At 37.4% G+C, this 288358-nt stretch overlaps 4 protein-coding genes and 2 long non-coding RNA genes across 12 annotated transcripts in view; 3 read left to right on the top strand and 3 right to left on the bottom strand.

The window, feature by feature from the left end:
• The window catches only part of hdac7a (histone deacetylase 7a), a 73591-nt gene extending 54789 nt beyond the window's left edge, over positions 1-18802 (bottom strand). The window contains exons 1-2 of one of the 3 annotated variants that reach the window (XM_065286467.2): positions 18521-18802; positions 4400-4468 (exon numbers count right to left, since the gene is read on the bottom strand). In XM_065286467.2, coding sequence (XP_065142539.1) covers positions 4400-4468; positions 18521-18539 — 88 coding nt within the window. In that variant the 5' untranslated portion in view covers positions 18540-18802. Of the gene's footprint in view, positions 1-4399; positions 4469-5462; positions 5623-18520 lie in introns of those variants that run through there. The other 2 variants (XM_065286468.2, XM_073813039.1) reach the window with 2 other exon arrangements.
• Positions 18803-89228: 70426 nt separating this feature from the next.
• On the top strand, positions 89229-131088 carry LOC135775895 (PDZ domain-containing protein 4). Its single transcript, XM_065286466.2, has 7 exons — positions 89229-91162; positions 111210-111481; positions 120979-121069; positions 121157-121255; positions 123469-123531; positions 123624-123725; positions 127823-131088. Exons 1-7 carry the CDS (start codon positions 91103-91105, stop codon positions 129689-129691), a joined length of 2556 nt encoding a protein of 851 aa, XP_065142538.1. The 5' UTR covers positions 89229-91102; the 3' UTR covers positions 129692-131088.
• LOC135775896 (uncharacterized) lies at positions 118020-120141 on the bottom strand. The gene is made up of 3 exons (XR_010543959.2): positions 119497-120141; positions 119044-119092; positions 118020-118181 (listed from the first exon to the last, which is right to left on the bottom strand). It is a non-coding gene; the product is annotated as an uncharacterized lncRNA (long non-coding RNA).
• A 6025-nt stretch (positions 131089-137113) lies between the features above and the next one.
• On the bottom strand, positions 137114-265517 carry LOC135775893 (ankyrin repeat and SAM domain-containing protein 1A-like). 5 transcript variants are annotated; one of them, XR_010543954.2, is made up of 27 exons: positions 265123-265517; positions 236053-236133; positions 235584-235740; positions 231151-231213; positions 208520-208816; positions 206578-206755; positions 206107-206193; positions 205581-205738; positions 205060-205119; positions 201093-201207; positions 199425-199462; positions 199164-199263; positions 191115-191608; positions 181427-181477; positions 177878-177947; positions 173688-173800; positions 157606-157704; positions 157337-157483; positions 157014-157121; positions 155643-155804; positions 155399-155536; positions 155243-155314; positions 153889-153975; positions 153220-153357; positions 148329-148505; positions 142460-143116; positions 137114-138658 (listed from the first exon to the last, which is right to left on the bottom strand). XR_010543954.2 is itself a non-coding variant. In XM_065286465.2 (27 exons), the coding sequence occupies exons 1-27, from the start codon at positions 265302-265304 to the stop codon at positions 138655-138657; spliced, it is 3465 nt and encodes a 1154-aa protein (XP_065142537.1). In that variant the 5' UTR covers positions 265305-265516; the 3' UTR covers positions 137114-138654. The 5 variants fall into 5 exon arrangements, 1 of the variants encoding a protein (XP_065142537.1); XR_010543955.2 differs by having other exon boundaries at positions 199164-199260; XM_065286465.2 differs by having other exon boundaries at positions 143028-143116; positions 265123-265516.
• LOC135776120 (uncharacterized) lies at positions 166375-167760 on the top strand. The gene is made up of 3 exons (XR_010544046.2): positions 166375-166472; positions 167520-167650; positions 167733-167760. It is a non-coding gene; the product is annotated as an uncharacterized lncRNA (long non-coding RNA).
• Positions 265518-269415: 3898 nt separating the features above from the next.
• On the top strand, positions 269416-271400 carry taf11 (TAF11 RNA polymerase II, TATA box binding protein (TBP)-associated factor). Its single transcript, XM_065286726.1, has 6 exons — positions 269416-269527; positions 270044-270206; positions 270281-270438; positions 270515-270602; positions 270760-270856; positions 270957-271400. Exons 2-6 carry the CDS (start codon positions 270051-270053, stop codon positions 271085-271087), a joined length of 630 nt encoding a protein of 209 aa, XP_065142798.1. The 5' UTR covers positions 269416-269527; positions 270044-270050; the 3' UTR covers positions 271088-271400.
• Positions 271401-288358: the final 16958 nt, after the last annotated feature.

Below are 288358 nucleotides of genomic sequence, written 5' to 3'. Positions count from 1 at the left end.
TTTTCTGTAAACTGCACACCTAACATCTCAAATGTCTTAAAAATAGACACCAGAGCGATGTTTGTGGTAACCGTGGTATGAGAGGAATAAATGGCTCTGGTCCTTTGAATTATAATCAGGATTCCCACACCTTAGTTAATTTCAAATTCAAGGACCTTTCAAGGACTTTCCAGGTCTAATACCCTCAAATTCAGGGACTAAATGTTGGGACACATTTCAAGTGAGAGCAACGTTACATTGTGTTTCCTTTTAAGATACATTGTTACAGTTCCCTTTCAAGGGAACTCGCGCTGCATCACTGCGGTGACACTTTGGGGACGCCTCCAGGGGTAAGTGCGTCTGAATGTGTATATTAAATTCAACCAATGGTGAGGCTTAACGACAAAGACAGGGTGACGCGAAAGCCAGGAAGTATATCGCTATCTGAAATATTGCCAAAGACGCCGTTACAGGGACGCAGGAAGTATGGCAAAGGAGACGCAGTGTCTCGTTCCCTTCTCAGGGAACAACAGTTACATACGTAACCCAAGACGTTTTCATGTGTCAAACACAACTATGCAAAAAAAGCATTTAGATATGAATCAACATTGGCATACAGAAGATATAAACATTTAAAGCTGTTTAAACAGTTAAAAAGTCTAGAATTTTCATACACTACACAGGGAATAATATGGATTTAATTTTTTCAGAAAACTTTCAGAAACTGGAAGCACTTGACCTGTATCTATGTATGTATATTTTCAAAAACTTCCCAGGGCCTTGAATTTTTTCCCCCAGATTCACAAACTTCAAGGATTTCAAGGACACGTGGGAACCCTGTATAACTGACAACAGGCTGTTGAATTATAAGAAAATAATGCACACGCAAGGTGGTAATGCGTCGGGAAGTGGAGTGTGCATTATTTTCGAATAATTCAAAGTAAATTATTCCGCTTATACCACTTATACCACCCATGGAACATTTCTCAGCCAGTCAGAATAAAGCATTCAATATCCCTGTGGTATAATTGTAGAAAATGCACACGGCATTACCACCTTGGGTATGCATTATTTTCGTATTGTACCACGGTTCTGTTGAATGCTGTATTCTGATTGGCTGAGAAACGTTCCGTGGGTATGCATTAACTTCTGATAACCGCACACCTAACTTGTCAAATGTCTTAAGAATAGGCACCAGAGCAATGTTTGTGGTAACCGTGGTATAAGAGGAATATATTCCTTTCTAATTCAATGGCCCGTCGTCAGTTATTCCTTACATAATGTATGGGCTTGTACAAATGCATATTTTTTACTAACTGACAACTATTTGAGAAGTCAACATTTACAATAGATGACATGATGCAAACCAGAAATTAAAGTAGGCCTGAACGATTTTGGGGGAAACTAAAATTGAAATTTTCATTTTTCTGAGATGTATATTTCAAAGTAAGAAATACTGGATGACTTCACCGGATGACTTATAAAAGCTTCGTTTAAGAGGAATTTACTTCTGCATTGCATTTTTTGTACAGCTGACTGATTTCTCACAGAGACATCTGTGATTTCCTTCTGCTGTCTGAAACCTTGTTTATATAGTGTACCACTGAAAGAGGACTCCAAAATAGTGTTTCTTTTTTATTTTATTATATTGGTTTATTTGATATATAGGGACCATGCATATTTGTAAACACTGTTGTATGGATACACTATGTAAATATGCCAGAATAAGTCAAAATAACTACTTTCTATCTGTGGTCCCGAGGCAGGTAACATAAGACTAACATAAAGACAACCAACAATCATACAACATTCATTCACTATAAATGAAAAGATAATAGTGACATACATATTGACAAAACAAACAACAAAATAAAAAAATACACAATGTTTATCTGCATTTAATTTAACAGTGAAAGTGATTACATGTTTGATTTTCTAAAAGCCACTGTTTAAAGTGAGTTTTATATGTAATACCTTCTCTTATTGGAAGGGGTAAGCTACTCCAAAGTTTCCCACCAATTACTGAGATTATGTACCACCAAACAAACATATTTGAAACATTTAAAATGACCAAAGCTTAAGAATTTATGTCTCTCCAAGACATCACAATGGTGATGCGATTGCAGATGCAGGCATTGTGATGTCAATGCTGATATGATAAATCCTAAAGCATTCATATCTAATGTTGTTTGTGTCATCATGAACAGTAACAAACAGAGATCATTACTATTGACCTCTCTCAGCCTCTGAATGACATTCGGTTCGATTTGAATATCTGAACAAATGAAATGTGTGTTTTTCAATGCTGCAGTTTCAATATATTTGACATTAACATGATCCAGCAAAGACATATCTCCCAGTAGTCAACACTAGACTAGGTGCAAAGCAAAGTAGTGGTAGTCAACTACTGTAGTTGACTAATGTAAGTACTACCACTACTAACTAAAGATATTGATTTCGCTCCAATTAAAATCACATTGAACGAGTCACATGATTGACTAGTCGACACAGGCCCAAAGCATCAAAGTCTGGTAAAACTAAAGTAAGTTTGTGTGACTCTTATTCATCTAGTAAGCAACTGTGAAATCCTCAAGTCTTAAAATCATGTCCATGTTTGATTTCACGGTACGAGACTGAAAATCACACTGAAAATCAAAGATGTTTCGTAAGGAACCACCATCACATCCTGACAGCTCAGATTTAGAAAACACTGAATCTTCCTCATCTCGGTTTAGTGTCAAGTACCTGATCAATGCATGGATTTTCACACAGTTATTACTTTGTGTGAGTGATGATGACTGCAGTTAAGAGTTAACTTACGCCCTGAAGCTGTTAATGTTTGTGAAGAGCGGTGAGTATCAGCTGACCTGCTTTCAGCCAGTTACAGGAAATGTGATCTGTACGGCAGCTTCACAAAAAAAACACACAATCTCGCTATTGTCGACTCACAGAGAAATACCTCACAATAAAAATTTCCTATCATACCTGACAGCTAACTAATAATCCAGTCTCTCTTTTTTCCAATTTCAGGAAACCAACATAGCACTGTGAAATAAAGCACCTTAAACTATTTGTGTCTGACCTGACCCTAAAAATGACTTTCATTACTGTAATCTCAATGTATTTTTGTACATTATATTTTTTACACTCTATGCACCAATAACAAGATTGTGGTCTTCAAGTTATCGTTACTGATAAGTAAACAACATGTATAAACAATTAAGTCATGTAGTGATTTATTAGCATCAATTACATTGGATGACTGCAGATCAGTTTAAAAGCATTAAGAGACACAATAAATAGCAAGAGGGTGTTGTATGTACACGTCAAAACCACTGCTGGCTTCTCTAAAGAACGATTCATTCTGAGTCAGTTTAGATAAACTGTGGTTTGCTTATGATTAGGCCTAACTATTCAATCATATTGCCCAGTATCATCTTCAGTATACTAAGATGAAACTGAGACCCTCTGTCACTATGAGAGCATCAGATGTCTACTGTACATAAATCACATCGCGGGAAAGACAAAAGCTCAGCACTTCTGTACTACAGCGATCAGCGGGCTTCACAAGCGGTCCATGGGGCCCGGTTACAACTGAACAAAAGAGCAGGAGCGGTGTCCAATCCCTCTCACGGGCACGGACGAAACTTTATCCGCGTGCTGCCCATGACCTCATCGTGTTGGTTTTCCCGCGAGCGTTTGGTGGTGGCGCAACCTGAGCCATGGGCGACTTCGAGCGGTAACTAGACCTGAACAACGTACACGTTTATGTTTGTTTACACTCCTGTTCCACCCAAATAATAGGGGATTTAAAAATAATATCGTTTCTTCTACATCAAATAATAGATTGATTAAAGTCTCTTAATACAAAACCTGAAAAATGACATTGTCATGCAGTCAATGTGTTGAGTAACCGATCATCATTAATAATAAATATGAGCCATATGGTCTTTGTTTTTTTACGTGTCTTGAAAGAACATACGGTTATGGATAATAAAACACATCAAATCTGTATACACGTGTTAATCTGTATCTACAGATATGACACAAGCAAGTAATTTAATCTCATGTGCGCAGGTTACACATTTACACGTCTAATAGACAGAAGTAAAAGAAACACATTCTATTCTTCACTGTCAACAAACACAACATATCTAAATGAGCTCAAACACAAATGCTTGTTTGACAACACAAAACTTCAAACGATTAATAATTTCAATACAGCGAAAATGACAAAACAGTATGTTGTACATTTACAAGAGGCTTAGGTGTCCAAATGCGTGCGACCACTGTTAGTGTTCAAATAGACTAGGAGGAAATAGTTTGGTTTGGTTATTTACATGCCATCTGGTGTGAAGTCAAACAAGTGGACGGACAGTGTTGAAGGTGCCAACACGTGTAAAGTGAAGATTAAACAGACCTGTATGTGTCCAGCAGTGAGCGTCTCTATGATCAGACTCTGTGATCAGTCCTGCTTCACAAACTCCATCTGTGAGATGAGATGAAAAGATCTGTCATTTCCTCTATATCACACACCCTTTATTAAACTAGCACGCTTTCTACAAAAATAACTCTGTGGTTACTACTAATAAGATATATGTAGCGTATAAGTAGATGATATATTTTAGCTAGTTAGATATGAGATGGTGCACGATGTGCAGCACTGTGGTTGCATGAGGCACAACATCTTGCGTATCTCTACAGTACCAACGACAATAAAGCTTACTTGAACTTGATAAATATAAATCTCTGGTAACTATCATTACTGAAAATCCAGCTTAGACCAGCATGAGCTGGTTTAAGGTGGCAGTAGCTGGTTTAACTGGTCCTGCCAGCCTGGCAAAGCTGGTGGGTCAGCTGGTCTTCCAGCCTGACCAGGTTAAAAAGTGACCAAAACACAGCAAGTCCAGCATAACCAGCTGGGCGACCAGCTTAAACCAGCTCACCAGTTTATGCTGTTTTTAGCTGTTTTTTCAGTAGGTTAACCACCCTGACATGAAAAAAAGAGAATATAAAATTAAATGAGAGACGAATTCAGTAAAGTTTTTACACATCCTTCAATTGCTTTTTTTACTTATAGTGAAAGGAGTTAAAATAACAGTAATAACTTTGCAGGTAAAACTTTACCAGAGTGAAAATACTGACTGAAACGTAACAGTTTATTACATTCAACACAAACTGCAAAACTAAAACTGTTAGGATGCGATTTAAGTTGCTTCCTGTAAATGTAAACAACTAGAGAAAGTTTTATTCATAATAAAATCTTTTCTCTTTATTTGTTGGTTTACTCGTCTTTCATTTTCTCTATTATAAGTACTTTGTTTATTAAATCTTAATCGCAAAATAACAACTGCTGTAAACTTGTTGAATGAGAGTGATGCTACAGTACATCAGTGTTTACTTCCTTATAAAGACTGAAGAGAAGCAGTATACAGACAGCACATTTGCACTACTACAGTATGATGAGTATATATTTTCTGTACCTGTGAAAGAGATAAGTATGCAACAGCTTGACTTGTCTGTCTAACTCCTCTTTTACTCGTCACGTCTTGTTTTAAAGTCCTGTGTGTTAATCCTGAGTGAATATTCTGACATCCATTAATAACAGAGCACGAGCGGCATCGGCAGCAGCAGCGGTGTTCAGTTGCGATGAGGGAGAAAGTGAGTTGTTACAAGTATCTGAATAAGCCCCGCCTCCGAGCCGCGACCAAAATAGAATAGTGGGCGGGATTCACCAAAAATAGCGTGTGACGTCCCGCATTGTTCTGCTGTCTGTGATTTCATTGGCTGAGGGTGCAGCACACATCCATACTGCACTCTAGTGTACTACTTTAAGATCTTTACTCACCGCTGCAATAACATGTGCTTATATATACACTGATATATCAGTTATTTCTGAGAGAAAACTGTTTGAATAAATGCAGACTACTTGCGAATTATGTATATGTTTGATCTGTTCGTTTTTCTAAGTACTTTATTGCAGTTGCAATTACATTCAACCTAAAGTAGCTTGCCACAAAAGTTTAAATTATACCAAAAAACATAAATGTAATTGTAACCTTTTTTTGGTTACACTTTATAATAAGGGTCCATGAATCATAATGAACTAATACATAACTTTATTTTTACTTCAATGTGAACTAATATAGTTAATGCATGTACTAAACATAAACTAATGCTAGTTAATGTATTAATGTAGTGGTTTTCAAACTGGGGTCCGGGGACCCCAGGGGGGCCACAAGATGGTGCCAGGGGGGCCCCAGTTTTATGACATTTTATGAAATACATGAATTTATTATGAATTCTGTGTAATTAAACCTAAAAAAATAAGGCTACTAACCAAAAGCACTACTTTTTTGTATAATTTAATGTTTTTTTAATTAAAATGAGTCATTAGAATAGTTTTTTTGTCACAAATTTTATTTGGGGGCCGCGAAGGAATGCACCATACACAAGGGGGGCCGCACGCTGAAAAAGTTTGGGAACCCCTGTATTAATGAATAATAAATTCATGTGTTGATTCGTGAGTCATGTTGTAGTTAATAATGACTCAACTCGGCATTAGTTCATATTTAAGTAAGAATTAATGTAGGTATTAGATTATCATTCATGGACCCTTATTATAAAGTGTTACCCATTTTATTTTTTAGTAAAAACACTGTGCATGACTGCACATACATGCATAAATGTGTACTATATTATTGTAGCTCAGTAAATAAAGCATGCTGCTAGCAACAGCACAGCCATGCGTTCGACTCCCAGGCAATGCACGTGCTTGTAAAATTGTGGTAATGCACTGTAAATGCTAATGCATTTGCTTAATTATTGTCATTGTCAGCAATACAATGGTCAGCGTTCACACGTCACACACACGCGCGTGCTCTGAAACCACTACATGACCCGTTTCTCAGAAAGCAGCTAGGACACACTGACTGTGGCGGTCTCCAGTGGGTTTCTGATTTCCTTTATTATGCCTGCGTGCTCACTTCTCATCACAGGTTTAAACTGGCTGTGTATTATTAATGTGTACTGAGCTGCCTATATAACATGTAGTTGTCTGGAATGCCCCAAAATGCTTTCTAAGTAGGCAGCTTGCTAGGTAGAATAATATGAGGTCACTGAATGACAAATGTTTTAAAGATGCAAAGACAGAATGACATGTAGATTTGTAGTTTTATTGTTAATTACATTTAGTTGAAAAAAAAGTTTGATAGTGCAGTGGGTTGCAGCAAATGCATACAGTATCTAGGGCAGATGATACAGAGACCCCTAACACACACAGACGTGTTATGAAACTAAAGCTTCACCTAACCGGGGGATCCCAGCAGTTTTACCAGAAACCTTCATGTGTGTATGTGTGTGTGTGTGTGTGTGTGTGTGTGTGTTATAATTACACAGTCCTTTAGTCTGAATCATATCCGGCATAAGCTGAAAATAACAAGACCACAATCTGACACTAAAACAGCACAGCAGGGAACAGACACATACACACATATGCACACGTCCAATGCCTATGCAGCTAAACACAATAATACACATTTTTTACTTTTGGTAGGTTAAATATTTAAAATCTATTTACAGTAAATAATATTTTTAATTTCTAGATTATTTAAGAAACATTTGTGACATTAACCATGTTAACATCAGATGTGCTTGTTTATATTCTCATATCATGGTGAAATATAGTGGATCATTGGTCGTCACCAGCTCAAGTGCACATTGTCATTAAGGGAAAGTGTCCTTCACAATTGTTGATAATAGATTTTGTAAATATTGACAGTTCAATATCTGTAGCCAAAAATTCATATTTATGCATCATGCAGTTACTTTCAGAACATTCAGGCTATGTTTCATACCGGTATAGGAGAATCAAGGGTTGCCAGTACCATGATTTGCCAGTAGAAGCTTTATCTGCTGTGAGATCAGGCACTATAGAAATGCACGTGTAACAACACTGTGCAGTGTTTAATGAAGTACCAGTAAAGTTTAATCTTTAAATCAGGTGTATGGTTCAATCACACTGTTTCTCTAGTAAGATAAAGATCAAGGTGTTTCTTTCTTTAAACAGCAGTAAGTAAAACAGAGACAGAGCGAATGCTTTCTTCAATAAGCACAGGAAGTGGTCAGCCAACTTCTCACACATCTCAGAGATACACCGACAGATTCAGGTACAGTTATACTCTTTTCTTTTTTTTAGAGCAATGATGAACTTTTATGTGAAAGGAGGAATCAGAAGTATCTAAAGCAGTGGTGTCCAACATAGAGCCCCCTTGCTCACAAAAAGACAAAAAAAACACAAACTGCAGCTATGCTTTCATACTCATAAACTTTCTTGCTGAGAGCGCAGCATTCAAACATCCTTACCATCATTATAGAATCATAGACATGATGGCACTCATCAGTTTGTTTGTGAAAATGGGATCCAAACTCATGGTTTGCATTAAAAACCACTGAGATTGTCTGCATGTTTTCACCAACCCCCTTGAAACACTTTAACTATTAGATAACAATGCTCACAACATAATGCAAAGCATTGTGCTAACGACAACTTGTAGCCTTCAGTACAGCTGTAAAGCAACCACATACAGTACACGTAACCTTTAACAACTTGAAGTTTTAACCCTTAGTGTTCCTCAGTGCCACATTTGATCCTCTTCTCTAACACTAGCAGTTGGTTAATATTATCCAGTTATTGTATGACAAGCAAATACTGGGTTTGTTCTGCTCGCTTTATCGCCTTCAAAAATGTTCTCTCACAAACAAATGTGGAATTGAGAAAGCAGTGTTGAGCATGCCAGCAAAACCAGTCATATGAATCAAGCAGATTTGATTACATCTCTGGCCTCAATGTGCTCTTTCAATTTCAGCTGTATTACCTTCCTCTTAAATAACCTCCACAAATACACAATGAAAGCAGGCCTGTGTTCTGCTTATAATGTGCCAGGCTTGATTGGGATGCGTGCTGTTATAACAGCAGCCATTGATAAACTATAACCGGATTCTCTATGGTATTTAAATGGACAGATAAAAAGGGGTCGTGCACAGCCCTGGGGTCTGTTGTTTGGTAGACATGTAAGCATCTACAGCTCTGTTTAGCTCTCACCAGTACGTACTGAAGGAATGATCTGAACTCTGTCCAGTCAACCTCATCTCTCACAAACAAAGTTAAAACAGTGAAATCAGAAAAAATCCAAAGTGCTCAAAAATAGCTGGAGAAATTAGTTTAGAAAAAAAGGTGCTCTTTGGTATGGGGTATACAAAATGTGAAACAAAAAGGAATCCAAGGCATATCAGGATATCTGTGCCGCTACGCGTGGGTTGCTGCCCAGTTTAATGTTTTTAATGTTATATAGCCATGTCTAAATAAAGGCTTTTTCAAATATTTTTTGTGCCTTGTTTTTTTTTAGTTAAAACAGTGTTCCCATAATTTAAACGAACTGGGTTCGAATCCCATTCCGAATTTCCATGTTATAGTCACAGAATATTTTCCTTACCATTGTCGCTTGGGTTTGGGGTAAGGACGACTTTCTGTTACATAAAAAGGCATCCAAACCCAACTCTAACCCTAACGCCAGGCGACAATTGTTTAAAAATCCGGAACAAAATAGGATAGACCAATAGTTAAAGAGACATCCTAACCCAAACCCCAAATCTACCCAAACCCAAGTGACAATGGTTTAAAAATAGGAAAAACAATTGAGTAACCAATATGTGAAACTGACACAGAAAAGAAAGTCCGTGGTACTGACGCGGAAAAATGCAGAGATCCGTTACAATGACACGGATAAATGAGCAAAATATTCCGTGACTCTACCACGGAACTTTGTGAGATCATGTTGGTGTGAACACAAACACGTCCCGTAAATGTTCTGGGATCGCTCCCGTAATTCCACTTTGGCATGCATATGATACGCCAGTCCTTCCCATTCACTTAAACTTTTATATCGTTTTATTTATTGCTTTCTCAATTTTTTTCTATTTTTTAAACCATTTTTGCTTGGGTTTAGGGTTAGATTTCAGATTTGCTTAAGGAGGTTATTTAATATACAGGTTTCTCCATGTTTTTGTCTATATTTAAGCTGTGGTCGCTTGGAGTTGGGGTTAGAATTGGGGTTTGGGTTAGGATGTCATTTTTATATAACAAAAAGTTGTTCTAACCCTAAACCCAAGCGAAAATGGTAAAAAAAAATTGAGAAACCAATAAATAAAACGACAAAAAAAGATGCACCGTTTAAGTGAATGGGAAGGACTGGCATATCATATGCACGCCAAAGTGGAATTTGGCGTATGTATTGCACAATTTTTACACTTCGTGCTATTTATACGCAACTCCGTGAGACTGGGTTGAAAAAACCTACAGTAGTAACATAGCCGTAACATTCACGGAAAGCATTCCGTGTGAACAAGACGCAGAAACAATGCCGTAGGGTGTGCCGTAATGACGATGTGCGTGTCATTGCAACCAGAAGTTCAGCTCTTTCTCAAGAGAGAAATCCCAGATAATAAGCAAACTTCTGACACTGTGGAAAAACCTCCAAGTGCAGGACTTTAAATACATCACATGGCTTTACGGTATGCTTGTGAACACATGCAAAGATTCCGGAAAATCATTGGCAGTGTGAATGAACCAAAAAACAACCCCCAGACGTATTTTCCGTTTATTTTCTGTAATCTTGGTGTGAAAAGGACTTTAATGATGTATAATGCACTATAGGTGTCTGTCAAATGAATAATGCGTTTATGGAGTTCTCTGTTATGTGTTCAGGTACCAAACATTGTCTCAGATGAGTTTCCTAAAATGCCTTTGGAGAAATAATAATAATAACTTGACAACACAAATGTAAGTGAATTATACAAAGAGAGAGAGAGAGAGAGCGGAGGGGTTACAGTGTGCCAGAAGGGTCCGTCCCTTAAGAACTCTGAAGGAATTTAGAGAATGTTGGATAAGGAGAAAGAGAGAGAGAGCGAAAAAAAGAGAGAGAGAGAGATGGGCTGAACGAGCTGCAAGTGGGAGAGGCTTTGAAACAAACAGAGCAAAAGCAGCTGGAACTAAAGGAAGAAAAAAGGGTGTGGAGAGAGAAAAGGAGAGTTTAGGGAAAGGATCAAGTGTGTGTGTGATGGGAATAAGGATTATTAAGGAGGAGTATTTCAGGGTGGGACTGATGTAGAGCAGCATTACACTTTAGATAAAGTGACTCATGACTAAAGTTAGGCAAACTAAACTTAACACTGCAGCACTTTATACCTGACAGTTTACTTTGGCTTCCAGGCTGAGATTGACCTCCAATCTCTAATTAAAAATCCCATGTTAGGAGTCTGAAAATGTACAAAAGCCTCACGGGAGGTTCAATATTTCCGGAATCTTGGCTGCAGTTCAGATTCTTTAAATTTGGGATTTTTTTAGGCGCTGATTCAGCACATGCAAACATTTTCTACTTTTTAGGTTTGGTTTCAGCTGTATTAAAACGAAAAACTATTTTTCAACGCAAGCCTTGCCGAAGCCATGTATGGGAGAAGTGCTTATTAAAAGTTAAACTTAGAAGCTTTCATTCACTTTGACTGTAGAGATGATTCATGGGTCTGCTGCCAGGTGATGTGCTTACATTGCAAAACGTTATGGTTTGACTTATTTTTGGTGCTTTGCATCTTCCTTTAACCGTAATAATATACAGTAGTTACTTCAAGGAATGACAAATGTTTTGGAGAAAGAACACAGTTAAAGTTTTCAAAGTTTTCACCCAAATCTCATTGGCACTATTGCTTGTACGTTTTTGGCTATCAGTTGAGAGATACTGTACATCGATGTTTGACATTACTGACATCAAACCTGCTGTGATGTCTTCACATGACAAAACTTAATGTGCAGGAAGATTTTCACAGAAAAGTTAGATTTTTGTCTGTTCTTCACAGATTTAAATCATGCACAAAGGGTCACATAAACTTATTTATGTTATCCTTTCCATATGGTCCTTATACTTTACACATACAAATAATCATTTTAATTGGTATTGTCTAAAATTTCTTACTTTAAGTGAAAATGTATAGTGAAAAAAATATAAAATATTTATAATTTTTCAACTTAAATGTTTAACTTGTAGGTTTAAAAAACATAACTAATACTTTGTACAGTGTGGGCTTCCATTGGATAGCAAAGAGAAACTTTAACATCATCTGTTACTGTATGTTCCAGGAATAAAGTTATAAGGGTTTGTAACAACATAAAGATGAGTAACTGATGATCATTTTTGTTAAAATCTCTCTAATTATTATGTTCCTCTTGTTCTGTCTATTTGGCAGTAACACAATGTCTTTAAATATTCACGAGAGGGATCCCAACCTTACACACCCTGTTTACTGCGTTATATTTGATTTTACATTCTTATATCTGTTTGGTTAACATAGATTAGATGTATATAACAGACATTATTATTTTTATAGGCACTTATGCAAGATCTACAAAGCATTTCTTAATTTACAATGTTTGAAAAAATATTTTTGTGACACTTAACATGTAATTATTATTATTATTATTATTCAAATGATTAAACATTTTCTAGGTTATATATCATGGTGTGATTTGTTTAAGGAAACTATCACATTTTGATTTTTGTAAACACTAAAGCTAATAAGTACAGTTGTGCAATATTACACAAACACACATGATGACACAGACGAGCACAATGCTGAGTGACGCACACATTGTTGAACTGGGTTTTTGCTACTGGAAATGAGGGCAAACAATCTCTTTCTTTTTTTTTTTAAACAATAATGCACAATGCATATAGAAGAAAAACAGACGAAGGATGAGGTGTGAAGAGCGAGACAGATGATGTTTCCACACTCTCTTTCCAGTGTTTTTTGGTTATGTGGGTAAGTGTGGGCAGCTTTAAGCGTGTAGCGGTATGAGTTATAGCAGAGTTCAGTTACCGCTGCTGGTAACCGTTTCATAGGTGATGTTCATATACATTACATCAGAGACCCCGAACACAGCAACACAGCGTGCTCCATCAAATTGCAACATGGAAAAAAACAGGGCGGTGGGCTCATTTAGAAATACACAATTCTTCTGGGAAAACAGCCAATTTATACAAAATAAACTCTTGTGCTTAACCATTTCTCTTCACCAAATAAATATAGAAGTTTAACCATTTGACCTCTTTAATTTATGGAGCCTATTTATTAAAAAATAATAATTGCTTTAGGTTTAATACAATGTTGTCTCCAAATTTGTAAAACAATTGCACTTTATTGTTTCCTTATCTTTGTAAGTTGCTTTGGATAAAAGTGTCTGCTAAATACCTAAATGTAAATATAAATAACATTTTAATGCAGAAATGTGCACTCATAAATTTCTAGTAAAAGACTTCCCCATAGACTTCCACTGTGAGTGAATTACTTATGCAAAACAATTTTTTGTAAACCGAGCATGGATTCAAAAGTGATTTCTATGGTCATGTATTAGATTGCTGTACTGACATCAACATCACACAGAGAGTTAAAATTCAGGGAAACATTTAATTAAAAAAACTCATATTGTTACTGGATTCACAGCAAATAAATCAGCAGAAAACTGACAAGAGGAATTCAGCAATAAAACTGGTCAAATAAAAATAAGTATGATGGAACAAAATTGCCACCATACACATTCATATGGCTTGATGAAGCACGGTCTTTCCTGTGTGGAAACTGTAGTGAGACTTCAGTATAGACCGGGTTTTAACTGACTCTTGGGTTTTTCCCAGCAAGCTTTGAGGTGGACGAGCTACACATGCGCCCACCTTTCTCAACAAAAACAACAGTCCTGAAGAGGTGGAAAGAGAAGCTAAAAATAAACTCTGACTTTCCTCATTCACGCTTCTTTCAGCGTCTCTCATCGGTTCCTTTCAGTGGCTCTCGTCCCTGTCGGATTTCACTTCTGAACTCTGTCACACAGAGAAAAGAAGACGTCCGCTACACTGAAAGACACAGCTTAAAATAAACCACCAAAATGTCACGCTGTCACACTTTCAACTGTTTCCAAAAGTACTAAACTAGGCCTACTATATAAATTAATTAATTCGTGCAAATAAACATTTGATTCAAACCGTTATTTTTAAATGTTATGGATATTGATATTCGTTCTTTGCAGGTTTAATAGTAAACTACTTAATATAAAGTTCCTGATGGACCTGAAGGTTCTCACGCTGAACCTTGAACATTTCATGGGTTTATGTTTAATTTAACCTTATTGTTTGTTTAGCCGAAATACTATGAGATGAGACAATGATATGCATATAAGAACATTGATTAGTATTGAATAAAATATTGAAGCCAGTTTGGATTACTTAAGACGTCTGGGGTTCATCTGTAAATATATGTGCTCATGATTGAAGACTCTTAAAGCAAAGCATGTGAGTAATGTGTGACAGCTCCTGTCAGACTTGGAGTCAAGAGGAATGACATGAAATGTTTCACCTCATGGAAGAAGAATGGGTGAAGACAAGGAGTTAAAGTCTGCAAAGGTATGAATAAAATGTCTCGTGTGAACCAAACAAAAGAAAGAAATAAGTTTTGGTTCTGGTATTAGTATTAAACTCACGGCACATGTACTGTCAAATCCCAAACATGCTGTCTGACCAGTGGTGGCGGGTAGCTTCTTTATCGAGGGCGCATGATGCGAAGCTCGTCACAAGAAGTATTCAGCCCAAAATATGTGTTCATGTAAACATGTAAAATGTGATGTCAAAATAAATGTCTGCTGCAGACGCTTCAAAAGGAGTTTATGATAAAAGTGACGCTCGAGTTTGCCAGATACTCACTTAATCTCAAGTGTAATCAGAGTTTAATGTTAAGTTAGTGTCTTGTGACTATTTTGTGAACGTGAGCGTCTCTTTTATTATAAACCCTTTCGACACGTGTGCAGCAGGCATGTATGTTGACAAGAGGCATGATGCACATAGTTCACATGACGTAACAAACAAATACTTTGACATGATGAGCAACACACATATTTTGAATTCCCACCCCTCGGAAGAAAAGTCACCGGCCACTACTGTGTCTGAGCAATACTGTCAAATGTCATTTTAAATCCAAACTCAAAACCTGATTATTTACTCTTAAACAAAAGACCAATATGCACAAATTCTCATAGATTTAAAATGTAGTCATGTGTGCATATATGTACTAAATCCTGACATACAGTAGATATCATGGCTTAAGATCTGACCTGGTAAGGTTTAAGCCTTTCATAGTGAAACAATGTAACTTCAAGAAGGGTTATCCACTGCAGTGTTTTCAAACCAGGGGGCCGGCGCCCAAAGGGGGGCCTCGAGATGACTTAAAATTAGCAAAAAAAAGCAAATTTTATTAGCGAATATACATCTGTCTAGTCATTCCAAGCTCTAGTTAATTTTATTTGGAAAAAAATAAAATATTTTTGTATTGCCTTTAAATATTGTTGTAATTGAAAAAGGTTGGGAACCACTGATCTACTGCAAGTGGTTTTGAATAACTAATGTCTGTTTGCTTAAGGAAAGAAAGAAAGAAAGAAAAATCAAGCACAAGCTGGCTTAAAACATATAATAAATGTCTACATAATAAACGTATAATGTGTAAATATGAATCATCAAAGCGTATCATTTATTAATAACTGACCCTTATGTGTTTTTCCAGGAAATGTCTGAACAAATGTAAATGTTTGAACAGCCAGCAGCAGGTTTTTCTCCCAACAGCTTTATTTGCTTAATGACTAAAGCTCAGAGTATAACAATGTGCTGTGATTAAGAGGAAAAGACATGAAATTTGTCTTTGTGACTAATTATGTGAATTGCTCTGAGCGTTTGGAGGAAAAGTTTTTTCCTCAGCGTTTACTCTTTCCTGCCTCTGAAAACTGTATTTGTGTTATCTGTATTGAGTTATTAACTTGATTTATTTAAATGCATTACAGGAAATAAAAGTCATAAACATTAAAATACACCAAGCGTATAGAAGTAAACACTCATTTTCATCTCTTTTAAGGACACACGTGAGATACCAATGTGAAGTGACTGAACGCAATGCATTTTTAACTCAAGACTTGACGAGCAAGAGGCTTTTCCATCCCCTTCTTTAAAAACATTTCCTATTTATTCAATGTGCTGAAGTCACCAGATGAGGGCATCAACACATGAACACATCTGAGCAGATGCTTCACGGGGACTCCATCAAGAAACCACTCATGTGAATAATCCCAAAAATAGTTTTCTCATATCCTGCTCAGTATGGAGCTAAGCTGTCATGCAATGCACGAAAGACAGATTTTCATGTCTGAAGCAATATGTCAAAGCAGCTTACTTTATATAAATGATTACAGCTGATGAATTCAATGCAAACAGGGATCTGCGTCCTGGAATCAGGGAAGGGAGGATATTTGATGCATTTATTCGCTGCATGGGATGGGTCTGTTTAAAGAGATTTTGTGACCCTAAATCCAAACGCTCAAAAACACTTTAGTGCATAAACGCTTGACTTCATGAAAAACTACAGTGTATGCAGCAAATGAAGTAACTTATTAAATCATGCAGACGTCATGTTAACATTGACGAAACAGACATGTGGTGTTTCTGGGAATGGAATAGTTTTGAGATCAATCTTTGTCTGGAAGGATGTGCAGTCAGGTGACCTTCTTAGCCCTCTTGACCTCAGGGCTTCATGTGAGCCGACCTCTGGGAGAACATATTGGAGAGTGCTGGTTAGAGATCAGGTTTCCTCTGACCCATTTCCAGGGTTGACCGTAATAATTATGGGTGCTTGCTAAAACAAGCATCTTTATTACTTTTGCTCATATTTATGGTTTGGGTTTTTTAAAGCGTCTAACCTCATAATTTAAACTTTGGTATGTGACTCTGTTTGTAAATGAAATCTGTGCTAATGTCAAGGTTATGTGCCATTTATAACCACAATTAAGAAAGCCTTTTAAATTCCTGAATGTGGATTTAAATTTTTTTTATGTGTATGTAATAAATATTTTTAAATAACAGGATGCAGACAGACAATTTCAAATGTTAATCTATATAATTCAGAGAAACTCATATAACTGTAATTTAAAATAAAAATCCCTTGGATTCATTAAAAGAAAGACACCGATCATATCGAGGAATCAGAATGAGAAACACTTTAGCAACCTCAAAACAACACACTGACAACCACCAGGACCAGCGGCAGCAAGCGTGAGATGTGTCAGTATACATAGACGCTCGACTGCTGTGCCCTCGACCGTACAATATGATATTCCCAATGGATGAGAGGATGAATACAGGACTGAACACACACTGCGTCCTGTTCAGGACAGGAAGAGCTACCGCTATTATATCTTATCATTCGTAGCACAGGCGGTCCGGTGAGATGGGAATACGACGGAGAGGAAGAGAGGTTTCATTCCTTCTTTAAATGAATACCTGGGAACATCCAGTCACTTAAGAGATGAATGCATGTGGTCTGACACAAGGTACTAGATTTTTGTGCAAAACTGTGAAGTTTCCAAAGCGTTGTCATCATAGACACGCCAGCTGATGGCACACTATTCATTGACTACTTCAGCAGAAACTGGCGGCACTTATAACCAAAGCTTCTCTATTTAAAGTTCAAAACTAAAGACTTCCCAATTTCGCTGTTAAAATGGGCATATCGCATAGACCGAGGCAGAAAAGTAAGCAGCTAATGAGGTTTTGGGGAACAGACGTCTACCTCAGACTGTGGGAATAAAGCATCACAAGGCCGGCCGCAACGCAACTTCCTCATGGATGTGAAAAGAGGACGTTTCCTCCCAAATGTCCACTATTAGACTGACACAAGCCCATCAAATCCTTCGGCAGACCCCAATGGATTGACTCCATCATTTAAGTGTCAGCTAAAAAACTTTTTTGCAGCAGACGTAAAACACAAACATCTCATCCCAACCCCTTTCCACCGCTCCCTGAACCCAAAACACTGCAAACATCAACCCACTGAGAATTCCCCAATCCCCTTTCCAATGCCTACAAACATTTCTCGTTTTCCCTTTTCTAAGTCACGGGATGTTTGTCGTACACACATATGTGCCTGTGTTTGACTCACTTCAGCTCGGGGTGGGGATCTGTTTCCAATTTTCTCACCCCTCCACCCATAAAAAGAACAGTTACCTCCAAAATCAACAAAACAAGCCAAGTCAACGGCTTAAAAGTTTCCCTCCTTCAAAGACACTCGTGCACACACGCATCGAGGCGGCTAGGCTAACAAAAGTCTGAGACTCTTAAACTCTTATCAGCAGCGCTTTCCTTCCCCTCCGCGCGAGAGCGTGGGAGCCAAAGCAGAAACCTGTGACCGCCAACAACAGGAGGAAGCCAGTAATCTGAATCCAGAGCGTTCCAGAGAGAGGAGGGGGGGCGAGAACGACAGACCGAGACACACGAGAGAATTCAATCAAAACTTCAGTATAAACTTCTGAGGACCAGAAGCGCCGTCCGGTGATGCTTCTTGTCACACGAAACCTGGAGATTGGGACTGGACAGAGATGAGAGAGAGAGAGAGATAAACACAAACTCACCAGCGAGTCGAGTGTACATCCAGTGTGTAGGGCTTTACAATGCCATAATCAAAAAGCCAAACGCTGAAGGTGTCTCCAACCGGCGCAGTCTGCGTCCACCACGAAAGATGCAAAGTGAAGGAGCTGGGACACGGCAGGGCAGAACTTACATACAGTCCCTGAGCATTTACAGATTTCTGTGACAATGTGTCTGTGCACTAACAACTTGTTTGAGGATTCCCCAAATGTCTGAAGCTGTAAGCAAAGGAAGAGAAGGAGAGGAAAGAGAGAGAGAGAGTGAGTGAATGTGTGTGTTTGGTACTGAAGGGAGGGTTGAGGAGCTGAGGAGGAGGGGGGAGGTTTAGGGGAGGTACACACACACACACACACACACACACTAAAGAGACCGGAGACATCTACACCACACAATAGCAGGAAACTTAACATCAGTTATACTTAGATTATTAGAAAGTACAACAAAATACTATGAAATACAAGGGATTTTTTTCTGGAATATTATGATGAATACTTAAATGATTCCCTGGCTTTGGTGCTTATTTATTTTATATAGAGTTCCATTATTAGCCCACAACTTCCTACAGTCTACCTACTATTTTTACAAAAACGCACGTGAAGCAATTACAATTGTGCAGTGCTAAGCATTTTAAACAATAGTATGCGACATTGTCACATGACCTTATCAAGCGTGTCACGCATGCCACATGTCAACCAGTCTAAACCAGAAAGAAATGTGGCTGTTTTGCCCTTTATACATCAAAAAATGTATTAACGTTGGCAGTCAGATCGAAATAAAGATTTGACTTCTGGGGTTACATTGAAAAGGATAAGTCAGGTGCACAGTTTGGACAGTTTACTCTGTTGAATACTTTACATTTTTGTGATATGTACAGGTGATCCAGAAATACCGCATCGAGAGTATTTATCCATGTGTATAAAACACCTGTTGGGTAAACTATGAATTTATATAGCACTGCAAAAAATGACTTTCTTACTTAGTATTTTTATCTTTTTATCAGTAGAAATATTAAAAAATTCTTGAATTAAGTTTTTTTTTTTAAGGAGCGAAATTATCTTAGAAAGTAAGTCTAGTTTTTAAACAAAAAATTTACAATTTAAGTGAATTTGTGCTTAAAACAAGCAAAAATATCTGCCAATGGGACGAATTAATTTTTTTTTAAACACTTAATACAAGCAAAATTTTCTCACCCCATTGGCAGATAATTTAGCTTGATTTAAGCACAAATTCACTTAAATTGTATATTTTTTGTCTTAAAACTAGACTTATTTTCTAAGTTTATTTTGCTCATCAAGAATATATCTTACACTCTGAGGCTATTTTGGGGATTTTCGCCTGGATTTGGCCTACCCAATATCAAAAGCTTCCCATGCAAAGGTTTACATACAAAAGTTTGGTATCATTTTACAGGAAACCCTTTGAAATGGCATAAAACACTGTTGAAAGTGCTAAACATGGTTATATGTGTTGTCAGTCCTCTAATAAACACAAAAATAAATAGGTGCTTTTTGATGTTTTTTTTTTCTAAAGTCTTTTAAAGTGTATAACTCTGGCCCTGAGTGGTAACGAAACCTGCAGACAGTTTTGTTTGATTCCAGGGATTTTTTCTCTATCATAATCTATGCAAAAGTTATTTTATTCCATCTGAAGGGAGGAATAATACCCTTTTTGTATACAATTTCTGCCTAAAAACATTTGAAGTGCTCCCATAACCACATACAGTGAAATAAATGCAATATCTTTATATCATTTTACAGAAAACAGAAACAGAACAGAAAAGGCTGTTGTTTGTGACAAATATTGTAAACACTGTCTTTGAAAGTGTATAACTCTGGTTCTGTGTGCTCTAGCAGACTGCAGACAGTTCTGGGCTGGGTTTCCCGATAACGTTTTAAGTGCTACTTACGAGTCGCTATCTGTTTGTCAAGTGTTGAAATGTCACCAATAGAATGACTCGAATTTGTAGCAGAAGCTTGTTTAGGCTAATGATCTTTAGCCGATGTGCACTAATATTTTTATAATATTTTTTATCATTGTTCAATGACCTTTTAAATGTTTTAAAATTGTTCATAATGAAATATTATTTTCTGTATTAAGTTAGGACTTGTCCCACTGCAAAATGCCTTCTGCATTTTATCTTATAGTTTAGATTATTATTATTATTATTTGTTTTTTATTATCTATGTTTATTTATTATTAGGGATTATTGCATTGTACCGTAAATATTTATTTGGTTTCTTTAATCAGATGCCATACCCTTCAAAACATTTTTTTTTTACTGTAGCCTAGATCAGGGATTCCCAAAGTGTGGTACGCGCACCCCCAGGGGTACGCGAGCTGCCACCAGGGGGTGCGCGAGAGGAAAAATGTAATGGCGGTCTGTTTCTTTAAGTGGGGTTTTTCCATACAATAAATAAATAAAAAAATGAACAGTAAACATTTCCTTTGTAATCGCTTTTATTTTAAATAAAAAACTATAATTTATTAGTTTTTGATAGAAACGTAGAAGACAGCTGCTGTCTTTTTCTACGCACTGCTCTTCTGTTATGCACTGCAGCCGCTATATGCGTGCCAACTCGTTTCATTCATTCCATATAAATTATAAATATGCTTAACTGACTGAAATCAGGGAAACTGTCATGTGGGACGTCTTATGATAAAGTTGTTAGTCACGAAGGAGGAGAGGGACCAAGAGAGAGAGACTTTTTTATGGCAAAAATAGAAATAATGAAATGTGACGAGACATGGGCACAGGATACGCGAGCAATGTGTTTTCATGCATGGTAAAGAGACCGCCAATGAATTATATAATAAAATACATAAATACTTACTGTAGAGAACTTATTAAAAGCTTTCATTTAATTTTGTTTGAAACTTGAGCTGTTATAATGAATCTGCAAACTATTATACACCTTTTGTGCGAACAGTAAAGGCTTTCGTTAATGTGTTTGATGGGTCTGCACGTGACGCACTGGTAAACATGAGGAAACCTCTCATATGTCATCTATTAGCTGACGGCAGTAAGTGTACATTTTTTACCATAGTAAACTCGAATGGCGTCTAAATATCACAGTGGTTAAACGCATACACAGGGGCGCGCATCATCTACGCTGAGCGTAGTTTCAGATGGTGCAATAGGCGTAAATATTTTTCACAATGTTGGACGTAGCTAAGCCCGACGTAGGACTATTACACCCAACTTCTTAACGTCCGGCTAGTGCAACCGGCCCTTGGTTATTTGCGCATGATTAAACATGAGTATTTATGGTGAGAAAATAAAGCTTTTTTGGATTTTTTTTAAAATGGGGATTGGGGGTGCGCCAACCCGGTTGGGACATAGAAGGGGGTGCGCAGGAAAAAAAGTTTGGGAACCCCTGGCCTAGATGAATTATAGCAGAAATTGGTAGGAACCATTTATCAATTTGCTAGTACCAACTTTTACCAGAATTGTACCAAATACGTTTTCCTTCTTTATTAATTTATGTTTAGTCATTTAAATTTCATTTCTCGTTTGAATTTTAAATATATTATATTAAAGTAATTTAAACAAATAAACAAAGAAAACCCCAATAAATAAATATAGCCTACATTTAAAACATAACATTATCGTTATTGCAGGAGTGCAATTTGCTGGTTGTCCTGCAGGTGACCTTGTAACACTGCTGTCTTATGATGCACTTATGAATGAACGATTACTCCAGAGCACTCGTAGATCTACGATGATTTTCAAGTACTTCTTAAGCTACAAAGCTTTTGGGAAACAGCCAGTAATTCTAAGATGATTCGTACGATCGTTTTTACGATCTACTTAGCCTTACGATGCTTTTGGGAAACCCCGCCCTGGTTGTTGTCAGGATCCTGTCTTGTCATAGTTTCTAGCTCCTTGTGACAGGGCTCTGGCAGTACCATGTTTTATGTTAAGGCACTTGGCTTTGTTTATCTGGCCATAACTTGTTTATCTGGCCAACACCTGTTCCCTCTTGATTTGCTCCCCTATTTAATGCCCTTGTGTTTGCTGTCCTGTGCTCGTTCGTTTTGTACTTATCCTGTGTGTTGATTCTTATTAAATCTAGTCTAGTATTCAGTCAAGTAAGTGTAGTTCCTTGTGAAGTTTATTGTTAAGTCTAGTTTGTTTGGTGTTTTGTTTCCCTAGTGTGTTTTGCCCCCTCGTAGGTTTTGTTTTCTCATTTCTGTTATAATAAAAGTTTCTGTTATACTGTCTGCGCCTGGGTTTGTGTCCTGTTCTTGACAGTTGTTAGCAGCAGCAGACAGTAAACACCCAAAAAAAGAATGAACTCTTGAGCATGTCGAATTCAAAAGTTATTCTTATTTTTTCTGAAGGGAGTGAAAATAAATTTTTCATATAAAATATTTGTTTTGCACATATAATAAATAGCAAGGGATTATTCATGCACACAACCAAAGAAAATGCTGTGAATGGACTCATTGTTTAGAGTAGGACCTAAGATAAAATATGTTGTAACTTTTTGGCTATCTGTGCTATCTGAGGCAGTTCATTCTTAAGTTTCACATATGTTTACAAAATACCATTTTTTTACCTCATTATTCATTTGACGATTGTTGGATATGTGATGATAAAACGCTATAGCCTTATTCCTGAGAATGAGAGCTTTCATTTGATATAAGACTTGCCCATGTTTGTCATACTTGAAAAATATGAAATATGTGAATATTAAACGATATAAAAAAATTGTGTGTAGGGGGTGATAGTGTAAATTAAGTGTAAATAACTTTATTACAGTAAAACATATCTCAAAGTGATGCTTATCTGCAGAAAGTAGAGATTTTAAGCTTTCAAACAGTATCTCATATGTGGTACTGGGTCAATGACAGACCATTAAAAATTAAAGGAATATTTTATATTAAGTCATAATAAGTAATTATTATGTACAGGATCCACAGAGTTAAACAAGTTATGAATTTTTTTATATTTCTACTGAAAACAAGACCAAAATACTAAGTAAGAAAGTCATTTTTTTGCAATGAGAAATTTTAAAAGACTGTCCACAATGTTTATGTTATTATCACCATCAGTGTATACAGGTTTATCTGTCTGTACACATGCAATAATAATAAAACCTGATGCTCTGGGAGAAAGTCTTTAGGTCACGAGTCATGACCTCAACAAAAGAGTTTATCATTAAAAAGTTTGATTGTAAACACAACGGGACACATTTCAACATCCTAATTCAATTACAACAGAGATCTCAAAGGCCTAAAGACAGTAAGACATATAACTCACGGTCTCTATATGGACACTATACACAGAGAAAACCTGTATTCATTTATTATAACACTACACTGTAAACATTAAACTGCACCTATTATGCAAAATCCACTTTTACAAGGTGTTTGGACATAAATGTGTGTTGGCAGTGTGTGAACACGACTACCCTACGATTAGCAGTCACAGAAACAGCAGAAATCTGTTTAAAATGTAAAAAAGAATGGAGATTTTGTGTCATATTTACAATACAGAGTAGCAATGATTAAACACTTTTTGTAATCCATTTATTCTACAATTATTTTTATATAGGCCTCTTGATGTATGTATGGTTATAAAGACGTTTATTACATTGTAATAACAAAATTAATAGTTATGTCAACACAGTCGAGTCCGTGTGGATCTTCATGAGAGATATAAAGTGAACACGCAGCTGTTAAATGTTGCATAAATGTAAGGGGTGGGGGGTGCACAGAAAGCATATGAATTTCATTTCAGCCATTGAAAACAACAACATGCGTCATAATGAATGGCATGGCAAAAAGAGAGAATGTGGTTATCATTAAAATGACTAAACACATAGACGAGTGTTCTCCAGAGGCCAGGAGACAAACACACACACACACACACACACACACACTATCCGGCACAAAACAGGACAGACATATATACACACACATGCTTTTAGGAAATTATTTTTTGGGATGGTTCCTGTAAATGTATTAGGGAGGCTTACTGTTTTAATATTCACTAATATCAAACACACAGCTTTGATTAAAACGTTACAAACACAGCGATATACATATGCTTTTACTCACAGTGTCCAATCCTTTCTACTGACCTGCCAAACAAACAATTTCCTCATAACAGAACTGGATCCCTGCTATTGCTAATGGAGTTAAAAGTATTACGTTTTTGTGCAAAACTTACATTGAAAGACTGGAATATCACAGATTTTGAGGTGAACCCTTCACCAGAACACTTGAATACAACTAAGAACATCCAACCTCATATGATGGGAATTCATAAGTATTTTAGGAGTTGACTGATTCATATGATTTCATACAAAGTGAATTATACAAAAATGTGTGATTATTATAGAAAAAGAATGATACCCCACCCTAGTCTGATGCATACAGCACATTTTTCTGGAAACACATCAGCAGCTTCAAGGTCGCCTCTGATTGGCTGAATTATATAAGATTTTTGCGAGACGTGTGTGTCACATTATTTAACTGTTTGCCTGGAAACAACACAACGTCGAAAATGTAAGATTCGCGGCATACTTTAAAAGACAAAGAGCCAGATTTACTAACAGCTTGCGCCAGCGCAATCCATCATGTTGGCGTTAAATAATGATGTCAGGATTTACTAAATATGCGTAGAGGATAATTAGCGCTGAAAACGTGTGGTCTAGTTATTTTTGCGACTGACCTTATTAGACATTTTTTGGGAGGAGATTATTTAAATTATTAATTTACTAATGTTTATGTTTGTGTTATGACTGGTATTTGCGCAAATTTAACGCCGAAAAATGCATGTTTTAAATTACTTTGCGCTTGAAATTGCTGCAATTATTGCCTAAAAAGAGGCATCACAGAGAGCCTGTGATACAATGCAGAGGATTGTTTTAGACACTAGAAGTCGCACAATACCAAACATGTCAAAACTTCTTGTAAACTTAAATTTTTTTGTCCTCCAGTTCTTTTCAGTGTCCCATGGCTTTGTTAGCTGGGATTTACACACCCCGAATTTTCCGCTGTGATGTCGCTACCCAGTCTCACAATATAGTCACGTATTTTTTTGATTCTGTTTTCGTGTGATTATCACTTATTGGTTACTGTTTTGTCCTATTATTAAACCATTGTCCCTTCGGTTTAGGGTTAGATTTGGTGTTTGCATGAGAATGTCACTTTATATATTGGTTTATACTATTTTTTCTGATTTATTTTTTTATATGTCGCCTGGCGTTAGGGTTAAAGTTCGGATAGGATGTAATTTTGTGTAAATGTAACCCTAAACCAAAGCGACAAAGGTAAGAAAATCGGACAAAACAGTTGAGTAACCAATACGTGATAATCACACGAAAACAGGAATTCGTTATACGATCACAAAAAAACTCGGAAATTCGTGATAATATCACGAAAAAATAATCAAAAAAATATGTCACTATATAACGAAATTTCGTGAGACTGGGCTGGATGTCGAGGTGCTCAAGATCAACGCTGCTTATTTGCGATTCTGAATTAATTTGCACTGCTCTTAATAGATTGTGTTGATCATTACGGAAATCAGCTGTTTTCAAGATTCAAGCCATGGGGGTGTGGTTTCAGCAACCATCCACCTCAACTTCACCCATGTCCCGCCTCTTTACCCATTTTCGGATATCCGCAAGTGATGTGCGGTGATGCGCAACTAAGATGGCGATGGCAGGCAACGCCTACTTTAAGCTTCAAAAACGATCTTCAAAAACCTATGGGTGACATCACGGACACAACATCCATCTTTTTTACAGTCTATGTAAATATCCAACAAATATTACCCCTCCCATTGGCGCTTTTCTGGAATTGTGCTCTCGTGCTAATTTGCCCCATTTTGTAAATCTGGCCCATAGAGTTTTGCCTGATGCAATAAGTGGAATCTAAAAGGGATATTTTAACGTGTTTGCCATTGTTGTTAGGAACTTCAGAGATGTTAGTTAATTAATGATTTAATGGTGGCATAGCACTCTATTTTTGTGCAGACATTCCCTTGCCCCTAAATATGAAGTGAAATGTGATTGGTTGCTTTATGTGTCAGTCACATGGCCTCTTGGGCAGTTCCATTCAAAGTGGCCATGGTTCACAGACCTTTAGTATGAAGCTCTGGCTACGAGAGACTGCCCCGCCTCTAACCCTGCTCCGAAACCCAACCTCACAGTTGCGAAGGCAAATCGTACAAAAGCGTAAAAATTTGGTCGTACGAATTAGCCACCTCATTCATGAAATTGTGTTGAACCATTATATTGTAACAGCTGCATGGTTAAACCCTGGCAATCGAGAACATGTACCATAAATTCAAACTTCTTCCATATGTTGTTATATAATGCAGATGCATGGGATGCTCTTAATCAAAAATCCAATTTTCATTTGCAAAAAACTGTCAACATTCTACATGAATGCGTGCATTGTGTTTTGGTGTCAGGCCCAGAATTTGTTTTGTCTTGCACAATTCCACTAGTGGCAAACAAATATAAACCATTTACCAAACCAAAACCATAATGACCTGCTGGCATGCTCACCTACATATCAGTCTATAAATGTTTCTTTCCTAAAGAGGTCACTCAGTCATTTAGGAACACGGCCAAGAGGTTCAAAAGGTTTAGTAACATGCAAACAATGCAGGGGCTTTTTCTGGGTTGATGCACATCCTACCACCAACAAATTTATACCCATTTTGTTTTGTTTGTATATAATCAGATGCTTCCCTTTCCGACAATTCACTGAGACGCACTAAACAATAAGAGGACAGAGATGGAAAGACACAGAGACGAGCCAGGTTAGAAGGAGAAGATGAAACAACAACAGAGCAACAGAGTCAGAAATAGATGACAAAACAATACAATGCACACATAACACGCGACAGCAAGACGGCCCCGTCCAGACACGATTAAAATATTCTGTTACTCATTCTGAAAAGAGTTGTTATTGTTACTTTTAATCTAAAGTGAACCTGATGGAGGGCTATTTTAGTTAGAAGTGATTGCATGAACAATCTTAAATCTTTATTTCTGGCAACATTGTGGTGATAAGTTTTTACACACGTAAACATGTTGAGTTCATTTCTGGCTGTATACAGTGGTGATCTTGAGTTGCTGTGTTACTCTTTAGAGATGCTCTTCATGGCTATGCCCCTGATTGGGGTACATTTATTGTAGGGTCAGGTTGGGTAGCCCTGTGCTGCAGGAGACAAAGTATTGCATGTGCTCCACTATAGCTTCAGACTCATAATCACTGAACTTAGAAAAGTCTTGTAAATTCTCGACCTTTCCGATGTTAAAATAACCAGAACGAATCCTCAGAGAACCAGGGCACCATTACTCCAACTAACCTAATTTGATAGAGACACAACAGACTACTGTACAGGAGAAAGACAAAGCTCTGATTGGTCACTAGTTCTTCTATCATTACTCATTGTATTGTGGACTGGGAATATACAGAGAAAAGCCATTTCCCCACCCAATTTTGGCAGGACCACAGAAAAAATAAAAAATAAACTGAAGAGAAGCAGCAGAAGTCCAGTGGGCGTCTTTGCAGCTCATACAAGAACCCTGAAACCCATCTGTTTTTTGTAGGTCACCATTACGTCATGGAGTTTATAGAAAAGACTTGGAAACACTTTTCATCCCAACCTTCCTATTTTCGATTCTGACACACCTTTTGTTGAATTCTGAATCGTTTTCTCACAATAACTACTAGAGAAACCCAGTTAGACTTTCATTATCGGAATCAAAGACAACAACTAAAACTAACTGAGAAAACTAAGACAAATATCCACCAACCTTCTGGAAGGTGTCGTAATTTTACAACATAACACATAGAGAAAACTCAATGTTAAAAGTCCTTTATCCCACAATGCAGTGTGTCTGGTTTTCTTTTTAAGTAGAAATGTAAAATATTTTTTACGTGACAGTCTATAATTGTATTTATTTCCTAGCTATAACTGGACACTACATTCTAAATTAAACGTGCAACATACTGAGGTAATTTGACAATTACCTTTGACAATGCACCATTCTACAATTCACAATTTTTTCATATTGCATAAAACGAATACTATAAAACAAAGTGTACACTCTAAAAAATGCCGAATTATTGTTTTACCCAAATGCTAGGTTGAGCTTTTTGGCTCAGTAAATTGGGTTATTTTCTTAGTCTTGGGTAGTTTTTTGGGTAGTTTTGTGTAAGGTAATCAATGGGTTAATATCGGGTGAGCCTCATACATCTTGAAAAGTGAAGCTTTCTTCATGCAAACGAACGGGACTTTCCGAAAGATGTTTTTTGTCCTTTAAGGTAGTTGTTATCATGCTGATATATGTTCAATTGTTCATTTTTGTAGTAAGTTTCATTTTAGCTAGTAATTTGATGCTATAGAAATGGGGCGTGTCGTTATGGTTGACATGATTGACAGCTTTTCTGAGCGGACTCATGGAGCTTCGAGGGAAGATTGAAGTTGTAACTAACTATTAATTTTTTCGATTTTTGTGTTATTTCACACCGACAAAATAAATTGTATTTAATCTATCTTATTTTAGCAAGCCACTCAAATGAGACGTTCTAGGGCGTAGTTGAATTGGGCGTGCAAGTGTTTGGGCAGAAGTTTGATACTGCAGCTCCACCTCCAGGCTCCACAAACGATTCATTCTGTGCATTCCCTGGCTCCAAACTGACGCTTTAAATTGATTCGTTTTTAATTATATACACCGCGGGTCCCCTGTTCGAAGAGAAAAGATGATGTTCACACGACGCCATAAATCCAGGATAAATATCACGTGGCTTTTCCCAGACATATGGCGCTAATACAGGACAAATGTTTTTAAAACTATGCCGAAGTTGCCTGCTTTCTCCTGGACAGGTAAGTTAGCAATGGCTACTCTAATTATGTGAAACCCATTGTTTAAAAGCTATAACATTAGCTATAAAATAAGCATAATCACAATCAGGAGTTAAGTTTTTCCCATGTCATTGTTAAATATATGTAAGTGGATTTTAATTTCACATAACATGACAGTGTGCAATACATATCAAGTAACCAATAATGATTACTTTCAGAATATATAAAAGTGCAACTTAGGTTGATATTTCTTCTATACTGTGCGTACACAGGGTAAATGTATTCGTTGCATAGTTTTACAAAGGGTTCAAATGATGGCTATCAGTACTATAATGACAAACGAAGAGTTTCGTTGGAAAAACGAGATAACTCCGTTTTTAAAATTTTTTGACAAAAGATGTTTATTATTTTGTTATCATGTTATTATTTTGTTTTATGGTGCTACTTAGCTGTATTTTTTAAGTTATGAAGGTTTAAATCAAAACCAACCAACTGCAGTTGAATTGATATTAATTGGAATGCACAACCAAAAAACGAGATTTCTGAAAAATTCAAAAAACGGATTGCAACTTATTGTGTCTTTTGGGAGATTATGACGAGGCATTCAGTAAAGCATGACACACACACGGACTTAACGTGACTGCTCTTTTACTCACATGCGTAAGAATCATAACACCGGAACATGTATATCCGGAAACACACGTTACAAGTGCATTGTGGGAAATGTAGTTAAATAACAACGTTAACGACATACACAACATTTCCTTCCCTCTTACTCTTTGAGGTATAACACAAAGATTACAAATTAAACTGTACCACTTAAATTACAAACTATAAAATTTTGTTTCTTTATCAATATATCTATAAACACAGATTGTTCAGAAACGTGAACATTGAGTCTTTTATGTTATTCCTGTTGTAAAATAACACAACTATATCCTGGGAATGAGGGAAGACTACCTCAGACCCTAGCTTACCCTTAGGGGATTATTCTGCCCCAAAGCAATAAGGGTAGCCCCTAACTAAGTGTAATCCAATAAACGCTGAGGTGGACGCCGCTCCCTTATTGGATACCGACGGCCTATTTGGTTTCCATTTCCTGGCGATGAAGGTGATGGTTCGTCAACAAAAGAACCATTTGTGGTCATCATAGGCTCATTTGTGGAGACTTCTGAAGTTGGAGAATTGTCATATATTTGATCAGTGACCTCAGGGAGATCTGTAACAGTGCTGGCTCCACCAAGCAACTGATCAGTATGTCTCCTCCAGGAAAGATTTTCAGCAGTCTTGACCTTATATGACACTGGACCCGTCTGGGCCTCCACAGTAGCCGGAACCCATTTCGGACCACTACCATAGTTCCGAGCAAGCACTGCTGAGCCTGTTGCGAAATTTCTTTCCTTGGCTCGTAGATTCCGCCGCTGTACTTGCTGCTCTTGTTGTCGTTGGACAGTCTCTTTGAGTATAGCTGGTTTAATCAGCTCAAAACTTGTCCTGACCTCTCTACTGAACAACAAATACGCTGGCGACACTTTGGTGGTCGCATGCGGAGTACTACGATAGGAAAGCAAAAAGCTGTGCAGACGTTGATGAAATGTGCCTTGCCCGAGCGAAGCTTTCAAAGCATGTTTCATGGTTTGGACAAACCTTTCGGCTAATCCATTAGTGGCAAGATGGTAGGGTGATGACGTTATGTGTTGCACACCATTTGCTTGTAAAAATGTGGCCATCTCGTGAGATGTAAATTGAGGGCCATTATCTGAGACAAGTTGCACTGGTGATCCAAACCTGCTGAAAATTTCTCCCAGTTTCTCAATTGTCTTTTCAGCTGATGTAGATTTCATAATGGCCACCTCAGGCCACTTACTGTGTGCATCCATGACCACCAACAGCATTTTGTCCTCAACTGGGCCAGCAAAATCAATATGAATGCGATGCCATGGTTTTTCAGGGTATTCCCACGGGTGCAGCGGTGCAAGTTGTGGTGCGTTACGTATGTGCTGGCATGAGGTACACATCCTAGCTTTTTCCTCAATTTGGCCATCTACTCCTGGCCACCAGAAGTAGCTCCTGGCGATCTCCTTCATGCGGACCATTCCACAGTGTCCCACATGCTGCTGTTTTAGCACTTGCTTGCGTAAAGCCGGGGGAATGACCACTCTCCTCCCCCACAATAAGCAGCCTGACTGCACTGAAAGTTCCTGATGTCGAGAGATGTAAGGTTTTAGCTCCAAGTCATTTCTCTCCCCTTTGCCTGTCATGACCATATCCACGACTCTTGACAGGACAGGGTCATTTCTTGTGCCTCTGCGTACTTGCGCGGCCGTTATAGGAGCCCGTTCCACCTGTTTGAAATAGAAAATTTCAGCCACCTTTGCTTCCTTTACCCTTTCAACGAGGGCAACCTGGACAGACCGTCTGCATTCCCGTGCAACTCTGATTTTCGGTACTTGATGTCATAGGTGTGAGCAGATAACAACAAGGCCCAGCTTTGCATCCTACTGGCGGCAGAGTGGGCGATGATCCGTCAGCAGCGTAAACTTTCTTCCGAAAATATACTGATAGAACTTACGCACTCCAAACACAATGCTCAATGCTTCTCGCTCAATCTGAGCATAGTTTGCTTCTGCTTTGCTCAGACTCCTGGAAGCAAACGCGATTGGCCTCTCTTGACCATTGGGCACGATGTGGGACAAGACAGCTCCCACACCATACGGGGAAGCATCGCAGGCCAGTTGGATAGGAAGCGCAGGATCAAAATGAGTGAGTGCATTTGACCCTAAAAGTGTCTCCTTTGCTTTTATGAATGACTCCTGGCATTCAGAGGTCCACTTCCAATTATTTTCATGACATAACAATTTGTGCAGAGGTTTCAACAGCGTAGCGATATTTGGGATGAAACGCCCATAATAGTTCAGTAAGCCGAGGAAAGACCGTAACTGGCTGACATTTTTGGGTATTGGAGCATCCACAATAGCCTTAACTTTGGATGGGGACGTATGCAGACCAGAGGCATCAATGACATGGCCTAAGTACTCGACTGCAAACTGGAAAAATTCACATTTATCCTTGCGCACTCTTAGCCCGTATTCTTTCAGTCTCTCAAGGGTAGCATCTAAGTGTTGTAAGTGCGACTGTTCATCTGTGCCTGTCACTAGAATGTCATCTAGATAACACACAAATCCTGGAAGTCCGGCAAGAATCTGATCCATCGCTCGCTGAAAAATAGATGGGGCTGAAGTTATTCTAAAAGGTAAACGTTTGTACCTAAATAGCCCTTTGTGTGTATTAATGGTGAGAAGTTCTCTGGACTGCTCCTCAACATGCATCTGTAGGTATGCTTGGTTGAGGTCGATTTTGCTGAATCTTTGTCCACCTGTCAACCCAGAAAAAAGGTCATTAATATGAGGCAAGGGGTATTGTTCTGCTGACAACACGGGATTTACAGTAACTTTAAAATCCCCACAGATCCTTATGCCTCCATCCTTCTTTATAACTGGAACGATGGGTGTTGCCCACTTACTCACATTGACTGGTTCCAGTACACCATTTTTCACAAGTTCAGCCAAGCTCGCCTCTACTTTAGGTTTGAGTGCATATGGCAGGGGTCGGGGCTTTAGGAACTTTGGTTGACTTCCCTGCCCTACAGTCAATTTCACTGTGATTCCTTCCATGCTGCCTAACTCCTGTTTGAAAACTTCACTGTGTTTTGCCAGGATACCTTCAAGATCCAGAGTTTTAGGCGTCATCATATGTATGGTCGACCAGTCCACCTTGAGTTGCTCCAACCAGGAACGTCACAGCAGCACCAGTGTCGATTTCCATTTTCACTGGCTGTCCTTCCAGCAGTGCGGTGACTTTATAAGCCTTCGTTCCACCTACGACAGTGAGCACATGCAAAGGAAATTCTTCATCAGATGTGTCAGTACTCTCTTTATTTTCCTGTCCGACTGTAAATATGCGCTTCTTTTGTTTCCTTCTGAAAACTGGTTTCTGATGCATTTTTTTCTTTTCCGTTTTATTTTTACACGCACGCTCAATGTGTCCCTTTTTCTTACAGCTGCGGCACTCCATATCCTTAAACCAGCATGAAGCAGGTGAGTGTCCAGTCTTGCCACAACGGAAACATGGGCCTTTACTTTCAGTTTCTTTTTCTGTCTCCATCTTATACACTTTACTATTTGAGCTTAATTGCTGGGCTTCCTTAGCAGCCAATTCCATAGACACACTCAGCTCAATGGCTCTTTGTAGTGTCAGGTTGCTCTCTGTCAACAATCGTTTCTGTATGCCCTCGCAGCGTAGTCCGCATACTTCTCTGTCCCGAAGTGTATCGTTGAGCACATCACCAAATTCACAGTGTTCAGCTAATTTTTTTAGCACTGCCACAAACACTGCCACAGATTCCCCTTCTAGCTGATTTCGTCTGTGGAATCGAAATCGCTCTGCAATTACTAAGGGTTTTGGTGAAAAATGTGCTTTTAGAGTGCTCACTATTTGATCATACATTTTCTCTCCAGGTTTCTCTGGCTGCAGTAGGTTACGCAGCAGTGTATATGTCTTTGGACCCATTACACTTAAAAACATGGGTTCAACTTTCGCTTCAGTAATAGCATTTGCTGCTACTAAGTACTCAACTCTTTCTGTGTAAGAACACCACTGCTCACTGCTTTCCTCAAAGGGACCCAAATTTCCATAAACTGATGCCATTTTAGCCTTTCTCTTTCGTTTAACAATCAATTCAGTCACTTATCTGAATCGTTGTCTTTCCTTCCCGCTTATCAGCCAAGACGTAAACTTGCAGCAGACTGTTATTCGCGTCTTTCAGCTATCTCGCCGTCAAGCCGTTTCATTTCCGCATTTTTAAACACACACGGGATAACAAGATCCTCGTTGCCACTTTATTGTGTCTTTTGGGAGATTATAACGAGGCATTCAGTAAAGGATGACACACACACGGACTTAACGTGACTGCTCTTTTACTCACATGCGTAAGAATCATAACACCGGAACATGTATATCCGGAAACACATGTTACAAGTGCATTGTGGTAAATGTAGTTAAATAACAACGTTAACAACATACACAACACAACTAAACTCTTCAAACTATTATGCAAATTTGCTAATATTTGAGCAGATAGCTTATCTAATTATTTAACCAAGTGGAAAGGACTCTTTATTCTCAAAACCTATGTCTTTATAAGCTACATCATTAATTATGTCGTTTGTAATGGACTGTGGTACATAAACAGTGACAATGTTACAAAAACACATGATATTTTTCATGTTATCTGTCTGTGATCAAGATCATACTTGCATTAGATTTGATCTAAGCAAATAACACACATGATGCAATCAATGTCATATAAACACATAATCTGTAAAGGTTTGTAACAAAGAACGAACCCAAATGCAGACAGAACTAAAATAATTTATTGATAACAAAACAGGGGGAAAACAAAACCCACGAGGGGGCAAAACAAGACAGGATAAATACAACACTAAACTAATATAAAACTAACATAAACCAACAAAAACTCTACACTACATATAACAGACTAGACTAGATTTTCTAAATACTCACAGAAGCACGACTCAGGAACACGACAGGGATAGAAACAAGACGAACGCGAACAGAACATCAAACACAAGGACAATAAATAGGGGAAACTAATGAGGGACACAGTTAAATCAATGACAAGAAAGGGAGCGGGTAAAAAGTGACGAGACCCGGGAAATGCGTGGTCAGAATAACTCAATACTAAAACCACGCATTTCCCACATAAAACATGGTACTGCCAGGACCCCGAACACAAAGACTAGATGTAATTTAACACATGATTTCAGACGGGTCCTGACAGTAGACAGTACGAACCCGCCAACACTGAACCCAGCGGACTATGGCTGAAGACTCAGCTTGGTGAGCCCTTACCGAGGAGTCACGGTCCGGAATTGGGTTTTTTCCACCCCAGAAGGGGTGTGATCTGCAGAGTTATGCCCAGAAGGTCCTGGACAGAAGGGCTTTCTTTTCGGACCGTATGATCAATAGATACCTCCTGGCTGGTCTCGATGACCCTCCTCCTGTCTCAGAACGTGCGGGTCTAATCTCTCTGCCGTTTTGGGAGATGGTGGACCGTCTCGACCAACAGCAAAGGACCCGGGGTAAGGAGTTGACTGTCTGCCCGCAGCTATCGGCCCCTAGGGGTCTCATCACGGCGTCGATAAGGCTGGTAAGTCCGGTTCCTGCCTCTCCGACCTCGGGGGCTTCTCCTACATCTGCCTCACCCACGTCTACTCCTGTTGTCCCCTCTGCACCTTCCGCACCCAGAAACAGGAGGAAGAAAGAAGTGGTGGCGTCTTCACCACATCCTTCGTCTGTCCAGTCACAGCTTCCTGCTCTGCCGGCGCAGCCTCTGCCACAGCCTGCGCATCCCCTGCCACAGCCTGCGCAGCCCCTGCCACAGCCGCCTGCGCAGCCCCTGTCGCCAGCGCAGCCACAACAGCCGTCTGCACAGCCGGTCGGTCTGCTTTTTTCAGATAATTAAAAATAATGTTTTTAACTGTTGCATAATCTGCTTAAGCAAATCTCACAATACATTTCTGAACATCTTCTTGTGTCCAGGTAAAAAGTTAAAGTTGCTTATTCTCACATCAAGTATCCATACAGAAGCGCCAAGTCAAACTAACCCGCTGTTAAGTTACCTGTTGGGGGCAAATTAATATAATAAAATAAATATAATTAAGATATTAATAACCCCATACCCACAAAATAATATTATATAACACAATGTTTAAATAAAAATAAAACCAGCCGTTGGGTTTAAAAACAACCAATTTGCTGGGTTAAAAAATAACAACCCAACTTGATGGGTCAAGTTAGCCCAGCATGTGTTCTGTCTAGGGCTGGGACAACGCGTCGATGTAATCGACGACGTCGACGCAAAAAATACGTCGACGCAAAATATGCGCGTCGATTCGTCAGACCCAAAAAGGCGGCGCAGTAGTAGCAACGCGAGTGGCTTCAGTCCACGCCGGTTTCACACAGCAAGGGTGAGCAGTGCCTGCGGCCGTGCGGCGCATGGTTTTTTCAGCGCCCATGTAAAACAAGCATGCACCCCGCCGCATGAGCAGCGCGAGCTCGCGGCTCGAAACGGATATAAACGGAGGTCAGAGCCAGCTGCAAATACTTGGGCGGCTCTGTAGCAACAGTGCTGCAATCGTTTCTGCGTGGTTCTGCTGCGCTGCTCACGCTCAATTAAAGTGAAAGTGCTTTGTTTATGGTTTAAATGCTCGTGGATTTACGCGAAAAAGTGTCATTTTACCATAAAATCATGAATGTGATGCCAAGTGTGTTTTAAACAGTCATTTGAGCAATTTAACAGAAAGCAATGAAATATGTCACAGTTGCCAGAAGACTGCGCTTTCATTCACTCTCTGTCCAGCAGTAAATGAGTCCTCATCTATCTTAACAAACTTAAGAGAAAGAGATTTAATAATATATGTGCTTCTTAAGTCTATAATAAGTCTATCTTAAGTTTATATCTGTCATTAAATGGACTAGGACAGCACGAAAACAATGTGGATTAAACAAATCTAGTTATAAAAATTACACAGACCATCAAAAGGCACATTGAAGAGGTTTTGCTCATAAATGCATGTAAAATAAAGTAATTTGAACTTGAGATTTTTATACGGTTACTTAACTGCACAGTATGCACTGCAAATGCTTTATTGAATGCTACCTCTGTCTAAGAATGCATATTTTGCACTTGTATAGTCTTTTTTTATTTTGAAATTTTAAGAGCAATAAAGATATATTGAAATGTTTACATTCAGATATGTAAATCAACATGTATAACTTGCTATTAGTTAATTAATGGGGAGATAATCGAGAATCGAATCGAATCGAAGTCGAATCGGACTGACAAAATGAATCGTTAGATTAATCGATGCATCGAAAAAATAATCGCTAGATTAATCGTTAAAAAAATAATCGTTTATCCCAGCCCTAGTTCTGTGCTATATTTACCCAGCCGTTGGGCTTAAAAACTATCTGGACTGTTGTTAAACCCATTTTTTTTTTTTTTGGAGTGTAGGAAGTAGTTTATCACGAACACAGCCAATCAGAAGAAGATGTTTTGAAACCTCAAACACTTCCACATCCACGTTTGTTTCCCTGTACATATTGCTTTGGGATGTTTATTGTTGCTGTAAACTTTTCAAATTTTTTCTTTGTTTTCCCTTTTATCTGCATAAATGATCACAGATGCATTCTCCTCTTATTATGTTATTCCTTGATGATTTTAAGCCGTTACATGACATTATTTCAGCTCCAGAGGTCACAGCTGGATAGCAGAGGCAGGCTTTATACACTAAATAAATACATGATACATAATTATTAATTACAATAAAAGAAACATAAACCAGCCATGCTCTAACACAGTTGATGCTTCTGTCTATCCCTTGGTAAAGGTCAAAATGGATGTTGTGCCCTTCTGTGCTTCTGCTGAACGTTGGTGCCTTTGTGATTTATTAGGCTGAGTCACGTCATTTTCACAATGCGAATCTTTGGGCATTTTCGCTTCTCTAGAAAATAAATGATAAATAAATTCTTCTGTCTAGTTTTTGAGTCTATGGGCCCTATTTAAACGATCTGAAACGGAAGTGTAAAGCGCAAGTGACTTTGTGGGCGGATCTTGGGCGCTGTTGCTATTTTCCCGGTGGGAGAAATAACTCTTGCGCCAGCCGCAAATCAATAAGGGGTTGGTCTGAAGTAGGTTCATTATTCATAGGTGTGGATTGGGTGTAACGTCAAATAAACCAATCAGAACGTCATCCAACAATCCCTTTAAACGCAAGTGCGCAAGTTCCATGGCGGGTTGCTTTTATTATGGCGTGCGTCTGTGGAGGGAAAACCCTGCTGTGTGCCGGTGCAAAAACGAATGATACATGCGTCACTGACAAAGTCAATTGCGCTGGGTGCAAGATAGGGCCCTGAGTCTTCTCCTCCTGTTTCTACCAGTGATGCTTGATTCAATTTTCTACGTACCTGCATAGATATCAAATGTGCAACTGGGTTGAAGGTTGACAGTTTGAGGTCACAAATAGATTGAAGGGAGGATGAGCATGTTGAGTAGAATGTGTTTCACACAAGATCTAATAACTGGACAAAATTTTTGAATAATATATTGATGTGACTATTTATATAAGGAGGTTTGGGTCATACAAATTACGAGCGTTTCCCAGGAGAAATAACAAAATAGGAGGGGAACAGGAGATGGGTGTGAAACATGGGAGACTCCCAGGAAAAACAGGAGTGTTGACAGGTATGAAGAGTAGTATAACATACAACACTAAATTTAGTCACTTGCTTTGTTCCTGAATGAATCAGCCATTTGAACAAATTTGTTCAATGAATGACTCAGTGACTAACTATGCTAAGATCACAATTCAGTCACAGATCACAGAGGGACTACGAACATCTCTTGCTTTCTGTCTCGCTGACAATTTTGCTTCTTTCTTTGTGAAGAAAACGAACACTATCAGCAGTCAGTTCTCTGCGCCGCCGCCTTTTGCACATGCTCAAACTCCTGATGCATGTTCATTCCTCTCTTTCTTCTCTCCTATCTGACATCTTCAAGGTCTTTATTTCTAACCATCCAACTACCTGCCCGTTAGATCCCATACTCACCCATCTCATTCAGGCCATTTCTTCATTGGTTATCCTTGCTCTCACCCACATTATCAACTCATCTCTTTCCACTGGTACAGACCTGTATCTCTCCTTCCCTTCATTGCCAAGACTCTAAAGCGTGTGTTTTTTTTTACCAGCTCTCCTCCTTTTTCACAAAGAATAACCTCGTGGACCACAATCAGTCTGGCTTCAAGATTGGTCACTTCACCGAGACTGCGCTGCCCTCAGTCATTAAAGTTCTAAGGAAGGAAAGTGCAGCCTCCAAATCATTGGTACTGATCCTACTGGATCTATCTGCCGCTTTTGACACTGTCAATTACCACATCCTCCTGTCGACCCTCAAGGCTATGGGTGTCTGGAACGGAGCTAATATGGTTCAAGTTACCTTTCAGGCAGGTCATTTGGAGTATCCTGCAGAGGTGACATCTCAGAACCCCAACATCTCAGTACTGGGGTACCTCAAGGCTCAATGCTTGGACCACTGCTCATTTCTATATACAAAAAATCCCTAGGTTTTGTAATTCAGAACAACCAGACCCCTACAGACTATCCAGAATGCAGCTACAAGATAGCGCATGTCATTCCTTTCTTTGTCAGGTTACACTGCCTTCCTATAGCATCAAATTCAAATCTCTGCTCCTGGCCTTTAAAACCACCACTGGGTCAGCACCCCCTTACCTTCACTCACTTATACAGACTTATGTACCCTCTAGATCCCTACGCTCTGCCAACGAGTGATTTCTTGTGGTGCCATCCCAAAAAGGGAAAAAATCACTATCGCTTACCTTCTCTGGATCTGGTTCACATCTGTGGAATGATCTGTCGATTGCGACATGATTTGCTAATTCTGTAGCCATCTGCAAGAATTGGCTGATAAACACATCTCTTCCTACAACACTTCACTTACTAATACAGAGTTTAATATCTTTTTTTTAAATCTATTTTTCTGTCCTTGGCTATGTATACTATGTTAGACTTGATGAGACTAGTTCAAGTGCACTTATGTATTGCTGTTCTTGTGTTGTTCTAACTGCTTCTATTGTTGACCTCATTTGTCGCTTTGGATAAAATCATCTGCTAAATGACTAAATGTTAAAGATTGTGTCACTAGGTGTGTAACTTATAAATAAATTTAGCAGCTAATGCGTCTCTCTCTCTCTCTCTCTCTCTCTCTTTAAAGTATTACTGTAAATAAGTTAATTTACTCTATCTCACTCTTTATTCCTGTCAGTGTTGCACAGCTGTTTCTCGTACTTCTGCTCTTTAAATCCTTGGCTCTTAAATTTTCTTTTTTTCTTCTGCATCCATTTTTACTCTTTGACTTAATCACTCAGATGCATGCATTGCTTCAATTTCACCAGTGCACACTACTGGTGTAACCCTTGAAATATATTTAAATGGAAAGCCTTTAATCAATTAGGGTAAATTGAGGGCAAACACTGCATGTGTGTTCAGGTGGTGCTGTTGGTGTATGGCATCAAAGTACTGTAAGAACGATTCTAAAACTGCATGTGAGTTGCTGTTGTGAACTCACAATTGTGGTCAATCGTGGTCTATGGAGCAGCTTGAAGTGCATATGTGAAGCAGACTCGCTTTCTCGGTCAAACTCAAGGGGTTGAGGGTCTATCCAAATAAACTTCCCTTGTCCACTTGACAAAGTTGAATGCACTTCAAAATGGCAGCAGAAACAATGGCTGGTGTAAGTTTGGGTCAGAACTGTCTGTTTAGATGTCCAATGGCAGAAAGGGATGTGTATAGGAAATTAATTTTGTTTAATGAAAATAGTGGTGCAGACATTAGTTTGAACTCATATTTCACACTGTATGGAAAATTCCTATGGTGGGTGAAAAATTTGTTGATACAAATTTGTAATGATACAGGCAAAAGTTTGGTACCAATTAACCTATGTTTGGTGAAATCAAAAAGGTCAAGGGCAAAGCAGAAATAAAACGAGCAGAATTACAGCAGCCAAATGGTATAACTGTATACTCAAAAGCCGGGTCTGTTTGGTTGGCACACCCACAACACCCACTAGAGTTTAGTTGTAGCTTAAACCTGTAGAGGCTGTTTGTGCTACAGCTGTTGGATAAGTGAAGACTGTTTTAGTCCGGGCACAATAACAACCTCTCCATTTTCCCCTCTCATATCAAAACTGTTGGACATGCAACAGCTGTGCCAGCAACACATTTCCTTCTGATAACACACACAAACACACACACCCTTTATTTTTTCTCTCTTTTGTCCTCTCTGGGACTCTCTGTCTCTCTCTTCATTTGAATCTCGATATCTATTTTTAGTCCCATCTGTCCCAAACATCGAAGAGAAGACACATATGCAGTTTGACAACTGTCTTCTGTCACCATAAATAAAGACAGCAGAGCCGAATCTAAAATCAACTCATCGTCATACACCTGTCCTAAACTAAACATAAGCAGGATACAGTATAAATTTTAGCTTGTTCTATCTTAACATAAAATATTCTTTACATTGTAACGGAGAATGACATACAATGGAAGGCTATGGGGCAAAACTTAAAGGCAACTTTGAGTTTTCTTTTCTAACTTGGTCTGTGCAGTTTTATTGAATCTTTCAGCCAATGTGAAACTTAACACCAGTTTACATTGTACTGCATGTTTTGATGATATGCACAAAGAAAACCGAAAGGACTGTTTACATCCAGCAAATCTACATTGCTTATACACAATTGACTTACATCACTGGGCACTTTATCTGCCGTGAATCTGATTAAAAACTGCGCAATAATTAATTTGTTGTATGGTATTTGGTAAGTTTATTTCAATATTATAAAGAATTCTTTTTAAAGTTGAAATGTTTCCAGAGTAAACACGTTTTAATTTAACACAGGAAAATTAGAAATAGCAAGTGCATCTTAAATGTGTACATGTCAACTATGAATTGCACACTTTCTGGCTGTTTGTCAAAGAGATTGTATACACTTTCATGTTGTCTGCAAACAGCAGAGAGCACTGCAGCACACCTGTGTATGTAAACCACACACACAGACACGCGGGCGCGCACACACACACACACACACACACAAACGTGCGCACACACCATCTTCAAAAAATGTCTGTATATTTGTGTAACATTTTACAATTTAAATCATCTGCTATTCACAAAAAAAACAAAAGAAATTTCCTTAATTTGTGTGTGTGTGCTGACTGCTAAAATACATCCACACACACACAGACACGCGCACACACACATACGCAGATAGACAACACGCACACATACTGGTGTGTCTCTAAAGTGATCTGTATATGGAAGGTAATCTGTCTATCTTGTGGTCAGGTGAACGAGTGCAGATGTGATGAGAGACAGAAGTAGGGTGGGGTGGAAATGTAGATGCTCTTACACACCTGCACTTAGCCGGAAACCACAGCTGTCTTCGAGACCACCTCACAACAATTATTACACTCTCTCTCTTTCTTTCTTTCTTTCTTTCGCTCTCTCTCTCTCTCTCTCTCTCTCTCTCTCTCTCTCTTTCTCTTTCTCTATCTGGCTGTGGGAAAGCTCATCGCAAACTCCTACACAGCCTTTACTCTTTATCTCTTTTTCTATGAAACGCACATGTTAACCTGTGATACGCATTCATGAGCACAGCATCCACACACAGGAAATGTTTCGTTCATTTGATTCGTATCTGTCTTTGATGAGTGCAGTGGGATTTGTTGAGTTATGGGGCTGCTATGAATGATTTCCCATACAGATACTCAAAGACTGAAGTACAAGTGGATTTGACAGACAGATGGGGGTGAGAGAGGGCTTAAAGCAAGAAAAAAACACTAGTTAACCAGTTTAAAGCAGTGAATTGCAATAAAAGACTTCTGTGTCTTGTCTGTAACCACTTGCAATCCAATGAAAGCAACATCACAGTGCAATGCAGTCATTGTAAATCCTTTCAGCGCAAAAACATACATTTTTTTTAGTAGAAACATGTTGCTGCTACTATACAACACAGATCTAGACCCATCAAGTTTACTCAATGCAGTATTTTGGACCTGTAGAGAAAAGGAATTAGACAGGGATACAGTAAACATCGGACTGAAGTTCCAAACTCAGTTGACACAGTGAATCCCATTGCATTGAATCATTTGTGAATTAAAGGAAGTTTGAATTTTATTTTTATTGATGTTTGTTTACATCTGAACACGATAAATACAGACACACAGTGTAGCAAAAAGCTAAAGCATTCAACAACCCTGTGGTATTTTATTAATTTAACACAGTTGGCATTTAAAGAGGACATATTATGAGACTTTTTTTTAAATGTCAAATAAATCTTTGATGTCCCCAGATTACATATGTGAAAATTTAGCTCAAAATATCATGTAGATATTTTATTATAGCATGTTAAAATTACCACGTTGTAGGTGTGAGCAAAAATGTCCTTTTTTGGGTGTTTGTTAAATGCAAATGAGCTGATCTCTGCACTAAATGGGAGTGCCCTGGTTGGATAGTGCAGATTAAAGGATTAGTTCATTTTCTTAAAAAAATCCATATAATTTTCTAACCACCTGTTATCCAAAATGTTAATGTCTTTCTTTGTTCTGTCGAGAAGAAATTATGTTTATTCCAGGATTTTTCTCATTTTAATGGACTTTAATGGACCCCAACACTTAACACTTAACTCAACACTTAAAGGTGCAGTGTGTAATTTTTAGAAGGATCTCTTGACAGAAATGCAATATAATATACAAAACTACATTATCATGGGTGTATAAAGACCTTTTTATAATGAATCGTTATGCTTTTATTACCTTAGAATTAGATGTTTTTAGCTACATGCACTAGGGTCCCCTTACGTGGAAGTCGCCATTTTGTGCCATCATGTTTTTACAGAAGCCCTGAACGGACAAACTTTTTTGTCTCTGACGATGACATGTTATTCCAGTGGTGGCTACTGTAGCTTCTCTATGCGGTTTAAAAGCGAGGGGTGAGCAGTGGGCTGAGCCGTTGGTTGCAATTTTAAAATTTACACACTGCACTTTTAATAGTTTTTTTCGACGTAGTTTCAAAGGACTCTAAACGATCCCAAAAGAGGCATTGGGGTCTTATCTAGCGAAACGATTGTCATTTTTGAAAATAAAAATAAAAATATGCACTTTTAAACCACAACTTCTCCTCTATCTATGGTCCTGTGATGCGCCAGCCTTGTTTTAGCCAAAATTGCTTGCTGGGATGCTTCTGGCCTAATATAGTGCCATATCACATGACTATGAGGGCAATATTGCATTAAAACGGCCATCTGATACCTTTACAGTACTACACAATACTTCACTGTTAAACAATTGATTTCAAGTAAAATGAGTTTTGTTTCCCTAGGTCCCAAGGGAATGAAAAGCCCATTGACATGAACTGACAGGTCAAAATCACCCTATTGTTCAGTCTGAGATTATTTGATAAACACACAAACATCACAGTTTTCAGGAGATAAATGTCTTCATCCAGTACCAGTGATTTCCCGCTGCTAGTAATCATCAGGGGCAGAGCTCATATTTGAGGAGGTACAGACCAACCATTGTTTGTCTCTTCCATATGGTGTTTCTTATTAGTCACAGCTTTACTCTGTGCATAACTGTTGACCAACCCTGTGTGTGTGTGTGTGTGTGTCTCTCTGTGTGTGTGTGTGTGTGTGTGTGTGTGTGCGTGCGTGCGTGCGTGCGTGTGTGTGTGTGTGACAGAAAATTGGTCTTGTTAATTAAGGACGAGCAGCAGAAGGGGTGAGTTTCCCATGCAATGATGTATACTAACTAAAAAACTAACTACCTTGTCAACTAAAACATCCCAGCAAGCAATTTAGGCTAAAACAAGGTTAAATTTGGACTGTCAGTGAAAGTCTAATAGACGTTTAACCATAGCCCAAGAATAGATGATGCATATACTTTTAGAACATGTAAAAGAAATGAAAGAAAACCTATTAAACACCTGTTGACTTTGCTTACATGTTGGAATACATCTCCAAGTTATTTTGGCAAATGGCATGTAACCAAATTCAAGGTTATTTAGGGTAGAAGTGGATTACTCATAGCCGGACTATATTGGGTCTATGGTTAGCCGTCTCAGTTTTTGCTTGCTGGGATAATAACTTTGTTGCACATCTGTTGTTCATACCATGTTGGTTCCACAGGGTAGTTGATGACATAGAGGATGAAGTAATACTGTCTAGTAATTAACCCGTTTAAGTAATGTGCATTTTTTTTGTTGTATATAAAGAACATGAAGATTATATATATTTTTCTTCTGTTTTTATTCTCCCGTGTTTTTCTTGATGTTTCCACAGTTCCCTCTTGCATCATTCTGGGGTTCTTCTGGACATACACACATGCACAATCTTTAAAAGCAGCTCTTTAATAAAAGCATATCATAGGAGGTATCTGGAGGTTTTCATTTAATCGTTTTGGATGAGGTACAGAGAAGTACTCAAGTTATTAATCCATGAAAATATTAATCCGGCTTCTCTCCATCAAGGCACCCCCTTTTCAGATTTGAAATGTACATTGACTGAAACACTGCATGTCATATCTGTGATGAAGCAAGGGTGAACCAATGAGCATCTGATATCACTTCGCTAAAATGTGGCGTAACACTTGTTGAGGTGCAATATGCACCAATGTCACTTTACTTCGTAACACACAGGAACACGCCCCCCTTAGAGAAGAATGAGTGGCAAAACATTCAACAAAATGGATGGGTTTAATAGCGGCAGCTGTGTAAACTCCAGTGTAACTGTCTGACTATCAACATTAATTGAAGTACAGTAGCTGGACTTGACAGTGACCCTAATAACTTGCCAAACAACCAGTACTCCGTGAACATTGGCATGTGATCAGATGTCTCTTTTCCCAGCATGTTTGTCGTGCCTAAAGCCCGGGATACACTGCACGATTATTGGCTGTCCCAGACAAAAAATTGCCATCGTGAAACAATCGTCGCGATTTCTGTGATCGTGGCTCTCCATCGGTGGTCCTATGTCGTACAATGAGAGAGGTTCAAAGACGGCCGTTTTCCTGGTCTTGCGTCCAAAGATAGCCTACGATAGTTTTCTGACAGTGTCAGAAATTCGGCATAATCACCGCACAGTGTGTTTGCTGCTACGACCTGCGCGCCGGTATTTGTTTACCACGAGCACATGCTGGTGACGTTGCGCAACATGTGACGCTGCCGCCGAAGCTTCCGTGTCATCATCGTACAGTCTACATGCCTCTTGTACCCGAGTTTAAACGATACATGTCGCACAGTGTTATAAGTTAATGATCTTATAGGAGGGCAAAAATCTTGCAGTGTATTCCGGGCTTTACACTATTAAACCATCCCATCATAAATGTTTTTTTCATGAAGGATGACACACAAAACTTTGCAATTACCAAGAATATATTTATTCAAATATATTTTAATAGGATTATTTGTCCCAAAATGTAACATACCCATAACAATAGCTACTTCACGTTTTGGTTCCTGGATTCCAGTTGTTCTTGTGAAAAAATGCTGCATGTAACCCAACCAGTGTGTAGTTAACACACGCACACCAGGAACACAGTCAATACACAACAACTTTTCCGCATTTTATCGTGTGTTGTGGATTTCACGCTACACACTAATGCTACCGCTCAGACTTTTTGGCACTCAGTGGGTGTAACGGCAGACACTTCCACCGATTGTGACATCACATGCAATACGCTCTATTATTTTATCTAAATCAATAACAAGCTTAGGATTTGTTGTTTACTGTCAAGATCACTGGATAATGGACAGAATTTCGACCTGTCCTCGCAATCATATGGAATGTAAAGATTACAACAAATGAATAACAATGATATCTTTTGTGACTTTTTGCTGTATTTTGTTGTTCTATTGTCAGTTATAATGAGCCGTTATATATACAGCGAAAACTTGAACTGTGAGGTGATGTCCTGCTGGAATAACATAAGATGATTAAAATCCTTAAAAGAATGAAAAAGGATTTGCATAATTGCTAACACAAAGCCTAAAGAACTTTAAACGGTGTGTTAACTGGAGACGTCACCACTCAGATCTCAAATGTATGACAGCACATTTTGGGTGGCAGCTTAAGTGGTTAATAACACAATTTCGCTCTTGTAGTGATGTGATATGAATCCATACGTGGAGGAATCAATTAATTTAATGTAAATTGACGAGTTCGCCTGCCTGGTAAGTCTTAACATTAAATGATAAACTAACTTGGTTTGCTGTCTTCGCTGGAGAAGCAGAGACAGTACTGAATGTTAGGCTCCTCCCAAACTTATGTTTAAAACTTTTTATTAGGTTTATAAGGTTTAAATCAAAGCTTATTTAATCATTCTGTTGCCCAAAACTTTAAATCTTGTTAAAAACTAATTAGGGTTACTGTCTTATCTTAGTTTCTAGTTCATTGTGACAGAACCATGTTTTGTGTGAAGGCACGTGGCCTTGTTTATTAGGCCATGTGCTTTCCCTGTCTTGCCCCGCCCCCTCGTCACCTTGTTTATTATCCTTGTTATTATTTGATTCATGTCACCTGTTCCCCTCTTGATTTGCTCCCTTATTTAAAGCACTTGCGTTTGCTTTCAAGTCAAAGTGCCTAGTTTAGGTTTTTCTTTCCTTGTTTTGTCCTGTGAATAAAGTGGTCTTTGTTAACTCCGGAATCGTTTGCGCTTTGGTTCTGTTCACCTTTAGATGAATGTGTAAATGTCAGACCAAACAATTAAAATGTTTATTATGCATCAAAACCTTACGTTTTGGTCATCGGAACCTTATTTTACTTATTTAACGAGTAGGTTACACATTTAAATTTTGTCAAATCAGTTTTTTGTAACAAGTAAGTAGTAATACAGTAAAATCGTTGACTTTAGACGTAACACATAAGACAATTTTTTTCACCCCGTTCTGGCTAATCTTCCAGAAATGGTTACTGAACGAATCAGTGAACGAATCTGAAAAAATCTTTTTGATAAACAAACTGAAAACGAACAAATCTCTTGAAAGAATCAAAATTTCCATCACTGGTCCTGTGGCAGCTACCATAGCTTCTCATTGCGTTTCGAAAAATATGGTTGATTGCAAATCGTAATCTCACCACTAAATGCCATTAAAAATACACATAACACCTTTAAACTCGCAATTGAGGAGATGTAAATAAAAAATCTACAATTAAATGTGTGGATAAATGATCAGAAACAGACACAGTGAGCGTGGTGGCGCTAATCAAAGATGCGCTTATTATAATGAAGAGTTTTGTTGCAAAACGTGATAACTCCGTTTTTTACATTTTTGTCAAAACATGTTTATTATTATGTTATCATGTTATTATTTTGTTTTATGGTGCTACTTAGCTGTATTTTTTAAGTTATGAAGGTTTAAATCAAAACAAACCAACTGCAGTTGAATTGATATTAATTGGAGTTATCTACATTTTCTTTTTTCTGCATAAACAGTTTATTTCCTTTTTGAATGACAACATTGTTGCTTTTTAATTACACTGGCAAATTCCTCATGGCAAATAAATACAGGCTAAATTTACCTATCTAAGAATATGTTTTTACATTTAAGTGGTGCAACACAACTCAAACTAAAATGAAACTGAGATCGACAAACCCTATTAGATCTAAACTTTGCTTAATTTAATCCTTGTTTGTGCAACCCACCCTCAGCGCCTTAAAACATCAAAGAAGATAAACTTCAGTCCTCGCTTGGTTTCGAGTAGTGTACTGGATCCCATTCAGTTTGGGCTACTGAGGAAAATGTCAGTCTGAGGAACATGTTTACCAGACCATGAGAAGCGTTGAGGAAAGCACGTATATCTTAGTGCCAGACCTTCAAGGTTAAATCCAGAAGTCGAACTGTGGGGCTTTTTTCAACTCTACAGTTCCTACCCACCCACGAACTTCCTTCAGCCTCTTCAGTCAAGAGTCCTCAAACAACACAATGACAGAGAAATGTATTATAAGCGTATGGAGTCTGGTAAGCAAATCCTACATTGCAATGAATCTTTTTGGGGAAATGCAAAGGCAGGCGAAAAGAAGGCATCTATCGCCAACATGACAATTATGTTTATGTGAATCAAAACAAGTCCCCGCCAATCACAGTGGTCGCCTTACTATTGTTTCAGAGATGAAATTACAACGTCAACATACATTTGTTGCGGCTCCGTCCGGGCGGAAGAGAAGCCCTCCATGTGCAAAAGCAATGCGAATCCACACGAAACCCCGGGGACGCACGCTTCAAGCTTCATGAACTCTTCCAAAAAAAGCCTAACTATTTTTATCGGAATGATGCTCCCGGGAGGGAAGCACCAGCGCTGAGCCGTTGTGGTTTTCCCTTAGATATGTCGTCCCACCAGAAAAACTAAATAAACACACAGAAAACCACAAGGATATATCTGGCCTGTTGTGCGGAAAGCATTTCTTTTTTCTCTCTGTAAATGTCTCTGTGATTGTACTCTCGCAACAGGGAACAAGAGGGTGGAGAGATGGAACGCACAACAGCCAAATGAAGGTAAGAGGTCGGCTGAGAGATTTAGTGCCGGCAATGCTCAAAACATATTTAGATTAGGAAATAATATGCTTTGTGGGATTAACTAGGCTAAGTGTTTTTAGTTAACACAGTCTCACCCCATGGCGTCAATATTTGACGACACTTGACCATGCGTCAATATGTTGACGCGGAGGGTATACCTTTCGCGTCATTTTTTGACGAACTGGGGACTTCAATACTATTACGTCTGTTGCATTCTCTTTCCTATTTTCTTACCATTTTCGCGTCGGTTTAGGGTTAGATTACGCAAAATTAAACAGTGTACGCGAAATTAAACAGTTGTCACCTGGCGTTGGGGTTAGAGTTAGGTACGTGAAATGAAACAGTTGTCACCTGGCGTTGGGGTTAGAGTTAGGTTTGAGTAGGGATGTCATTATGTAAATCTAACCCTAAACCGACGCGAAAATGGTAAGAAAATAGGAAAGAGAATGCAACGGACTTAATAGTATTGAAGTCCCCAGTTCGTCAAAAAATGACGCGAAAGGTATACCCTCCGCGTCAACATATTGACGCATGGTCAAGTGTCGTCAAATATTGACGCCATGGGGTGAGACTGGGTTGTTTTAGTCTAAATTTTGTTGGTGCATATTTTTGGCCCTGATATTTTCAGCTGAAACTTGTACTTTGTTTTTGGCCTAGTACCACTATAATTATGTGTTACAACAATAGGAAGATTTGGATTTTGCAGCTATAGCTGCAGATAAAGCTTAGCCAATCGCTGCCTCACCCTCATTGACCTTTATGGTCATTTAAACCCAAACAAGCAGCCCAGTGTACAAGTCTTGACCTGTCATTGGTGTTTGTGGATACCTCAGACTGGCGGGGTAAGGAGAGAGCTTTATTTTGAATCAAAACAGAAAACTGAGGAAAATAAAGTGCCTGAAGGGAAATAGTTTATTCTCAGGCTGGCAGAGAGAGAAAGGTATGGAAGCCCGAAATCCCGGTGGCCACAATGAGTGTTTCCATTTCAAGTACATATCCAGTCTCCAAGGATGTTCTGGATGTAAAGCTCTCAGGACTTGGTCAACTTGTAGGCAGCTGTCAAAAACAATTTACTATGCCAGTTTTAAATTAAATTTTAAAGATTTAAATGGAAGAAAGGTCTGCCATAACCTGGCTGGTCCACCAAAGCTGACAGCTTACAACACAGAATGGTACTATTTCAGACAATGCATCCTTTACACTAGTGCACTTTTGTTTTAACCCATTTACTCCTAAAACGCCTATAAGACCTATGTTATTCTAGGATAAATACCCTTATCTCCTGAGGGTTTTTTAGAAAAAATACTAAGAATTTTCAACGCGTACCAAAAACTTACTATCTAAGCCTCTGTAGCACTTAGAAACATGAAATAAAAGTAACCAGCGGTAGATGTAATGGTTCGGCACGCAGCATCAGGCGCAAATGGGTTAAATGGGTCATAACATTTGAAGAGTTAAAAGCATTTAAAAAAAATAGGTAATTGAAATTTGGCTCCCCTTGTGATGTCAGAAGGGGAACTTACAATAAAAATACCACCCCTCAATCTGCACTATCCAACCACTGCACTGCCATTTAGTGCAAAGATCAGCTCATTTGCATTTAAAAGGACACACCCCAAAAAAACAGCAGATGTGTATTTATATCCCGGTCACCTGTATGTCATTTGCTGGATAGTTGTCTCGGTTTGTTTCATTGTCACAGTGTATGTCTTGGTCCCGGTTCCTGCTACCCGTTTGTTCATTTATCGCAACTTGTTTCATGTCTTGTTTTTGATTTAATAAATGTTATTTATTACAAACTTTGCGTTTGCATCCTCCTACCTGTTCCGGGAACGTGACACCAATACACCCGACCAGCTAACCAATCTGAGCCCATTGCATTTTTCTGAAACTCCACTGAACTAGGAACTCAACAGACAGTATGATAATTTAAACAGCAGTGTAGAGTACATGAAAAATATGTGAAAATTAGAGTTTTTTTTAAATAGAGCATAAACACCTATAGCAGTGCGCCCCAAAAACATAATCAAGACTTTGAAAAATGCATAATAGGAGCCCTTTAAAGAAAGGAATTGTGGGAATCTGTGAGTGTTTTCCAGTTCATTCAACTCCTGCTGTTATCAGTCTGTACTTGAGTCTAGAAGTCAAACATGCAGAGAACATCTATACCAGGGGTCTCAAACTAAAACTGGCTTGGGGCCATTTCTTCAATTGACATATCACTGGAGGGCCGCAGAGCAAATTTGACGTTCACAAAAACAAAAACATGAAAATATTAATATACATAATATTATAAGTAAAATGTTTAAGTAAATAAATATTTTCTTAACCATATCTTAAATAACTATTAAAACCAACAAATGTAATTTTTGAACACATACAATTATACTATTATTACATTTTTTACCACCAGATTTTTTTTTCAGTCAGTATTGACTTAATTATGTTCCATTTCTGTTATTACACAGATTTCATGAATTTGCTATTATATGTGGAGAAATATTAATAATAAGTGAAAGTGATCCTAGTTAATGTTACATAGCTGGACAGAAAAAAATTATATTACAGCTCTATGTGTAAGATGTGTTGCATTACATCTACCGCACTGCCTCCCTAATATCCATTAGAAGCTGTGACTTGATGTGAACTAACCTCGCTGCAGCTCTTCTCTGAGTAACAGCAGATGTCCCCCCGGAAGTAACAAATCTAGTTCTTTGGACAAACACCACAAAGTCCTGACCAGATGAACTGATCACATGGTAACAATGATATGATTGACGCCAGGTGCAAATGAGGAAATTAAAATCCAATCAAGCATTCTGTTATCCTCGCCATCATGGAGCGGGCGGCTCATGGCTGCGTAGAAACAGAAGCCCCCACGCCACGGGAACACAAGCTCCTGAGCACTTTGGAAAGTAAGAAACGCCTTGACTCATCTTCAACAGGCGTTGTAAGACGCAACATGTGAACAGACCCTTAAACGCTTAAATCAAATAAATATGAAACAAAGTGAATAAAAATCTTTCTGCGGGCCAGATTATGTTATATTGCTAAGAGCATACGCGGGCCGCAGAGAAGGGGAGGGTGGGCCGCAAAAGGCACACGGCCGGGAGTTTGAGACCATGGATCTATACGTAAGGGATAATGTAGAGGCAGCCAGTAGTTATTGGGAAATAAGCCCCGACAGTGTGATCAGGACCCGACGCGAAGCGGATTACACGGCTACTTGCCACATAAGAAAAAAAACTGGACATGAATATGAATTTGAAACATTTTATTGGCATATTTGTTTTAAATTAACATTTTTATCCTTCCGCGAAACTTTGCACAGATGCATAAAATGATCGTAATACCTTATTAAGATCCTCTGCTTCATACTTGTCTGTCTCCATTTTTTTCTCTTTTAGCCAGTCTTTGAGAAGTTTTAATGCCCATTCTGTATTTTTTGTGTGTTGGCTTCGTAGCTGTCATGCTCTATTTTGTCAAGTTCAGTCTCAGTAAGCTCTCTGTGTCTTGTCGTGGTTGTCGAGTGTTTGTCACAAGATGGCGCCAAACAGACAGTAATCTTTATTGATCTTTATTGGCGCGGAACGATTTTACTCGTGCAAGTAGTCCGGCTATGCGTTATTATTTTGGAGCGGTTATTATTTGAAAAGAACGAACCTGCAAATGTCTCAACTGACCAATCAGAATCAAGCATTCCAGAGAGCCGTGCAATAAAGTAGGGGAGAGCAGGGCACAACCTAATGCTTTTTGGCTTTGGCTCTATCATTCAAAAAATATTAACCCAAAATCAACCCAAACATCTCTGCTACAAATGAACACTTAAAGTTTGTTTGTGTGACCTACAGTTATCATACAATTACACTGAAAGTGACAGGAGTGTGAACGTTACAAATTACCTCATAGGTGGGGTTCATTGTAACAAACAGAGGGTTTGTTGTAACACCTGCTAGAAAATATACTGTCTATATACTAAAGGTGGATATTGTTTCTATATCTGCCTATATAGATATCCACACATTCCTCCATCCATCATCCTTCATCTAACCATCTTTGTATTAAGCATCAATGCATGTAAACAGATTTTTTTGGGCTGCACAAAAGACAAACAATCATAATTGTGAGTTATTTTCCCTGATATTATATTAACAGTTATCATTTTAATGAATAGTATTTATATTGTTTTTATTTCATTATCATTGTATACCTGAGGCTTCATTGTAACACTGTGTGACAACTTACCCCGCGTTGTAAAAATGCTTTCAATCCCAGCTATCATAATATAATGTTGGATTTGGTGACACCCAACTCAGAAATCATAAAAAACATAAAATGAATACATTTACTTTCATGCCTCCAAAACACTCTTTGTTCAATATCGTAATCAAAACTTTACACAAATTCACAGGAGATCATCTGACAGTAAGAAATAAAGTTTATTTAAAAAATATACAGTGAACAGCATACTTTACATCAACTAAATAGTATTTTGTTCACATGTGAAATACATTGGGAGACTTTACAATAAGTGCACTGTTAAACATTTCTGTATGAATTGCAGTTTTACTAAAAAAAAGTATTGTTTTTACTAGATTTAAATGTATGTTATTTACTGACAACAGTTTGTTCAAAGTTAATTGAACATTAATCATTCACAAGTCTTTATCTTTACAAAACAAAAACTAAAATAACAGCCTCATCAAAGGTTGATGAGACTTTCTGGTTCCCAGAATGCTTTGCATGAGGTTGTTATTTTAGTTTTATAGAACAAACTGTTGCCAGTAAATAAAATAAATTTAAATCCACAGTAAACTACTGGCAAACAGCTGCATAGCTACAGAAAAAAAATATTTACACTTTAGTGATGGACCAGCAGATCTCTTGAGCTTTTTTATTTTCCCTTCAGCCCTGCCCACTGTCTTCCTGGACCGGCGTGAACACTATTGTGAAGGCGCAGGGTCGAGAGATTATTCACAGATATATTACAGATACAGACTGCTACAAACTGTGTGGAAACTCTTTATTGGCAAACATGAAAATGGAAATAATTTGTATGTTTAAAAGGACTCTTCCCACGCAGATTTAGTGTGAGTTGGTTTTCCTGGGGAAGATGAATCAGAATCTGTAAGAAGAGACAGGGCGTTTCCATGACGACCTCTCAATGAACTCTGGCTCTGTGCGATAACCCTGCTCTTACTTTCAATGATCTGTCAGGCCACGGCAGAGATTCAAACAAACAAACACAGCCGTGAAAAGGAAATACTTTCACTGCAATGTGCCGCCTTCAGCTGACACTCGGTAAAATATTGTCTGGCCGTTCTCCACCCACACACACACACACAGACGCGCATGTGCGCACACACACACATCACCTGTTCCAGAACATCTTTGTGTTGGTTTCAGAAGGGTTGTGTGTGTTTATTAGATCTCTCAGTTTGTATACTTTGCTAGGTTAATATGTGTACAGTATTAACTTACTGGCCAACACAAAACACACACACACACACATACGCACACACACACACACACACACACCTTCCTGTTGACTGTGGCTCACGCCGTACAAATCCAGCTGCAGCAACAGTTGTCCGCAGCTCTTCCCGGATCTCCACGGAAACCAGAGCCTGGCTGTTATCGGATCCCACTCGGCTTTCCTCCTCGGGAAAGAAGAATGCAGCGAGGAGGAAGAGAGAGAGAGAGAGGGTGAGGGAGGGAGAACGAGAAAGAGAGGAAGGGGGGGACGATGGTTTGGTCATGGTCCCGTGTGGGAATATTTAATAACAAACATTAAAAATACCACAGAAAGACTTTGCCACATTCCCACGGTCCAACTGCAGCCAGGGCCTGACAGCACGGTTATAAATACCAGCTATAGAGTAACCCCAGAGTGCACTTACAGTACTACACAACCACACACACATAAAGCATGCACATAGACACACATATACACTTACAGTACATGTGGCTAAATGATGTGGAGTCCTACCGACACTTTTTTAAGCATAAACATCCTTATTTTGCATTCAATGATAGATGCATAAAATGCATGGGTATACAAATGTATAAATAACCAAAGTCTAAATCAGCATCACATGTACCCTGCACATCCAAAGCTTTACCAGAAAAGCATATTCAAGTTGGCAGATGCAGAGATAATTAATTCAGTGCTGAAAAATAAGTTGTACTGTAAATAGCAGTGGCGAGCGGTATGCTGGGTGGCACCTAATGTCAAAACTGTGCCCGCCTGTTACTTTCATTAACTCAAACCAACACAGTTTACAGTTCTAATATGTTGGATCTTTACCTGTTGATAGATGCCTTCATTTGCAAGAGCTATGATTGTGTTGTTTGGGTTGAGTCAGGTCAGATGCACAAAAGGATCGTTTGCAAAATATACTTTATTTTATATTTCTGCTAGAACAGCATACTTCACATTCAATTGGTACACCACATCTGCTCTCAGATCTAAATCAGAGACAAATAAACACTAAAGGGTTCATTGTAGTTCTGTGAGGGTCCTACGGCGTAGCCTCTGCACCAGAGGCGTTGGTTTTCATTCATACTTGGTTGGTTTAATTCATCGTCAACATGCACTTACACATGCAGACCGCTAGTAGGCGGTATACACGCTTGTAACCCGCAGTAGTAGTGAAACAGCCGAAGAAGAAGCAGCTTGGCCAATAAACCCACAAAAGAAGAAGCAGCTGGTTGTGTATAATTTGAGAAGATTAGCTGTGATGGAGGTAAATGGAAAGCGACTTTTGTTGCAGTTTAACTCCTCAACTTTTTACCATCTTAAATAAAAATCTGTATGAGAAAATGTGGTACAGATTTTTTTGTGACCTGACGGCAGGGGCGGATCTAGAAAATTATTTATGGGGTGGCAAGGGGGTGGCATGAGAACTACAAGGGGTGGCAATGAAGTAAGCGTCCTTGCATGGTTGTCGTGGATTCAAGAAATTATATACTGTATATACTATATTCGGTGAACACTGGACCTCAAATTTTTATAACATTAATAAACGCAACAACAAATGTTCCTATAAGTAAGTACCCAAGCAGCTACCTTAAGCATCTCTGTAGCATATACATACAGCTTATCAATATCTAAAAACACTGACTGGTTGAACATAATGGTATAAAGACAGTTATATAAATAAAATAGGATTGCCTAGTTTATATTCATGTAAAACATATTTGAAAGGCAAACATCTCTTTCTCTCATAACCCTCTTCTTTAATCCTTTCACTCACTTCATGATGGATTTATGTCTTTTCACTTCTTTTTAGCTCTTTGCCATCCATATGTTTCTTTCCTTCATGACTTCATCTATTCCTTTCCCTTCCACAACATATTTTTCTGTTTTATTTGTACCTTCCACTCCCATAGTATTTGACTTTTCTATTCTTTTTGGTAAAAAGAATGGATATCAGCCTTTCTTTTCATAATATCCTGAAAAGTGCCGCATTAAGTTGTCTTTCAAGCTTTCTAAACATACACAACACTGAATAGTTTTGTCTCCTTAACGAAGACAAATAAAAACATTAGACTATATCATAACGAGCGATTTCATATGCACGTATGGAATATTTTGATGGCTGCAGTAACTTAGCTAACAAGACATGACGGGCTAACTCTAGAAAGAACAGCTTAAAATATATTTAACGTTACTGCTTACACAAACCTGCAGTTCAGTTGTTTTAACTACCAAGCAACTACCTCGTGCAATATTTAGCATCAGTTTAATTTTTGTATTTTTATCCTGATGCAACATTTATCTATAAATATGACCATATTTAGTACTCTGATTTGCTGATGTGATGCTCAACTTAATCACTTTAAGACACTAAAGAGAATTTGTTTTGGCAGCATGTGATGATGTGAGGTGCTTTATTAGATCAGAATTACTTTCTAAAGACGTCACGTGAAGAGACTCTTTCTTCATGGGCATAAGTTGCACGTTCATAAACATTCTTGCCTTTAACCTCAACGATGGAAAAGTAACGTTTGTGCTTTTTATACTTTGTGCTTGCGTCCGCTACCTTTGTTTTGAGATCGTTGTACTTGTCATCGCTCTGTTGTTGCGGGTTTGTGCGACTCGGAAGGGATGGACTGCAGCGCGAGAACCGGGCTGCATGTGAGTGCCTTGGATGGGGCGATGCATCCTTTCACCGCAGTTTCCAAACGTCTCCAACCACGCCAGAAAAGATCGCTAGATTTGTCCTAGTCGCTTTTTTAATAAAGTCGCTAAAGGGGTCTAAAAAGTTTCTTTATCTAGCGACAAAGTCACCAAGTTGGCAACTCTGCGCGGACTTTTTTTACACTGTAAAAGACTTTCTGCTCGTACTGACTGCATGCTTGTGTATGAACTCTGCTGCCTCTGGTTGGCTAACGATGGAAATTAAGCCAATCACCATCAGCTATGTGGTTGTCCCACCCCGTCTAAGACACACACACCAATCATCGTCAGATATGTGTCTCCCACCCCCAAACACACGCAGAGAAAAACTACATTGCCTTTCTGGTTAAAAGAGCCTACTCGGGTATAAATTATATATATTAGGATACCCGCGCTGGGGTGGCATATGGGGTGGCAATGCTTTTATTTAGGGTGGCAACTGCCACCCCGTGCCACCCCGGTAGATCCGCCCCTGCCTGACGGGAGGGGTTCTAGTGGACCAATCACATAGCCTTCAGCATAGATCCTATGCGGAACCATGAATTAGACTTAAGACAGGTATCAGTTTAAATGTGTGCCAGAAGTATTTTTTAAGTAAAAAATTGCTGTGATTATGCAGCTGGTTGCCAGTAACTTACTGTAGAAGATAAAGACTGAAAATGTTTCATGTTCATTTAACTTTGAACAAACTGTTGCCAGTATATAACATAAATGTAAAATCTACAGTAAGTTACTGGCAGCTAGTTGCCAGTAATGCCCAGCAATACTGTAATTTCTACAGAAATTTTTTACAGTGTATTTTACATAAATAGACCTATTAGTTGCCTAATATAAATAATTATTAAAATAGGCAAAAGTCATTCAAAGTGCTTTATAGAGAAACAAGAAAATAATTTAAGAGAAAAAACTGACATTTAAAATTACAATAAAAATACGGAGCCCCTAAGGGGACATGGAGCAAAAATTAAATAAAGTTTAGTTTAATGTGCTCACGTGAAACTTTCATGTGCAGATTTTTTTTAAGTTTAGTTTCGCGTGCTCGCGTGAAACTTTCGCTTTCACGTGCACGCGCGATAGTTTCAGGTGAGCACGCGATAGTTTCACGTGCTCGCGCAATAGCTTCACGTGACGTGAGCACGGGAAACTTAACTTTTAAAAAAAATTAGCACATGACAGTTTCACGTGAGCACATAATAGTTTCACGTGGGCACATGAAACTAAACTATAGATTTTTTTTACTCCGATGTCACCTTAGGGGCTCGGTATAAAAAAGATACATGAAAATTAAAAAATAACAATGAAATGAAAATATCTGTGATTTTATAAAAGCAATAAAATGTGTCAAAAAAAGAATAAAATAAAAATAAAAGTAACTATAAAAAATAAAAACTATATGACTGTGAAGTGAAAATATAATTAAACCCATTAAAAATAAAAACAAATATAAAATTCTTTTAAGAAAGTACACTAAATATTAGAATCAGAATTAAATTTAATTATAATAGATTCGCATTGATCATCGATAACAAAATCAGATAGTTGTAGGTTTACAGTACTTACAATTTGACTTTAGCATTTTAGCCTGTAAGTCTTAATAAAAAAAAAAATTTTTTCTCTAGGCTAAAGATAAAATACTATGACAATAGTTTCAGTTATGACTTGTTTTAATTTGATTTAGTTTAGTTAGTGTTGTACTCAATACAATGTGGTTTTTGGTGATGGAGATCTTGAGCGAGCGATCTATGGACAGCTTTCTCTGCACATTAACTTCTGCGTATGCTAGCAAACCAATCAGAATGTGTGACAGTGATGACGATTCCAGTGGTGGTTCCACATGGAATGACACCCTGGGCGAGACCCCCTTTGTGCCCCCCCCCCCCCCAAAAAAAAACTGTTTTATTTTTATTTTATTAAAACAAAATAGGTGAAATGAGAAAATATACTTTTCAATTGCATAAATCCTTCATTAGAACATTTGAAAAACACACTTAAGAGAATCCATTTAACTTTTGTAATTACAACAGGAAACTCACTTGTTATGGTGCACAGTCTTCACCTCCAACATTACCAAAAGACAATAAACACAATTCTGCAAAAAATGTGACTCTAAAAGTTATCAGATCTTAAATGCATAAACGTGCAAAAAATATATACAATCAGATGCATAAAAAATGTAAAAAAAAAAACACAGATCAACAATATAAAATTTTAACATACAAATATAATATAAAAGTTATAATATACACATAAAATGTCAAATAAATATTTTAAATAGCACAACTCCTTTATCACACAAAATTGAAAACACACTAAAGAGCTACACAGTCTCACCCCATGGCATCAATATTTGACGACACTTGACCATGCGTCAATATGTTGACGCGGAGGGGAGGGTATACCTTTCGCGTCATTTTTTGACGAACTGGGGACTTCAATACTATTACGTCCGTTGCATTCTCTTTCCTATTTTCTTACCATTTTCGCGTCGGTTTAGGGTTAGATTATGCAAAATTAAACAGTGTACGCGAAATTAAACAGTTGTCACCTGGCGTTGGGGTTAGAGTTAGGTACGCGAAATTAAACAGTTGTCACCTGGCGTTGGGGTTAGAGTTAGGTTTGGGTAGGGATGTCATTATGGAAATCTAACCCTAAACCGACGCGAAAATGGTAAGAAAATAGGAAAGAGAATGCAACGGACGTAATAGTATTGAAGTCCCCAGTTCGTCAAAAAATGACGCGAAAGGTATACCCTCCGCGTCAACATATTGACGCATGGTCAAGTGTCGTCAAATATTGACGCCATGGGGTGAGACTGGGTTGTAAAGAGAATCTAATTATTACACTTCTGCACTAAGAACAGAAAACTAAAACCTGGCTGACCTCTAACCTCAACAGATCTTGTGTTTGTTGAGTCCAAAACAAATTATTCTTGTATAAGCATAGCAAACATCATAGCAAAAAGGCTAACAAACTTAAAAGTTATAAGTTACCATTCAATTAACATTAGCATTTTATTTATGACATGGATACCATAATAATAGTTGCATTGTTTCTCCTCTTCATTTTTTCTAAATTGGGCACCTGATTGATTTTGACATTTTCCTGTCCATATCTGTGTTTATTTAGCACTTGGTAATCAACCGATTACACACCCAGCCAACCCTATCACTCATGACCAGAAGTCAAGACAAAACCAATTTACCTTTGTGACCACATAAATGTTTTGTATTGCCTATTTTTAAAACTTATTAACTATTACTTAATTCAGTAAAAAATATGCAGAAACTATAGGCCCGTATTTATAATATTATCTATGAAATATGCTTTATTTGGAAGAAAGTCTAAATTTTTCCACTATACAGTGGATCCCCTTTCCACCGTCCATTCTATTTGGGAGAGACCCAGAGGTGAACTGTCCCTCACGCAGTGCCCTGCTTTCCCATTAATTCCCCAACAGTGAAATAATAGATAGAAAACCACTTTACGGGGGCACAGAAGATTTTTTTTTAAACTGCTCGTGCAGCCCCCCATGTTTCGTGAAAAAATGTCGCCCCAGGCAGATGCCTGGTTCACCCGTGTGAAAAACTGCTACTGGACGTAAGCAGCACAATTGCTGTGGATTCACTCACCTGAAACCCTGCATCAATGTAAGACGAGGAAAATGATTGTGGTTTGGGAAATAAATATATGATGGATGGTTACATACTCTTTATTTTTAAGGTTTATGGTATACCACAAACCACAGTAGGCTATTTATAGTAATTTATAGTGTTAAAATGAATTAGCAACGCCACCAATTGTTTGGGTATGCGGAGCATTCGCAGCTTATGTGGACCCCATGCCGCTGATAATGTTGTGCATATCTATATCCACTACAGTATCACATCATTAGTTTGGTAATATGTTAACCCCAAACAACATGCTTACAAAAGATCTGCTGAGCGTTCCAAAACTCAATGCAGGTTAATGACCTCCACAGACAGCAAGACGGCTCATTAGGTTTTGAAACACAGCTACTATTTTCGTCTTGGTCTCCACCATTTTATCTTGAAAACTCTTCCATCCTCACGCCAGAGAGCGGCTGAGGAAAACAGGGGAAGTTCTCTGTGCCTTTCTTTCCGTTCCTGAAACAATGAGACTGGAAGCTGTGTGTGTTTGTGTGCGAGTTCTCTCACGGGTCAACGCGGTTCACTCGCTCATGTTATTAGACAAAACTTTAGTCTCAGTGTCAAGGAGTTTCAGGGGGTTCTGTCCAATTTTAGATGCACTACAAATAAGGGTATATAAACAAATGAACAATATTGTGTGTGGAAATTTCTATGGCATAACAGTCTGTCCTGAAGCAATCATAGCACTGACTAACTGAATATGTGACACGCACGTTTATTTTACAATAACAATATGTTCTTAAAGGCACACCATAGAACTTTTTGGCCACTAGGGGGTGCTACACATGTATTTTTTTCACGTCTAGCGCCCCTAGAGGCCACAAGCGCCGCAGCACTGTCGCAAAGGAAAAGAAGACAACTCTTTAGGTCACAAAAGGTGCCTTCCAGCATGTCATGTATCATATAATATAATTTCATGGGTTTTGTTTGCATCAAACGCCAAAAAAATCGCGTAGTTCACATTTACAAGCCAGTTGTAACGGTGGTCGCTTTATATAAACTGATAAAAGTTTATATTTTAAAAAATATTGCCCTAAAGGTGAATCAGACCCGGATCGCCCGTCTCGTAGGTCCATGACGCTCCATGGCGCCACAATGTCACGTGATATAAGTCTCTATCTAAACTCTCCAAGTAGCCTCTAGTAAAATTCACGTAAAAAATAGTGTTCGGGCGCCAGACAGGACTTATATATGCAAGCATTACTTACTAGTACAAAAGCATCAGGGCCAAGTCAGCATCTGTCAGGAACCCCTCCTCCTTCTTTAGTTCATGCCAGCGAGCGAACGCTGGCCTAATATAATTGATCCTCATCCTTCTTTTTATTCTGTCACTCTCCTGTTTTCTCTTTCTGGTCTCCTCCGACAAAACCTTGGGTTTCTTTTTCTTAGTTGCTGCTTCGGCCATGACAAAAACATCAGGAAAATAAATAGTTGCGCTCTCACGTCCGAATTTGAGGAAGTGGAGGAAGGGACGTATGCCGTAAAGCAGATTTTTGTAGTTCTTTTTTGTGCTCTGGTTACTACCCGAAACGCCAAGTTTAAAAGTACGCATAAAAGCGATATAGACCCCCACAGGCTATGGTGGACATATCATTCAACATATTTTAAGTCGATGTACCATCACAAGGGTCTTGAAAATATATTATGAAGGTTGAAAAACTACAAAGTGTCACTTTAAAATATTAAAAGTAAAATATTCTGTCATTGTTTGTTGACCCATGTGGGTCAAACCTGTATGACTTTTTTTGGTGAAACATGAAGAGATGAACGGTCTCATATTATTTTATGATATAGGCACCACTGGATTGTGTCTGTGGAGCACGTGTGTTAAACACTAGACCATGACATTATGATTATTTGACAAAAATATAAAGGAACCTGTGATAAATGAGACATTGTTTATGGGTAAATCACAGTGCTTTTGTGATATCTGCTGCTTTGCGATGATAGATGACCGAAGTGATGGGCAGAGAAGCCGCCGCTACAGCAGTCATGATTTACTCAAGCTATCATAAACAAACGTGTAAAAACCGACACACTATGATGAGTTAATATTAAAGATGACATGTGATGAAAGATCAGATTAGCATGTTTTGTGTCATATTTTCTATCTAAGAACATTTGTGTTTAATATTTTGTGCCCACCTTTATTAATGTCCATCAGTTATTAGCATGATCTGGAGCAGGGGTCTCCAACCTTTTTGTAAGTAAGTGCTACCACAATGGATAAAACAATTTGGAGGGCTACTTTTTTGATATAGTCTACTCATAACTTTTTTGTTTTACTAAAAAAAATGTAATAAATAAATATTAAAATTGAGGCCATTAATGGAATGTGCTTTGGTGGGAAAGTCACAGACCCTGTGCGGGCAACCCATGGGCACCATGTTGGAGACCACTGATTTGGAGGATTTGTAAAATCTAGCTTGACTGTAACACAAACTGGTCAGATTAATCACTACCATATTACAGCTACAATGTTTTAACACTCAGCTTGAGATATTTCAAACAATACTTTAGCAAAGAACAATATTTAGGGATTCATACGATCTGACTCTGATAACAGACACTCCCATGAACACACCGAGGAGAGAGTTTATCTTCTCTTGTATCTTATTCACACAAGCGGCGTCTTGCTGTTCCAGCGTATGGAAGTCACGCAACATATTTATTGCTCTAATAACATGAAATGCATTTCTGTGGTGGCAGATTTTTGTGCAATAAAAAGAACCAAAAGATTCTTACAGCAATAATGGAGTCAGAGACACCACAGATATTTCACTTACTAGACTCCTATGATGTCATAAAGTCATGAGTCAAGCAGGTATGTGAGTGATTTTAGAAAGTGAAAAGAGCAGTTTTAAATAAAGCACAAACAAAAATAAAGAGTTTATTTTTATTTAGGCAACCTTGTGTTATTCAAAACCCAAATAACTTTCCTCTGTAAAACACGAAATGCAGAATGATCCTGACTGAAATATTCACTTTCATTACATTAAATTTTTATTTAAAGGGCCCCTCACCTATAGGTGTTTTTAGCAATAATAAAATAGTGTCTGGTATCCCCAGAATGTGTCTGTAATGTTTCAGCTCAAAATACACCACAGATCTTTCGTTATACGATGTTGAACACGGCCATTTGTGGCTGCAATGAAAAACAAGTTTTTGTGTGTGTCTCTTTAAATGCAAAGTAAGTTTCTGTTCCCCTCCCCATATGTAAAGTATCTCTGGCAGAAGGTTGAACTACGCACTCATAAAGGGGGTCGCACATAGGACGCACAGCTCAGCACCCCGCAGCGGCGAGCCGTTCTAAAAAACTCAAACACATTGATTTCTATGAGTATATGCACACTGACGCAGACAGGTGGCGCCTGTCAGCGCCGCCCAGCTACTACTCAGGACGTTGCTCAAATCCACTCACATAGTTTGACTTAAATAACATCATATTTGTCCCAAATCATTAACGATTAACATTAGCTGCTAACGTATATTTTGCATTTTGAAGTAGACGCTATCTGAGGAGGCTCGCGCTATTTAATGTGCACTTCCGGTTTACGATACCTCCGAGTTGTCCTAGACACGACTCGGTGTGACGCTGAGCTGCGCAGCCGGTGTGCAACCCCCTTAAGGAAGAGTCTGTGAGCGGTCATGGGTGGGGCTAAATCAATGTGACATCACATTCATAGGGATTCCCAACAGCCTGTTTTGTGTGGCTGTTGCGGTTTAAAGGAGATTACACAAAGAAGAAAAGATGGATTTGAATAATAACATGATGTTTCTGCACATACGCAGGTGACTCATTTTCTGATAGAAACACATTTAAAAGTGAATTTTTTAAATAAGGGGGGCTTTAATAAAAATAAACCTGTCGGTGGATGTATTATTCAAGCCACACCTGCCGCTCCAGCCTGATCTCACTGTTAATATGTAGTAATAATAATAATACGTAAGCTTTAAAAACACAAAACAAACTTTTTTTACGTTTAAATAGATGCTGAATGGTATCATTTTTGAGTTTTTACAGCTACAAAAACATAGCCTAGAAATCTAGACGCACCCTAGCGGCCGCAAAATATATTTGCTGCCAGGGTTTAGTCTAGGCACTCACAATACACTTAACAGCTCCAAAAACCAAAATTTGGTCAGGCCAATCACATCGTGTGTAGCGTCTGTGGGGCGGGCTTAACATGATGACGACAGAGCTGCAACGAATGGCTGCTGCTGCTGGCGAACAGCTTTCTTTTGAAGCGGCTTTGGCCGCGACTCTGGAGGACTTAGACTTATGTTTTTCTTTGAGAGAAGAGCAAATAACCCTACTGAAGTCCTTTTTAAGCAAGAAAGATGTGTTTGGAGTTTTGCCGACTGGTTACGGTAACTACGTCACCTTCTTCGTTGTTCTCATTGGTCATAGCGCTATCCTATTGCGTGCAGAGGCATTTTGAGGGACAACCTTATCTCCCGCCCCTTGCATTGAGCCGTTTGTGTGAAGAGTTGCCAGACCTTACATCTTGATGTAGGTCTGGCTAACCAGGCTAACAAAAACAAGATTGCTGTATAATTTCTCTTTAACCATTTTGATAATAATTAACCCTAACCTTTTATATTTTTCAACGCAATAGACAGAAGGACAATTTTAGTTACCATAGTAACAATATAGCATTTAAAATATATTTTACGCCGCTAATACAGTCCTACCCCTAAACATATCCCAAAACAGTTTATTAAAATCTGGTACTGTTAGAAAGAAAAAGCATAACAGACAAACAATTTTATTCACAACTTATTGCAAAATTTCAAAATCAGTACCAAAAGTAGGTAAAATGAAGATGTGCTGCAGTCAAGCTCCTCTCTGGAGTTTATAAAGTACAGAGAAATATTAAAGTTATTAATCCACAAGAACATTAATCCAGCTTCTCTCTGCCAAGGCGCGCATTTCAAATTTTAAAAGTACATTGACTGAAAGACGCCAATGTCACAAATCTGTGACGCAGCACGCAAGAGCAAATGAGCGTTTGATTATTTAAACTGTCTTAAATAAATAAGTTAGAAAATATGACTGAAAACATGTCATTAATATGAGTAAGAAACGCAAATGCCTGTGATTTTAATATTTATGAATGGTCTGCAAAGCGTATTAGTATTACAACGTATTAGTCCTGTCAATACGTCCATATTATACATTTCAATGTGTATGAAAACTTAAGTAAATGTGCAACACTTTACGTAAAAACACACCTATTTTCATGGGAGATCAGATCAAGTAGGCCGCTCATAAGTATACACATTTAAACATACAATCTTTTATCTCCATAGACAACAGTTCAAGGGCTCATTGGACAAGTCATCTCAAGGGTTAAGCCTCCTGAGCCCTGAGCATCTTACAGAAGATCTGATGGTAGCAGTGTTGTTTTTGGCAGCCCTTTAAGTTTTAGTCTTAGTCGTTTGGACGATTATGCTTTTTAATTTTAGTCACATTTTAGTCACTTATTAACTTGATAGTTTAGGTCAAGTTTTAGTCTATGAAAACGCAAAAAGGTTTTAGTCGATGAAAACGCAAAAAGGTTTTAGTCAAGTTTTAGTCGATGAAAACGCAAAAAGGTTTTAGTCGATGAAAACGCAAAAAGGTTTTAGTCAAGTTTAAGTCAATTTTAGTAAAAAAAAGTAGTCTTTAACAAATTAATTTTGGTTAAAAAGTATTGGAAATGGGTTTAGGTTTGACGAGTAGATACATGTAAAACCTTAAGCTTACCATGAAATGTGTCACAAGCCGATTGTCTAGTAAAATTGAATGTATATGATATGTTAACAACGTGACTTGTTAGTTACCTTTAAAAAATATTAGCGTGATGAGCCTTCAGGTGCCACTTGAGGTTGGTGGTATTCTTCCCACCTAGTTTGTGGCCACATTTACCGTCGTCTCCCAATATGCATTCAGTTTTTCTTTCTGGTGCATTATACTGAAAGTATGTCCATAAATAATCTCGTCATTTCCGTTTATTGGCGTCACTGCCACAGTCCTTCAAACTCGCCACACTTGCAGTTGTGTTGTTGTTGTTGTTTGAAATCTGGTAGACATCATGGCGGCAGCTAGTTGGTGGGCGTATCCAAAAAAAGGATAGAAAGCGTCAGCATTGCTGATACTTTTAGCTAAAAACAGAAAGATTTCACGCAAAATAGGCAGAAATTACACGCATTGTGAACGTCAGACTTAGAATCATTTCGTTGCGTCTCGTCAACGAAAACTCGAAAGCGTCTCGTCATGTTTTCGTGACCTTAGAGCCATTTTTAGCTAGTCATCGTCGCGTTAGCGCCATAAAAAAAGGTGCGTCCATGAAATCATTTCGTTACCGTCATCGAAAACAACACTGGATGGCAGTAAAGTCTTGAACAAAAGGAAACACATTGGGCCCTATTTTAACGATCTGAAACGCAAGTGCGAAGCGCAAAGCGCAAGTGAGTTTGTGGGCGGATCTTGGGCGCTGTTGCTATTTTCCCGGCGGGAGAAATAACTCTTGCGCCAGGCGCAAATCAATAAGGGGTTGGTCTGAAGTAGGTTCATTATTCATAGGTGTGGTTTGGGCGTAACGTCAAATAAACCAATCAGAACGTCATCCAACATTCCCTTTAAACGCAAATGAAAATATTTTAAACGTTATTTGCATGAGAATTTTTTTAACGCAGCCACACAATAAATAAAAACTATCACCACAATGCTCACCACAATGCTCACCCTTATCTCATGTGTTAATATTTTTTATTGTAACAATTTATGATTTGCAAAAATAACTGTTGCATCTGTGTAGATTAGATAAGCAAAGTTTGTGCGCGTTGTGCACGCTATACATTATGGTCAAGCATGCGCCCTTAAAATACCATAATGAACAACGCGCAACGCGCCAATGACTTTAGACTAGTTTTTTCTGGTCAGTGGCGCAATTGTTTTTTGAAACTGCTAAATAGCACCAGGGATGGTTTGCGCGGCAACACGCCTCCTTTTTTGCGCTGAACCGCCCAGGGAGCGCAAGTTCATTCCCTAGTTTGCCGACGTGCGTCTGTGGAGGGAAAAACCCGCTGTGCGCCGGTGCAAAATACGAATGATACATGCGTCACTGACAAAGTCAATTGCGCTGGGTGCAAGATAGGGCCCATTCACTCCAATTTAAGTTTTACCAGTGCAGGCTTAGGCATAAAAACAAAAACTAATTTTTTTTGTTTGTGGCAAACACTAGAAATCAGAGTGATGAGACATGCTTCACTGTTTGCAAGTTTGAGAATATAAGTTGGTCCAACAGAGTTTAGTGAATGCCAGGAGAACGTATGGTGCCAACTGTGAGGTTTAGGAGAAATAACAGTCTGGAGGTGTTTATTAATGCTTTGGACAACATGTCAATGATCCAGTGAGGAATTCTAATGCAACAATGTGCTTCTGGACAAAACATGCTCATGTACTAACATTGTGTAAGAGATGTGAGGTGTGACTAACTGAAGTAACGTGACAGCTTTATAATCAGACACTGATCCAGATAAACACTGTAGTCAGTTGCATATACTTCACAACCAAGCACTCTTTATAACTTAAACCTCAAGTTTTGAAATGGCTGCGCAGACATTGTCTGCTGTTTGTTTACCTTTACCTGATTTGCATAATTTGTTTGCACAGACTGCAGAGCAAATACGCCAGTAACAGTAAATGATAAGAGTGATGTACTGTACACCGCACTGTATCTGATAGTGTGTGCGTGTGTGCGCGCGTGCGTGCGTGTGTGTGTGCGTACACTGTAGTGTCGTTCCCTCATGTTCCACTTGTGCGTCAGCACTCTCACCGCAGTCTCTCTTTCCAAAATCTCTCCCGGGTTCTTCCTTACCCTTACAAAACCGCCCTGGCCTCTCTGTCTCTCCCTCTCTCTCTCTCTCTCTCTCTCTCTCTCTCTCTCTCTCTCTCTCTCTCTCTCTCTCTCTCTCTCTCTCTTTCGTTCTCACCCAGCTGTGCGGAAAGTGAACCCCATTTCCTTAGCTGCCTGTTTTCTCTCTTGCTGGCTTGATGTGTGGAAAGCAGCCTTCATTTTCTGCGGTCACCGTTCCAGAGGATCCTCCCTCATTCCTGACGCTTTATGTCAAACAAGACTCGCCGGTCTCTTGGGTAGCAGCAAATTAGGCTTAGAGTTTTAAATGCTATCCTACCGAGTTTTGATTTAGTTCGGTTGTGCGTTGGAAATCTTGTTGACCTCTCTGGTATGTCTTTCCTCCGAACTTTACAAATTGTTTGTGTATGATTCATGGCTCTCGGTGCATGATGGGAGGTGGCCGGTTGGCACATCGGTCATTTATTTAACTCGTACAGAAACATACAGTTCATTGATGTCATAGTTTTATTATAATATATATGTAATGAAGTCATTTGACTTTTTTTGCTCTGAAAGTTATAACATCAGTAATTCTCTTGATGGAGATCTTTAATGCATGCTGGGAGATACATGTGGGACAAATCCTATTTAAAAACAAGATTTAAATCAATACATCAGCGCCCCCTGTTGGTCTGATCTTCTGGTTTAGATTTGCAGTATTGTCAACAGAGGGCAGACTAAACTCATAATCATCATCTTATACTCGTCATCTCAGAGATGTAGAGGTTCTTTAAGCGCAAGAGAAAAATTATTACAGGATTTAAATATGAATAGTTTAATACGATAAATAATTATATTTTAATATGGATTATTATATAAAGCTTTATCATTCTTAGAAAATATTCACATCTTTTAGTTTAGTTTTCATAATGTAATTTTATTCATCAAAATCATATTTAATAATTAATCTCCAATTTATAACCATAGATTTTTCATAAACATTCTTTAGATACAGCAAGATTTATTTTAAAGGTGGGGTGCATGATTTTTGAAAAACACTTTGCAAAAGTGAGTCTGGCCAGTACCAAAACCCACTTGTAGCCAATCATCAGTAAGGGGCGTGTCTACTAAACAACATTGTTGCCTGGCTTGGGTATGTGTGGGGCGGGTCTATCAAAAGAAGGACCAGATTCTTTTGGGGTACACTGTCAGAAAAAAAGGTTTAAAACTGTACCTTTGAGGTGGTACCCTCAAAGGTTCAGTTTTGTACCTTTTATGGCTATACAACACATTGAAATGTTGTACCTTTTGGGGTACAATATTAAACCTTAAGCACTTTTTTTGTACCTTTAATGGTACAGTTTAATGTTTTGTACTACTTTTATTACTACATTTATTTGGTACAAAATTGGTCCTTAAAAGGTACACAATAGGTCCTTAAGGTATAATATTGTACCCCAAAAGGTACAACATTTAAATGTGTTGTATTGCCATAAAAGGTACAAAACTGAACCTTTGAGGGTACCACCCCAGTGACAGAAAAGGTAAAATTTTAAACCTTTTTTTCTGACAGTGTAGGGACATGTTTGTTTAAGTGATTTCAGATATCAACATTGGCTTTCAGAGATCATGCAAAAACGCAAAAACACCAGACATATACAGACAATTTGAAGTCAATTATAAATGGAGGTTTGTGTGTTATACTGTATGTACACAGATCTGATACCATTTGATAAAGTCAGCTTTTTAAAATAATTTTCTCTGTATGTGTTGCTTAATCCTGCTGATTAGCACCATACTTCCATTGCCAAAATGCGCGCGAATACGTTGCTACATCATCAATTGTGTACAAACAGTAAGGGTCTATACAGTACATGTGTGTGTAGTTAAAGAGATATGGTCCAATTCATTTTTTTACATTTCCTTTGTTGTGTAAGTGTGTATTAGTACATGTTAATGATATGCAAAAGATACAAACCCCAAAGTAAATGAGGACGCGAGTTTTCATTTCCAACCTAAATCCCTTTTCTTGGACTACAACAAACACACGGATTGTAGGCAACAGTTTACTTCCTGAGATCGGTGATGTTGTAAAGACCGACATTATCATAAGTTTTTTTTTTTTCGAAAAATGACTTTCTTACTTAGTATTTTGTCTTGTTTTCAGTAGAAATATCTAAAAATTCTTAAATCAAGATGTATTTTCTTGATGAGCAAATGACCTAAGAAAATAAAGTCTAGTTTTTAGACAAAACATATCAAATTTAAATGAATTTGTGCTTAGAACAAGCAAAAAAAATCTGCCAATGGAATAAGAATTTTTTTTCTTGAATTTACTTAATATAAGAAAAATTCAGCAAAAAAAAATATTTTTCCATTTCTACTAAAAAAAGGCAAAATTCTAAGTAAGAAAGTCATTTTTTGCAGTGTAAGTTAACTCCTGTAAGCATTGCATTGTGAGCAAATCTTTCAAGCATGGGCAGGAGCGTCACATTTCCGGCTGACTTCAGAGGAATTCTGGCCAATCACAATGTACCGATTAACTGGCCAATCAGGAAGATAGCGCTTTTAAAATCTATGAGATTTGTACAAATAAAGAGCGTTTGAGGACGGGAGTGAAATCTGGAGCTACAAAAACGTGCGGTATGTGGAAAATAATGTTTTTTTAACCATAAACCAGGCAAACACATTGTATTATAACAAAAACACAAAATAACGTTGTTTTTACCAATGAAATGCTCTTTAGTAAACACATCAAACAAACATACAGATATGAATAGCCTACTGTAGACTATATTACATGTCGATTTTATTTTCCGATTATTCATTAATAATTTTAGTTACGTTGTGTTTGAAGTGTTTTATAGTTAAAGCTTTAATAATATCTGTCCTGTTCATTAAGTCACTGTTATCGCTCTGAGGAGAAATATCAGAGAGCGAGAGAGACAAGACACTACCACAGGTTATTTAGTTCTCTTGTCTCTCGTCCATTACACAATGAAGGCGGTTAAGCTCTGTGTGAAATCCATCAAGGTTTCTTACCACAATACCGCAGTTTTACTTTGACCTACACTAACCTCATCTAAACCTGTGAATGATGCCTGAAAATATTGGATTTTGGTGCTGATATGAAAATCTGAAAAGTAAAACTGTATTATTTAAAGTATAAATATCATGGTATATAATCATTTATTAATATGGTTTATATATGACAGAACCATAGACTGTACCATCCAACCATCAAAGTGTTTCTATTTAAGTTTGTTGTTTTTTTATTTACTGAATAATTATTTTGTTATTAAAGCTTTGGTTCTCTTTAAAACTGATTATTTCAGTCATGGAGTAATAAGTAAAATAAGATGATAAAGTATGATGCATGATCACTGTAATCTCCAAAAGTTTTTATAAGAATAATTTATAAATATGCCAAAAGAAAATATTTGTTCAAGAAAAACTATTTGTAAGAAACAGGAGATAAAGAATTTACAAATGTGTGGAGAGCCGTTCTTCAATGTCTTTAGAAATCAAGTTTATTTTACCATGGATGCTTTCAGCAGAGTTGCTTAAAATGAGAATATAGCTTCATGAACATGAGGTGATTTCATTCAGTGTGTGTTTGTCGTTTGGACAAAAGGCTCAGTTTTATATTTGTGTTAAAAGAGAGAGAAATGTGTTGGCGTTGGTTCATGTCCCCTCCCTCCCGTCCTTCCTTCTCAAGGTGACACTTCCATCTGCACCAACCCAAGATTTTCTAATCTTCCCTTTAAACGCTCCTCCGGAGTCGATGTCACAGCTTTTTTGCAGGGCTCTGATCTATATTCCACTCATGCCTTTATTTCCATTCCCTTTCGAGTCTGTGTCCATTACAAACACAATGATATTTCATTGTGACGGAGAGCAAGGGCAAGAGAAAGACTATTTGCATGAAGCACAGACTGTGTCTCTCAGAGGAAATCTTAAAGAAACGGACAAAAGGAACTCACATAAACACATGAAACAAAATACCCGCGGCTCTCATTCACATTAGATCACCTCAGCACAGCCTATTTCAGCATGGTCTCATTGTTAATACGTAGTAAACACAAAACATACTTTTTTGTGTTTAAATATGCTGAAGAGTACAATGTAGATGTATTTGCAACATTTAATCATAGCATCATTTAGTTTTTTACAGCTACAAAACATTTACAATTCTTTCGTAATCGATAATGTTACCACCCTAACCCTACCGCAAACCTTACCCTAAACCCAAACCCTTTTTATACAAAATTGTTTAAAATACATAATGTTTTCTTTTCATATTTTGCAATGTTTTTTTTATTTCATCTCATTCATTCATATCATACATGAACGAAAAAAAGAAAAGAAACAGGAAGAAGAAAATCTTATAATACCTGTCACTTATGCCTACAGAGTCAAACAAAAAAAAACAAAACAAAACAAAAAAATAAAGAAAGAAACTACATAAATAAGTCAACCCCACTCCTTACCACAACCACCAAAAAAAATACCACCTATCTTTACATTTAATTATCATCCTCTTAATCATATTAGTCATCTTTTATTTTATAACCTTCCAGAATATTTTTCTTATACAGATTCTTAAATTTACAAACACTTTTGCAGCATTTCAGTTCATAGTCCAAGGAATTCCACAATTTAACTCCATAAATGGACAAACACCTCTGCTTTGCAGTGTACATTTTGCAATGTAAAAGATAGTAGGAAAATTTTAGTAACAATAAAGCATTTAAGATATTTTTAGCTGCTGCTAATATAGTAATAATAAAACAGTTTATTAATATCATGTACTGTTAGAAATAAAAAGCATAACAGACAGACAATTGTATAATTATTTAATAATTTATTTATTGCAAAATCTCAAAAAAAGTACCAAAAGTAATTAAAATGAGGATGTGCTGCAGCCGCGGTCCTCTTTGAGGGTTATTGAAGTACAGAGAAGTATTAAAGTTATTAATTCACAAGAACGTTAATCCGGCTTCTCTCTGTCAAGGCGCTCATTTCAAATTCTGTGTCTGAATTCGTTCCCTATAGCTCCCGAGGTCGTGAATCAGTATATCGTGTACACAGGTTCGGGCACCGGTAAGGACCCTAGTTCACTTCACATTGGGACACTGTTCACTTATGTTTCTGTCACGTGGCTGCTTGAGCGCATTGTGATCACTCACAGCTGTTACTCATCAAAAACCAGAAAAATCAACATCTCTGACTTAATTTTAAACACATTGTGAAAAACGCTGTCATTTACTCTCTTACATATCCATGCCTAAAATTGGAGAAATCTCATTACATTTTAAATGTATATATATTTTTTTATAATTTTATTACTGCATAGCGACGTGTGTTTATATTTAAAACTAAAACAAACGTTTGTTTTTATAAAAGTTCTGTCACATTTCATAAAGTTTATTGAGTTGGATCACGTGATGTTCGGTTGGTAAGCTTCAGAAAAGGTCATGTGATTTCCGGTAAGGGAACATAGGGACCATCGATGCTCACTGGTTTTTGTGTTGCATTGTGGAAATTTTTAAGGAACAAACGTTCCAGTGCACTGGACTGATTTTGCGATTGAAACAGCCCTTAAAATGGCCGACTCCCTGATCAGTGCCCTGACTACTGAACAAGGGAGCTGATTGAGACGGTCAGTCGTAAATCGACTAAAAGACAGCAATGTCGCAAATCTGTGAGGTAGCATGCAAGAGCCAATGAGCGTTTGATATCACTGCCGTAAAGCAATGTGCCGTAAAGCTTCTTGAGGCGCAGTATTTGAATTCAAATACATAACCAACGCGAGAATTGATGTTTACGGTTATGGATGAGAGCTGAGATCAAGCTCTCTGAATTTGGATCTGTTTTTTGCAATCATATGAATTTTTAAGATGTGGATTACAGAGAGTAACTAAAATCTTTTGTGAATTTATGTTGTGTTTTGGTGTAATTATTGTTGCATGGAAGAAAACACCTTTTGTGTGTCATGGCAAACAAACTAAATATTACAAAATGGTTAAATGATTACAGAAATGTTTTAAGGTTTTAAAGTGCAGTCTTGTTTAATACTGTAATTCTCTGAAGGTCATGAACATTTCATTAGGTAAATGAGTAAACTGTTTTAAATATGTCAGAAAATGTGACATGTCATTAAAGCTCTACTGTGTACTTTATTGAGTTAATTCTTAGCAAAAACCCATGTTTTCTTTCAAAAGTATGTGCTCATTCATGTGTAATTATTTCCACCCCACTAATCAAAGTATTCTCGTAAGTGTAGAATCTGCTATTTAAAATGCATACCGTCGAAGCGCTCTCTGGCTGAATCCATGTTGTGCCTCCATCTTTGAAATACATTCGCCGACGAGGGACATTCCTGAAATTCAAGCTCCGCCTTTCGCGCTTTCAGACTACACTCACGCTGGCCGCTAGCTGAAGCCTCCGGAGGTTGCATGTGTAGGCAGTATACGTCATCAAGACAGTCTTATTCCAGAATATTAACAATTATAAAGCTGACAATTATTCTTAGTTAATTGTAAATTGATGTAATATGCGTATGACTTGCGAATGTAATGCTCAGTTGATTTAAATAAACCAGGCTTGATGACGACCTGCGTAGCTGAATCCTTCGGATTTTACAACAGCCGCACACCGTGATGAACCTGCAATCTAATGCTTTGATTTGAAAGCCTGTTGAAGACATATTCTCGAGGACATTAAAACAAATCGCCAAGGATGCGAAACGGGGATTTTAAACGACAACGCGACAGGAAAAACATCAAGACCAAAGTCAATTTTGGAGTTAGTTTTCCAAGATGGGGCTCATGGGACACTGAAGTTGCACTTTCTATATTCTCCACAGGTAATTCAGCATATTCGTTTACATCTATACAGTCCATGTTGTAAACTTGAAGTTTTATAGTTCCTTGGCTAACTTTAGCATGATTATGCATAACACTTGTTAGTGTAAACACGCATGTGGTTTAATGTGTTCGAACAGCCACACGCCGTCTCTCCGCCCATTTATGTAATCTGAGGTACTGAGATAAATGTTTTTCATCTTTTCTGACCTCTAGCACAAACACACGGTGACAGCGCTATTTTTAGCCTTTCATTGATAAAAGCGTCTGATCTGCGCGTCTTTCGTTTCATTTTACAAGCGTGTGAAAGTTTTCTCATTGCTTTTGCTTTGTAGCTACTGGAAGCCATGTTAACCTTGGCATGACACGGCCGGGCCACCGTACGAGTTAAAACGCGTTCCGAATGGGGGGGGGGCTAGAAAGTAATATTCAGTTGCTTGTCATATGACTTGCACCGCTAGATGGGAGTAGATCCTACACAGTGGAGCTTTAATGAGTTAAAAAAAGGCCAATGCCCATGATTTTAGTATTTATAAATAAGAAAACATACAAAAACTGTACATCTGTAAAGCTGTTAATGCGTAAATAATTAACATATAAGTCCTGTCAACATGTCGATATTTTACGTTCCCAGCAAACACAGAACGTTCTCCAACGTTATTTTTTGGTTTCTTATTTTGGGAACCAAATAATAACGTTCTGGGAATGTTCTTTTTAGGTTTTATTTTCTATTTTATTCTTATACGGAACGTTCTCATATGGTTATTTTTTGGTAATTTTAAAAATAACCATTAGAGAACGTTATGTATAAGTTATTTTAGGTTGTTTAAAAATAACCATCCTGCAATGTTCTGGGAACGTTATTTTATGGTTAAAAAATTACCATTAGAGAACGTTATGTTAAAAAAATATTATTCTAACATTAGGGAAACCTTAAGTTAGGGATAATGTAGAGGCAGCCGGTAGTTATCGGGAAATAAGGGGCTTATTTCGTGATAACTACCGGCTGCCTATCCCGCTTATTACACGGCTACTCGTCACATAAGAAAAAAAAAAGGACATGAATATGATTTTGAAACATTTTATTGGCATATTTGTTTTAAATTAACATTTTTATCCTTCCACGAAACTTTGCACAGATGCATAAAATGATCGTAATACCTTATTAAGATCCTCTGCTTCATACTTGTCTGTATCCATTTTTTTTTTTCACTTTTAGCCAGTCTTTGAGAAGTTTTAATGCCCATTCTGTTTTTTTTTTTTTTTTTTGTGTTCTTTGGTGTTTTTTTTTTGTGGCTTCGTAGCTGTCATGCTCTATTTTGTCAAGTTCAGTCTCAGTAAGCTCTCGGTGTCTTGTCGTTGTTCGTTCTTCTATCCACTGTTTAAATGTTTTGTTTTTTCCGTACATGTTAAAATTAATGTCAATATGTTCCATTATTAATTGTGGTTGTTCAGTGTTTGTCACAAAATGGCGCCAAACAGTAATCTTTGTTGGCGCGGAGGGATTTTAAACATACAAGTAGTACCGGCTATGCGTTATTACTTTGGAGCGGTTGTGTCTCAACTGACCAATCAGAATCAAGCATTCCAGAGAGCTGTGTAATAAACAAACCTAAACAATAACGTTCCCCTAACATTACTCTGATGTTATGAGAACGTTATTTTAACGTTAGGGGAACGTTCAACTAACCTAAAAAAATTTTTATTTCTGTAAAGAAAACTTTCCTGGCCTACCAAAAACAAACCTTGGCAAAGAACGTTATGGGAATCAAAAATTGTTAAGTGGGTTAAAAACGTTTAAGTAAATATAAGTGTGGTGCAACCACATAAAGCTGTCCTACTGTATGTATGAGCAATACTGCATCCTTTTGTACGTGTGTCTGTGTTGCTGCATGCAGACGTGTTTGCAGCATTAATTGTGTTACAGAGATGGGTGTGGTCTACACTTACATCCAATCAATAGAGCTGCACACATACTGAGTCAGTGTTTAAAGACATCAGAGATGAGCTCTCAACATGACGGTCGCTAGTTTTAAACAGTAGGAAGCATATATATGTTTCATCTTAACAGATGTTATTTTGGCTAAATGAACAACACTGTGTGCTACTTTTAGGGATAATGCATTCCCACAATATATTGTGACGAGCTCAAATCGATTATGAATATATTGCAATATGATTTTTTTACTGCACCTAAATAAAATGAACAGGAATATTTCACACAACAGGTCACTTGAAATGAGACTTCATTCTGACAGAGGATATTAATGGTACACCAGAATCAGGTTTTTCTAATGTTAAGTGAAGAGATGTTTGCAGAAATAATAATGATGTGTTGTCTCTGATGTATATCAGTCAAATTTGTGCTGGTGAAAACATCATTAACATAATGACACAGCATTCATTTCACTCTCAAACACCACAGATCTCACATCACTTCATCTTACTCATCTGTGATAAACTCCACATCACTGTTGTATTTGTATTCCTCTCGTTTTTCCTCTTTTGTCACTTATTTGTGTGCTGTTTTAATAAAGTAGCCCAGTATACACCTGTGAAATGGATGAACAAGAGCGTGTAGCTTTGATGAAAATGCTCTTGAGCTGATAGTGTAAAGTGCTGATGTTAGCAGTGAGAGGATCTTTAGTGTTTAATGATGTATTGATCTGACACAGACCCAGGGCACAAGTGTGTCTGTCTGTACAGATTTACATTTGTATTCAAGGTGCGTTACTGTTAGACTGAAATGGAGACAGCAATGTGTGTGTGCGTGTTTGAGAAAGAGAGAGAGAGAGAGAGAGAGAGAGAGAGAGAGAGAGAGAGAGAGAGAGAGAGCTTTGTGCACAGCAGTTCTATTGTGATTGATCTAATTTGTGATTAAGAATGTAATACTGTATGACAAACACAAACACATCTCCCTTTCTCTCTCTCTGGTGGCTTAAACCAGCTTGATGATAAAACTTCATTATGCAAACTGTTTCTACTTCATTCATTAATAAGCTTAATGACATTAAAGATTGCTGCTCTATATTCAGACAGTGTAACAAATAGCTTGATCGGTAGTGTTACACAAATTAAAATGGGTTCCGATGTTATTGTGTGACATTAAAACAGTGTTAAAAGGATGAGACAAACAAGTGAATAATTAGATAAGAATGATGTATTTACAAGACTTCACATTGAACTTAACTCATTCCCCGCCAGCCATTTTTTTATTTTATTTTTTAAAGCTGCCTGCCAGCATGTTTTGTGATTTTCACAAAAGTCTCACAAAATGTCTTCCAGGAAAATTTTCTTCTAAAAATATATAAACATACAAATATATCAAATAAAAGAACAGACAAACAATAAACAAATAAACAAAATGGGAAAAAAAACGTTTCATCTGAAATTATGTTGGAGATCAGATTCAGAATGATTATCAAAACATAAACGGAGTGTAAAATTAACTCTTTCCCCGCCATTGACGAGATAACTCATCAAATAAGAGAAAACGCTTCCTTGTCAATGACGAGAATTTTTGGCTTTCCACAATACCGCTATATCCACCAAGTGGCATTCTTTCGCAACTTATACAACCTGGAAGTAGAGCCTCATGTGAAAGAGACAGAACTCTGTGTACGCGTTTTTAGGATCTTATCTCTATCAAAAATCCTTCATAAAAATGCAATTATCTCAGCTTTTTGCTCAAAATTAGGTGTTTTTGAAGAAACCTACCAATATTTGAGAGGTGATAAAAAGAGAACTAATGAAGGTAGGATGAACATTTTTTGTTTGTTTGTTTGAAAGCAGAGGGTCTGTTGTTTCATTTGATATATTGTATTTTAATATTTTTAAAGAAGAACATTTTCTGGAAGGCATTAAAGTTTTGTGAAAATCATGAAAAATGCTGGAGCTGGCTGGCAACTTTTTTTAAAACCGCTGGCGGGGAAAGAGTTAATATTTTGTTTTGCTTCAATTTTTTTATAAATTGGGTAAGAGCACCATCCAGTGGATAATCGTGATATTACAGATTACCAAAAAACTCATCAGGAACACGTTTTGTTTTTCAGGCAAATGTTTTCTCTTAACTCTTTCACCGCCAGCGTTTTTAAAAAAAGTTGCCAGCCAGCGCCAGCGTTTTTCATGATTTTCACCAAAGTTTAATGCCTTCCAGAAAATGTTCTTCTTTAAATATATAAACATACAATATACCAAATGAAAGAACAGACCCTCTGCTTTCAAACAAAAAAAACCGTTTCATCCTACCTTTAGTGGTTCTTTTGCAATCAGCTTTTGAATATGGGTAGGTTTTTGCAAAAACACCACATTTTGAGCAAAAAGCAGAGATAATTCCATTTTTGTGACGGACTTTTCATAGAGATCCCATTCAGAGCGATCTTTAAAACAGACACGGACATGCAGCAGCTTGCCATAGGGCAATACTTCCGGTTTTAAAAAGTTGCGGAAGGTATAATAGCGGTATTGCGGAAAGACGGAAAATCTCGTCATTGGCGGGGAAGCGTTTTCTCTTAATTGACGAGATATCTCGTCAATGGCGGGGAAAGAGTAAATTGACAAGATAACTCGTCAATGACGGTGAATGAGTTAAAGTCGCCATGAATCTGATATTAAAAAGTAAAGTTTTCTTATGAAATGTAGTATTTTTTAGTATTTCTGATTTTGTAGTATTAGATTCAGAGTGACAATCAAAACATACACAGAGTGTTTACTGTTTTTAACTGAGTGAATGCTTTAGTGTTTTTTAAGTTGGGTAAGAGTGCAATCTAGTGGATAATAGGAAATATAGATTGACGTAAAAACTCGTCTTTTGGCAGGAAAGCGTTTTCTTTTAGTTGATTAAATAATTCATCAATGGCGGGGAAAGAGTTAACATTCCGATGTTAATTCATTCTTATAGGCTATTGTTCCACGTGACATTTTCTTTTCACAGTCTGATGTTGTTTTAAGTTAAATTTATATGTAAATGTGTCGTTTTGAGGTGTATGGTCAATAAATAAAGGAATTAATAGAGAAGGGCACAAAAGTGACCAAATTTCCCCGTTTGTCACGCCCCACTCGTAATGTTCCTATTTCCCACCGGGTGGCCCGTCCCACACTTTGAGAAATGCTGGAGTAACCCAAAAGTGCAAACTCCGAGTATGTTAACCCTTAAATGGGGGAAACTCTGGGTTTTCCTATTCAAAACTGGAGGTTTATCAAACCGAGACAGCGGGGTAGGATATGTGTATGTGTTCTCAAAAATATCAAGGGCTTTCAGGGATCATAACTTCTTTCACAATAAAACAGAGGATGCATTGAAACCAACTTTCAAAAACAGCTTGTTTTGGATATTCACTCTGTGATGTGAAATACATCAGCATCTTCTACCCACACAGCTTTATATGACTGGCTCTTTGATGCACCAGGACAAACATTACACCTGAAGAAAACAATAGCTATCACATTTATTTAACCATAAATTCGTTGCAATGTCTTGGAGGTTTGCGAACAGTGTGCAGATCTTTGCTGTGGAAAATCAGCATCTCTGCACAGCTGTCTGAAAAATCCCAAAAAGACTGACCGCAGTGTGGAGCTGACCTGAGGTACCAGAATTGAGGTAATTTGAGATACATTTTCTGTTACGGGTCTGAAGGAGTGAGATCAGGATGGGTGTGACATGAAAGGAGTTCAGGAGGGGTTATCAGGAGGGTGTAACATGGAGTAAGATCAAAAAGGCGTGATGTGAAGTGAGATCAGCAGGGGCGATCAGGAGGAATCACCCATTCTGATCACGAGAACAACGTGAGAGTAAATAAATGGACACAAAAATTGGGATGTTTGGGAATAGTCATTTTGATGCGCTTTGCGATTAGAGCTGTGATTGATTGCATTGCTCATCTGAAGCGTGTCAGCGCTGGAGTGCGCATTTAAAGAAAAAAAATATATTTTAGTTAGGAAAAAAGGTGCAGTAACATTAGTAATTCTCTATTGCAGCTCTAAAACGATATCCCAAACACCTGAGGGTGTCGTTTATCAGCCCCAGCTCTCATACTTTTTGATTTGGACAAGATCAACATTAAATCATGTAAATAGAAGCCCCAATCTTCTGATAAGGGGGACAAGAGAGAGTTTTCTGTTCATCTGAGAGCGGTTTGTGCTGTTTATGTGAGAAAAATGACTTGAGGCAGATTTGTCATTAGAATATTGATGAAATTCAGGCTCTCTTGGGACGAAAACAAATTTAGATTACAGCAGAGAAAAGTAAATTGCAGCGTTTGGGAGAAGGGCTCTGTGTGAATAATTAGAAGCTGTTGAACCGACATTACTATATACATTTTCCTGGCGGGCTCATATTTACATATTGAGAGAGTTTTAAAATATTCCTGTCATTCAAAACATCTACAATGAAAAGAATTAAACAAAATCACAGCGGATGGCTACAGTAGCTAGAGCCTCTGTTTTCATTTGCTTCTCCATTTCTGTAGCAAACTTTACACTGCATTAATAAAAACATAAACTGACCGGTAACACTTTACTTGAAGGGGTGTCCATAAGACTGACATGACACCTTCATAATCATGAACATGAAGGAGATTTTTTGCACATTTATGACAACTGTCATTAAGTATCATTTGATCAATTATGTCAGTTTTAATGCAAAGATGACATTGTTTGAGATGTCTTTGTTATGACAACTTGACATTAACCAATACATCATAACTTGACAAACATGACATGGCAGAATAATTATCAAACTACCTAGCTCTATGGGCTCACATTACATTAAACTGTCATTTAAATGTCATTTACTGTTAATACTATGTCAAATAGTTTTATAAGCATCAGTAATATTTTTCTTGACCTCAACGGCAGTGGTACAAATTGAACTTGTCATTAAAATGTCAACAAGTGGTAATAAGTGTTAAATACCTTAACAAAAAGCAACAGACACATCAAAATATTATTCTTAACTGTATGTATGTCCACAATACACACAGAGGGTTCTGACATTTTCTGACACAAAAACAAACAAAACCATTTAATAAATTATTATTTTTATTTATTGTAATTAGCTGTTTTCCAGTGATATGGACCCGACGCTGCATGCCTTGCATTATTGAATTATTTTCATTTAATTTTAGGTGAATCAATCTCTAAATGCAATAAAATATAAATGTATCAATTTTATTTGAATAATAAAATAATAATTAATACTTATTATTATTATTATTGGATGATTGATTTTATTTCTTAAACACCTGGAGGAAACTTAAAAAAAAAACATTATGAACTGAAGAAAATTCATGACACTGTTATAAAACTATTTGACTTATAACACTTAATATTATTTGAGTATTAACATAATTTTAATGACTAAATGAATTAAATTAATAAAATATATTTGTACCACTGTAGCTGAGGTCAAGAAAAATATTAAAGAAACTGATATAAAACTATTTGACAGAGTATTGATATTTTAATGACAAATTTGTATTACTGGTAAAAAGTGGTTAATTATGTTGTCTTGGTACAGTTATGTCAAGTTGTCATAACAAAGACATTTCAAACATTGGAAATTGCATTAAAAATGACATAATTGAACAAATGACACTTAATGACAGTTGTCATAAACATGCATAAACTCTCCTTCATGTTCATGACACATGTCATGATTATGAAAGTGTTATGTCAGTCTTATGAACACCCATTTAAGTAAAGTGTTACCATGCTTATCATACTTTACTTCAAACCCTACCTTATGTCTTGATACTAAACATCAGTTTAATTTAGGTCCAATGGGATGTTCAGGATGGATTTGTGATCTTTGTTGTTGGTGATTTGTGCTGTAGTCAACTGATCTCTCAATATCCTCCCATCACTGTCATTACAATCACATGGTTTTTTTATACAAAACTAATGATCACTTCTAATCCCAGACCCCAAACCTAACCCTAAATTAACCAACAACAAACCGACATTTTTTTCACTAACATTTACATTTCCTGTCAGAAAATACAATGAAAAAAAGAACATGAAGAATATACAACACAACAAAACATTAGCTTGTACGTTAGCTGTTCCTGAATGTGCGATCATGTATTAACAACAAAACTTGATATTGATCACAAATGTAGTTTATTCAACAGAGATTTGAAAATCTAAACTCTTATTTTCTCACATGTGGTCTTTACAACAACATCAGACAGACAAATAAAGACAGACAGACAGACAGAATCAAATAGAGAATGCAGCTTCATGTCTAAGAAAGCATAATGTTTGAAGAAACAGGAGAACTGTTATTGCAAACATAATTATGAAACTACAATAATAATAATAATTAAAGTTGATATAAAAGCTTAATAGGACAAAGAAGGTTTTTCATTAGGTGAAGAAATGAACAGTGGATAAATAAGGAATTACCAGAATAAAGGATGGATTACGTGAAAATTAATGAAGTGCACCAAATATGTAAACCGACCAAAGTAGTAAACAGTAAAAGAGCACGTAGGGGAATTTGAATCCAAACATTGCATTTAAACATGATTCATTAAAAAGATGCCAGTCAATGCCCAATGCCTTTTGTAGTGTTGTGAAGTAAGACTGTAATATTTGTACAGCAACCTCGAGCGAGCGAGCGAGAGACAGAGAGAGAATCTGAGCAGAATGTTAACAATGTTCTCATTATTTATTTAGTGCGGGAACGAGGCAATCATTAAATAACTCACCTGATACTGTCTGTCCGTCTGTCTGTCTTAAATCTATCTTTATATTAAGTGTGCTTACATGAAAATCATTGACTATTGACTATTATTTAGAGAGAGAGAGAGAGAGGCTGAATGTCAGCAGAGTTTTTTTTCCCAACATAAAACATGATTTTTTCTCATAATCAGAATGATTCGGTAGAGACAGTAGTGTTTTGATACTGACATTGTGGCATGATCCTGCTGTGCACATTACAGACAGATAAGATTAGGTGTATTCACACTAATAACACAGCTTGATGTCTCTGATGTGATATCAAAGCAACAGGAATCAGATTTGCTCCTGATCTGCTGAATACTGAAACAGCTGTGTGTTCTGGTTTAAGTGATTCTATGGTTTTAAAACAAAATTGTGATTTCTTTTATAAATTTCTGTCATAGCAGCTAGACAGAGAAAGCATAAGATCTTGTTCAGGTTCTGTATTCATAGTTTTTATGTGTCAACATTTGTGTTGACAATGATATACTCAGTAATAGATGTTGTAATAATATGGAACCAAATGTATTTAATATGACTAAATAATGAAACAGCATGTACTTACAGACTGTAATTATTTTTATGTAATAGACGGCTCCTGTTACACATACTGTATGTTGAGTTGGTTACACAGCTACTGATCTAACCAAAAGATCATGTTACTGTACGTAAGTGTTACAGACTTGATACAATGTACCTATATAAGAAATTACTTGCACTCCTACTTCCCACCTCCGTTCCATGGGTGACAGGGCTTTTAGTGTGGCTGGTCCCAAACTCTGGAATTCCCTCCCACTTGCATTACGGCAAAGCACTTCATTGTCCACATTTAAATCACTCATCTTTTCACTCTTGCTTTTTCTACATACTCATAGTGGCACCACTTCCTTCTTTCTTGTTCCTCTAGTTCACATCTTAATTTCTCTATTTTTTTTATTTCATTACCAAGATTTTCTCCTTTTGTATGTATTACATATGTTACTAAGTGTATACAGTGGTGTACATGTACCGCCCTTGTATTCTGCTTTCTTTGTTGAATCTATCACTAATGTTATTGTCATTTTATCTGCTTTTATATTTTTCTCGTGTTGTTTTTATGTCTTCATTTTATCTTACTGTACAGTGTCCTTGGGTGACTTGAAAGGCACTTTAAATAAAATGTATTATTATTATTATTAAAAAAGAGAGAAAAGATGACAGAATAACATGGCGGATATTGGATTTTGCATAAAATTAAGAATTTACTTTTAAATAATGACCTGCTGTAATATAACTGATTCTAGCAGTAACTCATTTTTTTCAAAAATGGCGTTTATTGCGTTTTGGAACCAAACTCTTCATATGTATTTGATTAAACACACGAATGGAAGAAATGGAAGAAGATCAAATGTGCTTGTGTGTTACTTTCTTTAACAACTATTAATATTCTCTTTTCAGAGGATTATATTTGTACCTGGCTAAGTTGGCTACACAGCTCTTAAGTGTACATGGAGATTCAGAGTTTTATTTATTTATTTTCTCAAAACACTGCTACATCATCTTGTCTTTAAAGAGAGAATCCAAACAGCATGGTTCATATTTTCTCTTTATACTGTAGTTGCTTAGAAGAACTATTTTTTACAATTTTGTGTGTGTTTTATATTTTTTCTCTCTATCAAGATATGGTATACCTGTTCAGGAAAAAATGCCTGTTTAAGGGAAACCAGAAACAGATCAATATTTCAATATGTTATCTGCAATATTTTCTGTACTGTAATCTTTGGTAATAATATATAATATTAGAATTAAATAAACCAACTACATCAGCATCTTTTTATCAGCATAATATTATTTGTTTTAAACAATTACTGTATTTATTGTTCATGATGTGTGGATGCAGATAATGGGTGCACGTGCGCCACATACACATTCAGTTCTTGTGCATGTGTTATAGTTAAAACAAATGTTTTGTAGAGATTTACTGTGTTTGGATCAGCTATTATAGCAACCCCTAACTGCACAAATTATGTCAGTTTTCCTGGATTTCATAATAAACATCAACAAACCAGTCAAAACTGCACTTGTGTCCCTCGCAATACGACTACAGGACCATTAGCTGTGGTGGCTCACCGGAAGTTTACCGGAAGGAGCTCAAAGATGGCGCTGCCCACATTTACATCAAAAATAAGGTGGATAAGGTGAGGAATTTTTCATGAAATACATGTAAACATCATAAACAGACACCACAAATTGGAGGTCTGGCATTAATCTGACAGTTTTTAGCGAATCTACAGAATTGGGTGCTGTGTCCAAAACTTTTTTGTTCATATCTTAATTTTTCTTCTGTTGAGAGGTGATTTAATGGTGTCTTGAAACAGATGAAAAATTGCACAGTTTGTGCTGCCTTTCTATGGAGAGCCCAATGTAAACGGCTACTTTCTTGACCACCAACATCCCTGGTACAGTAGGTCACGTGACTGAAAACTATCTACTGACCACTGGATTTCCATTATTGCTCATTAGTAACTGACTGACAGCTCACAAGCACTAAATGGATGAACACAATCTCTCATGAATTATAAAGCACCAAAACTACATACGGTATGAGCTCAGATGAGTCTCAGCTCATCTATAAACTGACTCTACACCTTTCTAGTGTAAAGCAGTTTAGGTTAATGAATCCATATTTGTTTTCAGTGGAGAGTTTAATAGACCCCTGATGACAACTTTACAGTTTATAATTATTATAATTTGGGTGTTTGTATATTTTTTTTGTTTTTTTTTTTTTTTTTTTTGAGGGGGTTGTGATCAAATAATGAAACCTAATTTTTAAAATGGAAACACTGCTATTGTAACGTAAAAGGAAATTGTGTGACATGTTTTGTCTCATTTCTCAAGAAGCAGTGATCAGAAGGTGAACGCAAGAGTAAACGCATGCATGCACGCTTGCGCACACACACAGTAATTATATTACGAGTCTTGGCTCTTTCATCAGTGCCTCACACCTGTTACATTATTTATTTTCTCATTATCTCAGTTTCAGTCTCTTATAGCTGCTCTTCGTTTCTGTCAGCACTAAATAAACAGTTAAAATAATGAAACATCTGCTGAAATGAGTATGTATATCTGTGTTTTCATGCATACAGAAGATAAATGATTCATATCACACAAGATCACAAACCTGATTCAGGCACTATAACACTCAATCTGTGACCTTATGAATATCAAATTCATCCATTAGCACACAGGAGTTTTAAAATGCATTATGCAGACTGAATGACAGCAGTATGTACCGTGTGTGTGGCTTTACAGGGTGTTAATGTCTTTGTGCGCTCTCTCTCTCTCTCTCTCTCTCTCTCTCTCTCTCTCTCTCTCTCTCTCCGCTGCAGTGGGGGAGTTTATTCAGTGTCTCACACGAGGGGCCGAGGCAGCAGAAACCTCAGCTCACCTGCTCTCCTCTCGCCTCCCATCATCTCTCTTCTCCTCATTGTAACCACGACTGGACTTTTATCTCACAGCTGCAAGATTTCACACCGCTTGGTCCTTCTTCTCTTTAATAATCAGCGTTAATGGATTTTTGGGACACAGCATGGATTACTCAAATCCCAGCCAAACAAAAGGATGCAGCACTCTCGGGAAGAACAAGAGAGAAAGAGAGGGATGATACCGTAAAATATTCTTTCATTTCATGACTCCTTATTCTGTTTTTCAGTCTTTTCTAGTCCCACGGTTGTCCCAAGGCTGTTTCATTAGCAGGGTGTGTGGATGCCATTAAGTCCGAGCAATACTTTTAAGACTGTTGCATCTCACTTTTCATAACTTTCTCTTCTTTCTGACTGGGTTAATAAACTATTTGAAGCTATCGCACGTGAGGCCGTCCGCACAACAGACCGTTTTATTTGCACGGGTTAGCGGTTGACCTATGGTGTATGTGTGGTAGGAGGGCAACGCCTGTAAATGTCTCCGAGCGCTCTCGGTCTGTCTGGCACGTTACTGCAGCATGAATGACTAGCCTGAAATTTTTAACAGCAGGGTGCACGAAACAGCATGACCGCCTTTGACAGTTTAATGAGGTTAAGGCTTTATGCCGTCACGTGTTAAAATCACAAACCTGTTTTGTTGAGAGTTGACATTTGTGCAGACAATAAGAGTAGTGCTTAAATAATTCAGTTTCTGCTTTTTTGCATGATTTTGCAGCTCTACACACACATAGTAGTACAGGATAATAATAGAAACGATGTGTCTACTATTAATGTTTTGATTGAGAGCACAATGTGGGGATTTTTCTGCCAAACTCAATGAAGTGATGAGAAAGTGTTAGGAGGGCAAAGACGTACAGTAACAAAAACAAAACAGATACCCGGAGATCAAACCTGTACGTTATGGGGCGGTTTCCATTAGGTTTACCATAGTCCCAGACTAAAATGCATGTTTGAGGTGCCTTAATTGAAAAAACAACTTGACATTTCCTAACATATATCAGTGCCGTTGTTTTGTCTCTAGGTGCACACCAGAATTTATTTTAGTTTGTAAAAACGACTGAAATGTCTTAATATAACTACGGCATTATTCCTGGATAAATTTAAACCCTGTCCAGGAAACTTAAAACAAAGTTAATGCAGATTTGTTTAACGTTGAAGGATGTCTGGCCGGTAAAGCTTTAGCTAAAGGCGCCTGCGTCAGATCTGAGTCTGCGATTGGATAAAGATTTATACGCACCTTCACACAGCTTGCCTTTCAATTGACCCAACCCTGCAGCAAAGTGTGCCAGCAGGACAGCACGTGTGTAACAGTGACACAAAGCAGGAGCTTTCACATGCTGTATCTCAATACATCTCCAAAACCAATGTCTGATAATTAGATTTCACAAACCACTGAGCACCAAAGGCGTCCAACTGTTACCTTATTAAGAGAGAGATATTGATTTATCTGTGACAGAGCACCAATGACCACCATTAAAGCAGCGTGATGTTTAATTGAATTTTCTTTCATACATCAAAATTGGGTGAATATTGGCTGGGATGGACGTAGGCCATTTACAAACTCGGATAAAAATGCAGAAGTTCATCCGGTCCGGGTTTGATTACTGTACTTTATCAGGATGCACACATATAAAACATCTTCTGTGTTGAGTCAGGATTGTATGGCAAACGTCTGGTGGGTTGACTTTTGCAGATGGGCAATTTGTTTGCTATTTCTATATTGTTCATGTTTAGGCATCGAGGTTAGAGGAGGGATTCGGTTTCCCTCTAGTATCAATTTAAGCAAATCTTAATTCATGGTTTTGTGTGCAACTATTTTTCCAATTTACCCAGCGGTATTTACTGAACTCATGCTGAGTCTTTGAAAAATGAGAGACTGAAAGCGAACACCCGTGTGAATGTATAAACTGAAGTGCTGAGACACGTCTAAAGAAGATATTGAAACTGCTTTCACAGTGAACCCAAAATGCCTGAAGCAGGTGTAAAAGAAAGACTCTTCTTCTGTATGGACGGATGCATTTGAGAAAACTGCTTACTTTTTTCATAGATGTGTGAGAAAATCTGAAGCTACAGCTCCTTTTATTATGTGACAAAACCATTAGGACCACTTTGGATGTGAGAGCAGTTTTTCTGCTGCAGTGGTCAAAGGAAGACAAATTATCAGTGGTTTTGCAAAACAGCAATTTTCTTGCTTTACTTAGAAACCTTTTGCATTTACAGCCCTCCCCGTTGACTGAAAATGATTGTTGGTCCAATCAATGCCTTCCTTGAAAAACTGAATGTTTATATGCAGCTGATTTAGTCATTTGGATGTAATCCCAGTAAAAGCACAGGACGTATGACAAAGGTTTCCTGAATTAAGCACATCAACGTGATGCGACCTTACATTTGAAGCACAAATGGAGCTCACACTGCACAACAGACTTGAGATATGACACTGTGGGCTTCTTTTACAATCAAAGAAAAGGTCAGGGGGCTCATTCGTTACATTTTACATTTGCATGGATGGTGGGAAAGCTTGTTAATGGACTTTTTTAAGACATGTACCATCTCTGAAGATATTTTAAACTTGATGTGGATCCAAGGAACTCTTTTCCCATGAGTGGAAAGTGGGATCATAACCACTGCGAGTGTCAGCCGTCTGTGGGGATTTAGGGTATGATACTGCATCCCGACTCGTACGGCTCTTCCACGACAGAAAAGACAGACAGCTACAGGTGAACTGAAGGAGTTTGGGGGCTGGAGATCAGACGTCAGGATGGGTTGTAATATGTGTGTGGTGCAGAAGCCTGAAGAACAATACCGGGTCATGTTCCAGGTAAGAGTCAGATGTTTCTTCCATTTTGTCCATAACCTGTATCAAGAAACAACTGATTTCCATGCAATAACAGCGCAAGGTTAATAACATCACAATAACATCATAAAATTTTAAGTTTATAAGTTTTATCATATTCATTATCTATTATTATATTCTAATTTTGTCATGTATTGAAGATACAACGTCATGGATTCTTTATTAAAATGTATTAAAAAGTTAAACATAGATTAAGCTCCACGTTTTGTGGATTCATAGATTTGACAAGTTAATTAGGGTGGCCATTCGTGCCAGTTCCGCCGGACACGTCCCAAACATGTTTTCGGGTGCGTTCTCCGGAAGTCGCGTTGCTCGACCTCATACGTCATTGAGGTTCTCACATTTCAGTAAAAATACATTAGAAAATTAAGATTTATTTCTTTTAAGACATACATTCATTGTAGTTTCATTCTTACCTTGAAATGTAACGGTTGCTTTTCAGAAATTAAACTCGAAATATTAAACCTTGATGATGACGTATGCGGTCGACCAACGCGACTTCCGGAGAACAAACCCGAAAACATGTTCGGGTCGTGTCCGGCGGAACTGGCACGAATGGCCACCCTAAAGTTAATTAATGCTATTATAGAAGTTTTGGGTATGTTGAAAGAAGTTCATTAAAGCAGATTTCCATCACCCGAATTCCACCTTTTCTGTAGAATGACCCATGTGCCAAAATTTTATTTTCATTTTCATAGTGATAATGCATCCTCCCTTTCAAATTGAAATGTAAAATGCAACTGATGTTTTGACATTTCATTATCAATATGAAAAATTAAAGGCACACATAAAAGAAACTGCATTTTATTTATTCATTTATGTTTATAACACAATAATAGTGACACAAATCAAATCATTATTTTAAATTCTGTTTTATTTTATAGTTTTCATTTTCAAGGTCAACTTGTATGCAAATTCTATGTTAATCAAGGGGCGGGGTTTACTTGCTGATGTAATGGAGAGTTTCTGAGGCAGTGCCACCAACTCAGTGACTTTGTTTTAAGATTTAGTAAGTTTTCAGACCCCTTTAGCAACTTATTTAAAACAAGGCTTATAGCAAGAAATCTAGCAAGCATTTGGATGAACCTTCACATCAGTAAACATACTGTGCTGTCTGTACCGCCACACGAGTGCCAGGTTTTGAATGATAATTTCTCTTGTCGTCTGCTCTCAGTCCGTACAGAGCTGACGTGTGATGAACTGTGCACATAAAAAACAGCGTTTCCAAGGACCAGTCACTTGTCTGTTCCAAATGTAAACAATTCAGATTTTTTTTATGTCTGATTTTGCAGAGGACCCTTGACCCAAACATTGTGTTATTTTCTTCAGAATATGTGTGTAAGATGAACACATTTGCTCGATCTGGTGCTGTCTGCTGAAAAGGGTTTTTGTTTTATAACGGTTCAATTCAGAGCGCACATAACTCGTGTGAAATATGATTTCTTTCAGTACTGTTCAGAGAATACTGATGTGAATGATGTGTATTGACATTGTGAAAATGAGCCTTTAAAATAGGTAGTTGTTGGTAGCTGAATGCGTGTTATACCACAGTCCTGTCTGGTTCTTGAATCTGATTGACTGATAGCCGTGAGATATTCCACCAGTATCATCACTGTAATCGCTTCATCATTTACGTATCTTTCCACCACTGGGGATTTTAGAATAAGGGAGAGATGCATAAAGCACTTGAACCATATGGTCACTCACATATCTATGACTGTAATGGTCAATGATGGTCACACACTCACACATTCATTTGCACAAACAATATTTTTTAAAAGACTTTCCACATCTCAATCAGTTCCCTAGGCAGTGAATCCGTGGATGAAATGATTATTCCTATCCCACTAAACACTGGACGTCAGATAGACGTGCAGATCATGTCTATATTGGGTCCGTAGGTCCATGACTAATTTTGGACAACTATTCGACGTCCAAACTACGTCCAACCATGACCCTACTTGGAAGTCATATTTACAGTCAACATTTGACCTTGAACTGGGTAATTTTTTTTGGACGTCTATGACAGGCCTATGATTAGGCCTACATGTGTTTATTTACAATGTTGTATAAACATGATTAAAGCAACACTATGTAGGTTTTTTTACCTTTAAATAATGTCTCTAAAATTTTTCAGTGATAGAACAACTTTTAACTGGACAAATTGTACTGTTGCTGCAACCTGAGCAGCCTCCTAGCTGCTACAAGCACACTCTGAAAGTGGCGGTGGAGGGTAGAGCACACAGCCCCGCCCCGCCCCTCATCCCTGCCTGCAGAAGAGTGTCTGATACCAGGCACTGGTGCGCTTTTGAACCACATGGGGGAGCTGTAAGTCATTCTTACAAGGAAACTACATAGTGTTGCTTTAATACATATGAATAGCTTATATTATTTATACAGTATTTTTTCTGTTTTCTTGAATTACATACAAATTCATCTAAATTTACAATTTAAAAATGTATAGGGTCACTTAAGACTAAAGTAACAGTCATCCATTTAAGATATTGGTGGCCTAGTGGATAGAGAGACTTGTTTGTAACCCAGAGGTTGCTGGTTCGATTCCCACAGTGGGCAGAAAGTGACTGAAGTGTTACAGTGATAGTTGCCCAGTATTTGTGTCTGTGTGTGTTCATGACTTTCAGTGGATGGGTGAAATACAGAAACAATCATGTCTCTTTCACCTTATAACCTTTAACACGGAGGTCCCACAGACGTGAATATTAGACGTGCAGTAGATGTGAAAAAAAGACGTCATCTGGCGTTACAAAACAACCCCTTCGATGGTCCGATTTTGGACGTCCAATAATTACTTGAAAAAGACATCACTCTGACGTCACATTGCGCAGTGCTACATTCCCTTCGAAGATCAGAGCTTATCAGATTGTCTGTCATAGCGTGGCCGATTAAAATACACTTTGCGATTACAATCATTTTCTTTTTACCTGGAGCGTCTGTTTGCACACGTCCCCTTCCCGAAGTGCCCTTAAAAGGGAGCAAAAACATGTCTTGGAATTAACCCAAATATATCATATACAGGTGCTTGGCCACTGGTAAGGACACATGGCTTACTACATTGGGACACTTGATGACTTATTTTCTGGTAAAGTGGGTATTAAAACACCATACCATAGCCATCACACAGAAACATAATCTCTCTGATTGTTTTTTTTTAAACTAATAAAAGAAACAAATCATAAATTCTGGAACCCAAAGTAAAATGTTGGATTTTTTCAAAGCACATGTTTAAATAGGGGCGATCTTTAATATTCAATTGCACATTTGAATATTATACATATATATTCTCACCTGAACTAATCTTAAAACTACACTTTGCGACCCAAAAACTGTATTTTGTATTAAATTAATTCTGTTGTAGTTTTCTAGTTTTTGTTTTTAAACGTGTGCCGTCAAACTGTTGTTTAAAAGCAATATCGCTCTCGGAGTCGTCTTATCATCACAGCTGTGATTGCCTCTGGCTCTGGCCTTGATATAAATATCACAATATAAAGCAATATTGCTTTAATAAAACATTAATCTGATAAATTCAGATTCACTTAATGTACTTAAATCCTACAGCAGTAACGGCAATGAGATTACATGAAGAGCAAATAAAGACTTATAAAGATATATATATATATATATATATATATATATATATATATATAAAGACATCTCACATAAATCTTAGAGTTATGGATGAGATCAGGGGCCTCATTTATAAAGTGTGGGTACGCACAGATTTGATCGTAAAGTGTGCATACGCAAAAATAAAAACTTTCTTTGATGTGGAAAGGTGCTTAGCGCCACGTTAAGATCTGAGCAGACGTACGCACTTTCTGAGCAGACGTACGCTTGTCTGATTGCTGCAGGTTTTATTGCTGCTTGAAATTGGGTTTAAACGTGGACAAGAGCTCTTTTACATGTCTATGACATTAATTAGGCATCTTTAAAGGCGGAGATCTGAAACTGCTCGGCTGCGCACACAAGTTCAAGTTCATTTACGAGTTATAGATTTGAAAGGGTACGCGCACCTTCGGTTTATGAATCACACATACGCATTTTTGATAGATGATCGTAAGATCAAATGTAGGATGGTTTTTACGCAGCATTTTATAAATCAGGCCCCAGATCAATCTTATAAACGCTTGAATTTGTGAAGATGCCAAAGTCTGCAATCAAAAAAAATCTGGAGTATTTCCCCAAAGCAATTTCAAGAGAAACATCTGAGACAAAGCTGTTATTTAACATGATAACTTAATTGGATCTCCTGCCTCTTTTTTATTCTGGGAGTGAAATAATATTAAAATGAAAGTAATTACAGTAATGAAATAATGAATACAATCACACAGAGAGCTGAAATGATGGACAGAGCCGAATGAGAAGAGAGTTTTAGAAAGGTGAATTGAAGGATAGAGATGATGAAGAGCGTTTGATGAATGAATAGACAGATGAGAGGATGGATAGATGGTTTTTTCCTTCAGTTGTTTGCCCTCAGATGACAGAAGTAATAGATTTCTACGCATCACAGAGCAGGAATGAATCCATAGACCTCAATGTCTGCTGAGGACCGGCGGGGCTGCCCGTGATACTGCCTGACTATAAATCTTGTGGGATTCTCTGTCAAGTTTAATCTCAGATTCATCTCACTTCAAGTTCCATCAGAACCACAGTTTCTGCACTTATTACCTCTCAAAGTGAGTCACGTTTAAGTTTCATCTCTTAAGCTACACACAGATATTACACAGAAACACTGGACATCAATACAGCAGCTGTAAAGCAGTTTCAGGTTAAAGTTTAATGTAAATGAACAGCATCATTACACTCAGATCACATACTGTACTGTATGAACAACACAGGATAAAGATCTGGGGCCGTATTCACAAAGCATTTTATCTTACCACCAAGAGTACTCCTAAATCGCACTAAAAGATTTTAGCTAGGAGTTTTCTCTTAAAAGTTATTCACAACGCCTTTCAGACCTACTTTTAGTAAGGAAAAATGATAACTCCTAAACTAAGAGTGAGTCTTCGTTGCTACGGATGACGTCAATTCTCATGCACGAGCTGCCTCGCAATGACCACGGTGATTGGTTGTTAGATGACAGCTGTCATGCGTAACATAACACAGACGCACCAAATCATGGAATTACAACATTGAAATATGTCTGTGTCCTACACAAAATAATAATAGTAATGCCATCGAAATGCATATATTAAAGAAAAGTCGTGAATGAAATTAAATTAAATCAAGGTAGCCTAATACCCTTGCCTAATAATAAAAAACGACATTACATTAACACTTGCTTGATTAATTGACATCCTATTAGCCTAAATAGACTACTTAAAGCAAGTAAATGTTGCCCATATTGAAGAATCCTAATGTAATAAATAAATGACGGTGGATTATGAACTCGCCAAAACGGAAAAGAAAGCCCAACTGGATGCAGGATCAGTTACTGCTGCTGTTCCAGTTGGTGCTGGAAAAAAGAAACGTAATAAAAGGGAAATTCGGCACTGATATATCAAGCAAATCTAAGCGTGATACATGCGAGACAATGATGCGCGGGTCAATGTACAAAACAACCGGCACCCGACCAACGTTTTCAACTAACCCGCCCGCAAGTCGGACCGCAAAAAATCCGCGGGTGACCTCAGGCATCCGCTCATTTCGGATCAACCCGCGCATTACTGATGGGAGAGGATTTGTTGCAGATCAATGCAACATTCCTGCTTATGTCGCGGACCCCGGACGAATGCGAGAGGCGGTGGTATATGAATTACAATCGCAGTAGAGGGTTGAGATTGCAGCCTTTAAACAGACTAGCATGGCAACAGGTATGCCTATAATATTAAATATTTAATTTCATTATTGTTTCATGTAATTCTAAAAAACTTCCTGCTTGCCATGAATGTAATGAATTTTTGCATTTGTGCTTTTAAGTATGTGCAATGCTTTTGAGTTGGTGAAACTGTCCATGTTAAGGAGGATCAGCACCTAAGACATTTTAAGATCCTTTGTGAATAGGTCTTAGTGAGTTAGGAGTCCTCTCGACTTCTTTTAAGCTGTCCCAGACTTAGGTGCTACTTTAAGGGCTAAAATGCTTTGTGAATAACTCTTAGTGAAAAAAATTAGGAGTCCTAAATTTAGGAGTGACACACCCAGTATTTTTAGGAGTTGCTCCTAAATTCGCCAGTTAGGAGCTACTTTTAGCCTTAAAATTCTTTGTGAATACGGCCCCTGTATTATACAGTACTCAAGTATTGAGTGGAAGAGTGTGGAAAGAAGACCAGTTATAATTTACTGTGCAAATATTCACTTAATGCTTACATATTGAATGGTGAACAGTCTGACAGCAGATTTAAATATATGCTGTACACTGTAAAAAACGCAATCTCTGTAGACAGCCCAGGATCCACAAACTGCAACAAAAACAAAGTGGTCAAACCTACCACCAGGAAACATTAAGTTTTCCAGCCAATAAACGACAAAAAGGATTTGAGAGTTGGGTTGGGTGCGTTCATAACTCGTTCAGAAAGCACGGAAGGGAGGGGAGGAGTTAGCTTCGCTCTATTTTGTTTGACAACACTTCGAACGTCAACAAGAAGTGACGTGACACAGATTCGCTTAGAGCGCCTTTGATGGTTGGGGTGAGGTTAAGATGTTGGTAAAACAGGAACAAAGTAGGGGTGTAATGATATATCAATATGGATCAATACATCAATTATATTTCTAAGGGTATGATGCATCAATGCCACATATAAGATATCAATATGAGGTACCTTTATTTTGACACTTTTCACGTCTTCATTAATTGACCTAACGTCAATCTACGCATTTCCGCCAAAGCGCGATTTTGTTTATTTTGGTCTGCTAGTGTCAGCAAGTGAATGCAATGCAGCAACAAAGTGGTTGTAGCAGCAAAAACACCGTAAAAAAGACCACAACAGTACTTGAAATGAAGTTGTGTTTTAACAACTAAATTTCATATTAATTTATTTTTCAATTTACAACTACTAGTGATTGTTAATATTGCACATTTTGGCACAAAATACTGAAAGACTTTGTGACATTTTTCTTTATTTAAAAAAAGTGTATTTTTGTTTATAGTTGTAAATGTACCAAAGATTGAGACAAAGATTGTGCCAGTTTCAAAGAGTTTAATTAAACATTTATGTTACATATTTTGGTTGCATTTGTAAGTTATTAAAAATGTAACTGCTTAACTATTTAATGTAAAATATAGATGAATTAATGGAACCGAATCAAATTATAATTGCATCAAAGAAGAGTTTGATGTGGGACTGCAACGATATATTATTAAAAATATATCATTAAAAATGCCTGTCTGAAATCGATTCTGCATCGCAAGGCTGTGATTCTGTGTTTCTTGCGCAGCTTGTGCGTGTACTACGGCATTTGGTCAGTGGGAAGTCCTTATCAATCTAAAATCATTATGAGTCGCTTATAACGTGCATTTAAAAAAGCAACACTTGTTAAATAAAAATCATTCAAAATATTCTTTATTCTTTACAACAACACTACATGAATTTAAGTCTAAACTCAAAACCCATTTGTTTAATAAATACTACCTGTCATGACATGTTTTCAATAATCAGGTTCCTTACACTCAGTTATTCTGTTGCTTCAGATTTTTCGACTTATCCACTGATTTCCATGTTGTCATGATCTGATCCTGCTTGTTTTTGTTCTGTTTTATGTCATTTTTGGTTTTTGTTTATTTCATTTGCAATGCGAAACGCAACTGCGACCGCGTGGATTGGGCGATTGTCCATTGTCTGCTACTGTATGTATTTACTGTCTACTCCTAACTGTTATTGTGAAGCGTCCTTGAGCTTTGGAAAGGCGCTATATAAATTAAACGTATTATTATTATTATTATTTATTATCATGAAAATACCTGAAACAATCTGAAGAACAGCAATAAAAATATTCCTGTAGACATTTCCTGGAATAGCGTTTGTAATGCTGCTGCTTCTGTGGCACAAATGGAGTTTCTGCACGAGAGCGCCCTCTGGCTTTTGGATGTGGCAGCATTTCACCGTAATTCTTTAATAGAGAAAATGCACATTTGCACGATAAATCGTTACAGACCTAGTTTGATGTATCATTAAAAATCGCACCGCTGCCAGAGAAAATTTATATTGTATCGCATTGTAATGAACTGTCCGATTTACACACCTAGAATAAAGCACACAGTTATCAGGCTGTTTTATTAAGAAAACCACATGATTTACTTTGCCTAAAGTCATCAGAAAGAGGTGAGTTTAAAGATGAATTTTGCAAAAATCTATTGTTATTTATCTACATTCATGTCATTACTCTCTTTCCTCCATGAAACATTCAGTCCAGTCAAAATATTTAATTATGTTGTGATTTGTTTTTCCTTCTTGATCTGGCATGACAAAACAAAAGTTTTTTCTTTTTGACTAAACTGTTCCATGTCACGACTTTCTAAATAGACATTATTGCGGTTTCAAATCCGCTTCCACAAATTAAATATGAAAATCAGCTTTAGAGAAAACAAGGATCCAAATGCAAACACATCAACAGTATAGAAGCAGAAAAGTGATGTAGGTGTTGTGTGGTTTCACTTCCACAGGCAAAACAAACAGCAAAATAAACATCATCAATCTGCTCGACACACTAGAGATATCACACCCCATCCATCACTCGCGCAGCACCTACTTCACCTCACTCACCCCTGCTCGCTCTCTCTCTCGCTCTCTCTCTCTCTCTCTCTCTCTCAGCTCAGAGCTGCATTGCAATGGGTTGTGGTAACTATGGTAACCAGACTCATTAGGCAAGCATAATATCTTGTCTCACATTGGATTTTGTGTAGTTACATTTGTATTAACGGTTCAGGCTCACTTTATTTGTACCCATAAGTAGATTAGGTATGCAAGGTATGAGTTCACAAATCTACACATTTTACAGACAACACAAACAAATACACAACATATAATAAAAATACATTTAGATTCTCAGCATCACTAAAATAAAATAAGATAAAATAAATAGAATAATAAAGAAAGAAAGAAATAATAAACAATTTTGCTACTAAAGTGATCAGAGAACCTCTGTCTAACACACACACACACACACACGCACACACACGCACACACACACACACACGCACACACACACACACACACACACACACACACACACACACACACACACACACACACACACACACACAGAGAGCTCTGCGGCTGTGCTAAGCCACACCCTTTCTGTCTGTTTTGCCAGACATACAAGCATGACATTAACTAGAAGATTGTGGGTCTTTCACTATTTCCAATGGCAACTCGAATCTGACAAGAAATCACTAGGGACAGAACACCCTAACAACAGCTTAGCAACACACTATAAAATACACATAACACCCTAGAAACTGCTTGACAATACACTTAAAAAAGACTCGAAACAACTGCTTAGCAACACACTATAAAAAGACTCAAAACATTGTAGCAACTGCTGAACAACACACTAAAAAACACTCAGAACATATTAGCAACTGCTTAGCAACACGCTTCAAACCCTCAGAAAATCCAAGCAACCAGTAATAACCTGTTTGCATTGAATTTTTCTAATTTAATTGGTAGATCTCCCAGCCCTCTGAACACACACACACACACACACACACACACACACACACACACACACACACACACACACACACACACAGTAGAAGATCAGATGAAGAGTGTGTGATAATGAGGACTGATCACTGTGTGTGTATAATGAATCCCTGTGGAATTAATCATCAGGACAGGAATTCTACTCTAAGTATGGAAATGAGTGTCAACAACGAGCTTCATCTTTTACCTCATCACTATTCATCAACAGGTATATCTGTGTATTGCTCTCTCTCTCTCTCTCTCTCTCTCTCTCTCTCTCTCTCTCTCTCTCTCTCTCTCTCTCTCTCTCTCTCTCTCTTTCTCATGTATAAATGAGAGGTCAGTGTACTGTAACAGAGATAATCTGATCAGCATGTTCCTGATGCAAAGACTTTAGTATGCAGGAAAATAGTCTAAGAAAAAACAATCCCAGAATGCATTGTATTATATCTTAAGCCCAGAACACACTGCAGGATTTTTGCGAAGCCTAATTTTTGGGAACGACAGGCATGTAGCCTGTACGATGATGACACGGAAGCTTCAGCGGCTGCGTCACATGTTAGCGCAACTTCACCAGCATGCGCTAGTGGTAAATATATACCAGTACGCAGGTAGTAACAGAAAACACACTGTGCGGTGATCATGCTGAATTTCTGACACTGTAGAAGTAAGACTGGGAAAAAGGCCGTCTTTGAACCTCTCTCACTGTACTGTACGACATAGGACAACCAATGAAGAGCCACGATCGAAGAAATCGCGAAGATTGTTTCACGATGGCAATCTTTTGTCTGGGAAAGCCAATAATCATGCAATGTATTCCGGGCTTAAGATTAAATATGGAGTTAGAAGATATAAATATTCATATATTTTATATTATATATATACATATATATCACACTAGAGAGTGAGATTTAAGGTTTTTAACTAATTATATCATCAGCTGATGTTTTCAGTGGTGTGTTCACCCATCACACAAAGCACCCAGTTGCATGGGGCCTCGCAGGCTTGGGGGGCCCCCTACTGGCCACAAGCGGTAAGCTTACTTAATGATTTATTTTTTTTAATGATGGCGGCCCAAAGACATAGAAAAAATTAACCAGACAATGGACAAAAAAAGACTCGAAGTTATTAACTTTTTAAACGGCGGACCGGTTTAAGCTTAAAAAAAAATCACGGACCGGGGGTGAGGTCACTGAGTTGCTGTTCGAACAAAGTGCTGAAAAACCTCCTTTGCAAAATGTATATCGTTTTACAAAGAAGTAAAGAACAAAGAAACATGCATTACAAAAATTAATAACTGCTTTATTTATAGTATATTTTCTATAGATGTGTAAAACTATATTTTGGCAAGTGTAAATGATCGATGTTATTTCTTAAAGGACTAAATACCTGATTAAGCTATACATAGCTATTATACACATTTTTTTCAGGATGTTCTTGCAATCATGGTTGTGGACAAGTTGCCACCAGGTCTTGATCAAACAGCAAACAGTTTAACTCCATGTATGTTTTGATGATCGCTCTGAATCTGATCTCTAACAAAAGTCCTTTACAAAAAGAAACTAAAATTTTTGCTCAAAATGTGGTATTTTTTAAGAAACCTACCCATATTTGAGAAGTGATAAAAGTGAACAAATAAAGGTAGGATGAAATGTTTTTTTTTTTTGAAAACAGATGGTCTGTTCTTTCATTTGATATATTGTATGTTTATATATTTAAAGAAGAACATTTACTGAAAATCTTTAAAAATGCTGGCTTTGACTGGCAACTTTAAAAAAAAAAACGCAGGGAAAGAGTTAAAAGGGGGCGCGGTAAGCATAGCTTCGAAAGTGTTGCGTTTATTCAAACCCAAATCTAAGCCATGCATATAAAGGATGTGCGAGTATGTGCACAAAATAATATTTGCGCATGGAAAGCAGCATCCCCACGAGGTCGCATATATAGATGGTTTCACGCACGTTGTCACGGTTTTGCGTCTGGGAAGAACTTATCTTCCAGTATCTGTATGGTCTGGCTAGTGGCTAAACTGAACTCTGGAACAAATACCTTGTTGAAAATAACAAATGTTTTGGTTACCTAAAGATGAGGGGAAACGGCGATCATGAATCACTGCTATGTGAAGGAAGTTTGGAAACCGCGATCATGAATCACTGCTATGTGAAGGAAGGTTTGGCAGCTGATCTGTAGTTAAGATTGTATACATTATATAGTACACATTTTACGTTAGCTCAGTGTAGTTTTTATAAGCTTTAGCCATGAACTAAGGCAATATATGAACTAAGGTTTTACTTGTTATTTATTTTGCTTTTTGGGGAGTTTACCGGATGTTACGTTTGTTCCACAAAAGTCGTTTACAAGGCTACTTTATGGGCAAAAAAAGACACATATGCTGAGCGAGCATAAATGCAGTCAACACATGCAAATGCTGGGATGAGCGCTCGCTCAACTCTCTCTATGCTCTCGCAACTGCACAACATTCACTCGATCGTCAAGTTGAGTTTTGGAACTTTGGGCTTTACAAAACCTGTAACACAGGGTTACAACTAAACCTCAAGTAATTTAAAATAAAACAATGTAAATGTCAGTAATCAAAATCAAAATAACTGAAACTACAATATTAGTGAAAATAATTGATGATTTTTTTTACTTTATTGTGTGTGTGACCCTTTCGAAAATCTCTATTCATAATAATAGAAGGATGGTTAGATGAAGGGATCATTAATTGATGGATGTGTGGATATCTATTACAGACAGATATCAAATACAAACAATATCCATCTCTATATAGATTTATATGTTTAAATAGAATTTTCAAGCAACAAACCCTCTGTCTATAGCATGTTAGGTTGTGTTGAGTTACAACAAAATCAACAATGAAACACTGCAAACAAAAGCAGATTGCACAAACAATGCCTGCTGTGAAATCATTTAACTGGGTTGTTTTTTAAGAGACTTCCACACATAATTTCTGCATTTCATTTGAATAAACTGATAGCAGAATGGTCTCAGTAGAGAAGATCACTATGACTGTAAATGAGAAATCTGTCTGCAGGGTCTCACATGAGATGAGCACATAAATAAACACTTACATGTTTTAAATGTATGCAGAATGTGTTAAAGAAAAACATATAATCATAATTATTCTTTGCGTTATGCTAGACACTTAACATGTTAAAATAAAAGTAAACCAACAGGAAAATCTCATGAATTTTAATTGACAGATGCTTAGGAAAGCTGACAGAATCTGGAAATCATTTGGAAAGCATTTAACAGAGAAGAATATCAACCATATGTTCTCACAGTATCTCAAACAACAGCTCCACGATCAATAATTCAATGCAACTCTTTAAAGCAAAGCTACACAGTCATGTGTGTTAACTGTGTGAAAATACAACACAAGGTTGTGTTTCTAGAGAGCATTTACTCTCACTATCGGATAGGAAACCTCAGGAAAAGAAATGAGAACATTGATATTCATCTCACTCATACTCCCCACACACAAACACGCACATGCGCGCACACACACACACACACACACGCGCACGCACACACACACACACACACACGCGCACGCACACACACACACACACACACGCACATGCGCGCACACACACACACACACACACACATGCACGCACACACACACACACACACACACACACACATTCTGGTTTCCATGTTTTGTGGGGACATTCCATAGACGTAATGCATTTTATACTGCACAAACTGTATATTCTATTCCCCTTACCTGCCCCATTCCCTAACCCCAACCATCACAAAAACCTTTCTTGTACCTTAGATTTTCAAGAAACATCATCTTGTTAGATTTATAAGCTTGTTTCCTCATGGGGACATCAAAATGTCCCCACAAGGTCACAAAAACACTGGTATTCCTATCTTTGTGGGGACAATTGGTCCCCACAACGTGATAATTACCAGGTACACACACACACACACACACACACACACACACACACACACACACACACACACACACACACACACACACACACACACAGCAGTATTAGTATCACAACAAATTCTGTAGTATCTATGTAGCAACATAGAGGTAATTTTACTTATAGTTGAAAACAAGATGACATGCAGTGACAAACTTTATATTGAGTAAATCTGTTATTTATAAAATTTTAGTAATGGGTTTATACAAATTACCATTTTGATGTAAATAAGCCTCTCATCCTTAAATAAACATGAGACTTTATGACCAATAACACAAAATATCAGAATTTTAAAAATTGAAACACTATTTATTCATTATTTGTTGTATTTCATAACTCTTGTATTTGCAATTGTGTTTTACTTTATTAATGACCGTATACTTTTACAAAATTTGACATTTATCAAAGTTTGACTAGTAGTTTCTGATGTCATTACCTTTATTTTTATTTTCTACTTTTTCTGGTGCATCTAGTGAAAATATCGACAGGGCATGTAAAATTTGAACCAATTGCCTGACCTGGGGTTTAGTTTATAAAGCATGCATACACACAAAACAAGGCTGAAAACATGCGTACGTCACTTCTCACACTGTAAAAAAACTTTGCTGCCGTAAAATTTTTTGTTAAATCAACTCAGATTTATGAGTCATGTGAACAGAAATTAGTTGTCACAACTTATAAATTTAAGTTGACTTTTCTCAACTATATTTTATAAGTTATAACAACTCACCTGTAGTTATAACAACTCATCTCTAGTCAAGATAAATAATTGTAACTTGAAATTACTTTTAAATCCGAGTTGATTCAACAAAAATTTTTTTAAGGCAGCAAAGTATTTTATACAGTGCATGTAAAGGCGGTAATCTAAATCTTGACTGGAGAATGTGCACACCTGTGAGTAAAATCTGACCAATGCATTTGCACATTCTGGAGACAAGAAGAATTGGCAACACAGATGGTGATTTCTTAAAATTAAGTGAGATTGAAGAAAGTATGTGTCAAAATAAATATTACAAGTATGCCACACACATACATTTAAATATCATACCATAGATCCACATTATAATGAAGAATAAATTCAGCATTGTTATTTGCACTTGTACTACAGTAAGTGATAATTGTTTCATATAGGCCATTAGATCTAATCTTAAATTAAAAATCATTTTAAATGTTTAACCAGCGCTTTGTCACCATCACATTGTCCACTAGAGGAGCGCAGGAGGAGAAGATGCCCGACTGCATGCAATACAGAATAACATCAAACTATCATCAGAACACAGCGTAAATAACTAAATATTGCATGATTGAGTGCACTCTCTATGTCCTCAATATAATAGTCATATGGTGTTTATAATGAAAGCAGCATGAAAAAACATGCATTCATCTATTACACAAAAAACATATATATTTACTCAAACATGTGCAAGTTTAAAAAAAAGAAAATAAGGAGACAACTAAAGTATTAAGTCTGGTTTTTAAATTATAATGATTCCTTTTCATTGTAGAGGAGTCTAGTGCTGCTGGAGCAGAGTCTGCATACATACAGTATCAGACGTGAGCAATATAGAAACAATAGACAAAAGATTTATTTCATTTCAGTTATAGCACTAATATGCTGAGATTTTAGCAAGGTGTTAATGATGAGTCTAACTGCTGTAAACATATAATTGTTGCCGTGACCCCGATGGGGTGTACTGATGTGTGATTACACTGCTGGAGTATAACACCAATAGCCTGTATTTATTGGTGGGGCGCATACCTACAAACGAACAATTGGATGCCAGTATCATTAATATGCATATCAGCATTCATGAGGTGATTTGCATTGACCATTTATGGCTAAAAATGGGCGTGTATAGGGCAGGATACGAGGATGATTCACATACGCACACATGATCTGGGATTTAAAAAGGGAACATTGCTTACAGGTGTTTGTACGCATGGTTTTATAATTTATTTTTTGGGCGCACGTACATTTTTAGTTAGGATCAGGGTCACTGTTTTATAAATAAGAGCCCAGGCCGGCAGAAAAACATTTTGCATTGAGCCCTGCCCCACAAAGATGTAATATTAGAATAAGATCCAATCCACAGATGACAATCACTAAAAAATAATAAATACAGAATTACAGTTCTGCCATTGGGGCCCATCTTCATGATCCTTGCCTTGGGGCCCATAAGCCTATGAGCCGGCCCTGGTGATACATCACGGCAGGTGGAAAAGCTTAAAATCACAGTTTTATCTTTCTCTGCAGTCATTTATTTGTTCCAGATCTCTGGAGCCGCGTAACCCTGCTGCCGCAGGAGTGGACGTGCGGGTAGACAGGTTTTCTGCATTACGACTGCTTGAATTAGTGTCTGGGGACTTCGGTCTGCGGTTATGCCGCTGCGCTGGAGATGAGGATGTTCCCTATGTAATAAATCATCACTTACTGTTAATTAAACCGTCCATCTCAACTGTGCTTGTGTGTGCGCTTGTGTGTGTGCCTGTGTATGTGTGTGTTTATAGCTCTGACGAGGGAAGAAGTGTTAAACTGGCTGCATGATTGCGTTTATGAAACCCAGTGCCCATGGTAGTCGTATCCGTGCATGTGATATGACAAGAAGAAACAGAGAGGAACAACCTTTAGAGTCAGATTAATAAACGCTGTGGGTCGCTGAGTCCTCAGGCCCTGTTTGGAAAATCTGAGCAGCAGTAATGTAATAGATTTACAATAATAAATCTAAAGAAGAAAAAAGAAGAACAGACGGGTTGTACAGAAATCACATGACAGTGGACAAGGTCAGTTTAAGCCATATGAGAGTGTCAACAAATTTAGGACTAAATCTGTATTAGGGCTGCACAATTTTTTTCCATGAGAAATGAGATCACGATTCTCTCCCACGATTCCCTAATTTTTTAACAAAAACATTTATGGCACTCAGGTAAAAAATGTGCTTCACAGGTGTTTCTGTTATAATAAAGCGCTGGACTCAAAAGTAACAGTCTCAAGTCTTTTTTCCTTATTTTAGACCCTTTAAGATGTGTAACTTAAATTTAAAAAAGGTTTAGCAAAGCAAAGTCCAAATTGAAGAACATTTATTCTATAAACAATATTACAATCAGACAATCTGAAGTGAGAAGGATATGAACCTGAGTATATCGTAATAATCGTATAATTATCATCTCATCTAAAAATGAAACCTTGCATCATCAATATTTAAATCAAGAAAACTCATGTATATAGTAAATAACAACAACCCCAACACAGACCCTTGAGGGACTCCTCTGACTGAACACCTTCAGAAACACCTAGACACTGGATTCTTTCCTTTAAATAAGCAACGAACCACAAAATTACATTTCCAATTCATCTATGCCCATTTAATAATATATCTACAGTGTCAAAGGCCTTTAATAAATCAATAAAAAAAACAATTACAATGTTGCTTTAATCCAAGAACTCCACAATATCATTTCAAACTTTTAATATGGCCACTTAACTACTGTGCACTTTACGATATCCTGGTTTGCTATTTGTTGGTGCGACTTCATTTTAGTTTTTGACCCTTTTGTAAACACTGCAGACACTGAGTTTGAAATGTCCAGGGTTGCGCTGCAGTGTAGACGGACCTAACCGGAAACTTATGCAAATAAATGCATATGTGCCCAATTTCGCTCTCTGATTGGGTCTTATGGATAGTGATGAACAAGTGCATAAATACTACAGTAAACCTTTTTGCCACTAATGATGGAGATATTTTCTGAAATGCCAGAATAAACGAGGATCATTATAGTTTTAACCCTTGTGGGTTGTTGAGGCCACTATGTTTTTTCTATGTCTTAATTTGGCCACAACTTTCTCTGTGTTTCAGCAAATGGAATGATTTTTGGTGACAAATCTTATATTTACACATATTTTGAGAAAATGCTTTGAAATTTTTAAAAAACAAAATACCGTGGGTAAATTTACTACCCTTTCGGATTGTTCCTGTACAATAAAAGCCACTAAATTAAACGGCTGTAAAAGTTTTTCCACTTTTTTTTATAAATCTGTTAATCGCCCTCAGTACTGATCAAAACTACCAAATGCTTACGAAATTTCCATGATTTTAACTCTTTAATTGCCAAGTTCATAAGTGGTGTCACTGATTTGATGAAAAAAAAAAACACACACAAAATTACAGATTTTCAATATAAAGTGTGATTGTGGACTGAATTTTTTAAAACCCTTTTCACAGTCTTGGGCATGTCAAAGATCAGTAAAACATTGGCTTTGATGCATTTTTAGTTTGTGTGTAGCATCAGTTTTTTTCTCCCTAATCAGTTGCTCGTGGCTTTTTTGCCCCATTGACTTCTATTATAACAACATTTTTGATTGCAGAGCCATGGCACCTTATTATCATGCAATCTTGATTGTTGGTAGTTTTTCCTTTTGCTAAGAGGTCAAATTTGTAATTTTTACTGTTGATCATCATGTTGCACCATTAATGGTGCCAGATGGTGATCAACAGTAAAAATGACAAATTTTACCTCTTAGCAAAAGGAAAAACCACCAACAATCAAAAATGCATGATAATAAGGTGCCATGGCTCTGCAATCAAAAAATGTCATTATAATGGAGCAAAAAGAATAAAAACTGATGCTGCACAAAAACAAAAAATGCATCAAAGCCAATGTTTTTACCAACCTGTGACATGCCCAAGACTGTGAAAGATAAAAATCCAGTCCACAATCACTTTTTATATTGAAAATAAGTCAATTTGTGTTTTCCCCCCAAATCAGTGACACCACTTATGAACTTTGCAGTTAAAGAGTGAAAATCATGGACATTTTGTTAACATTTGGTAGGTTTGATCAGTACTGAGGTTGATTAACAATTTTATAAAAAAAATTAATCTGATACATTTTTACCACCGTCTAATTCAGTGGCCTCTTTTGTATACGAACAACCCGAAAGGGTAGTGAATGGGAACAACCCAAAAGGGTTAATGCACTAATGTAAACAGGGCCTAAATCCCCATTGTTGTGCAAATGATACCTACATATTCCATTTAAGAGAGCGTTACTGAAAAGAAAACATTGGGTCAACATTTATCAACAGAAAAATCTCCATACATGAGCAAACAATTACTACAAATATATAAAAACTAGGGCCGGGACTCGATTAAAAAAATTAATCTAATTAATTAGAGGCTTTGTAATTAATTAATTGAAATTAATCACATTTTAATCACATAAATATTTGACCTGAGAACATTGAGAAGTAATTTTTTCACATGGATTTTTAGTATACCATGAATAATGACTGAACACATAAGCTTAAGCAACAAAATATTGTTTATTTTTGTTTAACCAAGTCATTGTACTCAGAGTAGGGTCCACGCTAGCTGCTATATGTTTTGCATTGAGATGATACTTGAGGCTCGATGTGCTGCGGTGATATGTGAATTCCTTGTTGCATAGCTTACGCACAACCATGCTCTTATCGACGCTTCCATCTGTTCGATTTTTATAAAAAAATTCCCATCCACGGGCCAACCAAAGCGAGCTCTTCAGCTTCTTTGTTCATGTTCACTGTGTTTTGTTGTTGTCTGAAGTCATGAACGCTAGTTGGTGCTCCAGTATATTCGGTCCGCCGAAACTTATCCAGTGAGAAATGTTCAGCGGTGCAACAATAAGTGTGATTAAAATGCGTTAAAAATGTTTAACGCGTTATTTTTTGTGTAATTAATTAATCTTAAATAACGCGTTAAAGTCCTGGCCCTAATAAAAACATAAATGAAAATAAACACGACATTGTGTTACAAGCACCATGCCTGTTTAATAAATAACATGTGCTTCTCTCTGCAGATATATTGAGTACTGTGGTCATTCATCACCATGAGGTTTTATATTGCTGTTCTTTGCAGTTTCTCAGTTGTCCTGTCAGCACTAAATGAACCGGACCTGCATGTGTTGTCTTCCTAATTGCCTTTTCTAATAATGCATTTGCTTTCATTTCTCAGAGGGAACAGAAAAACAGCATATACAGTACTGTTTCTATTAATAGAGAGCTTGGATTTAAGGTTACAATCATCTATGCCTTTTTTTCAAAACCATTTACATTGTGTTTATAATGTTGTAAATAATAATTTAATCCATAAAATAAAAATCATGGAAAATTCTTCTTTACATGAAATGTCCCTTTTAACCTAATCCTAATCTACAGTACGTAAGCAATAAAGTACAGATGATTGCACGGCTGAACAGACTCATGTATGTTTATATTGTTCAGGGTGCTTTGCAGTGATGCACAGAATCATTGGGTACAGCGGTCATATATGTTTTTTATCATATTGACCAATCAGAATCAAGGACCTAACCATTATAAAAACAATTAATTGACAAAAAAAGTGTGTCGTAATTTTGTTTCTCTCTTTTGTACTGTAGGTGAACAGTAAAGGTTTATCTCAGCTCTCTGAGGATCAGATGATGCGCTGCAGACGTAACGTGAGGTGGACTCACAGGAAGAGAACAGCAGGTGTGACCGGAGATTCTGTCACCAACATTACAATGACTGACTGCGTGGACAGCGGGACACAGACAGATATCAGTTTCCAGCACATGGTGACTTTAGGCAGATCTGTCCATCACAACAGACCTGAATCACCTCCTTCACCTCCACTCCCACCTGTACCAGTCTCTTACCTCTTTAACCAGATGTAAGTGTGGGAGAATCTCTCCCTCTCTATCTCTTTCTATAAAACAACAACATAAGAATAAGAAATTATGCTATTGAATAAAAGACAAGAAAGTTCACAGTAGTTGTAAGATTTATTTTAAACATACTTTAACCCTGGAGAACCCACGAAAATCCAAAAAACCATTTATTCTAATGAACAAATTTGACCCCGTGGGATCTCCAGGGTTAAAGCAGTTAAATTATTACCTGACACGTGTGCTGTGCTCATGTTATTTATTTTTTTGGCTTTGCTCTGGAGCTTCCTTAACATTTCTCAGTTTTTTAAGCATTCCAAGATGTAAACAACCAATTATTTGGTTTTGTATGTAAGCGATAATATACAGACAGCAGGTTGTCTTCACAGGAATAAGCCCTGACAGTTTAATTCAGCAAAGCGGAGGGTCTTGTATCAGACTAAAGGGGCTTATTTCATGATAACAACCTGCTGCCTGTACATTATCCAGCTTATTACATGGCTATTTACCTTATAAGTAGGGTAAGGATTATAAAATATTGATTTGAAATATTTTCTTTGCTCTTTTTAATGAATGCAAAGTTGTTTACTTTCGGTCAAGGCTTTGAACCGGCTCACGGAACGAAAACGAAAACCAGAAACTTTTGATGTTTTGCAAGGAACAGAAACGAAACCAGAAACTTTCAAAAAAGATATGTTTCGGAACAGAAACGTTTATTTCAAATAATGGTAACCGGTTAATACCGTCATTTTTTCCGTTCTTTGACAATATTTCTGTGCAATAGACACGATGAAGTTCACTTCCGGTCGTCATTGACTCATCAAAGAAATGAGAAGCTGCCAACTCAAGCCCAAGTCTCTAATAATAGAATCATAAGAGATAAATATTGTAGTTTACCAAGTATCTCAAGATATTTGTTTTTACTAATTAGTGGTGTAACGGATCGCAGTTGATACGTGATCCATATAGATCACGACCTATGGATCGGCTCGCATGCGATTTGGGGATTAATTAGCAAATTTAAATAGGGTGAAAGTTGATCATTTGCACGTGTTTCAAAGGTTTGCATATGTTAAAACTTAAGTGATTTGAAACAATTTAACCACTAAAAGATGCTAAAGTTTGCAATTTTCTGTATGCACATGCGGTTGAATGTGTCCGGTCTAACTTCCCTTACGAAAAAGAAGTACACTTCAAGTTAATTTTATTAAGTATACTTAAGTAATGCTGGAGTATAGTTTTAAGTATACTTTATGTAGTAAGTGTACTAACATTTATGTTCTAGTAGTATACTTGTAAGTGTACTGCTTGAATACCGCTTGGGACTAAATTGGCCCACTTTTAGTATATAAAAGTATACTTCTAAGTGTACTATAAGTGTAAGAGTAGTCAACTTTAAGTGTACAACTAGTGCACAATTAGTTCTTCATTTGTAATGCAAGTGAACTCATGAGTATACTAGTAGTTTTCTAGACTTATACTTCAAGTGTACATGCAAATATTCTGTTAGTGTACTCTTAGTAAACTAGAAGTTACTTATTGTGTGCTGCAGGCATACTTCCAAGTGTTCTTTTAATATACTTTTAGTTAACTAGTAGTTTACTAGTCATATACTGAAAGTGTACATACAAGTGTTCTGTTAGTGTACTCTTAGTTAACTAGTAGGTTACTTATTGTGTGCTGCAGGTATACTTCCAAGTGTTCTTTTAATATACTTTTAGTTAACTAGTAGTTTATTAGTCATATACTTCAAGTGTACATGCAAGTGTTCTGTTAGTGTACTCTTAGTAAACTAGTATGTTACTTATTGTATACTGCTTGTGTAACAAAGCACTTTGACACTGAGGATCCATCTGCAGGTTTTTATTAAACACACTCATATTCCAACAGGCAAGGTCAAACAACAGCAAACACAGCAATGTAGGGCAGGCAAATCTCGTAGTCATGAAACAGGCAAAATTGTCAGGACAGGCAACATACTCATAAACCGGGTAAAACAGATAAAGATCAATAAATACAGATAGATATGCAGGCAGGCAAACCACTCAGCAATGACTGGTTCAAATCAAGACTTTGCACTGACTGAGTTTATATAGGCTGTCCAATGAGTTTCAGGTGGCAGACTAATCAGTCCAGGCATGCGGGATTATGGGAAATGGAGTCCAGAACGAAAGTTAATATTCAGGGGGTTCAGCCATATATATATATAGATATATATATATACAACCTCAAATCAGAAAAAGTTGGGACACTGTAGAAATTGTGAGTAAAAAAGGAATGGAATAATTTACAAATCTCATAAACGTATATTTTATTCACAATAGAATATAGATAACATATCAAATGTTGAAAGTGAGACATTTTGAAATGTCATGCCAAATATTGGCTCAATTTGGATTTTATGAGAGCTACACATTCCAAAAAAGTTGGGACAGGTAGCAATAAGAGCATAAAAGTTAAATGTACATAAGCAACAACTAAAGGACCAATTTGCAACTTAATTGGCAACATGATTGGGTTTAAAAAGTGTGGCAGTGCCTCTCAGAAGTCAAGATGGGCAGAGATATTCTATATTCTATTGTGAATAAAATATAAATTTATGAGATTTGCAAATTATTCCATTCCTTTTTTTACTCACAATTTCTAGAGTGTCCCACTGTAGTGTCCCATTATATATATATATATAATTTTTTTATTTTTGTTTGATTAGCTCACTGATAGCATACGAAAGATTTAGCTTCAAATTGAAAGTACAATTAAAAGGTATATGTCAAGTATAAAAAATTATACACAGGAACAATGTATTGTACTTTAAGTGCAATATATATATTTATAGTATGATGTTAAGTTCACTTAAAGTAAAGTTGAGTAGTAAACTACTAGTTTACTAAAAGTAGTAAAGGAATACTTGCAAGTATACCTGCAGCAAACAATTAGTAACTTACTAGTTTACTAAGAGTACACTAACAGAACACTTGCATGTACACTTTCAGTATGAGTACACTAGTTAACTAAAAGTATAGTAAAAGAATACTTGCAAGTATACCTGCAGCACCAAATTAATAACCTACTAGTTTACTAACACTAAATATTCTCCATGAAGATAATATACATTTGTACACTAAATATACTTTCAAAATGTACTTAAAATATACTGTTTCTAAAGGATGCTAAATAATGTATTTTATAAATATGCTGTCAGTGCATTATTATAATGATAATTTTAACAGATAAAGTATACCTAAAATAAACTTTAAAATAAGTTCAAATTAGTATACTTTAAAAATTGCACAGAACTTTAACTCCAAGTATATTTTTTTAAAGTATACTTTTAAAAATATATTAAATTATAATTATTTTGAAATATGTTAAAAGTTTAATTGTAAGCAAATATGTTGTAAGCATACTTTCAATATATTCAAAGTTGGTACATGTAAAGTTAAATATACTTGAAATACAATAATGTATATTTATTTTTCACCAGGGCTATTCATATGGCTTTTTGCAGCTTTCTTGATGTAGCTTTCGTTGTTGCATTTTTACTTTTAGCCATTTACATTTAATACTTTTAAGTACATGTCAGTAAACAAGTATAGGCCAAATATACTTAGACATTTCGGTCAGTATAGGTCAAGTATACTTTAGTACAATTTAAGTATATTTCTGAGAAGTACCTAAAGTACATTTTAGAGAGGTACATAAAAAGTAAACTGAAAGTATACTTTTTTATTTTAAGTTTAAAAGAAGTATACTTATAGCACACTTGAATAAACTTCTTTTTCGTAAGGGTTCGCCCTTCGAAGATCAGAACTCTTGGGGGCTGTTTCCCGGACAGGGATTAGGCTAGTCCTAGACCAAAACATTTTTAAGAGCTGTCCAAACTGAAAACAACTTGCACTGACATATCTTAACTCTTTCACCGCCAGCGTTTTTAAAAAAAGTTGCCAGCCAGCACCAGCGTTTTTCATGATTTTCACCAAAGTTTAATGCCTTCCAGAAAATTTTCTTCTTTAAATATATAAACATACAATATACCAAATGAAAGAACAGACCCTCTGCTTTCAAACAAAAAAACCGTTTCATCCTACCTTTAGTGGTTCTTTTGCAATCAGCTTTTGAATATGGGTAGGTTTTTGCAAAAACACCATATTTTGAGCAAAAAGCAAAAATAATTCCATATTTGTGACGGACTTTTCATACAGATCATATAGACCTTTTGCGAGTCGACGTCACAGTTACGCCACGCGCGCATGTGGTGGCAGAAAAACAGTGGAAATGAATGAGACACGAGTGAAACGAACAATATAACTCACTAGAAAATGTTTTGTTGTGCTGTTGAGTGTCAGAGTAGGAATGCCAAAATAGATGACCTTCATTTTTATAGTATATCGTCGTCGAAGACACCATTTGAAGATAAACGTAGGTGTTTATGGTTGCAATAAAAGCCCTCAACCGGACAGACTGGAGTGATGAAATCATCTGAAAATCTTTTAATGATTTGAATAGAAAATAATTAGAGAAGATATCCGGTGTTCTGTCGAAGTCTGATCTCTCTATGTGTTTCTTATAGCGTTTTCATCACGTTATGTTTATAATTTATTTAGAAAGATTAAAGATTTTAATTAGTTCATAATATCAATAATATTACCATTTATTAAAGTTTTCCTATTTTTTTTTTCATTTTCTATTACTTCTTTTTACCTTATATCTTAGCCTATGTCTTCTTCCTGTTTGTTCTAAATTATGATGTTTACTAATAAATATATAAACATAGCACACACACACACACGATGTAAAGTGTTAATAATATATAAACAGGCCTATACAAATTAATTTGTATGTAAACATAATAGTTTTAGATCAAACACGTAGGATAAAAATATAAGTAAGAAATTGAAAACAGGAAATGATTAAATGTTTAATAAATGATATTATACAGAATACATGATAGTATTGCTCTTATAAGTACTTCAGAGATTCATACTGTAAAAATAATTGATTTACCAATAAAGAACAATACATATACATTACATACATGCATGCATATCAGTGGCCAAGCCATTAAAACTTTTAATTTATTTAAAAAATAAACGTAACTTGGTGAAAACGTTATAAGAAACATTACACTTAAGACAAATATAGGGGAAACAGACTTCTACAGAACACCGGATCCTTAAAAATCACAGTTTAATGCTAAAACACTTCACACAGCTATTGAGAAGCATTCACTTTCTGCCACCAGTTGGGCTCCGCCCACAAAAAACGTCATCTCTGTTTGCAAACACGCAAAAGGTCTATTCAGAGCGATCTTTAAAACAGACACGGACATGCAGCAGCTTGCCATAGGGCAATACTTCCGGGTTTAAAAAGTTGCGGAAGGTGCCATTTGTTTTGCCTCAAAATGCACACAGGTAATGTTTTTATTAAGGCATGTTTGTTAAAACAAAGTTATATTTCCTAATTAAACTAAGGCCTAGTCCTGGTTTAAGATAATCCCTGTCCGGGAAACCGCCCCTTGATGTATAAACTTTAGAGAGAGTTGCGCTACTGTGTCTCATACTGTAGTCCATTAAAATACATTTGGTGAATAAAGCACTGAAAAACAACGTAATTTTCACTTTATGTGGAGCGACTGTTTATGCTGCATTTTCTTCCAGAAGCGTCGTTTGGAATTCGTCCTCCGTCTGTGTGTGTGCTCGTGTTTAATTGCACTCAACAAATGTCAGAATTACAGTTATGCTGCTTACATAATGTAGCCTTTTTAATGTTTGATGACAAGATAGAGACTTAAGGAAAATTATGTAGACTAATAATTTAAGTTTAATGTCCTAATGATAAGCCTACGTATGTCCCACAGCTGACATGGAACGTTATTTACCGGTTTGCCCTGGTGAAAAAATAGTATGCTAAATATATTTAATTTTGATATACTTAAGTATACTTGCAGTCACACTAATGACCAGTATACTTAAAGTGTGCTATTGATTAGTTTATTTAAAGAGTGCTATTTTGGAACAACTAATTTTGTACTTAATATATTTTAGTTGTATATTAATTGTAACAAAGTACAACTTTAAGTGTATTTAGTGTACTTTTGTGTGCTAAAGTGGAACAACTTTAAGTGTATTTAGTACAATTTAAGTACATGACTGTTTTTGTGCTAAATTCATGCTTGATAAGTGGATTTAGAGTGTGTTTTATTTATGTTAGGAGTACATTGCAAATGTATTATGAGTGTCTTGCAAACATACAATCAGTATACCTTAAATAGACTGTTTGCGTACATTCTATATATTTTTGGCCAATCCAAAACTCTAAAAACTGCACTGGTGAAAAATGAATATGCCAAGTACATTACATTTTGTATACTTTTACATACCTGCAGCTAGATTAGTAATGAGTATACTTCAAGTGCGTTAATAATTAGTTAACTTAAAGAGTGCTATTTTGTGAATAGATTACTTTAGCTGGTAACATAACCAAAATATTTTTTTCCAAATAAATAAAAGCTGATTAAAACAGTCAAAAACAATTCATTTTAAATATATTTAAAATATAGTTTTATTCACACCATTCAAAGTGTACAGTATTTGCCTAAAAATTGAACAATTACTCATTGAAGAATGTCAAGATGAGTGAGTTTACAACGTCTTTCTCTCCCAAATCAACTTTAGTCTGGCAGGTTTTGGTTCAGCCTAAGGAAATCTGAAAAAGAGAGACAATAAGCTCAATTAAAAAGTGTTTAATATTAAAACATTACATTAATTTAAGACTTACTGTATTAAATCTATAGTTTACTGGCAGAGATTGTATAGCAGATATATTTTTACCTAAACTAGAGCTTGACTTAAATGTCATCATATATATTAAGGGGCGGTTTCCCAGACAGGAATTAGACTAGTCCTAGACTAAAATAAATGTAAGAGCTGTCCAAACTGAAAACAACTTGCTCTGACATATCTTAAAATACATCAGTGCCCTTTGTTTTACATTGTAAAGCACATAAGTAATGTTTTTAGTGAGGCATGTTTGTTAAAACTATCCTAATTAAACTAAGGTCTAGTCCTGGATAAATCTAATCCCTGTCTGGGAAACCACCCCTAAGAGTTTTCATTATAATGACTTGCCTATATGGGCTGCAAAATCCTCCTTACATAAAATACTTCAGCTCCTAAAGAAAGATTTTATTGTATTAAATTTAAATGTAAAACTTGTCAGAAAGAAAATGCAACAAGCAGACAATTGGGTGGTTTCCTGGAAAGGGATTAGCTTAAAACAGGACTAGGCCTTAGTTTAATTAAGAAATATAACTAGTTTCAAAAAACATGCCTTAATAAAAACATTACCTGTGTGCATTTTGAGGCAAAACAAAGGACACTGGTGTATTTTAAGATATGTCAGTGCAAGTTGTTTTCAGTTTGGACAGCTCTTACATTTATTTTAGTCTAGGAGTAGTCTAATCCCTGTCCGGGAAACCGCCTCAATATGTATATAACGTTATCTAAACTGAAGCTTGATTTACTACTACGAATGAATTATTATATCTTAAGAGTTTAAAATGACTTACCATTAGCTGCAAAGTCCTCCCTACAAATGTCTTTGAAAAACTTCAGCTTCTGAGGAAAGAATGCAGCATCATTAATACTAAATACAGTTAGGTAACAGTTAAAAGCCTTACAACCTCTAAACAGTCAATAAATGGTTAACTTTCACGCTACATTTAAAAAACAGATTTTCTGACACTACCTTTTTTCATTAATATATACATACACACCAATACATATATTTAACAAAACAATCGGGTGTACTAATTCGATATAACAGCCTAACAGTGCTATCTTTCAAACCTTTAACATTAGCTATAAGCTAAGCTAAGCTACACAGCAGCTTATCACTAATAGCGAGTTAGACACCGCGTTATTGACAACATTTCGCATTCGAAATATGATAGTCTACTGATAAACTTCAGAATGGTCAAACGATAATCAAATATAATTAATTTTAAGTTATTTTAACGTACCTTGGGACTGAATCCGTCCGTCTTGAACGACTGGTAAAAATCAAAATACGTGCGTCGTGACGTCATCACACACGTCAGATGCATTATTCAAATCTCAGAATTCACTTTTCTCTGAAATGCATTTACGAAAACTGTTTAAGTTAATTAATGTGTACAGCTAAAAGCGGTATGCAATTGACTCAAAAACTACAAAAAAACAAACACTCATATTCCCCTTACGAAAATGAATGTTTTTTTTTGTGGTAAAAGTTTAGTATTTTTTTTTTTTTTTTTTTGGTGTATTGATTATTATTAGCAAAACCATGGTTATTTTGTGGTAAAACACAGTTAATTGATTTATCCAATGCTTGACTATAGTGAAGTTAAAGTGTACCTTATTATGTTAATAGTATATTACAAATGTATACATCTACAATATAAAATGTAACTGAACATACTGCTCTCTCGTAATTTTAAGCCCACGTTATTTCTCCATAAAATAATATACATTTGTACACCCCATATACATATCAAAATGTACTTAAAATATACTGTTTCTAAAGAATACTAAATAATGTATTTTAGAAATATACTGTCAGTGCATTATTATAATGATAACTTTAAGCATACCGATAAAGTATACCTAAAATACATTTTAAAATAAGTTTAAATTTAGTATACTTTAAAAATTGCACAAAACTTTAACTTTAAGTATATTTTTCTAAAGTATACTTTTATCAAATATACTAAAGTATAATTATTTTGAAGTATGTTAAAAGTTTAATTGTAAAAAATATGCGCAAATATGTTGTAAGCATACTTTAAATATGTTTAAAGAAAGTACATTCCTTTGTAAGTATATTTGTAATGTACTATTGCAAAGTTAAATATACTTGAAATACAATAAAGTATATTTGTTTTTCACCAGGGTTGGGAACTTTATTTTTTTGTTCTAACCGGTTCAGGAACGTCAATTTTAGGGTTGAACTGAAAACCGGAAACGTTAAAATACTGTTTCTGTTCGGAACGAACCAATTGGGAAAAAATTCTGGTTGAAAGCCCTGCTTTCGTTTTTAAAATAAGACAATCAAGATGATCAAATGTCACAAACACACTATTTGGTTTAATCATTTGTAAATATAATGTCCTATGTGTTATTAAAAGACATATTTATATTACATTTTTGTTTAATATTAAACTCTACATCTGAAAATGATTTGCAACATCTTGGTTATCGTGTGTTATTCGTTTTTGAGTGGTTCTGGTTGCAGTCTGTGAATAACAACCCTGCAAATGCCAAAAGGCCAATCAGAATCAAGCATTCCAATGAGCCGTGTGATAAGAATGAGCTCTTATGAAAATCTATTCTTTGTAAAATATATTTTTGCAGTTCCAATACTACACCTTACGTTGAGTTTTTATTTCATTACAGTTTGTCATCCGATTGAGTTAACTTTGCTATACTGTATAATTGTAGTTTGTGACCGTGTTTTTCCTCTTCAGTCCACCTATAGATCACGTGTACTATGACCCAACAGATTATTTTGACATCAGTCAACATGAGGTGGACAGACCGGATGATCTTGAGTATGAGGTCATCAGCGTCTCTTTACACAAACTCATGAGCTTACACTCATATACTGCTGGAGAGGTTTCTTATCTCTGTTTTTTGTTTCTTCAGGAGGTGGAACTGTATAAATCTTGTCAGCAAGATAAACTAGGTTTAACAGTGTGCTATCGTACAGATGATGAAGAAGATCTGGGTATCTATGTGGGTGAGGTGAGAAATGAGGTCTAATGGTGAATACAGATGAATTATAAATGATGATAGAGGATTGTGAAGTCCTGCTTAACTGTTATACAGAATATACATTTATCTAAATTATCAAAAGCTTAACATTATAATTTAATGTTAAGTAGCATGCTTGAGCTGCTGTAAAGTACATGTAGGCCTACTGTATATTAAACACATTTCAATTAAAGTCCAAATATTCAAGGATTTAATTTGTTGTATTCTGTTCAGTCATCTTTTCATTCAGAAATAAGTCAACAGTGACCTGACATTTAGATATGTGAAGCATACTGTATACGGAAATGGACATTCAATCCGTCGAAAAATCTCAAAATCTGCAAAATGGATGTCCGTGATTTTCATCAGACAGCGATGATATATGGGTTAATCCCTCCAGCTGCCGTTTTTTCACATCGAAAGTTTTCAAAACAATTCCCCACATGTAATGACGCAGGATTGAAAGCTAGTTTACAAAAAAAAAAAAACGTTATCCAATCATAGGAGTGGGTGTTTACTTCCAAGTCTTTAATGTTTCCCACCTATCAAAACAGAGTGTTTCTTGAGTCAGCCAGAGTACAAAATAGCTTGTTACTTATTGCTTTTGATGTTTTTGATTGTTAAAATTATGCAAACATCATAACTAGACCTCAGGCAAAAGTATAAAACAATAAAAATGCCTGATTCACCGCACCTTTAAGCTTGTTCAGCTTCCCAAAGAACCCAATGCATGTAGTTTGTTTATCCGGGGTAGCAGCAGAGTTTTGAGTGATTGTTTAATGCTGGATTTTGTTGAAATGGGGCGGTCCCAACCGGGTCATGAGTCGCAGGCGGTAAGTAAAATTGCATCCAATGTCTGTGTTTTTTTGGCAGTCGGTGCGTAAGTGTATATTATGTAAACGACACCAACATGTATTGAATCTTAAGTTTTCCAGATATAGTGGGATCATGTTTTTTGTGTATGGCTTGCTCGTGACTCGCTCCACCCGCAGTATGCCTCCAGGAGTTAAGTCTTTTTTCGTATAGTATTGGTACAGCAGATCTGTCTTTCATAGATCTGATAAAACTAAAGACTCTTCTGAGATATGAAGGATGTAATACCTAAGCAATATCGCTCGAGTAGGAGTGTGATATAGCTCTATATCATCACGGCTGTGATTGCCTCCGGCAGTCGATTAGTAAAGATAGCGCCTGTTTGAACGTTTGCTTACTGAGATTCGGTACGAATGAGAACCAAAGCATGAACGGACGTCTGTGTTCACTCGCCCCGCTGACCACCGCCCTCTCTGGGCTACATCTCTGACTGGGATTCCCTGGCTCTCGTGTTATGATCGTCAAAATGAGACCAAATCAGCAGTATTTGGTGTCATGATCAAACGATTACTTGTTTTTTTATTCATATTTAGTGTCTTTTGTGTTGTTATTGTTTTGGCGCGAGGTAAAAGTTAATAAAACTATACTTGTATAACGTTACTATTGCTTTCTCATTTAATCTTAACGCGATACGAGCACTCGATTATTATTAAACTTTGTTCTTGTCAGTACTATACAAAACGGTTTTTTATAAGTGTCAGAGAGATGTTTTTTGCATCCTGCTTATAAATATACCAGTGGCGATATCTCATAACATGTTTTAATAGTCACATCACGATAAAGTAAATGATCAATGTCCACATTTAAAAGCTGCGGTGCTTACCTGCAGTTCCACGGTGTTTTCGCGTTCTGATAAAAGATATAGCTCCAGAAAAAAAACGAGTGTCTATATTCCTCTTTCCAAGTGTTAATCGTCCACACGATATGACAAGACATTTCTCCCATTAACTTTAACGTAACATCCAAGAGCGCTGATCTTTGACAGAATAATTACTTCCGATTGGGGATTCACAGACTGATTTATGAGCTAGTAAACTAATGAGACACACGGAGAGTGATTCAAAACAGCGCGTCTGTGTTTTTCCATTCAGAGATGAGCCTGCTAGGACCTCCATTCACTAGGTGGCGGAATGATATGAAAGGTGATGCGGTTACAGTGCCGTTATCAGCACAATATCGCATAGCTCTTAGCCAATCAGATTCGAGAACCAGAAAGAACTGTTGTATAATACTCTATAAGTACTCAAGATTTAAGTTCAGGCCAGACGTATATCGGTGTGCATCCGATGAAACCGTGCATAGTAATTAAATTGAATTATATCTTATTGTAGGTGAACCCCAATAGCATTGCTGCTAAAGATGGAAGAATCCGTGAGGGAGACCGAATACTACAGGTAACACAAGTAAAAAAAACTGATAACCACTTCTACCTGTTAAAATCACACCGTGCGAAAGGTGAGGTTACACTAAATGTGTTTCTGTACAGATAAATGGAGTGGACGTTGAGAACAGAGAGGAAGCAGTAGCCATCCTAACCAGAGAAGATAGCACCAACATCTCTCTACTGCTGGCACGCCCTGACATCGAGGTGAGATCTCACTTTAAATTACTGGAATAAACATTTCTGTCTTCACCTTATTCAGTCTGGTGTATGATGAAATGTATTGATCAATACTGAAGTTTTTTCCTGCAGATAACTGATGTCATTCATTATAACGCATGACATTCAAATGGTAAATAATCACATTGAGGAGTAGGAAACACATTTGTTCATGTCTAGATAAAACAGCACGCAGTCTGTTTACGGAATGAAAGCAGACAAGAAAGGTGAAAGCAAGACCGCAAATACAAAGAAATAAATGGAGAGCAGGAGACAAAAGGGAGGGGTTAGACTGTCTACTGCTTTACTCGTTCATTCACTCATTCATTCCTTTGTTCTACTCAAGGTCAGACTTTTTTAAGATGTGTGTGGACTGTGCGGTGTAGTCTGATTTTTTTGTAGGCAACGCATCTTTTATACTTGTGTGTCGCTGTCCGCATCGACTAGTAGGCAGCGTCCACAACCTTGTTACTGGTTTAACCCACAGTATAAACGCTAAAGGCAAAGCAGCAGCAGCTTGTTGTGTTAAAGCAGCATCAGCAGTAATGGAGGTAAACAAACAACGAATTTTGTTAAGGCTCGAGTTGTTAAATCTCGCTCCTTGATTCGGCTAATTTTTGTTTTTATCGTCACAAGCACAACTGTGATGCCGATTTTAAAAAAATCACGAGTGAGGGGTTCTAGCGGACCAATCACAGCTCTTGCAGTCCGCGAAAATTGTTAGATTTGCCATAGCGGCCCCCTCCAATCATCTTTATCCGGCCTGGTGGTAATCTTAGTCTGATTTAAAATCAGCGTGTTTACTTTTACCTTTCCACTGTACATGACAAATGACAGCAGATAAACATTAGAAGAGTTGGAAAGGGGCTATTGTGTGGGGTGCCAACCATCTGCGGGTGCATAATTATCGGATCCAATTTCAGCTTTGGATGCATAAAAAAACTTGTGTGACTAAACTGCATGTGACAACGACCGGATGTGTTGTATTTCAGTGTATTCCAATCAAAACACTGTGTGCAGGGTGAAAATTAATTCATTTTTGTTTAACTTTATCAGTAAAGGGCTCATTATAGTCGTGCGTCCTACGGCATAAGTTCCGCGTCGGTTTTCATTTATACTTTTGCGTCGTCCGCGTTCGACGTGCAAACACACGCGCAGACCGCTGGTAGGCAGAAACCACGCGTGTAACCACAGTAGCAGCGCGAACGTCAAAGAAGCTTAGCAAGTTAACCCGCAAACGAAGAAGAAACAGCAACTTGTTGTGTTTAATTTGAGAAGACCAGCAATGATGGAAGTAAATAAACAGCGACTTTTGATGCAGTTTGAGTTAAATCACTCCTCAACTTGGCTCATCTTTGTTTTCACCGTCACAAACGGAAATACCTATGACTAGGGCTGGGTATCGATTCAGATGTTCCAGATCGATTCAATTTCGATTCACAAGCTATCAAATCGATTCGATTCCGATTCTCGATTCAATTTTCAATTCCGGTTCTCGGGATGCTTCCATACCTCTTACTTTTTATGTTTAGGTGGCATCAACGTCGATGAAGCACCTAAAACTGCCATTTTAAGCACTGAATGAAAGAATGACAGGCTCCTTGGTAACATCGTGCAAGGCAAAAAAGAGGGTGACATCTAGTGAAGAAGACTAGTAATTTGATTAAGGTTAATCTTACGTTCATTTTTTGCAGGGAAAAAAATCGATTCTGCTCTTTGAGAATCGATTCTGAATCGACCACGTAAAAAAACCACGATTAATCGAAAAATCGATTTTTTTGCCCAGCCCTACCTATGACGCAGTTTTTTTAACCTGACGGGAGGGGTTCTGGTGGACCAATCACATTGCTTGCGGTCCGTGTAGATCTGACGCGCTGTTAAAATTTTTCTGAGGTGCATGTCAGGCTACACAGAGCTACACACAGGCTACAGATAGCCTACCTACGCACGACTATAAATTGGGCTTAACACTTGAATCCTTTAAAAATTATTGATTACTGATGAGTAAATTATTAAGTATAAATATATTCGTAGATGCATGTTTTTAATTATATGACCTATAACAAAAAGTAACAAAAACAACATAAGTTATAACGTATAGAATAAAATGGATGGAAAGTATAAAAATATATTAAATGTAAAAATAGGGGTAAAAGTTTTACCCCTCGACGAAGAGTAGTTGAAGACCCATTCATAGACTCATTGCAGAAGTATAAATTGGGCATAAATGAAAACTGACACACTGACCCAGCCTAAGGCACAAAGGATATATAGCCTAATGCTGCGTTTACACCAACCGCGGTAGAGGCGTGAAGCATGAGCGATTTCAATGTTAAGTCAATGTGAAGACGCGTTGACGCGCATCTGGAGGTCTCGCGGCGCGGATGAGGCGTTTGACGCGGACGATGCGTTTCCGCCTCATTCACGTGTCTAGTTCACGTGAAAGGCGCGAATTGAGGATTGTGCGCGGTATGCGCGAATGGTGCTTTGTGCATTTTGCGGTTCACGCGAATTTGCGGCTAACGCCAGAGTTGAAAAATTTTAACTTTGGCAGAATTTCACGTCACGTTAACCAATCAGAAGCTGTGGCGGCAGCCCCGCCCGGAGTCACTCATTCAACCTGATGCTTGATATTGTCTGTGAGCAGTCACCCGGAGCTATACCACACAAGTAGAGACAGGAATAAAAAGCTAAGAATGTTGCTTGGAAGAGTGGCAGTGAGGACATTGGGCAACCTGGTAAGTTGTAAATACACATTTAACTTTTGAGTCACGTGACGTTTATCGACCCGCGCCGTTTATTTTCCCCCTATAGTAAGGTGACCAAATACAAACTGGTAACTCTCTCGATAAATGCACAATCAACATCAGTCATCTTGCAAACAGACAACCGCATAGCACTTGCCCCTCCCACAAGAAGCGGATTTTGACGCACGTCTACTTCCCTCTACACGCGCAAATGCATTCAAACTGTTCAAGCGGCAAACTAGGCGCGGTAGACGCGATTTTGACGCCTGAAACGCGGTTGGTGTAAACGCAGAATACACAAAACTTTCAACTGCACATTAATGTTATTCAATTTATTTCCCTAAACATAAACTGTACAGTAATAAGCTTTATAACAATTTTAAATGCTAACAACAGACATCTTTATTTAAAGACAAACTGACTCTCTGAAAATGTCTTTGATCGAACTCAAACCTCAGGGTCTGTCAGCATCTTTTAACTTTCACGTCAATCATATTTAGCCCAAGTGGAAGCCATAGCAACAATCTGCATCCCATCAGAAAATATTTCAATAAAACATAATTCAAGCCCTCTGAAGAATTAAATGCTTCATGAATACAAATAAATTCAATGTCAACATCTAAGCTAAGGTTTGAGGCATTTATGAAGCCCATTTTATATGATCTTATTTGACCCAAGGCTGTACAACTGTAAGTGTTTGCAAATACAAATCATGATGAATTGGTGATGCAAAAAATGCAGACACTACAAATCTAAAAATATTTTCATTGATATTACAATTTAATGAAATAATAGAAAAAATGTAGAGAGGCAAAGATCTGGTTGTTTTTGTCATGTTCATATATGAGGCTATGACTTACAATCATAACAATAAGAACAAATGGTTGACTTGTGATGGGTCATTTGGGACATGCTTACACATTCTACCGTTTCCAGGGTTTTGGGTAGCGCACAAGTGTGTGTGTGTGTGTGTGTGTGTGTGTGTGTGTGTGTGTGTGTGTGTGTGTTCCTCTGGGTCAGTGTATTCCCAGGCACAGGTGGCTCATTTGAGAAACCTCTCACTGTTTAAATATCTTCAACAGCAGATGGGGAAAGAGCCCATAGACAGATTAAGCATCCATTTGGGCTTACATAGACAAACACTGTCCTCTGCTGTTCAAACAGGGATAGGACATTTTTTCCACATTTGTTGACTTTTGACTGTTTTAGTGTTTCAAAAGTTCTAAATAATGTTGTTTACTTGTCAAACTCTACATGTATACACAAACATGTATATTAGCTCATTCCTCTTGTTTTTCTCTTTTCCTACTTAACATTCCAAACCCTCATTACTGCTAGAATGAAGCAGATGATCTAGATTTGGAGTTGGATGTGAGCCTGGATCTAGAGGACCTGGACAATATCTCTAACATACCCAGCCCTCAGCACCATAAGAAAACTAGCTCTATGCTGGGTGACATCAGTGGGAGTCGAGATGGTCGGCCCAACTTGTGGCAGACTGCCCTTAATAACAGCCAGGATCTGGACAGTGGGGTGGGGCGCACCGACGAAAGCACACGTTGTGAGGAGTCCTCCGAGCATGACCTACTGGCCGATGACGCCACCAGCGCATGCACGACGGATGCCACAAACACACCTGGCAGCACGCGCAAGTTCCATGCTGTACCGCAGGGATGGGAATTCCATTATAGTAATGACTCACTACTGGGGCCGGATGGGGTAGGACCTGTGGATCATGGTGCGCCAGAATCAGGGACAGGCAGAGTTTTAATGCCAGGTCTAACGGAGGAGGAATATGAACATTACCGCAAGTTATTGGAGATTCGATGCCTTTACGAGAAGAACGGATGTGCGTTTCTATTGGACAAGAGGAACCACAGTACATTAGGATGTGATCCTGCAGCAGGAGTTGCTCCTTTAGACATGAACTGTAATGAGAGTCTGATGCAGCACGAATTTGCTCTTCTAGAGGAGGAAATTCGACATCTAGAGTTTAAGTGGCGCAACGTTTTGCGGGCTCAGAAGATGCAGCAGTTGCGACAACGCTGCTTAAAGGTCTGGCCAGCTGACGAAGAAGGGGACGAAGAAGATAAGGGATCGAGGTCAAGGTGTGGAGGAGCAGAGGCGCTCCACCACGAACTGTCGGATATCAACGAGATCCCGGAAAGGGAGCGCTCTGACAAGGAGAGTACAAGCGCCTATAATACAGGTGGGGAAAGCTGCAGAAGCACCCCTTTGGCCAGTGACCGCTACCCTTCACCATCTGCCGCTGGGGATTCTAGTGCCTCTGCAACCATGCGACCTCGGCAACCACGTCACAGAACGGGTACAAGCAGGGATAAGAATCTCAACTTACCTTCCTCATCAAGTTCCAAAAGAAAGAATGAAGAAACAGGAGACGGCAGGAACTCCAGTCCAGCAACAAGACTTCGGTCATTACCTCGAAACGATGCAAGCGGTAAAAAAAGCTTGGACGGAGCACGACGAGGGTCTACTGGGATAGTCAAAGGAGGAAGGAGTGCAGAGAACAGTCCGTACCTGTCCCGTCGCCGCTGTGGAACCACGTTGCCTCCACGTTACCAGAGCTGCATGCAGTTGAGGGATGTGTCTGCCAATGACAGCCCAGATGTTAGGGACTCTACCGTAGAGGCTCCTGCTCACGCTAGTGCCAGGACTTGCCTAAATAGAGATTCGGCAGCCGCCCCTGAACCTTCTCTGATTATACCAGCACTACCTCCATCGTCTCCTCGAATGGAGTGGAAGGTAAAGATCCGTAGCGACGGTTCTCGTTACGTGGCCAAACGTCCAGTTAGAGACCGTTTACTTAAAGCCAGGGCAATGAAGATACGGGAGGAGCGTAGCGGAATGACCACAGATGATGATGCGGTCAGTGAAATGAAGATGGGGCGGTACTGGAGCAAAGAGGAACGCAAGCAGCAGCTGCTGAGAGCTCGTGAACAACGCCGCCGTCGCGAGTTTATGATCCAGAGTCGACTGGACTTTTTGCGCGAGAGAGAGAAGGAGCAAGATTACGGAGCGCAGGGACAAGCTTCCATACTTGAGCTAAGCCAGAAAAAGAGCATGAAGAAACGAAGCCGCCGCATCCTGGATAACTGGATCACCATTCAGGAGCTCCTGGCTCATGGGACTCGTTCAGTAGATGGAACGAAAGTTTACAACCCTTTGCTATCTGTGACAACTGTTTGACAAGTGGAGTGGTGGTGACAAAAGCCATGCTGAGTTTTTGAAAGAATAAGCGTTTTAACATTAATCTAATAAAAGCACAGATGACAAAATAAGAGACTAAAGATATGATGAAGCCCAGAATAAGAAAGCTTTAAACAATAAAAATAAAGTGTTTGATCTGCTAGTTCAATCAAAAAAATGAAAGTGTACAATACAGAAAAGACAAAGGTATAAAGCCAAATGAATGTATAATGCCAATTCTTCTCTTTTCCAATCGTTTGGATGCTTGACATTTTATTATTACATGCACAGGTAGACTGTTACAAAGTGAAAAAGCTGGAATCTTTTACTCTGGTTTTTAAACATCTTTTAATCTATCAACATTTGTATTTGGGGGAAAAAACACCAAAAACCATAAATGTCATTCTGATCTCACAATGTTTAAGAATCTAACAGGTGGTTGACTAAAATTTAGTCAGTCAATCATCATGAATTTATTATCTACAACTTACCTGTTAACTTGAGATGATGTAAAGCACATGAATCACTGAACCATAGAAAAGCACATGGAAAACGAAAGTACACAAATGATCCAGCATACAGTTAATGTCAAACACTTACATTTCATATAATGATTGTATATTTTTGGGATTCATTAGACAAGATTATCTCTGCTAAATCTGCTGAATGTTGTAGCCAACTTGCAAAATCTTCTTTGATTTATAAAAAATGTGCATGTTGTTTGTAAATAATGTTTGGTGAAATCGTCAAGTGAAATTGTAGCCGTGTTGTCTATTATACTTGTTAAAGGAATGGTTTACCACAAAATGAAAATTCTCCAAAACCCGGAGTCTTATGACTAGTTGTAAGACATTTCTTGATAAAACACACAAGAACTAGATTTGAAGATTCAAAGTTGTCGCCAGGCATCCTTTTTTCCCTATTTAGCACTAGTTTCTTTTAGTTTCATTTTTGCTAAATAAGTTAAAGGTGTAGTGGAGAATTCTCTCGGATTTTAGAAAAGAACCGCCTTCTCCACTTTAAAAAAAAAATGCAATTGCGCAACACTCCTGATTAACAACTAGGAGGACCAATAGTCTTGATAATCCTCCGCAATACCTTTAAAAATATTAAGTTTTCTCTCTCTCTCTCTCTCTCTCTCTCACAAAGCCCTATTGTTCATCTTGAGTTGTTTTTATGATGGACGGATGTACGTTTTGGACCTTCCACATGTTAGGTGCTATACATGTACATAAAGTGACAGATATACTTAAAGATAAAGATTTGTTGCAGAAAGGAGCTCATGGCATGAGGAGGAGTACAGTAAATGAGAATTTTACATGTTTGATTAGCTATTCCTTTAACAAGAAGTTGTGTCCAAATCTTCATTTAACATCTTGAAGTTATAAAATGATAGAATGTCCTCCTAAATGTTTTTGAATAAAATTTTTGCAACCTAAATATTAAATGCTTTACCTCATTACTTGACAACAAGATTTAAATTTAAATTGACATTTGGTTTAATCAAAATCACTCAATAAAACACCTTCACAATGTTTTTTTTAACAAGCAAGAGGTTAGATTACGTAAACTAGACTCGCCGATTAAAAATATGCAAAATGCAGCCTGCTGAGGATATCTGCTAGCCGATGAAATGCATAAATGATAAAAGAAAATACCCTTGAATATCATTAACATATACTAATACACACTTACACGCACATAAAACAAAAAGTAAAATCATGAATTGGAAAATACTTCCTCTTTAAAACTATTAAAGGTCACGTTCTTTCTGATCCCATTTTTTAAACCCTAGTTAGTGTGTAATGTTGCTGTTAGAGCATAAATAATACATGTAAAATAATAAAGCTCAAAGTTCACTGCCAGGTGATATATTTTCTGTAACAGAATTCACCTTTCAAAGCCTACAGTGAACGGACTACAGCCCTTTACTTCCTGCTTTAATGACGTCACTAGAACAGTTTTTTGACTAAACTCCGCCCACAGGGATACATCAGTCACCAGTTTGGCTAAACGGCTCTGGCTAAACTGCTGTCGAATCACAACACACTAAACAAACTACACAATCAGAACTCATTAAATATTTCTGAAGGAGGGACTTTATAGAACAAGAAAGACATCAGCCCACAGAAAACAGTGCTATAAAGACAGTGGCCCTCATTTATCATTCTTGCGTAGAAACGGGCGTATATGTTGGCGTAAGATTATGCTTACACTCCTCTCACCGCCTGATTTATGAAGCTGTGCGTACCTCTGAAATTCAGGTGTAAGCAATATCTGCCCTTCATAAATGAGGCGGCTGAAAACGATCGTCATTAGAATAACAGGCCCATATAAATTCAAGTCTCCGCCTCCCCCACGCCCTCATTTTACGACATTGACACATGGAAGACGGCAAAGACGAGAAACCAGGGAAGTGGAAAGAAACTAAATTGTTTTATTTGGGAGTTTAAAGAGCGGGATTAAAGACACATTAATAATTGCATGACGTTTTGTAATATTTGTATAATTATTTTTATTATTAATGACGCTTAATTGATATTTAGAAGAATAATTATTTATTATTATTACTATTATTATTATTTAATGTTGCCTACATCTAAATTATATGTCTGCTTAATGGTTCGGTTAAGTTTTTTAAAAATAATATTTTAAAATGATGTAGTAACTTTTGTAGTGTGTTTTTCTGTATTTACATACAGTTGTTTGTTAGCTAAGATCCAGTTTGATACGGAGCTCCGGATATAATTCAAATTAACAATTTGTTTCCACGACTTCCACATGTTTTACTAGGCTAATTCATAATTTGAAGTAATAATAATTGTAATAGTAATTACGAAATATTATAATAATTAATTCCAAGGAACAAACTGTTGAATATTTACTTTAAACTAAATAAGAAAAAGAAGTGTCTTAATAAAAGATAATTCGTGGCCATGATTTTGTCCGCATGTCATCATGATCGGATTTATGGCTCCATTCAACACAAGCATTTTACCTTACTCATGTGTAGCTATTTATTTATCATCGAATAGTAACTAGCTTACCTTTTGATGCATTATTACCATGTTTTCGTAGCATATCCTTGTGCTTTCTTGCAATGTGCCGCTTCAGATTCCAGGATGAATATTTGCTGACTTTTACAGTCTCTCCGCACTTCCTTTCAATGTTTTCTTCCTGTCCAATCTTAACTTTGATTTTTACTTTACATTTTTGTATAAGGCTTGAATTCCATAACTTATTGCTAGACGTTTTTACAGATTCTCGAACTAGCAAATTATTAAAGGGCGTTCTGGGTTCAACGAGCGGTGCTGAGGGAGCGGAGTTTTTAGAGAGGCGCTTTGATGGTAATATTACCGCACCGCTCAAGGCTCCGCTCCGCTCCGCTCACATGCTTTGCCCTGAAACGTCAGGTAAAGCGCCCAGGCTCTCAACTGAAGGAATACATATGCCTACAAATCAAATGCTTTGGTAAAGTCTCACAAATTAAACATGAAGTACATGTTGCATAAAAATAAACACTGAAGTTTATAATTACTATGTTTTTTTTTACAGTGGGTCATAATATATCATATATTTTAGTTTGTCAGTGCGTTTTGTGGTGTTAGGAATTGTTTGCGCGTTTCTGCACTAACTCAAAATGTGCGTACACCACCTCCTGAGCTGGCGTAGGATTTGAGCGTGCCGTACGCCAACGTCCATATTGATAAATCTCAAAGTCACCGTGGTTTTGGGTGTACGCCAGGTGTACGCTGGAAATTTGGTGTACGTACTTTTGATAAATGAGGGCCATTGTGTGAAAAATACCGCTTTTTTACACGTGAACGCGCACTGTAAACACAATCAAATATATAAAAAAATTTATTTGAAAAGATTTTATTCAAATTAAAACATTTGACGATCTTTTAAAACAATCTATTGCTATCCCCATGCAAGTTTAAAGTTAATCCCTAACTGAGATTTAAAACAGAGTTTAAAGTAATGGAGCAACAGGCAGTGTTCGAATTATGTTAAAGCTTATGGGGGTCCCCTAGCTAAGCCCCACCCCCTCAACATAGGGTCGCTGTGATTTCACAAAGAAAGATGTGATCCTAGATCAACAATCATCTGATCCTGGTTTTAATCAAAGAAAATACCCTCGAGTCAAACCCTTAACATTTTAACCCCTCAAATTAGAAACACTGGACAAAAATTTTAAACAGAATAGGGGTGAAATAGGCTGAACCTCAATGCCTACTCTCAAATTACATAATTTTCCTATATAGTATTGGTTAAATGGATTACATTGTGTTTTCTGAGTCATAGATCAAATAATTTTCGGATCAGCAAAACTGGGGGTGGGAAAATAAAATAAGAACAAATTAAGAAATGAGGAGCATATAAAAATAGAAAAGAACAAAATTACAAATAAAGTAAGATCTAACGGAAGTATTTAGGCATAAATAGAATCAAATGAATAATAACACGGTCTTCTTTATTATATAAATTAAATATAATTAATCTTTTTAAAGATACAGAAGTAATTCTTTGTTTTCTGTTGTTTCATTAATATAAATGACAGAAACACAAGCAGAAGAACTGCAGACCAACACAAAGATCCGACTTTAAGACATAACTGAATGTTTTCATGAGAATAGGTGGCAAGACTGTGGTATTTCGAGATCATTTTGTGTTTGCATGCTCGCGCGTCTCCATGTGTCCGCTTATGAGTGTGTCATTGCCTGTGCATACACAAAACAGCTCACTTTAACATCTTGTGCTCACGTTGTTTAAAATCGCTTGCATGTTAACATTTGCAAGGTTTAAAAACACACATGCAAAAGATAAGCTTTCTATAAATAGTCATTTATTTCTGAATGATGCGTATTTGAGCGATCAAAGTATTAAAGAGAGTATCATTTATCATCATTTATGTGTGATTTCTTCTGCTTTCCCAATAAAATAGTTTGTGTTTCTTTTGACTTGGTGGACCAGCTGTCAATTTGAGTGTGTAGCCTCACCACTGTTATGAAATAATAGTTTGAGAAGAATAAAAAAAAAAACCCTAACCCTAAAGATTACCAAACATTCTTACCGTCACTGAGGTGAAAATAATCCATAACTCGTCTGTCAATTGCTCCAGAAAACAGCATGAGGCGCACTTGGGAGTTTTTATTTATTTCAAACAGAAATCATTTGAATTCGTTTTTTGCGAAATTGGGACAAATAGCCATTAAATTTAAAATTTAATGTTGATTTTCCACAAAGTGTGGAAAATCAACATTACATTTTAAATTCATGTTGTATTTAAATTTTAATAAAAACAAGGGCCCCCCTAATTTATATTTATGTGCTTTATGGGGGTCCCTCAAGGCATATATGCTCATTGTCTGTTGGTTAAAGCAAGAATTATGTTTGTTCATCTTGTCTGATTCTATTTTCTTATAAAAGGACAGACAATTCATGAGTCCATTTCTTTAAAATGTATTTAATATTCTTAAAAGTAAACCGTACATTCTAGCCATTTTTAAGACCGTAACCTTCCATTTTTTATCAATTCACACCAAGATTGTCTAAATAAAGCACAAAATATTGCAAAAGGTTACAGAAAAATGAAGAGAATTTAAAATAGGAGGGTGGGCACAGCAATCACACAGTGGACACAATGACAAGGTAAAGAAAATACCAAAACAGCAACGATTTTAATTTGCATATAAATATAAACAAATTTTTGACACATTTTGACGCATATCACATATGTGTTCCTAGTGAAGGATCTTTGGATCGGAGTTTCTTAAAAGCAAGCGCTGTGTGTATGTATTCCTAAAAAGTAACAATAAATGTAAAAAGACTTTAGGAACAAAATAGAATTTCAACATGATGGGGTGGAGACACTTAGTAAACATTTCCACTATTAGCCACTTACATACACTCTTAGAAATAAAGGTTCTTCACAGTGATGCCATAGAGGAATTGGTTTCTCAAAAAACCATTCAGTCAAAGGTTCTTAAATTCTTTCATACATTTTTATACCCCGAACAACACTTTTACTCCTTAAAAGAACCTTTTGTGAAACAGAAATGTTCTTCATGAAACCATTTAGACAGAAAAAGGTTCTTCTATGGCATCGTGAAGCACTTTCATTTTTAAGAGTGTACTTCTGAATATATATGGATAATTTTGTCCTTAATATAAATAGCATGGTTGACATTATTTATGTTAGATGACATTAATTCCCTCTTTAATTCACTAACAGAGCAGATGTGCTATCAGGTCACGCAACAGTAAATGTCCAGCGTTTGTGTTTGCCTCTTAAAGTGTGATGACACGTGCGGTGTATGATTTTACTACTTTAGACAACATTGTTGTTAAATAAACACATTGCGAGTGTTTTACAATTAACATGAAGCTGTGGGGATAAAATGCCTTTACTGTAGTCTATTAAATAAAAAACATTGCAACTTGACTTTCAGGTGGATAAAAGTAATGATACTGTGATTGAAAACCGGGTGATACATAACATTTATCTTGTTAACACTGCCAGTCCAAATCCGATTTTGATGCATATGCGATTTGACAGACTCGCTGTCCATACTGTGTATCACATCCGATCCGTACGTCCTGTAGCGTTCTGCTGTTTTCCAGATTATCTGCACTATAACCGTATCTATGACAATCTGCTTCAACGTCTGACATGTTTACGTTTTACGTGACGTGACAGCTACAGAACTGCGTAGACTTGAATGCATTTCTGGAAATACGATTTGAAACGGATTTCAATCCACCTCTGGATGTAGCCTGTAACGGATTAGAAAAAACCCGTTCTACACGTTCTAAATGTTGCTATTACTCTGACTCTGCCAACAAATCTAAAGAGTATTTATTTAACTTTTTTATTTTGTTTGGCAAATTTTTTATCCATAAGCAAAAATTTATGGGCTCAATTCCTACTTTTTCACAATTCCTGATTGAAGTTGACTCACTGCTCACATCTTTTTGTTTGACTTAAAATAAAAAATGTGTTAAGTTTTTGGATATATATAAAAAATATATTTCTATTGACTCCAACTAAACTTGGATAGCTTTCCTTCATTGCTTTTATATATTTATTGGTTTTTTTTTTTTTTTTGATTGTAAGCTACATACCCCTTTTTGCGTTTTAGTTTTTATTTCTCCTTTTTCTTTTTTTCCTCTGACATCTCTGTATCTTCTTTTATTTGACAAGGTTCTCCTGAAGGTGATTGTAAATCTCGTCTAATTGTTTTAATAAAAAAAAAAACGTTCTGAATGTGATTGGATTCCAATCGGATATGCACCAAAATCAGATTTGGACTGACAGTGTGAACAAGGTAATTTTGATGATAAGTACAATATAATATTACTACTAATGATGCTGAAATACATAATTTTTAACTCTAAGAACACAAACACAATGAGACATACTGGATACCATCTCCTTGTTTATTGGATGTACAATTATGAAAAATAATAATCATAAAAAAGACTGGAAGCCCAAGATTATGTACAATCGTTCTCTTTGATTTTGTGGCAAGAATCTCTCAAAGATTTCATTGTCAGTCTCGCGCTCACTTGCAAACATGATATGTTGAGCTTTAAAAAGACTTCTCCCTCTCTAGATAGGACAAAAACATGACCAAAAATCATATCAACGAACAAAAATTACATACAATACATACATATACATATATAGAGATATCTATAAAAGCAGAATCGTTCAAGTATCAAAAGACAAAACATCAAGGATTATTTTACAATTCAACATTGTTTATATTTTAATGATTTAGGACGTGAGCTTTAATTTTTCTAACGTGATTGGTTGTGCAAACACTGCTGCTGTTACAGGCGCTAACGTTAGCATCTGCACTCTACCCATTTCTAATGTACCGTGGTAAAAATAAGGTTTCAAATAAAAAGTACCAGACTTAAAATGCTTGTAAACTAAGAGGGATATTTCCCATCTACAGGTCATATTAATGAACTATCTACATACACTCCAGCATCCAACATTTTTACTCGAATATGCAAATTTAACAGTAAACAAACCCTGCTTTCATCAACTTAATCATTTATAGAAAATAAAGACAAACAGTTTTGTTAAGAAGCTCTATAACAACATAAACAACTGGATGTTGTTCCTAGTGTCACATTAACATCATCATTTGTATTAAAAATCACAGTATACTTGTAAAAGTCACAAAGCGTACCAGAACAGGACCGTACCGTTCTCATGTCATCTTTTAACTTCTTATATTAGTGTACCACACAAGTTACATAACATCGCATTAATCCGGCATATGGTTTCTTTCTTTAAACTACACAAACCTTTCCTATTTAAACTGATAACAGGATTTGAATCGTCTTACCTAAACGCGTTAGCTTTTCACCAAAGCCTTGGTTACTTGACTTGAAATACTGACATTACAAATTTTTATATTTCTACGTACTGATGGATCGATCTTAAACTGTTATAACAACAAGACAAGACTGTATTCAACTTCTCAGTGTTTTGCTAAACTGGAATCAGTGTTTCTAACTTTAACTAGGTTTTATTTTCGAAGTAAGAGCATCTAGACTTTAAGATAAAAGAGCATTGGTTTCATCCCCACAATGAAAATAAAAGTGAAACAGTATCCAAGCAATAATAACATCAACACTGACTTCTCATGTTGTGTAAACACACAGTGCGACTGCCGCGTTTGTTTTTCCAGTGTTTGCAAAATAAGTCTTTGAACATACCTGAAATCTGACCAAAGTGAGATATCTTTATTCTGAGATGAGACGGTTTTGTTTAATGTTATAACACATGCACATGGACGGGGTGAACTGTGTGTCTGGGATTAAGAGAAAATAAACACACAAACAGACAGATAAACACACACACATCACACAGGTGAGCTTTCATCCCTAGCGATGCTGCCATTGACATCCATATTTTCCTGTCTGTTTGTCATCCAACACAGCTGTCAGCTACAGGAAGACACATACAGGAATTAAAACACAGCAGAGAAATCAAATGTGGCCTTTAGATAACATGTTAATAACATTTACAACAGACGTGATGATAAAGGATGAAGAGAAAAAGTCATGGCAACTCATTTCTCTTCAGGACCTTGAAGGGAAAGTTCAACCAAAAATCTAAATTCTGTCATAAACAAGAGAAGATATTTTAATGTGTGACGATAAGCACACAGCTTATTGTAACCATTGACGTCCATAGGAGGAAAAAATAGGGTACCGTCAAATGTGTTCTTACCTTCATTTATCAAAATATCTTCTTTTGTGTTCAACAGAAAAAAGAAATTCATACAGGTTTTCAACAACATGAGGATGAGAAAATGACAGAATTTTCAATTTTGGGTGAATTATTCCTTTAAAGAGATTATTAGTTAAAAAAACTTTTGTTGTCATTAGCTACCTGCAATCTTTAAGTAAAGGGTACCTTGACTATGAAGACTTGTATGCTTTAATACTTTATATTGGTTTTCTACTACTAAAATCCATTGATAGAAACACGTTTAATATGTGACCCTGAACTACAGGTCTTCTCAGGTCCAAAATAGTTGGACCAGAGTCTGACCCGAACCATACCCAACTGGACCCGAATGTAAAGGGCACGGACGTGTGCGCAGTCAACATCCCCAGACGCAACAATCGGACAGAAAGAAACCCCGGTGGCTTTGCTGCTCCATTTATTTTCTGTTGTTATTTGTTGATGACACAAAGGTTACCACTAAAATGTAGTGATGCACCGATGTATCGGCCACCGATATTTATCGGCCGATTTTTGATGAATTTGAAACCATCGGCATATCGGCAATAGCATGAGAAAGGCCGATACCGATTGTTTATTAATTAACTGCATAAAGAAATCCATTATATGTAAAAAATGAGTTAATGTTGTTAATAAAATAAATGCTGAATAGCAAAAACCACCTTTGAAGGTTGTCATGCTGTCTTATTATATTTGTTTTAGCTTCATTTTTGCCTCTCTTATTATGTTGGTCAGTTGAATGTTAATTAGATCAAATCCATGTTCAGTAAAAATAATTTGATGCAGAAATAAACTAGCTAATAGACCAACTGTATAGTATTGTTTACAAGTGTTTAATATCGGTATCGGCATCGGCCAGAAGTTGTCTGTTTAAATCGGTATCGGCCCAAAAAAATCCTATCGGTGCATCCCTACTAAAATGTCATCTAAAATTGATTGACAGGTGTGTCTCAATGAAAATGAACCTTTGCAAGCAGAGGAGGGGTTAGAAAAGGAAATCGATGCGTTCGGGTCACCTCGGATCCATTCGGCTAACACACATTCATTTGAAATTACCAGAGAGACAATTTCGCTATTATTATGGAGGGTGTGCAACAACGTCACTTTTCCATGTGACCATGCCTGGGTTCGCCATGTTGAGTGGCAAAACATTAAAAAAAATGTCTGGTTTTCATAGCGGTTTCAAACTTTTTGATGCGTGCAGCGGGGTTACGTGAATGTCCGAGCTGCACATGTGTCAGATCAACTAAGCAATATGATGACATGTGAGAGGGCTGTCTGTAATCGCGCACCAAACGACTCCAAATAATTAACACAGACTTATCATTACGGTGGGTTCCAGTGTTAAGAGAGCGCTTTACTTCCTGCTTTTTTCAAAACAATCGCATGTTAATGACGAAAGCACGCCCAGGCTCGGATCGATAAAAGTACAGTGTAAGTGCATGCATCTGGGGAAGTAGGGAGGGGTGACAATCGCGCTGGGGCATGGTTTGGTTTGGTTTGGATAATGTGAGTGCGCCCTTAGACCTGAACTGCTCAGGTTGGACCTTAGGATATTAAGTGGACCTGTGAAGACCTCTACCCTGGACCAGCTTTTTTTATTTAGATTTATACATCATCTGAAAGCTAAATAAATAATCTAATGTAATGACCTTGTGGATCTTTTACATCAAAACCACTTAAATGGAAATCCCTAAATAGCAAGTAGGAACGAGTGCAAGTTTGTAGGCGAGTTTCTGGCCAATTTTGTGATTTTTCTGGATCCACTCACAAAAATAAAGTTTATCTTCTTGGAAACTCTTTACATAATATACTAATAATTTTTGGCAAAAAAGAAAAATCGATGACACTTTTACGGTTTACTTTTACAGTGCCAATCCCAGTGTTAATCTATTAAGCCAAACATGTGTTTACAGTCGAGGTACCCTTTAAGAAATCCTCAAGATCTGGATTAGGAAACTCAAGATTGAAGTGTGTTGGGTTTAAATAAACCTCTGCAGGACTGGAGTTAAATCCCTCAGTTATTCATACTGTCAGACAGTAGTATGTGAACTTAAAACCAAAGTTGACACAAACAGTATGGACTAATAATGGCTGTCCAATTTATCAAGCATGTACAGTAAACTCATTCTTGCATTGTTGTGGTTTCAAGTAGCAGCTGTTTTTCACTGGGAACATTTAAGGATCCACAGATGACAGGATTTTGTAAAAAAGTAATTGATTTAGAGAAGAAACAGAATGATGTTGGGCCAATAAAGGTAATGACAGACGGCATGCAACGATAAAAAAGCAGCAGGTAATTTAAAGTGACATTAATCTGGTTATGATGTTAATCATAAACACTTTGCAAACGCCTTGAATGACCGCTGATGATATCACCATCTCAGAAACGGTCATGAAATGCAGCAGCTGAAAGTGTTGCTGTGTGCTACTGTACTGTATGTGTAAATGTTTAATAAGCACCCATGAAGTGTTTTTAAGGCTTGTAAGAACACATTTCCACTTTCAAAACCCCCCCAAAAAAGAATATAAAACTTATATCTCAGATATGCTGTGAAACGCTTTGAAACAGTCAGTATCATTTCACTTTGATGTCTCGTCATCAGACACATCACGAACAGGAGGTTTTCTCATATCTCTGTGATTCGGTTCAGACATTTACTGGTACTCGACATAAAACACCACATTGTATCACAGTGTTAAAACATCAATCCATATTTTGGCAGCAAAATAAAATGAAGAGTGTGATTGACGTACATGTTAGTGCAGTTTGAATGTAAAATCCAGAGTCATCTCTTAGACGTGCATAGTAACATAACAGGACTAATAGATTGATCTAGTCCATAGAGAGATGATTTAAACATCAGTCTGTAAGGTAACAGATCAACAATAACAAAAAGCTTTCTAGACATCTGATCATCCACTGGCACATGTCATGAAAATGGCAAAAAGAGGGGTTTTACCATACGAAACAGGCTTATGTGGGATCATTGATCTTATCTAACACAGAGTCCTCTCTTTAAATGGAAACACTACCGTTTTTCAATTTTTTACTGTTTTTACCTCAACTTAGATGAATTAATCAATATCTATCTTTTTTTCAATGCGTGCACTTTTAATCTTTGTACAGCGCTTCTTGAATGTGCTAGCATTTAGCCTAGCCCCATTCATTCCTATGGATCCAAACAAAAGTTTTATTTTGTCCCACCGTACTTACTCATGTAACAACTCATGTAACAGTCTTTAAATAGGAAGTGTTTGGTGGCTTCAAAATTCATCCCTGTTTGGATCCATAGGAATGAATGGGGCTACGCTAAATGCTAATACATTCACGAAGCACTGTACAAAGATAAAAAGTGCACGCATTATAAAAGGTAGGCATGTATTAATTTGCCTAAGTTGAGGTAAGAACATAGTAAAATAGACAAACGGTGGTGTTTTCCTTTTAAAAGCATGGGATTTGTGCATTCATTGAAGGAATAATAAAGTAACTGTACCCCGCTCATCTAAAGTGCCTCATCATGTGATCTGCTGCTACAGTACGTGTTTAGTGATGATGATGATGATGATGATACTGGGAACGAGTTCTTCACTGCAGCCAACATCAGTATGAATGATGGAGGAAGTAACATCAAGTAAGAAATATTAGATTTGCCTTAGTTTATACGGGTAATAAAACTATTTACTACTACTAGAGATGATCTGATCCTCGGTGCAGATTTACTTTGGTTTCAGGTCAGTTTAGATGAAACTACAGGTGAAGTGGTGAGCATACACAAACTTATAGGGCTACGACGGGACGTACAATCTTGAGGATGGATTTAGGAGGAGTGGAGGTTTCTTTGAGCCTTTAAACCTCAGGAATAAAGAGTCAGACAGTGAAAGCAAAAGCAGACCTCAGCTGGACGGAGCGAATGAGGGAGCGATCGAGTCCGGAGGAGAAAAGAGAGCGATTGAATGTCGATGAAGGGAAAGTCAAAGTCTATCTAGAGAGTGAAGGCACAGAGCACAGGGAGGAGAGATGTGAGGACAGGATCGTCCAATCAGAATATGGTGGTCTCATACTTGGTGCTGACGGTAGGCTTGGGATCTTTGGAGTCTGTGATCCAGGCTGCGCTGCTCTGACTGTGAGGGTCCACGTCCATCGCTTCCAACTGCAAAAAAACAACATCAGGATTACACAACAACACTTTTAAACACGAGGCATAACAACCCTTACAAAAGACAAAAACTGAATAATAAAAAAAGAATAATGTTTCATGAAACATTTAGATCTCACTGTGAGGGCTATTAACAGATTTCATGTGTGTTATATATCATATATCTCCATTTATGAACAGTGTTTCCCATACGTTGATTTATTCGTGGCGCACCGCCACAGAATCAGCGCTGGCCGCCACAAATAGATTTTTCATGATCCCCATTTACATTTATATTTTACTGTTTAAAAACGTCTTAATTCATTGTTGAAAGCACCCAGCGCGCCCTCCCTTTCTATGTTGCATGCAACCCTCTCTCTCTCTCTCTCTCTCTCTCTCTCTCTCTCTCTCACATGAACGTGAAAAGGTGGCAGTGTTTCAATGTCCGTTCCTCCGAGTCCGTATACTTTCTTTTTCGCGTAAACGTCAACAGTCACAGATTTTACTGACAGAGAAGACGGCGATGACTTGACGAAAGGTTAGCATTAGTGTTTCCCACACACACCCGTTCTCTCCCTCTCTATAATGCGATATGCCTGCGCACGTGTTTTGTAGTAACTTTGTGTAACAGTTACTGTGTATTCTCTCATATTTCTGAATTTGCACCCAATTGTCTGCGCTATACGCGACAATAAATCTCGCTTTAAATAAAAAGGGGCTCATAACAAGACATTGATGAGAAGAACAACAGCAGTAAGACTTCAATGTAAATGTATGGTGATGTATATACCAGCTGTAAACATACACGTACGTTTCGTAATTTCCTGTTATTTTGCGGGTTTCTTTCAAATATAAAAGCGCTTAAGCATTTACTTGTATTCTAGGCGAAAAAAACAAGTCAGTGGCAAGTCAGTTCCTGAATAACACGACACAAACTTTAAAAAGTCAAATTCACTTCTCAGAGGCACAGAACTGTTCCTGAAACTGACGTTCTCCCCAAACTGAAATTAAACACAGTGTTTCGAGTTTTTCTCGTCTGTGTCATGTATATATCAAGAAGCAACGTGCACATGACGACGAGAGAGGTGACCTGCTGCGCAATCGAGGTACCCCTCCCACTTCTGAATGTTTAACTGAGATTTCTAATCCCGTCCGAATTGACCATCAATATTACAGACGTCCTGTGGTAAAATTACATTACGCCATCTACAACCGTAAAACTAATCCCATCCGAATAGGGCTATAGTCTGCTCTTTTTATGTCTGACAACAGAACTGACAATATGTAAATAATAGCAATCAGTTGTGTTAAAATCCAATATAACGTGACAGATCAAAGAGTAGAAGTGAAACATATTTCAGGTGCCAACACTCGATCAAACCGAATCAAACGCAAACACGTGATGACGTCACATATATGCTAATTAGAGTGTGACGTCATCACCGCCACAAGTCTCTCAAAATCCTGTGGGAAACACTGTTATGAATGATATATCTCTCTCTCTTTCTCTCATTGTACAAAAATAACAAAAATAAACTTTAGGATCTGAATTTCTGTCTGTCTGCACATAATAAACAAACTCGTTCACACGGATTATAGTTCTGTCTGTGAATAACACAAAACACAATTTAGCCAAGATCTGATGCTACCAACCTGATAAAGTTAAAGTTAAAGATAAAGAATTTCTTCACTTTATCAACCTATAGTCTAATAAACATGATTAGATTAAAGCGAGATTAATAAAATAATCCTGAATGACCAATCAGATTACAATACAGACAGATTGTTAAAAATGCTTCGTATGAATGGACTGAAGTTGATTAAATTGAAGTTTTTCATAAGATATAAGTTGGACAGGACAAACTGAGAGAACTGTGAAGTGTAGGACTGAGGTAAAATAAGATGTAAATGTAAAACTGTCTGAAATTACAAACATTTTGGCAGCCTTGGTTAATATGAGCAAAGAAAGCTGGGAAAAAATCCTATTTTATAAAAAAAACCAAGTTTTGTTGATGAAAAATATTTAAAAGTAGGGGGTCACGCAAATCTGAAGTTCTCCATCTGTGATACTTGGAGTCTTTGTCCACTGAAATGAGGGATGTTGCGGTGACAGAATATTCATAACGGTTAATCAGTGTATGACAAACTCGTGTAAATGAAATAAAAGCAACCAGCTCTTCCTTCATTTAAAGCAACACTATGTAGTTTTTTTACCTTTAAATAATGTCTCTAAAATTATTTCAGTGATAGAACAACTTTTAACTGGACAAATTGTACTGTTGCTGCAACCTGAGCAGCCTCCTAGCTTCTTCAAGCACACTCTGAAAGTGGCGGTGGAGGGTAGGAAACACAGCTCCGCCCCTCCCCCTGCCTGCAGAAGAGTGTCTGATACCAGGCACTGTTGCGCTTTTCAACCACATGGGGGAGCTGTAAGTCATTTTTACATGGAAACTACAGTGTTGCTTTAAAGCGCTGCTTGAATTACAAAGTTTATTATTATTCTTAATGAAAAACACAACAACAAAACAATCTCGCTTAAATTAAACATTACATATGTAAATTATAAGAAAACGAGTAGGGTTGGGAACCGATAACCGGTTCTTATTCAGAACCGGTTCCGTTTTTTAAAAGGAACCGGAACCGCACGTAATTCTTAAGTTTCGGTTCTAAAAGCAGTTCTGATGCGAGGCACGTGCAAAGCGCTTATGTCTCTTACCTCATGAATATTAATTACGTTGAGCCACTGTTATAGTCACTCGCGCAACCAAATTTACACAGCTTACCACAGAAAACACTCAGGCTGCTGAGGTAAGCTTTGTATACTTCGTGTTAAACATGTCTAAAAGTCAAAAGTGTGGATTCTAGGGCTGTTGACGGTACAGTGCGACCCGCGATGCTGTGCACTTCACAAACTATGAAAAATATAAAGTACAGTCTCACCCAGCGAGATGTCTTCAAGTTCGCGTGAAAGCAAACGGACATAAGACTCAAGAGTTAATGCGCTATAAACCGATATCAGTGATGGCTTGGGGGTGGAACAATGAGGTAATATATTCTTGGTCAAGGTTGCGAAAAAGTATCAATCTGCACTACCAGTATAGCAACATGCGTTTTCAGCACTGTGCAGACATTATAACCCCAAAAAGGTTCCTCACTTGAACCGTGTGTTGTTTCACGGATGAAAGTGATCAAATAAACACGCACATAGCCGCGCCGATCCCGTGGTCGCTCCGGGGCTCGAGCATCACCCACCGAAATGGCCATGCACGTTATGCTCGTTTGCTTCACATTTCGCATCTAAAACCACGCAGAAAACGTGATCGCGCCACTTTTCTCCAAAGCGCGTGGAAGCTCCAAAGCGTCTGTCGTTGCTAAGTTACCTAAAGCATTGCTTGATGTTGTGACGAGCAGCCTCCGGCGAAAAGAAGTCAGCGCATATGAACACGCATGTTTGTTAAGAAACATATATCTGATCCTCATTTACATTTTTATATTTCAAAATATATGTATGCATTATATATAAGCCTATACGCATGCACATACAAAAATTCTTACTTGTACAGCAGCCTTTTCAGGATATATGACAAAACACTTGCTCCAGCATATAAATCTCAAATCATATGTTTGAGAACTACTGCTGCTACCATGTTCACTTCAACAGGTAGGATCTTACGAGGACTACAACAGGAATAAATGATATAGGCCTAGTGACTGAAAAAGTGAAAATATTAATAATTTTACATTTAAAGTATTTTATCAGTAATTAATAAACACAAATTGAATTGTTTAAGTATTGTGCATTATTTTTTATTATATGGAACCGGAATCAGAACCGCAATCGTTAGGCAGAACTGAAACCGGAATCGGAAAATTTCTAATGATTCCCAACCCTAAAAACGAGTAAGCACGTGGCTTCTGCAATCTTTAAAGTCAGTCAGCTTGCCTTACACACCCTGACAGTAATAAATTAAATCTGACACCGGCTGCTCTGTGATGTGACGCACGTCCAGCTCGCACTGAATTCAGGCTGCAGACACATTCAGTTTTTAGTGTCTGCTCTCTAACGAAACAAAACGACTTCTTAAAACTTATTACTAGAAAAAAATCAAAACAATGATGGAAGACGGTGCCGCGGTGAGCAAGTGATCTAACCGGTCTATCACTTTGCGTTGTGCCTAATACGAAAAAGCAGCCTCTCGTAACCTTACTGCTTGCTAAAATATCTGTGTTTTACACATTTAGTATGCACAAAATAGCATGCAGCTCTCATCTAAGGGGTCCCTGCCCCAAAAAACGTTGAAGACCACTGCCCTATGTAGCAGGAAGTCATGACTGGACAACATCATGTTTGTAGTCACAATGGTGTGCTAAGAAAATGTTCATATCAATTGGATATATTATTCATAACATTTCTAGGGGTGCTAGCTAATAATTGTGTCCAGTGTGTTTTAAAGAATAAAAAAAGTAATTTCCTATCACACTTTTAATTATTTTACTTCAACAAAACGTATTTTTGTGATAGAAAATGTTCTCTGCTCATATTCACCAATGTTGCCCATATTTTTTGTCCACAACTGTACATAGTTGGTCTACACGTGTAGCAAACATATGTTTTTAGCTCCAAGTATAAACAAGTATAAACTTCTTGTTTTCAAGGTTACACTTCAAATAAAAACAGTCACACAGAAGACCCAATAAATGCAATGAACCATGCTATGGATCCAGACAGACCATTTCTTATTGCAGTGTATCATTTTGTCTCTGAGGCAGAGATCTGAAGTTTGTTTAACTTTATGCAGAGCTGCGCAGACTGATCAGTGTATGACATCACAGAATAATAAGAGTGCTCACTGATCACCATCCCAGAACTCATCGGTCTGAGCATCAAATCAACAAACATCTACTGGCTAATGATTGTACACAAAACAACAGACAGCCTTCAGATTTCTCACTCACTGATAAAGAAATTCAGTCATGGACAGACAGTGGTGGTTACTTTACAGCATTCGACAGGTCAGGTGTGAAAAATAATCAACACACGTGGACCATCTCAACCAATCAGAATAAAACATTCAACAGCCCCGTGGTATAATGCAGTATATATGATATGTTGGCTTTAAATACTGCATCTGAAGAGGACAGCTTGACATTGAATTTAATTTGGATCTGTCATCATTTTGGCCGGAAGCCTTAAAATACAGTTTCTGTAACGTGCGTGCGGTCTCACCCCAGACTTGCGGACACTCTCTCGAGGTTTGGGTACAGGTCGACTGCTCTTGGTCTCAATGATTTCCGCTCCTCCTGTTGAGCTCTGATGTTGTCTGCTCCTCTGGGCCTGCAGTGCCAGCTGATAGGCCACTTCAAACGCCTGTCCCAATGTCAGAATGATCTCATAGGTCAGATTCTGTGGGAGGGGCGGAGACAGAGCAATTAACAATAATGACAGGGTGCTTAAACTGTTATTATAAGCAATCCATCTTCTGAAAAAAGTTCCCTGACACATCAATAATCTGTACGATCCTCTAGCATTACACTACACTTAAGATGCATTATAACTCATAAATGTCTAATGAGAAGATTAGTTACAGAAAGTAATGTGATAAAGAGACTATAACTGAACTACCACATGTTGAGTTAAGAGCTCCAGTGCTTGAGGAGATATTTTTCATCATGCATTGATTTTGTAAAAACTGAAATGAACAAATCAACCAAGCAATGAGCAAACGTATTGAAGGGAGGTGAACCGATTTCTTTAACTTAAACTGATTTTGACGCTCTATGTTTAATTTAACAGAAAAAAATTAATAAGTATGAGATCTATTCCTCGCTGTTTCAAACACAACACACACACTGAATGAGCTGATGGTAATGTTACATCACATCCATCAATGCATATAACTACACATTAGTTTAATCACTACACAGAGGAGAGTATCTCAGTTTTAATGGTTACAATAGTGCTCTTTAGAGCCCATTAAAACTGAGAGGATTTTAGTCTGGCTTTTATTAGGCAATGAGAGGGGTGTCTACTGTAAAAAATGAGAACAAGACGCAGAAACTTGCCGCATGTCATCGTAACCAGAATTTATGGTTTAGCTCTTTGACACAGGGATTTAAACGCAGATCAATATTCATGACGAGAAATGACGCCAAACTGGACTGAAGCGGAGATCATTCACCAGCATGACATAACAGCACTCATCTCATCATAATCAAAAACGCACACATGTGGTTTCTCAAGAGCAAAATCACGGATTAGAAAATTCAGATGCTGTGGAAAAAACCTAATAAATGCAGGACTTTAAATACGTCACGTGTCTTTATGGCAGGAGTGGGGAACCCTTGGTCCTGTAGGGCCACTGTCCTGCAGAGTTTAGTTCCAACCTTAATCAAACACACCTGAATTTCATTTCCAAGTAATCCTAAAGAGTTTAATGACTTTAATGACTTTGATATTTCGGTGTGTTTAATTAGGGTTGAAACTAAACTCTGCAGGACAGTGGCCCTACAAGACCAGGGTTCCCCACCCCTGCTTTACAGGATCTTTACAGTGAGAACTCTGCATGTTGGAATGCACGCACAGATTTCAGAAAATCATTGGCAGTGTGAATGAACCAAAAAAACAACGATCCCGGACACATTCTGGACGCATTTTCTGTAATCTCTGTGTGAAAATGACTTAAAGGGATAGTTCACCCAAAAGTGAACATTTTGCATCATTTACTTACTCCCATGTTGTTACAAACCTGGGGCCGGATTCAAGAAAACATTAAGAAAAAAAATAAGAAAGTTCTTAAGATAAATTATAAGAAGTTCGTAAGAATGGTCTTAAGTGCAATTCTTGAAATTTTCTTAAAGGGATAGTTCGGCCAAAAATGATATTAAACCCATGGTTTACTCACCCCCAAGCTGTCCGAGTTGCATATGTCCATTGTTTTTCAGACAAACACATTTTCAGATATTTTAGAAAATGTTTCAGATCTTTCAGTTGATTAAATGTAATGTTACGGGGTCCACGACCTTCAAGTCCAAAAAAAGTGCGTCCATCCTTCACAAAATAAATCCAAACGGCTCCAGGAGGATAAACAAAGGTCTTCTGAGGGTAATCTGTGTGGTGTTGCTGCCATCTTAGACTCCTCTGTATTCAGGAGAGAGTATTAGCGTAGTATACGCACTTTTCTTAGTGACGTATGACAAATTCGGAGGGCGGGGGCACAGAGCAGCACCAGAGTAGCCTCCGTAGGCTGCGTAAGCTCTCATCCTGAATGCGGACGCGACTAAGATGGTGGCGCTACCGGAAGGTATTTATTTATGTTAATAAAGTTTTAAATATGGATATTTCTACAACAACACCGCGCGGATTACCCTCAGAAGACCTTTGTTTATCATCCTGGAGCCGTTTGTATTTAATTTGTGAAGGATGGACACACTTTTTTTTGGACTTGAAGGTCGTGGACTATGGGTGGACCCCGTAACATTACATTTAATCAACTGAAAGATATAAAACATTTTCTAAAATATCTGAAAATGTGTTTGTCTGAAAAACGATGGACATATGCAACTCGAACAGCTTGGGGGTGAGTAAATCATGGGCTTAATATCAATTTTGGCCGAACTATTCCTTTAAGAAGTTCTCAATTTTTTTCTTAAGAATATCTTAAATTTGTCTCTTTAAGAGTAACTAAACCCTAAACCAACTTTTTTTAGTTAATGATCTGTAAGAATGATGCTTTATTAGTGCTGTTCATTGATTTTAGTAATTTTTTTGACATTTGGATATAAAGTGTTTCAATACTACAATATATGGTGTAAAAACGTCTGATTGCTGCCCTCTTCAGGTTGAACGTTGGCTACTGCAGCTGAATTTTCCCATTGGATGTTGGGTCCAAAAAATGACTCGTGACGTAGGCAGGTTCAAGCTTACCACGCCCTTGTTACGATCTCACCACACACTTGATACGAGCTTAGTTCGTCCCCTCTATCTTCGTTGGGATCTGCCCACTTTTCTTGCATTTTTCAAATATTGCCAGTGGGTGGAGTCAGGCTCTGACCAGGGGTTTAGTTACTCTTTAAGAATAAAATGACAAGCTTTGATATGATACCCTGCTAATGAGGTAATAAACTTCATAAAATGTATCTTTTTACTAACGTTACCTTGCGATCATTAACGCGATAGAAGCGAGTGATGCATTAGGACATGTTATTACGAAGATGTAATTTGCTGTTGTAACAGAGGCCAGCTCTTTTAAGGCAGTGCGGTGAGTAAATATCGTTCCATAATGTCCCAATTGGTCCGTCATGCGGGTCGAGCGATCTGGGCGTGCGTGCTTCACTCTCCGTGCCCACGGCTTCGTCTCCCACGACCCGCGCTCACACGTCAAGAGACAGACGCGGAGGGTGAAGCGTCCCCACGGTATCGGAGCGCTCAACTCCCATGACGGAGCGATTATCGGTTCGCCTCCCGCTTATAGCGACTTTTGGCTGTTAAGTAATTTCACAATGAATGTATTACGAAAACAGTGAAATGTTTGCTAATATCATCACTAATACTCATTTTTGTTTTATGACTTATTACTGTGTAAGCCATTAAACTTCATTATATGAGTGTGAAATTCCTCTTTAAACTAATCTATGTGAAGTAAACTGATTAAATTTTCATTTCAGACTACAAAATACAACATGTCATATAAAACAATCAAATTAACTTATAAAACATCTTACATTTTGAGATTTAAGACTACTGTAAGGTTATCCTAACTTTAAGATGTTATTTAAGGAATTCTTCTTAAGTTTTTTCTTAAGAACATACTTAAGGAAAAAAAGAACTTTATCAAGAAGCTTTTTTTGAGAATACGAAATATTCTTAACTTTTTTCTTAAAGGACAAGTTCGGTATTTTAGACTTAAAGCCCTGTTTTCAGATTGTTTATGGTGAAATAGAATGGTTTTGACTGAAATTTCGACATTTTCGGCTGCCCTAAGAATTTTCGCGTGTTTGTGTTTCAGCTCAGACCTCTACAATGGGTTTAATGGTGCACTGGAACGATCCTTCCTAAAATGCATTAAACTTTCGTTTACAAAGACGTGAAACTCACCGAGTGGTCAGGGGTGTTCACTGGTATGCTCACACAAAAATCGCTCCAAAAGACGCATTCCAACAGCTGTTTTATCGTAGTTTTTACCACCTCCATTGACATGTATTAGACGTCCTGTGAGGTACGGTATTACTCCGCGCCGAGAACTTTGTTTCTATTCTTGCAATTGGCGGATTAGCGCCACCACCTGGGATGGAGTGTTTATTATTCAAGCTCTAAGCGGAAGAATATACGGGTGTGAGGCGTTTGGGAAAATAGGTCCACAAGTTAACAACGAATGCTAAAACAGCTGTTGGAAAGCATCTTTTGTAGCGATTTTTGTGTGAGCATATCAGTGAACACCCCTGACCACTCGGTGAGTTTCACGTCTTTGTAAACAAGGTTTAATGCATTTTAGGAAGGATTGTTCCAGTGCACCATTAAACCCATTGTAGAGGTCTGAGCTGAAACACAAACACGCGAAAATTCTCAGGGCAGCCAAAAATGTCGAAATTTCAGTCAAAACCATTCTATTTGACCATAAACAATCTGAAAACAGGGCTTTAAGTCTAAAATACCGAACTTGTCCTTTAAGCTTGAATTTAAGATAAAAATGGCAGTTAAGGAGATTTTTCTTCTTAAGAATGTTTTGTGAATCCGGCCCCTGTAGAAATTTCTTTTTCCTGATGAACAGAAAGGAAGACTGAGAAATGTTTGTAACCAAACCATTCGTGGACCCTATTCACTTCCATAGTAGGAAAAAAGAATACTATGGAACTGAATGGGGTCCACAAACGGTTTGGTTACAAACATCTCAAAATATCTTCTTTTGTGTTCATTAACAACGTATGGGTGAATAAATGACAGATTTTTTATTTTTGGGTGAACTATCCCCCTTTAAGTGTGTCTAGACATCAGTTTGACAGCTATATCAGTCAATCTCATTTGAATGTCCTCCTGTAAAACTCTGTGATTGTATGAGTTTTGTTAGAAAGCCTGATTGAGTCTAAAACAGCGTTCATCAGCGTTTGTTTCTTTATCTCACCACATCTACAGTGCTGAAGACGTGACAGTAATGATGACTGCTCTGAAGATCTTTAGTGATGTAAGCAAAGGTGCAGAGATCTTCTGGATCCTGAGCTGCACACGAGATGTTTCTGATCTCATGTTCGGCAATGATGTTCTGCACACACAAGATAAGAGTTCAGAAAAATGTTCATGATAATCACACGCTGAGTATATCAACTCAAATGAGCACTAAAAACGCAAACACTCTTTAATAACATAAATGCATTCACAGATGGAAATGTAAGTTATCAAATGACACATTTTGATACTTGTGATGAGAACATTCACTGAAAGAAGAGCTGATGGACAGTCGAGACTATGGTGTCTGCAGTTCTCTCTAACATTTATGATGCACAAAAGAACAGCTTTAAAAAATAAACAAATTGTAATGACAAGTCAAGTAAGTCAAGATCTTGCATTTTTACAGGAATGTTAGCGCAGCTTTGTTTGTCTACATGTTTTCACTCGATATGATTAAAGTTATATCAGTGTCTCCTGATCTGAAAACAGATTTGATTTAGATCTTGAAGATGAAGCAGCACACAGACACCCGTGACCTTTGGGAAAGGAAAAACAACTCCAACCCAACCACCAGCTCTTCATCTGTCTGTTTATGGTGAATGAAAGAGAGGGATGATCTCATTACCTTGTTGGCAGCATCAATGAATTTCACACCCTTGTACGTGATGGAGAGGACGATAGTGGGGGTCTTCTTCATCTGCTCTGTCGATCTCTGAGAGAAATAAAGAGATAGAGACACATGAGCTGTGTCCCAATTTGAAGGCTGCGACCTTCTATGGACGTATTTTAAGACCAATTGCATCACAGCAGCGTGACTGAAGGCTAGTAAGGCCAAACCAATTCGAAGGCTGCTTAAAATGAAGCCTCAAAATATGTCCTTATCTCTCTGAGCTGTTAAGGATAGAATGGATCCTAAAAAGTGCTTTTTAACCACAACTTCTTGTCTTGCACTAGCCATGCAATGAAAACTACAGCTACAGTGTTTACAAATGTGTTGAAAGAGAAGCATTCAGACATTGTAGTTTGTGAAACGATACCAACAAATATATTAAATATGTAACGCATGACCTTTCCACATGATAACGTAACATCAGGCTTGGCGCATCACACAGCTAGAGCAAGATGAGAAGTTGTAGTTAAAAAAACATTTTTTTTATTGTTTTTTATGAAAATTATGATGTTTCACTAAATAAAATCCTTATGCCTCAGTTGGGATCATTTAGAGTCCTTTGAAGCTGCACTGAAACTGTTGAGGTCCACTAAAGTCCACTGTATGGAGAAAAAACCTTAAATGTTTTCCTAAAAACTGAACATAAACATCTTGGATGACATGGGGGTGAGTTAATTATCAGATTTTTTTATGAAAGTGGAGTAATCCTTTAAGGGTAGGGACGCACCAAACCAATGCCAACAAAGTGGCACAGACTGTAAAGTCGGCACACATTTATTGCTCTTGCAGTACTACATCTGTTCTGCACCTGCGCAATATTAAATAATTTTTTGTACCAGCAGGTGTCAGTAGTTTGTGGTAAGCTCAAAACCTGCTCGACCGCCAACCATCAGCTCAGTGTGCACCTATGTTAACATATACTGATATGTTTTCTTGTGTTATATCACACAGAGGCAGGAGCGCTCACTTTGACTGCTGTCTGTTGACTGGCCAAACCAAAAGCCGTAAGTTCTGGTTAATGATTTCAACACTAAAAAGCTCAATTAAACGTCTGCATATCAGGAAAAAGCTTTTAGAAGTGTTGATCTGCATTCTGTCTGATAAGCCAGCGGGTGAGGAAACTCATTTTCCACATTCTGCACAGACCTCCTCCGAGGGATTTTATATTGGTGTATAAATGATGAAAGTGTCCTCCTGCTACAGACGACTCACACGAGCCCCTGCTCGTTCCCAAATTATGATCAAATTCTCGTGGTGTCCTCCTGTGAATGCCCATAGCAGACCTTCAGATCACACTGACGAAACTTACTCTCATTTTAGAACAGGCGTCCTGTGTTGACTCCGTTCCTCTCAACTCTTTAATGAGCATTGAGCCAAGATACTGCAGAGGAAAGACAACCGTTCAGAATGATTTATGATTTTATGAACTTCATCAATGGTTATTTAATGATAGAAATATGATTACATTGGCCTCATAACCACAGGATTCAAAAATGAGTTTTTCAGGTTGATGGTGCCAATTCTGGACCGGTGTGTACGGTGCTGCCAGACTCGGGGGTCGTAAGGTCAAGCGAGGTTCCCGTTGACGTTCCTCGTATCTCTCCTTTAGAAAAGATCAACAGTTCAGTATGAATGAATATAATATACCAAAATTAATAGTTTGTGGTACTGTAGTTTGGATTGACAGAAGCTCCTGGATATGAACACACCTGCGGTTGAGGTCTGTCGTTTGTTCGCTGTCGGGTTGTCAGGTCATAGTCTGACTCGGGTCCTCTTCTCCTCCCAGAATCCGCTGCAGGCAAGAGAGGATCCATTGAGCACGTGTAAGAGTCTGAATGACCCAGAGGAGATGAACTCAAAAGATCCTGACACTGAAAAATATCAACAACCAACAGATAATTATGAAGAACATCAAGCAATCCATAGAGATGAGAGATCAGATTTGCACTGCAGATCCTGATGCACAATTTTTTGTTGACTACCTGATTTTCCTGTGAGTTTGAGTTTATTTATTTAAGAAATGGGACAATGCACATTCATAGCCATGCAACACAGAGCATGAAAATATGCCAAATTTAGCCATACAGGCTAATTTTCATTTGTAGTCCCAGGCAGGCGGATGTTAAATAACACAATTACAATTAAAAAGCTGTGAGCGGGACACCCGAGTTTACTTCAATATTTTGAACGTAAATATTAATCTATCACAACAAACTATATATCGATGGAAAGGTCTAAATATGTAGTTAGTAGTAGTTTCATATTTCGAAACATTTTAGCAGTAATAATGCAGTGACAGTAATTTATTAATTTGTGACAAGAGTATGCAGCATACCGTTGACAACTAGTGGCCGTTGTTGGTAAAAACACTAAAAGTGTAACACAAACCTCATTTTTTGTGATAATTTTATGTATAAAACATATTTTATTGCATTATTTTATTTATTACAATTAATATAAACTAATATTTTAAAGATGACATATCATGAAAACCTGACTTTTTTCCATGTTTAAGTGCTATAATTGGGTCACCGGTGTTTCTATCAACCTAGAAAATGTGAAAAAGATCAACCTAGTAACTTAGTTTTGGTAAACTATTCCCTGCAAATTTGTAAAAAATAAGTAATTGAAACTCGGCTCTCCTTGTGATGTCACTAGGGGATAATTCTGCACCTTAATCTGTACTATCCAACCACGGCACTGCTTTTTAGTGCAGAGATCAGCTTATTTCTGCTCACACCTACAAAGTGGCAGTTTTAACATGTTATAATAAAATATCTGTTGGGTATTTTAAGCTAGAAATTCACAGACAAACTCGGGGGACACAAAATAATTAGTTTACATCTTTAAAAAAAAGTCTTGTGAAATGTCCCCTTTAATATATATCCAGACACTTCTGTGAAAAACTTTAAAGTGTCATCTTTAAAACAAGACCAAGATTAGGCTTCTAGAACAAACAAAAAAATGCCAGAGTAATATTAATTTAAAGGTGTACATCGCTTGTTCACCATGAGAGTCTTGTTTTCCTAAAAATACTGTCAAAACCTTTTTAAATAGATATTAGTCTTAAGTATACTGACTCTGATCTGGGACAGGCGAGGGGGTTTAACAGGAGGTTCCTCATAGGGCCGTTCAGCTAATGATGCAATAATCCGTTTTCTGTGACCCAACAGTGTGATCTTCAGTACCTGCATCAACACAAAACACACATCCAATAGAAAGCAGTGTCAGTATCTCCTATCAAAAAAGTTATGACTGAATAATTCAACAGTGTCAGTAATAAATCCAGTCCTCAAACACTCAATCTATTCTCTTTTCAGTCAATTCAGTCTCACTTATGCATTGTAAGAACTAATACGGTTAAAGAGCAAATCTACTAATATACAGTACATGACGTTCTTACATTAACAATCTCCAATTCCCAAAGGTTCTTTACAGACTCTAGTGTGCGATAACCACTGGACAGAAAGTTGTGCAGATATTCCTGAAGACCCAAAACATCCAACCATGCAGCGAGAGACGTGCTTCCATCACAACCCAATGCTTTCACCTGCACACACCAAAACACAACACTGTCACACTTACTGTATAAACACTGACATGTGCAGACAGACAGACCGTATTATATTATCATTCTCCATCAGGTACACAGGTAAAATCTGACGGGTAAACCTTTGGTAAAGAGCGAGCAGAAGTCAGGATCTTTCTCCGATGTCCAGGATCAGCGATGCCAATTTCCTTCAGGTCCTGCTCCTCCATAACATCATTTCCCTACACAAACAGACACATAAGCAAATACATCAGCCTTCAAATGGATCATTTAACAGATAATTCACTGCTTTATTCAATATATGGTTTTAACTCTATATACATCTCAATATAAAAATGAATGTCTGGATACTCTTCTTGTGTTTAAGACTCTTTTTGGGTTTCAATATACCCACACAATGCCAACAGCGCCCGCTGAAAAGGGGCAGATTTATGGTGTGTTTACACCAACCGCGGTTGAGACGTGAAGCGTGAGTGATTTCAATGTTAAGTCAATGTGAAGACGCGTTGACACGCGACTGGAGGTCCCGTGGCCCGGAAAACGCGTTTCCGCTTCATTGAGCGTTGTGCGCGCGAATGGTGCTTTTTTGAATTTTGCGGATCACGCATATTTGCGGCTGACGCCCAAGTTGAAAAATTTGAGCTTTGGCGGAGTTTCGTGCCGCGTTAACCAATCAGGAGCCTGCTTGCTGCTGTGGTGGCAGCCCCGTTTGGAGTCACTCATTCAAACAACGCTTGATATTGTCCGTAAGCAGTCACCCGGAGCTATACGACACAAGTTCTTATTTCTATAGAGGAGACAGGAATAAAAAGGACCTCGCTAGGAAGAGTGTCAGTGAGGACATTTGGCAACCTGGTAAGTTGTAATACACACTTCACTTTTGAGTCATGTGATGTTTATCGACCTGCGCAGTTTATTTTCCCCCTATAGAAAGGTGACCAAATAAAAACCGTTAACTCTCTCGAAAATGCACAATCAACATCAGTCATCTTGCAAACAGACAACCGCATAGCACTTGCCCCTCCCACAAGAAGTGGTTTGGCTCTGACGCTCGTCAAATGCTTGCTTTTTCCGCGCGAATGCGTTCAAACTGTTCAAGCGGCAAACTAGGCGTGGTAGACGCGATTTTGACGCCTGAAATGCGGTTGGTGTAAATGCAGCATTAGGCAGATATCAACACTGTTTGTTTGTTTATGTGTGTGTGTTTGTGTGTGTGGGTGTGAGCTTCACAATGGATCATTGCCATATAACAAACAGAATTAGCGTAACCGTAGAAGCAACTGAGCAATCGATGCAATAGACAGTGATGTAAGAGATCGGGTGCAGATCCCACAGTGAGGTCAAACACGTACAAGAGAGTTTCTCATTAGGACAAATTTAATACACTTAATACACAATTTAAAAATGAGTTTCTGTGAACATCAGGATACAGAATATGATAAACAAGATTCAGACACACTGAACATGATGGGAATTTATGAGACGTTGAGTGTTGTTGAGAGAAGCAATGTTTGAAATGAGATTAAGACTCTAAAGTGAACTGTAGCAGATGAAAAATGTCTAAACCCACAGAGGTTTGGTGTTTGTGTGGTCTCATTAAATGGTTTACATCTGTATGCTGTGGAGAAAACATTCAGTCCTTTAACAGCACAAGCTGACATTATGAGAGAGTTAATTCCTATACACACATACACTACACTACACTACACTACACTACACTACACTACAGACCACATTACGCTGCGCTACGCTCAATCAGCTAGGGCTCTGTCTCAATTAGCCCCTTTGTTTAGTAGTCTGGGGACTGGTCAGTAAATTGATCATTTTAAGGGCTGTCTCAATCCCAAAATCCTTCCAGTGCACTGTAACATATGTTCCCTAAAAATTCCCACAATGCAACACAAAAACCAGTAAGCATTGATGGTCCCCATGTTCCCCTACTGGAAATCATGTGACCTTTTCTCAAGTTCTCCAACCAAAATCGTGCAAGCCAAATTGATAACTTCATGAAACGCAACATAACTTTTATAAAGACAAACATTTGTTTTAGTTTTAAAGCAACACTAAAGAGTTTTTGCTCTTTGCTCCCCCTACAGGTTGGAAGCGTAATTGTCCATTACCACTGTTGTAAATAATTTAACCTACTGCAGCAAAGCTGGCTCTGATTGGATTGTAGATCTGCCGTAAAGCAAGTTTTTGTAGTTTTCACTCGAACTACAGGACCGCGACTCGACGTTTGGAAACTTCTTTAGTGCCGTTTTTGCCGATAGAGGGCTGCAAAGCGAATGTGAAAGTGCCATTCACCTCGTTTTTGAAAAAGCTAAATTTTTAAGTCACTGCTATAAGTCCACAAAACTCATTCTAAACATGTTTTCCCAAGACTTTTCTAAACAGGATCTAGTAGTCTAGAGTTTTTTATTCAAAATGATGTGAAAATTATTCGGCCTTGCTCATTCACAAAAAACTATATATTGATTTACAATTTCTAAGAAACTTTTGCTTGGGAAAGGCCGTATGCTGTTTTTATTGGGAGTGGACAGAAAAAAACTAGACATCTTAACGTTTTAAATGTATAAATCATATCTGTATGTCCAAAATCAGCAGGGTAATCTAAGTCTCTTTGCGGAGTGATTAAAAAATAAAATTTGCGGCGACCCCAGTGTGTTAAAACTAAAATGATTTAGTGCAAAGGGTTTCCATGCAATTTTCTAGTAAAGTCAACTAATTCAGGTTAAGAGTGCATAAACAGACTGTACTGTAGATGACAGAAACGCATGTTATGATGACAAAGATGATGAAGACAAACAAGAACCTGCGAATGTCCAGATATGGCATAAACCAAACAAGAGATGTAGTGGTCTGATAGATACAGACACATCATTCAGTGACACAGCTCATAAATCAAGCACATTCAGTCTGATCCACACATTCAATAATAAATAGTAAAGTAAGAGACTGGGTTGGACAGATGGGGAATAGGCTTAATTTATACAGCTTAAATCATTTAAAGTGAAGGAGAGACCGTGAATGATGCAGAGAAGATGTGCTGGATCTCTCTCTCATTAAAGCTTTCACACTGAGTGTTTATTCTTTTACAGATGGGACAATGAGGCACTTGACATTCAACACTCCATGATGGCTGTTGTCATTTTAGCATCTCTGAAAGCTATTCAACCTTAAAACACATTTGAAATGTTTTAATGTCAATGCATGAAGTGTCATCTGCAAACCTGTTCTTTGAAATAATCTTCAGCCAAGACGTCAGCCCACCTCATAAGAGCTCAACCTTGGGTCTGATATATTTTTGTCTCTAGAAACAAGATGTTTGATCATCCACTATCCATCTATTGCCTTACAGTTACTGTCTCTCATCATCCCATGTGTTTGTTTTATTGTGCAACTGTTTGTTCATGTTTCTAACCTACAGTAAATAACCTGCAGTGATGTTGATGTTTGTGTCACAAACACTACTGATAAAGTTTGGGTGACTCGCAGCTCAAGAGAGACTGAGACAAACCTTGGAGACATTTCTTAGAGTTGGACACTTTAAAAAGACACTGGGGAATAAAACCTTGATTCCTCATGATAGTGCAGGACAAATTCAGCCACTTATAAACAAAATAACAAACAGCAATATAAGACCTGTGAGAGAAATCTCTGAAGATAAAACTGATCTGAAACCACAGAGAACTTTTGTCCTCTTGTCTGGTTACTTCTCCACACATTTGTGTCTGAGAATACTGGTAGAAGAAAGTGATCATTATTTCTCAAAGGATCTTTTGTGTTGTTTATCGACCCCAAGGATAAAACTCAGTTCATTTCCCATACTTGGGTTTAAGGGTTTTCCTGACACCGTAAATTGGTCAAACAACTGAAGTAAGGAGAATGATAACACCTCTTTTGGTTCTTTTTCTCTTTAGAAACCTTAATTTTCTATGCAATATTTGCCAGGTATTGTCAGTACAAAACAAACTAAGTTTTAGTACATGGTGCAGAGATGCACTGATCGACCACCCATTATTTTAGCTGACATTTCTAGAAACAAACCTGTTAGAGCAAATCTGAAAATCAGATTTCATTTGTAATAAATTTGCACTTTTGTTCTAGTCAATCTGCTATTTTCTTTTGCACAGCCATGTTTTATTAATTCTCATCTCTCCAAATTGAACTCTGAACATTCTGATTTTACCTTTAAACATGAAATTAAATTACTGTTTATTTATGAAATGGTTACCACACAATATTAAGATAAAAAAAATTATTAGTGCAACTTTCTTGAAGTTAAATAAATAAAAGCATTCCTTCCGCTAGAATAAATAGTCCCTGACCGTGAAAAACAACACTCTAAATTTGTAATATGCATGAAAGCTCAAATAAAAACAATAAACCGTCTTAGCCGTGTTTTATCGTGAATAATCCACAGCTATTGACCAATCAGAATCAAGCATTGGAACTAACAGTTTTATAACATTTTATTTAAAACAAAAACAACTGCTGATGTCACAAACATATGTAGCATCTTTCTCTAATCATGTGCTTAAGATTAATTTTTTGTATATAATTTCAAGCATCTACAGATATATTTTTTGTTTTAGAATAGACAGTTCAGCCAGTAAACCAGCAAATACAAGCACAATAGTGAAGTGAAAAACAATTTTAAGTCCTCAGATTTTACTATTTTAAAACTGAAATTGAAGTAAAAATAGCAACATGTCAAAATTAAATGGGGCTCTCAGACAAGAACATCTAATAATTTATTAAATGTTTCATCTGTGATCAAAGATGATTGCCTTCTTATGAGCAAATTAAAAAGTAATAGTAGGAAGGAAGTGGAATGTAGTGAAAATGATGGGAAGTCATGATGTTCTGGAAAGATATGACACTTTTAGGCAGCCAAATAAAACCAAGACCTTTGTGTGTTGTACCTGTACTTGCCAATTAAATGCATTCGAAATTATTTCAGGAAGGAAGGGAATAAGGGGAAAAATATGTGTCTTAGTAAAGACACAAGCACAACTTTGATCGTTCATGTACATTATATTATTTATGAACTCTCAGGGGCTCTTTAATATGCATCAAACTCTACTGTCAGTGAGATGAGAATCTTTTACAAATCTTATCTCCCCCACTTGTACATTGACTGTCAGATGATTAAGTTAACATTGCATTAAAAACAAATTTTACATCCCTGATGCGTCACATTTAAGAGAAAAACAACTAGTGCTGGAAACTAAATGGACTGTGCCAGGTGGTCACAAACTGCCTTCCTTAATAAAGACAATGTTCATTATAATGTTTGTATAAAGAAAAATATTTTTGGCCCAAAGAAAATTGTTAAAAATTGCAACGAATTGAATGAATAGTGTGTGTGTGTGTGTGTGTGATAGAGAATGAAGCACATGTTTTCTGCAGTATTATCTCTGAAGGAATGTGCAGTCAATCTGACATTAAAAGGCAGAAAAGAGAAAGATGAAGTCTTAATCTACTAAAAGCAAAAGCACTTGAGAGGAAGTGGAAACATCAACAGAAGAAGAAGCTTTACAGCACTGTTCACAAACCATTCACAGGTAATAACCATCCACAAATCTAAACCCTCAAACCTTTTAAACACTTAAGTGAAAATATATCTGCCTCTTTCCAAAACCAGCCAAAGACTGAACTTCTTGGATAACTCAAACATATTGATAAGAGTCTTTTGCTTAGGAAGCTCAGTGTCACACTATAATAGTGACAGATAAGCAAATGTCTGTTCTAAAAATAGACCATGCTTTTACCACAGTCAAATAAAATGGCTAATATAGTTAAATTACTGTAGTAAAACCATGCTTTTGATAATAGTAATCAAAACCAAAACTATGTTTCCCACAAAAAACAGTTAAGTTTTAGAGGTCGGCTGGGCCGATTAATTGGCCGATTTTTGGCATATGTTAAAAAATCGTCTTTGGCCGATTTTGCTGCAGAATTAGGCCAATTAATAGGCAGGCGCATCTGCGGGCACCTAAGCGTTGTTGTAGAACTCGTGACGCTGCCTCTTGCTGCAAGCAGTCAGATCGCTCCCGTCCCGTGTGTGCGCAGCCGTGCTTTGTTCACAAACAGCTTTAGTACACGATGGCGGGATCGCACGAATTAAACAGCCAGTACAACAGCGTGACGGGCTTATGTCTCGTGGTGCACTGTCCGTGCAAAGATTAGGCTCATTTCATGTGTTTAATGAATGATGATGATCTTTGTTTGCGTGACAGAGAGAGCAGAGCCGCGCGTGCACGCTTTCTGTCTTTAAACGGTCTCCCTGCTTTTATTACTCAAAACAAAATTGACTCGATGGTGAAAGGTCGGAAGACCAAATCATATCCACTGAGGAAATGTTTTTCGTGTTGTTACAGTAACACTTTGTTTACAGTTTTGCGCTGCTCAGCTTGGATTAGAACACAGCGCGTCCGATTCGCGAACTGACTCCTTTGAACGGATTCGTTTGAATGAACGGTTGAAACAACAGATCTGTCCCATCACTAAACTCACAAGACGTCACTGTCAGCACAATCAGTCACTTATAGCACCTCAGAAATGAGAATTTAAATGTGTTTAGAAAGATTCGCCCTAAATAACAGTCTCAACTAAAAAACATAAACATTTACTAAGTTAACTTTATGATGAATAAATAATTTATCAGGTCTACCAAATAAGGATTTTATCCTACAAAGCAATAAAAGCCATGGTAAAAAACTGATCAAAGATGATGACAGCAGAGTGTCAGGTAATATCTGTGTCTAATAAATGCATGGTGCAGAGGAGGTTGGAAAACTCTTCAGAAAGACCAGTCATAATTTTTTTAAATACTTTGACTTAAATCGTGTTTATTTTTACATTTAAAATATCTGCTAATAATAATGAGAACATTTTGATTATTATGTACATATAGAAAATCGGCCAAACATATCGGCCATCGGCTGCCCTGATTTCTAAATATCGGCATCGGCCAGAGAAAAAGCCATATCGGTCGACCTCTATTAATTTTCTTAATGCTTAAGCTGAATCCAGATCTCTCTACACTCCACTAGAACAATCAAAGTAAGAGAGTAACAGAGTACAGCTGTACGAGTAAGATAAGATTTATTAATCCTTCATACCGGTACATAAATCAGTACAGATCCTGAAACGCATTCAGACAATCAGTATTCAGCAGAGAGACTGATCTCCAGTATCTATAGGAATGATACCATAAAGTTAATCTAAAGCTTCTTTCCTTACACTCTAAAAAAAAAGGTTCCTTGAGGTTCTATATAGAACCATGGGGTTCTTTACTTGGCCAATAGAACCTTTTACCAAAAAAAAAGGGTTCCATATAGAGCCCTTGGAGGGCAAAGAACCCAATTTATTAAAATGGTTCTATAATTCACGTTTGTGACTGAAGTGTAAACTAAAGATTACACAATAATTACAGACCTACACAACTCATTTACAAACCTACACAACTAATTCACAAACCTTTTTGTGTCAATAGGCTGTGGTCAAATAAAGAGAGAGTCAACAAATAGGCTATTCATATTTATTGTATGATTTATTTCCTGTGAGCTTTTTTATGCAAGTTTGTACATTAGCATGAAACTTACAGTGCAGTTTGCGTTTTTGGTGAATAACCAGGTGTTTTCTTTATTTTGTACATTCTATATTGTCAATGTTTAATTTCACCTGAAGTGGCATTAAAAACAAATAATCGCAAAAGTGCCCTCTGGTGGCGTATATATGCGTTGCACCATAAGCGAAGATGAGCCTGGAGACGTGACAGGTTTTTTTTTTCAAACTGAGGAGTTCGGACTCCGAACCGGCATTTCTGCTTGTTGGTACCCTGAGCAGAGGTAAGTAAACTTTCTACATTTTTGAAACGATATTACACTCTAAAAAACGTGAGCCAGTTGGGTTATTTTGTTTGGTTGTTTTATCAGTGTTGGGTAGTTTTTGTGTAACCCAACTTGTTGGGTTATATGTTGGGTAATTTTGAAGCAGAGCCATGCAGCTTAATAGATACATAGCTGTTTCTCAATATTACTTTCTCTAGTCCACAAAATGTATTTTAAACATAAGTTCAGGCGAGAATATATATGTATAATGTTCAAATTTGCAGTCGGTTTGTAAAGTGAACGCCAATTTTAAAGTTTAATTACACAAAGTCGGAATGTTACCGGCGTGACCACCGGGTGTCAGTGTTGTTCTTCCCCAGAGAGAACTCCTCCCATCCCCCCACACAGACGCGTCATCTCAGCTGAACTCCTGGCTCTCACTGCATGGATACTTGACGCGGGAGTTTACCTCAGGATTCATGAACAGTTTTTCATCGACTTATTTCTGATTTATTTGAAGGAAAAGGTTTGTATCATTGTTTTTAATCATTTAAACTATTTCTGAATGCAAAAGTATGCAAAATGATGGTTCACATGACATAACTGTTATTAAACTAGTTTTATTAGCTTCCGTTGGCTAGTCTGTAATGCCCAGTAAATCTAAACGATGTTTATGCTTGCTTTTAAATTATTTAAATATTTCGTTTGATCAAACGTTTTATGAAATATGTCTAAAACATGGCTTGTTTTAATAATTTTAGAAACGTTAGAATGTAACGTATTCTAATGGTTTAGAAATTCAGTTTAAAACAGATAACGTTAATATGAGGAAAAAACGTGTACGTTTTAAATAAATAATCGTTTGTTGTAAAAGTTGAAATCAAACTGATGCTTTTAATATCATGTTTAGATCATGAAACTTTAGCCTTGAGTTCACAGACAGGGTCACATATTGTGAACTCTCATTTGGTCTGTGTAAGTTACAGACATTTTTATCTTTTTCAAATGTTTTTGATGATGCCCACTTTAATCACAGTTTTGGCTCTTTTCCTCAGACCCTGATGGATAAAAGATGGATATTTTTTTCCTGGAGAAGCTAAAACAATGTAACTTTGAGGTTCTGATACCAGCTTTTACAAAGTTATTTACAGGTAACATGAAAATGCACTTGTTTTTTTATTATTTAAAGTGATATGTTGATATTACAATGATGCATATCAAAGCATTTCTTTATTAAGAATCCCTGCTTATTTTTCTGTGAGTATGTCATTTTCAAAAGTGGTATGTAAGGTTGCACGATTTAAGGAATAGTTCACCCAAAAATTATATTAAATTCATGATTTACTCACCCCCAAGCCATTCGAGATGCATATTTCCATCATTTTTTTGACGAACACATTTTGAGTTATTTTAGAAAATGTTTTAGATCTTTCAGTTAATCAAATGTAAAGTTAAGGGGTCCACTCCTTCACGTCCAAAAAATGTGCATTCATCCTTCACAAAAGAAATCCAAACGGCTCCACGATGATAAACAAAGGTCTTCTGAGGGTAATCCGCGCCGTTTTGTTGTAGAAATATCTATATTTAAACTTTATAAACAAAAATAACTAGCTTCCGGTAATACCGCCATCCAAGACTCCTCTGTATTCAGGACAGCTCTCATCTTAAATGCGGACGCGACCAAGATGGCGCCATTAGCAGAAGCTAGTTATTTTTGTTATATTTCTACAAAAACACTGCACGGATTACCCTCAGAAGGCCTTTGTTTATTATCGTGGAGCCATATAGATTTATTTTGTGAAGGATGGATGCAAATATTTTTGGACTTGAAAGAGTGGACCCCATAACTTTACATTTGATTAACTGAAAGATCTAAAACATTTTCTAAAATAATTGAAAATGTGTTAGTCTGAAAATTGATGGACATATGCATCTCGGACGGCTTGGAGGTGAGTAATTCATGGGTTTAATATCATTTTTGGCCCAACTATCTCTTTAATTGTTTAAAATTGTCAAGCCTATCGAATCGGTAAAGCCAGTTCTGTGATTAGTAGTAAATTGCCATCATCTGAAAACAGGTGAAGCACCGTTAACTACATGCCGTAGTTCACTGACAAGCTAGCCCATATAGCATTCATTATCGCATAAATAAACATTAAAGTTTTATTGAAAATGAATGCATGATTTGTCATTTTCAGAGTTCACCAGACTTCTCTGTGTTATTTCCTGACCATGCCGAAAAGCTATTTGAAACTTGGGCATTGCATTTTCCAGACAGAATCCTGCACTTCCCAGCCAAGAACCAGGAGCATCAACAAATCACCTCCAGGTACACTTGGGAATACAATAGTTGTTTGCTGTGTATTATGACAATAAAGTTACTAATTTAACCTAAACATTTATCTCTACAGAACCCCATGATGATATTCCAACTCCTGTCAACAAAAGTGGGAAGAAAATCTTAAGTCTATGTAAGTAATGGAAGTATTGCACACTTTGCTTTGCAAGCAACCTAAAACATTTAATATTTTGTTTGTGAACTAGCAAGAAGACATGTTTACAAGTACGAATAGAGTTAAAACTCGGACAAGAACAATCGTCTTTCACTCGCACATCCAAAACATTAACTTTAGGGACAAACGTTAATGTCCAGCCTTCTATTCATTACATAATATATGCTAATAAAGTGTTGGCTATATTAAGTAATAAGGGCAAGTATGCAGTTTGTTGCAAAATCAAAAAAATCGGGCTTACTGCCAGGTAAAGTGACGTGGCAGAATCTGAAATTACTGTGAATCTGAGTTATTGGCATGAACAAAGAGTATATTGTAAGGTTATTGAAATAAAACAGAAATGTATAAATTTCATTACAATTAAACTAGATACTACATTTGTGTGTATAAAATATGAATTGTTTGGTTTTGTATAATAATGCTGCATCATGCATTTAGAGTCTTTGCCTGCATTCTAACAAGTGTTATGTCTGTTTTCAACAGGTTGGGACCAACATGGTTGCATTCTTCTGAGAGGCTGATGTGACAAAACCATTCCCATTTGTCCTTGGATTGGAAGATGGCGATCTCTGCCATCAAGCCTTCGTTGTTTTTGACAGACAGTCACTCCAGCAATACACCCTCCTTGGTGATGTTGACATGTTTTAAACTTTTTTTATGTTTTGGTCATTAATTTTACTAAGCAGTGCACATCAGTGTGGGTGTTTTTGAAGACTGTTGTTTACAAACTCCCAAGAATGGAATCCCTTTCTATAAGAAGTCTGGGTGATAACTCATGTTGATCATATATTGACTGTTTGTGCAACTTTGTGTTGATCTTATGTGTTACATTAACCATTTCTTATTACACGGTTCTCTAAAATGCTAGATTCTGATTGGCTAGTCGTGACATTCTACTACTGCTCAAAACTAAAAACTCCAATGCTGCAAATCATTTTGACATGGTACAATATCAATGTCTATTAATAACATATCCGACATTACATTTACAAATGATTAAATGTGTTCGTGACATTTGTCCTGAAGAAACTGTTGGGGCTTTTTTCTGTGATGACATGCTGCCAATACATTATCCCTTACTTGTACAACTTTTTACTTGATCTAATTGTAATGTTAACTGGGTATCTGTCATTTTAGATTGTGAGATATAATACTAATATTTTTTATATATATATATATATATATATATATATATATATTTATTTATTTATATATAATATATAAACGTATGTATGTTTATTAAAAAGTGAAAATGCTTAATGGAAATAATTAAATAACTAAATGGTTGAATGAAATGAGACATTTTAAATGTAAACTAAAGTTTTGCTGTCTAATACAGAATAAAGAGATGTGATTTTAAGTAATTTTTATAGATTTATATTTCTGTATAATACAATTAATAAATAGTAAACTTTTATAATTTTCTGGATCGGTTATAATTTCTTATCAATAATAAATTACTCATAATAATAAATAACTTTTAATGGTTCTAAATAGAACCATCTAACTTTGATTCAAAGAACCATTTGGGGTTCGTTTTAATGAACCCATTAAAGTGGTTCTATATTGAACCATTTGGGGGTTCCATATATGAAGCGGGTGATAGAACCATTTCTGGTCCGATATAGAACCATTTTTTTAAGAGTGTACTGTAACGTGTAGCTTATTGGAACTATATAGTCATAAAAAATATTGCCAGACAAATTAATGAGGGAAGAAAGATGGAAAATGACCATAGCTCAATACACCAACCAATGCATCAAGGCTCTGAAAGGTCAGGTTATTTTCTGTATATAACATCTGCACAGACAAAAACTTGAATGCATGTCTAATAAATGCATGCGTGTTTGTGCTAAACTGGCGATTTGCATTTTTACTTTCTGAACATCAGTGATATAATAATGATGATAAAAACTGTAAGTGTAAGCATCTCTTAATTAACCTCAAACATAAGGACAGCCCCATAAGGACAAGTGATGACACAGCCCATTCACAAACAACAACAACAACAACAAGCAACCATCAGTAATCCGCTTGACTGTAAAGCTTCATTACTAATAATTAGTGACGTCAATAGATAAAAATATTTAATCTAAATTAATCTCACATTATTATCTGTTCTAAATTTACCTAAATGTAACACTTCAAGTTTTTAATTCTCTAATCAACATGGGTTTGGACAAATATACTATATGCAAATGTATGTTTACAACAGAGCACGTTTACATTTTCAACAGAACAATCAGCCATAGTTTTATAAATGAGTTTTCCTTTAGAAGACTTTGTTCTTTCTCCATTTCTGTTTGCTGCTGCATCATTTGTGACCTGTGCTGGCAAACTGAGTTGGGATGAGCAAATTTTTATTTTCATTTGTTATTTATATTTGAACATTCTCTATTAAAAACTTCAAAACTATTCATGATTTGTTGGAATTTGACAATATATGACAGAACTAAAACTGTTTACACAAGGCAAAAACAATATCAATAGGCTATGTTAAATATATGTTTTTCTTTTATTGTTTAATTTTGACATTGAGACAATTTTAAGATACGATGCTAATTAGGGATGTCCCGATCCGATCACGTGATCGGAAATCGGCCCCGATCACGTGGTTTCAGACTCGATCGGAATCGGACGTTACTTTCCGATCAGGACTCGGATACATAGCCTGAAAGTCTCGCTCTGCTCCGCGCCAGTGTACGCGCTGCGCTGGTGCATGCGAACTGATGCGAATAATGACGTGTTTACATTCACACACTCGTGCATCAGTGCATCCACGACAAAACCGTGTTTTTACGGCTCATTTAAACGACGCGTCGATCGTTTTTGTCACTATGTGCTCAGTTAATCTACATCAGTAACGTTACGCAGCTCCGTGTCTCACTCAGAACCTCAAGAACACGCATTCGCGCAGGAGGATCACATTACACATTGTAGAGATGAGAGATAGACAGAGAGGTAAGAATGGTGCACACGTCGAAAAAAACTTAATAAAAGTCTAGAAACAAAGTATTTAAGTATGTATAGCCATGTCAATCATCTTATTACAATATGTTAACTAGATAACTGGATACAACTGATTGTATAGTTTAATAAAATTATGTATTTTGATTATACAAATCAATTACAACCTAACTAGTGATTGACATGTGCAACAAGTGCATATAGAGTGTCAGACTCATAGATTTGCATAATTTAAAGTTCAGGTTTTAAAGTTTGGGTCAACCTGTGGCACAGCTTTAAAACCGAAACTTATAAAATCCTATCATAGATCCAAAATGTCATTGAAACACACCAGTGGCTTTGCTGTCATCAGGATTAAACATGTTACCCCTCAAACCCTCCCTCCTAACAGAGCATCCCCACACAACAAACCCCATTTTAACCCCTGAACATATATACTATATTCTCATTTTTTAACACATCTGTAGTTATGTGCTGGCACAGAGTTAGACTCTTTTGACTCCACACTGAAACAGCAATGCGTGCGGCATGACATAAGGAAAATTCTGGATCAGTTTTTTCGCTCGTCTTTTTTCTTTTTTTATGTATTATAGAAGTATCGGATCGGGACTCGGTATCGGCAGATACTCAAAATCAAATGACTCTGACTCGAGGGCAAAAAAACCTGATCGGGACATCCCTAATGCTAATGCAAGGGTTTAATATAATGTTACACAACAGATTCTTTTCCTCAGCAGTTAACCAAACATTCACATTTAGATATAACAGATTATACGTCAAACCTGCCTGAATTCTTGTCAAAACAGATATTTTGAAATCTGTAATTTTATGTCTAGACGTTTGTGTGCATGCGCTTCAGACGTCAGCGTCAGGAAGATCGCTTTTGAGTCTTGTCACTCTTTTGTCACTCTAAAATTAGTGGCGTTAAAATGAATTTACGTTAATGCGTTATTAACATTTGTATTGTCAAAGCCGGAATGCTTACAACTAGTGCAAATAAAAGTAAAAAAGTATATAGTGAAGGATTTAAAATGAAATGGTAAGTTAGTATAGAAATAATAAATAAGAATAAAAAGCTAAACCTAAATCATCTCCATCTGTAATTGGCAACTCAACCATCACCTACTGTAGGCAAGTGCCACCACAGCAGTTTTTTAATCTGGCTACAGGTCATACCATAAAACTAACACTGATAACACTCAATGGTTTATTTGTAGGAGTTATTCCTACACATCCATCTGCAAGAGCATACAAATCAACCATCAACAAAACACTGTGGCAACCTTTGTGGTTGTATTGCCGAACTTAATTGAAAGAAAAAAATATTTTCCCAGACACTGTTAAATGTGCTTTGTTCTGATATAGTCATCGTCACAAATGTAGTGTAGTCTCATTCTCTAAACTATTTTAAGTTTGGTTTATTGAGTAGAGTCTCATTGTCTACTATTCTTCAGAAAGATTGAGTTTTGTCTAAACTTAAACTCCACTTCACCTCCAATATAATAACAACATCCCAACTGTTAACAACTTATCACTGACCAATAATTTTCTGGTCACTTTGGATTAGAAAAATGCTGACGGTATGGATAATGTTACAGAACACAAACTCTCTTACGGCGCCTGTAGAAAGATGCGTTGCTTCAGTGGTTTGAAAAAAAACAGCAAACAGTATAAATAGGACATACAAGTATATCACAGGTTTAAAGATAAAATGTCCATTTACAACCCTAAGACTTGCCTTTAGAATGAAATTCTCTGTTATTACCTTATTTGAAAGGGTCATGAATAATAAATGTTGAGCTCTGCTCTGATTGGCTGTTTCTCAGAGCAGTTCAGTTCAGTAGCTCTCTATGTGTGTGTAAACCGATCTTATGTTTGAGTCGGTTTCAAGACGAAGATACAGATTTTGAGGAATAATTAATTGTTTGGAGACTGTTTACGGGCGTTTCTGAGTGGTAAGTTTATGTTTTAACAGTATGGACCTGCAAAACAATGTAAACGCTAGCATATAGCATTAACTAGCATGCAGTGCTAACTTAGCAGTCAAAACTTTGTTTTTAACATTGTAACAACATTGTACTTAAATTATTAATTTAATGTTGGGGCGTACATCTTGACTGTGACATCACAGTCGGTGTTAAAGGAATAGTCCATTTTCTTAAAAGAAAAATCTAGATAATTTACTCACCACCATGTCATCCAAAATGTTGATGTCTTTCTTTGTTCAGTCGAGAAGAATTTATGTTTTTGAGGAAAACATTGCAGGATTTTTCTCATTTTAATGGACTTTAATAGAGCCCAACATTTAATACTTAACTCAACAATTAACAGTTTTTTTCAACAGAGTTTCAAAGGACTCTAAACGATCCCAAACGAGGCATAAGGGTCTTATCTTGCGAAACAATTGTCATTTTTGACAAGAAAAATAAAAATATGCTCTTTTAAACCACAACTTTTCGTCTAGATCCGGTCGTGATGCGTCAGCGTGACCCCATGCAATACGTCATGACGTCAAGAGGTCACAGAGGACGAACACGGAATTGCCCCCAGTATTTTATAAGTGTTGAGAAAGAGGACCGTTCCTACGTTGTTGTATGTCAACTGATACTAATTAATGTCTTTGTGTCAGTTTATTGTTTACAATGATCTGCAAATGTGCGTTTTATATATGTAACACGTGACCTCCCTACGTCACTACGCATTTACGTAAGTCACGCTGGACCGGACCTAGACGAAAAGTTGTGGTTTAAGAGCATATTTTTTATTTTTCTTGTCAAAAATGTTACTTAAACATGAAGATGTTAGCCAATAATACCAGGTCATTTGCATACAGACAGGTTAAAGGTGTATTTGATTTATAGAAAGGAGATAAAACTAGAAACTCACCATAAATCGCAGGTCATCAAAGCCGTTGAGCAGCAATTTACTCTCATACTGTGGAAGACCTATGTGTTCCAACCAATCACCAACCGGCTGATCCAGAAGCCTCCCAGATCCACCTGCAGATACAGGAAGGCGTTTGAGCAACGAGAAACCGTTGAGACGGTAACATCGGCACTCGGTGGAAGAGACGTGGCATTGCCACATCATCTTCGGCCAGCAGTGCCGAGAACAGAAACACCAGGACGGCAGAGGTGACAGTGTCCCGATCAGAGGTGTGGTCGCTCCCGCAGCAGGAGCTAAACCACGCTTAATAAGAATGAATCCAAGGGTAAATATTGTCTATGGTGAAAATGGGCACAATGTTGGTATGAGTCACAGATTTAAACACCGCATGATTTTTTACTGTACGTAAAACAATTCCCATTCCAGACAAGTTTGCTTTTAGCAATTGTGCAAATGAGCAATGCGAAACAGTCAATGAGTCTAAAAAACACCCAATGAATCAAAAGTTTGGATATTAAAATTCAAAAAGGGAAAGTTTCATCTGCAGAAAATGACGAAACATGAATATCCACACGCACGAGTATTCCAAGCAAAAACATCTGTGAAGAATTTATTTCCCGACAATCCAGAAGAGTTTCAGAAGATCTTGTAGCTTAACGTCTTCATTCTTTTAGCACAGATGAGGATAAATGTTGATCTGGTGTCTCCATATAGATGTAAGTGCAGAAATAAACCTGAGCTGATATCTACTGAACCTCAACCAGGCCTTTGCTGTCTATGCAACTCTACCAATGACAGAAAAGTGTCCGTGTGCTCAATAAGTTCACAAACTGATGCCGAGACATTAAATATTCACTACAAAGTGCTTGAAATCTCCCGAGAGAAACTAAACTACTGTAGAGCTCTATCATGAGTCTCTGCTCTTCATCTTAGCAATATGTGAATTAACTTCTAATCCAATCTCTATGAGAACTTAAAAGCCAGACAGGATTACATGAGTAGCGTTGTTCAAAATCACTCAATGACTCCTCAAGATCAAACGTGCACAGTTGTGTGATAAAAATATAAGAAAAAAGACAAAATAACCAAATATACTAAACTGCTGTTTATAGGCAAAAAAGCTCTATTTAACCTTTATATAAACTCCATTCAACCCAACACAGACTACGTCTTAAAGTAACATTTACATCCATAAACTGATACAAATATCAAAACATGATAGCAAATATATGCATCAGCAACTCTTATAAAAAAAACCTGAAAAAAGGGTAAAAGCAAATCAAATCGAAAACCCTTACAGCCGTTCTCATGGTGTCAGCCTGAGTCATTCCACTTAATCTGTGACTCTCTATTACTAAACTACAAGACTTCCTTACAAAGCAAAAAAAGTCAAGATTCAGTAGAAATCCAAACGGTGTTACTTCATGCATATCAGTTCATCATTTCAAAACGAGTAGTTCCTCTAGGCATCCCGGTCATCGTGACACTCGCTGGGTTTAGTAATGCAAGGTCAGAGAGATGTCAGCGGTTCCTCCACCGTGACTCACTGGACGACACACTTTATTAAATGAGCGCTAAGAAATGTTTCGTGAGCAGTAATCCCTCCATCACTAAAGGTGCGGTCTCCTCGTTCAACCGGACGGTGTCAAATCTTCTCTGCAGCTCTCTCGTTTTGCCTCCCTCCCTTCCCTCCCTCTGGCTCTCCCCTCCCTCCCTAACTCTCTCTTACTTGTGCTCTCTCTCGCTCCACCTTAAAGAAACTGCAGGCATTCTGTCCATTGTAGAAAGACTCATTCAGCCTTTGTCCTGTTCATTGACCCAATAGGGATCATTTCTCTTCATCTCCCTATTTAAACCAACGTCACTCTCATTCTGCTTCCAAGAAAAGAGTTGCAAAGTCAACAGCACAAAGACTGAGACATATGCTTCTAGACCTGAGGCTGTAGGTCTGGGTTTATTGCTGATCTGCAGGGCAGTTCTTCATCTAATTCCCCTGACACACACGCATCTTAATATTTTAGCATCCGTCCCCAAACAGACAGAAAGAGAGAAAACCAAAAAATATAAAATCCGGTTGCAGGAGTTTGATATTAAAATGTATTATAGATATAAATATGACCTCAGGATAAGAAATTAAATGACCGATTTTACAGTATTACCCTGTGATAAAACTGATGTTAGTGCTCTGATTGATGGATAAGAAATTACTATGCAATTGCTAGTGCGGTCAGTGGGTTGTTGTAGGGTTGTGTAGACGATCCTATCGACGATAGTCAGACTTCATGTTTGCTTATTATATAGTTTTTAATTATTTTCATCATGAGCTTCACTTTGCGTGAGAGAGCTTGTAATGCGGACTCCTGCTTAGACCTGAACTTGTAATGTGCATGTCTTGGACTCTTCCTCGGACCTGAATGCAGGCGGCATGGACTCCTCCTTGCACCTGAACTTGAAATGCACGCCTTGGACTCTTGCTTGAACAAAATGCGTGTAGCAGGGACTCCTTACATCTGAACTTGTAATGCACGTAGCATGGACTCTTGCTCGGACCTGAATGCGCGTAGCATGGACTCCTTGCACCTAAACTTTTAATGCGTGTTTCTTGGACTCTTGCTCGGACCTGAATGCAGGCGACATGGACTCCTCCTTGCACCTGAACTTGAAATGCACGCCTTGGACTCTTGCTTGAACTAAATGCGTGTAGCAGGGACTCCTTACATCTGAACTTGTAATGCACATAGCATGGACTCTTGCTCGGACCTGAATGCGCGTAACATGGACTCCTTGCACCTAAACTTGAAATGCGCATTTCTTGGACTTATGCTCGGACCTGAACGCACTTAGCATGGACTCCTTCTTGCACCTGAACTCGTAAAGCACGTGTCTTGGCCTCTTGCTCGGACCTTAACGCACATAGCATGGACTCCTTCTTGCACCTGAACTCATAATGCGTGTTTCTTGGACTCTTGCTCAGACCTGAATGCACGCAGCACGGACTCCTTCTTGCAGCTGAACTTGTAACTCCCACGTTTCTAAAATTACTTGTATTAGGGAGGTTGTTAGGCATGCAGGGGTTTAAAACCAGCAAGTGTGTTGTTCCGCTCCCAAAATTTCAGAAGAACCTGTGGATTAATGACACGCTAGGATCAATGGCAACAGTTTTAAGAAGGTTGTGGTCGTGACAGTGTTGCCAGCTGCCCTTAAGAGTAAATCAGCTTCTTTTTTGAAAAGGAATAAATAAATAAACTATTGCCCCGCCCGATACTATCATGTATCGTCGAGCTCACAGGCTGACGATAGGATGATCTCACATATCAGACAGCCCAACATCAGGTTATTGTTAACCGGCCCAAATATAAAAACTTTATATAATATGCAATGCTTATAAAGATAGTGTCACTAATAAAGAGAAAATGCAGGTATGAGCCTGAAAGAAAACAGGAAATGAGGTCATAAGGAGCATCACATGACTTTGTGCTTGTGTGTCAGTGAGTCCAGCAGGTGTACACAGAACCCTTACAGACATATAAACCACTTTAATAAACTCAATGCTTTAGTGAGAGAGAACTGAAGACCAGGAGCTTTTAAGAAGTATGGGATACAGTGACAGTTTATTTGGTATGGGTCAATAACTGAGCGTGTCCATACAGATCGAGGTCAAGCATCATCACGCTGAATCTTCAAGCATCTCAGCATCCATTGATTTAACTCTCAAGTGTCCCCTTGTCCTTCAGCGGCACACCGGGATTTCTCATTCTCCATTTAAAGGGCAAGCCAACTCCATCTCCTTCATTTACTAATGTAACCCTTTTGGCCTCCATCCTCCTCTTGCCCATCAAGAGATTGTGTTTCAATGCTGGACTACTCAGTCAGGTCTCCTCTCATAAAACAGCCCATGCAATGCACCTCATTTCAATATAACATTCACAAAGACCCTGTCATGAGAATTGATTATCTAAAAAAAATTATCTTGCCTTTTATAAGACAGAAAAAGTGTAAAGATTAGGATTAGAAAGTGTTGCCAGCTGGACCTATGACTCGATGTATAAAGAGCATGTGTGTGTTAACCATGACCCTGCCATCATATACATGAGCTCAGATACTAATCACAAGTGTAGAAAGAATATACTTGAAATATTTGTATAAACAAAACTATATATTTATATGAAAATGTTATGAATAGCTCATACCTGAAACAGGGCAGTCCTGTTCTTTAGAGAAATCAATGCCAGCTCCTATCAGAGTCATGATCTTCTCAATCTGTAAAATATAAACAAACCATTGTGAAATAATAATCGCCTTTAGACCACACAGTAAAACGTTTGTGTAAGCCGATTCATTCATGTTAGACTTTTCCATTCCTTATATTCCTGTGAGCATCAGGACTCACCCTCCACAGGAAGCTTACCATCCATTACACACAAGATTATACATTTAATGCAGTTTGCCAAAAGAGATGTCTGAAAGCTGTATATATACACAGTATATATACCAGCTCTGATCCAATCCAATCCCATCTCCATAAGTGTTACATCACCACCCCCTGGTTACCCATGCAAAAAGTGAAGATGACACCGCCCAGCATACAGTACACAGTCTAAACACCCCATGAAATCTAAACATCATGACAGAGTTAAACTCTTTAACATGCAGAAGAACAAGAAAACACATTACGTTCTTGAACAAAAGCACAGTCACATGAAACAAAACCCTGCCGAAGAGACAAAGAGTTCAGAGGTCATGTGATGACATCAACCAATCATTGAATCACATAGGATATCTTCCTCGAGTAATATAAACAGATTTTTATTGTTATTATTTCATTTTTACTGTAGTTCCTAAGACCTGGTTAACAGAAGAGTTTTAAAAATTATGTTAATACAAGTTGTCAAACTGTAATAAATCAGATATCAGTTTGTGTTTCTTGTGAGAAACCATCAGTATAATGCTACCATTTTCCAAAGAGAGATAAAAGCAACACTATGGAGTTTTTTTACCTTTAAATAATGTCTCTAAAATTATTTCAGTGATAGAACAACTTTTAACTGGACAAATTGTACTGTTGCTGCAACCTGAGCAACGTCCTAGCTGCTACAAGCACACTCTGAAAGCACTGTTGCACTTTTCAACCACATGGGGGAGTTGCAAGTCATTTTTACATGGAAACTACATAGTGTTGCTTTAATAAACTCAAATAGCACATTAACAAGCTAGTTTACTCTTGAATCTGAGTTAGTACTCACTCTGGGGACGTTTACATGCATCCAAATAGTCTTTTTGTAATCGTATTGATGGCTCAATCCTCAACACTTTAATCAGTACTATTGAAGTCGATCTGATGCAAATTTGGATGGTTTGAAAGGTGTGGTGTAGTCCGATCTGTGATCTGATCATCAGGAGTAAAGTACGCTGTAAACGCGTGAATCAGTTTTTTCAAATCATATACAATAATATTGGGCACATGCGCAGAAGAACTGTGCTCAAGTTCACATCATATATTTACCTCTTATTTACGCATCACATGATTCTTGTAACAGAAACATGCAATTGCAAGGCAAATGGCAACATGCATTATTATTAACTCTTTCCCCAACATTGACGCTCTTTCCCTGCTCTTACCCAATAAAAAAAAACGTAATTATTTTTACACTCCATGTATGTTTTGATTATCGTTTCGAATCTGATCTATAAAAAATTCCTTCATGAAAATGCAATTATTTCAGCTTTTTGCTAAAAAAACACCTTTTTGAAGAAAAACACCCACATTTTAGAGTTTATAAACAGAGAAAAAATTAAGATCGAATTAAAGGTTTTTCCCCATTTTGTTTGTTTAATGTTTGTTTAAAAGCAGAGGGTCTGTTCTTTCATTTGATATAATTGTATGTTTATATATTTTTAGAAGAAAAATTTCCTGGAAAGCATTTTGTGAAACTTCTGAAATCACAAAAAATGCTAGCGGGCAACTTTTCAAAAACAAAAAGGGAATGAGTTAAGGTAATGGGGTCTTGCGCTGTACATTCTGCATTGTTCATGTCATTCATATCATTCCATTACAAAATAGCGACCTGCCTTTCAAAAAGTGTTTTTTCTTTGCGTATATCAAAAAAAAAAACTTCTTAAAAACAACTCTCTCCACCTTTGCTTTGACTTTGTGCATTTATTTGTACATGTGCACTACGTTGCCAAGTGCTCTGCTTTTTGCCACCTTCAGATTTGGGCAACTTTTAAACGGTTGAAGTGAGTTTATTTTTTTCTGCATGTTAAAGATGAAAGGATTTTGTTGATGAGTTATTGCTATTTGGGCTGTGAATATTCATTAGGATGCTTTTGATATGCAATTCTGGCAACCCTGGCTGTGGCGTTTGTGCACACGTCGGTTCGGATTATATAAAATGTACATGTAAACGAACATTTTAATCAGCAATGCAATGTTTAGGACACATGTAAACTGTACTGTCGTAAACCTTCAATTGGAAAACAAAATTTTGTGCATGTAAACATAGCCAGTGATCATGATGTCCAAACACTTTTAGTGATGGACAGAACCCTAAGAAACAAAACAAAAGAACATTGGCTGACTATACTGAAGCCTTATGTCAAGATTTCTACATAAATATATTCATTCATTCAGAGACTGAATCCACGTCATTGAGTTAAAGATCTCTGTCTGTAACCGTTATTAAACTCTTCTGTACTGAGAGCTCATCATTTGTAGCCAACAAAGTTGTAGTTCACTGACAATAGGGGCAAATTCCCATGTATCATCGCGGACATATTGCCTGCGATATGTATGCAATATGGCCCAGCTTGTCAGGGAACTACAGCTTTGTGAAGTAAATGGTGCTTCATCTGAAAGCAGGTGATGGTGATATACTACTAATCAAGGAACCGGCTTCACTGACTATCGCATGTGATTTACCGTGCAGCCAAAATAGCACGTACATAATATAAAGAGAATTCATTTAAAACTGACACACACAGAAATGTGTTTAATTCAAAGATAATGTCTCTATGACTGATAGTAAACACTGGCAGAAATGCATGCAAATGCTTTCAGACGTACTGTAACATAAGTAGAGTTAGTAAAGGAAGAAAATCAAGTCAGCGTGAGAGGAAAGCTTCTGAGCGATTGCTTATCAAATGAAGCAAGATCGACAAAACAAAGAGAAAGCTGGAATTCATCCACCACTGGACACATAAGAGAACCCACGCGAGTCTATAAGAGGACGCAATTCATGTTTCCAAACCAATATTTAAATCAACACTTCAACAAATGAGACACAAAATGAGATATTTAGAATAATCTGGCTCTTTTCTCAAACAATTAATTTAACTCTGACCACAGCTTTAAAGATCGCACACAATAATCTACTTCATATGATTCATGCACAAAGCAGAGATTCAGTTTCACTGATCTGTAAAAACACTTGTAATGTTGTGCACAAGTCATATGGAGTAGTTTAATGTGCATTTATTCTGGAACTCTTGATCACAAAATATGATTGCATGGAAGAGCATGCCGGATTCAATTCCTCAAAATATCTCTTTTTGTGTTGAACATTAAAGAAAGAATGGCATACAGGTTCAGAAACAACATGAAGTTGAATCAATAATCATGTTTAGAGTGCGTCATTACTGTGATTTCAGCAGAGAATCTTCAGGATCTACATGGAAAAACTTAAAGCATTGGAACAGCAGAGGTCGACAGAAAGCCTGGACGACGGTATGCGGTTTCTTACTTTTTGGTCGGGCCGCGGTCTCCATGGAATAGAGAGAGAAATCCTTTGTCTCTGCAGTGAGAAAACCAACTTTGTTCAATTGTAATTTTTTGCTAAACAGAGAACAATGCTTGGTCTTCAACACAGACAACCCTATTAATAGTAATATATTAATATAGCCAACTGGAACAAATAATAAAAAGTGTGGGATAAAAGGTGATGTTGGCGCTCCACTGTAGGCCTTCAAAAATAAAAACTGGAAAAATAAAAGTGGAGAGGCTTTGATCCTAAAGTTACAGCTGCTTTTGCTCCATCTACAAAAATGCAGAGTTTTGTTGATTTGAGGATTAACCGCAAGAATCTTTTCACTTCAGACTCCATCAGAAGAATTTGTGAAGTATATTTGACATCTCGTGTGTCCCATGGCAGGTTTCTCATTTTCAATGGGTAGCACATGATTTTCACTGCTGATGAATGTCAGTTTCTAATGCTATCATGAGCATGTGTTTCACACACTGTTACAGACAGATGTACACAGATGGACAGACATACACATACGTGCATCAATCAGATGTACAACACCACCTACATCAACTCTCTGTATTGTCTGTGGTGAGTGCAGAGAAACTCGACAATTTTCTTTCTGAATTTAAAAGCATATCACAAACGCCAAACACACATTATTTGAGTGGTCAAGTGCCAAACAAAACATAATACAACAAAAGTGTGCAAATCAATAAAAAAAATTCAAGCTGAAGATTTTAACCACACTGCAGACAAACTTCACTTTGACACAAACTTCTTTTATCCCTTGTTTGAAGTGACGTGATGAAAATAACTCACTTCCGGAAACACCGCCATCTTAGTCGCGTCTGCAGTTTACGGAAGTTTCTCTGCCCTCCACATTTGTCATACGTCACTAAGAAAAGTGAGTACACTACGCTGATACTCTCTCCTGAATACAGAAGAGTCTAAAATGGTGGCGCTACCGGAAGCTAGTTATTTTCGTTTATCAAGTTTTAAATATGGATATTTCTACAACAAAACCGCACGGATTACCCTCAGAAGACCTTTGTTTGGACCCCATAACTTTGCTGGGTGTGCAGCCGACAAATCTGCAGCAACTGCGTGATGCTATCATGTCAATATGGACCAAAATCTGGTGAATGTTTCCAGTACCTTGTTGAATCTGTGCCACGAAGGATTAAGGCAGTTCTGAAGGCAAAAGGGGGTCCAACTCAGTACTAGTAAGGTGTACCTAATAAAGTGGCCGGTGAGTGTACACACAAATTAAAAGTGCCTCTTATTAAAGCAATTTCTTAGAAGTGACACTCTTTCCTCCACAGCATCTGAAAATCATGTGGTGTTTACTCTGTATTGATTGGTTATTTATAAAAGTGAGTGTGGCCCTCAATAGCACACTTTATTATTTATAAGTTGGAGCAGGCCAAGGGGCATTAGCTTAGTAAAGACCTCAGCGGTCTATAATAATAAAACAACAACAGTTTAACAACCAGACCTACACACCTGAGGAATATAGCATGAGTGTTTATATGATAAAACCACCACATGAGACTCATGACCCACTTCACACCAAAGAGATTCACCAGAAGGTGCATAATTAAATACATAAGACTCTATGCCAAGCCCTTGAAGCAAACCTTGTTCTAAAACAACAATAACACCACACACACAAACACACACAACACAAATGCTCATCTAACATAAAGACTGTATTGGAAACACAATTCACGTCGCCATCAGGAGGATAACAGGCGGAGAAGACAAATCCAAACCTGTGAACCCCACGGGTACAAAACACAAACAAAATGTTATTGATTCTTGGTGCCTGTAGTCAGATTCGAGAGGGAGGGAGGGAGGGGGGAGGGAGAGAGAGAGAGAGGGAGTGAGAGAGAGAGAGAGAGAGAGAGAGAGAGAGAGAGAGAGAGAGAGAGTGAGAGAGAGAGAGAGATTGTGATGTGAGGCCTATAAGGGTGTTATCATGGTAAACAGCTCCAACAATAGACAAGTCAAAGAGAGCCATAGAGTCACAGGTCAACAGCTGAAGTCTAGCTCAAGCGTAGGGTGTACGTTGTGTGTATTGTGTGTTTGGGGTACAGCACAGCACTTATCTATTCTGAAGAGGGTCACAAACACCCCAGGCATCTGGCAAAGCTGGCATGAATGAACAAAAGGCCAAAAGGGCCAAGACCGTGAGGTGAACACCAGTCACAAAAGAGCCGGGCTGGCACTTATTAAACATATTGAAACTCAGACAGACTCCTGCTAATACAAACACTATAAGAGAGCTTCACATCAAGACCAAAACATCCTTACAACCAAACACACAGTAAAACATACATTATTCATTCAAACATCTGATATTAACATCTGAATAAAAAATATTATGAAATAAGCTGAAAGCTTAACAGATATTGCAAAATATTAAATTAAGTTTAGCTGAATAAATAAAAATCCTAGAAAATGCTGGGGAATTAGTATAATATAAGAGTTTCAAAACGGCAAAAAGAAAAATTACACTTTAAATTACGGTATTGATATAGAATAAATTAATAAAATATATAAAAATAAAAAAAACAAAGAAAATCAAAAAGATTTCTCAGTGTCTGCTGTACTACAAATAAATGGCACAACATAAGTGAAAAACATAATTAAAAAGTGCCACTCCTGAAAATACTAAAAGTAAAGTCTGTCCAGATAAATCAAGACTTAAATACATTTAAATAAATTAGCATGTTGTTTTGCTATTCTAATATGAAAGACACAGTTCAGAAGTTACAGACCTCATAAAAACACTGTGTCAGAAGATGATAGAAAATAAATCACACTCACAAACACTGATCTGGTGGAAGCCATTGGGCCTTTGAGAAACTGCAGACAGATGAATACATGGAGAGACCGGCACTGATGAAAGTGACATGACTGACTGATTTAAAACCCTGGAGCTCTCGGTAAGGGCCACCCCTCTCTTAACATGTGCTTACATCATCACAATCTGTGTACTCCTGAAAACCATAAGTGCTACCATGAGCCTTTATTTACTAAACCCCCCCCATCACCCTTCACAGCAGACAGAGAACCTCATGCAAGTCAAATCCTCCTCTCTGAATGAAAAATTAGACACACAGACACACACACACGCACGCACGCCCAAGTGTCTGTTAGCAGGCCACCCTGAAAACAAAAGCTGATAGCAGACCTGAGGTACTCTCCAAACACATGTGCAATATTTCACTATAAACTGAAGTTTTATATATTCTGAATATAATTGAGAGTGGTGGTGTATATAGATGTTAATCTGGGTGATTGTTAAGCCCGGTACACAAGCCAATGGTTTGCGGTCGGCCAGCTTTCAGCGTCTACATTTTTCCACTAAAGTAAGTCACCGTCACCTTTAATTTTGCCAATTCAGCAGTGGTGGCGCTCATCTGAGAATTGGATCATTCTGATTGGTTGTTTGGAATACCCAACCAGTGCACATGAAGGAAAACAGAAGCAAGCAAACACCAAAGAGAAGAGGCAATGCACCGAATGCTTCTCATTCTTTCCATCTCTTATTCTAATACATTAATATTTTCATAAATTATGTCTTATAAGACATTGCAAATCCATTTGTGATGAGTGAGATGTGTGTGAAACTGTTAAGCGAGTGCTGATTTGTTTATGTTTTGCATCACTGCAGTCACAGCTCTTCATTCTTCCAGTTTTGAGTAATGAGCACCAACTACTGACACCTGCTGGTACAGAAAGTTATCTCATATCACAGATCTACAGTTGCCAACTGTCACTCTGAATACAATCTCCTAATTAAACATTAATTTATAACTCATATGCCTTGGCAACATACGATAGGTTTATTAGTAAGTTTGTTAATTTACAGCAGGTACTTTTAACACTGTGCTTCTCTGAAATGCTTTCAATTGGTTTACAAGCTTTGGTTTTACTTTATCCGTCTAAAACAGTGGTTTTCAATCTTGTCCTAGGGGACCCACTGCCCTGCACATTTTGCATGTCTCCCTTATCTAACACACCTGATTCAGATCATCAGCTCATTAAGGGAGAGATCCATGAACAGAACTGGGTGTGTCAGTTAAGGGAGACATAGAAAATATGCAGAGCTGTGGGTCCCCTAGGACAAGATTGAAAACCACTGGTCTAAAACACTTTTGATTCCTGCACTAAGTAAGGGATAATGTAGAGGCAGCCGGTAGTTATCGGGAAATAAGCTCCGACAGTGTGATCAGGACCCGACGCGAAGCGGAGGGTCTTGTATCACACTGAAGGGGCTTATTTCCCAATAACTACCGGCTGCCTCTACATTATCCCGCTTATTACACGGCTACTTGTCACATAAGAAAAAAACCGGACATGAATATGAATTTGAAACATTTTATTGGCATATTTGTTTTAAATTAACATTTTTATCCTTCCGCGAAACTTTGCACAGATGCATAAAATGATCGTAATACCTTATTAAGATCCTCTGCTTCATACTTGTCTGTCTCCATTTTTTCTCTTTTAGCCAGTCTTTGAGAAGTTTTAATGCCCATTCTGTATTTTTTTGTGTGTTGGCTTCGTAGCTGTCATGCTCTATTTTGTCAAGTTCAGTCTCAGTAAGCTGTCTGTGTCTTGTCGTGGTTGTCCAGTGTTTGTCACAAGATGGCGCCAAACAAACAGTAATCTTTATTGATCTTTATTGGCGCGGAGCGATTTTACTCGTACAAGTAGTACCGGCTATGCGTTATTACTTTGGAGCGGTTATTATTTGAAAAGAACGAACCTGCAAATGTCTCAACTGACCAATCAGAATCAAGCATTCCAGAGAGCCGTGTAATAAGGGTTAAAAACACTATCCCTTCATGTTAATGCTACATGTGACTAACATAGATCCTGTAAGCTAGGGATGCTCCGATCGATCGGCTGCAGATCGGTATCGGCAGATATTGGCATTAACAAAAGTAAACAGGAAGATTGATTCACGAGATCGGCTAATTTAGCAAGTAGCGATGGAGTCATTATCGCTACTTGCTAAATTAGCCGATCTCGTGAATCAATCTTCCTGTTTACTTTTGTTATCATAGGGATCCTGAATGCGGCTGCAAATAGAGAGCATTTTCGTCAGTGCCATGTTTTTAATAACCTGTTGCTCATGTGCGACGTGCAGATTTGGATTTCTCTCTCTGCCTTAACAGAGATACGTGTATTTTCTATAAGGACACGCTCGGGTCAACAGTGCGAGGCGTCTCCACATCCCCATCAAACAGCGTATACAACACATATCTATCGCGGACAATTGCATCCTCATACAGAAACGTTATTATTTGGATGTGTTTTAAAGTTTTGACAGTTTAAACACACACACAGCAGTAGGGCTGGGCAAATAAATAGATTTTTCGATTAACTGTTTTTTACGTGGTCAATTCAAAATCAATTCTCAAAGAGCGGAATCGATTTTTTTTTTCATATTTCATATTTTCATTCACTCTCTGCTGTTCACTGAAGAACTGTTGTACTTCATATGAATGCTTGTATATTTAATTCATACAGTAAAGACTGAAGTGTTTTATTTTCATTACCTTTAACAGACTTAAAGCAACACCAAAGAGTTTTTTTTACCTTAAAATATCATTTCCAAAAAAGTTTCAGTGGTTCATCCACTTGAAACAGGGTGAACGGCACTTTCACATTTGCTTTGCAGCCCTCTATAGGCCATATAGGGGAAGCAAAGAGCAAAAACTCTTTAGTGTTGCTTTAAGCCTTTTTAAAAAAAGGCATATTTAAAGAAACTGTATGTAGGATTGTGGCCAAAACTGGTACTGCAATCAGGAAACTTGTGGCTAAAACTGGTACTGCAATCACACAACCGGTGGCCAATATTCAACATGACAACATAAACATCAGTTGAGGGCTGCAACTCCACTTTTTAAATGACAATATCCTGGCCGGACCACTGTTGTCAGTGATATAAGTATTTGAAATGAAAAGTATTTGTTAATGTCTAGTGACATATCAGGGCCATTTTATGATTAATTGATATAAATTTCTTACATACTGTTCCTTTAAGATATCTCTTTGCAGAAGAAATATTTGTGGTGCTTATTTATTTGATTCCCTTTTAAAACAATAATATATCTAATTACTGCAAGTAATAAAGGCAACATCTTTTGTATTACTTTATCTAGAAAAAATGGTAACAGTTGTAGTCATCAAAGAGCTTGCATATCAGCTTGAAGAATCCGTATTGGCATTCGTACCGGTCGATCACGAAGACAACAAATCGGTAATCGGCATCGGCTGCAAAAATCCTGATCCGAGCATCCGTACTGTAAGCTGTAGTTTGGCAACATCAAATACTTAATATACTTACAGGCTATGAATCTGGGGCCGGATTCACAAAACATTCTTAAGAAGAAAAATCTTCTTAACTGACATTTTTATCTTAAATTCAAGCTTAAGAAAAAAATTAAGAATATTTTGTATTCTCAAAAAAGCTTCTTAAGAAAGTTCTTATTTTTTTCCTTAAGTATGTTCTTAAGAAAAAATTTAGGAAGAATTCCAATTCTCGAAAAATAAACTGTCTTAAATAACATCTTAAAGTTAGGACAACCTTACAGTAGTCCTAAATCTCAAAATGTAAGATGTTTTATAAGTTAATGTGATTGTTTTAAATGTGACATGTTGTAGGCTATTTTGTAGTATGAAATGGCAATTTAATCAATTTACTTCACAAAGATTAGTTTAAAGAGGAATTTCACACTCATATAATGAAGTTTAATGGCTTACTCAGTATGTCATGAAAAACAAATAAGTATTAGTGATAATATTAGCAAACATTTAACTTCCTCAGTAATAGTCTACATTCATTGTGAAATTACTTAACAGCTAAAAGTCGCTCTAAGCGGGAGGCGAACCGGTAATCGCTTTGTCATGTGAGTCGAGGGGATCTGAAACCGCGGGCACGCTGCACCCTCCGCGTCCGTCTCTTGACGCGCGAGCGCGGGAGACGAAGCCGTGAGCACGGAGAGTGAAGCACGCACGCCCAGTGCGCTCGACCCGAACGACGGACCGATTGCGACGTTAGGAAATGATATTTACTCACCGCACCGCCTTAATACTAGCTGGCCTCTGTTACAACAGCGAATAACATTCTCTATAGTCTTAATGTATCACTCGTTTGTATCGCGTTAATGATCGCAAGGTAACGTTAGTCAAAAGATTAATAAGTTTATTACATCATTAGCAGGGTATCATAATTCATTCCAAAGCTTGTCATTTTATTCTTAAGAGACAAATTTAAGATATTCTTAAGAAAAAATTTGAGAACTTCTTAAGAAATGTTTGAGAATTGCACTTAGGAACATTCTTACGAACTTCTTATAATTTATCTTAAGAACTTTCTTATTTTTTGTCTTAAGAATGTTTTCGTGAATCCGGCCCCAGAAGTGAGAGAACGTCCTAGAAAAGTTGCAAATGCATTGGGGCATTTTAGATTGAGGCGTACATGCAAAAACTGCTAAATAACAAACTATATACAGAAGTAAACGTTAACTTATGCTGATTGTACTTGAGGCGGTCTGTGACTGGATGACAGGTGTTTGTGATCATTCTCAAGTGTCGTGATCAGCACTGCTGCTATTACTGCTTGTTCAGAACCGACAGGTGGATGACATCAAAGTCATCGAGAACATTTCGATAACAGTCTCCCCTGTATGATTTCTCATATCGCTCTCACTGGATTTTAATGTCAACTGCCTCTCGGTTCTTGTGGTGCCACATGAAGTCGCAACAAGCCTGTTGTATCAAACACTGGTTAGATCAGCATAGCAGTCAAAAAAAGGGGACGCAGGAGGTCCTGTATGAACAGTTGGCAACCCAAGGCAGAACAGACTTGATGAGCTTACTTGACCACCAACCATTTGGTGTGTCAGGGCAATTTTAGACTCATAGCAAACAGCAAACTGTTACCCTTAAGGTTTTATTACTGATTTCTTCATTATAATTAATTATACTTCAGAAATGTAAAGAAAAAAAAACGCTAATACAACTATCAACCACAGAGGGGTATAATGAATCTTACACTAAAATAAAACCCGGAACAAGCAGCAACACATTCACCTGCACACTTAATACAGATCTGTCTCCATTACCTGAGAGAAACCATACACCTGTATCCTGTTTAAAGATCTTTAGATTCAAGCTAAGGCTACAGAACTGGATGTCATTTTAATACCCATGTAAAGTTGTTATTTAATCGTACACCATTAAAATAAATCCGTCGAAAACTGCCAGATGGCATAAAAAAGCATTGTTTTAGCATTTACGGTTTCTGAATAAACAACACATTTAGTTTCTATGAAAAGATAAATGGCGAACTAAAAAGGTCATCATTTATTATTTCATAAACAATAACAATCTCAACAGACTCCAGATGACTCTCTGAGCCATTCAAAACAGCTTTAAAATAACATTCAACTCTTTAGTTTCATATTAACGCTCACACTACAATAAGGTTGTATTTGTTAACATTAGTAAATACAACAACTGTTGATCAATATAGTTTATCATCATTCACTAATCTTTGTTAATGGCAAAACAATTGTTCAAGTTAGTACATGGTGCATTAACTAATGTTATAACTTTTAATTAGAACTATTAATTAGTAATGGTTCAAACTAACGTGAAGTCAGATTTAATGTGCAATTTGTAAGATATTTGCAGTAAAATATCCAAAAACCACTATGCCAGTGTTATATATTTTGTTCTGCTTATTACTTATTTGCTAATTATCTTTAATTGAAAATTGTGAGAAAATTGCCATCCTAAACAGTGACACGAGACCTGTCAATGACTTTAATATCCACGTTACCATTTGTTACCACCTTTACTGACGAAAAAAACCACATGACGTGTCGTGGACAAATGCGGTTAGTAAGTGTATAGCATCTGTCGGCCATAACCTCACAATAATATTTGTACTGTCAATACATTATGTGAAAAATCATTGTAGATTGTGAGTTTGAACACTTAATTCTGTGCTGTGTTAACACAACATCAAACTGGACTAATAGTGTAACATCTATGACTAACAATTAAGTTTTGAACATTACAAGAAACCTTACATAATGACATAAAACGATGACATCAAACGCAATATTTATAAAACTTGATTACTTTACCTCATCCGTCAACATGATTTCTTGTCCCGTCTGATTTCTGTCCATGAGCGGTTGAGTTAAAGACAACAAATCCCATAATTCCACGCTGCTTCAGAGCGTCATTAATCTACGTCAGTGTTAATGTTTTGATCATGATTTTTTTATTCTTGATTCTACAAATTGCACCTTTAATGTTTCCAATGTTAAATTTTTCCTTGTTAGTTCATGTTAGCTAACGCATTAGCCAATGTAAACAAATACAACCTTATTGTAAAGTGTTATCAAACTAACATGAAGTGATGCACTGGAATCAAAACCTGTATGCTTTATTAAATGCTTAATTTACAAAATCTATAAAATCCATTTTTTTTTTCAGAATGTGAAGTGAGGTTTTTAATCCATTTAAAACTGCACTTTGAGTCAAATTTAAGTGTAAGTTTAGATGATTCATATTTTGATGTATTCCGTTTACCTATTTGCTATGTATTTAATATGAAGAACAGTACATCCAGGACACAAGGGGGCGATCTTACCTCATCCCATTCTGAAGTAAAAGAAGGTGACTTTTCCAGTCTTCTCTTAGTGATGCTGCAGTCGGACACAGACTCACTTCGTCCACCCAATCCTGTCTCTTCATCACCAGGTGACGAAACCAGCAGGTCAGAATCAGACTTCGAAAGGCTTCGAGCCAGCTTGAGATCACCCGGAGGAGCCTTCTTCCTCGTCGACGGAGAATCGCGGACGGACGGGTTGCGGTTCGGCGAATCGCGCCGCTCTTTGTGAACGGTGGCGTAGATTGCTTTAGGGTCTGTGTCCTGGAGAACGGTTTCCATGGTGACCGACGGGGTGGGATGGTGGAGAGGGGCAGAGCTGGTGGATGCGTCGGAAACCTCGCAGGTCTCCTCTCCAGAAGCAGGCAGTTTGAAAGCTCCCTCCCGACAGTCGACCACCGGCGAGGAACCGTGAAGCAGACCGGTGAACTGCTCGGGAACGGCAGGGCTTAAATCCTGGCCGTACGATGAGCTCTCTGTAAGAGAACAGAAGAGAGAGAGAGAAAGAAGGAGAGAGTTACAGACCGTCTGTGGACTGAGATCTGGTGTGAATAACATGAAACCGCCCACTCTACCTACTGTCCAGTGCCTGAAACAGATCCAGCATTGTTTTACAACCAGAAAAAAGAAAAAACTAGAAAAAGAGAAATGACAGAACAAAAACCAAAAACAGAGAAGACAAAAAGCTAGACAAGAAAGAAAAAAGAAAGAAAGGCTCACCAGTTGTGAAGTATGTGAGCTCAAGAATTCCAAGCCCAGCCGAAGAGCAGCTGACATTTCTCCATAGAGATTTGTTTGTGACTTTTTGCTCTCTCTCGCTCTCTCTCTCTCATTGCTAACTAGTAAGAGCTTTATAAGGGTTTGCTTATGCCTCACAAGGATTCCCTTCACTATGAATGGCAGGCTTGAAACTGAATCCAGCAACGTAAGAGTCTCTGTCATGAAAACCTTTACTAAAGACTCACAGACACACATTTTTATTGTTAGTATAATTCTTTGAGGAAAACTTTAAGCTGTACAGCAAAGAGGAACGTTCAACTGTGATAGGGCTGTGAGCACTTTGAAAAACAATGTCTTGATCTTTGTTATAATTTGGTGCGATAAAACGCATCCGGTGCTGATCATCGGTCTACAGCAATTCTGCGGCCATTCGCTGAAAGTTTGATGAAGAAAGCACCAATCTGATGCCATTGGTCTGTGTTAGCATGTGTGAACGTATGATGTCATCTATGATGTCATCTTAACAAGACCCTCAGGAGATGAAATCAGTGCTGTTCTTCATCCAAACCCAAACCCTTACACCACGTGAAGTCAGATGTTTAGTGAAACAATATGTGCCGATTTCAGTCACTACGCGCCGACCATGGTTATACAGTATGACTCAATGTTTAATAAAATAACAGCAGTGCTCATGTGTGTTACTAACACAGAAACAAAAAACACCGGAGCTCGGTTTCAACATCCAGTGAAACACCTCGATGTCTACAAGTCTCATACTGCATCCTAACCGCATGATTTTCATGACCACACTACTGCTCATGTTAGTATCTCACTAATAACACTTTTCCACCAAGACTGGCTCAATGTCAGGACCAAAGCCGGAGCGAACACTTGGCCAGACCTCAGTATACCAGTTGGTGTTTCTACCAAAAAAGAGCTGTATGCACTACATCACCAATGACTAGATATATTATTATGCTGCTGAATGTTTTTTGTATAACTTTGGGTTATGTTATGTTGTTATATTATATTATACCACAGGTCTGTTTAAAGGATAAAAGTATATATCCATGTTACTGGTCATCATTACAATATGCTAACTGGATAACACTGGATAAAGCCTGTATAACGCAACTTACTGTATATATGGTTTAATAAAATGATGCATGTTACCAGCAACAAATCAATAACAACCTAACAACTAAATTATTCGATTTATGATTTGACGTTTCATTTTCACTACTATCACGAGGCAAGAATGACAATCAGGGTTTAAAATGAACACCTGCCGAATGTGGGTAAAAATCAGTTGTGGCGCGTAACGTTGTCAAATCACTAGCCAATAAGGTGGGTTACCTTAGCGATGTTAACAATTAATTGATCTTCGATTAATTGACGATAAGAATTAAATCGATAAAACTTAACGATTGTCGAAAAAGCAAGCATGTGTGCGCCGCCTGCGTGAAGCACATACAGCCGGGGAAAAAAGTGAAACAAGCGCGCAGAAGTTAAACTAGCCATGATCACAATGATGCTCAATGCCAAACACACACATGGGCTTTTTAACATCATGCGAGACGAGGCTGGCTGCTAACGCAACGAAATGGCATCCGCAGTGGATCTGAGAGGGTCTGATACAGGAAATGCAAATACATGGATACTGAAAGCAAAGCAAACCCTCTTCAGGGAAGCCTGCAAGATAAGCATTAGGGGTAATTGTGCCTATAATACGGTAATAACGTCCAAAAATATTTGATTAAAATTAATCAAGAAACTAATCGTAAAGCTCATGTTTATAATAAATAGTAAAGCTTACGTTCAATCGTTAATCGTAAAGCTTACGGTCAATCATTAATCGTAAAGCTTACGTTCAATCGTTAATCGTAATACCTACATTCAATCGTTAATCGTAAAGCTTATGTTCAATCGTTAATTGTAAAACTTACGTTCAATCGTTAATTGTAAAGCTCATGTTTATAATAAATCGTAAAGCTTACGTTCAATCGTTAATCGTAAAGCTTACGGTCAATCGTTAATCGTAAAGCTTACGTTCAATCGTTAATCGTAAAACTTATGTTCAATCGTTAATCGTAAAGCTCATGTTTATTGTAAATCGTAAAGCTTACGTTCAATCGTTAATCGTAAAACTTACGGTCAATCGTTAATTGTAAAGCTCATGCTTATAGTAAATCGTAAAGCTTACGTTCAATCGGTAGTCGTAAAGCTTACGTTCAATCGTTAATCGTAAAACTTACGGTCAATCGTTAATCGTAAAGCTCATGTTTATTGTAAATCGTAAAGCTTACGTTCAATCGTTAATCGTAAAGCTTACGTTCAATCGTTAATCGTAAAGCTCATGTTTATAATAAATCGTAAAGCTTACGGTCAATCGTTAATCATAAAGCTTACGCTCAATCATTAATCGTAAAGCTTACGGTCAATCGTTAATTGTAAAACCTAAGTTCAATCGTTAATCGTAAAGCTTACATTCAATCGTTAATCGTAAAACTTGCGTTCAATTGTTAATCGTAAAGCTTACGTTCAATCATTAATCGTAAAGCTTACGTTCAATCGTTAATCGTAAAACTTACGTTCAATCATTAATCGTAAAGCCAAATTTTACATTTTTAGCACAAACACTCAAACTGTCATCATGGTAAAATAAATACAGCATTAATGTGTAGCATCTTTGCATCTCTGGCTTCCTGAACACACCCATCACTACACAAGGCAATAAACAACAAGACTTATGACCCAAACATACTGTGGAGTAATACTGTAGATACTTTAACAATAATGTGGAGATACTTAGCAGAGGTTGCTAACTTGACAATATAAACATTAATTGGCAAACATTAAAACTGCATATATATTTCAAAAGGCTTTTATTAATGCTCAAAATATAAGTGTGAAAAAAATCAAATTAAGTAATAAACTTCAATTTTCATTTTATGTCCCTTTAATTTCACAGTTTAAACTTATTTTCATTTTCAAAGTCAACTCGAATGCAAATTCTATGTTAAAAAGTGTGTGGGGTTTTACTTTCTCACATAACAGAGTGTGTCTGAGGCAGTGTTTGCCAACTTAACAACTTCATTGCTAGATTTAGCGACTTTTAGACCACTTTAGTGATGTTTTTTAACTACTAGAGCCAAATCTAGCAACTGTTTGGACGCACCATAGCTTCAAATCTCTACACAAACTGTGTCCCCTGTACTGCCCCCTTTTTGAGACCTTATTAAATATCATCCAACAGCACAAACACTTTGTAACTGGTGCAGATCAACATTTGGATAAGAAGCTCATTACAACCACCATTATACACAAATATATTTCTCATTTATAAAACACTGCGTATGATCCTTACTAAAAGTCTACGTACACAAAAAAGGCATACGGCAAAAATATTAAGACTTGTAAAACAAAGCAATGTTCCCTTTATCACAGATCACCTGCAAGTGTGCGTACATGAATCATCCTCAGATCCCACCCTGCAAGCCCATTCTCCCTTAAGTTTTGTTTTTATAGATCACAACCTTTGCGTTGGACCTAGCGTACGCACGTTTCCATCCCCGCACGGTTTATAAATGAGACCCCGGGAAGTCATTTCATCAAAATCCATCCTTAAAATATCATCAGGCGCAGGAACCTTGCAAACACAACAACAACAACAACATGTTTACAATAAGAGCGCCATCACTGAATCCACTTATTCACTTTTCTGAAGTACAAATACAAAATCATTATTTACATTTCCATGACGCTTAATGACGACATCAACACTACAGCATGCGACTGTTTAAAACTGTGTAATAAAGTTCACTTACTACAAGAAGTTCGCAATGTAGTTATCCATTTCAAACATACTGTAGTGTATACTATTTCATTTCATCTGACAGCTGTAACATCACACCCCTCCCCTCAGTAAGGAACGTTCTAGAGTAACAGGGTTAAATTTGTCATCTGCTGTAGCACTTTATGCCGATTAGCTTTAAGGTGTCTGTGGCAAGAGTTTATTAAGGAGAAGTAGAGAAGATGTTTAAAAACACACAGCATGCTTCGGCTCTCAGATTGATTTTCAGATAGTCTTCAATAGATGTACACACGAGTCTGTCTGTACCACTTGTGTGTTTTTGGCTTTGGTTGATGTCGTTTAGTTTGACTGACAGCTGCTGAGCTCAGTGAACTCACAGTGGTGTCAGCTGAGCATTATGAAGCTAACGGAGGACCGAGGGGGGTGCAGGAGACGTTTGGCTGTTTGTGTTGAAACATGAGGTGAGTGTCAGGCTTTACACACAACCACTTTATCAAGTTTAACGACCCTACCATCATACTACAGTCAAACAGCATCATATATCGGTTCTTATCAGCTATTGACTCACAACAGAGTAACAGCAATTCATTTTTGTGGAATAAAAAACGAAGAAACGAATGAACGAACGAACACCTGTACTGTCTGGGCATGTTACAGAAACAAAGAACATTCAGAGTTGAGTTCACCAATACATGACAGAAGAACTCATCACAACTTTCTGTAACGTCTCACTATGTATGACACAGTTTTGTCTTTTAACAAGGAATCTTCGAAGACCTCATAACAATTTTGATTATCTACTTCAGGGCTTCATCTTTGTCCGATTTTAAATCAGCGTGGTAACTTTAAATCCGTTTTTTCAACGTACAAGACAAATGACGGCCAATAAACCGGAAAGAGAGTCACAAAGGGGGAGCCAACCATCTGCGGATGTGTAATTTTCCGATCCGACGTGAGCTTTGGATACATTAACGACAATAAACTTGCGCAACTACACCGAATGTGACACGCCGACCGGAAGTCGCAGTTTAAGAGCTCTGCATTACAGTTAGTGCTATACAAAAATACATTTGTTGATTATTTACACTTGTAATTTTTTGCAATGTTCATAGTATGTAGGTGTAGTATATAATAATATTAATTGTCTAACAAATTGTGACCGTTATGCAGATTAGTTGCTTGTTTTATTGCTTTGACATTTAATTCCCATACATTTTTTTTGTTTGTTCATGAAATCATTTTCACACATTTTCACACATTGTGTTAATATTTACTGCCTGTTTTCCAAGGCAGTAAATATTAACACACATAACACATATTTAAAAGTAATTATTTAATGAACAGATCTTTCAAAACCTGAATGTATTTTGCATTTATTATATGCAGAGGTGGAAACAGTAATAAAATATTGTACTCAAGTAAAAGTAAAGTTACTTTAATAATATTTTACTTAAGTAAAAGTAAAGGTACTTTTCTAAAAATCTACAAGTAAAAGTAAAAAGTTAGTCATTTTAACTTTACTCAGAGTAAAAGTTACTTTTTTTACAGCGAGAGAGGTGGAGGATTCAAGTATAGTTCAAAAACTACAAGGGAATATAAATCTCAAACTAGTTGTTTTTAATTGTAGGAACATCTTTACAATTAAAATGCAATTACAAAAAGTTAATAAAATAAATAAGCTTTTGGAAAATAAGAAACATTTATGGAATGGTTTAATGATTTTTTAATGATGAGTTATGCACTTTTGAAGGTGGTCAGCAGCTAGTAAATACAATCACTATAGTAAGGTTGTAATTGATGTATTGCTGGTAACATACATTATTTTATTAAACTATATATAGTTTAAATGAGCATAAAATGAGATGAGTGCCATGTCTATATACTTTTGACACATTTATTGTCTTCTAGCTTCCCTGACCTGGGTACCTGATGACGTTCTAAAGTTGTGTTTGACTTGACGCGAAGCTGCTAGACCTCGGAAGATAATGCGCATGGTATTAAAAACGCATGCAAGAGAGCGGTAAAACGGCAATTTCGTACTCAAGAGCATGAATCCTACCTTTCATAAGAATGAAACACTCGCTTCGCGTCAGTGGAAAGTGGTCACTTAAATATGGCCAGGGGTTTCTGTCATAAGATTTGAACTGAGGCGGGTCTGCATTAGCGCGCGCCTGTCTCGTCCGTCTCCATGGTTCTTTTTGCGCGTTCCCCCCCCAATCATCCATCTGTTGCGCGTCTTTCACTTTGCTTTTTTATATTTTTTACTTAGTAACAGATATGATTTAAAATGTAGCAAAGTACAATACTTTTACTTAAGTATGTTTTGTTTAAAGTACAGATTTTAAAAACTACTGTAAAATGTAATTTGTTACTTTCCACCTCTGATTATACGTGTATAAAGTGTAAAACAATAAATGCATAACTTATATTAAACATGGACATTCCGTTGCTTTTTACTCTGTCGCGACAGCCCTTTTAATATCCATTCATTTATGAAACTGTACTACAGCGACTTTGGCACAGCTTGGATTACCCCAAAAATGGCGACACTCTTTGTACATCCTGTACTGTATAAACCAGTGGTCTCTGCACGGAGTCTAAGAATTTTTATATTTATTTATTACATGTTTTAGTTGGCTTATTTTATGTTTACAATGAAACTACACTCTCTCCTGTTTCCACACACATTCAAAGCTATGACCAGACATCACAAAAACACGTATGACAGATTTTCAAGGCAAAGAAGCTGATCAAGAGGCCGTGTTACTGAAAGGACCTGTCATATTTGTCATGATGTCCGGGGTGTGTGCGTGAAACATAGCCAGCTATAGAGTTGTCGTCCAGATTTGAGGTAGCAGTGCCACATTTGTCTTTCTTCTGTGTGTCCCCACCTGATTGGTCAACTTCAAGTGCATTGTTAGATCGTCTCGTTCACCCACACCAACAGCTCCCAAAGTTTTTACATGTTTAAAAATTATTGGGAGGTGCTCGGAACCGGCACGTTGCGAGCCGCGTCCATACCAGCATCAAAAATTTGCTCCTGAGAAAACATTGCATGCGAGCTCCCACGACAGCAAAAATCGCACAGTTTATGCCCGCCTTGAGAACAGCATCCTTCTCTTCCCTAAATTTGGACACCGGGAGCAGGCTTTGGTGTGCACGCCCCATAATGATTGGTTCTTTCAACTGGAAGGCGAGGCTTCTGTCAACCGAGTGCCCATACTGAGCGTTGCATTGTCCCCCTGACAGCTGTGCTTAAACTATATCTTTGACATTATTCTTTTGTTGTCCACCATCTTGAATTTTCACTCAGATTAGAGTAATGCATTCAGGGATCATCTTATCCACAATCCAATCAAACAAAAAGCAGCATAACTTTAAAGTTTACCTTTTGGAGCTGATGATATCTTAATAAGTATGATCATAATGACATCTAAAAATGTTTCCTAGGTAGGCAGCTCACTATGAATTTGGAACAGAGACACACACATACATACCTGCAGATGTCTGGGCTTTACTGAATACAGGTATAGGGGGCTGCAGTGTATTTGTGCTGCATGCTGGAGGCTGCAGGTCAGTGTGTGCACTTGTCTTCTTCTGCAACAATAACACCAATCATTTACACACATTAATCAACATCTGCAGCTTTATTACAGTGACAAAACAAACACTCTGTAGCGCATCTACAGAAGATCACACACACACACGACAAACAACATTTAGACTGCACAAATACAGAAGAAATGTGCAGGACTCACCTGAGGTACAGCACTGCTGGAAGACTTGACTGTGTGCTCTTCTCAAGACACAAACATATCAGATTATGTTAGGATAAAGACACAAATGAAAGACGAGATATCTGATGTGAACTGACAACCATAAAGGCTTAAACTAGTAAATCTGGTAAACCCATTCTCTTCCCTTTAAAGAGTTTCTATGAATCAAATTGGCAAACCACAGTCAACATCAATCATTTTGGCTTCCTATCTGTATAGTAGTACGAGAATAATAACACTGATCAACTGTTTAACATGCGTTTAAGTACTGTAGGGTTGAAGCTAAACTCTAAAAGGTGTCTTCACTACTCTATAAGAATCATTCACAAATGAAAAAGCAAACTTTATCATTCTGATAAGCTCATGAAGTCACGCGTTTTAATGTATCAAGAATGTACAGTACAATAATAGTGTGTTAACACCAGACGCAAATAAAGCGTTTAACACCAGTGATTACATTTTAAATCAATGCTAAAACGCGATAGACATCCGGCTGCGAGAAGTAACGCAGTTTGAATTGAGCACTTCTGGCGTCTGACGTGCATAACTTCAAAAAAGAAAAAAGAAAACCGCTGGCAGATATTTGCGCCACGTTAAACAATCAGGAGCTAGCTCTAGTAGTGATGTGATGATGACATAGCAAGCGAGGCAGAAGTACTTAACAACAATGGAGGACAAAATCATTGTCACTGATGTCAACACATCTTCGTGCTTTTATAGAAACAGGAATAAAAAGGATTTTGCTTCGAAAGAAAGTGAGTGAGGAGGTCGGACAATCTGGTATGTCGTAAAACGCTCTACTCAATTTAAGCTCTCTCTCGGTCTCTCTCTCAGTCTCTCGATATATATTTATTAATATAAAGACTATAAGCTAGCTAAAGCCGGCAGATTGAGCTTATTCACATCTGAATTTCACACGTGAATGACGAAAGTTAAAGGTGCAGTGTGTAGATTTTCGCAGCACCTAGCAGTGAGATTGTGAATTGCAACCAACAGCTCAGTCCACCACTCACCGAAACGCATAGAGAAGCTACGGTAGCTACCACAGGACAAACATGTTGTTGTTTAAGAGAAAATACAGTAGTGCCAAAACACAGTTTGTAAAAACATGGTGGCACAAAATGGCAACTTCCATGTAAGGGGACCCACGGTGTATGTTGATAAAAACATCTCATTCTTAGGTAATAAACACATAACAGTTCATTATGTAAGGTCTTTATACACCGCTGATAATATAGTTATGTAGATTATATTGCATTTCTGTAAAGAGATCCTTATAAATGTTACACACTGCACCTTTAACTCAAAATGTTCAAGCATCCAGCTACGTGCCAATAGCGTGATTTTTTCTCTTTATTTGCGTCTGGTATGAACGCACAGTAAGAGTATAAATTTAAATCAGAAGTCTAATACATAGAGTTAAAGGTTTGCTCAAATCACTAAACCTATACACTGGATGAGGATCACTACTAAGACCATATTTTAGTAGGAAAAGATATGCATGCATGTATAATACATGCTGGGGAGGAGCAAAGAAGCCACACCCAAACCTCTGTGAATATGAAACATGTACGAGGTCTCAAACAGTAAAAATCTCACAGTATCCTGCCAAAGAAAAGTTCAAATACCAACCTAGTAAGTAACATGTACCTGTTTTGTTTTGGGAGGTGTTTGGCATTTTTGTGTGTGCGGTGACCAGCAGGTCATATATGTGGTCTTCCTCTGACTCCATGCGTTCATCTACACTGCTGTTGGTGTAAACGGCCTGTGGACATAAAGAGATAAACTCAGCAGTTAGTCGTTTCACATTCGGTGTCATCACTATTAGCATAACACCACTACAGTTGTTAAAAGGGCACAGCAGCGTCTTCACTTTCTGAGGATATTGAAGAAAAACAGCATGAATTTGATGGTGATGGTGTCCTTTTATAAAGCCACCATTGAGAGCGTTTTATCCTACTGTATCTCTGTGTGGTTTGCTGCATGTTCAGCCGCAGACAAAAAGGCTCTACAAAGAATCATAAAGATTGCAGAAAATATCATTGGTTGCCCTCTCCCTTCCCTGTCAGACATTGCACTCAGTCGTACTCTCTCGAGAGCAAAGAACATCACCAAGGACAACACACATCCTGGACACTACCTGTTTCAACTATTGCCCTCTGGTAGGCGATATAGGTCCATACAAACAAGCACCACCAGATTTAAAAACAGTTTCTTCCCAAATGCAATAGTTTCTCTAAACAAAGGTAGTTAGATTAAACAGTCACTTACTATCATTTTTTTGAACTGCGATCATTGTTTTATTCTTATTTTATTACTGTATTTTATTACTGTATTTTTATTCTATTCTATTTATTCTTAGTATTTTATGTATTATAATGATTATTGATTATTTATTGTATTTATTGTATACACCATGTGGAGAGCGCTCCGAATTTCGTTGTGCTGTAAAGTACAATGACAATAAAGGCATTCAATTCAATAAAAACATCATACAGACGATGATTGATGTATAACAGTGGGCTTTAATGCAGGCGACTATGATTGGCTGATGCTCCAGAAATTCTGCTAACGCTATACAACACTAACAGATGTTTTATATACATGTACACAGTATATAATGCTACATGATCAAAATGTATAGTACAGTCCATTATTAGCAGGCTTATTCCAGCGAACAGAAATCTGAATGTTACAATATTAAACCTATTCCTGATGTATATCAGCCAACCTCAGGGACAGAGGGATTGTGAATATTGGTTATGGGCAGAGTAAAGGTTTGAAGATGCTCTTCATTAATATTCATGAGGAGATTGTTAATTCAGTCAGATGTGCAGTGAGTGAAACGGTGTGTGATATTTAACATTGTCCCAGCATACAAACACTGCTGTGCATTTATTACTCAAATACTCTAACTAGTTCACTGTATTTCATTACAGTTAAAATACCTACACTGAAAAAATTATTCTAATTCTAATACAACTTAACAATTAAAATTTGCTCATTGATTCGATTACAATAGTGTTTGGTTTTAATGAAAAATATTAAGTGGTTCCTAGGAATATCACAGTGTTTTAAATCAAGCTATGTAAACATAACTCATTTAACTCTTTCCCCGCCAGCGTCACAAAAGTTTAATGCCTTCCAGTTAATGTTCTTCTTAAAATATAAAAACATACAATATATCAAATGAAAGAACAGACATTCTGCTTTCAAAATAAAAATCAGCTTCATCCTACTTTCATTTGTTCTCCTTTTATCACCTCTCAAATGTGGGATTGGTTCTTCAAAAATACCAAATTTTACAATTAGTGCTAGGCGATATTTGAAAACGATAATTTTACAGATGTAAACTTTTCCGATAAAATGATAAAGGACAGTTCGATAAGTGATCGATAATGTTTACGCACTGTGCGTAATGTTGCGCAAGCACTTCTGGACGCGGCACGCGCTCTTGGTTTACAATCAGAGTGTCAGTTAGACTTAGTCAGTTAGAGGAGTGAAAGATGAGGCAAGTTATTCATTTATTAGTAGAGCCCTATGATTTTCGCGATGCCTTTTTTCTAGGTTGACAGAAGCACTGGGAACCAAATTATAGCACTTAAACATGGAAAAAGTCAGATTTGCATGATATGTCCCCTTTTAAGCAATATTGCTAAAACTGGGTGGGGATTTCCAGTTCCCAGCATGCTTTGCATGAGACTGAATGATATCAAAATAAAAGGTTATTTCATGCGTTTTTAATCAAGATAAAAAAGAGAGAGATTTATTAATGTTTAGTGAGCTGTTATATAAGTATTTGAAAGTGTTTGTTTAGTTGAGTTTTTAAATGGTCACCATTGTGCGGAAGAGTAGAGCATTTGTTTAGAATAAGAACACACACATTGGCTGCGTTTACACTTGGCATTAACATGCGACCTGTATCCGGATGTTGTCCACATACACATTGAAAAGACAAGTGTAAACGCGTCTGTGATCGGAATGTTATCCGATCTGTGTGTCCTGATGCAGAGGTAGTCGAGGACGCTTTGTGATCGGATCTCAGTGTAATGTAAATGCAATCCAGCCATCGTATCTGCATCAGGTCAACGTCACAAAAAACCCCGCCCACTATCATCTCCTCTCACTGACAACTGTCAAAAATAAAGGACGTTAGGTCATGGAGCGCAGGTGAGAGACGCATAAATTCATATTTGTGGAGCAATGAAAGCTACGCTTAAAAGTATCTTAATAAATCGATATTCAGAAGCATTTTAACACTGCTGACTGTATTTAAGTTATTCAGGCATATGTTATATGTTCCTATTCATAGAGAGATTTAATATTTAATAGCAGAATTCAGGATCGTTATAATGTTTGAGTTTCCATGGCGACATATCAACGTGAATGTTGCGCTTATTTCTGGTCAATCGGCTGTTTCTGTCTCATTTAACACATTTTAAGTTACTTTAAAACACGTACAAACCATTAGCCAAATACATTTATTCAGTGTTGGTTTTATGCAAGGTTACTTATATGTGTTTGTAAATTACATTACTTCTTACGCACTATGAACAGGAAATTTAGGAAATTGTTAGCTCTTTTAATTAAATCATATTAAAATTACCAGGAAACATAACTAACAACAGTTTATGGTTAAAATATAAATATACATATAAGTTCAGGCAGAGGCAAAAGCCCGTTATTAGGGCAGAATAAAACAGTGGAGTCGGTCATGTTTCACACGGATTTTGTTGTTGATTTAAAGCATGCGGGTGAAAGTCAAGTTCAGGTAAAGTTAAACAGAACATTCATCCGCGGTGCGGACGCTATAAGGCTTTTAAAGCTAAAAAATATAACGCTTAAAATGTGGACATCACGGTTGTTGGGGTTGCTAGTTATTCTCTGCTGTTCAGTAGCACTGTACAATACGGGATTGCGGTTAGCGCGAAAACCCTAAATCATGTGGCTAAAGACCAACCCATTCTATGTACCAATTTTGATTGACAGCTATCCACCCAGCGCGTGTCTCCACGCACGGGATCCGATCACACATCCAGATACAGAAGCCACATTTATGTGACAAATGTAAACGCGCCGTGTCCTGATATACGGATGATCGGATCTGCGTGAACGGATCGCCGAGATCGCATGTTAATGCAAAATGTAAACGCAGCCATTGACATGTATCAGTAATTTAGTGTTGTTTTGATCAGAAAGCATTACACTGGAAGTGTATATGCATTGATTGAAAAATGTATATGCCATAATCAGATTCTTTTTCAATTGAGTGATAGTTATGGTTAGCTGGCTAATGTGTGCTGTTGATGTAGTATAATAACTTTATATTTCTAAATTTTAATTTAAACTTTTTAATTAGAACTTTTAACTTAACAATTTTTAACTCAATTTTATTGAATTGAACTAAAAAACAATTAAAGGATAATTCCGTATTTAACACTTTGAGTCATTTCTGGTTTGTTTTGGATGAACTACAGTGATGGACACTGAAACTTTGACATTGGGTCGTGTCTTGACTTTTTGACTCATTTAGAACATGAGTGAAAAACATTTGTTTTTATATTCATCTAAATAACATCATGAATGTGGATTAGGAGCGGGAAAAAAAAGAGTTTACCTCAGAACTGAGCTCCTCATCTGGGCCCTGAACAACCTGAAGAGGTGCTGATCGCTCTTTCTACAACAAACAATCACATCACAAACAAACAAAACATTACATACAAAAGTCTGACAGATTTCATATGTTAAAGACAAAACATGAGCTTTAAAGGTAGAGTGCACGATTTGAAAAACGCTTTGGAAAAGGGAGTCGGGCCGACTACCAAAACACACTGGTAGCCAATCAGCAGTAAGGGGCGTCTACTAAACAACATTGTTGCCTGGATTGTGTATGTGTGGGTTGGGTCTATCAAAAGAAGGTCCAGATTATATTGGGGTAAAGGCGTGTGTGTGTTTAGGTGATTTCAAATATCAACATTAGCTTTCAGAGCTTCAGATTATAATTGACAGTCTCCATCTAGTGGATAAACCAGCACTACACAAAATACTCATTTAAACCAAGAAAATCATCTGTCGGTTCCTATACAAGCAGAACATTTAGAGTCAATCAAACTGTTGACATCAGCCAAACTCATTCACCTTTCCAGCTTCACTGTCCGGTCGGCCGGAATCTCTGTCGGATGATTTTCCACTGGCGAGACTGTCGAGCGATTGACACGAGGACGCTTCACACAGAGCTTCATATGGACTCTCCTCCATAGCCGAAATAAGATCAATGACCTGCTGCTCCATTTCTCCTGTGATCACACAACCAAACAACATCTGTGCTGACAACATTTAGGGCCAGATTTACTAAACTGCACGGAGATGAGAAAGGTATGTATGGACTTACCTAACTCAGGGGGAAACAGTGAAGAAGCTATATTCTCAAGATCTGGGCGTGTTCCTTTAAAAGCTAAGCTACATAAATAAGCTTAATAAAATAAGATTTGTCTTAAGATACAAACCAGCCTTTCTAAGGCACGTTTATAAAAGATGCTTCATCATCTTAATTTAACTAAGGCCTAGTCCTAGCTTTAACTAAGCCTTTTCTGTTAAACCAGGCCTAAAATGTATAAAGTTCATAATGATAGCATGTCTATGCACGTATAAGATTTCCCCTCACCTTTCTTCTTGGGGCTCAAGCTGTTTTGAGTTGTAGTCACAGGTGGAGAAGGCGGAGTTATGTTTAACGGACAGCCACTCATATGAGCTACAGAGAGAAGACAACCACCACAATGATTAAAAACACAACTCAAACACTGTTTCCATTTAGTCTTTTATTAAAACATCTGATTAAAACATTATTATTATTATTATTATTATTATTATTATTATTATTATTACTAAAAGCAGCATTAATTTCAGACACATTACTAGATGAAATATTTAGACTTTAGTCTTTTAGAGACTTTGTCTTAATGTGCTAACAGACTTTTACACTTGTTATAACATCAACAGGTGAATAAGTCAAACAATACATAATAGAAATCATGCTGTAAATTAAGAGTGTGAAGTAAATTCAGACAGAAGATTAAAAGATACAATAAGAGTTTAGAGCAGATGTTTATAATATATAAATAAGATCATCTCTCACCCTGAATGAGTCCAGCGATCTGTCTGCTCTTTTGAGAGGGCATATCTCTAACAGTGTCCAGCGCTGTCAGATTCTTACAGTCTACAATATTCACATCGATACCTGCGTTGAGAAGTTTTAGTACCACTTCTGTTTTTCCATAGAGGGCTGCTTCATGAAGAGCGCTACCTTTATCTGTCTGATAACAAAAACAAATGGATGCAATACACAAAAGAGATGTAAGAGTGTCATCCAAACATTATTGGCAAGGAAAGCCTCTTACACTTGGGAGCAGACGTGTACTGGGCGTCATCTTCAAATAATAATTATATCACTTACTTACATTAGGTCACTTGAAACTATGAATAAACTGTTTCCATTGCAGTTTTGCAAAATACATCTTTTCCAAATTGCCTGAAAAACCACCTCATGCGAGCATAAACACTTTCTTTGCGATATATGGTAGTTTTTGCTAAATAGACATGTTTTCATTGGCTGTATTTTTAATTCGCAAGTGAATTTGCACAATTTAATGGGTAATGGAAACACAGCTAGTGACATGTTTGACTAGTCTTGCATATTTATTTCACTCCAAAATGAGCCCAGTATTGTCACTTAACTTCTGCTGCTTGACTTCTCAGCATAAGGATCATTATGAATTGAATGCAATTAATCAATGTTTAGAATTTAGTGGGTATACCCCATGGCATCTAAAAAAAGAAGCTGGTATACCCCATGGCTTCTAATAAAGAAGCGGGTATACCCCATGGCATCTAATAAAGAAGTGGGTATACCCCATGGCATCTAATAAAGCAGCGGGTATACACCATGGCATCTAATAAAGAAGCGGGTATACCCCATGGCATCTAATAAAGAAGCGGGTATACCCCTGACATCTAAAGAAGCGGGTTTACCCATGGCTTCTAATAAATAAGCGGGTATACCCATGGCTTCTAATAAAGCAGCGGGTATACACCATGGTAGGGATGCACCAATACCACTTTTTTGGAATACGAGTACGAGTACTTGCATTTCAGTACTTGCCGATACCGATACAGAGTACTTAAATAAAAAAACATGATTTAAATGTACAGGTAACAGCTTTAGTAATATAATTTAACAAAAAAAACAAGGGACTAGTTTTCCAGTTTGTTGTAAACTCTGCCTCTTTGGACAACACAAGAGGCATTAACCCCTTACACGCCGCTCAAACATAGACATTTCTCAGACCGTGGTATCGATTCCAGGTATTGGGGGACTTTTATCTAGTATGAGTACTTTTAAAAATGTGGAATCGAGGCCGATACCCGATACCAGTATCGGTATCGGTGCATCCCTACACCATGGCATCTAATAAAGAAGCAGGTATACCCATGGCTTCTAATAAAGAAGCGGGTATACCCATGGCTTCTAATAAAGAAGCGGGTATACGCATGGCTTCTAATAAAGAAGCGGGTATACACCATGGCATCTAATAAAGAAGCGGGTATACACCATAGCATCTAATAAAGAAGGGGGTATACACCATGGCATCTAATAAAGCGGGTATACCCCATGGCATCTAATAAAGAAGCGGGTATACCTCATGGCATCTAATAAAGAAGCGGGTATACCCCATGGCATCTAATAAAGAAGCGGGTATACCCCATGCCATCTAATAAAGAAACGGGTATACCCCATGGCATCTAATAAAGAAGCGGGTACACCCCATGTCATCTAATAAAGAAGCGGGTATACCCATGGCTTCTAATAAAGAAGCGGGTATACACCATGGCATCTAATAAAGAAGCGGGTATACCCATGGCTTCTAATAAAGCGGGTATACCCATGGCTTCTAATAAAGAAGCGGGTATACCACAAGAAATTTAATAAAGAACAGACAAAATGCAGAATAGACCAATGGATTGAAGCACAGGAACCCACAAAACAAATGACATAAGTTTCAAGCCTGATCAATCCTCACCTGGTAGTTGATGTCCACACCAGCCGCCAGAAGAACCTCTACCACGGACAGGTGTCCATTACGAGATGCCAGATGGAGAGGGGTGTGTTTTTTAGTATTGCAACTGAGTAGGTTGGGATGGGCACAAATCAAAAGTTTGACAACGTCCAGCCTGCCGTAGAGAGCGGCCAGATCCAGCGGTGTCTCAAACTTATTATTACGCATGGTGGGATCGGTTAACTCTTCCAGCAGCAGCTGCACCACCTGTGTGTGTCCATACTGTGCTGCACAATGCAACGGTGTTTCGTTATCATTGTTCTGTAGAGAATCAACATGAGACAAAAGAGACAATCATAAACTAATGCATCTAAATTTTGATTGGGCTAAAAGGATGTTTAAAAAACAAACACATTCTGAGTAAAAATCTTCAACGGTGATTGGTGGAGATGAAGTCATAGGAGCTGTAGCTGTTCCTAAAGCTGAAGATGTGATTGTAAAACTCTTTGACAAAGCTTTAAAATCAAACCTGCATTTAAGAGCAATAATAAACACAGCAGAATTAATGAAGATTAACCAAAGCAGACAATCAAGAGGACACACATTGACGAGTACTCATTTCAACACTTGGTTGAAACTGCAATTGCATTGCAAGTCTGTAGATAACTGTTTGCAAACACCAGCACGTGAAAAACAGTAGTCAGACATCTTTTAAAGACACACACACACACACGTAAAACACACTGAGACATAAAACTATTCTTTCTGGTTCTCCAAGACTAAATGATGCTTTTCCATTGTATAGTACCCCACCGTTTGGTTTGGGTCAGGTCGGGTCACCTCACTTTGGCTTGGTTACCTTTTCCATCGAGTTTAGTATCACTTCCTAGTGGGAGGGATTATAGGCGTGTTGTTATATTTGCGCTGCCTACTGCTGTGACATCATACAAGTGAGAGCGTCGTTGTACATTCCCAAACATTTATTTATTTCTCAGTCCGCCACAAAATTAAATTTGGCAATCACAAATAGATGTTTGCACATCGTGCTTATCACTACCTCTGTCTCACATTACAGTTTATGTACAGTTTAAGTCGACGCCCTCCGCTGAGCCTCGCTAAAGTTGCATTTAAGCATATATAATGCTGACGTGCTCGTCGCGAATGTTCTGCCACAAACTGCAAGTTTGGAAAAAACTGTTATGGTGTCCCTGATTCTCAACCTATGGATGTTTTCCCTCACTAAAAGGGAGTTTGGGAACTTATTTCAGAGCACAGATGACAACATGTTTGCTCGAGACAGCGCAAGCTAGCATTGAGGTAAAGCTAATCTTTTACATTATAGCGATGACGCTGGTAGTGACGATTCTCTCTGACCAATCAGTTATCTACGGTGTTTTTGCGTCACGTTTGGTATCAGCTCGGGTCGCTTGGAACCCCAACCGAGGTGGTAAAAAAAAAGTATTGGGTACCACGTACTGCACCTAATGGAAAAGTTCCAAAAAGTAAACTGACCCGACCCAAACTAAACCAAACCGTGGGGTACTATGCAATGGAAAAGCGCCATAAATATGAATAAAAGTGACAAGTAATAGATTAATGATGGTATGATCAACCAAAAACAAAAATCTCATTTCTGACCATCAAACACAGATACACACTCTTACCCTACAGTCACATTAGCTACAAAAGTGAGCGACACCGACCGACACGCACTCGCTTGATGGGTGTTCCTTGGCTAGTATCTGAAAGCGGTATCAAAAGTCACTTTAGAGCAGGGGTCTCAAACTCAAACTGGCTTGGGGCCATTTCTAAGACAGACATTTCATCGGGGGGCCGCAAAGCTATTTTAACTTTAAAAAAGTCCTATATTTCTGTAAATGTCATGTTTATTTTCTATTATTTAATGTATAATAATACTTGAAAATATACAAGCAGTGGTTTTATCTTTTTAATATACATTATTTTATAAAAGTAAGTAAATCTTATCTTAACCTTATCTTAAATAACTAAGACCTATTAAAACCTTGCACTAAACTAATAAATTTAATTTCTGTATACATGTATAAACTATTATAAAAAAATTACCACCAGTAAGTGTTTCTGTTTTGATTTATTTTGGATTGTTTTCAGTCATAATATTGACTTCATTATGTTCTTTGTTATTTCAGTTTTAATTAATTTTCTATTATATGTGGAAAAATATGAATAAGTGAAAGTGATCCTAAAACTTTTGAATGACTAGTCAATGTTACATAAGCTAGTTGGACAGAAAAAAAAGAATAATACTACTCTATATGTAATTGAAAAGTAAGCTACATAATATACTTCATTATATATAGCAATATACATACTTTTATCTTCTGTAGCCTACATTTCTCCTCATCTTTTCTCTTTTCTTAACCTGAGCACTTTGATGGATCTTTTTCTTATCTGTAGTTTAAAATGTGTTGCATTACATCTACCCCTCTGCCTCTCTATGCGGTGTCTCCATAAGATGCTGTGACTTGAGGAGAACTAACCCCACCGCAACTCTGAGTAACAGCTGATATCCACCCGGAAGTAACAAATCTTCTCTGGACAAACGCTGCAAAGTCCCGACCAGATTAACTGATCGCATGGTTACAATGATATGATTGACGCGGGGTTCAGTTGAGGAATTAAAATACGATCACGCATTCCGGTATCCTCGCATTCACGGAGCGCGTGGCTCACGAGTCACGGCTGCGTAGCAACGGGTGACGCGACCCACGCCACGGAGCGCAACTTCCGCTCCCGAGCACTTTGGAAAGTTACGCTTTGACTCGTTTTAACGCGTTGTTAGACGCGACATGTGAACGAACCCTTAAATGTTTCAATCAAAAATCAAACGAAAATAAAACAAAGTGAATAAAAATATTTCTGCGGGCCAGATTATGTTATATTTTGCAGAGAGTGGGAGGGCGGGCCGCAAATGGCCTGCGGGCCGGGAGTTTGAGACCACTGCTTTAGAGGTATTGTTAAGTTACAAGAATGATGTTTATGGATTTAAAAGTATTTTTGTCTCGATAAAAGTAACAAAATATATGGGATAAAATGCCAAACTTGTCAGATATATACAGAAATACGCATTTACCGCCATCTTGAATTATTTTCTTCGACTCCGATTGGCAGTCGCTTTGTCGCATCGCTCAGCATTTGCATAAAATAGCCTTGTCTATTTTGGCCCCACCTTGCTCACGCAGCAGCAAGCTCGTCGCTGGCAAACGGCCACTAACATTGAAAATGAATGGTAGCCTGACGGTCGCTCTGTCTCTTGTAGCTAATGTGACTAGGGGGGTCAGAAAGGATTTACACATCTTTGTGCATTAAGCTTTTAACACATAATGTGTCATTTTGTGTTGTGTTATATTTTAAGACAAAATCAAGTTGTGTTAAAAGTAATGCTGTGTTGTTGTCAACACATTCGTTCTAAGAGTGCATCAGAGCCAGCGGGTAATTAGTGTCCGTGTCCAAAATCAGGCAGCGGTCAGCGGGCTAAGTCTGAGTCTCACGTCCGAATCTAAGCAAATGTTCAAATAGGTGAGCTCTTTACTAATCAACTGCAGATTTAAATATTATACATACACATTTTCAACTGAACTAATCTTAAAACTACACTTTGTGACCAAAAAATTATAATATTGAAGAACTGCCATTCAGTCTAAAGTGTTATTTGTCATTCTGACCCTTAAATCTGTGGCAGAAGAAAGGAGTTCCCCAACAAAAAGGCTTAAAAAAAAAAAAAAATCACTCGTTGTCCACTTTTCTTTTTTCAAACATGTGCCGTCGAACGGTTGCATAACAGCAATAATCGCTCTAGGAGTCGTGTGATAGAGCTATATCACACTCCTACTCGAGCGATATTTCTTAAATATACAGAATTGTGAGAGACACAAAATCACTGAATTACCGTTTCTGTTCTCAATATTTGTGAGAGAATTTTGAATAAACAGAATTCCACAATATATATTTCAGCTATTATTTATTTGTATATTTTTTAGATTGTATTATTTTTAGTATTTTATCTTCTGCCAGTATACCTGTTTGACAATATTACTAAAGCAATGAATCAAAGTGCTGTTTAAAATCTGACCAGTAGAGGGACCTCAATCACATGATAAACTGACTGAAGCACAAATGTTTTTCAGAAGAATGACAGGTTTTATGATGATCATTATATACTTGCATAGCTAAATATTCCCAGTCTCATTTGTTGAACATGATTGGTTGCTGAAAATATAAATAATATGAGTGAAACAAACACAGACAGACAGACAGAAGTCACAGCGGCAGTCAATGGACACAGTCAACCTTTCATTCATCAAACCACAACACACAAACACACAGAGAATCAGATCCCTTTCATACATCAGTCTTTACAAGAGACAGCACTGCTGTTCTGCTTTTGTGACATAAAAAATTAAGAAATATTTAAATGCACTTCTTCATTAAATCTCAGATTAAGGAAACATCTGACTTAAGTCAGCATGAAGAAGTGATCATACATTATAAGTCTTGCTCTCTCTCAAATGTATGCGTCAGCAACTTCTCATTTCTCTAAAGGAAACAGCAACCACAGAATAAAACCTTTGACAATAATATTAGCTTTACACAAGAGACTCATTTTTGTTTGTTGATTCAGTTCCACTGTGGGAACCGCTGATGTTTGACATCTTCTGTCTTTAAACAGAAAAGCTCTCAAACAGAACAGAATTGTTGAGACATTAAGTTCCGAATACACTGACACACTGGTTTCACAGACAACGCTTAAGGCTTGAAGTCCTACGCTGATTAAAATCTTTGTAGTTTTTTTATTCTAACCATGACCAACATTAACACTTATTCAGGCATTAACCATCAGTAATAAGGAGGTCAGCAAATAATTACATAGGTCATTTGCATAGACATGTCTAAAATATATCAGCTGCGTCCCAATTGGAAGGCTGAAACCTAAGGCGGCGGAAATCAAAAACCGATTGCGTCACAGCAGAGCGACTGAATGCTAGTAAGGCCTTCCTTATTCAAAGACTCTGCTATCCCAAAAGTCACTGCATGCCTGTTACAGCTGGATAAGTGTGTATTTGGCAGCAAGAGGTCCTGGACACCGTTTAAGTATATGTTATAGGGTTGTCACGATTCTCCAAATCCTTGATTCGATTACATTTTCGATTCTAAGGTCACGATTCGATCCGATTCTCGATTTGTACATATTTTTTTGAAGACAAAAATGATATGCCATTATTTATTATTATTATTATAGTTTAACATTAACATGCACATTGCACAACTCGCATGGGGGTTTGTGGGCTTCACTTAATGCGAGAGCTTGTAGAGAGAGGATTCCTTCTTGCACGCACATGGGCTTAATGCACATGGACTTAATGCGCATGTCTTGGACTCATAACATCTGAAATAAATCCAGCATCATAAGCAGCTGCGCTTCTCTCTGTCTCACGTGCACGCGCTCGCGCTCTCGCTCTCGCATCTGTCCGAAGTCTAAACATAAACTAAAGTAGTAATCCTTATTTATTTGTTCAGTTTTATGCGTTTCATGCGAGCTGAGGCAAACTATCCCTTTTGTTTCAAATATAATCTACTGCATCTTTGCGTCTCTCTCACTCTCGCGCACGTGCAGAGAGCTGCGCTCTGTCCAAAGTCAGATCACTAGGTAGTAATCCTGTTTATGATATGCATGTCAAGGAGTTGTAGCATCCCTCGTGTTTAAAATATGATCGCGTTCCGCTGGACAGATGTTTTTAAAGGCATCTATGAGAGTTTTTTTCCCTCTCTTGGCAAGCCGACCGGACGTGACATGAGGGCGTGGCAGCATCGACGATCCCATTTTTTTAATTCGAAGTTCGAAGCTGTGACTTAATTTCAATCGAATTCGATTTAAAATCGAAATCGTGACACCCTTAATATGTTATGCATTAATATTATTGCCATTTACTTAAGCAATATCACTGGAGTAGGAGTGTGTTATATAGCTCTATATGATCACGGCTGTGATTAAGGCCAGACACACAAGGTCGCAAGCAGAGTAGAGGCGGGAATCACACGACTCAGAGCGATATTGCTTTTATACAACAGTTCGACAGCACAAGTTCGAAAAAAGAAAACTAGAAAACAACAACGAAGTGATTTTAAAAGCCTCTTTGTTGGGGAACTACTTTCTTCCGCCATGGATTTGAATTTTCCATTCAATTTATTTTATTTATTTATTTGAAAAAGTGTACACGTATCGAAATTCGTAAAAAAATTAAGTGAACCCGAATAAGCCACAGGCTAGTTTTCATCGGCAGTCACCTTGCTAGATGTTATTAGGCATCTTAACGCAGTACGAGCACTCGCTGGACTTTTTCTTGTCAGTTCTACTCAAAACAGAATAATTAAATGTTTTATATTCAGTGGCGGATCTAGACCATTTCAACTGGGGGGGGCAATCTGGGACCAGTTGTACTGTTAGAGGGGCCAGTTACATTTAGACCTTATTCGTGTCATATTATTTTCTGCATTGCACTGCAAAAAATAATTTTCAAGAAAAAAAAATCTTAGTATTTTTGTCTTGTTTTCAGTAAGAATATCTAAAAATGAAGTCTAGTAATATGTCTAGTTTTTAGACAAAATGTATCAAATGTAAATGATTTGTGCATAAAACAAGCAAAAAATCTGCCAATGGGGTAAGAAAAAAATCGTAAAATTTTTTCTTAAACCCTAAATACGTGTTTTATGCATAAAATCACTTAAATTTGATATTTTTGGTCTAAAAACTAGACTTATTTTCTTGGGTCGTTTTGCTCCTCAAGAAAAAGCTATTTAATTTAAGAATTTTTTTATATTTTTACTAAAAAAAAAAACAAGACAAAAATACTAAGATGGGGGTCCATCTTAGTATTTTTAACCACAAGGGGGTCCAAGCTTGTTGTCACAGGGGCATTGGCCCCCGCTGGCCCCTCCCTAGAACCGCCACTGTTTATATTGTAACCAGTTTTTCTTTTTTTTAACAAGTTAGAGATGTTTCTGCATGCTGCTAATAAATATAAGTGGTGTCGTCTTGTTTTAATAATCACTTCACCAGAAAATAAGTCATAAAGTGTCCAAATGTATAGTGAGGCAGTGTCCTTACCTTAACAGTGCCAGACATTTAAGAGAAAATTGTTTTCATTGCTTTATTCGCGAAGTGTATCTTAAAGGGGACAGAGAATGAAAGCCCATTTTTACCTGTCTTTGTTGAATAATGGTAGTCTACCCACATTCACAAGCATACAACAAGTGCTAAACATGCTAAACATCTCAGTATCATAGAAATTCCTCTTTTAGAAATGTCAGCCAGAAAACGGCCCAATCTGAAAACTGATACTTATGACATCACAGGCATCTCACTGCCCCTCCACTTTAAAATAATTGGCTAAATTTTTTGAGTGGCAGCAAAGTCAGCCAATCAGTAATGAGATTGCAAGCAAAGCAAGTAGGGGGAGCCAAATAGATGCAAAACCACTTGTTTAAAATCCCCCACCCTAATAGAGCTATCTGAGAGAGGTTTTTAGGAAGCTTCTAAGGCATTACAGAATTTTTTTTTGTCTACATGTCACATCACAGAACAAGGATAAATACTATGTTCCATCATTCTATGTCACCTTTAATAGTCAAAATAATGTGACATTATTGCAGTACTCCCTCGAAAGTTTATATCTAAGTGCTCTGATCTTCGAAGGGATTATAATCACTTCCGCATTAGAATCACAGACTGATTCAAGAGCTAGGCAACTTAAGACATACGGAAAGTATTTAAAAACACATTAGTGCTTTGGATGTCTGTGTGACCATCTGCTCTGGTGGCAGCTTTTTCCAGTCAGTTGAGGACAAGGGTGTCGCCTAATGAACGTTACGGTACATCGCCAAAGTGCAAACTACCACAACCTAAGCCCTTCTCACCAGGGTCTAAGATGGATGATGCCCAAGTTTTTGGATGTGCAAAGTGTTTAAAGAAGCCTTGTGGCGAAGGAGAACTAGCCATCTGAGCCGGGCAAACAAAACTGGCACACACACGTACCGTATTCACTCACCTCTCATACTCCATTTCATTCCCCTACAGCTGTCAAAGTTCCATACACACACATTGTTTTAGTACAGACGCTGTTTGTTTGTTTTTGTTATTTTTGAAGAGATAATGTTATTTATCTGTGAAAGATAAATGTGTTTATTTGAATTCCTTTAAGATTGGGAAAGTTTAACAAATATATACTTACCAGAGGGTTAAGCTCCCGATTTAGGGGAGGAGACTGACCCTACTGAAGGTTCTGGTACGTCACTAAAGCACAATCTACCACAACTAAGCCTGTCTCACCAGGGTCTAAGGCAAATGATGGGATGATGACTCCGATGTGGAGGCGCAAGAGCAAATGGAAGAGTGTTACCTGCTGGAGCTTCAAGGTCTGCAGGAGACCACAATGCAGTCTGCCCCTCCTGCTCAGTCATCGATGGACTTGGGAAGTCTGCGGATGAATATACAATCCACAACAGCTCGGAGAAGTATGGGTCAGTAGGTGCAGGTCATGACATAGGCCCTCCAAGATTCCCTGCTCCCAATCAGAAGATACAACAGGCAGAGCCAAAGATACCAGTCCTCCAACAAGGGGAGGACATCGATAATTATCTTTGACATTCGAGCATCTTGCTAAGAAGTGGAGCTGGCCTTAGGAGGAGTGGAGTTTAACATCTGGTACAGCTGCTGACAGGGGGCAGGCATTGGAGGCGTATCTGTCCATGGACGAGGACCAGGCGGAGCAATACTCTGAGCTAAAGGAGGCACTTCTGACACAGTTTGATGTCTCTGCGGAGACATATCGTCTACTGCCAGAAGTCAGGTCACAAAGCATCTCTGTGCCCTGCACTAAAAGCAAAATGGACAGGGTACTGGTAAGTTCCAAGAGAAGAGGACAATATACGAGACTCTTTTTTGAAATTTTGAAGTGACTGTTAATGCAAACAATTTACCTGCTGACATGATTCTGTGGTAACCACAGCTTAAGCTAAGGCAAGTCCCCAACCACTGCCTGACTTTTACGATAGTCTGCTGCAGGATGGAACCAAGGGCCCCAGAAAGTCACACCAACAGCGGCGGTTTGAAAAGTACCTGGATACACCAGTCGCTGAATCTCAGGTCTCAGTGTTAATTGCTGGGAGTTCCTTAAGAATATTGTTGCTTTGTAAATGAATGATGTAACATTAAAACAATTTTTTGAAAAGGTTGAATGTGAAAAGAACACTAATATGTGCAATGAGAAATATGTGGTGTTGAATGATATGATTCACTGGCCCACACTATACACTGATGTACAGACATACAGCAGTACATGAACCATCTGTCAGAAGACCAGTATTGTATCCCAGCAGGGTAGAGCACCCCTGAAACCTCTCCCTGTGATCTCTGCTCCTTTCAGGCGGATAGCGATGGACATTGTAAGGCCCTTGGAGAAGAGCAGCACTGGAAATTGGTACATCTTTGTGCTCACCGATTACGCTACGAGGTACCTGGAAGCATTACCTATTCAATCTATTATCACACTGAAGATCATCCGAGCTCTGGTACAGTGGTTTTCCAGGGTTGGTATTCCAGAAGAGATTCTTACAGACAAAGGGACAAACTTTACATCAAAGCTGATGGGTCAAGTGAATCAACAGCTATGCATAAATCACAATCAGAACAACCCTTATCAGCCACAAACCGATGGACTGCTCAAAAGATTCAACCACATGCCGAGGATGTTTGTGAACGTCACGGGTAAAGACTGGGACAAGTGGCTACCATTTGTTCTGTTAGCTTAGAGAGGTTCCCTAAGCATCGACTGGATTCTTGCCCTTTGAACTTGTATATGGCTGGCAGGTGCAAGGACCATTAGACCTTCTGAGGAAAGGATGGGAAGGCAATGTAAGTGCAGCTGAGGAGAAGGGGATAGTACAGTTTGTACTGGAGATGACAGACTGGCTCGAGTGATACTGAGAGAAGGTACAGGAGAACCTACAAAAGGCACAGAAAAAAAAAACTGAAATTATGGTACAACAAATATGCACAAAAACAGGAGTTCCTACCTACAGTGTGAACCGAAGAATGGGACCAGTGACCTATGAGAAACAACAACATTCAGACAACCAAGCAGACATCTCACAGCCACCTGAGCAACCCAAAACCATTGAGACAAAGGCCTTACCGGATACCTAAACGGCTCGTGGACCCACTGAAGAAGGAGGTGGAACTGATGATGGAGCTTGAGGTGATTGAGACCTTGACAAGTGAGTGCTGCAGTCCAGTGGTCATCGTGTCGAAGAAAGATGGAACACAGAGGACATGTATCGGATTTAGGAGGCAAAATTGACAGTCTCAATTTGACTCTTACCTGATGCCTCAGATCGATTACAACCTTAAATCTGCGTGAGTTCATGGTTTTACGGTTTGGCATGCTGGGGGGCCAGCGAGAGAGCTGTGAGAGATAGTCTGCTGTCTACCTAGATGATGTGTTATCCATGGCAACTCCTGGGGTTAGCATCTGCAACACTAAAAAGCATGTTACAGAAGACCATAAATGTGGACAAGTGTGAGTGGGCAAAGCAAGAGACAAAATACTTGGGATACCACCTGGAAAGTGGACAGCGGCGTCCTCAGGTGGACAAAGTGGAAGCCTATGGAGGAGCCCCAGACCAACGATAATGAAGGAGGTGAGGTCTTTCTTGGGATTGATCGGCTAGTACCGAAAATATGTGTCAGAACTCGCCGCTCTGGCAGTGCCACTCACAAACCTGCTTGGAAAAGGGATCAAGAATCCACTACCTTAGACTGAGGACTGTAAGACTGCCTTTGCAGAACAGGATCTGCACATTTCCTCTCCTTAAAAAGACCAGATTTTTCCCAGCGGTTCCTCGTACAGGTAGATGCCTCTGCGACGGGCCTAGGAGTGGTTCTGTTACAGAGAGCAACAGGATAAATAAAGGCTTGTCACCTACCTCAGCCAAAAACTGCTAACACATGAAAAAAGTTACTCTGCAGTGGAGAAGGAATGCCTTGTCATCAAGTGGGCCCTAGAAAATCTCCAGTATCACCTCTTGGGATGGGACTGAGGACTGTAAGACTGCCTTTGCAGAACAGGATCTGCACATTTCCTCTCCTTAAAAAGACCAGATTTTTCCCAGCGGTTCCTCGTACAGGTAGATGCCTCTGCGACGGGCCTAGGAGTGGTTCTGTTACAGAGAGCAACAGGATAAATAAAGGCTTGTCACCTACCTCAGCCAAAAACTGCTAACACATGAAAAAAGTTACTCTGCAGTGGAGAAGGAATGCCTTGTCATCAAGTGGGCCCTAGAAAATCTCCAGTATCACCTCTTGGGATGGGACTGAGGACTGTAAGACTGCCTTTGCAGAACAGGATCTGCACATTTCCTCTCCTTAAAAAGACCAGATTTTTCCCAGCGGTTCCTCGTACAGGTAGATGCCTCTGCGACGGGCCTAGGAGTGGTTCTGTTACAGAGAGCAACAGGATAAATAAAGGCTTGTCACCTACCTCAGCCAAAAACTGCTAACACATGAAAAAAGTTACTCTGCAGTGGAGAAGGAATGCCTCGTCATCAAGTGGGCCCTAGAAAATCTCCAGTATCACCTCTTGGGATGGGAGTTTGACCTGGAGAGACCACAGAGCCTTAATGTCGATCCACTCCTTGAAGGAATAAAACTCCATTGTCACCAGGTGGTACCTCTCGGTTCCTGGCCAGTGCGTGGCTTCCATTTTTGTGACTGACTTTTCATAGAGATCCCATTCAGAGCGATCTTTAAAACAGACACGGACATGCAGCAGCTTGCCATAGGGCAATACTTCCGGTTTTAAAAAGTTGCGGAAGGGCGCCACCTGGTGGATAATAGCGGTATTGCGAAAAGACGGAAAATCTCGTCATTGGCGGGGAAGCGTTTTCTCTTAATTGACGAGATATCTCGTCAATGGCGGGGAAAGAGTTAAGATGGGGGTAAGTTTAATATATACTAACCTGAGGGTTTGGCCCTATAAAGAGGGAGTCCAGACTCATGAAATTTACTTAACCAGAGTGAGTGGTGGTAAAAAAAAGTTATATATTGTGTATACTTTCATCATTATTTTGCAATTTTGTTTATTTGGAATTTAGGGTCCAGACGTGGTGGCAGCCATCTTGGGAATGAGTTCAGACATGGTAGGTGGCTCAGGAAACTCTGAGCTGCAGTGAACTCTATGGAAACTGTAGTTCAGTGTGTGGCCCAAACACACCACAAAGCTGTAGCCACCAGTGGTAGCAATGCAGACAGGGGATACATTTCTGATGCCTCTGGAGATACCTGACTTGAGACCACTAGCGTAACAGGCTTGACGTGAGCAGACTGGGTCTTATCAGGCTTGACGACTTTGTATCAAAGAGTATGGCAGCACATAGAACTGCACCCACAAAATCCGCCAATAAAACAATCACAATCCGAAGGAACTATTTTCCGTAATGTGGGGTTGAGTCTCATCTGACACCATGCCCAAAGGCATCGTTCCAGGCAATCAGCATGAACTGAACCCAATACCTTGGCGCATTCCCATTAGTCCACCTGCTAGATCAATTTTTTAGGTTGGTTATGGTGTAACGTGTAGTCCAATCAGCATTGGAAGCAGGATCTAAGTGCAGATAACTTTAACACAAAAGACAATAACATAAATCTGTAGCATAGAATGGCAAGACAATAAACAAAACATGATCACAACACAATAGAATGAACAATAACCGACAAGAGACAATAGAAACGTGATGGCTTATATAGGGACAGGGGAACAAGACAGATGAAACAAAAGACAAACATGGCAATGAACACTTCCAAAATAAAAAAGACCTGAACACAATATAAAAGCCTTTGAATTGGGACACAGCTATAGTTAAGTAGAAGTCTGTTTAATCTCAGAGAGGATGGGAAATAATCATTAAAATAATAGAAGCAGAATTTTATTTGGTGCTACCCCACTACTCAATGACTTTCTCTTTTAAAGCAACACAACAGTAAAAACATGAGAAGCATTAATCTCCTCTGACTGAGCTGACTCTTTAATATACGATCACTCAATTAAATCAATCACCACACATCTACAAGAACCCATAAATCAATCTAGACTTAAATATTGTTCTTGATAATAACATCATTGGTCTGGTTAAGAAAGGTGAAAATTAAATGTAACAGTATAAAGTATCATGATAGCTTTACTGAATGTAATAAAACAAGCCCAAAGTGACTCAGCTTCTCTCTCTCTCTCTCTCTCTCTCTCTCTCTCTCTCTCTCTCTCTCTCTCGTTTGATTCTTAAAGAGAGAGAGAGATGGTCATCATGTCAGTGTGTGAGAGAAAAATCAGGAGTAAAAGCTGCCCTACCATGTGATGTCATCCCCATTACAACATCATCATAACCTGTGTTGAATGAAGGAGGGGTAATGACATCATCAGTGTGTGCCCTGTGGGAAAGGGGGGATGGAGACAGCAACCACTGGAATGCACTTACAGTATATCCACCATCATTTATCACTACAAATAAAACAATTCTATATAAAGAGGAAGATACAATAAGAATGAATACACGTAAATATAAATTACATTTGTGCATTACATTGTGGAGAATTCATGTACTTAATGGTGATGAAAAATAAAATCTTCGGAGTTCGGATTGAAATATGACCCAGATATTTTAAGAAGGGTTTCAAAATGAAATTTTATTTTGTGAGACAAAAGCAGTTTCAAGAGGTAAGAGCGCACTAAGACTACTGATAGTCAAATTGTACTGCAGCATCACATAAAGCCATCCCAGAATGCACTTGACCAAGCTCATAGAAAGCATCATGTAAGTAATCCAAAATGAAATCTAATTTAAAATGAACTACTACACACAATATCAGTGTGATGTAGTGGATGTTAATAGTATCTGCAAGAACACCATCAGTTGAGCTCCAATGCACTGGATAAACAACAATATTTATGAAAGATGTGCATCAAAGCAAATTTACACCTTAGAAACAAAAAACTAAAGTCAAATCTGAAGATAAAATCTGGTTTAATAAAGAATGTAAAATTAAAAGACAGCGACTCTGAAACTCTCCAACCAACAACTGAGATCCACACAAACCAGAAATCGGACAAAACTATTGTGAATCCACTACAAAAAGCAACACCGCCTCAATTATACTCTAAAAGAAATCCAAGACTGAATTAATAATAATCAATTCTGTGAGAAATAGGATAATAAAAAACAAAACCAGGACATACCCAAACAAAATGGAGAATTATGGAAAGATTATTTAAAAAACCTGTTAAGGGAAATGTCCTCAGATAGTCTTACACCCGATAAGGAAAACCATGCAAACTAAAATGAACCAATTGGAATCCGTAATTAAACACAACCAAAACCCTTTAGACCAGCCTGGATGAACTAAAAGAAGCACTAAACAAACCCAGAAAGGCATGTGGTTTAGACAACATCAGAACAGAAATGTTGAAAAACAATCCCGCAGCAGTGCAAGAGACGCTTAAAACTGTTTATTACACAGCTCTCCAAAATGCCTGATCCTGATTGGCCAGTCACGACATTCCAACGTCTGTTATTTTGTAATAACTACCGCTCAAAACTACTAACACATGCTAACCCAGATGCTGCAAATCATTTTGCCAGGTACAGTTTAATATTACACAAAAGTTAAATATATATGTCTTTTAATAACATATTTGACATTATATTTACAAATGATTAAACCAAATTGTGTTTTTTGAACGTCTTGCCTTATCTAAAAGGTAAACAGGTTTTCCTTTCCAGAAAATATAAAAATGAGCCGTTCACACACGCAGTGACGTTTTGTCTTTTTACCTGTAAGATATCATTCACACATCAGTACCATGACTTCATATTCACGATTGATATTTTGTTGTTTTTACTTCTGTGGCGAAAGCTGAGAGTCAAGTTGCTTGTGACCAAACAACATTGTATTAGGTGACTTCAAACTGAACTGAAGAAAAGTCGCAACCTGCGTCTTGAACAGCAGTATGTTTTAATATAGGGTGGTATGACGGTATATTCCGTAACCGTGAAATAAAAAGTCAGACTTAACAGATTTTTCTATTCCGTGTATTTCACGGAATTAAAATTAATGGGTGTGGCTGACCCTGCACTTCAGACCAGCCGCAGTGGAGGCGTCAAGTGCGAGTGATTTCAATGTTAAGCCAATGTGAAGACACGATTCCACCTCATTCTCATTTGAGCGTTGCCACAGGTAACACGCAAGTTGAAACATTTGAAATTTGGTGGAAAAACCTGTCATTTTAACCAATCAGGAGCTTGCTCTAGTAGTGACTTGACTACAGAAAGCGAGTGAAGTCGCAGAAGCCCCACCTCCCATGACGCAAATTTCCACGTGAATGTCTCGATGACTAGAATTTCACGTGTGAATGAAGCGAGTAAACTCAAAATGTTCAAGCGGCAAACAAGACATGGTAGATGCGAATTTGACGCCTCAAACGCGACTTGTGTGAACCCACAGTTAGACTGATTGTGTTGGAGAAACATTTAAATGATCTACTCAAAACAAGCCGTGCAATCTGCTGTTCATTGAGCTTGTGAGTATTTTTGCCGCTTTATTGGCCTTAAATACACAAATTAGAGGTCAACTAATATGGGTTTATTGATGGCCGATGCGGATATAAAGAAAGCAATGTGGCCGATTGGCCAATATAAGGAAGATGTTTAAAGGTCTTCCTTCTCCCATTTTTCAAACTTTTGTTAGTGTGTAATGTTGCTATAATAGCATACATAATAACTGCAAAATGATAAAGCTCAAAGTTCACTGCCAGGCGATATATTTGTTGAATAATGGTAGTCTACCCGCATTCACAAACATACAAAAAGTGCTAAACATGCTAAACATCTCAGTCTCATAGAAATTCCTCTTTTAGAAATGTCAGCCAGAAAACAGCCCAATCTGAAAAACTGATGCTTATGACATCACAGGCATCTCACTGCCCCTCCACTTTAAAATAATTGGCTACATTTTTTGAGTGGCAGCAAAGTCAGCCAATCAGTAATGAGATTGCAAGTTAAACCAGTAGGGGGAGCCAAATAGGTGCAAAACCACTTGTTTAAAATCCTCCACCCTAATAGAGCTATCTGAGAGAGGTTTTTAGGAAGCTTCTAAGGCATTACAGACCCAAACAAAAAAAAATTTGTCTACATGTCACATCACAGAACAAAGATAAATACCCCGTTCAATCATTCTATGTCACCTTTAAATAACGTCTTTATTCTCATTGAATAACGACTTTCTTTTTATTACAGAATTCCCCTTTCAAAGCCTACAGCGAACGGCCGGTTTGGACTACAGCCCTCTACTTCCCACCTGAATGACATAATGACAAGAGTTTTCGACTAAACTCCGCCCACAGAAATACGTCAGTCGCCAGCTACGCTCAAATGGCTCTGCTCAGCTAAGCTTCTGAAGAATCACAACACACTAAACAAACTACACAATCAGAACTTGTTACGTATTTTCCTAAAGGGGGACTTCATAGAACAAGGAAGACTCTTTAGCACCTTTAAGAGAAAATAAACAGCTGAAATAGAAAACACACGTGTAACAGTAGATTGGATCCATACTCTTAAAAAGGAAATTACCTCATTTGCTCCTGTCTGTCACTCATGTTAATCAAACAGCATGGAGAGAAAGGTCCTGTTCACACTGCATTAGTGATCGACCGATACATCGGCTGACCGATACATCGGGCCGATTTTAGCAGGTTGTAGGTGTATCGGCATTGGCGGCTTATGTTCGCCGATAGTTTTCCCCGGCATTAATTACAGACAGGCGCCCACAGGCAGCTCTGTGTTGCTGGAGGCTGCCTGCAGCCCGTGCATTGCCCCTCCCCCCACTAGCAGAGCGGAGCGCTCAAAGACTGCTCTGGTAAGATTTAAACTTCAAAGCATCTTTTAACTGTTTGACTGAAATATTGCCATATACTTTGAAAGTGTAAACACGTTGCTCTATATGTGCGTGCAACCATAGCTAAGAAAGTTTGGTGGTCCAAATGGAAAACGCGAATGCCTATAAAACTGCTTGCCATTGTATTTAGGGAGCTTCAAATAGCTTTTAGGCTAACCGTATGCATACGGCAGCTGTTACGAACACTGGTCATAGGATTAAATAATGCTGACGTTGTTCCGTGATTTCGTGGTATTTGTAGGAGTTTTATTCAGCGACCACCAGTCTGACGTTTGGACGCGACGCGTCGACCCTAAGTACTTAGTTCCGAGCAGTTCCCACATGACTTATGTGACCGGAGAAGTGTTATTTTGTAAGTTTTGTCAACATTTCCGTTCACTGGGAGCGCAAAGATACATGCACTCTCTCATCCACGTCTCTCTCACTGCACCTCTCCCACGTGCACGCGCTCTACTATCTGACCGAAGTCCGAACACAAATCCTCATGTATTTGTTCAGTTTTATGCATTTCAAGTCAGCTGAGGCAAACTAACTATCCCTCGCATTTATTATAGGGCCCTAGGGTGTGTGAGCTACAGAATTGGGGCAATGCGCATGTTATTCAGAATTCTTTTTAAGTTGTTTTTTGATCAGTATTGCTCTTTACTAGGCCTGTCACGATAACAAATTTTGCTAGGCGATAAATTGCCTCGGAATTTATCGCGATAGGCGATAACATTGATGCTCCGGGACCATTATAATAATGCAGATACACCTTTTCAAAGATCTATAAACTTTTATTTCTAGACAATAAGTAATACTGGAACTGGAAGACATTTTAAATATCCACAAGAAATGAACAAAATAACAGGATGATTGCGTTTTAGGTGCATATGCATGTTTGTCGTGTTGCCACTTTTAAGTGCTACGTTATTACCACAAATGCGACATAACGGCTCGGTCAGGTTTAGTGGTTCACCTCGGTCATTAGGTTTAAATCCAAAGTACTCCCACACTGCAGCTGTAGCGTTTGGTTTTGAAACTTGGCTGTTTACACTTGGTATCAAGATGTGTTTTTGATCAGATCACAAGTGGACGAGAGAGACATATCACATTTACACCTGGTATTTAAATCCGTCTCTTTTGTCCACTTTCGACCGCTTCTGTGCTGAATACTGTGAGGGGACGGTCCGTGAGACGGTGGGCGAGTCTCTCCGCTGTCATTTGAACGCCAGCGGGAGTAATTATGAGTTTATATGGACGCAAACTAATATTATGTCGGAGTCCGCTGCTTGTTTAGCAAGTATACATGCTGCACAGTATTTTGTACGTTTATATGTTAGAGCTTTCTCTGAATTTTCAGCGCAATTGATGAAATAAGATCGCGCAACTTTCACACGCTTGCAAAATGAAACTGCGGAGATCACCCGCTTTAGTTTATCAATGAAAGGCTAAAATAGCACTGTTCACCTTGTGTCAGAAAAGTCAGAAAAGACGTAAAACATTGTGATCCGATCGATAAAAACGCATGTTAATGACAAGTGTAAACAGCCTCTAGTAAATCCATCTTTTTCTCCAACTCTCGTCTTAACTAGTGTTTTCTCCTGCTACACTCCTTACGCGGCGCTCATCCTCCTCAGTACGCCTACTGTGATAGGCTACGCCAGGAGTCCCCCCTCCCCACACAGATCATGCGACTGACAAATGACTGACGAGGGTTCACTCTAGAGCTGCAACTATCGACTATTTTTTCAACCGATTAATCTATCGATTATTTTTTCGATTAATCGAATAGTCTAATGATTTTTTTATACATATAATTCCCCAACAAATAATAAATGTAACATCTGCCATTAACGCCAACATTTTATTTAAGCATTTTCTTAATTAAACAAACACACAAACCAAAATTTTCTACATGAAAAAAAAAGTGGCAGTGCCACTTTAAAAGAGGCATTATTCACCTTAAACAATAAAATAGGCATATATTAATATTTTAAACATTAGTTTATGATTGGTACATGCATTAACTCAGCATTAGTTCAGACTGAAGTAAAAATAAGTTCATTGTGATTCATGAACCCTTATATAAAATGTAATGGTTATATTATTACTGTTAATATTATTACTATTAGTAGTACTGCATTCTCATTTAACTTTAACATTTAACTTTTCTTAAGTTCCGGGTAAAAAACAAGTTCAGTTAGTATGATCTTCTAATATTTTATAAACAGCGTTTACGCCGCTGTTAATTTTAAATAAACGCATGTCAGGAATACCTTACAAGACGAGCTTCTGTAATATCTGCGCACATATTCGCAAAAAAGACGTTCATTGGGAACTCCGCACTGCCAGCTGGCTTTCAGTGCACGCGGGCACATGCCTATCAGTTCTCAATGTGACAGTAACTTATTATTTCATAACTTCTTAATATAAAAACATGTCCTGCTCTTTATTTACTGTTTCAACATACTGCCCAGAAGCGATGCAATGTCGCGTCTGTCAGGCGTCTCGCAGCTCGTATTAAACGAAGATGTAAACGCAGCTGTATTAAGCACAATATGTATTGATTCTATTGTTTATAGAGTAAGTATAAAAACTTACTGTAATAGTTCAAATTCTTACGCTGACGTCTCGTCATTTTGAGGTCGGAGAGCCCCAGGTTTTCTTCTTTTAAGATGATCATACACAGGTGTTGCGCTGCTGTGGTATGCCATTTCAGTTTTACACAGTATGTGTTTTATTTGGTCTCTGCTTAAAGTATTCCCACACTTTTGATCGCGTTCTGTCTGTTTGGTATAACACTTGTATCACCCGGTCGGAGCTGAAGCCGCCTTCATTTCAAAATGTAAACAGTGCGACGCATCGACGCATTTCCGGCAAATCGACGTAATTACGTAATCGACGTAATCGACTATGTCGACGCGTCGTTCCAGCCCTAGTTCACTCCTTGTCACTCGTTGCACGGAGCGGTCATCCAGTCTCTTTGGTAGAGAGAGAGAGAGACAAGGAAAACAAACAAGCATGCAAATGTGAATTATCGCGGCCTAAAAAAAGGATCGAGCTCATTTTATTTACCGTGCGATTAATCGATTTATCGTTTATCGCGACAGGCCTACTCTTTACATTTTTCTTGTCTTCTTATGAAAGACATTTGCTATACAAGAGATTAAGTTAAGTGCACTAAAACTTAGACCTAAGCATTAAATAGGTTGTAAATAGTTGGTTACTTTCATGGATAAAGTAAAGTGTTCCCCTTGTTATGCTGCTTGGTTAATGCTACTGTGTGCAATTGTGTAATTATTTATGTATTTTAAGCAGCACTGAATTTTCTTACTTGTTCTACCTCACCTGTTTTTACTATTTGTTAAATATATACTAGTCAACATTTGAAGTGGATCAAAAAAGTTTATCAAAGTTGTCCTAAGACAAGAATGGGTATTAGGGATTGGTTTTATGTAAACTTTTTTGAATGGTTTTGATCCACTTCGAATGTTGACTAGTGTAGTTCATAAATAAATGTTCCTTTTTTAAATTAAGAGTTGTAACATTTTGTTTTATCATTGTGTCATTTTTATGATGTATACTGAATAAGCAAAAGCAGTTTCGGCTCCAAATACCGGCTAAAGAAAATCTGCAGCCTGTATCGGTCATCGGCTAAGGCTGATGGAAAAAAATTCGGTATCGGCACAAAAAAAATCCATATCGGTCGATCCCTACACTGCATATGGTTGTCACCTCACTTTTTTATGCTTAATCCTGTTCTGTACACACACAATTCAGTAATTTACGGGACTGACAACCGCATTCTATAACCGAATTAACTCCTGAAAAAAGCAGGGAGTGACAACCGCTACAGAAACTCTGCATAGTGGTAAATAAAATGTTTAAATGTGCATCATGGACATGACAGATATAAATGCCTAAAAGGGGAAAAGTCTTCTGTATGCGCGGGGCAAAAAATGACGAGGCATGAGCGTTTGCGGACTAGTTTTGCCAGATCTTGCACGAAAATTAACAGTGAACAAAAAAATCCAATAATAAACTGATGCTTTATCTCAAACATCAAAATACTGGTACCTGAATCTTCACACTTTAATAACACCAAAAACTTTATCACTTCATGAGCCAAAAGCCATAAACGGTGTGCAAGTACAAAGAGGACAAGGACCTGTCAACACTGCAAGACAGCGCGTTGTTGAGCAGTCTCACAAATGCGAACACACAACACCAAGACGGAGGTTTATTGCAAAACATGAAGCTGTTAAATTATTTTGGTCAAAGCTGTGAGTGATAAGCATGCGAGATGGCAGAATGTTGCTATGGTTATCTCTGTGTCAATCGCCACATTTATAGGAGTGAGTCTTGTTCCATACAGACACGACTGTTAGCTGCAATTTACCAGTTAAGACTGTATGTGTGAAAGATATTGATAATATATACCTGTACAAGATCAAAACCTTACTCATCAGTCCCTCACTTCTCATTTTTGCGTTCCGGCCTTGTGCAAACACAACACACTGTTGTGCACAACATAGATGTATATAAAGGCTAGATGTCTTCAGGCAGAGTCTCTAACGTCATCACCTGCCGGCCATCTTACCTCAGAGAGCTCGCTCACTCGTAGCATTGTGTTTAATGGTGCAGATGCTTTTAAATGACCATAACTTGCTAAATTTTCTACTGATTTTCAAACAGTTTGGTTTCTTACAAACATTATTAACGTGGCTATAATTATGGATGCTTTAACACGATTCATAAAATTCTTCAATAAGTATGCAGTGTCATAGGTACATCTCTGACGTTTATAACAAACCAAACCGTTTGAAAATCGGTAGAAAATTTAGCAAGTTATGGTCATTTAAAAGTACATGCACCATTAAACGCAATGCTATGAGTAAGCGAACTGCCTGAGGCAAGATGGCCGCCACATGCAGACATTCCACTCCATTGGCCAGCGGTGCGGGTGAGACATCTAGCCTTTATACATATCTATGGTGCACAAGGTCTGATACTGATGTAAACTGACTTATACACAGAAAAGCTAATTTCCTGTATGTGTTTGTGTCACAGCAGGTATGCTTGATATAAAAGGACAGTTTAATAATGAAGAAAAAACTGAGTGACACACGCACAAACCAGTTCATGAATTATTGTGTGATTTAGTCTGTTCAGCTCTGGTCCTTAAACACACACACACAAAATGCACACATGCAAACAAACAGAGCTGTCAGTCATTCAGCAGCATTTTCATTTGACTGACTGACTTTATACAACTTCCAGATTTTACCAGCAATGAAACATTCAACACTGGAGACAGGCCACCTGTTTGTCCAAACAACGGAGAGAACTTCCGTCATTTCAACATAAAGACAAAATGCTTACACACACATAGACACACAAAGACGCACACAGGAAACAAACACACACAAGCAGGTAATTAAGTCCCGTGTCTGTGAGTGACCAAGTTTTGAAATATTAATATATTAACTTCTAGCACATAAGAGATTTCATCGTTTCTATAAACCTCATTCACAGCGGTAAGAAAAGAGTGAAGTAACAGCGTCCCCGACACAGAAAGCACACAGAGTCAGAAGTAAAGTGTACAGGTCAGAGGTCACACGGGTCAGGTACACACCTTGGCATTAATATAGGGGTCAAACGGGCCACAGCGTTTGAACTCTTTGTTTTCTAGAGTGTTCTGAGAGAAGAAAGAAAACAAGAAAAATGTGTTCATCTGCTGAACACACAGTCAATGAGGGTTAAAACAAAAGCAATGAAACAAACCCACCGACTTATTGTCTGTTGAATGATTATCAAGGTTTATCTAAAACATCTGACAAAAAATTAATCATTGACAATAAAACCAATCAAACAACAGACGACAAACCAGCTTCAAAAAATGAAATGGTTTTAAAGTAGTCAGAACACAAGAGACTTGGTTATTAGATGTTAATAATAACAACAGTCACATAGACATAAAATAATCATCATAATAATAGTTATATAATGTAAGATTCATGTTAGTAATGCTTGTGTTAGATTATTAAACAGTAATCATTGATTATGAGTATGTGATGTCATTATTTCACCATTAAACAACTAGTCTTTTTTTATAAATAGAATATAGATATGACATTTAAAGAGCACCTATTATGTCCATTTTTACAAAATGTAATACAAGTCAGTTGTGCCTAGAATGTATATGTGAAGTTTCAAAGTACCCCACAGATCATTTATTATAGCATGTCCAAAATGCCCATATCTTGGTGGGAGCAACTGTTAGTGGGCGGGGCTTTATCAGTGTGACCTCACATTGATAAGAGACTCAAAATGGCATGTCTAATAAGACTGCTATGGTTTAATGGGGATTTAAAACAAGGAGCGGGTAGATTTCTTTTCATCGTGGGGTGGTTGTGTCCAAATGCTGCCAACACACATTTATGTCCAAACACCTTGTAAAATGGGTTTTGCAAAATATGTGCCCTTTAAATGATCTGAAGTTAACATGAGGTAGTTGTGTAACGATGTGCATTTATTTTTGAAGGTGAGAAGTCGGTGTACTCTGTGTAAACGAGAAGAGAGTGTAGAGAAATAGAAAGATGAAGTGATATCAGATATCAGTGTCAGAAATAGTGTCGGAATTAATTTATTCCGAATGTTGACACCCTCACAAAACCTCTGTTACAGTAGTGTGAGTTCAGTCAATTTTTACTCATAAATCCACACTGACACACATCCACTAATTTTTTATTTGTTTTGTTAATCTGCTTATTATTTAAGTGAAACATATTTCGTGTAGCCCTATTATCATACAGAGAACATTTTGTTAGCCTGATTTTGCGAGCTGCAGCCAAAGCGGGGATGATTTTTGGTGTGCCGGCCCGCCACGACAGAATAAACGAATGAAGCAGAAACACTGCTACCCAGGATCTGCTTCTGCTTGATCTTAAGTCCTCTTTAACATTCATTGCATGAAAGAGTGATATTTGGGTGAACTCTTCCTTTAACCTGTGTGACTTCATGGTTCCTCTACACCCCGCTGATCTCTTATGATGTGTGCTTAAAGAGCCATTCACATTATAATGATAACTTTAACATTAACTATAAAAAAACCTATTAGCGTCCACACCACCAAAGATAATAAGTCCTTGTTGCATTTACACAGTGGGTATAACCAGTAGGGGTGCAACGGATCACAAAACTCACGGTTTGGATCGCATAACAGTTTGAGGCAAGGAGCGGATCATTTTTTGGATCAGCAAAAAAAAGTATGGGAAAAATCCAACAACAAATCAAGAAATTACAAACATTTATAAAAAAGAACAAAGTTGCACATTATGTAAGGTCTTAAATCATTAGGTAGAGAAATCAAATTAATAATTATACTGCATTTATTGTATTATTTAAATTATTATATTATAAATAAATTATTATTTTTTAAAGCTTCAGAAGTGATTTTCTCTTTGTCTTAGGTTGTTTGATTAACATTAATGAGACAGACTTAAGGAGGTCAATTGAGCTTACTGTCTATTTAACACCAAATATGCACACACTGCATTTATCTCTCTGTTTGTGCACTACTGAGTCCCCTTGAACGCGCGCACACAGACAGAGGGCGAATTACAAACAGCGCAGCATAAACGGCCATCCCACTTAAAAACGTTACGTTGTTTTTCATTGCTCTATTAGCCAAATGTATTTTATTACACTACAGTATGAGAGAGAGTAGTGCAAGTCTCTGAAATTTACACATCAAGAGTTCTGATCTTTGAAGAATGATCATGTTGGACTCGAGCTGGACCGGACGCATTCAACGTGCGTTTGTGCGTAAAGTAAACTGCTCACTTTAGCGCCTTTTTGCAGTTAAAGGGATAGTTCGGCCAAAAATGATATTAAAGCCATGATTTACTCACCCCCAAGCTGTCCGGGTTGCATATGTCCATCGTTCTTCAGACAAACACATTTTCAGATATTTTAGAAAATGTTTTAGATCTTTCAGTTGATTAAATGTAATGTTACGGGGTCCACGACCTTCAAGTCCAAAAAAAGTGCGTCCATCCTTCACAAATTAAATCTAAACGGCTCCAGAATGATAAACAAAGGTCTTCTGAGGGTAATCCGTGCGGTGTTGTTGTAGAAATATCCATATTTAAAACTTTATTAACAAAAATAAATACCTTCCGGTAGGGCCGCCATCTTAGTCGCGTCCGCATTCAGGATGAGAGCTTACGCAGCCTACGGAGGCTAATCTGCTGCTGTTCTGTGCCCCCGTCCTCCGAATTTGTCATACGTCACTAAGAAAAGTGCGTACACTACGCTAATACTCTCATCCTGAATGCGGACGTGACTAAGATGGCAGCGCTACCGGAAGGTAGTCATTTATGTTAATAAAGTTTTAAATATGGATATTTCTACAACAACACCGCACGGATTACCCTCAGAAGACCTTTGTTTATCATCCTGGAGCCGTTTGGATTTATTTTGTGAAGGATGGGCGCACTTTTTTTGGACTTGAAGGTCGTGGACCCCGTAACATTACATTTAATCAACTGAAAGATCTAAAACATTTTCTAAAATATCCGAAAATGTGTTTGTCTGAAAAACGATGGACATATGCAACTTGGACAGCTTGGGGGTGAGTAAATCATGGGTTTAATATCATTTTTGGCTGAACTATCCCTTTAAACGGTTTTAAAAAATCACTGGAATGTTAACATTTGCAAACCTTTGAAACACTTACAAATAATAAACTTTCCCTATTTAAATTTGCTATTTAAAATTATTATTAATCCGCGAATCACATGTGAGCCGAACCGTGGGTCGTGATCCGTACCAACTGCGATCCGTTACATCACTAATAACCAGCAGATTTCCTCAACACACATTTTGCATTTCTCTAATCTACAGCAGTTTGTGTAATCTAATATCTTATTTTTTGGTGTCAGTGTAGTAGAATAAAAACATGACAAAGTCAATTTCACAGCAACGTCCTCAGTGCTGGATACCGGAGTTAATTTTATGTTATAGACCTCAGCAATAACCTTCTCCAAAGTATCATCTGTCTTTTATAGTCAAGTATGTCACTGTATACAGCACATATTTTCACCTGCACCTTGTTCATAAAAACAACTATGAAGTGGATTTACAATGTACAATTAGAAAAAAGGTTTAGCATGGTATCAAAAGTACACCCATGATGTCGTTAAAGATGTTAGCATGAGACTAGTGTGATAAAAACAAGCTGTTCACCAAGCTATAGAAAAATCACTATGAATTCATTATTTAAAGGATCACTTCACTTTCATAAAAAGTCCCGAAAATTTACAAGATTTTGATGTCTTTCTTTAATCAGTAGAAGAAATTAATTTTGGAGGAAAACATTACAGAATTTTTCTCCATATAGTGGACTTTACTAGAGATCCAGTTTTTACAAGTGTGTAGAAAGAGGACTGTTCAGACGTTGTTGTATGTGTAATGAAAATAATTAATGTCTGTGTCAGTTTATCGTTTAAAATGGTCCGCAAGTGTGCGTTTTACATATGTAACACACGACGATTACGCAATATGTAAGGTCGTGCTGGCACATCACACAGCTAGTGCAAGACGAGAAGTTGTGTTAAAAGTAAAAAAAAAATATATACTTTTTTTGTAAAAATGGGGATGGTTTGGCTAGATAAGACCCTTATGCCTCGGTTGGGATCGTTTAGAGACCTTTGAAGCTGCATTAAAGATATGGAGAAAAAGTCCTGGAATGTGTTCCTCAAAAAACTTAATTTCTTCTCCACTGAATAAAGAAAGACATTAACATCTTGGATGATACGGGGGTGAGTAAATTATTGGGATGTTTTTTATGAGACTGGAGTAATGTGTGTGGTGCATCTCAGAGGGATTAAACAGCTCGAGAGATCTTTCACAAATGTACTGCAGATTTTTGCTTTTAAACTGGATTGTTTAACTTCAGTACTAAGTATTTCCTGTCTTTGTTTAGAGGCCAACGAGAAATGATCGACAACATGTCACAGAAAAGCATAATGTTAAATGTTTGTACTGAGTGCAGGGTTCGTTCACCTGTTCATTGAGTTTAGGATGAGATGGTCCCTGATGAACGAGAAGTTTGACAATGCGTTGATCTCCCTTCCATGCAGCGAGGTGTAGAGGATAACAGCCCTTATTATCGGCCATGTTCGTCAGAGCCTCATTACGCAGCAATACCTCAACTACCTCACTAAACACACACAGAAGAGAGAGAGAGATCTTTTAGTTTAGTTTTATAAACTTTTAATTTACATTTTTTACATTAAATGTGCATTATGCGCTTTATTTCTGCTTTTATAAATCTGTATATTTTACTATTTCACATAATTTAATGCTGCACTACATAAAGTACATCTACTGTGCGTGTACACCAAGCCAAGATGCTTCTTAGGCGATAGAAAAGTACAGTTTTTGTAATTGAAATAAAGCACACTTACATTAAAACTGATACTATCTGCTTTAAAAACGTTCTTAAAATCAATGTGTGTGTGACTGAACTGACCTGTGTCCATTTAAAGCAGCATGGTGTAGAGGTGTGTATCCAGTGCTATCCACACAGTTCACATTTGGTCCCCTCCAAATACTGCAAAACAGAGAGAATACAATTATAACATTAGCAACAACATAACCAACAACAGCATTACCAACAACAACAACAGCAGCATTACCAACCATCACCATTACCACCACCATCACCTCCACCATTACCACCAACACCACCACCAACAGCATTTTTACCAACAACAAACAGCATTATCACCATAGTTTTGTCACGATACCAGAATTGTTTCGGTACCAATACCAAGTCAAGAATTGTGATTACTGATACTTTTGCAGTTTCTGCTGAGTCCATGAGGAGAAAAAAAACACACTGACATCCACAGGGAGGCACTGGAAGCGTGTGTTGCACACACCAACATGAAATGCTTCTCTTGCAAATCTGGAACACAGTCATTCTTAGATGTATCGATACTAATAAAGTTAGGAATCGTGGGGTTTTTAATTTCCGAGAAACTTGGTACTTTTGAAGTATCGTGCATCGTGCAACACTACCACCACCACCACGATTAACACCACCACCATTAACACCACCATTCCCACCACCACCACCACCATTCCCACCACCACAAACGTAGCACACTAACAGGGTAGTTTTGCAAAATAAAGCAGATATCACACTTCATGCCAGTAAAATTTGTGTTTATTACGAATTATGCTGAACAGGATTTCCACACGTTAAATGATATCTAGACATTGTTAGTCCTACTACAGAAATACTGAAATTGTTTCAGGACGTTCTTTTGTAAAAACAGCATGTGATGAGGGGTAAATCATGTCATCTGATAACAGCACTGATACTTCAATTGCTCAATTTATCAGCTCATTTCTATCATCTCAAACACCCTACATTAATATAAAAAAAAAATCAAAAGCATTTTTATCTTACTGTTTTTATGCAACAGTCAGATGATGAACAGTATCTCACAATTCTTCCTGCAGGAGAGTGATCTTTTTTAAGAACTTTATTATAATGATTCTGTAAATGAAAACGAGAGTCATGACTGATTCCAGCAACAGTTTCATAAATACTTCCTTCTGCTATGCTTGAGTTAAACCAGGACTAATAATAACATAACATCTACAAAACTCATTTACAGACTGTCTGATCTATACTGAATCAACTTTAAGAGTTACTTAATATGTTAACTAGGAATCCTTCACACCTTGTCACCTCAGACTTACATCTTAAAAAAAATCTATTCAGTTCATATCAGTTTATAAATAACTAACTGTCTGTGTGGACAAAACTTTATACTACTGATGACTATGCAAAAAGTTGCAATTTCAATTCAGATAAAAATGACAACTATTCTTGAATCTATGCTTTAATCGTGTTAAATCCAAATATTTTTTTTACGTAAACAGCAAAACAAATTGAGTGTGGTTAAAGTTATTGTTTTCCTTCCATCCATGCCCAGTGCCACTGATTTAGATCAGCTGATATAAAATCTGCATGGCGCGAGTGCCATAGGCTCAAGGCAGTACATGCAATATGACGAGTCACTTGCACAGTCATCACCAGGGTGTTGTTGATAGCACGCAATCACAGGTGAGACCGTAATAGCACAGATTGCCTTCTGTGTTTAAATGTTAACAAACGGTTCTTCTTGCAAAATAACTTAGTGGATAGTGTATAGACACTTAGAAGATATTGGCATTGAATATAAAAAGTAACCCTGTGTTTCTAAGCTATTTTATGTTCATTTTGAAATGCACTGTATGTTGGTACATGTACTATAATAATGCAAGTACTAAGTGAAAGTTGACTTTGGCAGAGGTTAAAAATTGCTTGGGTTTCAATTTTTGTAAAGAAGCCTGTTGTGACCAAAGTGTTAGACGTTTGTAACCCAATAAATATTTTTTCTTTGAATCTTACAGTAGCCGCATAAACACACACACAGAACTGTACTGAAACTGTGATCCTAAAACCGTGACACACACCAAACCGTGAGTAATTTGAACCGTTGCACCCCTAGTAAACACTGACCATAATATTAAAATTACAAGGGACAACTGTCAAAAATAATTTCTGTGCAAAAACAGTATTTTTCGTGTCATCACCAACATTTAAAGAAACTGCTTACCTGTGTTGTAGCTTAACTTTTGACAAAATAACCACCCTGTTTAAAATACATTTTAAAACTCATACCTGTGGAAAAAATCAGTTTTTTGATTTTTAGTTTGATGAACTCCTAAATATGATCTTAAATATGACACGCAGAGCACCTATTGTTTGTTCGACTAAATTGCACGTGCCAGCACCCAACAGCGCAACACTACTACAACGAAAAGAAATCCAAAAATATACAGACTAAAACTAGATTAGAATTTACCTTTATAATGCATAATGACAGTATGGCGTAGTTTTAACACACTTGGAAACTGGGAAACTATGTGTGTAGGAGAAAGTCTGTCTATTTTGTCCACTTTTGGACCGCTTCTGTCCTGTATACTGTGAGGGGGCGGTCTGTGGGCGAGTCTCTCTATTATCATTTAAATGCGAGCGGGAGTAACAACGACTTTAAATGGACGTGAACTTATATTATGGTCGGATGCCTATGTTATAAGTAAACATCCGGCACAGCGTTTTGTACGTGTTGGTGCTTTCTCTATATTTTCAGCAAAATTGATGAAAGATCGCTCAACTTTCACACACTTGCAAAATGAAACTGCGGAGATCAGCTGCTTTAGTTTTATCGATGAAAGGCTAAAAATAGTGCTAAAAATTCGCGCCAGAAATCAGAAAAGACGTAAAACATTGTGTTTAGTACCTCAGATTAGATAAATGGGTGGAGAGAAGGTGGTCCGTGTGGCATTCAACAACGTGCGTTTACACTACAAAAGCTACTACACTACTGAATGTGGTCGTAAGTGAATGAGCTCAAAAAGTTTTGAACCCGGTAAGTGAACAGCAATATGAAAGTGATTTTACGAGGCTACTAAAAAGCATAAATAACAGGAAAAAACTAATTTAATTCAGCATTTTTAATTCCATCAAGCATTCATTCATGGAAGTTTTATTCATGTAAAACTACGTCGTTATTGGGACAGGATCGGTCTATGTGAATCTGTGAGAGTTCGTCACCATTTCTTAGCCAAGCTGCATACATTTCAAGACAGGCATTTGTAACACATCTCATCTGTGCCTTAATGTCGGTTATGTTAAATAAATTTATTAATTAATTAAAGCAAAGTAAGTATACTTAAAGTCGTGTCACTTATTTGCGGTGCACGCTGCTGTTGTTAGCTCCTCTCTTCAGTTGCTTTAACGAAATGGTGTCTAGTGTGCAATTCAAAAATGGTTAATCAAAAAAAAAAAAAACCATCTCTGATAATAAAAAAATGCTTAAATATCAGGAAAAATATCAGGGAACGGATAAATCGGTCGATCTCCAACCAAATACTTAATTCTGTGTAACTGGAACCTGTTGTACACAAATGTGGAGAAGTGGGCCTACACTGCTTCATGTTCAAAGAAAAATATTTAGTTATAATATTTATTGGTTCTTCCTAACCCCGTATAGCTGGAAGAAATCTGAAAAAAAGACAAACCAAAGCTCGGGTCTTATAAGGTTAAACATTTTCTTTAACAGCATTACATAAATTAAAGTTAATGTTTCAGGCTGTGTCTGTATTTCCCAAAACCGTGTTTCCAGTTATATATAAAGCCACTTTGACATAAGAAATGAACTGGACCATTTACAGACAATTCTAATGACTATTTCCATATATTAGACAGCTGTTTTAATAGTTTTGTCTGTCCTTGAACATTGTATAATTTTTATTTTTTTATTCACTAATCCAACCGAAAAACGAAAACAAGCAACAGCTCGTAAAACCACATGTTATTATGCAAATCAGAACTGACATCTGTGCACCGTAACCTTGTAGCATATGAGCTTTTGCATGTGAAAAGATCAGGCTATCAGAATATATTAAGAGAGAGAAAGAGACCTTACATAACAGCTCTCTGTATGTCACCATTAAAGCACTTCTTTTACTGCTGCTAACCACATATACGGTAATTAGGGCTGTGACGATTAATCGTGCAAATGTGAGTTTTCTCAATGAATTAACTGTTCTTCAAATTGTTTCAGGTATTTTCATGATAATAAATAATATATTGAATGATTGTGTTTGACGAGTGTTGCTTTAAATGCACATTATAAACGATTTCAGATTCATTAAGACTTCCTACCGATCACTAGGGCTGGTCCAAATACCAGTTTATGAACTTCGAAGCTTTGATAGTAATCAACAAAGAATATTCGAAGCTTGGGTTGGAAGGGGCTAAACATTCTCTCTAATAAAGGCAGGCATCTCTGTGGGTCTGTCTGTCTGTTTTATTATGAGGAGTACCATTCACCTATTAACTTTAGGTGTGTTGTTGCTAAGAAAAGGGAATGCAGATTCGCATTTTGGTGCACTAAAGTGCATTTCCTGCTTGGCAGTCTCTGCATTAACGCTAGTAATGTTGAAAAAAATTTGAATGCCAATATTAAAAAAATCGAATGCCAACCCACCAAACGGATATTCAAATAATAATCTAAAATTCTGAGTCAGCCCTACTGATCACAGAGCCGCAGTACATGCACAAGCTGTGCATGAAACACAGAATCAGAGCCTTGTGATTTCAGACAGGTATTTTTAATGTGGAAAGCGATGTATCGTCACGGCCCTACATATGATGCTTTCAGAGTCAAGCTTACTATAATTTGAGATCTAAAAATATCAAGATCAGTTGTGGACGAAGCTCACAAATGAAGTACTTGAGTAAAAGTACAAATACTTTAATCAAATAATACCCCAGTTAAAGTACTAAATTTTTATTGAGTAAAAGTAAAAAAAGGACTTTGTTTTTATTGTACTTTACTAAAACACACTGCTTGATGTCCTTGCTTATTTGTTCTGCAGCTATGAATACTCTGCTCACAACATTTTTTATTACCAAAATCTGTTATACTATAAAAACATTAAACTTCAATATAATAAAATGACAGGATTTGAAATATGAAGAAAAATCTAAATGTGTGGTGACAAATCTGAATAAGCATATAGAGTCCTGGGTTTTAGACAATTGTTTTTTTTGGGCAGGTCTGGGCAAAAGTGAGTGGGCATTTTCACTAAGGGTCAAAAGTAAACTAAAAGACACAATATCTGGACATTTCAATCTTCTACTGTAGTATTTTTGTATGGAAACAAATGATGTGCACGCACAATTCATGACTCTAGACCAGGGGTTCCCAAACTTTTTTTCCTGCGTACCCCCTTCTATGTCCCAACCGGGTTGCCGCACCCCCAAACCCCATTTAAAAAAAAATCCAAAAAAGCTTTGTTTTCTCACCATAAATACTCATGTTTAATCATGCGCAAATAACCAAGGGCCGGTTGCACTAGCCGAACGTTAAGAAGTTGGGTGTAATAGTCCTACGTCTGGCTTAGCTACGTCCAACATTGTGAAAAATATTTACGCCTATTGCACCATCTGAAACTACGCTCAGCGTAGATGATGCGCGCCCCGTGTATGCGTTTAACCACTGTGAGATTTAGACGCCATTCGAGTTTACTATGGAAAAAAACGTACACTTACTGCCGTCAGCTAATAGATGACATATGAGAGGTTTCCTCATGTTTACCAGTGCGTCACGTGCAGACCCATCAAACACATTAACGAAAGCCTTTACTGTTCGCACAAAAGGTGTATAATAGTTTGCAGATTCATTATAACAGCTCAAGTTTCAAACAAAATTAAATGAAAGCTTTTAATAAGTTCTCTACAGTAAGTATTTATGTATTTTATTATATAGGCTAATTCATTGGCGGTCTCTTTACCATGCATGAAAACACATTGCTCGCGTATCCTGTGCCCATGTCTCGTCACATTTCATTATTTCTATTTTTGCCATAAAAAAGTCTCTCTCTCTTGGTCCCTCTCCTCCTTCGTGACTAACAACTTTATCATAAGACGTCCCACATGACAGTTTCCCTGATTTCAGCCAGTTAAGCATATTTATAATATATATGGAATGAATGAAACGAGTTGGCAGGCACGCATATAGCGGCTGCAGTGCATAACAGAAGAAAACTAATAAATTATAATTTTTTATTTAAAATAAAAGCGATTACAAAGGAAATGTTTACTGTTCATTTTTTTATTTATTTATTGTATGGAAAAATCCCACTTAAAGAAACAGACCGCCATTACATTTTTCCTCTCGCGCACCCCCTGGTGGCAGCTCGCGTACCCCTGGGGGTGCACGTACCACACTTTGGGAATCCCTGCTCTAGACTATCATATATGAAAGAGATGGTACCGGGACCTTATTTGGTAGACCCAGAATCTACAGGGTTTCCCACAGAAAATTTGTTGTTAATTTGTTGGGATGGCAATCAAAGGGCCGTTACGCGTACGCCTTATGATTAAAATTGAAATATTTTAAAAATAAAACTTAGTTTTAAAGAAACTGACAGAAAATGAACACATACTAGATTATTAATGAATTAAATGTTTTACCTCTAACGGGAATAGCTGCATGATGAAGTGAAACTAAAGCGTTAATAAACACAAACTAAAGCAGATGTTGTAGAATGTCTGGCATACGATGATAGATAACGCAAAAATTGTATAAACTGATTATTTTCCACTATTAATGACATTATCTTAAAGGAGTGTAACTACTGTAGCATGTAAATAATGCACATAAATAAAGTGAGCAAGAGCGCTCATCAATTATATCTAAACAGGCACGTGAAACCTAGCTAGCAGGTTGTTCAAACAAAATCACCAGCTTAAATTTGCAAGAACTATAGACGACTACAATAACAGGCTTAAAAATAACCCCATAACATAAGTCCACTTACAGTTCTCACGGACACGTGTTTGCTCAACTGGCTATCCTCCAGACATGACGGACCACGTCTTTATCTCATTTTGGGCGTGTGGCGTACGTGCATGCTCGCGGTTTGAAGCACGTCCGTGCTATTCTCCGAGATGTTTTATCAACTGGCTAGTTATCCTCCAGACATTGACGGTCCGGACCACGTCTTTCTCAATTCGTCCGTGTGGCGCGTGGCCCACTCGCAGTGTGAAGCGCGCCCACGCTATTCTCAGAGATGCACTTGACGGCCTTTTGTGCAGGAAAAGGTTTTGGGTTTTTTTTGGACAACCTAGTTAAGGCAGTAGGGTTTGCCAGCTTAGGAGGGCCGCACGAACTGAAAAATGCTGTGGGGAAACCCTGATCCAGGTGTATAATTATTTGGATGAATTATAACTTGTTACCAATAAGTGACCTGAGATAGAAATCATCTAACGTATGCTGGTGTCTGAACTCTGAAGAGCCTCATCTTAAGGACATGAGTCACCAGCACCAGAGCATCATCTTCATCCTCTAACAGTTCCTCAAAAATTAACTGAACACAATAAAGAATAAAGAAGAGGATAGGGGAGGAGAGCAATTTTGAGAAAACACACTGGAATTAGGGGACTGGAGAAGAAGGGTCAAGTAGATTTAAGATTCTGGCAGAAAAACAAAAAAATAATTCCTAAATTCCCAGAGGGGGTATCGCCTCATACACTGGAGCATGATGGAAATAGACTGGCTATAATTTGATGTCCCTTAAAGCAACCAACTGAGTTTAAAATGGAGTAGGAAAAATGGTATGGATCTGATGCAAAACAAAATGAACATCCATATCTGAAGAAGGATATTCTAAAATTTCTGTCATCACTAGTATGTTGTTCTAAACCTGTATAATTCTTTTCTTCCGTTGAACACAAGAGATATTTTGATGGTAAACACACAGTTGGCGGTAGTTATAGACAACCATAGCAGTTTGTTTACTCAAGGATTATTCCAGCTGTGGTGGCAGCCACCCAAGGGTGATTTTTCACTGCTGGTTAATCCTTCCTACCCAAGAATCAAGCGCATTCACACAAAGGCCACTTAAAAACAACCAACCATTGTTGGTAAAACAAAATGTATTCATTTGCTTTGTTTTAACAGATCTTGTGTTGTTCCTTTTATAATTTTTATTTATATATACCTGACTGTCAACATCCTTGTACAGCTATGATCAGCTGTTACTCCATCTCGAGTTGATACAGAATAATACAACGCTTACTAGATGGAATATTTTCATCTCGCGTGAAGAAAAGAGCGCATCGCAACCTATTTTGAGCATCTTTTAATTTGAACTTGCACACACAAAAGACGCGAAATGTGAGGATCTCAGTTGAGGATTGCCTGTAACAAATTTACTTATCTGCTTGTGTCTACCCTTTGCAGAACTTGCAAAACATTACATTCTCCTCACAAATGAGCCACGGGAATGTTTTCTGCCATTCTGCATTAAAATTGTATTTGTTTCGAGTAATTTGTGTATACATCTCATCATAACATTTACACTTCAATTCACTTGATTACATTACACTTACCTCTAAATATTTTCCAGTGTGTGAATGACTGTCTCCTACGCTACAAATCACCCGTCTCTGAATGATGTAAGTGACGTTGCTATAAATTACCCGACTCTAAATGACACTGACTTGATCCCCCCACTTGGCGGGCATAAGTTTTAGCGTGATGTGCCGCCACGACTGAATGAATATAGTGCAAACACTGCATAGTATTTATGGAAGTCAATAGGTACGGTCAACTGTGTGCTTACAATCTTTTTTCTATAAATATCCTCTTTTCTTTTCAACAGAGTAAAGAAATTAATACAGGTTTAGAACAACATGTGAGTGAATAAATGACCATTTTTATTTTTGGATGAAATATCGCTTTAACACAAACATGTTTGGAAACTTTCCATGTTAACAGGCCAAATCTAAGGGTGAGGGTAAAATGGCAGGTAACAAACTAGATGGCAAATTTGTGCCATTCTCGAGTGTAAAACAAACACAAAACTTGGGCAAATGGCAAAGGTCTTATACAAATGCAGACGTACTTTTCAATACCCCAAGAAAATGTAATAAAGGCAGGCAGATGACTGGAGGAAACGGGTAAAGACACATTTAACTTAGTCTAAGAAATCTCCTTGAGCCAATTAGTGGTGTGGCAGATGCACCGCCAGGGATTAGCCATATACAACAGCACACAGCCAGGATGAAACTGATATACGATGCCCACTGCCAGGGCACTGGAGTTTAAAGAACCCTGTGCCAGAATCAGATGTGTCATTGGCAGAAATCCATCAAAATTCCCTTTATCCCTTCACATATGTCAAACTGGTGGACTGTAACACTGCTGTGTGTAGATTATAAGTATGCATTGATTTGATAGGCATGGAAAAGATTGAGATGAACAGAATTAAGCTGCTTTTGCATGTTGTATTGTTCCCACACCTTTTGACTAATCAATTTCAACGATACTAGATAAGGATTAAAAAGTAATTTTACAGAAATGTACTCCCAAGCTGAAATTTTAAGCCTATGAACTATTTTAAGTATACCTATAACGATTATTGTTCTCAAACGTAAGACTTTTGTAAACTTTCCAGGGTTTCCATGAGCTTCTCGGGCTAAAAACTTCTGTAGAAAGAAGTTTTTAATGAAGAAAGTCAAAAGGCATGCAAACTTTGGAAAAAGAACAAATGAAGTGCTATTTTCTTATTTCCAAAAATTATTATTGTCATGTAATGCAACAAACACTGCTAAAGTCAACAGATTGTACTATATATACTTTCCTATTTCTGTGTAAAAATAAAATAAGTAATTTTTCACCCACTGTAATTTGGCTCTAAATTTGAGATGAAAAGTATCATTTTGACTGTTGTATTAAACAAACTGTGTTGTATTAAACAAACTGTGTTGTATTAAACAAACTGTGTTGTATTAAACAAACTGTGTTGTATTAAACAAACTGTGTTGTATTAAACAAACTGTGTTGTATTAAACAAACTGTGTTGTATTAAACAAACTGTGTTTACTCAAATTTTTACTGGGGGAAGCCATCAAAATTTGGTTGATTTGACACAGAATGACCCTACTGCATTCCACACCAGATATCCAAATGAATTAACTTATTTGCCTATATCTGATTCTAGTTTGATATGTTTTAGTGAAGACAACCATATTTAGCCTAACTGCTCTGGTGAAAGCCTGTTCTTCTGACAACAATATTGTTGGGGCTGCAGAAAAAAAATTCTGCTCCGTGGTTATTATCCGTCAAGAACAACAAACAGATCTAACAAGAATCTGAATTTAACTTTATTTTACAATTATCGCAAGTCGTTTTGATACCTTATTGCTGACTGTGCCAAGTTACGAGCTTAATTTAACAACACTTCACAAAGACGGAGCTATTGCTAGTGTTTGCTGTTAAACGGGTAACTGCGGTTATCCGGTTTATTTTCCACAGAGCACCGCATACAATAAAGTTTAGCTCTGTATTAACAAAAAAGTTGGCTAAACAACAGGAAGCTAAAAAAAAATCTTTCACGATGCAGTGATGTGGCAGATCTGCAAGTCTAAATAACACGAGTCGGTGGACAAACACAGACAACCCATTGTTAAAACTCTGTGGGGCAGTTTCCCGGACAGGGTTTAGGTTAATCCAGGACTAGGCCTTATTTATATTAGGTCATTAAAGTTTTTACAGACATACCTTACAAAAAACACTACAGGTGTGCATCTTAAGACAAAAGAATTTCACCAAAATATGTGTTAACATTAAACAAGACAAGTGTTTTTAAATTTAAGCAACTCAAACATGGATTTTAGTCTGGGACTAGGATAAACCATCTCTGGGAAACCACCTCTAAATACTTTAATTAGTCTGCAAAAACAATTGCCAAAACAATCAGAAATACATACAAATAAATTTCGTAATTTATATTTTACATTAAAGTCTTTAAGGAGCAACTATGGCCAATTCACGATTTTCATTTCCTTTGGTGTGTAAGTGTGTATTAGTACATGTTAACGATATGCAAAAGTTACATAACCCAAAGTAAACAATGACGCGAGATATCGTCTCCAACGTAAATCTCTTTTCTTGGACTACAACAAACGCATGGATTGTAGGCAACAGTTTACTTCCTGGGATTGGTGATGTAGTAAAGACCGACATTATCATAATTCCTCCCATTATGAACTCACAGCTTGTAAATTAACTCCTATTAGCATTGCAAGCAAATCTTTCAAACACGGTAAGGAGCGTCACATTTCCCGCTGACGTCAGAGCTATTCAGGCCAATCACAACGTACAGGGACACTGGCTAATCAGAGCTTTTCAAATCTATGAGTTTTGTACAAAATCAGTGCGTTTCAGGAAGAGAGTATCTGGAGCTACAAAAAATGTACGGTATGTGGAAAACAATGTGTTTTTTAATCATTAACCACGCAAACACATTGTATTATACCAAATACACAAAATAACATTATTTTTAGCAATGAAATGGGTGCAGTTTAAAAGACTGTACGAGTAAAATGATAAAGCATTAAAGCAGCAGTAGTTTTAACCCTGCGGTGGCAAATTTAAAACAAACAAACATTCAAATAGCATTTTCAAATCCAAATATTACTGCAGATCGAATATTCGACCATTTATGCACATCTCTAGCTGGAGTGTGGGTGTGCTATTCTGGTTGAATTGCCCATACAGGGACTTCCACTGTACTTAAGCACTGCTTGCTTATTTAATAGCCTAAAAAAAACCAAACTTGTACAAACCCCATCGAAGTGCATTTGGCAAAGAAATGCGTCCAAAAAAATTTATGTTTACCTTTTCCCATGTTTAACACAAGGGATCCAACTCTATCCTCTGGTTTCACAGACAAGGCTTAAGGCTAGTCCTAGACTAAAACACGTTTCATTGATCTCAACTGAAAATGAATCTTATAAGACAGTGCCATTGATTTGTATCAAGATACACCCAGTAACATCTTTTTCTAAGGCATATATTTTATAATTTATATATAGTTTATAAAAATGCTTCTATATTTTAATTTTTAAATCTAAAGGCCTACTCCTGGCTTAAGATAAGCCTTGCCCTACAAAAATGCAAACACATTAAAAAATGTGAAAGGGTTTGAAAAACATCTGTAAAGATTTAGAAGATTGTTTAAGCAGTGACATGTTTACACAGTTTGTGTCAAACTGGGAGGAGCTTTAAGAAAAACATAAAACTGCTGACGTTTAAGGCAGGAAATCCAGACACAGCACCACATTTCTTAAATCTATTTGGAAAAACCAGTCCAGAGCAGATGTCAGGAATGGAAGATCATTAGCCCAAAACCTGCTGTCAGGAACATCAGGAGGTGGTCTGGTATAAAAGTTAAAGATCTGAAATGGTAACTGAATGTTTGTAGTTGGAATCTTGTAAACAGAGCGAACCCCTTGTCCTGGAGTACTGTATAACACTTAACTCTCTGTTGCTCCAGGTATACCTCGAGTAAGTGAACTGTCTTTAGATATAAACATCTGCAAAATTCAAATAACTCTCAGAAACTAGTTTTAATCCCACTGATATTAGCAAAGTGGCAACGGTCCAAACCATCAGGCACAACTGCATTTTCACCATTAATTTGTTTTTGTACAGTATTCATAATGAAACCAGAATCACACAGTATCAAACAGTAAGAGATTATTAATCCTTGGACAATATTTAAAATACATTTCTGTATATCATTATATCCAAAACCTGAAAGATCAGATCTGACAACAGCCAAACAGCATCTTGTACCTCCTACCTACATTATGTTTTATTAATGTATTTTAAAAGTGGCTACAGGTGAGCGTCTGACAGACGACCCACTTCTCATATCTGGAAATAGCTTACTTATGTTCCAGTTTGGCAGCTGGAAACCAAGTTGTGCATCACGATGTAGACAAAGTATAGCAGAGATGTTGACCTTAAACCCCTAACTTACCAGCAAGACCCTAAAAAATACTACGTACAAAGCTCACGGAAACATCATCACCAGCGATCATATTACAATTTCCTAATATGATAATATAAATGTGTTTTACAAACACAGAAAAGCAGAATCTCTCAAGAGACAAAGATGAGACCACAGTAAGATCACGAGACATCAGATAAATAAAGTAACATGTCAGCAGCAAAACATTTACAATAAGAATTGGACAATAGATTTGAATACACACTATTAATTCCTGTCCGATATAGATTCTGAATCCCAAAGCCGATATTATATGCTAATATCTTTTTTCTAACCTTATCTTTACATTCTGTCAAAAAAGAAAAGCCATTTTCCTGGAGCTGCGTGTTTCTGCGGCTCATATTGACTCTCTGTACAATAGCGTTGGATTTAGTGGCATTTCACCATAATTCATTGAGAAGCGTAGCAAGTAGAATTAGCCGATTTATCTGCCAATCACTTATTTACACTAACCAAACTTTTTAAACGTGGAATACGTAGAGAATTTGCCGCTAGATGACGCAAAACAATAATAACAATGACATAGATTAATGACGCTCTGCAGCAGCGTGGAATTATGGGATTTGTAGTCTTTAACTCATCCGCTGATCTCTATCCTATCCAGATAATGCAACACCGATATTGATTCCATTCTTTCTCTCGTCTTGTTCCAAACACCTCTTGGGTCGTTTGGTTAGCCCATACGCTTATGGGAGTGGTCTTTGCGACACAACCAGCGGCAGAAGGTAAAGAGTAATCATAGCCCATAAACAAGCACGTAGCCCGACAGGCGCTAACGCATACTTCCGCATTTGTCCAAGACACTGTTGTCAAGTGGTTTTTACGTCAGTAAAGGCGGTAACAAACGGTCACGTGTATATTAACGTCATTGACAGGAGACTGCACTTCCCTGTGTCATTGTTTAGAATAGAATTTTCTCATGATTTACAAGTAGTTGAAAACATTATAGATATTGATAGAAATCAGTTGGACAAAATATATAGCACTGGCCTAGTGGTTTTTGGATATTTTACTGCAAATATCTTACAAATGCACCTGCAATAGCAATTAATGTTAAAATCAAGAATGCTTACTGGCAGTAAAACATCTAGACCAGACTAACGGGAGTCCAGAAACACATAAAATGTTTAAAGTTGTAAAGTATGAGCAGTGGTTTTAGAAGTGCAATCGTGCAAACAGCGGGAGGCATCAGGGCCGACAGATAATGAAAGAAAACATCTTCAGCTAATGGAGAATTAAAGGATGTTTGCAGAATAAAGGTGAGCTGTTGTTTAAGAAGCAGGATCTGAACACTTGTCATTCTTTTACACTTTACACAGTATTTGCTTATTGTCTCCATTTAATACATTTAGACTTATTTAACCCTTGTGGGTTTGTTCAAATTCACTACTCTTCCGGGTTGTTCATGGCTGTTAACAGCCACTAAAAGGCTGTAAAAATGTATGTTTTTTTCACATTTTTTGGCACATCTGTTAATCAAGCTCAGTATTGATCAAACTACCAAATTGCCAAGTTCTTAAGTGATGTCATAACTGATTTGGGAGAACAAAAAGGACTGATTTTCAGTATAAAAATGATATTTTTACCTTTCACAGTCTTGGGCATGTCACAGGTTGAAAACATTGGTTTGGATAAATTTTTAGTTTTTGTGCAGCATCAGAGTTGTTTTTTTTCTCCCTTATTTACTGTTTTTGCCACATGACTTCCATTATGATGACATTTTTTGATTGCAGAGCCATGACACCATATAATCATGCATTCTTCATTGTTGGTGGTTTTTTCTTTTACAAATAGATAACTGTCATTTTTACTGTTGATCACCATGTGGCACCAATTATCCTTTAGTAGAACTGTGCAAAAGTAAAGATTAATTTCTGGCTTGTACATCGAGTTATATGGCGTATAACAGCATATTAGTGTGTGTGTGTGTGGGGGGGGGGGGGGGGGGGGGTTAGGGTTAGTATTAAGGACCATGCAGTGAACAGAGAGGAACATGCAAGTGGTGCACAAGAACAACATTCAGCACTTGCATCCATTGTGGTGGATACACTTGCAAAAAGCACTATGTGATATGCTGAACACACACACAAATATGCTGTTATACTCCATATAACTCAATGTACAAGCCAGAAATTAAGCTTTGTTTTTGCACAGGTCTACTTAAGAATAAATGGTGCCACATGGAGATCAACACTAAAAATGACAAATTTTACCTTTTAGCAAAAGGAAAACCCACCAACAATCAAGAATGCATGATTATATATGTCATCATTGCTTTGCAATAAAATTTTTGTTATAATAGAAGTCAATGGGGCAAAAAAGCAACAAACAACTAATAAGGGAGAAAAAAAATAATTCTGATGCTGCACAAAAACTAAAAATGCATCAAGGCCAATGTTTTACTGATCTTTGACATGCCCAAGACTGTGAAAAAAAAATCCAGTCCACAATCACTTTTATATTGAAAATCTGTTGTTTCGCGTGATTTTTTTGCTCAAATCAGTGACACCACTTATGAACTTGATAATTGACTCTTTCCCCGCCAATGACGAGATTTTCCGTCTTTCCGCAATACTGCTATTATCCACCAGGTGTTTTGCCCTAGTATTGCCCTATGGCAAGCTGCTGCATGTCCGTGTCTGTTTTAAAGATCGCTCTGAATGGGATCTCTATGAAAAGTCCATCATAAAAATGGAATTATCTCTGCTTTTTGCTCAAAATATGGTGTTTTTGCAAAAACCTACCCATATTCAAAAGCTGATTGCAAAAGAACCACTAAAGGTAGGATGAAACCGTTTTTTTTTTTTTTTTTGAAAGCAGAGGGTCAGTTCTTTCATTTGGTATATTGTATGTTTATATATTTAAAGAAGAACATTTTCTGGAAGGCATCAAACTTTGGTGAAAATCATGAAAAACGCTGGCGCTGGCTGGCAACTTTTTTAAAAAACGCTGGCAGTGAAAGAGTTAAAGAGTAAAAATCATGGAATTTTTGTAAACATTTGGTAGTTTTGATCAGTACTGAGATTGATTAATGAAAGATTTATGAATAAAAATCTGATAAATTTTACAGCACTTTAATTTAGTGTCACTGTCACGGTAGCTACTTTTCATAAGTCGGTTAATTGCCCCAGAAATAAATGGCGATAGTCGATAGTATTGTCTTTTTAAAACCATTTGTCAATGTCACTGATCAGATATGACAATAAAATAGCATAATATTGCAAGAACATCCTAAGAACACAATTTTGATTAAGAATATGAAGATAAAAAGTGAAAAATTAATATGAAATTGGAATGTAGAAAAAAATTATATTCTAAATATTTAAAATATAATAGTGATTGTTTAGAATGAATCCCAGCTTTACAGGGTTTATTGCTTTAGACGAGTGTTACTCTGATCGCATATTTGAGTATATCTGGCACATAATGCGACAATGCACAATCACGTTTATAATGTCTATACCTCAGATCTAAACACTGGATGTTATGGTCATGTTTCGGATGACTTTTAATTTGTATTGCTTGTTTCATTGACTCATTCATTGGTTTGTTTATGTAATTTCCTCTCCTCAAGTCGGAGATGCGAGTTGTAACTTCGCTTTAAATCTAATTTCAGTCGGATTTATTCTTTCAAAATGTATATGTATTCACCATAACACAAAATTTCAGCATGAGTAGCTTTCTCTTCGCTTGTCAGTGTTTCTCTCTCTCTGTTTGTGTGCACGCGGAGCTCAGGGTCCACATGTGTGTGCGCATGCCTTCACTCTAAAACAAACAGCAGGCAGAAATAACAGCGCTATCACAATCGTCTAAAATGCTAATAATACTCTTTTGCAAACAAACACACATGTAAACACTAGGGTAATTTATCACCTCTAAAAAAAACACCACTGATGTCATGTTCACCTATTGCTCGATAAGTTGATATAGTCATTATCTCGACAGGCCTATGAAAGAATAGTAAATTTTAGGGATGTGCATTTATGTCATTTTTTCATTTCGATTAATCCATAGGTCTGAAGAACGAGTACTCAATTAACTGGGGGCGGGGCAATCAAAGGGGGAGGGCAATCAAAGTGGTGGGGCGTACACGTCATGGTGAATATGAAAATATTTTTATCAAAAACACTCAAATAAAACTTAAATTCCAAGAAACTATGACAGAACAATGAACACATACTAGATTTTTAATAAATTAAATGTTTTAAACAGAAACCTCTAACAGGAAAAGCTGTGTGATGGAATGAAACTAAAGGGTTAACAAACACAAACCGAAGCACTTTCTATATGACGCACTCTGCATAATATTAAGCCTTTATACAACATAAATGTACAACGTCCATCTATCTGCATAAATGCAAGACTTCAACTAAGTTTTCAACTAAGTTATCTACAAAAAAAGAAAGTTTAACTCCCTTTGTGGATGTGCATCATAAACAGCGCACTTTTAAACACGTCCAGTCAAAGCACAAACTTCATAACATTAAGCAGCTTTAAGTGTTTTGCTATCATTTTAGCATTTAGCTGTGTCGTGTCGTCCTCTTACCTCAGTCAAGATGTAAAGTCTATCTCTTGACATTTGATGTTTAAATATGAGATGATAACCCATTGAACTTTTGACGGCGCTGTACATTTTGCAACTGACTGACTGTATTTCCGAAAATCACGGCATCCTTTTAAACCATAGTGCCTCAGTGATGTGAGGTGTGACCGGCTTCGCGGGCTGCCGCGCATTACGCGGACCGGCGGGTTGCTGATGCGCGGTCACGCGGAATTATCTGTTTGTTTTTGAATCACGCATGGTAATGCTACTGATGTCATACGTCGGTCTGCGTAGCTCGACACGACGTCAAACACGACGCATCTCCTGACCCAGTCTTTACTACCACAAGCGCTTGTAACGCTAACCAGACACCCAAATGCCGCCATATCCACAATAAATAAATAAATAAACCCACATGATCGTTTTCATGATCGATCATCGATGCCACGTTCGAGTACTCGAGCAATCGAGTACTCGTGCCCATCCCTAGTAAATTTGCCTATGATATATTGATTGGGGGTTACATTTTAAAGCATTTTCTTAAAATATGTGTCAATATAAGATGTCACCAAAAAACATTCCCTTTGCTAAAACACAGAAAGTTGTGGCCAAATTAAGACAAAAAAAAAAAATCCCACAGTGGCTGTGTTAACAGCCCAAACAACCCATAAGGGTTCAGGGTTTCCTGCGGAAAATTTGTTAGTTAAGGTGGTAGGGGTGTGCAAGTGGGCGGGACCGAGGGCGTGGCAATCAAAGGGCCAAAGCGTATGCATCATGATGAAAATTAAAATATTTTTATTTTAAACACTCAAAACTTAATTTTGAAAAAACTATGACAGAAAATGAACACATACTAGATTATTAATGAATTAAATGTTTTTACCTCTAACGGGAATAGCAGCGCTAACTAAAGGGTTAATAAACACAAACTAAAGCAGATGTTGTATAACGTCTTGCGAACGATGATAGATAGCAAAGATTGTAAAAACAGATTATTACCCACTATTAATTACATTATCTTAAAGGAGTGTAACTACTGTAGCATGTTAATAATGCACATAAATAAAGTGAGCAAGAGCGCTCAACAATTATATCTAAACAGGCACGTGAAACCTAGCTAGCAACAAAATCACCAGCTAACTTAGTTTAAATTTGCAAGAACTATAGACTAATACAATAACAGGCTGGCTTAAATAACCCCAAAACATAAGTCCACTTATAGTTCTCACGGACACAAGTTTTATCAACTGGCTATCTTCCAGACATGACTGACCATGTCTTTCTCATTTCGGCCGTGTGGCGCGCGTCCCCGCTCGCGGTGTGAAGTGCGTACGCACTATTCTCCGATATGCACTTTTCATTAAATGACCTAGTTAAAGCGGTAGGGTTTCCAAGCTGAGGCGGGCCGCCTGAACTGAAATGTGCTGCGGGAAACCCTAGGGTTAAATCTATTGACATAAATCTGCAGATTTTTCTAAGTTTAGAAAAGTGTTTAAAAAAAAAAGTTTAGAAAACTGTTGATTTTACCTCAGCCGTTATCTAAGAAGCATTTACCTACAATAATATTCAAAACAAGCATTTTCATCTCTTTAGTGAACTGTGGCGAATCAGATAAACAAGATGTTAATGGAAGTCTGTACTCTTGTGTTTTTACAAGAGTGTCCAGGAATAGAAAGAGATGCGTGCCTCCTTTAATTCTGAAACTACAAAACAAGAACATAAATCTTTTTTTGACTCGGAACATCAAGACTTCTTAGAAACTGATGGATCAACCCTTGACTTCCAAAATTACTCCAGCACGTTTCAGAGCGGAGTTTTTCAGATCAGTGAAAATCTCTATGGTCTTTTCAAAGACAATAACACTGTTTCTGCCTGATTTCTAAAAAAAAGTTGTTTTGCTTTTGAACTGCTAAGCATCTTATGTTCCTGCAACATCAGATTCCTCTCAGTCCATTAACTGTGAAAACAACTGGCAGATATTTATTATGATAAATCATTTCAAAACTTGAACTTCAGTAAAATTACTATGAGAAAAATAAAGTGAAACCAGAAGTAACTAAATAAACTCATCAACATGCTATTGACCAGTAAACAGAAGAGCACAATCAGCTTTAGTGGGGTTAACACTCAAAGTTCAACCCGTTTAAAATCTCACATACATTCTCAAAATACATTCAACTTCACATTATTCACATAGTTTGGAGAATCATCCACAAACCGCTAGACATTTACTATCAAACCACATTCCAGCCATGTGCGTGCGTACGTGTGTGTGTTAGTGAATGGCAGATGATTGAAGCATGTCAGAGGTTTTTTGTCAGACAACACTAGTAGTGGATTTTGGTTCATGACTGACCGTGCAAAGGAACTAGCCGAATGTGACAACAGTCCTTTTGGCGTTTACAATATAGTGGACTCAAGATTACCCAGTTTATTTGGTCTTCTTCAGAACTGAAGTGATCTCAGACCCTTTCTTGTTCACATCACAACTTCATAATGCAGCAGTTGATTTTGATACATGTCAAAATGACATGCAAACCGGACTGGGACCTCACTGCTTTTACATCTTAGAGAAATCAAACCACAAAAAACCAAAAGCGAACCATACTCGGACCACCTCCGGATGTGGTCTGAGTTCGGTTCGCATTTGAGTTCTTTTGTGGTCTGAGATCACCTGCTTTGTTTACATATACACACACTGAATTGCTTCGAGGCCGTTTAGATGGACTTCAAACGAACTAGGTGTGAAAACACCCTAGTGTCAAGTAAAGTGTTGAGTATGACAGAAATGATTGGGTTGTCCTCTCTTTCCCCGTACAGAACCACACAGAAGAGCTGGTAAGCATGAGTGGATTCATTTCAGTCCAACCCACACCAGTGGAAAACCCTTACCACACAAACAAATTCATTTTAACCTACATGTGCACATTCTTTACTTGTCTTCTACTTCATCAGCACGAGTTCATAGCGGGGGACATTTTCAGAAAACTGCTAGAAAACTGTCAGGAATAGAGAAGAGGGGATGAAACTGGGTCATGTTGCGTGCTGGACTCAAACCTGTATTACCCACCAGCACAAAATGTTAAGAAATCAAACTGCTTAAACAAACAAATCGCAGAAATGCTAATACTACTTCTCTGAATAAAACTTTGGTTGAAGGTTTTAAGCACAAATGTATCTCTTTTCAAGTTAAGGCTTAGTTACAGAAACGAATCTGCAAGTTCATGCTGCTCACTAACCAGACTGATACCAACAGAGGGCTTAAAAACTAACGAGAAAATTTACATCAACTAGTTAGGTCAAAAAACACACTACCAACAAAGTCCATAAACCTGAAAGAGGAAGTGATAGTGATCTGGTTGCACAGTTCATGAACCATAACAACCCTAACTGAAGGTATGTGTTAACCACATGAAACAAACCTTTGTGGGTTCTTCACAGAGACAGACACAAACCAACCTGCAATCTATTTTCAACATGCAAAGACCAAAAACCATAGTAAATGAGGTCACTTTATTAACTTGAATCTTTTCTAGTAAAACAACAATTACGTTTTGATTTATTTTTCCATTACACTGCTAAAATTATTGATTCTGAGACTTTCTACAATAGTTTTTTTGGACTGCATTATAGTTATGTGTGGTACAACACAACACCACAGCAGTTTCCCACAGAGTTTGTTTATTTGCAACGACCGACAAAAAAAATTGTCTACTATACACGTGAGACGGGACCAAGAACTAGTTATGTGTGAAACTACTTTGATATATTGAACATTTATTAATTTCACAACAGTTCATTAATCTAACCATACCAAACACTCTCTGTCAGGACCAAAGCTGATGCTGTTTGTCAAAGCAGCACAAAAACACTGATATATGAAGCAATTAGACGACCCCTTTTATCAAACTCAATATAATACAATACTATAGTATTATTCGGACGGGATTAGTTTTACATAGGGATAAAGCAATTTTTAGCGGAGCTTCTCAGTAATTTGAGTCCTGTCCGAATTCTCCATGTCAGTAATCATTACGGACAATGTCAGTAAAGATTACGACGACTTTTACCTTCTGTAAAAAGGTCCGGAGAAATTACCTCAAGTAATATTTATCCAGTGCGAATAGACCAGCTGTAAATATACACGTATATTGCGTCATTTCCTGTTAATTTGCGGGTTTCTTTTAAATATAAAAGTGCTTTAAGCAGAACTTACTTCCGTTCTAGGCGGGAAAAAAAGTCAGTGGCAAGTCAGTTCCTGAATAACACGACACAAAAAAATTTTTACTTCTTATAGGCACGGAACTGTTTCTCAAACTGACGTTCTGCCCAAACTGAAATTAAACACAGTGTTTCGCGTTTTCCTCGCCTGTGTCACGTTGTTTGCACATCTGATATCAGGAAGCAAGGTAATGTGCATGTGACGAGAGGTGAGATTAAACTAAAAGTAATTAAACTAGGACTGACCTGGACCCGACTGACCATTTAAAATATAAAACCGGAACCGTACGCGTCCCATGTCCACCGTGAAAACCTCTAATGGTAAAACTCTGCTCAAGTTCAGAAACATAAAAAGGATAATGTGACACAGAGCTTGCTTCGCGTCGCACCCAATTCACTGAGGAACAGAGAGCAGGCAAACACACACCGAACTCTTCGGGACAGACACGACGGCTCGAGACAAAATTTGATTCCAAATATACTTAGGTGCTTGTTAATATACATGGGTGGCCCGCCCAAGTAAAGTCAATGTGTGGGAAACACTGTCTGAAAAAAAAAGGCTGTGAGTACCACCACTCGAAATGGGGTCAGCATATCCGACAGCCAACTCTGCCATTTCACCATGAACACCAATGGCAAATACGCATCTTAGCCACTGTATTCTGCTGCTCATGTTGTCCCATTAATTTTTCACAGTGTACACAGAACAAAAGCGGGTAAATTAATAATCACCTAAATGGTTTTGGAGTTCCAAAATTTTGCCTGGGCGGCTGCGGTTTCATTTTCAATGCAGTATATTGCCGCTGTGATATCTGCACTGTTTTACTTTCACTGTAATAAACTTTCATTCAAAATCTCGATTCCTCGATCTAAATACAATTAAAATCAAATTAATCATAAAAATCTGTAAAATCGCCCAACTCTAAGATGACGACAACTTATTTTTCTGTCGGTTTTACTCTCTGCCTTTGTACTTCAGTCATTTGTGGCTTTCAAGACGCCACAGATCTCCATAAAAAACCTGGCCACTCTTCAGACAAACCTCTTCACTGTGTTTTGAAGGAATCAGATGTGGCAGTCCACGTGCAAACACAACTTGATCAAATCACTTTCTTTCTTGACAGGGGATTCATTGTACATTAGTTCCCTATCCAGTACACTTTACAGGAAAAGAGTCCTTTAGGTCAAAATATAAAAGCAGGAAATGACAGAAACTACTTTCATAAAACAAACTAAAGCACTTCAGTGGAAAGAGTCCTCTCAATACACTATTCTCATTTGCTGATATGAAAATATGGAACCCATCTACAACATAAGAGGCACTCAACACATAATGCATGAAATACTGACATTAGATGGGTTTCAGTCAAGACTGATGGTCCTGATTCTTGTATATAATGTACATCAGTTGCGCCATCACAAATACAAAAACAACAGCCTGCATAAATCTGTAACCTCCACAATACTGGAACAAAACATTGCATGACAGAGAGCGGGAACGACTCCCAAAACATAATGACAAGTCTTGACACGAAGCTTCGTTCCACACGGTACACAGACGGAGAGAAAAAAGAAAACAATTCAAATACGCCTCATTCCTCCTATAGTTCACCAGGAAACTGATATCTCAAAACCCATCGATCTCAACAGAGGATTGAGTCAGGAGATACAACACAACTTTGAGGTTGAAAGGAAGTCTCTGGTGTGAGGAACTTTGAAAACGTAGCAGACCAAAGCCTGTCAGATATCTCGCACATGAGTACAGAAGAAAACCCTCTGAGATTTTATAGCACAAGCCCTCTATAAAGAGATATTTCACTCAAAAATAAGTCTTGTTATCATATGACTTTCTTCTATGGAAATCAAATGCATCTTTATATCCACACATTATAAGAGGACGGGAACTGACAATATCACCAACATTCAGCCGAACTCTTCCATCTCAATAGGAGGAATATGAGAAAAGTAAATAGTTTTGTGAATTTCCCCAGAGTTAAAGATGTGCTGTACAATAGCACCAGTAACACAAAGATATATTAGCAATTATTTGTCAATATTAAGGTGTGTGCATCTGATGGTATAAACCCATATTAGTGGAGCACTAGTTAGCACTCAAGAAGACCATTTTGACCACCGCTGTAGCTTTTAAATCTCATTCTAACTGGAGCACAGATTTAAGAATCTCTTCTGTTTGTGATGAACCAGGACATTAGTGTCTATCCATTGAAGGACTTTGCATATTGCTGTAGTACCATCAGCCAATGAGCAGCATCAGGTCAGTCAGATGGCTTCCACAGCTCAGGTGATTAGTTAAAAACTATAAACAGAGCTAACAAAGATTCTTGTCCAGGCTCTTGCAATTTCTAGACTGGATTACTACAATGTTCTTCTAGACGGACTCCCAACCTGTGCTTTCAAACCTCTGGAAATGATTCAAAACCTAGCTGCACGATTAGTCTTCAATGAGGCCAAAATAGCCCTCATCACACACCTTTGTTCATCTGTCTGTCCCGGATGCTGCTCATATTCAAGATCAAGATATTATTGAACAGCTATGAGCTTGACACTATCCTCTCAACTCTCTCTTATAAAGAAGTCTGTGGTCTGTAAATTAACAGATTTTTGTTCACCAGTCCTTGCTGGTGGTTTGGTCTACCCAATTTTCAGCATGATGCGTACAAGCCAGAAGTAGGGTAACATCTTTTCAAATCAAAGCGCTAGCTTAGTTTACCTATGGTACCATAGCAGAGACGAAAAGCTGTCGTGCATGAACAGTGCTATTTAGGATTTAGTTAAAAAAGAGCTGCATTTATAATTTGATAGCGTTACCAACAACAAAACATTTTAAAACCACGTTGGATTTAGCTCATTCAAAGAGAAGTGACCGGCATTTACTGTGACTGCTAAGCAGTTAATGGAGGATTAAGTCTGTATACGTCAAGTCTTATTTTATCACATACTGTGCTTTCCAAATTTTACGTGGAGCACCTTTAATCAAGCTGAGACACTGAATACTTTGGAAACCACATGTGCCATTATGTGTTATAAATATCACAGAATTGTTCAAATATGCTACAATGTTAAGAATAGGGATCGACCGATATGGATTTTTCAGTGCCGATACCGATTTTTGTTTCATCAGCCTTAGCCAATGACCGATACAGGCTGCCGATTTTCTTGAGACGATATATGAAGCGGATACTGCTCTTGCTCACTCAATTTACATCATAAAAATGACACAATGATGATGCCAAATGTTACAAGTCTCAATTTAAAACAGTAACATTTATTGAACTTAGAAAAAACTATATTTAACAAACAGTAAAAACAGGTCAGGGTACTATGATAAACCATAAACTGCACTATCCACAATGACGAGATACTATCAGCAAAGGATTTTGATATCTAGCACTTTTCTACTACAAATATATATAGGGGTGGTTTCCCAGACAGGGAATTCAATCTAAAGAAATATGAAGTAAAGCAGTGTTTCCCACAGGGGGGCCTCCGCAGATTTTCAAGGGGGCCTCAAGATGACCTTTTAAATTGGACAAAACTAGAATTAAAAAAGCTTAAACAAGCAAAAATAAAAAATAAAATTATTCTTTGGCCATTTTAGTAGCGAGTATAGATCTGTCTAGTCATTCCAAGCTTTAGTTAATTTTATTTGTAAAACAACTGAGTGGGTGGGGGCCTTTAAATATTGTTGGGGCCTTGAAGTGAAAAAGGTTGGGAATCACTGAAGTAAAATATGTAAAGATTCCTCCAAATGTGCACTTTGGACTACGATTGTGGTCATTACAATAAATGGAAGCAGACATGAATTAATAGGTATGTCCCATTATTTTATTTGAAATGTCCAGCTGTCTAACATATATCTTAAAAATGCTAAAAAAACACCTTTCCAAATAACACCTTAACAGAACATTAATGTTTGGGATAAAACAAGCAGCTGTCAGTGCATCACTATACTGAGTGGCGATAGAAACAGTACGACAGGATGTAACTATCCCCTACTTTCGGTCAAAGCCGCCATATTGTGAAATAGGCCTATTCACAATTCTGATAGATGTGACTAGTGTTGGACCAATAAATCGGCTGATGAAGCTTGCTATGCTTATGGTGAAATTCTGCTCTCATGCAGAAACTCAATATGCGCCGCAGAAGAACAATCATTTACACACGCAGCTTTAGGGAAATGCTTAAGCATATATTTATATTGCTGTTCTTAAACCCTTTCAAGTATTTTGATGATAATAAAGAATATAATGATTATGTTTGATGAGTGTTGCTTTTACAAATGCATGTTATAAACAACTCAAACTTCAAGACTACCTAGTGATCAAAGACCGTAGTACAAAAACGCTGTGAATAATATCGGCTGTGAGATTCAGAATTGATATCGAACAGGTATTATTATTGTATATCTGCAATTATCATCCCATCCCTAGCTGTGACAAAAACTTTGCATTACTGGCACTTCTCATATTTATTGCTGTCCTAAGATGAACCACTTGTTGGAATTGCAAGCTGCTTTGGATTAAAGTCTTGGCTAAATGAATAAACGTAAATAAGGCACAATGTGAGTGATCAATGTTTGGCAGACAGCAGGTTGCACGCTTCTGCATCAGCTACTAGATGAATGGTGTAATAATCCAAACAGTTTTCTTCAGGTTATAGATCTCATCAAACATGTTAAGCTGGTTTGGTCCAGGAGTTTGAAGTGAACATGCACAAACTACCTAAAATGACTTGGCATCAGCTCAAGATCATTGATAAATCCTGCGATCAGACTTATTTATAGCTTCTCAGCTGTCAACTGCAGATTTGTTAGAGATTAACCCATATTTATTTATACTTTCTGGAAACAATAGAAAATCTGCTGGTGAGGAATACTGCTGTACACAAAACCACAGTAAGACACACAGACATGACAAAAGAGACTATTGACATTTAAATTACATACGGCAAATAACAGACTGCATAAACACAGCACTCCCTTTAACACCTGTCAATAAGCGAGTCTCTGGTAAGTAAATACACATTGATGCCAACTTAAGACCTTTGGCCCTGTGAGATGAAACAGACAAAAGAAGAACGCAGAACGGTCTTTTATTCAGTCTCTTGCTGGCATCGGTTCCAGCAGACCATCAATCATTCACCTCTGATACACGCTGGGCCTGCCGTTCTCATAGTGAGAAACAGAGCAGATACACACACAGATGCCACCGGGCACAAAGGAAACCTCCAACAGGAACAAAGAGTGGCATAATAAATGTGAGCTTTAAACAGCACCTATTACATTGCTAAATACAACGTTATTTTGTGTTTTTGGTGTAATACAATGCGTTCTTGTGGGTTAATAGTTAAAAAACACATTATTTTCAACAAAAAGTACAATATTGTTGCTCCTTTAAGCCCTCCCTTCCTGAAACGCATCGATTTTGTACGAAGTTCATCGTTCTGAAAAGCGCAGTGTCATTAGATTGGCCAGCTAATCTGTATGTTGTGATTGGCCTGAATACCTCTGACGTTACCCAAAAACGTGATGCTCCTTACCGTATTTGGACGATTACTCCCAATGCAATGCTGACAGGAGTTAATATCAACTTTACTACTTTATCAATACGAGCCGAATCTGATCCAGAAAATGGCGGTACCAGCGCGACTTGAACATGATGACACAGTTAAGGTAAAAATATTAAAACATAAAACCATGTCTGCATTTGTGATCATAGAAACAACAAGCGCTTCACTGGACTGCACAAAACTCGTGTTCGAATCGTGGTTTAGTCAGTACTAAAGTGTTTCAATATGAAAACATAAGACTACTTACAGGCTGTCAGTCAGAACCGGGCGGGATTATGATAATGACCATAGTGTGCACGTCAACAGGCCCTGGAAGTAAACTGTTGCCTACAATCCGTGTGTTTGTTGTAGTCAGAGAAAAGAGATTTACGTTGGAGACGATAACTCACATCATCATTTACGTCGGGATTTGTACCTCTGCATATTGTTAAACATGTACTAATACAAACTTACACATCAAAGGAAATGCAAAATCACAGATCAGATTATAGGTGCCCTTTAAATGTACTTAATGGATTTGCATATGGAAGTAGACAAATCCGGTTCACTGTGATTGGCACTTGTAATGGAATCAGTGACATCTGGCTCATCAACTGATATTAAAGAGTAACTAAACCCCTGGTCAGAGCCTGACTCCACCCACTGGCAATATTTGAAAAATGCAAGAAAAGTGGGCAGATCCCAACGGAGATAGAGGGGACGAACTAAGCTCATATCAAGTGTGTGGTGAGATCGTAACAAGGGCGTGGTGAGCTTGAACCTGCTTACATCACGAGTCATTTTTTGGACCCAACATCCAATGGGAAAATTCAACTGCAGTAGCCACTGTTTAACCTGAAGAGGGCAGCAATCAGACGTTTTTACACCATATATTATAGTATTGAAACACTTTATATCCAAATGTCAAAAAACTTACTAAAATCAATGAACAGCACTAATAAAGTATCATTCTTACAGATCATTAACTAAAAAAAGTTGGTTTAGGGTTTAGTTACTCTTTAATGATATCATTTATAACTTGCATACTGACAATGGCAAAGACAGACATATAAAACCTTCAAAGATCTGTTTACTGGAGTTTTAACCAGACATCGTTAATGAAAACTATGACAAGTTAAAACTCCACACATCTTTATTAAGGTTTTTAACCCTGTAACTGTCCCTCCATACAAATATGCAGACAATATTATTTAAAGAGCTTCCCTGTAACGTAACATTACAAATACCATTTTTATGCAGATTTCAAGGGAACACAAGAAGCTTTTAAACAGCATTTACACTACAAGAAAACAATGGACAGATGAAAAGGAGTTTCATCCTACACACCAATGAGGAACTGAAAGCACATTTACTCCTGAATAGAAGTCTTCAATTTTAAAAGTTACCGGTGAAAGACAACAGAATATCTCTCGAAATACTGAAAAGAGCTGACAGAAACAAATGCTTACGAGTTTTATACTCAATATATCACGATATGTGAGGTGTAAATAACACACAATCAGAGAGACGTCATTCTCAACAGTGGTGAAATATGGTGAGGAATGATGAGGTGTGATACGTAATGATGAGATATGGCGAGGTATTATAAAGTGAGATATGGTGGATATGGTGAAGTACGCTGAGGAAGGATGATAAGGTATGATATGAAAAGATATAACCTCAAATCAGATTAAATATAAATATGCTTTGAGAAGCATGCATGCAGTGTAGCGAACAGTGTGGGAAACCAGCCCCTGTCCAGGTTGTTTTTCTCACCTGAGTAGACTGGAGAGCGGATGAGAAGCGCTGTGTCCACCGCTCCCGACATTACCGGACGATCCCCCGCTGCCGCTCGCGGGGCCCGAACCGCCTGACTGCCTCTTGCCGGACAGGAGCTTCTCGACGGCGGCCAGATTCCCGGTGCGCGCCGCCTCCAGCAGTTCCTGCTCCTTCCCCATCTCAGGGCGAGGAGGAGTACACCGCGCACGTCTCCAACGCTGCAACGAGCATCAACGACGCGCCTTCTTTCAGCTCCGTTTCGCTCGATACCGCAGCGCGGCTGTTGTCGTTGGTTATTCTCGTTCCGCGAGTGCTCGCTTCGGGAAAACTTTCTCTTCCAGCGCCGCCGCCACACAAACTTCCTCTGGCACGATTTGACACGTCACTTCCGCGACGGGTGCGCTCCCTGGTGACGTCACGCTCGCTCAATCACTTTATTACATTAACGTTTGATATAGCCTGTAATACTTATCTACACTGTAAATGTATATTTGCCTTTGTTGTGTATTTACTTTTGTATTCAATAAAAAATTAACTTTTGATATTTAGATGACAAAATGGCTTACCCAATTACATTTTTGATTAATTGCGGTTAATGATGAATTGTTAACATGTGTTTGGCCAGAGATTTTATTTTATTTGCCGTATCTATACTATAATCCAATGGTTGAAAACAGACACAATTGAACTTCGAGATTGTCTTATGTTGCTCATTCTTTATTTGTGGATAAATCTATTTTCAAGTTGATTTATGTGCTACTTCACTATGTTAGAAAATTAGTTATTTTACATTTCTATAATGACAGGTTTACATTTTATTCATTTTGATTTCCTTAATAATACCTTAAAAATGAATTCCTCCACAATCAGTCTTCTATTTGAAGTGGAATGCCACACGTCTTTCCTCAATTAGGATGTTTACTGTTACAGGCGTGTTTGTGTTGGCACTGTTTGTAGCCTGCCTGCTTTACCGCCTGTTCTTGTGTTGCTCCGCCCCCTTGTTTGTTGCCATGGACGTTCATTGATTCACCACTCCCTTCTTGTTTGTTGTCATAGTGATTAATTGTCTCTATTCTGTGATTGGTTCTTGTCACGTTCCAGTAATTAGGCTTGTTCGACTTCATGCGGCGCCGCAAGAACCGACAGCCTGATGACGTCAAAGTACCGCGAGAGCGATTTAAAAGCAAACTCCTCCGTATGATTTCGCGAATCGCTCTCGCGGTACTTTTACGTCATCGGGCTGTCGAGTCTTGCGGCGCCACATGAAATCGAACAAGCCTAGTATTTTGTTTGCTGTTCTTGTACCCTTTTGGATTTATTAAACTGTGACAATTTACATTTATTTTTTGTGTAGTTAAATTATTAACAAACTTATCAAACTCTCCGGTTTCCTCATTAAATGATTTTGGCTTGGATAATTAATTCAAGTCATAATTTCTTGTAACACAATTTTTTATTTGAAATTCATAATTTTTTATATAAGGCCTATATAGGTGTTTTCTTAATTGTTCATTGTTCAAAGCATGGCAGTTTTTGAATATTGATTAAAACCGAGTTCATGCAAAGATTTGTTGTCTCAATCTAATAATAAAGTACCTGACTGCCCCAAAACTCAGAGTCAACCCGACCCGATAACACCAGCAAGCTTTTTTGAGCCAACTAACACCTCCATGGTGAACCAACAAAACCTCTCTGATGGTGTGGAGGACATGTATTTCCTAATAGAATACAACCTAACATGTTGATCTCCATGGGTGTTAATGGGCACCTGGCATTATGGATCAAGGACTTTCAATTGCTTCGAACACAAAGGGTATGGTATAATGGTCAGCTGTGTGTCGTTTATACAGCCCTCCACAAGAAAGTTTTCTCACCTGTATTATTTTCATGATATATTCATGATTTTATGATCAAGTATTTGATTTTTAGTCTTTTTAAATATGCAGATGATATGGCCCATTGGCCCTTTCAAAAGTTCATGCAGCATCTTTTTTAATACGGAAGATTAGTAGGTTGGGTGTGAGTAAGAACATTCTGGAGAGTGCCTATAAATCCTTGGTGAAAAGTCTACTGAAGTATAATCTCACAGCATGGTGTGATAACATGAACTGTACACAGAAGAATTCAATTGCAAGGGTTTCCAATATAGCCAGTAAAATTATTGGCAGACAACAGATCACCTGTGTCAGGTGAATTACTGAAGATGTGCTGAGTGCATTTTAAGAGATGCTGCTCATTCTTTGCATGATACGTTATGTTATGCCCAGGGCTAAGAAAAATATTTATAAAAGGTCATTCATACCCACAGCAATTGGTTATCTGAATCAGAATGGCAATAATTTGATGTGTATTCTGAGAATGTACACAGTTTTCCTTATATTTCTTTTTAATTGTATTATATTTGCTTTTGTGCTACTGGTTAAAGACAGATTTTAATCTTGATTGATAATAAAGGTGTATTGAATTGTGCTGTATTGTATAGTGTAATGAGTAATACTTATGTCTAAGGATGTAATTGGGCCATAATAATGAAAGCAGTATTAATGTATTGTGCAAAAAAGCACTATAAGTAGACAACTATAAGGGGAAACCCATGTTTTTTAAAACTGATTCAGTAATGGAATAATGTTAGTGTTTAATGATAGTAATTTGTTTAGTTTCTCTGACTTTACTTCAAGATTTCATTATCTAAGAAAGAATTTAAAGGGCACATATTATGCGAAATCCATTTTTACAAGGGGTTTGGACATAAATTGGTAATTTACCGTAGATTTACATTTATGTTATTTACTGGCAAGAGTTTGTTCAAAGTTAAATGAACATTAAACATTTACAAGTCTTTGTCTTTACAGAGTAAAACTAAAAAAACAACATCAAGCCAAACATTCTGGGAAACAAAATCTGAAGCAAAAAACAGAAAAAGGTTGATGATGATTTCTGGTTCCCAGAATGCTTTGCATGAGGCTGTTATTGTATAGTTTTATTCTGTAAAGATAAAGACTTGTTAATATTTAAAATTTATTTAACTTTGAACAAGCTCTTGCCAGTAAATAACATAAATGTAAATCTACGGTAAATTACCGGCAACCCAGCTGCAATAACATTGAAATTTCTACGGATTTTTTTTACAGTGTATCCTTCTTTTTTTAATCCCCTTTGAACCAAAGCAGTCTCAAGCAGTTTTTGTTAATGAGATATCACCCTGATAAAGCCCTGTGTACATTGTACGCATAGGTCGCACATGCATGTGCAGGAGAATGTAATATTTAGCCCAAAAGAAGCATTGCACTTTGTTGCACTTCGCATGTGTCGGATGTCTCTGTACACGTACAAGTCATTTAAATACTTTGATAGGCTGTGGTATGACCATGCACAGACGTTTGTGCATAAGTAAAAAACAGACTCCGGGCCTTAAGTGACAATGATACATTCCACTCTTGTAAACTTAATTCTGTAACTGTATTTTGTATATGTAATTTGTTTTGGGAATGCTTTTAGTATCTTTCTGGAGTGATGTTGAGGCATTGATTGTCAAAAAATTTTCTCTTAAACTTATCAAAACATTGTTTTTTGGGTTTATGTTAATGACAATTACCTAATCAATGCAAGTTTTGGTATAAACCTCCTGTTATTTATTGGAATGTTTTATATACATGAATGTAAATACTATATACAAACAGTAAACCTCAGTTTAACATCTTCAAACAAGAACTACATTTATATTAAAATAATGCTTTAGCATGAAAACATTTAGAATATGTGCTATGGTTAATATTCTTTAATACGGTATACTCATATTTTTAAAATATTTTCATTCTTTGTTTCAGTGTTTGTTTGATTCTTGTTTGACTGATATTTAGTTTGTTTATGTTAATATTTCATGTAATATCCCCTGTTAATTAATTGACCCATATTTTGTTTATTGTTTTTGTGTTGTTGTAGTTTCTATTTGTTATTGCATTAATAAATAAGAACATATAATTAAAAATATAATTTTGAGAAAACCATTTTGTGTTTGATGTGCTTTTGAAATCGTTTGTTTATTGAAAACTAATCTCATAATTGACTTAAAAATTTGATTGATTGAATTATTGATTTGTTGAATCGCATAAAAATGCTGTAAAAACCGGATAAATAGAATCGGCCTAAATGTAAAATGTAATGTAATATAAAGTGTGTCGGACTAGTGTGCGCAGACTGATTGTTGTATGACGTCACAGCACCGCGAGAGCAACTCGCGAGCACAGCGCGCCACTCAACGGCTGAACGTGTATGTGAAATATTTCGCCGCGGACTTTTAATTTGAAATGTTTGCGGAAGTAGTTGAGACAGTCGATGTTGTGCGTGTCGGTAAAATTGTCATTTGATCTGCGATAGTGTTTATAAAATCTGTCGGTGTGAGGTATGTTAAAACTCTCTCTGTTATAATTCAATTGTCAATGTGTGCAGTAAGGAGCTGAATGTCGAGCTTTAAGTCATTGTTGATGATTGTATATCAGTCTGTAGTTTAGATGTTATGGTTATGGCAGGATTGTGTTATTATACGTTAGTTCTCTTATACTCTGCAAGTTGACCTACACAGTAACAAGTCAAGATGTTATATTGCCAGGTATAACGTTAATGTGGATCATCATGAATAAAAATAGTTATTGATGTGAATGTGCTAGATTGTTTCATATTTTACACAGATGAGAAACAGTTAAGACGAGCAGGGCATTTACATGATGCTTAAGAAATCGTAATGGTCTTAATATAGACTTGATATCTTTAAATTGTCAGTTTTCATTAAATTGATCCTCTCAGCAGTGAAAATGAAGAGCAGTTATGATCATCTGAATATACAAAGAGAAAGAGAGAGAGAAACAAACAAACAAGTGTATTTGTTGTTAATTGTATTTATCTGAAATAAATCTGTCAGTCAGATCATGGCAGACCCGGCCCGTGTTAAACCTGAATCAGGTTCATTTAGTGAGACGAGTAAACCTGCTGACCAGATCAAGGGTTCAAGTGATGGTCCAGTCAGCATCAGTACCACATCTGAATCCACTGCCACCCGAACCAATACAAAAGAAGATAAAAAAGTAAGTCTTTTCTGAAACACATCTGATAGACAAAACATTAATGATATACTGACTGATTCATCTCACTTAACTAGAGATCGGCTGAACATACTACTGCTGCTGCTGGTGGTGAAGAAGAAGAGGAGGGATCTTCATCTCTTCATACGCCAGCATCTAAAAAACTAAAAGTGGAGCATGAAAAGAAAAAAGAGAAACGACAAAAAGTTGATGAAGATGAAATCCAAAAGATGCAGTGAGTTACAGATCTTAAGAAACCCCAAATGTCACTGGAATGAGTTTAATGACTTCTGCTAATCTTTGTTTGCCAGAGTTTTAGTATCATCGTTCTCTGAAGAACAGCTAAACCGCTATGAGATGTACAGACGCGCAGCTTTCCCAAAAGCAGCCATTAAACGGGTAAGTGTAATCCCATTTGTGTAAAGGGATCCCATTAGAACGGATTCAAAATGATGGGAGTAGTTGCATTTGTTTTTTGAAGATGTTTCAAAACTCATTTATGTTCATGTGTTTGCTGTTATTGTGGAAAAATGAGAGTTTATTTTTGGTCTTTCAGCTCATTCAGTCCATCACAGGATCATCCGTCTCTCAGAATGTGGTTATTGCTATGTCTGGCATCGCAAAGGTGTTTGCTGGAGAGATTGTTGAGGAAGGTTGGTCAAAGACCAATATGATTAAAGGAGAAAGTCTAAAGCTGTTTTTCTTTTGCATGGGTTAATAGTTTCTGTAATGGTTTTTATGCATTTCTTGCAGCTCTTGACGTGTGTGAGAAGTGGGGAGACACACCACCTCTACAACCCAAACACATGAGGGAAGCTGTGAGAAGATTGAAGAGCCGAGAGCAGATTCCCAACACCAAACACAAACACATTCTCTTCCACTGAACCTTGAGGAATCAGACGTGTGACACATTTGCCCACTGCATGTCTTGGTTATGTTTTGGGATGTATTTTGAGGTTCACTGTACCTGGTTAACCTCGAATTTTGTCTACAGATTCTTGTACAAATTGAGTGTTGATGGTAAAGATTAGTAAATGTTGTACAGTGCCTCATTGTGACTGAGAAATATCAGTGTAGGATGAAACTTTTTTTTTTTTTTTTCATTTTTTTAGCGTTTTCATTTTATGTTCACTTGAAAACATAAGGGTTTTGTTTTTTGTATGGAAATGTATACATAATTAAATCTTTTAATTAATATCTGTAGTCCTTGTCTTGAGCTTTGTGGATTATTACTGTTTAATGTTAATTTGGTCTTGCGTACAGTAGTTTTAGATGCTGTATTTGACAGTCTCTTCTCATGAGTAAACGATTTGAACTAGGGATGCACCAATAGGATTTTTTTGGGCCGATACCGATTTAAACAGACAACTTCTGGCCGATACCGATATTAAACCCTTGTATAGAATACTATACAGCTGGTCTATAAGCTAGTTAATTTCTGCATCAAATTATTTTTACTGAACATGGATTGGATCTAATTAACATTTAACTGACCAACATAATAAGAGAGGCACAAACTAAGCTAAAACAAATATAATAAGACAGCATGACAACCTTAAAAGATGGTTTTTGCTATTCAGCATTAATTTTATTAACAACATTAACCAATTTTTTTGCATACAATGGATTTCTTTATGCAGTTAATTAATAAACAATCGGTATCGGCCTTTCTCGTGCTATTGCCGATATGCCGATGGTTTCAAATTGATCAAAAATCGGCCGAGAAATATCGGCGGCCGATACATCGGTGCATCACTAATTTGAACTATCTTTCACAGTTTTGAAATAAACAAGATAATGTAGTCATCAGAAAATAAACACCTTTAGAGAGATAGAAGAACATGTTTTAATATCTACACCTCTATCAGTTTATTGATGCCAGTTCACATTAACACATTTAATTATTAAGAAATTATATATATTAAGAAATTAGTGTAATTATTTAAAGCAACAGTACAACACAATATCTCAAATATGATTTAATCATAAAGAATGAAAAAACACATAATAAAAGATCAAACCAAAGAAAATACTAAGGGGTGGTTTCCTGACCAGGGATTATCTTTCCTGTTTCCTGACCAGGACTTGGCCTTCGTTTAATTAGGAAATATATAGATATATAACAAACATGCCTTACTAGAAACATTACTGGTGTGCATTTTCAGGCAAAAACGGGCACTGATATATTTTAATATGGTGCCAGTTGTTTTCAGTTTGTACAGCTATTAATTTATTTCAGTCTTGGACAATCTAATCCCTGTTCAGGAAACCGCACCTAAATGTCTTAACTAGATCAAACCAAAACAACCAGAATTAAAAAGTCATGATGAAGAAAGACAATGTACAGTTGATAAAACTATTTAACAGATTTAATAACTATTGTTTGTGTCATGAGTAAAGGTAATTGAAATTATTCGTGGTTTGTAGTTCATTTGTAATGATTGTAAAAGAAATATGTGAAGAAAATTTAATTTGTAGACATTTTTCAATGAGAAAATAAAATCCATTACAGTAGAGTACCAGCAAACCCATGCATTTATCAACTGTACAGTCATACCTTATAAATGCACAAACCTTCAAGTGATGTGTGCATGATGGGGTCACTGCAGGTATGGCAACACAGAGTATGGAATACATATATACAACCCATCCACAGACCAACAAAAATAACAATCAATGAATTATTGAAAGTAGCCATATTTCAATATGACTAACTAAAACTATCATTCGCATTAGTGATGCACAGATGTATCGGCCGATTTTTGATGAATTTGAAACCATCGGCATATCGGCAATAGCACGAGAAAGGCTGATACCGATTGTTTATTAATTAACTGCTTAACGAATCCATTATATGTAAAAAAAAAAAAATGAGTTAATGTTATTAATAAAATAAATGCTGAATAGCAAAAACCACCTTTGAAGGTTGTCATGCTGTCTTATTATATTTGTTTTAGCTTAATTTGTGCCTCTCTTATAGGGTGGTCAGTTGAATGTTAATTAGATCCAATCCATGTTCAGTAAAAATAATTTGATGCAGAAATAAACTAGCTAATAGACCAACTGCATATACAAGTGTTTAATATCGGTATCGGCCAGAAGTTGGCTGTTTAAATCGGTATCGGCCCAAAAAAATCCTATCGGTGCATCCCTAATTCACATACTTTCCTTTATTCACAGCTCATTTAAAAGAAAAGATAGAAATGTAAGTATTAAACTGAGCATATAGATTAAATACTGAATATTATACAACCTGAATAATGGAAAAGTTGGGACGTTTTTTAAATTTGAATAAAATGAAAACTAAAGGAATTTCAAATCACATGAGCCAATATTTTACTCACAATAGAACATAGATAACATAGCAAATATTTAAACTGAGAAATTGTACACTTTTATCCACTTAATTAGCTCATTTAAAATGTACAGTATCTGTTTTACCCTATGATCTTCTGAACACACAATGTCAATGTTCTGGCCATTTTATTCCATATGACAAGACACTTTTCAATAAATTATTTCTCATAAAGATTGACCCTTTAAACCTTTTAATAATAGCTCAATAATAAATGCTGGCTTCAATAAATAACGTTTTATTAAATGCATTATATAAGGCACACATTAAAACACTTTCACTTATCAGGTTAATAGCAAAAATAAAAACCATTAATAATAATAACAATGACATTTTTATCAGTAAATGACTGAAATATAAACCACCATATAAAATTGACATCTTATATTACAATACACCTTAACATTACCTCACCTAAAGACATAAGAGTGCCAGACGTTTTGTAAAACAGAAATGAAAAATCTCAGCATATTTGTGAATTTGACCTGGATCAGTTGTACACAAATAAGTCAAAGCAATATGCATAACACAAGAAACAAGAAGACAACTTGCTCTTGCTAAGACTGTAAACTGACATGTATTGAACAGGCTTTCCTTAATATATGAATAACTCATATAACACAACTTGTAGTGTGAAGCCCTGACCTGACCTTTCCTAAAAGCTCTTCAATAAACAGCAGAACCAGTCCTCAGATGAGTAAAGCCGGTGTGGAGGTGTTCATGGTTTCTTGCAGGGTTCAGTGACCTTCAGTCCAGTCGTACCACAGACTGTGCTCTCAAAACCCTAAAACAGACACGGGGTTTCATTTCACACATACAAATACAACAACACTTTATAAAACTCTATTTAAAGCTGAACATAAACAATAAGAAACTGATGACCTGTTTGAGGGAATCTCTGTGTACTTCACAGATATATTTGAGGAAGGCTGTAGTCCACGGCAGTGTGGTGACTAACAAAATGGGACCAACAGATTCAACTCATCACAGGACAGACGAATTTTTAAGGATTTTATTTACTTGGTTTTATTTGTTTGATAATTGATTTTAGCTTTTAAGGCTGTTCACATGAAGCGTCTAAAACATTTGTCAAAAGAAGTTTTTTTCCCCAAAGTGCTCTAGTGGTTGCGTTCCTATGACGTCTTCTAGCAACCATAAGGGGGGCTCACTAGGAGTTCTTTTTAATGCAATTGAAGGTGAAAAGTAAAGTCACTAACACTATTCTTTCTCCCTTTTTTCTTTGCTTTCTCCTGTTTACAGCAAGATGATGTTAAGGTGATTGTTCAATGAAGTACAGAATTGTTTATTATTGGGGTTTTGTCCATTTTTATTTAAGTTTCGTTCGCGTTCAAAAATTCAAAAAACAGGTTTTGTAGTGTTAGCATGATATAATGTTAATACGACCATTTTATAGGTTTAAGAAAGGTAGGTATAAGAAGGTATAAGAAAAATTGGAATAAAAAACATTGTAGCAATATAATATCACATAATATTTTTCAGAAGATAGTTCAATCTGTAATTGTATCCCTTACATCAGTAATTTTCTTTCAATTACACCCATGCTTAAAAAATAACTACTGGGTAATTTGTTTGTCAGAGAACACAATGAGTTTTTTTGGCACATGCATTAAGCAGGGAACGCAAATATTTATTTGGATAACTTTAAATAAAACGAGACCTTAATATTGCATCCTATTGTTTTCAGTGCCATTTGGATAAGGGTGTTATACAATCTTCCAAACAGCAGGGGGTGCTGTCTCGAAAAACGAGGGGTCTAATAATATTGGTCCAAATCTGTTCATTCCACACTCCGGACCAGTAGGTGGCGGTAATGCACCATCTTTCCATTGGTTTTCCACACCGCAATAAAACACCAAAAGAAGTAGAAGAAGACACAATTTTGTTTAATATAATGATTAATGATGTGTTTGATGGAGTGAACCAAAGGATAAACAGGGCATTATATGCAGATGATGGAGCGTTGTGGGTAAGGGGCCGTAATATTGACAATTTACAGCAAAGGATGCAAATAGCAATTAGTCAGGTTGGGAGATGGTCACTTGACTGGGGGTTCCACCTCTCAGTGGAAAAAACGCAAGTCATCTGTTTTTCTAAGAAAAGGGTAAAACCCACAATAGATCTTAAGATAAATGGACAATCTCTCAAACAAGTTAATGAATTAAGATATCTTGGTGTGTGGTTTGACAGTAAACTTACTTTTAAAAATCATGTTCAGAAAATGGTGGACAAATGTAAGAAAGCAATTAATCTTTTGAAGTGTCTTTCAGGGTACAGCTGGGGGGCATCAGGATCTTCTTTGAAAAGAATCTATATTGCAATAATCCGATCAGTGTTTGATTATGGATGTACAGTATACAAAACAGCAGCAAAATCTACATTAGCTGAGCTGGACAAGGTGCAGGCCAAAGCTCTTCGGTTGTGTAGTGGAGCCTTCCGAACATCACCTATCCCAGCACTGCAAGTAGTAGTAGGGGAGATGCCTTTAAATCTTAGGAGATTACAACTTTCTCTAGCATATTGGGTAAACTTACAAGGGCATGAAATTACACATCCTACAAAACTGGTGTTAGAAGAATGCTGGGAATATGGTCGCACTATGAATAGCAGTTTTGGATGGAATAGCAATAAAGAAGCAGATGATATGGGAATCAGTACTATACCGTGCAGCAAAAATATTAACTTGAGTCCAATTCCACCATGGTTTTTCTACTATCCTGTAGTTGATCTGGAAGTTAAGAATAGAGTCAAGATGGGAATGTATCAAAGTGTAGAGCAGTATATAGAAGTAATGTATAATGACACAGTACAAATATATACAGATGCATCTAAAGAAACAGCAGGTAAAACGGGGGTGGCAGTATACATTCCTAAATATAATTTTATAGTACAAAAAAGAACATCAAACCACTTATCAATATTTTCTGCAGAGATGATAGCCATAATAATGGCACTTCAGTGGGTAGAAGAAGTGAAACCATATAAATCTGTTATTTGCTCAGACTCCATGTCTTCTTTAACTAGCATCCAGAGTGGGAAATCTGCATGTAGACAGGATCTTTTAGACGAAGTTCATCAGATGATTTTCAGGATAAATCAACAGAAACTAATGTTACAGTTCACTTGGGTTCCAGCACACACAGGTATTGAGGGTAATGAGAGGGCAGACAAGTTGGCAAAAGAAGCACTTAAAGCAGAACAAGTAGAAGTACAGGTTCGACTTAGCAAAACAGAACTGAAAATAATAATTAAAGATGGTGTTCATAAACTTTGGCAAGATAAATGGGATAAAGGGGAAAAAGGTAGGCATTTATATAGTATTCAACCAAATATAACAGTTAAAATGAACAGTTCACTTTCACGACAAGAAGAAACCTGGCTAACAAGGCTAAGGTTAGGACATACAGGACTGAACAGTGGCTTACATATAATAGGGAAACATGAGACCGGAATGTGCCCATATTGTACAGAAATAGAAACAGTGAAGCATGTACTTCTGATATGTAGGCAGTATTCTGACGAGAGAGGAAAAACTGAAGAGAGTATCAAAGAACTCTTTGACTTTGAGCAACCTGTTGAGTCTATCTGGAACACAGTTTATAAGCAAAGCAGTGATAGAATATCTGAAAGAAACACAACTAGCAAGAAGACTTTAGCCCAATTTATTTATTTATTTATTTTTTTTATATATATATACATTTATTTTTTGACTTCCCAATGTGATCACACCTCAATCCAGTAGATGGCGGTAATGCACAAAGATTGCAAACTGCCAATAAAATTCACAGAAGAAGAAGAAGAAGAAGAAGAAGAAGAAGAAGAAGAAGAAGAAGAAGAAGAAGAAGAAGAAGAAGAAGAAGAAGAAGAAGAAGAAGAAGAAGAAGAAGAAGAAGAAGAAGAAGAAGAAGAAGAAGAAGACAGTTTCTTGATCTACACACACAACATGGAGCTGGATGTACTCTTCATTCACATGAATTTGAAATCCTTTAAAATAAATCATTATTATGTCATTTATGGAGTAGTGTCAACTTCACCAGCAAAAATGGCCAAAATCAAAAAGAAACCATTACAAGAATCATGAAACTCCCAAGAAGGATGTGCAAGCATGCATGAGGTAGGTCCAAACATGCATGAGGTAGGCCCAACCAAGGCCTGCATTCAAAATAACCAAGCCATCTGTGAATTTTCCTGTACAAGGAATTCATCAAGTTTGTGAGTAACCACTGGGATTGTTTTACTTTTATCAGAATGCTGTTGCTGTTGAGAATGCTGGCTTTGGTCAAGGAAATGTATATGATATAAGAAGCTGATGCTTATGTGTATGGTGGCCTGCTGTTTCAATGGATGTCATGTGTGATTTAATTGACTGTGTTAGGGGGACCCAGAATTGTCGAAGATTTGATGCATCGATATAGAATTCTACTACCAATCCAATGTATTATGAATTTTGGGTGACTATTATCTGATTTCACATATAACAGCTTTCTTCCACAGGGCTCTAAACTTTTTGCACTGGTTGCACTTGTGGCCTAACTTTTTTTCTTGTGTGCATCAGCATAAAAGTTAGGTGCACCCAAATTTTTGACGGCATCGCAGTTCATCCACAAATAAAAAATCTGTCATCATTTACTTACTTCATGTTGTTACAAATCTGTATAAATTTCTATTTTTCTGATGAACATGACTGGGAAATGTTAAGGAATGTTTGTAACCAAACCATTCATGAGCCCTATTCACTTCTATAGTATTTTTTCCTACTATGGAAATGAATGGGGCTCATGATTGGTTCGGTTACAAACATTCCTCAAAATATCCTCCTATCGTGTTCATCAGAATAAAACATTAAATGATGACAGAATTTTCATTTTTGGGTAAACTATCAATTTAAAGTGCCCATATTATGATAGCTTTTCCACAAGTTAAATAGGTGTATGAGTTCCATAAAACATGTTTCAAAAGTTGTTTGCTCGAAATAGCTTCTCTAGTAGCCTCTGTTTCAGGGCAGTTCAGATTGTGCCGTTTTGAGCTAGTCTTAAATATTTATGAGCTGCTGCTCCTTTGATCACGCCCCACTACTAATGTCATGTGCGCGTGCATAGTGATATCGTGAGCAGTACAGACCATACTGTGTTATTATTTTATATATTATTATTATTAACGGTTTATGTTGCCAACAGACAAATCATGCAGAAAAGTATCACTAATAAGTAACGTTACACTACAGGAGAAGAAACTCATGACACACAATGATTCCAGAGTAAATTGTGATGTTACGTTAGCAGTCTCAACAATAAACGCGTTTCCCCTGGACAATACTAACATATTCCAGTTATAAAACATTTTCAAACGCATTATTTTCGCAAATTACAGAAATTAAGACCCGGCGGGGGATGTATACTGCTTGTGGACCGCGTGCTAATTGCTAGAAGCTAGCGGGAGGTCCAGACCGTTACAGTTATTAGATGCTCGGGGGTTAGCCTCGTCAGAAAAGCCGGGGCGGTAAGGCCCGGTCTCGGTTAGTTTGGCAAAACACTTTTAGTTGTTCCCTTTGGGACGGGGGTAAAAACACAAGCCACTTACAGTATACAGTATGTAAATACACACAGACCGTGACTGGTCACATTTTGTCTCGTTTTCGTCAACGAAAATGAATAGACATTTTAGCATAGTTTTTATTTTGTAAACCACTTTAAGTCTCGTTTTTATTTGTCAACAATATTGTATTATACATTTAATTATAGTCATTGTCACATTACCAGCATTTACGTCACGTTTTGTCACGTGATAAAAGGTTCGTTGACGACAACGATATTTGGTCATAATTTTCATTGACGAAAGCAAAACTACTTGGAGGAAATTTTTATTACATTATTTAAAGCAAAAGAGATGTAGGAGTGTTATCCAAATATCCGTGAATGGTTAGACCAAGGGGAAACGTGCATTTGCTGCTTCCAGAACTATTCACAAAATTACATTACAATTGACATAAACTTTGAGGTGCGGTTTCTCCGATAGGGATTAGACTACTCCTAGACTAAAATAAATGTAAGAGCTGTCCAAACTGAAAACAACTTGCACTGACCTATCTTTAAAGGGACAGTAAGTAGGGTTTTAAGTGTTTTATTAGTCAAAATCAATGCCTTTATTCATACATATGTCCTCGTTGGTGTCAAATGACCTCTGCCAGTGATCTGACTTTTCTTTTTTAGCTTAGAATTTCTTCTCTTTACTTACATTGAACGGGTAAGTCCAAGGAGGCTTTCATGTTGTTCCGCCATATTGATAAACTATAATAGCAGAGAGGGACAAAAAGCACTACCCTACCAATGCGTTCCCACAATGCGTTTTATTCAGAACACGTGAACCAGCTAAAACGGACAAGGAGATCGGTGACATAACGACATAGTTACCATAGTTGCAATACGTCTGTGGAAAAGCGAGGCACTAGAGAGCACTATTCGTTTGAATGCAAAATACAATTTCACCACTAGATGGGGGAAAATCCTACTTATTGTCCCTTTAAATACATCCGTGCCCTTTGTTTTTCCTCAAAGTGCAAACAAGTAATGTTTTTAGAAAGGCATTTTTGTTAAAACTATATTTCCTAATTAAACTAGGGTTTAATATTGGCTTAATACTACCCCTGTCCGGAAAACCAGCTGTAAATCCACACAGAGCGTATTTTAACACAGGGGTTGTCCCCATCAATGTTTAAAACCAAAAGTTCTGTCACTGAGAAAATAAGTATTTTAAATGTTTATAAACATTTTAAACAAACATAAAAGTAAAAAATTCAGTAAAAATTGCATATTGAGCGTATTTGTAAAGAACATGTAAATTTGTTAACATCTACAATTGCTGTTATTGCCAAGGCATAAGTGGGCACAAGAAAAGCAAATTTAGGTAAGGAACAAGTCTCATTTTATGGTCGTAAATAATACTGTAGAGTATTTTAAGATAACATTCAAAGTAGTTTAAATCACTATAGTTTAACCCCCAGGGGTCCAAAAACGCGGGGACGCGTTTTGATGTGTTTTCTCCTTATCATAGCAGAATCAACTTAAAATACTCCATCATTAATAATCTTACATGTTTGACATCAATTGAAACTCTGAAGGGTCCTCTTTAATTAGTGTACATTCACAATAACAAGAGATCTTTTTGTTTTTGTCAAATAAAGAAAATAAACAGGGTGCGCATTTAGACATTTCTGTCTCCGCCAGCTGTCTCTCAAATCACGTTACAAAAATCAGTTGAAACTCCGCGAATACTCGTCACACAAACATGATACACATATCCAAAGAAAGCCTGAAATGTCTACTTTTAAACAAGCTAATTATAATCAAAAACAAATATTGACCGTTTATATAATCTGCATTGAAGTAAAGAGACATGGTAATCAGGAGACCAGCAGTTCCAACAATAATAAACAAAGCGTAAAGTTTTATCAGATTTAAAGACTTTAGCGCATGTTTGGATTATAAACTTTATACACACACGTGAGGAATATCTTCATTTATGTCTGGACAATGAGGAAGAGAAGGGTTTATCTTTAACATTACCTAAGAAGAAGAACAATGGAAGACGCAATGGAGGAGGATATATTCCTGAAGAAACTGTAAGTCATTTGTCTTCATTTATATTTGCTATCATGTAATATGTTATGGCTTATGCAGTTCAGCCTACATAAGCAACCTCAGCAGACTGCACGCTTCGGATTGAAAAACTTTTGCATTGTTTACAAACAAGTATGCATGATCACGTAATGGCGGATTTCATTGTTACATGCTGTACAGTGTTAGACACAGTTATTCACTTTCGTATCCTTCATGGCAAGTTTGAGTAATGCTGCACTGCGGGATCTGCTGTAATATGATATTGTTTACATGCTACGCATTCCATACATTGCGCTTTACACGCGACGCCGTTTTATTATGAGCTCCGCGTTGTTTACACAGAGAGCTTGCGCACATTGACGCCATATGCGATGTGTTTTTATAAAGTTCATACTCGCTTACAGAAACGCGTTTAAAACAGAAGCTAGACGATAAGGGGATGGGCATCTGAAAACAGCTTTTTATATAACTAATCATTGCAGATGTTTATCTGAGATACTAATTTAGTTTATATACATGATAGTTTATCTGAATCTAGTGCTATCATTTTCCCATCAGTTATGTATGTATGGGTATTTCTGTGGACAATTTATGCTAACAGCTGTTCATAACTCTCTTACAGGTCTGCATCCCTCTCATCAGTACAAAACTATGAAGTGGAAAAACATATTCACACTCATTGGACATAAAGTTATATGGTAACATGAGCCACATGAAGTTTACAGCTCTGTTGTTTATCAGTTTCTTATACAAGTTAAGTTTTTGAATAGGGTTTGTTTCCAAATAAACTGAAAATGTCCAACTGACCTTCATTTCTATTTTGATTATATTGTTAACTTCTTAATAAACCTCAAACAAACATGTATACATTTGTCCTCACATTCTTTACTGTAGTTCCCTCCTGCCTCATTATGCAGCTTATTATGCAGCTCATTATGCGAGCCTTTGTTTGCTAGCTGTCAATCAATCCTTCTCGCATACGGCCCCTCTAAAAAAAAGTGTCTTACCATTTCTAAATCAATATATTGGTTTATGTGAATAAGTAGGCAGGATGATTTTCACATCATTTTAAAAGAAAAAACTCTAGACTACTAGATACTGTTTAGGAAAGTCTTGTTAAAACATGTTTAGTATGGGTTTTGTGGACTTATATCAGTGACTTAAAATGTTTGCTTTTTTAAAAACCACGCATAAACCTTTTTCTCTCAAAAATACAAACATGTACATACATGTAGTTCATATAATATTTTAGCCCAGTTTGTGCTGAACACAGTGGTATGAGACACTTGCAATTATTATGTTTTAAAGCAACAGAAAAAAGACCAAATGTAAGAGCATGTCAGAACCTCTGACAGTGTCCCAAAATGGTGGGACCCCAGAGGGTTAAACCACTACAAAATTCCTTTTTGTTATGAGTGTTGGGACATATTCCAGTAGGATTTAATGCACACACAAATAGAACCCAACACATACCAGTAGAGACCCACAAAGACCATTTATAGTTTCCATTTCAACCAATAAAGTTCCCATTAAAACTATTAAATCCAATAGAATTTCTGTGATGGTTTCTATTGTTTTTTTAGCAGGGATATTTTTAGTCTTGTTGATATTTCCTCATTTTAAGCTGCTTGTTGAATTGTAACTAAATAAAAAAAACATAAACGTCTTTTAAATAAACAAATAATCAAATACATGTTTTTATGAGCTCAGATTCAAAGATAATATTGTTGAAAATTCCCCATGCCTAGTTGCAATATAACTGTTTTGCCTGATGATTATTATTAAAATGTTAGTTCTGATTCTGATCCTTGATTCTGAGGTTTAAAAACCATTGTAAAACACCCAAATTAACCACACTTTTTACCACATTATTACTCCCCCATTGTGTGTGTTCTCTGTCTCCTGTTTGCTTCACATTTGGCTTTTTTACGACACATGTCCTTGCTGTATTTGCCCAGGGATAATTCGCCCAGATAAATAAGTGCATCGTTCCACGTTGCCTGCTGTTTCTATACCTTAATCACCAGTTTAATATTTTCTTATGTTTTGCCAAATAACATCTGGCCGTTTATTGAACAATATACTGGATGACAGCAAATGAGTTTCAGTGATGTCAGCACTGGCCACAGCTACTGAAAATATTATGCACAAAAACGATTTTTTTTTTGTGGTAATGTAAATTATAATTGTGATAGACAGCCAGTCCATTCAAAACATGGTTATACTTGGTTTTACTAACCATGGTTAAATTTAATGAGGACATTTTGCCTCATATTCATCAATTACTGGAAGACGCGCTGGTACATCGACTATATTTTTGACTCTGTTATGTCTCACGGGAGGGGTGTCATCTCTGACACTACAGAAACAATGAACCGCAATACGCAGAGATGTCATTTTTGCTGCTAGTATTGAGCTATTCTGCTGGACAATTTTTGGGCACAATCTTCTCTATGTACCGGGAAGTTGATAAGCTGCCTGCTGGGGTATTTTTTACACCCTTTAAACATGACAAATCTGCACAAAAAAAATTGTTATTTTATAGAGCGAGAGCAGACGTTTCATAAAGTCGAAGCAAAATAGTAGTTGTTTGTTTTAACCACTTTAAACTCAAATAAATGTAATTTATAATTTAAAAACAAATTCTCTGAATGTGTTAATCATGCATTTGAAGAGATCCATTTGAACAAATGCTGTTTAAAACATAATTTAATTTCCTGGAGTGATAGCAGAAGGGTATAGGAGTCCAATTTTAGAAAAATGTCAGCCAGAAAACCTCCCAATCTGAAAAACTGATGCTTATGACATCACAGGCATCTCACTGCCCCTCCACTTTAAAATAATTGGCTACATTTTTTGAGTGGCAGCAAAGTCAGCCAATCAGTAATGAGATTGCAAGTTAAGCCAGTAGGGGGAGTCAAATAGGTGCAAAACCACTTAAAAATCCCCCACCCTATTAGAGCTATCTGAGAGAGGTTTTTAGGAAGCTTCTAAGGCATTACAGACCCAAACAAAAATTTTTTTTGTCTACATGTCTCATGACAGAACAAGGATGAATACCCCATTCAGTTATTCTATGTCACCTTTAAGAAAATTAAATGTGGTGTTTTGAATTTGCGCTGTATCTTGAAAACCTGAAGCTGTATTTTTCAAAACTGTATATTTACAGTCTAAAAATTCAGGACAAAAAATTGGCTTTTTGAAAATACCTATTTTAAAAAATATAATAATTAAATTTTGTTAAATGACAAGTGTATATAATTCAAGTTTACACAATTCAAATTCAAAGGGTGTAGAAGGGCTCCAGACTAACATTCGAGAGAGGTGGCACTGGCGCGACCAAGTTGTATAGCTGGTGGGGCTGGGCATCAATTTGGTGGCACCAGTCACTGGGTGGTGTAAAAACAAAAAAGAAACATTAAAACTAAGTTGAAACATGTTTAATGCATTAATAAATTCCTTAAAACATCGTTGCATAGGCAGGAAAAATACTCGCAAAATGTGACTATTTACTCGCAGTCTGGAGCCCTGGTTTAGGCAGAAATCTGGCTCTGTAGTATTCCAGGCTGCTTGGAGCATATCGGTGTAGTGACACAGCTCATAAGGGAAGCCAGACAAAACAATGGCAACTTAGCGGTTTTGTGGCTAGACCTGGCACATGCTTATGGCTCAATTGCACATAAGCTGGTACAACACACACTGATTTAGACCTTAAAAGACCTTATCAATGATTACTATAGCAATTTTAGGATCAGGGTTTCTTTAGGAGCAATTGCATCAAGCTAGCACAAGGTTAAGATGGCGATCATCACGGGATGTTCCATTTCAGTGACATTGTTCTCCCTAGCCATGAATATGCTTAACAAATCTGCTGAACCAGAGTGTAGAGGACCTATGACAAATTCTGCTCAGAGATAACCACCCATCAGGGCCTTTGTGGATGACTTTACAGACACCACAGAATCAGTCCCAGGATGTCAGTGGATTCTACAGGGTATGCATGCATTTCAAACCAGCAATTCTAGATCTTTAGTACTCAAGAAAGGGAAAGCTGAAGAAAAATTCAGATTTCATATTGCATGGACAGCCATCCCAACTATCTCTGAAAAACCAGTCAAGAGCCTAGGCAAGATGTTTGTTTGTTCTTTGAGGCACACAAGATCCACCCAGGCCACATGCAGAGAGTTGGATTGCTGGTTGAAATCTGTAGACAAGTCTGGCCTGCCTGGGAAGTTCAAAGCCTGGTTGTATCAAAATGGCATTCTACCTAGGATCCTTTTGCTGCTTGTATATACGGTGCCAATTTCAACAGTTGAGACCTTGGAGAAGAAAGTCAGCAACCACTTTAGGATATGGCTGTGGCCTCCAAAGAGCCTGAGCAGCTGCACGCTCTATGTACCTCATAACAAGTTTAGAGGAGAAATTTAAAAGTATCAGATGTATCAAAGAAGTGGAACAATACAGGAATCAAGAGACCTGAAAAAAACTGCTGCAGGGATCCAAATGAGGACTGGCAGGAAATGAATGGCGGAAGAGGCTTGTTAGGAGGCAGAAGCAAAACTGCGGTACAGGAGACTGGTGGGAGTAGTTACACAAGGCAGAGTGGTGCTGAGATCCTTTATTTCAACACACATGAATAACAGTAGATCAGCAGCTTCTGAAATACTCAGACCAGCCCGTCTGGCACCAACAACCATGACACGTTCAATGTCACTTAAATCACCTTTCTTCCCCATTTTGACGCTCGGTTTGAACTTCAGCAGATCGTCTTGACCATGTTTACATGCCTAAATGCGTTGAGTTGCTGCCATGTGATTGGCTGATTAGAAATTTGCGTTAACGAGCAGTTGGAATGGTGTACCTAATAAAGTGGCCGGTGTGTGTGTGTGTGTGTGTGTGTGTGTGTGTATATATATATATATATATATATATATATATATATATATATATATATATATATATATATATATATATATATATATATATATATATATATATATATATATATATAATTCAAATGTAAATGAAAATGTATTAAAAAAAATAATCAGCGCTGCCTTACAGTCACACTGTCCACAACGGGAGCACAGGAGGGGATGGCACGACTACATGTGATACAGAATAGCATAAAATACCCTTTTATTAAAGAACTGCAGAACACAGCGTAAAAACACAATATTTTCAATAACAAACCGTCATAAAGAATTCACAATTACATTTTCGTCATAAATTTTCATTCACTAATTAATTCTGTGATTTTTGTCAAGGTGTTAACGATCAGTCTAATTGCTGGAAACATATAAATCCTCTGGTAACCCAGTAATGTTATTCTTCATGATGGCACTGCTGGAGGATTATCCCAATGGAAGAATAAGGAAAGATCGAGTCTCCAGGGACCATGATGGTTTCCTGCCCCATGATGATGACGCTTTAGATTTTGTGGAGCTGTGCTCTTGGATCCTTGTGCTGAATTGGGTCCAGTTTTAGAGAGGGCAACACGCCGGAACCATGCCACCCCAGTCCAAATACTTTTTCACTTTCAGGGGGAATTGGCAGACAGGTACTGTAAATGATTTATATAAAAAAACTTTGTCTTTAAGACCTTTTTGTATATGAAATAATTCTATTGGAATCTATCAGCTCACCCTTATAGGTCTGATGTATCACAGCTGTCCCTAAGTGCCATATCCGTCGTTTTGATACTTGATATGGGTAGTCTATGCATCAGGTTCCCCTACACTCTGTGAGAACAGGCCGAAATTAAAATGCAATTTGCAGCAATGTCTGTTTCACAAATGTAATCTGCGCAATTGACTGCACTCATGTAGCTATAAAGGCTCCATCTGAAAATGAATTTGCTTATGTTAATGTTAATAGAAAGCATGTGCTTTCTATTAATGTGCAAGTCATATGTGACTCCAACATGACCCTCACAAACATTGTGGCACGTTGGCTTGGTTCAACACATGATTCCTTTATCACATAGCAGTTGTAGGGCACAGACTAAATGCAGCAGTATGTGATGACTGGCTTCTTGGTGAGTTAAACAATATGAAAAAGTAGAAATTGTAACCATTTGGATGCTTTTAATATAATTATAACCTGCAGGTGACAGTGGCTAAACCCTTATGACGCTGACTCTTCACCCCATTTCTAAACCCGCAGAGTGCAGAGAAAACTCATTATAACCAGGTCCACTCTCGTGCCCATGCAGTTGTGGAGAGTGCCATCGGCATCCTGAAATGCAGATGCCGTGCTCTGGATGGCTCGGGTGGCACAGACTATATAGCAGTGTGGAACGGTATTCCTCTCCCTCCTGATCTCCCTCTTCCCCAGCATTATGACCCTGAGCCACAGCCCCCTGACCGACAAAGAGGGATAACAACGAGGTGCAAGAAACCGTGAGGATGTCATGCGGATTTGTAAAGAAAGACAAAACTCAAGGTTCATGTTTTAACTGCATCTTTTAATAATTGTGCAATTTCTTGCATCACTTTTCTCATCTGCCTCAGCTCATCTGCAATTCTGTTGACTGCGTTTTTGTGTCTCGTTGTAACTGCAGGACTGCGGAAGGGAGCACCTGACCTCTTTTGGACGTGCCAGACGTCCAACCACTCACCTTGAACCTCCTGTTCACCCACCGCTTTTACCAGTGGGCAAAATAATTTAAGACATGCTTTTTTCGGTGTTAAATAATGGCGCAAATACCAGTCATAACACATGCGCAAACATTAGTAAATCACGTTGCGCGAATCATTTAAATAGCTCCTACCATAAATTTTTTGTCTTAAGGGAAACTCCTAGCCTGATGTTGTCATACTCAATTCTAGTCAGAATTTGAGTCTGATACCGCTCCATTGGGCTATGATTATGAGGCGTGTCTCAACCGAAAACTGCCTCTGCACTCAATTGGATAGACCTATGACCAATCAGAGCAACGGATGTTGTGTGACGTATGTTAAAATTACGTCTCTTGCAGCCTAGCATGTCTCTCCACTTATTCAGCAGCCACGATTCCAGGGTTCCGAAAAGAAGCTGGCAACGACCGCTAATTATATCCATCTCGTCATGCACGCCGAGTTTAATCGCCATGATAACCATTTCAGTTGCTTCTTTAACTTTGTCCTCCAAAAGTGCGACCAACTCTTGCCGAATCCCGTAGGAAG

The sequence above is a fragment of the Paramisgurnus dabryanus genome, chromosome 21, assembly GCF_030506205.2.
Source record: "Paramisgurnus dabryanus chromosome 21, PD_genome_1.1, whole genome shotgun sequence".
Classification (NCBI taxonomy): Eukaryota; Metazoa; Chordata; class Actinopteri; order Cypriniformes; family Cobitidae; genus Paramisgurnus; species Paramisgurnus dabryanus.
Note: the sequence above shows the minus strand (reverse complement) of the source record. Positions and strands in the feature narration are given on the sequence as shown.

Bases quoted from the DNA above. Each gene is read 5' to 3' on its own strand.
- taf11 (XM_065286726.1), top strand. From the start codon at position 270,051: ATGGCAGACCCGGCCCGTGTTAAACCTGAATCAGGTTCATTTAGTGAG. The intron at 270,603-270,759 runs GTAAGTGTAATC...TTGGTCTTTCAG, and splicing joins CAAAAGCAGCCATTAAACGG to CTCATTCAGTCCATCACAGG. The intron at 270,857-270,956 runs GTTGGTCAAAGA...CATTTCTTGCAG, and splicing joins TGGAGAGATTGTTGAGGAAG to CTCTTGACGTGTGTGAGAAG.
- LOC135775895 (XM_065286466.2), top strand. From the start codon at position 91,103: ATGGGTTGTAATATGTGTGTGGTGCAGAAGCCTGAAGAACAATACCGG. The intron at 111,482-120,978 runs GTAAGTGTGGGA...TTTCCTCTTCAG, and splicing joins TCTTACCTCTTTAACCAGAT to TCCACCTATAGATCACGTGT. The intron at 121,256-123,468 runs GTGAGAAATGAG...ATCTTATTGTAG, and splicing joins TGGGTATCTATGTGGGTGAG to GTGAACCCCAATAGCATTGC.
- LOC135775893 (XM_065286465.2), bottom strand. From the start codon at position 265,304: ATGGGGAAGGAGCAGGAACTGCTGGAGGCGGCGCGCACCGGGAATCTG. The intron at 208,817-231,150 runs GTGTGTACCTGA...GATTCTCTACAG, and splicing joins ACCCCTATATTAATGCCAAG to AACAATGATAACGAAACACC. The intron at 148,506-153,219 runs GTGAGATAAAGA...CCCCTCCCACAG, and splicing joins TCTTCAGCACTGTAGATGTG to AATCTGACCTATGAGATCAT.